The sequence below is a fragment of the Sinohyriopsis cumingii genome, chromosome 17 (genome assembly GCF_028554795.1).
Source record: "Sinohyriopsis cumingii isolate HCF-2022 chromosome 17, ASM2855479v2, whole genome shotgun sequence".
Classification (NCBI taxonomy): domain Eukaryota; kingdom Metazoa; phylum Mollusca; class Bivalvia; order Unionida; family Unionidae; genus Sinohyriopsis; species Sinohyriopsis cumingii.
In genome coordinates this window covers 17,971,782-18,192,372 of record NC_142977.1, presented here as the reverse complement: position 1 = coordinate 18,192,372, position 220,591 = coordinate 17,971,782, and the positions used below count along the sequence as shown (strand labels likewise).

The window sequence follows — 220,591 nt, the reverse complement described above, 5'->3', positions numbered from 1 at the left end:
TCTGCTTTATAAAGCCCAAATCCAAGTTTGTGTTCAAAGTCCCCCCCACCCGTGGCCAGGATATTAGTGCAAGTAGCAACATAATGTATATCTCAAATAATATTGGTTGGTTTCTGAATTAAATAAATCAAGTTGCCAGTAAGGTAACTTTAATCCATATATAGATGTATATATTCTTATTATCCTTCGTTTGTTCCTTAGTTGTTAAGTTATGTCACCTTGATAATTACTGACATTTTTACATTTTTATTACTATCTAGATGGCAACTGGGAAGTTCAGTATTGTTAAATTCATTGTGACATCCAAATGCCAGAAAGTAGAAATGGCATCTAAGCCAAATTGTGGCTTCTCTCTCATATAGAAAATATGACCTGGAACTTGATTTTCAGGACGACGCAATACATCATTTTGAGACACAGTATATTTTGAAATAAAATTGGGCAAATAAGGCAAGCTGTAATATTATGGTCATTAAAGATTTATTTTATTATTTTAATCCCTCAAAATTCACTTATATATTGTGGCTTATGGCTTGCCAAAACTTTCATTTAATTTTACAAAAATTTAAAATCAGTTCACAGTGTAAAATTATTGTTCATGATAATTTTAATCATTCTGTAATCAGAAAGTAATTTCATTACAGAGTATTTTTATTATAATATTATAATTGATTAAATTATAATTACAAATTACTTTTTTTTATTACAGATTACTTATGATTAATTAGAAAATTAATACTCAGTTACAGATTTCTACAGTTAATGATTATGATTACCACAGGTTTGGACCTAGTAACATTCAAATTCTTCTTGATAAAATTGGAATCAGATGTTAGCTATTTATATATTTATTCTTTGCATCTGTGTGTCCATCCATTTCTTTGTCAGTTTGTCTCGTAATTGGTTATTCTTGTATCCTGAGCTTCTTTAACATTGAGAGAGAGAGGGTAGTGGGAGCTTTTAAGAGGGATAGGGCATCATAAGTCACATTTTTATGAGTAATATAAAACCATGCTAGTAACCTTAATACTGTCAACATAATATTTTAGTGGGTCTTTATATCTGATATTGTTCTGACTCTGTGGTCTTAAACTAAGTAACATAAAAAGCAAAATCAGCAAGTTTCATAAACTTCAACAAATAATTTAATTTTCTAATTTATAAAATGAGAATTTAAGAGGAACCTATGGTATTGTGAATTATTTCCAAATAATCCTAAAAGTTCTATCACAATTAAAAAGTTTAAGATATTCCAAATGAATTACAGTCTTGAATGTGCTGATGTACCAGTGGTCTTGCTGTATCACAATGATATAATCCAGAATGGCTTTGAATAAACTCATAATAATCACAAAATGGTGTTTTAGTCCATAAGTCAATGAACACTGTAATTCCAGTGAATAATTTAAATAATAATTCCTCTCAAATTATAACTGAACACAACAACAAATTGATTCCACAATCGAGATAGGAATGAATAATCTTGTTGATCTCAACCTTTTTATGCATCCCACTTGACATATGTCACAATTACCTTTTCTGAGGAGAAAAAAAAACTGAATTATCATAATGGAAAATTATCCCAAACTGTAAACAAATTCAATTCTAGAGTCTTCTAAGGTCATAATCAAGGATAGGTCTTGAACTCAAACCCAAGTAAGCAACCTATTTATAGTTTGCTAACAAGACAAAGAGCAGGTACACACCAGTACTCTATCCTTAAACATGGACAAAGGTCAGGGACACAAAATTAAATATACCGGTACATAAGAATATACCATTTCTCATGGTTGAGTGGGAGACATTGGAGGATTAGGATCCAAGATGCAGACCCAGGGGAAACGGGTAGTGCAAGTTTGTGTGGGATGTGTAAGCAAACCCATGTCATTACTAGTATTGGTAATGACATTCCTTCTAATTAAACCTAATATTGGTGGGATCAGTCATGCTGTTAATTTTACAAACAAAATTATTACAATTAATAAATAGAATATTAACCTCATATTTTGACAATTGTTGAAGACCCAAGAACATTACTTGAAAAAATGAGCCGAATTAATCTGAGACTTCTCATGACAAATCTTGGTGAACAAAAATTATGTTAAAACTTAACAAAGTTAAATTTTCTATTTCATTCTTTAATGTTAAAAAAATTAACTTATAAAATCAAAACCAGTCTTCAAAGAAAGCCAAATTAAATGTTTGGTCCCTTTTGTCACCATTGCACTAAATTGAACTCCATAAATTATATTAATCAGAACATGGGTCCAGCTGATAGTCTTTAGAAAGCCTAGAGCCATGCAGAATAAAGCAGACCTCATCATAGAAATGCATACTAGATGCAATTAAATTCTTATTATCAGAAATATTATCCATTTTACAAATCAACTGGAGATTGATCTTCTGTCAAAACATAAAAACATTTACCTGTGTTTGAAATGACAGCTAATCACTTCAAATTGTTAAGTGATGATCGAAACAGCAAATGAAAACCATATCAAATCCTAAAATGTATTTTATCCTGAGGAAATTTGCTGAATTTGTGTGGCTGAAATTTGAGTCTTGATTATAGAAATTGGAAACATTTGAAAGGGGAAATTAATTCATTTATAACTATTGAATATGTTTTAAAACTGGGTGAAAAAATGTTTACTGACTACATAATTCAGACTGGCCCACAGTATTTTAAAGACTGTGACAGCTGTAGTAAATGGCTGATGAGTAGATATGATATCTTAAAATCAGGCCTTTCATTGATTAGCTTTGAAGCAGCTTTAACTGCTGTGGTAAATTGACATTTTTATTTCAGATGGGAGACTGATGAGGATTATTGTTTTAAGGTGACACAGATGGATTTATTCCGTGAAGGTCCTAGGCTGATGGATATAATAGACACTGCAGTATTTGACTTCTTGATAGGAAATGCTGACCGACACCATTATGAGACATTTGAGAAATACAATGATAGCATTATTATTATGCTTGATAATGGTAAAAGGTAGTGTATTAAAAGTCTCAAACAGTATTTTCGGTTTGCTTTGATGAAAACTGCAGTATATTTTCAGTCTTCTGGAAGCTGGAACAGTTTAATCTTGAAGTTTGATAATAACCTGGACTACACTGTCATTAACAAACTACTGTTTGAGAGCAAGTACCGGTACATTCTTGTTTTGGAATTACAACATTTAGATGAAAGGTGTATAAATAATTATTTTTTGCATTTCAAAATCATAGGGTAAAAATGGTCATTATAAATATGTACTCTTTCTTCAGAATTGTCTACACAAGCATTGAAACAGATTTATTGGAAAGAAAGACACACACCCACATGCAGGTTCAGTATAATAAAAGCATTACAGTAAAACATTGATTATCTGGACCCATCAACAGACACAGATATTGTTAGGATAATTGGTTGTCTAGATAATTGAATTTTAATTGAAATGTAGGACTGTGAATGGAAGTAATTATTAATGATAATTATACTCTTCACATTATATTTATCCATATTTAAGTGAATAGTAATATTTTGTGGACATTTGACATGTTTATTTGATTTTCTTCTGCTAGATTGTCAAATTCATATTAAAATACATAACAAAAATTCTGATTGAAGGACATGAATTTTCAGTCAGTTCATACATTTGATAGAAAATGCCAGAATGGCTGTTTTGTACTGCAGTGACTAATTTTTTTAGAAAACTGTTGTAAATTGTCCTAATCAATTCATGCTTTAATTAATATTTGCATTCAGTTGACATTATTACCCCATGATAATATTATCAGCATTTGCATTCAGTTGACATTATTACCCCCTGATAATATTATCAGTATTTGCATTTAGTTGACATTATTACCCCATGATAATATTATCAGTATTTGCATTCAGTTGACATTATTACCCCATGATAATATTATCAGTATTTGCATTCAGTTGACATTATTACCCCATGATAATATTATCAGTATTTGCATTCAGTTGACATTATTACCCCATGATAATATTATCAATATTTGCATTCAGTTGACATTATTACCCCATGATAATATTATCAGTATTTGCATTCTGTTGACATTATTACCCCATGATAATATTATTAGTATTTGCATTCTGTTGACATTCTTACCCCATGATAATATTATCAATATTTGCATTTAATTGACATTGTTACCCCATATAATTTTGTTTGGTTCAGTAATCTTTTAGACCTAAATTTAATGTGTGTTTTAATTTCAATATTATTTTCAACTTTTATAAATATTTTTATCAGGCCACAATATGTAATATAACTCTATAAAATTGTCAATCTTTTAACTCTGTTTTAGCTTTGGAAATCCTCGTGTGGATGAGATATCCATATTAGCACCATTATATCAATGTTGCAGGTGAGTATTTTTTAAATTGAGAAAATTAATAAATCAGGTGTTTGGGAAATATTTCACCTGACCTTGAATTTGTTGAGCTTTCATGTCTTACACTTGTAATTCACTTCAACTTACTTAAAGTGCTTGTAAAATGATGATACTTGTATTAAATTATCTCTTTTAAAATATCCTTACTAGGTGTTTCCGCCTTTCCAAGAAAAGCTGCTGACATTGATATTCATGCCTCCATCCATTTGTCAATTACATGTTCCCTTTCTTTTATAAATTTAAAGCCATTTAATCTGAAGGGATGAAACATGTTATACTTACACCTACATGTGACATAATCATGACATCAGATCAGTGGATTTCAAATTGTGATAAGTACATCAACTTCTAAATCAGTAAGATTTCTCATGATTATAAATCCTGCATGTTTTAAGAATGTGGAAAACAAAAGTTCATTATTTTGGCCTTAATATGTACTCTGCTTTTATTATAATGGAACATCAAGTTGAATTACAATAATAATGAATTAATACATGTCAGGAAGTTATGAATTAAATAAAATAGGAAGACTTGTATATCTTATTGTTCTCTAGAAATATTTTTGCTAAAACAACCCGCAAGCATCATTTTTAGTTTCCTTCACAAGCTCACTGCCTGGTGTCCATTGATAACATGATTATTAAGTTTCACTCTTGACGGATTCTCAACAGTTTTCAGGTCCACGTTTCCTCTATGTGATAGTGGCTGCATATATCTGGTGATAACATTTCTTACCCTATAACATAAAATCTACTTTGCATGAAACACAGAAGGCAAATTTAGGACCTTTGCTACTCACTTGTACCAACTTGAAGACTAGGGCTGTACCAATAGTGGTTTTAACTATTCGGTCAAATACAAATAGAGACCTTTAATTAATTGATCGAATATGAATACAAAATATTGACTGAAGTGTTGAATGACTTAGAAATCAAACAAGACACACATTTTACAGCTAATATGATGCATGCAGACAACTAGACCCTCACGACTGGCTAGTTCCTGAATGAACTGCCTGCTTGCCTCCCACCTATCTAATTACAGTAAGTAAACAAAGCTGATTAAAATGGGTATGTTGTTAACAAAGGTTGACCTAATTGTACTTTTCGTATTCTGCTGCAGCATGCTATTTGTCCAAATATGAATACCTCATTTAATAAAGTATTTGGCACCGAAGCAAATATTCGGTTCAGGCCTATTGAAAACTGATTTCCAGGCATTGTTGAAATTGTAATATTTGTTAGCTGATGATTTTTTATCATCAGGAGAAATCACATGTTTTGGCATTTTGACATAAATTGACCAAAAAATAAAAGCACTTCCATTCAAGTTTCCTGTTTAAACATCTTAGAAAACACAATAATAATTAGACAAGGAAAAAAAGATCAAAATATTGATACAAGTAATTCTGCCAAAATCAGTTTTAGTTTGTCTCTTTTTTTTATCTCGAGTTGACTCTTTTTTTTAATTCAGAGACTGACAAGCCATGATATACCACCTTTGATCCCTTTATTTTTTATAACACTTATAGCACCTCAATAAATATCACACCTTAAACTCTCCAAATTGCAACACTTTACAGCTTGTGGTGTACATGTCAGCCATTACATAACAATTTATATTGTCATTCAGCATGCGTCATTACAACAGTTGTTGCACAGGTGGAACAGGTCAGGTCCCCATTAGACTGGATGTGACTGGTTTCTTTTGTTGGTAGAACATGTACTAATTCAATGTTTTGCTTTAAAAATTTAAACTCTTTATATTTTTTAAAGTGGGAAATTTCAACTATAAACAGACATGATTTTTCTCCGTTTTAAAGCAGAATTCCGCTTTACTGCTGACTTGAATCAGATTTTTCTTGATATAGTCCGTTTCAACTCCGATCCCATTCTGCAACCACCCTTGTAAATTATTCTTTCCATATATTAGTTAGCACGTGACTCTCATAAAGAGTATTCTGATTGGTCAAAGGTTTAAATTCATCCAATGAATCGTGTAATGGAAACTGATGGCAATGGAAAGAAGAAGCATGCTTGTAAAACATGGTGTCCCGAGTTGTTGAGAGAGCCATGACACGAAAAGTTTAGATAAAGGTTTAAAAAAACGTATGGGAATGGATGGAGTGATAAGTTGATGGAAATTTAGTTGGTCAGTTTATAAGAAAACTGAACGCTAGAGGACTGGCATTTTGTGACCTCTGCAAAAAAGATCTGAGTTAGGTGATTGTGGTTGGAAGAGTTTGGAACAGCACCTACAAAATAAGCTGTGTATGGAAAAATTGAAGCTCAGAAGGCATCTGGAAAAAGTGCATTTAATTACTATAAGAAGAAAGATTTCTTGCATGACAATGTAGCCCTCTGTCAGAATATGCACACTGCATGTCTCAAATGCAAGCACCAGCTTGAAAGGAAAATGGCTTTCATTGAGAAAGAAAAGAAACGATTGCATATTGAGCCATAAAAGTTAGTGGTAACAAAAAGGAAGGCTAAAGAAATCTTTGCCAAAGCCACAAAAAGAGCTCGACTGGCATATCAACAGGTTTTGTCCATTGGAGAAAAAGACGCAGTATGGGATTATTTGTATATAGTTGATGTGATTGGGTGTTTATTTTACAGATTTGTTATGAAAAGAGAGAAGTATAATATATTTGCTGCAAAATTGACAAATTATTGCAACTTAATTAAGATGTGAGCACTGACATGCACATGAAATAACTTCAGCATCAATAGTATTAGAGAACAAATTCATGTGACAGTAAATATTGTGAAATTATTGATGTCAAGTTGAACAATTTTGGTAAGTTTATTAGTTTTTCAAATGATTATTTTGGTTTATTTTATGATCATAAGTTGCACCTGGGGCAGTTTTTTTATGAATGTAAAATGTGCTGCCCCTCGAAACCCCATTGGAGGAGGACCTCAGGACCCCCTTAAAATTTTTTCAGCATTTTTCATGGAAGACCAAAATCATGTCTGTATAAAACAGGGTATGCAGTTGACTGCTTTTAAAATAGTCTTTTTGTCATACTGCCAGTGGAATCACATATATGTGGACACACCATCATTAGAAGGTTTATCGTGTACAACATTGGTAGTTCTAGCTTCACTGTGAATTTCACATGCCAATAATTTATATTTTAGTCACATTTATTCTTCAACTTTCTAGGTTAATAGCTAAGATAAATAGATATCTTTGCTATACTTATATATTGCCGCAAGAAGAGATGTTGCATTGCACATTTGAGGTCTTATTCTCAATGTCAAAGTTATATGTAAGTATATTCAAACTTTTAAGGTTTTTTTTTTGTTTTTGCTTTACTTGGTACACTTATGCTTCTCAGTTTGACTCTATACTGTTTATACTGATATACTGTTGATACCAATTAATCATTTTGGTTACTAATTTGTGAGGGAACAATTTTGCAGTGTAAACCCAATCATGAAAGTGGTAGGGACATATAGTGGAACTGCAGTCTTCATCCAATCATACATCAGTTTGTGACATCTTTGTTCAAATTTACCTTTAGCTTATTTCTGGCACAGTGGTATGATATATGTGCGCCATGCACATGTTGCTAGTTATGCAGTCATTATATCCATTTGTCATTACATTCAGCTGTCCATTCAACATCAACTTTTGATTTAAGTTCTTTTTAAAGGATTTTCTTAAGTTGATCACAATAAGGTTTTGGGTATTCTGTGGCATGACCATATGTCCATCATCAATCAGTACTCTTTCATCTGTTGTCTGACTCTCAGCTGTTGTTACCACACTGGAGGCCATACTTTCGATAAAACTTGGAATATATGCTTATATCATCATTATTTCAAGCATGAGATCCAGGCATATTAATGATGTGGTCTTACAATTGATTGGTTTTTTATCACTCTGGAGGCCATATTTCTGATTGATTGGATTTAACTTTAAATTTTATGGCTGAATTTGATATCTCATTAGAGATCTGATATTGACTAAAGCTGGTAAATGGACTTAAATTTGTCAAAATGTCAAGTGGTTGTGTTTATTATGAGCAAGATCAACACATGTAAATGAAATTCTGCAGTAAGAAATAGTTACCAAATTGTATGCAATTTTAAAATATCAGTTTACAATCTAAAATCAAACAAGAGAAGTAACTCATGAATTTGATGTGCGAGAATCACTGATTATGTGCTTGCAGAATTCTTCTTGCAAAAAGTATGAAAATGTGATTTAAAAGAAAACATTTTAGAAAGCATAATGCATAAATTTTCGTAGAAAACTTTATAAAGGAAAATAATATTCCATAACAGTTTTACACTTTGATTAAGCCCAGGGGATATTTTTCTAGTCCAAACTGCCAATATCCACTTAAATCCCCAAGTTATAATCATGTTATGGTTCCCATAACATGATTATAATTGGGGGACAGAAGTACATAAAATGTCCATTGATAACCCAACTGGGACACAACACTACCTCGGGATTCAAATGAATAATTTTTAATTTATAATTGAAGAGAATGTATGAAAAAGAAATGTTGTCAGAGAAAATTTACAAATTGCAGGCTAACAAACTATGTTCATTGTTGTAAATAAGGATCAGATTTTCTTGACACCATTATCGATATTTGTTAGTATGTAATTGTTGGGGATTGTTTTTTCTGCTCCCATATAAGAACACATTTCTTGTAAAACCTTGTCTAAATTTATTTACTTGTTTGCAGATAGTTATTTCTGAAACTGTGCTACATTTTATATTTTGAAATATCTGGATGCAGATTTGACAACTTAAGTGGAATAGATTTTGTCAGTTGTTAATATTGCAATGTTATTGTTCTATAACATTTGTTATTTGTATGTTATCACATGTATAGTGCATTATTTTATCATATTTCATATATTCTGTAACATTACTCACAAATTATGTCAAACCTATATTTAGTAATTCTTGCTTTTAATTTTAAAAACAATACCCCAATATGCTTTTCTCCTGAAACACTTCTAGATTAAACTACTATGAGTAAGAACACAATGAAATTAAATACAACAACCAATGAATTATAATTTCAATTCATGTGAAAGACATGTGACTGTGTTGACCACAAATTTAAGCTTCACCTGCCAACTTAACTTTAAGAGACTTTGGAAGATATTAATTTTGGGCAAGAGATGGTAGACCTTAATTTTGTCATTATCTTTGTAATGAATGTTTATCTGAAAATCAACATGATTATTGGGAGGTAGGTCACAACTGTAGTGTTCTTACAAAACTGCTACATAAACCTACTTAGTGAAATGGTCAACAGATATATTATATAACCAGCTGAGCAATATTAGGTCGACATGGGCCTCTTGTTAAAATCTATTTCTTATTTTAAGTTGTAGCAAGAGTTTGGTCAGTATATTTATTGAAATCAGGCCAGTTATGAGTATATTGCTGGTACATTTTTTTTAGTGTGCCATCATCATGGGCAGAAAGATGTGAGGTTAGATCCTACTATCATATTAGCACATATTTGTGGTGTGTATTGGGCAAAAAGCCTTACTTTAAATGCTTTGGTGCAGTATAACCTTTATGTATTGAAGTATAACAAAACAAAAAACAGACAACTTAATATGAATACTGTCATACAAGAGAAATTCAAGACTGATAATTGTTTTGGCTTTGATTGGTCCCTGTGGCATGCTTTCAACACTTCTGTGCAGAGAACACGTTTTGTTTCTGCAAATAGGCACTTTTCTGTATTTACCTTTGTTGCCTTTTTTTTTGCCCTGAAAAGCAACATCAGGCTAACTAAAGGGACAAAACTCAGATTCTAATCCTTAGAAGAAATGAGGAGACTTAGTGGATGCCTCCCTAAATATACATTTACAGCTCTCAAACAATACATACTTTCAGTAGAAAATGCAAATACAACTAATTGCTAGAATATTTTGTGACCTTTTATGATAATTTTTTTCTGTGAGATAATTTAGGAGGATGTTGGTAAATTGTTTACAATCATAAAAAAATGAACAAGGTTTATGAAACCTTGAATCAATCAGTACTCTGAATGCTTTATTTCATTCTATAATTTCAGCATACGTCGGAAGACATGGCTAAGGCTGCTGGTTCTGCAGGATGGGATATTAAGTGATGTCTTGGAGCAGACACTGACTCAGGATCCAGTAAACAATATTGATCCAATTCTTACCACACTACATTTACAAGCACTTGATAGAAGACTGAAAATAGTTCTTGACCATGTTCAGCAGTGTTTCCATAAATATGGACCAAATAAAGTGCTTATTCAAAATAGATGAATTGGTACTAATAATCTTTATTTATTTGTTATAATTGTGAAGTTAGAGAAATACTTTATATGGTTACATATGTACACATAATCAGAAAAAAAGGACGGTTAAACAATAAAACAATTTTCTTCTTTAAATTGCAGTGTCATTCATCTGGAGGACTGACATATGTGCTGTCATTTCATATATGCAATGTGAATATTTTCCTTATAAATAACTGTTTTACTTTTCAATCTGGATGTACTGGTATTAAGACATAATGGCAGGGAACTTGTTAGAAAATGTGCAATTAATTATTTTGTTCAAACAATAGAGGATCATGGTACAAAATATTTAATGAGTAACTTCACAGCTTTTATTAGGTTGCTTGACCTCATTGTCAGGTGAATGCATGTTATGGCCTTCAATATTTTCTTGTTCCATTTGTTTGAATGGCTTCTTCCCAAAAGTCATTGAACATAATTAGCCTTTCAGAATTTGTACAAATGATTCTTTTAGTATGTCAGTTATGGATAACTTTACCAAAACACATAGGGGCCCCAAGTGGCAGAGTGGTCTAAAGCGCTTTCCATTATGGATCACTGCCATCTCACCTCTATCTGCATGGGTTCAAGTCTCAGATTCGGCCAATGTGGGTATGTGAGAAAGCTTGCAAGTAGCTTCTCGAGGGTCAGTGGTTCTTTCCGTTGATATCCCGGGTTCTTCCTCCACCATTAATACTGGCTGCCATCTATAGCCTATCATGTGCTGCAGAATGGCATTAAACCCCACAACAGCAACAACAACTAAAAAACACAAAGACCTTTGAAGGACTATTTCTAAAAAATTACAACAGAATTTTACCATGTTCTACAAAGTATTCTGGCGTGAAGTGTTTTCAGGTTTATACTGAACATGCTGATCCTATGTCAAATATGGATATAATTATTAAAAACTGATAACCTGTAGATTTCTTATTTTTTAAAACAGCATAACATAATCTGATCAGATTTGTTAGAAAATACCCTTGCATTAACTGCTTTAAATTATGTACAACAATGCAATCCACCATTACAAAAATAGAAAATCCTTCAATGACAAATTTGACATAAAGCATCCTAGCATGAATGACTTTGTTTTTAATAAATGACAATGACCAAGATTTATTGGCCAAATACTCCTACATTTTAGCAATTGGACTTGTGTCAGTAAAGTGCTTTTTGTTTTACTGATTACTCCTGATAAACTGCATAGACCCAAATCTGCTACCACATTACGTAATTGCAGAAATGGGGTTTTACAGGTTGCAGTTTGACTTGTAACTGAGTATATATGTTACATTTGCTGTTTTGTAAATAGATTGAGTATTTCACTGACTTTATAAACATTGTTGTTTTATGATCTAGTCTTCCAGATTTTAATGTGTTCATTTAATTTTATTATCTTACTAGTGACAACATGATGAGGTTAACAAATCAACTTTTTCCAGCAGGAGTGGTATAATTATAAAGATTTTATGTTACAGATTTCTTTTAAAGTTTATGCAAGTAAGATACGTGAGGGTACACCCAGCAGACTCAGAGATGTATAATAGTAACATTGTGCCCTCCTGCGTGTAATAAGAGGCATCTAATGGAATCACGAGTCATGATGGCTCAGTTGATAGCATGCTGGACTCGCAACTGAATGGCTGTGTTATTGAATCTTTCCATTGGAACATGATGAGTCAGCTAGTGTTGTGCTCTCATACTAGAGACTTAACTCCAAATACCTCAGTACAAAATATGTTGTCATGCTGTAAAACAGAAGACTAACCAATACATGAGGATGCATCATTACATGGATTGCAGGTAGAAACCTTGCTATTTAGTACTCATTAATCTTCCTTAGACAGATAGTGGATTTCTGCTATCCATCTTTTGGGTTTAACTCATCGTTTCCTGTACCTAGCTGGGGCCAGTTGCAGTATATATTTCTTACTTGAATTAAAAATTGAATATAAAGGAAACTTTGCTATGTTAGAATATGAATTATACATCTTTCCTCATGTCACTGATATTTGGATGAGGTTTTGTATCTGTGATTTTGTTACATGATCTTTTTAAAAGGGCCATTTTCAGATAGATTTTTTTAATTTTATTTTGTTTTGCCATCACAACATTTCATTTAGTTTCATGTATCTTATACTGTTACATGTGGAGTCATAAAACTTTGTAGATAGATGTAACCCAAGGGAAATAATCTCTCATGGGCAAAAGGAGCTTGCAGTAACATACTCATTATTTTTCAATGATTAAAGTTTGATATATAGCTCAGTTCCTCTGACAGAGCTGGGGCAAAATTGGCATTCAATGGAAAATTTTATTTTTAACTTTTGACTTTAATTGCTTTTCATAATTTTTTTATCATAAATCCAGTCATTGTTTTCTAGTTATAAAATACAGAAAGATCATAATGTCTATCAGAGAATTTTTTAAGGAAAAGACTGGACATTATTCTGTATTGTCACCTAAACACATTATTTTCTTGATTTAATTCAGCCTGTTTATATTTGCACTGTATATATGAGCAAGGCAAAAAATTAGAATGTCACTTCATATTACATGTGTCTATTACCAGTAAGGGTCATGCAGTCTTGAGAAGCCCTTTGATTCTTATTATAAAAGTGTTGCAATATTATCAGAAGTATTTTTGTATTATGTTATGAACCTGTCCATCAGTCCACCATCTACAGTTACCAAAACTTTTGTGAATGGCATGCACTTGGGGTAAGGGAGAACCCTATTGACTTTTAAGTCAAATTTCAAAGGTCAGGTTCCCTATGACTGAAAGAAAAATGGTTTCAGCACAAAGGCTCATGTTCTCCACCATCTACAGTTTCCAAACTTTGTGGATGGCTTTTGTCTGATGTAAGAAAGAACCATATTGATTTTGGATTATGTTACTAAAAGAATAAAAATGGTTTCAATACAGTAACATTAGTACTATACACCTGGATGAAATTTTGTGGATGGCTTGCACTTAGGGTCGTGAAGAAGCTTATTTTTGTTTTGTCAAAATTTCAAAGATCAAGATCACTGTGACTGTAAAAAGATAAATAGTTTCCAGAATAGAGTCACAGATCTGGACTACACTTTGTAGATGGTTTGCACTTGGGTAAGGAGGAAACCTATTCATTTAAATAGAATCACAATGATTGAAAGATAACAAATGATCTATCCATTTCAGAAGTCAGATCACTATAATTAATTGATGAAAAGTGGTTTCTGCACAAAATTTCAGATGTCCACCTAGTGGATTGTTGAAGTTGTGTGGGGCATATAATGTGCCACTGAAATATCACCAAAGTGCTAAATGGTACACACAGTAAGATATCTGATCTTTGTAACTGAAAAAGATGGGTGTTTTTATTGTAATGTAATTTTGATCCAACTTCATTTAAAATGTTATTTTTACTCTATATAAATTACTATAAACAGAGAATGAAAAAGTATTTCAATATTTTACCAGTATATATGAGACTATTCATTTCATATGGGGAATAAGATGGTCTTTGTATCAAAATATGAACATTTAGTTGTATTTTTAAACTTCATAATTTTTATTGCAAATTTTTTTACAAATTGTATGTATTAAATAATGCTATAATATAGACAATTTTACTTGATTTGTTCCCGTTATATATATATATATATATATATATATATATATATATATATATATATATATATATATATATATATATATAAAAACATTACTTAGTTCTTTTACAAACACCATCCAGATTGTCTATTAAAGGTCAGATATAGACTTTTCTAATTAAACCTGTGAGACTAACATATCAGTATCTGAAAACCCTGTCAGTTATACAATTATGTTGCATAATTTGTGAATTATTATATGTAAAAGTTTAGCATTCACTAAAGCTGGATGGTGCATGCAGGGTTGAGGATGTAGATCAGTCCCAATTTGACTTCCATCTGTCGTGTAGATCAGGCACAATGTACTCTCCATCTGTCACTAAAGGCTCATTGTGCCCTCCGTCTGTCAAAAGAGGCAAGAAATAGAAGCAACCACTATGGCTTTAGAGTCATCCAATGGTGATGTTCTGAATGAGAAGATTATTGACTTTTAGAGGAGAGTGATTTATGTAGAGAAACAAATTCCCCATGCATTTTAGGGATTTGACTATATTCTCTCTTCATTTTGTATTCCTTTTTCGGGCATTGCTATTTTGTCTTGTGGTACTTTGGGTTGAATGGGTTTCTCTTTCTGGGGATTTTCACCATTTTGTTTTTTACCTTTACTATTATTTTTTGTCATTGTGCTAAAATGGTCTTCTCATTCATACCTGGTCTAACAGGGAGCCAGGTGGTTGACTGCAGCTATATGCACAAATATGTTCAGTCAGAATAAAATCAATCAGCTGATCAAGATCTCTTAATTTGAAACATCTGACAGGTATTTCAGTTATCTATTTGCAGTTTTGCTTCAAGCTATAAAATAGTTTAAGTAATCAACACTTCATTTAATTTTGCATGTGGTCTGTTAATTTTTGAATAAGTGGACCCCAAATGAAAAAACTGTAACCATACTTGCAAATCAGTAATATTTGTACTGTAAAGTTAGCCTTGTTTAGGTGACCATTTGTTTTTCTTTTTTTTTTTTTATTAGGTGTGATTTTTTTTTTACCAACATATTTGGAAGCTTCTTTTGCTCATTTTTGATATAACTTTTCCAAAACTTCAGCTTGTGACTGACCAAAATTTACCAGGTCACACATTTGTATACCATCAGTTGAAATTATTTTGCCTGAAAATGCTCCATATTTTATTTGTTGTATACCCATCTGTTGGAATTCTTTTGTCAGTAAAAACTACACTTATTATTTGTTGTATAGCCATCTGTTGAAATTCTTTTATCTGAAAAGGCTCTGTTTTTGATTTGTTGTATACCCATCTGTTAAATTATTTGGTCTGAAAAGCTCTACATTTGATTTGTTAATGCAAGATAAATGGCAATAAAATTATTCTATGGAATCCCATTAATCTGATCAGTTGACTGATTGGCTAATTATTAGTTCAACAAAGCATGTTCAACCTGCGGCCCATGGACTGCATCCAGCCCACACCTTAGTTTTATCCAGTTACATTTACATCAGACAGTGTGGCTTTAAAAATAGTTACTTGGTTTCTCATTGTAGGAAGCTGCACATGCCAGGACTAAATTGCATCTCAGTGTTTAATAATCATGAACTATTGTAATAACAAAGCAATTCTGTTTCAAGCTCACCATAATTTCGGAAGTTATCCCAAATAAACATTTTTGCTGGATAATGGTTTTATGCCAAGCAATAAATTCAGGAAAAAGACACTTCCAGACCAAACAGATTACAGTCTGCTTCCAAATACTGAAAACTAATCGTCACCTACAAGTTCATTGATGACATTCAGCTGGAGAGGCAGTCCACTTGAGAGCTTGATCATGGAAAAATTCAGCAGCCGAGTTTAGACACTAAATTTCAGCAATAAGTAAGAGCTGAAATTTGCTTAATTTGATATAGACCTTTTACCTGTCGTGTCCACCTTATTGCTCTTTTTGACTTGCACAGATTGGTTTAAGTGTATGTACTACATGTCGACAGTAAATAAATGAACAGCAATACATCAGCTATCCATGGTGCTGGTGGGTTTTGGGGGTTAGGGGGGGTATGTTGATATACAACAGCTTATTGGGGGACTCATATTCAGACCTTTTTGTTATAAGCCTGTGAGGATTCCTTTCCAAGCATTCTCAAGTCTTATGTCTTTAGCAGCCAGTGACATAGTCTTCATAATGATTGATTTCTTTTCAAAAATGCAGTTTTCATGAAAAGCTTGTTTGTGTTGTAAAAAAATCTCTTGACAATTACCTTTCTTGTAAAAAAGGTCAATCTTTGTTATGACTCTCACTTTCTCTACAAATAAAGTATCTGTATTTGTTGATGTTAATTGTTTTTTCACACATAGAAGTTACTTCCAATGAAAAAGTCAACATTCCAGGAAACTATAACCTTTCCTGAGACTAAGGTACAAGACACAGTCCCAGCTCTCTTTTTTTTACAGTTACACATCCGAGCAATTTTTCACAAAGGAGTGCCTTTACATGTCAGTGCAAGTCTGTAATGAAAACTTTACTCCCTTTTTCATGAAAAAGTGCAGTTTTCATAAAGAAAGTCACTTCACAAATATGTTTCTTTTTCCATAATGTAATTTTTTATGAAAATAATTTATGTGCTTTTTCAACTCTACTGGTCAAAGACTAGAAAGACTTATGGGATTGTCTGTTCTACATCATCCATCATCTGATGACTGTCCACCCTTTAGCAAAAGTTATTGCTCTTCTTTCAAACTGCACTTCATTGCCATGCAACATTACACACACACATTCATTCCAATGTCTAGTTGGTTCTAAATGAAAATACTGTCACTCATGTGTCAGGTATACCTACCAGAGCAGCCGTCTTGCAAATTTAGTGATCTCTACCCTAAATGGAAGATCATGTTAAAATGGGGTTTTCAGTGAGAGACTTAATACGATGTCTTGTTGGACAGAATGATAATGGTGCTTATGTGACATCCAAAATGGCCTCCATGCCAGCCATCTTGAAAATATTATTATAACTCCTGCCTAATTGAAGGTCTTGTTATATGGGGTTTTCACCAGAAGACTTAAACTTGTATCTCAATGGCCCTCAGTGAAAATGGTTAAATTTGGACATTAAATATAACTGCCACAATGGCCATCTTGAAAACCTTTTTACAGCTACTCCTTTTGTTGGTAATATTAACATGGACATTCACCAAAAGACTTCTTATGACACCTAGTTCATCCTAAATAAAAATGGTGTTGATCTGATTTCAAGAGCCATTTTGAAAATCATGTTTTAGCCTCTCTTCCTGAATGGAATGTAATATTGAAAGGAGGTTACCAGTAGAAGATATCCTGTAAAATATAGTTGGTCCTGTATCAAAATGATTCTGCTCGGAGATCTAATCCTACTGAAAATGCTCTTTTAATACTGTTCCTCTTGAAACAGTATTTATATAAACAGAGATTTCACTGAACAATATTTTATAATGTTTCTTTGGGATTTCACCAGAAAACTAATCAAGATGGCCCAGAAGGAAAACTGATAATCTGACCTCAGAACAGGCTGCCACAGTGAACATATTGAAAATCTTTTCACTAATTCTCCTGAACGGAAGGTCATATCAACATTGGGTTTTACCCCAAAAGTCTTCTAATGATGTCATTGTCCTATATGTGTATGGTGCTATCTTACATTCACTATGTTAACCAGTGTCTAATTTTAAAACGTATAATTGAGGATTATCAGAGATGGTGTCAACACTTGGCATTCAAGGTAAAGAAATGGTCTTATCTTGAATTCATGGACATTCTTTTCTGACAAAAGAGCATCAGTCCCTTGGAATGGACTCCGTTTGTACAAAATGGTCCAATCATTCAACATACTAGTTGCATTTTAATTCCCAATGCACATAACAACTGGGCATTCAATAGAATTATTTCATACCCAATTGTTATGACTCGTTGATCTTGAACTAAGTAGCAGAAAAGAGCAAAGCCAACAGGTTTTGTAAATTCAAAATATAATATATTTCCCTAAAATACAAAGTGAAAAATGAAAAATAACTTATTATCTTTATTAAGTCCGATAAAGTCCTAAATTTTCAGAACTCCAAAAGTGTATAGTGTTCCAAATGAGATCCTGTGGTATTCTGAATAAAGTTTAGTCTTTTGTGCCGATGTGAAAATATTCTTGCTGTATCACAATGATATAATTCCAAATGTCTTTAAATGAATTTACAGCAAATCCAAAGAAGCTGCTTATTACAAAAGTCTGCACACTGTAATTCCAATAAATAATTGAAATAAATAAATCCTCTCAAATAATCTCAGCTCAATTACTCCTCTAAGACTGACGTTAATGCTAGGGATAACTAATTCACAGTAAGTCATTCCTTATATAAAATAATATGATGTAATGCCGAAACAGATGAGAGTCAAACAAGGTCAAATACTTTCACAGCTAGCCAATCAGAAATTAGGACATCCTGATTTTCAGGAAAACCCATGACCTGAAGTCAAATCACATCATCATGTTTACTTCAAATACATGTACATCTCACTATTTTAAAACTATTGAATACGTTTACTAAAATGACTTAATTATAAAGTACACTCATAAAAACAAATGTAATGAATATATTTACTAAATGACCCCAGCAATCTAATATGAAAATTAACACAATATAGATATACATAACACCAATGCACATAACTTCTGGACATTTAACAGTTATAAAAAGTGAAGAAAATAAAGGTGAAAGTATAAATTATTGCCTGGTTAAAGGTCATGAACCTTTAATTAATATATTGATCATTATTTTCTCTATGAACAACTTGCTCTCCTGATATATATTGTAAGGCATCAATTTCATTAGAAACGTTTTGCCTTATCCAGAGTAATAACACGGGTATTTGAAACCACTTCATAGGTGGACACATTATACAAGAGACATCTTTTTACCATGCATATTCTCTTTTATGACATTACTGTGCCATTTCTATCTTGAGGTGTGAATTCCCAACTGTTTGGTAGGGTCATAAATATATGTACTATCAACAGAGATCCAATATGTTTCTACCATCGATTTATATTCCTATAATATCTGAAGTTAGTCTTACCATATCCATATGACCATATGTGTATACCACCAAGGCCGAGTGTTAACACATTGCGCTATATGTGTTGTCAACCATGGGACAGAATATAATAATAATAATGTGTGAATAAATACATGCTCGTTCATCAGTGTTGATCACGACCACATCTTCATTTTTCTGTTGTCAAGTGGTGTTACGGAGATTACTAGTGAGGCTAATCCAGGCATGGAAGTCCCTCCTGCATGTAGAGCACACAAAGGTTGGTAGGGGTGTGTGTTAGCTATCCATGGACTTGCAAGTGGCATGTTTTCTCGGCACCTTAGCAATTCCAACTTTTCTGCTGCACAGGCACCAGGTGTAATCTTGTTATGCTAGGAGGGACGATCATGCGCAAGGATCTCCCATGAGGCACCATTGACACTTTGAAGCACTCCTTTTGTTCTCCAACTGTGCTTTCCTTCGTGGAGTTCACCGTAGAGCATCTGTTTTGGGATCCTTTCCCCAGGCATGTGGACCGTGTATCCTTCCTGTCGAGCTTGGACCATCTTGAGCAACATCAGGACAGATGGGTTGCTGGCCCTCGTGAGAACCTCGGTATCAGGAATTTTGTCTTGGCACCTTATCTGCATAATCTTTCAGAGATATCTCGTGTAAAATTGATTTAGTTCTGGGGAATGTCTGGTATAGACAGTCCACATCTTGCAGGCATACGGGAGGGTAGTTAGCACTGCAGCATGGTGCTCTTGAGACTGATACTTCTGCGGTCCCAATCACTCCTACATAGTCTCCCGAAGGCTGAGGTGACTTTGGCAATTCTACTGTTGACCTCAATGTCAATCGTGACTGCTCATGAGAGCTTGCTGCCCAGATAAGTGAAACTGTCGACAGCCTGGAGTTTCTTACCCTCCACTGTGATGTTCGATTCACATTATGGCTTCCCAGGGACAGATTGCTACATGGCTTCGGTCTTTTTTGAGCCGATCATGAGGTCGTAGTTGTCGCATGTCTCAGCGAACCTTTCTTGTTGATGTTAAACCGCATGGATGGGACCCCTACCAGCCGTGGCATGTTTTCAAGGGTAAGATGAAGCAGGCTATGTTTAGAGCACCATTTCAATCCCCTTCCTCATGCGATGGAGGTGAGCAGTGCGATTTCTAAAACGGCACATCAGACACTTAGGGAGCTGCCGAGTTCCACTGCTGCTTCAATTCAGTAGAAAGCGAATATAGGCCCTGATCCGCGTGTGTGGAGGTTGGTGGCTTCAGCTTAAGTGTTATCATCGCTTGCTGCTTCGTCTCTTCCCCATCACCACGAGACTTGGAGTTGTGCGGTATGGGTTTGAAGCTGTGACTTGCACTTGAATGGGATTAAAGTGAGAGATAGTTGCGCAGTTAGACTCACTCTCTGACCGCTGCAGTTGCCTAGTGGTTAGAGTGGTCCGCCTCGGATGCGGGAGGTCGTGGGTTCTACCCCAGGATGAGTCATACCAAAGACTTATAAAAATGGTACTTACAGATGCCTCGCTTGGCTCTCAGCATTAAGAGGTTAGTGTTAGGACTGGTCGGCCTGGTGTCAAGATAATGTGGCTGGGTGGGACATCATGCTACATGTCTGCGGCATGATGCCTCAGTGCTAGACATCACTATAAACTGCAACACTGCAGACGTCGTAGCGATATGACTGAAATATTGTTACAGCTATTTAAAAATCCAAATCACACACATACACACAGACTCACTCTCTCGTCTTGTCTTGTCTGGATCCAGTAGGAAGTCAGGGTCAAGACGACTGGAGATACGTCTGGATGAATTAGATGACCATGGTGCCGTAAGTGTCTCGCCGAGCTCTTCGCATTCGACGATGCGTTGCTGGGTTCGACTTTCTGCCCGTTGAACCAGCTGATATTTTCCTTGGCGCAGTCCGCTGTGTCCAGTCTTTGCATACTTAGGTATAGAAGCCCTAACTCACCGAGGGTTCAGGACCCATCGGCTACCTTCACCCATCATCGCTAGCCAAGCTTCCTATACGATAACCCTATCTACACCTTGACGGACCGAGCAGATATTTTAGTGTTTTGTCCTATTGACATCTATTTCATGACTTGCTTCCCTTAGTATGTAATGCCAACTAACCAGTAACGTGTAACAGCAGTGGATTGTAAACCGGCCTAAGATGGTGGAGCCAACTGACTTCAAAAGGATAATTTGCAAATTTAACATTGAAAATATGACTACGTACCAGAGGTGTATTTGAGTGAAAGATACTTTGTACAAACACGGACCGGCAGTGGAAAATTGCTCATTTAGCAGTTCATTCAAGTTGTGTGCTCCCCTTATCTCGTTTATGTAGGAACAGTGTTCAGATTTGAGCAACTTAATTTTTATTGGATGCGGTGGCGCAGACATAATTGCCCGATTCGCCATCGTGTAGATAGGATTATCATATCGGAATCGTTCCAGCAAAGATGACCCTCACTTGGTTTACTTCACTTGTCGAAGCGGTTTGCTGGGATATGGCCCGCTTTCGCATGTAAACAGCTTCTTGGAGCCACAAATGAGAGCTGAGTACCAAGTGGAGACTACAGGTGGATGAAATGTCCTGAGAAGGACAAGACATGCCCTCTTACCAGAGATGCTACCTCTATCTGACACCCTGGCACCCCAATGATAATAATAATAATAATAATAATAATAATAATAATAATAATGAGCCTTAGTAACAAACACCGTTACGACCTTGTTTCAAATGTAATGACACGGCGAGAAATAGGAAACAAGAATAAATCAAGGAAACAAAGCAACTATCTGTGTTGGTTTATTGGTTGTCTTATAATAAAAACAGACAATTCAATACCTTTTTCAATGTAAATTGCCACAGATTACATATTCACCAATTTATAACCTCACGCGAAAAACATATCACTATTATTTTCTCCAGAGTTATCGCACATTGTACTAAACATTATGAATACGAGAAAGAGAGGCTTATCTATCAGGATGAAAACCATAATGCGAATAAAATAAGAAGTTTTAGCTGCAAAAGGTCTAACCAGTTCTCATGACAGAAACTTCAAGACACCATTGCGGTGTTAGTCCAGGAGTTTAGCATATTCCAAAATCAACATTTGTCGACAAAGCATGTACATGTACATCAGCAGCAGGAAGGGCGAATCCTACAATTTTTTAGGCAAAAAATAGGGCGAATCCTAAGATTCCAAATGCCGAAATAAAACCGCGAATCCTGCAAGTTTTCAGGCAAATAAACCCTTTAAAAAACCGCGAGTAAACACAATTGTCGCCGTCGTTGCTGCGTTTTGTTGTCGTTGCCCTCCCTGTTGCTTCCTGTGTCCTTTTTCGAAAACCATTTTATCCAAAAATCGTATCTAACCCGACTCGATACCGTGTCCGAGGATCATACAAATTTATTGTTATAAATCCGTGTGGTGTTGACTGAGCCTTACTAAATAAATTTCTAAACTTATTTATATCCATATCGCCACTGCACCAAGTCTGATAAACATTTCGTAACGTGTGTGTATCAACTCCGTTAAACACAGCAACAATATTACAGTTATCTCTGATAATCCTTAGGAATTTGGGTATATCGTTGGGTTACATAAATCACATCAGTGTTTTTGTGCCTGCCTCTGGAAAATATCCTGGCAGGATTTGATTGTTTATCCAACAGCACATCATCGTAAACAACTAAATTATTAATAAATCTATCAATATCATCAATACTTGGCGCTTCATTAATGTCAGTTATAAATTCAACATCATCACCGTTTTCATTTAATGATTTTGCACCTTCATTAAAATATTTTAACACTTCGTAGCATCGTTGATCGTCTACAGATGGAGCTACCAAATACAACTTGTCCCACTTCATCCACTTCATTATTAAATTAAGTAACAACTGTGTCTTACCACTCCCATATGGGCCAATTATAATCATACAAACAGAATTTGGTAGCGCTGCGTGATGCTTAACTGGTTCTCGTTTCCTTGTAGCAGAAAAGTCAGTGATCTCCATTAGAATAATATAATATAAATATGGATTTATATTGTGTGAAATGTAGAGCACGTACCCCAACAACTGATCTAACAACCATTACAACAAAAAATAACAGATCTGCGGTTTCGTGCAAGTGTGAGCGATGCGGTACAAAAAAGTTTAAATTTATTCCCAGTGGCAAGTCGGCGCCAAAACCAAAGTCAGCGCCAAAACCAAAGTCGGCGCCAAAACCAAAGTCAGCGCCAAAACCAAAGTCAGCGCCAAAACCAAAGCCAGCATCAAGTAAAAAAAAAAGGAGGTGATATTGCCTCGAAGTAAGGAAAATTACCAGGGACTCCGTGGGCAAAATACCCAGGAGAAAAACATCTCCCAGGACATAATTACTGTGGTCCTGGAACCCGACTTGATATCAGACTTGATGACCAAGATCGACCAAAACCCGGAGAAAAACCAATAAATGTTATCGATAAAGCGTGTCATGCGCATGATGTGGCTTATAAAAGTAAAAATCTACAAGATAGGCATCTCGCGGATGTGAAATTAATTCACGCGCTAAATTCTATTACTGATAAATCTCTCAAAGAAAGGTTAGCCAGTTGGTTAATAAAGTCCGCGATGAAATCTAAGCTTGTATTAGGCGCTGGTAATTAATTATAATGGAGTCGATTTATTATTCCCCAAGAGGATACTGGAGAGGTAACGCAGCAATTAGTAAACTTGCCAGTGCAGCAAAAGTCACGCGTGGTACTGCAGCAGATTGGTTATCCAAACAGGCAATATGGCAAATTTATCTACCGCGTCCTAGAAAAATTAATTTTGCACATTTTAATGTTAGTGTGCCAAATGAAGTTCATCAAGCTGATATATTATTTCTGCTACATGATACCGTTCGTCGTCGAACATACAAATACGCGTTAACTGTAGTTGATGTTGCAAGTAAATACAAAGATGCAGAACCGTTAACGACTAAAACAGCATCTGAGGTTGCTTCTGCTTTCGAACGAATTTATCAACGAGGACCTCTACGATGGCCAAATCTATTGCAAGTTGATCCTGGCAGAGAATTTCAGGGTGCAGTATCATCGCTGATGAAGCAACATAATGTCACTATTAGACGAGGGCATACTAAGATTCACCGTGATCAGGCAATTGTTGAACGATTTAATCGAACACTTGCTGAGCGGTTATTTGGATATCAATACGCGAAGGAATTCATTCAAGACAAGATATCTCGCGAATGGGTTGCAAGATTACCAAGCGTGATAACTGCATTAAATAATGAAATAACTCGAACAACCAACATGAAACCTATTAAAGCAATTGCCAAAAAAAATATACCCGTACAAAGACGTGATTTTTCAGCACAACCAATACTGGGTAATGTCGCTGTGAGATATTTATATGAACCAGGTGAACTTGAAGGTGGTAAAAAAAGAGCGACTGATCCTATCTGGAGCATCACGACACACCATATATCTAACATAACTAGATCTACTGGTAGACCAGCAATCTACAGGCTGGATTCAACTGCTCCTCAACGTGGATTTACACGTGAACAATTACAAGTAATTCCCGAGGATACACAATTACCGCCCAGATCACTCAACTAGCGCCACGACTTCGATTACACTCAAGACATGTCAGCATCACATTTTGTCGTGTATGACTAAGATTGTTATCTTTTCTGTCTTCGGTAAATTGTTTTGGATTTTTATTAGTGTAACACCACAACATTATACAATTACAGCTCGCACAGTGATTATTCTGCTGTTGTTTCAGTGTCATGATAAATTCAACATCGAGGTCGAAATCGCGATTATTTTTTTTGTCACTCTGTTTGTAACCGGTTAATTTTTTTTTCTTATTATATCACTGTTGTTTTCATTATCATCAGCCATTGACTCTTCCAAGACAATTCTTCGCAATTGAGATATTCTTCTGACTCGAGACACTGACAAGTAAACTAAGTTTGACCATTCGATGCGATCATCAACGATTCAAACAACTGTATCAGAAATAGTTAGTCCTTGAGATGAATGAATCGTCATTGCGTATCCTGGCGTCCACGGGGATTTGTTCATTTTTAATGCATCTTCAACAACATTGACATCAACTGTGACAATATCATTTAATACTAAATTTTGTTTCTCTGTTTTCCCAGGAATATCAACATTTATATTCTGTAACCGCGTATCAGCTGGTCTATAACACAATGACACTGGCAACATTGGAAACTTTTCTCGTTGCAGTAAAAACAATTTCATCTGAAGTGTGTCTCTATCTTTCTACTTGCCACTATCAAATCGTTTGGTCTCCACGTTTTCCAAAAGTCACTCATTGAAGTCTCTGAAATTATTTCGCCCATAATTTCACATTGAATTTTATTCGGTTGTAATCTGATTAATGTTTTAAATTCCTTCAACGCTGCATCAAGAGATCTATAATCATCAGACTCTTCTTCATAATAATCTACAAAATCTAAATGTGTGCATTGAGGTGATTCTCCATTAATATAACTTACAATTGTGCCCAACCGTGTTCCGTCAGACAAGAAAGCGTACTCCCGATTACAAAATATATTTCTCGCAGCGGCATCAGCAATTATAACATTTAATTCAGCATCATCCATAATCAATCGTGAGTGATGTCGTTTATGATCATATGCACCACCTTGAGTAAATTTACCAATTATTCTTCTACCGAGATCTTTTGCTGTTTTGTTCACTATTGCTGAGTTTAATTTTAAGAATATTAGGAGCGTTATTGTTAATGACATCCATGGTCTGATGGGGACACTCTCGTGCATATTCTTCAATGACTTCATCGAGACTGATACGCTCCGGTGTTGGTAACCAAACCAAAGTCTGCGGTCGATATGATATAATTGCTTCACTGACCGTCAACAATACCAGTATTCGGCTGTTAAGCATATATCGCAATAACACTATTGATGCCCAGCGTTTCTCTGAGAAATGTCTACCAAACCAAACATAACAAATCGGATGAAGTTTTTCAGCTAGCGCAAACGATCTTACACGAGCAAATCCTGTCAGGTCAAAATCGGGTAAAGGACCATTTATAGCAACTCGCGTCATCGAGTTCGTGGGATGTCCAAATCTTCTAAAATATCCACTACACTCGCCCATCCCAAGAAAGCTTCCCGGATAACACGCAACTATGTCCACGGAAATGATATCCTTGTGGTCATACTTGGTATTCCACAAACAGCCGTGTCCATACTCGACACAACTCAATTGTATATCTTCAAGAAACTCACTTCGTGTTGGTCTCCACGAATTTCTCTCTCTGGCAGTATGGGCAGCAACACTCGGAACTGTAAAACAACTAGTTAATAACTGCTCAGTGTTTTCTGAATATTTCTCTGCGAGTTTTTTCATTTGTTGTTGCAGAAATTCCGTCCGGTATAATTCACCATTAGATCTTACAAATTGATCATACTCGCCATCTTCGGAACTTTTAAACAACCACATCGACACAGGGTCGTTTTTGCTTATCTGTTTAATAAAATCAAATATATTTCTCGAATAATATTTCACAACACGATCCCGCGGAAATATCGTAACTGCGTTAGTCCAAGCGTGAGCGTTATGATGAATGATATTTACTGGAGCTCCGTTCCGATTATATTTCGATTTGTATAATACTTCCTCTGTTATCGTTGTTACGGTTATGGGAAATCTTAATGCTTTTTCTAGCTCGGCAACATCGTTTATTGACGCTCCTGTATCCTTGACTTTTTCAACCCACGCTGCTATCTTGGAACATCTTAGATCAGTTAGACCGTTTCCGCGCATTGCATTTTTGAAATGTTCCATTACTCGCTCGGCTACACAATTCAGCCTTGAAAATCTCATTGGGGTGAGTTTATTGATTTTTGATTTTTTTATCGGATAGATTCCATAAATGACCGCGGTCACAGGATACGCTCGAGTGTAATATGGTTCATCAATCCCAGTCAACATTCCTGGTTTGGAATCTTTACTTAACAGAACGGTTTTTCCATTAGCAAGGACAGGGTCATTTTTATCACGGATAATCCACGTATCGGAATCTGCTTGTACAATAAATTTTATTCTGAAAAAATATTTCTGATTATCAAAGTAATCGATAATTGTTTTCGCTCGTGCATCATTCATTGTAGCATCAATGACAGAGTCAGTGTCGCGTATAATTTTTAATGTGGACCATACGTGAGATGCACCGTCGTTACGAAATTCTTTTTTAGCATTCCTGATAATATCAAACAAATCAGTCAGGGCTCGTCTCCGCGAGTCAGGGGTTAATCTGTCAAGATCGAATCTAGAAGCTTTCCAGGGCTTGATTGCAGATAATCTTTTAAGCTCCTCCATATTATATTTAAGACAAACATTTAAATAAGAAATATTATATATATACAATGAATCAGTGCAAGTGGTTTAAAGTTGGATCTGTAACTCCTTGTAATAAATCCTGCAAAAAAGAATTCTGCGGGGAACATTCCCAAAGCGTCCGAAGGGGGAGTTTAGGACTAATACCCTGCCTGCGATGTGGTGTTGGGGTCAGGGGTAAAACACAGTTATGTGCAAGTGGCGGGGGAAAGAGATACCGTGAACTTAAAAGATATTATAACAAAAGAAATAACGATGTTGCGCTAAAATGTGAGCGCGATTATTTAACTAAGTTTTCATAGAAATTATAAATTAGACAAATACAATTATTATATAAATGAGCTAAGAATTTGTCCCACGTCCTATCATTAAGAATTACGAAGCGAATCGTGGTGGTGAAATTAGAAATTGCAGGTTGAAAAAAACACTTGGTTTTGTTATTAATACTGGCTATCGAATACTTAGTGTTGGAAAGAAAAATTATCTCTGTCATCGTTTCGTGTTTGAGGTATTTAACGGAGTGATCCAAGACGGTCTTGTGATCGATCACATCAAAACCGACAATAATTTATCCAATCTGAGGGTTGTCACACAAGGCCAAAATTGTAGGTTTGGTAATACTGGCTGTAACAATAAGAGCGCCAAGACAGTTGTATCCATAAACTTAGATACGAATGAAGATATAATATTTCAATCGATGAACTCAGCTAGCAAGTATTTTGATATTTGTATACCCTCAGTACAAAGAGTCGCAGAAAATATATGCAAATCTGCCATCTCAAAAAAATATAACAAACAAAGGATTGTTTTTCATTATTTATTTCACTAAAATCCTGAGGTTTTTAATGTAAATGGGAGATAACTCCGTTAAGCATATCTCATGCCTCCCCTTGTCAAGGTGATTGTGCAACACTCCTTGAGATGTCAATTTATCCAGCGCGGCAGAGCGGTATTTTTTTTTACAGCTACAGTCTATAACACTTCCGCGTTTGTCAGTACAGGTAAGTGTTATTTTTCATAAGCTGTCTTAAAATTTAAATTCAGTTCAGAACTTGTTAACGATATACACTACAAACGGGTAAACAGTTCTCCGTGTTACGATCACAACAGGGTATTCAATTACTTCCCGTTGATGTTATCAAGGATTTTATCAAAAACTGTCAACACGGGCGGGTGTACAATAAATAATATTTTTTTCACTGATAAAATCCTTGTTTTATTAAATTCGTTTGGTTTTCTGGTTCATCTGTATTTTTTCTGCGATTATATTTAAGAAAACAAGTACGAAAAACGGAGTGAGCTATTTTTGAACTTCCAAGTATCATTCAGTTTATATACTATAGCGTCCGAATTATGTACGGGGTTTCGAAACCCACCAAAGTTGCACAACTTTCCGCGTTATCACCCTGACGGGGTGACATTTTACACATCGCGGGATCGATTTTGGGGGAGGGTGTGCAACTTTGTTGAGCGTAGAATATAACCGCGTATGTCCTTAGTTAAAAAATACATGTTGTACTGTCCTTAGTTAAAAAAATACATGTTGTACTGTCCCTGTAAACTTGCTAAGATGCGATGGCACCTTAGAAGCTTACAGATGTAAATACATGTAAATACTATATGTTGTACTGTCCCTGTAAACTTGCTAAGATGCGATGGCACCTTAGAAGCTTACAAAATTATATGTTGTGCTGTCCCTGTAAAGTTGCTAAGATGCGATGGCACCTTAAAACTTACAAAACTATATGTTGTGCTGTCCCTGTAAACTTGCTAAGATGCGATGGCACCTTAGAAGCTTACAAATGTATATATATCTGTATTCCTCTGAACCCGCTAGCATATCATTTGGGTAAGCTAGAGGTTCAACATGGGGGATGTTTCGTCTTTCGCAAACACGCCCTCTGGGCTTTCTAGGCTGTTATTTGACAGGTTAGGGGCTCACATGGGGGTTGTGTTTCCGCTCCTGAGTTTGGTAGGATGTCATAAGACACCCTAGAGACTCAAGGAGATGTGGTGTGCATCTTTTTTTCTTTTAAATATATAATATTTATATATATATGAATTACGAAAATATCAATGATGTGATTGCTGCTATTAAAAAATTAGAAGAGCGCGGATTTAACATATCCGATGAACTGAATCCTGAAACAATCATGTCTGATTATGAATCACTACATGAAGCTAAATGCGCAGGGCGTTATATTCTGCCTGCTCAGTACCTATTTATAAAGAGGATCCAGACGAATTTATATAAATCGCTGGCTACAGTAGAAGAAGCACAAATAAATGAATTTGTTTCGTTGTCTCGTGCAATAGAAAAAATTAGGTTGGAATTAGCTCAAGAATATGAAACAAGGAAGGTGATAAATACTCGTGTAAGAAAGCTAAAAAATTGTATGTCCGTTCCTTGACATAGTCAAGGGGAAGTAAATACCTAGAAATGAAATCAAGGACTTGGAAATGAAATCGCCTTGATAAAATCAAGGCAGTAAAAAAAAGTTATATATTTTTTTTACTTGTATCAGTCCGAGTTAGATAATATTTCCCTTAGTCGGCCGGATTTAATGCAAGAGTAAGCATACTTGAGAATTTGATCTCTGTCACATAATATGCTCGCGTCTGAGACTATCTAACTGTTGCTGTGTTAGTAAGAAATCTTCGTCTCCGTATTCGTCAATAATAAATTTAACGTTAATTTCTTCTTGGGCAAATGCAGCGCTCGAGCGCATTTTGTCATACACGGTGGTGGTACATATTTCAAGATCTAAATACGCGTATATACTCTAAAATTTGAGGTATACTGCAATGCGCGATCACAATATGATCTTTTTTTAGTCTTTGTAGTTGCGTATCAGTCAGTATAAAATCGTCAGTGCCGTATTCATCAAGAATTATTTTTTCCGGGGTAACTTTTTCGGTACTGACAGCTTCATCAAGAAGTTCTTTGCTATGTATGAAACATTTTACACAGTGATACATTATATAATACTCGATTGATTAATTGTGAAATCGTAAACGATTTTTCAGTAAAAAATATTTTTCTTTTTACTTTACTAAATTCGCAAGTAAACACCCTATCAAATTGGTCGATGTGTATACAGTCCACCTTGAAAGTCTCTAAGATTTCACAAGTAAATTAATATGTAGTGTTTCATTTCGTAAATCAAGAAGGTGACCAGACTGGTCTGTAAGTTTGAAATTTATTCTGGTCAGCCACGGATTATGACATCGTAGATAGACTGGATTGATCGGCTCTTGCACGATTAGAAATCCAGGTGGTACATCTTTCGGGGTGAATGAATAAAGAACAAATCCTTGCTGGGCTTGATTTGATACTGTCGTATCTGTGCTGTAACTGCCATCAATGACGTCACACACAAGATTGACCGCGACCACTTCAGTTATATTTACGATGCCCGGAGATACATGTCGGCCGTCACCCGAAAGGCTATTGTTGTATTTGAGGATAGTTGGCTCCGGTAGTGATCTTCTGTATTGTGCGAGTATGTCATCAAAGAACTCATTGATGATGTCGTTGACTGATTTTTTGAGTTCGTCTGCATTATACCCGGGAAACTTGAAATTCGGCAGAGTGGCTTCTGTTAGCGAATATGCAGTTAAGAATTGTTGTTTATAGCGAGTTATGCCGTCGTCATTGTGATCAATTATTGCCTGAATTGCTCGCTTGTTATTATATTTCATGTCGGATACAAGCTGATTTAATATTTCAATCCGCATGATAATTTCGCTGCGTGAACTTGTTATATCAAAAAGTTGTTCTTGAAAGTACTGCCGTAGTCGCTCTAGTTGTATTTTTTCGTAATTGATTAATGGTTTAAAATAAATTCAATAATATCGCTTAATTCGATACCAAAAGAGCTAGTTCCTCCTCTGGGAAGGTGTTCATTAATAAAATACCACTAAATATCGCCCCTATGAAGAAAGCTAAAATTACTACCCAACGTTGATTTTTTTACATCATCCAGACGTCGTTTGTATGATGGTGTAATTTCATGATATGATTGTTTGTCAGTGATATAATCAGACTTTACAGGTGCTGGTGGCGTTGGTGGTGCCGGCGGTGGAATTTCAGGCCATCCTAACACTGTTCTGATCGAACTATTATATATATCCACGGCGTAGTCTGGGGTGCTTATTTCGATGGCAGAAGACAGCGTTGGCTCATGAACAGTTATTGTTATCTTAGATTCCTTTGTTGTGATATTTTTTATTCGACGTTGTAATTCTTCATTGATTTCTTCGATTTGATAAGCCCCGGTTGGTAACCCAATGACGTTCCAGTCTGGTGTACCATCGGGTTTATTTTTATATGCAAACACAAACGAATTATTTGCTGGTAATCCACCGAACGATTTTGATCTGATATTGGGCCAACTGTGATATACTCGTAATTGTGCTAACGCGATCTCGTTTACTGGAATCGCAGTTGGAAAATTAATACTGAATTCTGGTTTAGTTGAGATTACTGTTATTGAAGAAGTTCGTTTTGGACTTGTATTTGTGGCTATCTGTTGAAGCAATTCCGACATTGTTGTTATTTATCTTTTGTCGCTTCAAATGACCGGTGTAGTCTCTTTGCCATTTGCGCGAATTCGGAATCTGATATTACTGTATCGTCGAGACTTGATATCAGCGACGACAATTTCGAGTAGTCGCTCGTGGCCGCGTTGTTTAACTTTTCATATTTGTGCAATTTTGTTAGCGCGCATGAAGATATTTTTTTCGCGATAATATTAACAACGCCTGCAATTGTCGTTGATGTTGAAACTGTAATTGTGATCGCGATTGCAGTTGTCACTGGTGTTAGCGCTGATAATAATACTCCCGTAGATGCAACTATCGCGGATACCGAATACACTATTGTGTCTAGGATAATTACACGCCGCTTGTATTTTTTTACTTTTATTGTGCATTCATTAATGGTATTTTTTAACTCTGATTGCCATTCGCGTACTTGATCATATCTATATTGCTGAGTATCCAGTGTTGTCATTGATGCTGACTTATTTTTTAACGCCATTTTATTATTTTACGCAGTAACCAATTGAGGCGTTTCAGCTACAAATTACAAACACCACCAGTAAGACGTTGCGGTTAATTTCTTGTCGGCGGATTCCAGTATAAATGTTTCTTCGGTCCCCTTGTTTAATATGATAGTTACAACCCCGGAATACTTATCGGTGGAATGTCGCCAGGGATATGTTGTGAAAATTTCAAATTTAGCGGCACTGAACACAGACATCCTGTATACTCTAGTGACTGTTGCTGTTATTTGATAGTATTATTTTGTTTAGACCCTGTTACAAATCCAGATGATACTGTGTATACTATGTTGGTAATATGCCCGGCAGTTACTCCAGATGGGGATTTTAATCAAACTGGTTTTGTTAACGATCTCAGGAATCCCACTTACGATATCGTGCTGTGTTTTTTCGATCGTGTCAATGTTAGTTTTGATATCAGAAAGCTTCATATCGATGACGGGAGGAGTTCCAAAGAATTCCTCTGCGGTTTCATTAGTTTTTCTAAAGTTTCTACGGAGATTTGTAAAAGCGTTTACATGAACATCATACTCGGCCCGCAACGTGAACAATTTACCGTCAACGGTGTCAACATAATTTTTTGTCGCGGCATCTTCCGGGGATGTTGGATCTCTTAACACAGTTATTTTGTTACCGTTCATGCTGAGTTCACCTGTCATTGTATCACCGGTCTTTTTCACACGTTCCCCTGTAACTTTCTGCGTATCATCTCTTAACGCCGCGATTGATATCAGTGAATCTCTGATTTTTCCGTTGTCAGTGAACACAGGGATGTTACCCGGAGTAGCTCCAATAACCCTACGAATTATTTCATGCCATTTGATATCGCTGGTTTTTAGTTTTCCGTGTCGGTCCTGAAAAATAACAACCTCATCTGGGTCTATTCCGGTCAGACTTAAAAGATTATCGATTTCATCTTTGGTCGCATATTTTGATAAATCTATATTGGTGCGCTTCACTTTTCTGTTGAGAAGATCTTCCGTAAATATCAACCATTATTTGATAGGAAACTGTTTAAATCGACTCGTGGTATGCTCGTACACGACTTTGTGAGGTGGTTTGGTTGACGCTGATATCGCATCGAGAACATTTAATACTTCACGACCACATATCGGAGGATCGGTCAGTGTTTGTATTGGTAGCGTTGAGTACCAAACTTTTGACAGGGGGATGTCTTTTGTATATTTTAGAAATTCAACTGGCGGTGCTAACCCATACGAATCGAAATAGATCATTCCACGTGGATCGATCGCGTAAGCAACCCAGTGAGTTCCTGGACCATCGCTGTTATCGAGATTAATAATTCCAGTTTCTGGATTATTCGGTTGTTGTGGTAACTGATCTCTCATAAAGACGCCTCTGAAATTTTTTATATTTAATTGTTTAACAGCATCGAGCAAATCAAAATTTGACATCGGTGTGATGTCTAGAACCGTTTTGGGTACCATGAGGGCGCAGTTCCTGGAAGTCTAAACCCGCGTCCTTTTTTTTTTAATCCTTTTCCAGTTGCTTTCTTTAATGCCATTCCAGCAGCGGTTCCAACAGCTCCTAACGCGGCTGCTTTTGCGACTGCGGGAGCATCAGCAGCTATCAGTGCTGGTATCGCGGCAAGAAGAGGAAATATACCACCGGTTTTAATCATGTCCTTGACAGCTTTTGGAGCGAAATCAAGTCGAACTCCAGTTTTTGCTTGTTTTGCTTTATTGAAATGATTAAGTTGTGTTTTAGTCAGCGATAACTTGTTTGGGCCTCCATTAGCGATTTGATCTTGTTTTAGTGTTATCGTTGCCCCACATGTGCTCGCGTTTTTCGATTGTAATTTTTTCGCCTGACCACGAGTCAGAGTGACATTAACGTGACTGTATGACATTTTATTTAATACGAGATTGATCTAATTGTTACATGTTTTCTACTGGTGCATCAACGATTCTCATTCTACCACTAATACCTTCAGGTAACATTGCTTTATCACTGAGAATGACCGCGATTGCTCTATAGGGACCGTGAACACCTGCCGCACCAACAGGATCGGGAACTGGTAGGGCGCCGACACGAGCTCGAAAATGTATATCAACAACAGACTGCTTGGATAAATCAAGATGCTCCAGCGAAAAGTAATAAATCGGGTACAAATTTGTAAAATCAAACTGCGATATTTGCGTCCCAGTGTCTATATTTGTGTTACGCGACAAGAATGTCAGCCAGCGATGATATGCGCGCGCCACATGATTATTTGTAAAACTTAATGATATATCTTCGGATGGTTCTTGTTGTCCGTTTATTCTCAACGAAACCTCGGTAACGTCAACTTTGTCAAATATCATATGAGACAGTTGCTGATTACCCGTCCGATGAATACCTTGCAGCGCAATAAAAATATGTCGTGGTGCAGAAACCCCTTGTTGTGATGCTATATGCCAAGTAAACGCATCTCTGACGGAACTTTGAATAGCGTCTGTGGTTACTGTAAGCCACGATAGCAATGATTTACCGCCTTGATTCATAAAAGAGAGCAGTCGCGGTTCTTCTGTGACCGGTGGAGTTAATACCGGCATCAACAATGAGAGTTTCGTTATTCTTACCATACCAGCATCACCAGCTCCTCGCCAGATCGCATCATTATCATCACCTTTTCTATGAAGCACAACTGTGTGTTTAGCTCCAAAGATGACCTTTCTAACATCTCTGCAAAATCCGAAGATGTGAGAGAGTGGAATCGCGCACGAAAAAGTTTTATTGTTTCCTGACAGCATTGCTCGGCGTGTTGCAAATCCTAAGTTGTAAGTCTCGCTAACTTTTGTAACATTAAAAGCAGCAGTTGGTTTAGCTATGACCTTAATGGGGGCATCAGCTGGTCGATCAGCTGCAGAAGTGTCTTTTAATACCACTTCAGTATACTGAATATGATCGGCGTTGTCGGTAATATCTTTGGCAAACATCATTGATGGACCAGATGATCTTGTAAAGTCGTCAGAATATCTTGCTAGACCAATTATTGTTGTGGCAACATCGACATCATTCTGAATCGATTCGATATTTTTTCCATCAATCATGTATGTGGCGCTGCTAAACAAGGCCATAATTCCATTATTGACAAAACCAACTCGGTCATTGACACCGTAGTTATTACCATCAGCCTTTACAAGGTCACCTTCTACTTCAATAAACGCCTCAGATACCTACTTGTATCATGAACTTGAAGTGCGATACGCCCTCGTTGATCTGGTTTAACTGCATCGCAGGAATAAAATTGATAATCACGCACTGATTTATCTCTAGGGACCGGCGCATCTATATCAAATGCTGAGTCGGATATGTACTTGAACATTTTATACTACTACGTATCTTTTCAAATGGCAATTATCTTCGTCGCACACGAAGTCCGCTTCCTGCTATCAAATTTGCTGTGATATCTTTTTGCGCGTCAGATTCCTGATTTATCAAGGACGCTAGTCTCTGATTTGCAGCCTGATGTATTACCTTGCTAACATCCGCGGCCATAATTTCGGTACTTGGTAATTTCACCGGTCTTTGAGGTTTACGCATTAGTCGCGCTAGTCTTTCTTTGATTGCCGAGAGCGCCTTACCAGCAGCACTAACAATTGCACCAGGAGCTTTTTCACCAACAACATTAATGGCTTTCGTCGATAATTGTTTTGCAAGAGGGCCCACTTTTGGTGCTAACCCCGCAAATAATCTTTGAGTCACATCACCAAGTCCGTCTCCGTAAGCTGCTCTATAGATTGGTAATCGTGAGTTTACTGCTCTGACCTGCACAGGTGTATAGTGTCTGTTGTACATAACCATATTATGTTATTTGTTGTTATGTATCTAAACGCTGTAATAATCAACAAGCTCATCGACAAGTTCTTGATGTATGTTAGCATCCATAACACCACCTTGAAATAATCGCCGACAAATATCAGCAGCTTCATTAATTATTTCTGGTGAGTTTTTTTCCAGCGCGTTTTCCTCCTATGAGAACTTCTAACCGCGACACATCATTGAAGATATTATCAGGACAGGGACTTCCAAAACCGCCGCCAGTTTTATATTTTTCCACATCCTCTACAAATTTTATTAAATCAGGATCACTTCTACTAAATTGTGATTTTGATAAGCCTTTGGAAACAAGATATAATTTGCCAACCCAGTTTTTAGAAGTTATTTTATCAACATTCTCAGGTCTTAGATATTTTTCTCTCTCATCGTAACCACGTGCAGCTCTCTTAACTAATTCATCCCTGTCTTGAAAAGTATTAAGAGCTGACACTTTAAATAAATACGCCAAATCCCCTAGCAAAGGCTAAGCTGAAGATAAAACCGTAGACCGAGGAGGCAGAGGAGGAGGAGATGACGGAGGAGGCAGAGTAGGTTCTTGTTGTAGGTCTATATGTTGCACGTGTGGTACTGTTATTGCTTCTGGTGTTTTTGGGGGTTTTCTTCTCCGTCGTTTTTTCTCTATCTGTTGCAGCGGCGGAGGAAGTGAAAGGGAAGGTACTTCCTGATTTTTTTGTTGTTGTTTTTGTTCTTGTATTATTTTTTGCCGCTCCCGTTTTTCCGCCAGTTGCTGTTGTCGTTGTGTTTTTATATCATCATTACATTGTTTTACCGCCCGCAAATATATTGGATAATCAAAACTTTTTTTGTCTATAGAATCAACATTTTTATTTATTTTATACAACCAATCGCTCCAAGTACTACTATTTATTTTTTTAGAGTATCCGGGTTTTAAAAATTGATCTTTGCGACGATAACTCTCGGCGGCAAATTCACCAAAGGCAATTGCACCTGGGGCAGATTCCGTGTTATATTTTTCAATTTCTTCTATACCCTCTTCAGTAAATCTTTCTCTGAGTTTTATTTTTTTGTAAAAGATTCTTTACCAACAGTAACTTCCGGTTGTGCGGCAGCTATTTTTTCAGCGGTTTGTTTTAATACTTGAATAAGACTTTCTTCCTTTTCTCCTTCAGGTCCCTTAATAACAGTTAAGACTTTTCCAGTAACCGCAGTGACCGGTCTAAATAATTGTTCCGCTTCAGCTGCGTACTCAACTTGTGCTTCCTGTTGTGATTGCACATCTCTTTTAAACTTTTCCTTTACAGGGATATATTTTTTAAGTGCTTCTTCTCGCTCCCTAGCTAGTCCAGCTGTGTAGGATTCTGAGTGTACCATTATTTGGTATAGTAATTTTTAATTTATTTCCTCGATCGGGTTCGTACATCGGTTTTCGAGAAAGGACACAGGAAGCAGCAGGGAGGGCAACGACAACAAAACGCAGCAACGACGGCGACAATTGTGTTTACTCGCCCTTTTTTTTTTTTTTTTTTGCCTAAAAACTTGTAGGATTCGCCCTCCCTGCTGCTACATCTTTCAAGGGCTGAATGCAGTACAATTTAACCCTCTTGTCCCTATGTCGAACAAAGTGTCAGATAAAGCAGATGGAGCTGTTACGGTGTTATTTGTAAAAGCTTATCAATAATGTACCATTCTCGAGTCGAGCGCTAGTTGAAAGCCATGTATAGTATCCGGTGACGGAAGTTCAACATTCTAGAGAATCAGCGTATGTCACACAGATGCCGCACATAAATTTCGACGTGTCATGCATACAAACAACAAACTGAATAACTATCTACACTATTTACTACAGATACAGGCAAAATAAGTACTGTTACGGGTATGCCTTTTTTTTCCATAACTCAAACGGATGGAGTGAGGTCAATTTTGAGTTTTTTCTAATGAATATACCATATTACTTACTTGTTGGAGGATTTATCTTATCATTTGTTTTATATCACTATATATTAAAATGATTTTACATGTGTACGACTTAAAAGTCGCTGGAAACTTTAAACTGTTCTCGCCAGACCCCACACCACCCCATCCCCTCACATCGGTCTAGTAAACCGGACTAATATTAATTGACAGACCCATGCGGGTATCATCGCTGACTCCAGTTCTTCTTTTCCTCTCACAATCAACCATTTTAAACTTTATTTAGACATATAAGGTAAGAGTTAGTTTTTTCTTTTTTGTGGGATACCTTTGACTATATCTCTTAATATGAAAAACAAAATGCATTATATGATAGAGGCCGAGTGGTCTTAAGCGCTTTCCGTTACCGGTGATTGCCAATTCGCCTCCGTCGTGTAGTTTCGAGTCTCGGCCTCGGCGGTTGTGCATATGTGAAAACGCTTACCAATTGCTTCCTCTGTGTCGGTGGCTCTTCCTCCGCCTGTTTTACTGTCCGCCATGCATAACCTATCATGTGCTGAAAATGACGTTAGACACGCAACAACAAACTATGATAGATGTATGTATACCATTCTTAGATGATATCTCCGAGTAGGAAAATTTTTTGATCATATTTGGATCGTACGTAGCTATCCGTAATAGTGGTCCCTTAGCACATGATGAATCCATCATGTGTTCTAAATGCAGTATTAAACTGAAGCCAACTAGCACCTTCCATCCATAAGTTCTTCACATAATTTAATCAACTCTTCCGTGAAACCATTGTGTGTCTCCTGTATGCACATAACATCATAATTTTTAAATTAACTCAGTTTAATAATTTTTTCCATATTAATTCCATTTGTGTTTATAGACAGAATCCGGAAGTTCTTTCCTTCCATTTTTCTCTACCCAGGTTGTCGCTGGTTGTAAAACTAAAATTTTCAATTGTGTAAAAGATATAAAGGTATATAATTACTATTTAATTTAACATATAATTTAAAATAAAGAATGAATTTTATTCTGTGGGGAGAACTAGGTCCCCCCCCCCCCCCCGATCTATTTCCAATCATTGTCTGTGACTTTCCTGTGAGGTCGGTTTCATCTGTATCCATTGTCATATTTTTTTTTTTTTGGTCGTATTTTGATCCGTTCGTGTTTCCTGTCTCGTCTTCATATGTTCGATTTTCACTCTCTGTCTCTATCTCTGTCTCTGTTTCTATATCGTCTTCAATGTCTTCTCCATCCGTACTCTCCTTAGTTATTTCTCGTTTCTTTTTCCTTGTTTTTTCTGGTGTGATACCCCCTTCAATATTTTTCCCATTGATCGGTGATGTTGGCGTCCTCTGTTTTCTTTTACTTATCCTTTTTATGTGCTAGGGGTGTAGAGCAATCAAGGGGAGCCATTCCTGATACATTTTGTATCTTCCTCTCTCCCACTCGCTATCTCCTCTCCCTCCTCCTCCTCCTCCTCTTCTTGTAGTGCCCCGTATTTATTGGTAAGTAATATCCCTTTTTTGATTGGTGTCTTTAATGGTGTAGTTTTATAGGGACTTATAAATTGATCCCATTGGGCATTTGTCTCCTCTGGCAATCCTGCTATTTCAGGAGTCTGGGTTCCCTCCCTTTCTTTATTCACTTCTCTAGTTGTTTCCCTTTCTTCTTCTCTTGTTATATCTTTATCTCCTGTTGGTTTTGTTGCAACCTTGCTTGCATAGGTTTCTTTTACTGGTGGTTTATTTTTTTCCTTTTTGCAGTCTCTGGGCTCATGTCCCACTTGGTTGCATATGGGACATATTCGATTGTTCTCGCACCCTCTGTACCATGTCTTTATTCTAAATCCCATGACATAGAAGTATGGTGGCAGTTTTTTGCTTCTTCTTTATTCATTATCATGATCCTGGTCCCCGACTTTATAGGACCGAAGCCCCACACAGTTGCCATCGTGTGAGTTTTCACTTGCACTTTAAACTTGCTGGCAACTTTTTTCACTATTTCCTCCGTGTCTATTTCCATTGGTAAGCCCATGGCGTGTACTTCTATGGTCCTCTGCTCTATATGTCTTGTGAAGGGGGGGGGGGGCATCTTCGATAGTAGCCACTGTCCCCTTTACTTCTAGAGTTGCCATTTCCAGCAACTTTTTCCTTTCTTTAGGATATATGCAGAATTTTTTGTAGCCTGCATTCTGAAGTGCATCAATTTTTCCTATGTCTATTGTGTTGTTAAGTACTGCTAGGATTTCGCCCTGCCTAGGGGTCGCCGCTGCCATTCCAAAGTTGATAATCTGACATCCTTATGCATGTAGGGCATGCAATTGTCCATCTTGTATATATGTATTAAAATATACATTAAGTTTTGTCCCTTTCTGTTCACGTACTAATCCTTCCCCGATTGGATCCATTTTAATCCTTCGTTTGAATATCACTCACTTTCCAGGTCGCACACCACTGTATTCTCATGTATATGTGCTAAAGCACTTTATAGTCTAAAGGAGGCGTCCAAGGTTTAAACTTCACAGTCAAAACAATGAAGTCTTAGTTAGTTCTCACACATAAATGTACCAAAGAAAGCTATTTGAATTGCGTGTTATAAAACAAGCACACGAAAACTTTTCCCGTATGACTAGGGATAGGCAATGTTTAATCTAGTAATTCTCACACATATGCGAAAATATAAGGCATTAAAATTTCCCCGTAAGAAACGAGAAATTAAGTGTAAATGCAAAAGAGAAAAATAAGAGAATAGGAAGAAAGAAAAGGAAAAAAAGAAACAAAAAAAAAGTAGAAAAAGGATATAAAGCAAATAGGGTATACAAAAGCTACTAAACTACCCGCTCTTGTCTTCCTCAGTTATCTTTAGTAGACTTTGCTCCCACTTGCTTGCTTAGGCGGCATTGTATTGTGCTGTGCTGTGCTGTACTGTACTGTACTGAATTTTTGTCCCAGCTGAATTTTAGTTCTGAACACACAAATTCGATAGCCCAAGAACGTGATGCAGATAAAAGATTCAGGCGACATTGAACCAGTTTTGTGACTCTGTAAAGTCCGCTAAACTATATAATTTTAGGTAATGGAAAACGGTGTAGGGGAACTCTCCAATACTATTACTACTAACAATAATAATAGTACTAAATATTATCACAATGATTACCATGATGCACCTCAAACATTGCTCACAATATATATATATATATATATATATATATATATATATATATATATATATATATATATATATATATATATATATATATATATATATATATATATATATGTGTGTGTGTGTATATGAGATTCATAGGGAACGCACCTCTATGACCTGGAACACGTTATCTAAAGATGACATTCTGCCCTATTCCAGTTAAAGGCATAGTTCGTGATCTATAGTGAAGCTATTTACAGCTCTGTAAGATGATTTAGTGCTTAGTTTGCTTTACTATGTTGCAACGTGGGTTCAGTGAGGGTTGGACATTTTGATTAATTCTAGTCATGTATATAACGTCATTCCATTCGTGTATCTTTGTATCTCTCTTCCTGTAGCAGAGGTTCTAGACCGTGGAATAGAAGTAGCAATATTTATGTTGTTTTATTGTTGTTGCCGTGGTGTTGGATACATTTGAAGAGAAATTTCTATTGCTGCATGATTAAGGGTATTTCAGCTAGAGGCATCATTATCATTTATTTCGCTCTGTACATTTTATGTTGATTTTGACTTGTTATTATATTTGAATTTCTTCATTTTGCTGTAATTATTTAGCCGTTATGCAAGTTCGCTTATTTCTAAATTGAAATTAAAACGTAAGTGGACCAGAAACTGAAACTTCATTTGTGTTCATGCCGCCTCCAGCTAATTTATATTAATTTATAATGCTACATTATTACTATTTCATTGTTAAAAGACAATACTATTAAGTTCTATCAGAATACTACTTACTTGGTGTAAGCCAATCGTTGCTTATTCCAAATTCCGATGGACTGCCGCTTATTCTCTAGTCAGGCTATGTTTGGTTTATTTCGTTTTAACCCAGGGAGTGCTAAGTTTGTTTTACTATGTTGACAACGTGGGTTCAGTGAGGGTTGGACACTTTGATTAATTCTAGACGTGTATGTAGCAAGTGCAGATCCACACTGTTACAACTTTGCTATCATTTAAGGAGCTTTTGTGAAATTTTCAGCACGAACCAACTTTTACTTATATTGGCTGAATGTTTCAGAAATGTCAATGCTACTTGGTAGGTATGGTTAGGTCTGATGTTGGATTCGTCGACTAAACATTACCATGACTTTTTGTCTTATATCATGAATGCCTAGAATATTTGCCAATAATGTTCACTGAAGTTATTAACAGTATGTTGTAAAGGAAAGAATATCAAACTAATTTTAACATGTGCTTGATAGTTTTCTTTTCATCGCTGATATATCAAACAAACATAGGCAATATGTATAACCGTTTCCAATGTGTACACCATATAAAGTTTTATCTCAGTTTGTTTTCCCAGATTTTCCCACTTGTTATCTGCACAGTGTCAAGTCATAATAGTTAGAAAGGAATGAAACATAATATTTTCAGAAAAATATGTATACGGCGAGTGTTGAATAGATACATAAAACACGCCGCTAAACCCTCGATACTAGATAAAGATGTGTGAACGTACTGCAAAGCTGGATACACCGCAACTGCAGAAAGGTTCTGGAAGGTGGAGGTTCACACTTTTTTAGCAGAACATATTTTGTTCTGTAACACAATTATTAAAAATTGTGTCTGTTTCACAAACTAAAATGATCTTGAACAACAACTGACAAAAACAACAATTTAATGTTAAGTTACATTTATGAAGGGAACACATTGTTTATATTTCTTTGCAGGTATTATTTTTTCTATATTCCTTACCATCTTAAGAGGCTCTGGTAAGTTTTGTGTCATCTGTTATATTCAATATTAAGTCTAGCATAGCATTGACAAATACATTTCCGCATGGTCTCTCAAAGTTGTAGTACACAACTATATTTTTAACGTTTTTCTTTGATCAGTATTATCTGAAGAATATATAGCGCGATACTATGAAAAATTTCAAAGGTGTTTACCCAGTTTTGTTAAATGTACACATTAACATTTTCTAGTATGGTATTTTTCTTTATTTATTTTAAAGATTCCCTTTCTTAAAGTGAAAATCCGGTTAAATAAAACTTCTTATTATATGCTATAAAAAAAATTCCCCGTTCACTTGACATTGTCAGAATCGTTCATTATTACCCGATACTGAACTCGCGCGACAATACACTTATAGCATTCACGTGCATAAAGGAACTACTTTCTTTTGTAAACAAACAATGGATGCAGACGCCACACAAATCATGTACACTCGCGTAAGAGGCTCTTTACGTTGTGGTTGTTTAAATTTGTTTCTGAATGAACTAAAACAGATGTTTCGTGCACTGCCACATACCAGCTGCTTTGGCACAATCCGCGTTGATACAATGTTTCGGATTTAGGCTAGCTACATTATATAAGATACGCAAGAACAGGTCCTTACAAATAACATACAAGTGTCAAGTCATATACTCTCTTCTTTAGCTGGTGATAAGAATGGCAAAATAAAATATACTTACAGTTTTACATCCTGAATTTCCTCAAGATGTATTTTCTTAATTCTGCAAATCCGAATTACATGAGCCATGTCATAGGTTTTCAATCTGGATTACACATTTCGAAATTGTGCTGTAATTTCGATGGTAAGTGCAGTTGCATCCTCCTTACTGTACTCAAAATGAAATAAGCATTAAATTCCATAGCGTCTTTCTGATAATTGCAATTGAAAGACTTCATATTTTTCCCACATTATGATTTCAAACATTCAGTGACAGAAACAGAAACACATTTGCATATGTAAACACGCTTCTCCCGCGCCGCTTCAATCCGATGTATTTCATGTATAATTTGCACAGATGTATCCAGTCCAAAATCACAAACTTACGTCGAATCGAAACAAAATACCAAAATCTATTCATTCCAGATCAAATGGAAAAGTTGTTGCGATGTGCATTCATTCACAATATGACTGCAAATTTCAATTTTAACTAGACACGCGATTTTCTTTCGAAAGTTATGTCGAGCGCGCGACTAAGTTCAAATTTATCTAGGCGAAGTTATTTGTGCATTAATAATGATGTTATTGTGTAATGACAAATCTGCGCTTGTCTATTTAGTTTGGAATACGGCATTCATTCATTTACGTTGTTTCTTGTAGTGTATTTTGTTTATATAATTAAACCTTAGGTAGAATTTTAAACAAATGAGCATATAATAAAAAGGTTACTGCATTTGTATGGGAAAATATGAACTCGTTTTGTCGGAAGGATAAACTGCACTCCCAAGGTCGTGCAGTATTCTAACCCAAAACTCGTTCATATTTTCCCATACAAATGCAGTAACCTATAAATACTTATCACCAACTGCATCAGCAAATTTCACTTAATGATCATTTCATGAACCTGTTAGAAACGGAAGAGATATATTAGATGATGACACATATGTAAACAAAACTTCACATGATTTTTGTTTTGTTCAGGTAGAGGCCAATTAAGCGCCATTTAAACATAGTTATTGTCTGAAGCTAAGATAAAGAAATGTAGCCTTTTCTAGTTACATGTATTGCCTCTCGTGTATTTTCATACTCCCTAATCAATATTACCACTTCCGAAATACCATTTATTCTGTGTAAAGATCGGATTCAACTACAAACTGCACAGTCCCATATCCACCCTCGCATAATGCGCTGGTAGATCTACAAATATGTATCTTGTTTAAGAGCAGTAAGTAGAATCAACAACAATGACCCAAATCTGCTGGTGTATTCCGTGACGGCTGATCCGAAACTACGTTGCTTGCAATTTTACCTGATTTAAACGGTAAATTAGATATTTTGATAAATTCAGAAAAAGACAATCCAGATGAAATGAAAACTTTACTTTTAGCATCCGAAATGTGGGTTACAATAGGCTCCTTTAATTTGTTCTCATTGAAACGTCGATAGAAAGAACAAAAAATCATAACTAAATGTTTTTTTATTCATAGATGCAGGGTTGAACTGGTTCAAGTGAAACAGTATATCAAGCGTTCAAAACTGCGACATAATTGTTGAATGTAAACCATCTGAGGTAAGTATAAGAGCCAACCCCACCCACCCCACCCCACCTCTCTCTCTCTCTCTCTCTCGTTCATGAACATTTATGGAATAGCAATATACCATGTCACAATAAGGATCACCTTCATATTATAAACAAGATTTTCTGCCTGATATAAACGTATAATTCAAGCGATAATTGATTGAATCTGTACACACGATGTATATACTGGTCAATATTTTCATGCCTTTGATGTCTAAAATAGCAACGGTATAGGGAATCACATGACAAAATGGGAACGTGAAGGATGTTGCATGAATTCGTAGAACTACAAAAAGGCACTAGATCATAAGTAAGACAGAAGCTCATGATATATGATCATGAGAGAAGCAATGCTAATTCTGTCTATATGAAGCAGTCGCTAAATGCATTTGATTAATATATTCATCATAGGCTTCATTTGGTGTAAAACTGTAGCCTTTATGTTCTAGCGTTTGGTGTGAAGAAACTGGAAAAGTCGATAATGGTTTCTAAACGGTACGTGATAAAATTAAATATGATGGTGGGTATACGATATTGGTATATGTCTATAAAAATGGAATGTTGTTTTTAATGTTAAGGCATATCTGTATTGGTATTCGTTAGTCTTGATGGGACATTGTTCTGCAAAATGAAGTAAGTTAGAAAACACTTTTTGCATATGTATTTTAGTGTGTGCCAACTTCAGTAGGTATGGATCGGATATGCATTAGTGGATGTAACATGGTATTGACATTTTGGATAGGTATTGTTGGTGTATGTAATAATGTAACAGGGTAATGCTAATTTCAATAGGCTTGGTTAGTATATGCAACAGCAGATGAAACAAAGGAATGCCAGGTTCTATAAGTCTGGTTCGTTATTCAGTAGTAGATATAAAATGGGAATTGGCTCCTCATATTATGGGCAACCTAGATGAATGTTAAGACCCGTCAGAAGCCGGCCGCAAAATATAATCATTTCTCCTACGACGATTCGACCTAAGAGACTTCCATATCATTACCCATACTTAGGTAAAGCTGTCACTACTTGTTTTGCCATGGTTGTATCGTGCGGTTTATGTGAGCATTTATTCAGCCATTACAGCCACAGTCAAATATTGGTGGCTCAGAATGATGATGCTTGCGCGTTGCCTTTGCGACCTTCGCACTGCTGAATCCAGAACTAGTATCCAGATTCACTCATTGCTTTAATTCTGCTGACCGTTGTGATTGTATTTGACGTTAAGTACACAGCCTTGCTAGCATAGTATTGACCCACCGAAGGCGATTGATTTGCTATTACTAAATAAACTCGAACAGTGTAGGCTCCAAGTACTATTTTTATCACAAGGGCGATGATGCATGCCAGCATATTAACCGGTCATTGTCTTTTATCTAGGATGCCATATACGGGTACCAGGATATGTGAATATCACTTCTTCCATGGACACCGGCTAAACACGAGGCATAGTCAATATTGAATACATTTTCAGAACGAAGGAATTATGATACTGTCTCAAGTACGTCCGTTTCAATCTAACGAAAAGGTCATCATCCCCGCACAAACACGTCGAGCTTGAGCCACAGTTCGAGGATTTAAAGATTGATATATTCAAACTTTGACTATATCAATGGTTAGATCCTCGAACTGTGGCTCAAGCTCGACGTATTTGTGCGGGGATGTTGATCTTTTCATACGAAATGTATTGGCATAGCTGAAACGTGTGCTAATTTTCTTGGAGCTGAGAAACATTGTTAATAACTGGTACTCTAGAATGCAGATATCTAGGTTAAGTTTGATAGAATAATCTAAACTGTACCGTCTGGTGTACCGTAAACGATTGTAACGTCAGTGTCAGCGACCACCTGTTGCCACAGATGGTTAAACATTTTAGCGCTTTTATGTTTACTATATAATGAAACAGATTTTCATCCAAAAATTGCAGGCAAGAAAGACAATCTGAGACCATGTTGCCAACAAAATAGCACTAATCGTGGCTGGAATTGTGTCATGGTTCCAACTGCGGCAATCTGGTTTATCCACTCTTGAACGACAAGAATCCAGTCCAGTACGACAAGAATCTAGTCCAGTACTGTTCTCGCTCTCACGCTGATATATGCGAGTACTAATGTGAGCGCGGAAAGCAGATAAGATTGCGACTATAAGCTCGAGAACAAATGCCATTAGATGAACGGCCAGTCATCTAATTATATTACCGTCTGTTGTCAGACGAAATGACAGAACGGCACCAATAATGCCTTTTCTGCAAGCGTGTTTAGCTCTCTGCAGCTAATATAGCTGTTCTTTCACTCATTCTTTTGCGGGGCTTGGATCAGGTCTAGGTTTCGGAGGTGGTGTAACACATGTGCCTCCACCAATTACTTCTTGCAATTACTTCTCTTAAAAATCATAGCGAAATGAGAATCGATGTTATCGAGGTACCCTGTTAGCGGAAGAGGGTTGACACTTTCTGAGCGAGCTTTATATCAAGGTGCAAAAGTTTGTTTAAGGCCTCTATGGTCCGAGAAAACTGTATGCAGAGGCCATCTCTGTTTGCGCTCACAGTATTTTACCTCAAATGGGTTCCGACTCTAGATCTATGATCTGATCTTGTGGTTCCTTTTCAAGCGTTTATTTGTCCATTTGTCTAGCATCAGCTTTTTTTAGGGCGACCTGTTTTTCTATTTCTATGAGCTTTACGTTCTTGTTTGTAAGCTCGATACAGTACATTTGGAGTGACCTGTCGAGGCACAGGATCTCCCACAGAGAGATGCTGTCGGAGTCAGATATGTGTTCAATATTTTTATGGCTTGAATCCATTGTTCCTGTTAAAGTGATGAGGTCGATACGTTCTAACCTGAATATGGCAGCAGGAATAAATTTTGGGCTACGGCGAGATGTCTCTGCGCTTTGTATGGTAGCTTATTGTTGTTTTGATTTCAAACACTTTGATAATGTCAGCGCATCTTTGAATTGTAGTGTGGATGGAGCCAGTACTTTACATGTTTCGTACTTGGGCGTTACATACTCTAGTAACAATCTCTATTATACATTTCCATTACTCTTCGCGATAAATGTCAACTTGATGGTGCTTTCATCAGAAACATGCATACCTTTGCGCTTGCTTGAAACTGTGATAAGTGTAGTTAAATTTAAATATAGGACAAACTGAAATGTTTTTCACACCACCTGAGGATGTTCTCTCATGTCCTTTGGACAGCTAATGCGAAGTGATGCCTCAACCTCACAACATCACGTTAAAGAGATTTTAAGGTGTATACATTGGAAACTTTCGGTATAACAAGGGTATTCTGATCTTAGTCTACCGCACTCGCATAAGCCCACGTTCGTGTCTCTCCACATTTCTGTGAATGATATGTACTTTGTTGTATATTAGCGAAGGAAGAACGTCATTTCTACCCGCGGAAAGCTGAATTGCACTCCCGTATATGATGGGACAGTAAAGATGGTGGTAGCCGGCATACATATTGCCGTGTGCAAACCTTTGCTAGCAAGCCCACTGAGACACACGTGGCTACGTCCAAACCAATCTTGTGCACACAGTAGAAATTGTGCTGGTGTTATTTTTAAAAATCTAAGCTGCATTGAGTTAGACATAGAGGCCAGAACTTTGATTGGAAAACTCTGTTGTTTGTTGTCTTTATGTTCAAGGTGGACGTCCTCGAGATTCAAAGCTGCAGATTGTCCAGTGTGCTTTCGAGGTGAAGTTCCAGCCCAAATGCTACGTAACATACACCTCACCCACAACAACTTGGGAGTGATCAACCGCAACACTCTCGTGGAGTACCAGTGAGGGGTTGCGAAGACTAGGTTCATTTCCCGACTCTGTGCGCATCAAAGATCCTACCATCACTGACAACACGCACAAAGGGGACTAGAATATATGTACCTACATTCCTAGTACTTCCCTGGGTCTTTGCATGATCCAAAACATGGTCTTGTCGAACTTTGAGGTGGACATGGTTCTGGAAGGCTTTGTGTGGCATTTGGCTGACTACTTCCATTGTCCCGACTAACGTCTGTGTCAGCCATCCTGAGATCGCGACATCCAGACCCGCGGATGAATACACATCAGGATCCCATTCTGTGCCTGTTGCACATGTGTCGAACAGGATACAAACACACTCGACTCTGCCGTAAAAGTCATCTTAGCTACTGTAGGTCCGAATTACCTTCCGGAAGAGGAGTGCATATTTGTTATATTACCTGCACACAAGAAGTGTTAAACCTTGCCAAATCGCTGGACCACAGCATAGTGTTCTTGGCCAGTTCAAAAGGTATGAAATACGGGACCTCATACGGCGACACGAAGACGAATCGAACTGTGCTGCCTGGATTATAGCAAACATCGTGGTTCCACATTATTTGGAAGCAAAATCAACTTTTATTCTGCTGCAGTATGATAGTTCGGCCTATCTAGAGCCATGAAAAAGGACAGTGTTAGATATTGTAAACATGTGTTATTGTAATGAAAGCAACAAGTTGCATTAGTCTAGTAGAGCACTGTACTACTTGTTACATACCATATTAGTTTACCTTACTGCGACTAACAGAACTGCCAATGAACATTTCTTATTTCTGATTTAGATGTGCTAGGAACGATATATAAATAGAATTTTGCTTTAGTTAATCAGAGTGATTCAGATGCAACAGTTTAATCTCAAATCAAAGCCGCTGTCATCTGTCGAAGAAATATGTTTTTGTATACAGTGAGAAACTAAGTAACTAATTTAACTTCGTAATTAACTTTTCGCAAGGCACTTAAGCATTTGTTACATGTTCGCGCGCGCGAGCGCGCGTATATATATATATATATATATATATATATATATATATATATATATATATATATATATATGAAAGTGCTTTATTTTAAAATACGTCAGTTATATTTCACTGATCACAGACACACACACACACATATATATAATGCAACCCAAGATATGCGTTCATAGCACACGACGACACAACTGTTAACAAGAAAAGCAAATATCCACTAGCACACTTAGTACCATTAAAATACATATATTAGGTTATGACTCCTGGTTCACTTACCATAACCCAAAGATTTGCCTCATAGCAATGTTTGTCTATTTTATAGAACTGCTTCATACAGAGAGCACACAATTCTTCTGGTCCGGTCTATACACTAGGTTGCCAAGAAAATGAGGTAACGTTATTTATTATATGCTCATTTTTTTCCACGTTAACTTGACATTGTCAGAATCGTGCAGTATTACCCGATACTGAACCCGCGCGCCAATACACATATAGCATTCACGTACATAAAGGAACTACTTTCTTTTGTAAACAAACAATGGATGCAGACGCCAGCACTTTTGATTTGTAAACAAATCATGTACACTCGCGTCAGAGGCGCTTTACGTTGTGGTTGTTTAAATTTGTTTCTGAATGAACTAAAACAGATATTTCGTGGACTGCCACGTACCAGCTGTTTTGGCACATTCCGCGTTGATACAATGTTTCGGATTTAGGCTAGCTACAGTATACAACAGACGCAAGAACAGGTCCTTACAAATCACATACAAGTCAAAAGTCATATACTGTCTTCTTTAGCTGATGATAAGAATGGCAAAAAGATATACTTACAGTTTTACATCCTGAATTTCCTCAAAATGTACTTTCTTAGTTCTGCAAATCCGAATTACATGAGTCATGTCATAGATTCTCAATCTTGATTACACATTTCAAAATTGTACTGTAATTTCAATGATAAGTGCAATTACATCCTCCTTACTGTACTCAAAATGAAATAAGCATTAAATTCCATAGCGTCTTTTTGATAATTGCAATTGAAAGACTTCATATTTTTCCCACATTATGATTTCAAACATTCAATGACAGAAACAGAAACACATTTGCCGATGTCAACACTCTTCTCCCTAGCTTCTTCAGTCCCATGTATTTCATGTGGAATTGTCACCTACAAATCCAGTCCATAATCACAAAATTTCGTAGAATCGAAAAAAAATACCAAAATCTATTCATTCCAGATCAAATGGAAAAGTTGTTGCAATGCACATTCATTCACAATATGACTCCAAATTTCAATTTTAACTAGACACGCGATTTTCTTTCGAAAGTTATGTCGAGCGAGCGACTAAGTTCAAATTTATCTGGGCGGAGTTATGTGCTCAGTAATAATGTTGTTGTTGTGTAATGAAGAATATGCGCTTGTGTATTTAGTTTTTAATACGGCATACATTCATTTACGTTGTTTCTTGTAGTGTATTTTGTTTATATAATAAAGCCTTAGGTAGAATAAAAAAATGAGGATATAATAAAAAGGTTACTGCATTTGTATGGGAAAATATGAACTCGTTTTTTCGAATGGATATACAGCACTCCCAAGGTCGTGCAGTATTCCATCAAAAAAAAACTCGTTCATATTTTCCCATACAAATGCAGTAACCTAAAAATATCTAACCCATAAAACGTAAATTTACATATGATTAAAAAAAACTTTTTATAACGTCCAAGTATGCACTGACTCATATTGACACCAACATGTTGCATTGCTTCACACGTTGTAGAAGCATGTGAACAAACGCAAACAATCCACTTAGTCACAAAATCTAGTTCTATGAGAGAGTAAATGTCCTGATTGTGTATCAAGAAGTATAGGACCATGATGGCTAGCTATGCATATATATAGTCCTGACAGAAGATACCGATTTTGTCTCAACCAGATTTAAATCCACAAGTAAATATCTTGTTCATCAGAGGTGAACATGTTTAATTTATCATCCAAAATTGTAAAAACTTCTCACATGGATCATATTCATGATATAATTTCTCACGATACTGCCAAGACCCCTAAATTCTTCCTATAATTGAGTAAAATATTACAGCATGATTCTTATGTTATTGTCAAATACTTAGAGAGTTTGTTTCACAGAATCAACTTTTTGTAAATTCATTTTAGTCCCAAACATTTGTAAATTTCGCAATTACTTTTCGAACATTTTGAAATGAGACACGTATCATGGAAAAGTACAATTAACATTTTTCTTGAAGGCTTGACTTTAAACTAGAGAGTTGCGAATAAATGACATTTAGGACAGAATTTTATAACATATGCATGTTTTGAAAAAAGGAATTGTTTTACGAACATCATCCCCTCCACATAATTTTTATATCCTTTACAATTCACTAAATGTATCAATTCTATATGAAGAAAGTGGTTTATTTTAAGATACATGATTTACATTTATTTCACTGATCACATTCTTTGGTATTTAGTTTTAATATTATAAGAAAAATAGCTGAGTACAACATGTCTAAAATGACTTTGTATCTATTTTAGATCGTTATTACTTATATTGTGAACGGAGCCTGTATATTTATCTTTTCATGTAGGATCGTGCAATGTTTCACGCAGTAATGTGGTTTATCGAATTACTATGCACGTCCTTTTCTTGCAAGTATATAATAAGAAATTATTTTTTACCGCTTTGTATCAATAATATATGAAACATACCACACGAAAGATATATAGTTTTCATTTTCTACGATGTGTTGGTAAATTTGCAAACCGATAGAACACCAAGTGCTACATTTTAAAACTGCATCAATTACATTATACTGTTAATATAATTTTACCAAATGTATGTTTGTATTAAAAACTGTATACGATAATTGATTTTGAGCTGAAGATAATTTGTATTCATTTTTTCTCTCTGAGAGCAATACTGGTATTGCTTACAAAACGTAAATGTATTTCTTGTGCGTGAAATTTCGTACACTTTTCAACCAATGGTATGTTCTGTTGGAGTTAATATGTAAATATCTATTTCTTGAAAAAGTATCACATAAAAATTGACGTTTGCTGGATCCAATATGATGAATTTTCAATAGAAACCCGTGCAATCTAACAAATATTTTCTTTGACAGTATTGTCCGTCATCGCAACATTTCACCTTGGTTGGAAGAGACTTGAGGGCCAGACAAAATCATGACTGTTTCGAGTGTTGTTCATTGCATGGCTGTAACAAGCACATTTGCGATGCAAATACACATAACACAGGGGGTAATATACTGCAAAAAATATTTTAATATAATAATTCGTTCCGACAAGTTAGCATATTTGACATTCACTTAGTCTTGAAATTAATGAGTTACATCTTTAGGAGTGATCTAAGAATGAGTATCTTGTTTTGGATATGTTTATGTGAGATTCTGACAAATAATCAGAAAGCAATTGTAATTTTAAGTTTCATTTACCTACGTTTGCACTGAATTACATGGAACGATACTAAACAACTATCCGTGTCTATCCATAATTCGTTGATATATGAATGTACCAATGCTTACAAAAATGCATCAGATGTAACCTGCATAAAATTTAAGGGACATATTATTTATTGATGTCACATATTTAGCGTGTATATTTTCTTCGCAAATTGTACCTTTTACATCACAAACGTTTATACTTCTTGAATTCGATGAGACAATCGAGTATTAGAATACATATATAATGAAATACTTAATCAGAAAATAGACTAGGAATCTCATTTTCAATTTGTAGATTCTAGATATAGAGTACATTGATAATTCATTTTTGCGGTTTGACGAATTGCTTCCAATATTAGCAACAGTGATTTTTTTGTGTGTGTGTAAAACTGACAATGTCACTAGATAGAGGGCAGCAAAATAACAGTATAAAAATTATTTTTTCTTTTTGTTTCACATTATTTAAGTACAATGCTAAATTTCCATAGCCCTTAAAATTATCCCACAAAAAGAAAATAAAAGTGTCTCTTATCCGGCATATATTCTTATCAGTGAAATAATAATAATAATAATAATAATAATTATTATTATTATTATTATTATTATTATTATTATTAAATAATTGGGGATATTCGGATCCTGAGCTATACAAGACTGGACCTTTCTCTCCAATCTTTATTTCTCAAACGTTTACTAACGACCCTGACTAACCTGCTTTCAAAATTTTACTGAGGTACCTGCCTTAAAAACGGGATGCAATAGGATATATCTGGTTTATTTCCCTTTAACATTTTATGTAAATAAAATAAATGACTCGACCAATGACCCTAAAGCTTTGCATTGCACAGATTTTCAAAATGTAATGGAAAAATTCCCGGGCCACTGATCTTCAAAATTATATGAGTTTGTACAATTCTTATGAGTGAACCCCGGGTCACTGGACTTCAAAATGTGATAGAAAACATATGGGTCTCTGGTCGCCATGTGTTATGACAAATGTCATAGCCAGTGGTTGTCAACATGTTAGGAGAAATACGTGCACCAGTGTTATCCAAAATAATTGTGATAACAGCAAATATTTAGGCCAATGATATTTAAAATTGCTGTTATAAGAGTACACCCACCACTGTAACTCAAAATAGTTGCCATAACAACCGCATAGAGCCACCCACAACTTTCATACAAAATAAATTGCGATTCAGTGAATATAAATTACCTCTGATCAAAATTTGCTAAACGTCTAATCAAGCAAAGAAACCCTCTCGATGTGGATAGTACATTCGATAATCATGGTTATCGAAATTACGTGCTCCTTTGTTTGCATTCATGAGATTCTGTATTATGATTTATAAAATGTTAGGGTATACCATTTTTTTTTTCTTTCATTTTTCATATCCTGAATTATGAATCGTGCTTATCAGTATTATTTTATTTTGTTTTATTTTCATTTGAAACTTGTTAGTTTTGAGTAGCTGCTTTGATTTGCTTCTTGTACGGCTTACTTCAGTTGACAAATTGTATATGAATACTATTTTAGGCGAAATCTTTAGGTCTTATCCTCAGTGTTTGGTGTACAAGTTGCGATTGCGCTATATTTATCAGTTATTAATGCCATCATTTCTAGCCTATAATGAGGACTAACTACACTTCCTCCTTGTTAGCCAGCTGAGATAAATAATTATTTTTAATAATAATTTTGAAAGCACGTGCTGTCATAAAATATTTCGCTCTATAAAATGAATATAGATTTTACCATCTGGACTGGCACATCTATTGAGATTTTGCGTCAAGCACATTCGCATAGCGTGCTATACTTTCATACAATTTTTCCTTCCAGGTTCCAGGCAAACCCACCAAACTTACATTTACTATACTTCTGATAAGGAAAACCAAGGTCATTGTTACCTACAGCAGATACATTTGACGAAAAGTTTTGGACCATCAGTGCTATGCAGCATATTGTAATGAATTTAGAGTATGCGCACTTGGTTATAGCGCCCCGTTTTAAGGAATTCTTAGATTTGTGTGATTACTTGTGTGATTATTGGAATTCGGCGCCATGGAAATATTCCTAGCCCGAAATAATGAGCTAATTATTAGGAGCAAACAACACGGAGTGAAGTGTTAGTGTATTTCCATGATGCCATGGTTCACTAGTAGTGAATTCCGGCCAAAACCGAATGAATGTCCCTGTTGTAAAATAGTCCATATTAAAATCTAGTGGTATACATTGGTAGCGTGACTGCAAGGACAGTATTTACGGTATTAAACCGGTAAATTACACAAGGAAATAAATAAGAAGGGACTTGGCGGACACCGTTTATGTCGCCATGTGGACGAATATGGTGCAGTTATATTGGCGAAATGTGTCTGGAAAGCATACATTGACTGGCCTAAGGTGGCGGAGTTAAAATAGTTCCCATTGTTAGGGGCTAATCATATTTTCTAAGGCGTGAACGGTTGGCAGTACGGAAACATGATGAAGGTAAAACATGCAAATGTGCGGTTGATAGATAGTTGGCAGTTTGGTTTATCTGTGGTCTTGCATTAATTAGTGGAAAATTTAGGTATAGAATGGACACGTCGGGCTTTCTAATTTACAACTGAAGTTGTATGGAAGTCTTTGGAAAGTCGGGGTGAACTTATGGCCTCTAGCGAGAATCGCGCCAGGGTTTAACAACCGCTCGGTCAAGTAAATACCGTGTGCGTGTAACAATATGTAAATTCTCGAGAAAATATGCTCGTCTATAAAACCACGTGGTTCATTGCATAGGCAAATTACCATTCAAGATATAAGCTATCTTCCTAAATTTAAACATGTTAATTAACACACACACACACACACACACACATATACATACATATATATATATATATATATATATATATATATATATATATATATATATATATATATATATATATATATATATATATATATATATATATTTTCACATCGAGTATATTCTGATAGATCAAACAATTAATGATACAGATGTACACTTAATATACTTGGATAAATCAGTTTCACATATCTAACTTTTATTTTAATTCAGTCAACAGAAAATATCCCTACTTTCTCTCACCACTAAGTCCTTGACATTAAGGCATGAAATGCATTTGCTTCATTTGTTTTCTATCTAATTTTTCCCAAAGGCATGATGCAATGATGTATGCTACCTTCCTTTGTTGTTTTAACTTTTTTGGCCATCCGTATTTTGAAAAGCTATGTCATTTTCCAAATGTATCTAAAACTATTATTAATAAGTGAATGTGACCGTAAATTAAATATATCTGCCTGGTGATGATCATATGTGTAACTAACGTGAAGCCTTGTATAGTTAAATTATTGTTACCTTGCTTGTGCAATGTGCAAATATATTGTTTTATCAGTCAATATATTAGTTGAAAATATTGAATAGTATTTAAACGTTGTTTGGTATCGTCTTCATGTTAGATTGTAAGACCATTTCTCTACTATGTTTGAGCCTGATGTCCTGTTTATTTTCTCTCGAATTATGAATACTTGTTGCGATGATTGCAACATAACTAAATTAAATACTATTCTAGGCTAGTGTGCCATTTAAATGCATACATAAAAGTATGTTATTAATGTCCTTTGCACTTAAAATGTCTTGATTATCATGAAGGTTATATGTGCCATTAAGTCTGTGGCTCTCCGATTGGTCTGCATGCTCGATAATTTACATGTGTTGTAGCGATGTTAGTTTCGTTGTGAGACGCTATACCAAGAAGCATGTTAACTAGATTAATCAAAGTCTAATAAATGCGCGTACACAGAAAATAACGTGTTTATTTCATTCATTTTTTGATTTAGTTAATACGAATATATTTGCCTAGTAGGTAGTTAATGGTATATATTTATTAACATAGTTATTCCATAGTTATTCTCTTGGTCTTTGTCTTTTCTGTGAAATGCGCAGGTTTATCAGTCTTGTTGCCTATGCAACAAAACATTAACGTTACGGATCTGCTACTTGCAAGAGAAGTTACCTTTTGCATTAGTTTCCATCTGCGTGTAACAATTCTTAAACGGCGTCTGACACCTTGACTATAGATTTGTGTTAGCTGTAGAGTAAGTAAACGAATATTCACTTTTTATAGGGTGATTCATGAGCCTCTCAAAAATAAAATTTGTAACAGTATAGCACGTTATAAAAATTACGTGACGCAAACTCTTCATGTGTTTCTTTGTCACCATAATACAATTCAGACGTTATTATTCTCTGGATGAGGAAAGTGAACGAATATTACTTTAAAAAGTTTAAAGTTTGGAAAATGTACTCAATCCTCACAAAGGCTAGAACTGAAAGTATTAACGGCTGAGTGACATAACATAATCGTACTAAGATTCAGACGTTTTGACCCAGTCTTCAGGGGCAAACGTGAGTACCGAAAGCTAGCTGCATAAAAGCAAATCAAAATGCCTACTCAGAAACTGAAGAAAAAAATGAATCAAAGAAGATATAAATAAAATACAATACTACTGCAAACGCCTTATAAAAATATGACACAATATATTCTGTATGCAATAAAAAAACTACACTGAAGTTCCGCACTACAGAGTAGGAAACGAAATTTGAATAATATATGCAGCCTTCATCTATATAACTAGCTTCTTTCCTATGCACTATCCACATGGAGCGGGGATTAGGTGCTGATACCAAAACAATCATAATTTATTTATATTGATAGGGATATTAATAAATGTGTAGCGTTGGAGGTATGCACTTACTGTTATCCCATATTTGTGTTTCAGCCTTGTGGGTGGCTGTATGAATACAACTACTTTCAATTTTTTGTGTGATTTTGTTTGCTGCTTAAAATTTGGTTTAAAACAGGAAATAATAATGGACACTAGTTTGAAATTTCGTTTATTGGAGTATATATATGCCAAATCGTGTTCATGTTCCAGTTAATCAGGTGAGAAAGCCAAGAGAAACACATCAAAACTTTACGATAAATTCGTGCGAAATCGTTGTTGAAAGCTAGATACAATAGCATGTATATACTGCTATGCGCACATTTAATGAGAGAGAGAGAGAGAGAGAGAGAGAGAGGCGTCTTTCCATTGGGAATAATGCTCTTTCTTTATATGATTTGTATTAATTTCAGACGCTTATGCAAATACTTTGATTTTCATGAACGCCAAAAAACACATTTTCTGAAAATAAAGGCATTTGTTTCGGGTGATGTTGCCTACACACACACACACACACACACACACACACACACATATATATATATATATATATATATATATATATATATATATATATATATATATATATATATATATATATATACAAATTCAGGTTGTCACCTAAGAGTTGAGTAACTAAATAGAAATCGGACTTCAGTAATTGAGTGTCGTTCAAATCGGTAAACATGACATCATAGCCTTTTGGGTTTAAGTCTAAAACAGACACCACGACATAGCTTTAAAGGCATCAACCCATACATGACTTATTACAACTATTCATTTTTTTGTCTTTATTGCAATACTATCAGTGGACGGTGGTTGGAGCAACTGGACTATCTGGTCCCAATGCAGCACCACCTGCGGTTTAGGACTCGAATCCAGGTTCCGCACCTGTTCAATTCCTTATCCAGCCAACGGGGGAGATTTGTGCGCAGGGAACAACATTCAAAAACAGTCATGTTTTCTTCAAAACTGTCCCGGTATAAATTATATGTATATATTCATGCTATAAAAATATCATAAGTACATCTCTAGATAAGAAAAGATGGTATTGTATGAATAATTAGAAAATGAGAAAGTTCAAGGTTTTGTGGGAGGCCTAGAACTATACAAGCGGAGAGAATAATTATACAGACTATATTGTCCCCATTATAAACGAACGAAACGTTGCTAGAAATCAAATGTAACTCGTTGCTCAAACGAAATTGTCGACCAATTTGCGAGACCAGATAGTTCCATTTTCACACTGTGACGAAGAAACCGTTTCTATTTTTAATGATGATAGCAAGAGGAGATGGATGATGCATACTTTTCCATATCAGTCAATGACTATCCTTTATTAATAAACATTTGCATATCCGAGTTTTATGGCTGTATCCATTATAAAGCAAGTTCTATTTCACAATTAGTACATCGTAATTAGATATGTTCCTTTTATTTGTTTCATTATTATTTATATTTCATGTCATTTTGCATGTATGAAATACTTTCTACTTCATTATTTTCAAAAGTAAAATAATACACAAACAAAATCCATGAAGGTTCGATAGACGCTAATTTTAACCTGACCGCTCCTGTGGTAAGCCGTTAGATAATGGAGATAGCGGATTCGAACCCGGGCCTAGTCAAACCAAAGACTTATACAAATGTATTAGCACTTGCTTAGCGCTCAGCATTAAGAGGTAAGTGTTAGGACTGGTCGGCTTTGTGTCAGGATAAAGTGACTGGGTGGGACATGATGCCACATATCTGTGGCATAATGCCCCAGTGCTAGACAGCACTATAAACCGTCACACGGCAGACTTTGTAGCGGTAAGACTAAAATTGTTAAAGCTCCGTTAAAAATTCAAAACTCACATAAACACACACACACCCACACCCCGAACTTTATTGGACATATTATGACAATGTTGTTTCACGTGGCCATTTGTCTTCGATCTGAATCCAAAGACTAATACTGTAAGCTTATCATATCCGCAGCTTGATACATTTGAGCGCGTCAAGTTGGTTTGACTCGTGCGTAAAACCTTATTTTTAGATCATGGTGGCTGGTCGCTTTGGGAACAATGGAGTCCGTGCAGTTCACAGTGCGGTGTGGGATTAAGGAAACGACAAAGGAAGTGCGTCAATCCTCCACCGTCATCGTATGGGCATTACTGCATTGGTGATTCCTCAGATTATGCCCTGTGTAATGGGACTGATTGTGACCGACACATTACTCCAGGTAAATTACACGCATGTTTTCAATCACCTTCGTTTTAGTTTGCTGTTTCCATTGCATTTAATCACATAAATCTTTCTAACGTACTTTTAAAGTGGTTAATGTCATTTATTTCGTTTTGAAAAACCTAATTGCTGGTTTATTTTTGTGTATCCAACGGTTACTAGTCTGATAAAACATTTCATACCTTCCAGTTTGATCCTATTAATTACACATCTCATGTATGTCTTATTCTACTCTCGAAGTAGCATTTGGCTATAAAAATTTCAATCAGAAAGTTATTTTTATGTTGATTTTCTTAAATTACAATCGAAAGCAATATTTGTGTTGTTCATACTGTGAATCAGTAGAAAATATGATTTACTTTCTTCGAACATCAAATTAATGGGTATATTAAAATATTACGTATCTAATGAACTGATAACAACGTTTAATTGAAATGATCTATGTAGAAATAATCCTGCTCGTACAATGAGTTTACTGCAATTGAGATTTGGATAATTCACATATTTAGACAGACGTTTTCTTAATTTACCTTTAGGTCCATCAACATATACACCAGAAATGTGTATGGACACTTTGGGCGATTGTGCCTCTGTTAATCAAACTCTGGGAGTCTCTAAGGACAGGGCACACGCAAGGACAGTTTGCAGAAAATTCTGTGGACTTTGCACTTTGGGTAATTAAATACAAACCGTGAAATCCTTGAATGAATACCAATTCAACTATTGCTTCCTAATGTAATTTTATTTTCCTGATTCAACAAAGAAACCAAGACATTACTGACAATTAACGAAGAAGACATCTTTGCAAAATACAGGAATTTAACTATTTTGGTTAACGTAGTCTCAGCGACCTGAATACGAATATGTCTTTAGTGCTTATTTTGTATATTTTTGTTTTGGGTTGATGTTGCCTGTATTTGTCCGTATAACATCTATGAAATATGTATCTTACTTAGATTCGACTTCAAAACGTTTTCATTTTGGAAACTATTTACACGTACAAGATGTTCAAGATCTGATCAAAACTTTTCCACAGACAATATTAAGCATAGTTCAAGTATTGCATCATTGATAAACTTAAGGATCTTCACAACATTATCAACATTATACCAAACAGAAGCAAGTAGACAAAGCTAAGTTTATCGTCAAGACACATATATATCAGAACATTATTGTAAGGAACTCAAAATCTGCAAATAAAATACAAGGCAATTTTAAAAAACCAGCTTTATCAGAGAGCATTGCGTGACTTTTCGTTCAGTGGACGGCGGATGGACTGAATGGACAGAATGGTCAAGCTGCTCCACAACATGTGATTCTGACATTAAAGGAAGACTTCGCGCTTGTACCTACCCAACCCCAGCAAACGGAGGGAATGACTGCATAGGAATTGCAACGGAAACTTCCCAATGTATCCTCCGAATCTGTCTGGTATCTACTGAATCGCATCTTTGTCCTCTTCTCCATCACTATTTTGTTACTGGTCTCTGGACATTTATTAAGTATATTTTCTTACTTATTATTATGCACTGGGTGTTTTGGACATAAACGTTATAAAAAGGTTACATGTGGTATTTGGAATTATCCCTAATACTGCTGATTATTTCTAATTTCAACCATAGTTAAACCTTCTTTATTTCTTTTTAGTCTCTGCCTTCTAATACTACTACCACCAGAAGTACAACTGTCATCGTCTTGCTGCTGATGCTACTACTAATACTACTACTACTGTTGCTGTTGCTGCTGATGCAACTTCTGATAACGTTTACCGCCAACACATTTTACACTTTCATGAGCACTGCCACTAACTTTAGCACTACTGATCAATTTATGCATGATCTTCGTAAAAGTGTATAGTACTGGCTCTATTTAAACATAGTTTCTTCAACAATGACTACATATGGAAGTCGTATGGTAGCTGTCCAATTTTCCTTCTTCAATCTGGTTTTCTTCATCATCGCAATCTTCTGGGTCATCACCATGATAATCGCTTGTAGTAACATACGTTTTATTAGTGCCCCATATATATGTCTTAATGCATTTTACAATTTAGTAATTATTAGACGTACATGAACAAAATCTGAAGATGAGGATAACATTCTATTCATGAAAGTCATAACTAAAGGTACCGACATAGAAAGATTTATATAGAGCTTTTCTAATATGTATTTTATTCAGTTGCATTGGAAATGTATTTATGTACTTGACACATCCAATGCTGTATATTATTTTATCATTTATAAACAAAATTTTGACTTATGTTCTGCATGTTATTAGGTTTCTGAGCTTTAAGTTCTAAGAAAGTAAATAAATCCAATGGAGTTAAATGTATCCGATTCTACGTCTATTACGCACAGTTCATGGAGATTGGTCGGTATGGAGCAAATGGAGTATTTACAGTGCAACTTGTACACATAGAAGGAGGACATGTGACAACCCAAGACCATCATACGATGGGAATTTCTGTTTCGGAGACCCAGTAGAGTACAATTTGTGTACAATAGTGCCTGTTCAGGTATGGATCTATTTTAGTCTTCCCAATAATATATTTTTATTCTGCCACATATCAAATGTAGAGAACATTTAAGTTCAGAAAAAAACTGCATCATTAGAATTGGGTACTGGGTTATGCTCGCGTTTAACTGAGTCTAAATGCACATGTAAAATCCACTTCTATAAAAGTAAACCAAGATTTTATTACACTAATAACAAACTAATTATGAAATTCCACTTAAGGAAAGGAAGAGATCGCTGAAGGAATGGAAGAGATCACTGACTCTAGCTAACTCTATTTCTCTCTCTCTCTCTCTCTCTCTCTCTCTCTCTCTCTCTCTCTCTCTCTCTTATGTATCAGGCACTTCTTACTACCGTAAGTAGGCGGTATTACCTGTGGTTGTTGACCCAGGATGGACAGCTACACCTGGCTCCCTCTGTTATGTCGATTCTGGTGGATCGGAAGGCCTAACAGATATGATCATCCCACTTGTGTGTTTGCTGACGGCAAAAGCTGGTGTGAACAAAGCATAGCATCAGCTCAGGAGTAGGATCTATTGACTGTCAGCTACATCCGGCCCTGACTATAGACGTTTTGACACTGTCGTGCCACTGGACTGCTGGCGACTCTGCGCGTCCTCCCATCACTTGAATCCAACTCAAGTGCATGAGACTATTCCTGCACAAGATATTTCCTTCAAGTTCTGTGTCGACGGCCATGCGACAAAGCACCATATGTGGATACACTGGAAGATATAGCGGAATACATGCACGCATGCGGCTCGGGTCATTATGTCGCTTTTCGGGGGACCGAAGCAGTAGTGAAATTAGGCATCCCAATGGACCCTGAGTGACTGAGCAAGACTTTTTAGGATCACACTGCTCACCTCCATAGCATGAGGAAGGGGATGGAAAAAGTGCCCTAAACATTGCCCGATTAACCATAACTCTGGTATGCCTTATCAATCAATTACGTTGCAGGAAAAGGCAACGCAACTTACCATCGCTGCCTGTAACTTACTCACACTAATGATGGGCGAGAGAAAAGGACAGCTCTGATGCAATACACAAATAGCATTACTCAGTGAAATTTGTTAAGCTGACGAAGGACAGCTCACCAAAGTAGCAGCTGGCTAGAATTTCTTCTGGAGTGGAAGTAGTAAAGAATAGCAATGTGAAGCTAGTGTTGAGTTTTTTAACTAATCACAGTTAGTTAGCAAACTCGGAAATCTCCAAAAGTCGGGAATGACAGATTAATGCAAATGAAACTCCCAATGTCAGGACAAAAGCATGCAACTATAATCAATGCCTATGCACCCAACAGGAGAAATGCAGATGAGACCAAGGGCCTCTTATTGTCGACGTACCAAACGCGGACAAGCGCAACGTCTTTGGTGACTTCAATGCTAGAGCTGAAACAAATCAGCAGACATGGCCATGAGTCATTGGCGAAAATGGTGTTTACAAATGCAGAAACAACGAATTCCTCCTACCAAGGAATTGCACTGAACAAGACCTTCTACAAAAACGTTTTGGATGCACCACTGCAATAAGTACGAGCATCTTATTGACTTCGACATCGTCAGGAGACAGGCAGGACGTCCAAGTAACGAAAGCAAGAAGTATGATGGACTGACCACGGACGCATAATCTCCAAGCTCAATATCCAGATTCAGCCCAGCAGGCGAGCACAAGGCAAAAATTTGCCTACAATGCTAAATGTTGCCAAATTAAAACAGGATGATGTAAAAAAAAAAAAACATTTGTCAAAGAACTGTACATATTACTGAATGTAAATCGAAATAAAATTCAAGAATGTTGAGCAAAACAGTCATCTCTTAGAGATGCTGTGTATTCAACTTCTTCCGAAGCCCTCAGTCCCTCCGCACATAAAACATCAAGATTGGTTTTATGCGAAACAATACTGCCATATAGAGGCTTGTAAATGAAAAGCATCGGCTAAAGAAGACCTGCGTAGTAGACTGTATTTCATCGTCTAAGAAGGCAGCCTTCAAAACACTCAAGAGGACTAGTCAATGAAAACTCCGAGAGTTGCAAGACTCGTGGCTGAGCACTAAGGCAAATGAGCTTCAGCCATAGTCAGATATAAATTTCACAAAAAATCTCTATGATTTTGAAGACAATTTACGCCCAATAAACATCATGAATATCTCCAATATTGACATCACGTTGCTCACTGACAACGAAAACATACTTCAAATATGGGGAAACATTTCAACAGCAGTTTCAATTTACAGTCACTGATTAGCGAGAAGGAAACTGACCGACTGTCGAAATAAACATACGTTTACTAATCCTCCAATGCTGACTGAAATTGTAAAAAACAATTAGCCTCCAGTCAAATGGCAAATCATCTGGAGCAAATGATATCCCAGTGGACGTATACAATGCCAGAGGCTTGCACATGACACAGAAACTGAATCAACTCATCCAGTAAATGTGGACTGCAATAACTATTCCACGATAGTACAAAGCTGCTTTCATCGTTTACTTGCACAAGGGGAAAGAAACAAACAGTTCTGCGATTACCATCGGAGCATCACCTTGCTGACAATAGCCGACAAAATACTTGCCAGAATTTCCCTGAATCATCTTGTGCATAACATCAATCAAGGGCTCATGCTAGAGAATCGCTTCATGACCACAGACCACATACATAGTATTGTCAGCTCGTCATCTCCAGCAGAAATGACAGGAACAGAAGCCATCATGTATGCGAAATTCATCGACCTGACAGAGGTCCTCGACACATTCAGCAGTGGAGGCATTTGAAGATCATGCCAAAATTTGGTTGCCCAGGGAAATTCACCATGATGGTTCTGCAGTTCCATGATGGTATGCTTGGTCGTGTTGTGGACGACGGCCTGTCATCTAAACCATTTCCAGTCACCAGTGGTGTCAAGCAGGGATATGTATTGGCCTCAACCCTCTTCAATGTGATATTCTATGCCATGCTTACTGATTTTTGCCGTGACCATGACACTGGAATAGACATTAGATACCAGACTCATGGCATAGAGTGGCTTCACGAAAGGACGGGGACCATTTTCAGCTCTTGAACTCCAAGAGAAATGCCAGGAACAGAAAACCAATATGTATGCGAGATTCACCGACCTGACAAAAGTCTTTGACGCATTCAGTCATAGAGTTGCCGACCCTGCTGTATGTTTGGAAACCTGGATAGTACAGACGCCCATGACAAGAAGTTTAATTAGTTTCAAATGGGCTGCTTGAAGAATCTGATGATAAGATTGCAAGATAGGGTCCCACACACTGAGCTTAACACAGTGGCAGGCATTTCAAGCATCCATACTAAGCTGTTGAGATGGCAGACTACCAGGATGTCAAAGTAACCATTACCAGAGAAAATCTTCTATGGTGAGCTGAAGAATATAAATCGATCTTTGGCTGGTCAGAATAATTATTTAAAAATTCGCTCAGCTCAGCGTTTAAACTCCTCAACATTGCCGCTGAGTCTTGGGAGGATCGTACACAGGATCGTTCTTCCTGGCTGAGTCTCGTCCATGGTGGACTTTCAAAGGTTACGCATTGCAGAGGTAGTGCAGAAGAGAGAGCACTGAAATCCTGGAACTTAAGCACGTCTTCTATGGATCAAACCGATCCAAGCCGCTTATAATGCCAAACGTGCCACATACATTTCAGAGCACAGATTGGCTTGATCAGCCACTCACGTGCTCACGGAAAGCAAACAGGTATAGTAACGACATCGTCATCTTATAAATCGAGGGACGAAAAGCAGTATCATAAAAGTAGACGATTAATTTATCAAGGTTAGTTAGTTAAAGACGGCTATACATTATAATACCAAATATCAAGAATTGTCGGTCTATACATGTATTTATTACAGTTTGATACACAAAACCAAATGGTCATTGTCGTTCCACATGTGTTAATTATTGTCTGATCAAACAATTCGAGGCCATTTAATAGACGTGTTAATGTTTAAAACTGCATAGTTATTGGATTTACTGACTTAAAGTTGTAATGAATTTGAAAATAATAAAGATGCTACGTCTACCATTGAAACGTCACTTATCAAGGTAATTTTGTTGAATATATAAGTTCAATAGATCAAGGTTGACGATATGTTTTATTAATATTCCCAAGACGTGTAACTCAAACTGTATTTTGTATTTTAGATTTTTATTGATTGTTGGTCTTCTAAGATCGAATATTTTGTAAATCGGATTTGTACGAGTGGTGCTTGGATTTGCAGAATTTTGAAAATAAGAAGTTCGAATTAAAGGACTCCCTTTTAACATCCCTTCGAAGGGAATAGACTCCGTGACACGCTGGTAAATATTTGTATCCTGGGGCTTTAGTTTGAATACTTAAGAAATCGGTTGTCTTATTTAAGTAGATTCCCAAATATGTAGGTGTACCATTTGAAGAGATGACGATTTGGAGTATAACGCGGGGTTTATATAAAATTTAGAAGACCGGTGGTTAATTTTGAGTAAAATATTCTGATGACAATGGTCTAGGGTGTTCTGTAAAACTTGATGACCAGTAAAGGAATATGAGTAAATTTTCATTACAAAACTTCTGATGAAAGTGATATAGGGTTTTATGGAAAAGTGAATGACAAGTGCAAGATTATTTGTACTATAGTCGATAATAATACTAATGACACGTGATTAAGGTTTCAGTGAAATTTGTATGTTCAGTGGTCTAGGATTCTCCATTAAAATTTCAAAAAAAATATAACAATATGCCTCTTCAAATTTAAACAGGAAGTTGAGATTTAAATTCTAAAAATGAAAAATGTCAAAATGATTGTAAAGTTTCAAAACATCTGTTAATAAGTTTGAAAATTAGCGACGAAATTGAAGATTTTTAATTTTAGTCGAGATGTACTTTAAACCAACAATTTATAGCAAACGTTTCATTAAAATGACCCCAACAAACAAAAATTGGGTTCAAGAGTCAAGGAAGCTAAGGAACTAGATTTCCACCACTGCTTAATTGTAATATATATCTGTCTAATTTTAACATAAAATAGGATGCGTTCTGCATAGCACATTATTATATGCTCAATTTCTTTTCTCCGTTAACTTTACGTTGTCAGAATCGTTCAGTATTTTACGATATTGCACACCTTCATATTCCATTCACGTGCATAAAGGAACTACTTTCTATTGTAAACAAACAATGGACGCAGACGCCAGCACTTTTGATTTGTAAACAAATCATGTACACTCGTGTAGCAGGCGTCTTACGTTGTGGTTGTTTAAATTTGATTCTGAATGACGTAAAACAATTGTTTCGTGGACTGCCACATTCCAGTTGCTTTGGCACATTCTGCGTTAACTTTTTGATACAATGTTTCGGATTTAGGCTAGCTATACAATAAACGCAAGAAAGGGTTCTTACAAATAACATACAAGTGTCAAGACATAAAATGTCTTCTTTAGCTGATGATAAGAATGGCAAAAAATACACTTACAGTTTTACATCCTGAATTTCCTCAAAATGTGCTTTCTTAGCAAATCCGAATTACATTAGCCATGTCATAGGTTCTCAATCTTGGTTACACATTTCGAAATTGTACTGTAATTTCGAATATAAATGCAATTACATCCTCCTTACTGCACTCAAAATGAAGTAAGCATTAAATTCCATAGCGTCTTTTTGATAATTGCAATTGAAAGACTTCATATTTTCCCCCACATTATGATTTCAAACATTCAATGACAGAAACAGAAACACATTTGCAGATGTCAACACGCTTCTTCAATCCGATGTATTTCATGTGGAATTGTCATATAAATCCTGTCCTTAATCACCAAATTTCGTAGAATCGAAAATAAAATACCAAAGTCCAATTTTATCTGGGCGGAGTTATGTGCGCATTAATAATATTGTTAATGTGTAATGATGAATCTGCGCTTGTGTTTTTAGTCTGGGATACGGCATACATTCGGTTATTTTGTTTCTTGTGTATTTTTTTAATATAATTAAGCATTAGGTAAAATTTTTTAAAAATAGCATATAATGAAAAGGTTACTGCATTTGTATGGAAAATTATGAACTCGTTTTGTCGGATGAATATACTCCACTCCCAAGGTCGTACAGTATTTACATCCGAAAAAACTCGTTCATATTTTCCCCTACAAATGTAGTAACCTATAAATATTGCAAGAAATTCATTATATTTCTTATATCCGGCTTACATTATTTTAGTTAAATTAATATATGGTATATATCTGAGTTTATTGCGTAAGGATTTTGCTTTGTACAGTGAATGGGAAATGGACTACATGGGGATCGTGGGGGACTTGTAGCGTTACATGTGGTGGAGGAATTCGTGAAAGAACCCGAACTTGCTCAAATCCTGCACCTGCTAATGGCGGACAGTATTGCGATGGTGAATCTTTGCAATATAACGAATGTGACGGTAAATCTTGTGCAGGTATGTGTCACCAGGACCAAGCTATATAGATATATGCATATCTCATGGACAGTTAGTAGTAGCAGTAGTAGTAGAGTAGTATTGCTACTGTTATTTTATGAGGTCATCTTTAATATCTTATATTAAGCAACTACTAACTAGAAAACCATTTTGTTCCTATAAAACAATAACCACTACCACTGTCAGTACTACCAGCACCACTATTTATTATGTGGATTTTATATTGCTAGCGCTAGTACTACCTCTATAATCACATTATCCCAGCCAAAACTATTCCGATCGCGATCTGCTTTTGTGTCTCTCTCTCTCTCTCTCTCTCCACACACATATATATATATATATATATATATATATATATATATATATATATATATGTGTGTGTGTGTGTGTGTGTGTGTGTGTGTGTGTGTTTGTAAAATATTCTGATGACACGTGGTCAGTATATATCTATCTATCAATATATCTATCTACACACACACACACACACACACACACATATACCCTAAGCCAATAAAATGCCCAAATGAAACTGCGACATAAAAAATCTAAATTTGACTAAATGTAATATTCGATGAAAAGGTGACATCTCGCATTTTCTAGATAAGGTCTGACTGAAAGAGCAACGAAAATGAGCTTTGTGAGCGATTTACCTCAAAGAGCGCTGAAATAAATAATACAGAAACATAAAACGGATTGTAGCTAAAATGTATGCACTATTCGGTTGCAATAATTATACTAATCAGCAATTAATACTTGCTAGGGAATGCGTGAAAAATAAGAAAATTAACGTTGACTATTGTTCAGTAAAAGGGATATTTATGAAGTGTCATAGATAATAACCATATAGAGTAACTTTTTAAGTCATGTCTTCTTAATAATCTCTAATTACTGACATATCGTTTTATTATGGCAGTAATTTAATTGCAATTTTAAAACGGTTTCTGCCAAATATTGATCATCTTTGCCGTGATGAGTCATTTGTTATTTGTTTAAACTGACTTTTCATTCGCAAATGTGTCAAAAAGTCATTTTCGTATCAGCATCACTCCTGTGATAGCTTTAGATAGCATCGCTAAAATCAACCAATAACATGTTCGTAAATGCAGTCAATAGCTATAATAACATTTTCGTTAATCCAGTCAATAGATATAACAATATGTTCGTGAATGCAGTCAATATATATAATAACATGTTTACTAATGCAGTCAATAGGTATTATTCCGGCAATATAATAAGAAAATATAAAACTAAAAGAAAACAATAAAATGAACATGTCCTCAATTTATAACCCAAAGTAAACAGAAAATACAATGCAGTACAATGTCATAAAGGACATTACTATTCATATTTGCTGTAATATTAGGAAAGAGAAGTACGAAAGAAGATCGCTATAGGAAACTAACATACAAACAACTTGATGTCGGGACATCATGAACTATCATAAGAAGCATTAAAGTTACCTATCTTTCTTCTAAATAATATCCTGGAGTTTTATCTCTGATTTTATCATGAACTATGCAAGGTTTATCATCGAAATGCTGATCCGTTTATCACAACAGCAACTGTCAATCACCCTACAATCCATACATCTTTGTCCGACCCGCGGATGGCTAATGTATTAGAAGTAGTGGCGCGATCAAGGTTGCGATGCCGATAGCCAGGTAAGAGACCGGGATGGCAATGGTGGTTGTTTCGCGTGCCTTTATCCGCATCGGCATGGCAGCTCTCAATGATGTTTTACCTGTTCTCGCTGTCAAGAATGGTAAAAAGAGTCTGGGAATGTTGATGAGGGACTGTCAGTTGGACGTGTGTGAGGTGGTAAAAGAAGAGCTCTGACAAAAGGTCGTCCACTTGGCCACTGAGGGGGCGCCCGACGCCCTTGTCACTACCTTTGGCATGGGCTCGGGCTCATCTGCTCTCCTTTCAAGAATTACTGGACCCATTACAATAGTCGCACCAGTGCTGGCAGACATCACCATGCACAAGCTACAAAACGCACCGTTTGAGGGTCGATACTCCAACCCAAATGGCCATGTGGACCTGCTGACTCTGACTACAACATAGAGGCCACAATCGAGATAGACATCAAAAGAGTACAGGAACTGGTTGTTGGAGGCAGACATAAACCTTCCCTGCTTGTTCGTGCTGACCCGTATATTTGAATGTTGACAGCAATGATGATGTCATATTCTACTCATCACTGCGGAATCCGGCAAGTTAACTCCCTCGAAACTTGTCATGTGAATGCCGGCCGTCACGCCGGCGTTGGAGGTCGAAACCATCTTGCCCAGTTTCACGCGACACTGGCAAAGCACCCTGCCGATCGAGGCCGTAACGATGGACACAATGTTTAGCACGATATTCGGCCATTTCTCCTGACCGATCAGCGCACCAGAAGGACATCGTCGCACAACACATCTTCGTAGCCCTCCTGGTCTCGAATGGCGGAAAGGATTCGGTGCGCAATATGATGATGTTAGACAGGCTTGGTGTTCAGGACGTTAGCCTGTGCCTCAAAAGCAAACATGAACCATCCGAGAAAATCCTTCTTTACTACGCGACTTCAAAATGATCAGTGCTTAACTCAGAGCCTAAACTTCATGGATCGTAACCCAAACGTATAATCGGTGATATAACTCAGCCCTGAGGAATTTGTACGGACAATACCCGAAATACTTCTTTAACATGTCTTGCTCAACTGTTTCTGAACAAACCGCCATCACGTGATACTATTTAGTCAACCCGTTTATGCTACGATGGACCCTCATTAATTGCTTTAAATGATCACTCATTGGCTCTCCACGCTACATTGTGCTCTAGACTAAATGAACTGGGACTACATTCATCATTACCTAAATGTAAACAGAAGCGAAAAAAGAAACGTTGTTTCTAAGCTAGCCGGCGTAGAACAGGAAGAATAATCCCAGTTACCTTCCTTATTTCGGCTCAACAATTTTAAAAAATTTTGACCGTTAATTTAGATAACCTAATTCAAATCCCTATTAATTCGTCAACCTTTGTGTCAGCTATCGAAGAAATACCTCTACGCATTGCATTATTCAATGCCCAGTCAGTAGGAACACCGGAAAAGCGCACAGAAATAGTTAATTTTATGAACGACCAAAATGTTGATTTATTTTTCCTGACAGAAACATGGCTAAAATCATCAGGCCATGAACCCACGTGTGCGGATCTAACACCTACTGGTTACTGCATCAAGTCGTTCCCCCGTAATTCTCGCGGAGGTGGAATTGCTGTCATCACAAAGAACTCCATTATAAAACGTCTTAACCACACCACAACATCCAATTTCGACCACACATCGTTTGAACTAGTCCAAACCACACTCACACTGGAGCAAAGGTCAGTCCATTTCTTCTGCCTATACCGCCCTCCTCCTAGTAGAAAAAAACAAGCTGGCTGACTCTCTCTTTTTGGAGCAGTTTCCGAATCTCCTGGACCATGGAAATTCGATAGGTGGCAACCTGACAAAGAACTCTTCGAGATTACTAGCTTTCACTTTGACTGTCCCGGAAATTCAAATACATCAAAACTTATAGATTCCATTAATGTTTTCAACCTCAAACAGTCAGTTAACCAACCCACCCATAGACATGGTCACATTTTAGACTGGATTCTTCATAGACCTGATGATAACATTCTACGGTCCTCCCTGGTACCCCATGACCTTGCATCAGATCACCTCTGCAGTATATGCCATCTTGACGTATCAGTCCCTAACCCTCTACCTTTATCTGCTACTAAGAGAAACCTCCGTATGATAAATAGAACCAAACTAATGCACGACATCCAAGCTAACCTAACAACTTGCTTACCTCCTACCGCAACTCTAGTTGTCCGAAGAGGGATATTCGTGCGGTCAGTTTCATTTTGAAGAAACAAAATACCCAGTATTATCTTGTAATTGGCATAACATGCAGATCAAATTATTACAAACTTATAAGTTAGGTCAACATCTGTTGAATCGACTTTATTCTCTTTCCAGAACCTACATTGCAGAGGCAACTGTATCCTTTCTGTAAACACGAATGATATTCAAACAATCCATTTCAAATATCAATTAGAAATGTAAAAAATTAACAAGCTGAGCCGGGGGGTATGATAGCTATTGGCTCGAGTTATATAAGCATTATTTTAAAGGACATATTGTTCCATAATAATGACTGCACTTTTATCCATACCACAAAATTATTATTTATAGAACTGGGTACAAATACTACGAATACGCACTTATCTGTTTTTCAGAGCTTTACAAGTTCACGTATCTGGCAAGCAATTATTGCAACCATGTAAGTTTCTATGTCTGAAATAGTCGAATGAGTTGAGACCTATGTAGAAAACAAGCAGCGTTGCAATCCATATTTCGACTTCACTTAGTATAGAACGTTATTAAGGTCTGTTTTGCAGAAATAACACCACCACCGACTCTTCGTTCCTTGGCTTTTCATCTATAAGAGCAGACTTTGGGCTTCTTGTTCTGCAAAAACTGGATGACAAGTGCTTGCCTGTTGGCATGGGCTACCGGGAGGACTAAATTCACTAGTGCGAAGAATTGTGATCCCAGAATCAGAGTTCGATGAGTCATTTCTTTCCTTCTCCTGTTGTAGGAAAGAAAGGTATAAAATATTAAAATTAATGGATAAAACGTATTGCCGGTTTTGTTCTTAAATCACGACTACTGAACTGCTATACTGTGAGACTACTGGACAACTGTACTGCTGGACAACTGTATTAGACTAGACTAGTGTACTACTTTTTGTTGTTGTTGAGTTTAATTATAGTAGCGTTCGCACAATTGTGCATGTGCCACTTTTTTCTGACTGCACCGCAGCCTGCTAGTTGTTCCTGGGGAAGGGGATGTTGCCACCTCCCCCAGGCTTTTATGGATTCAAGGAACCCTGATAGTTTGGCCTCAATCTGTGGGTCCATAAAGGTCCCTACAGTTGAATGGTTGGCTGTCATTAGTGGGAAGGAGAGCTCAGGAACGGTCCTGCGTGTACTACTTTACTATTAGACTAATGCATTAGAAAACTACTCTCTTCATGCTTTTGATAATTCAAACGAAATATATTGAAATCAGGTTTATTTGTTTCATTGTTATGGTTGTTGGTAAGTGAGAACACAATGGCTGGTGTCAGAATAATGTGACTGGGTGGGACATCATGCTACATGTCTGCGGCATGATGCCCCAGTGCTAGACATCACAATAAGATGTAACACTGCAGATATCGTAGCGATATGACTGATCTCTTCACTTTCGATCATTCTTCAACAGCAATTGAATCATGTTTAAAGGAAAGGATGACAGCATATAATTGTTAGAGTTATGGTAACCTAGATTTAAATTATTTTGAGTTACTAAAAGTAAGGAAGTTTCACACTAAACTAACTTAAGTCCAACAGAATAATAAACAGAATGTTATTAACCAACGAAACTGTCACCCATTGTCATATTTATGCCATTCATTTACATGCGTGAATGTGCAACTATCGTTAGATGATACTGTGTAGTTTTGACGATCTGCACTACTTACAACAGTTAGACTATAGAAATGTGTGAAACTACGTTAGGAACACTTGAATCGTGAGACATGAATGCTTGTCCGTAAATCATTTTGCATCCTTTTTCAGTTTGGTACTGATGAAGTTTTAAATGCACATGTAGATATAAACATTGCTTGAAAGCGTCGCACTGACCTATGTATTCACTGTAAGTAAATGCAATCGAACTTGAGTTGAAATGATACCTTGTCAGAGGAATGTAGACATCTGCTTCTTAAAAGAGGACTTCTTTTGTGTGTTGATGGTGAAGCAGGTGACATGTCGCCATTGCCGCTGATAGGAGCTAGTAACGTGGTCTGTTGTGCTCTAGTGTTGCTGGGGCTGTTCTTATCTACTGTCATCTGTCCAGTTAGGCAAGTGATTGGTATTTTGTAGATATTCTTCAGACACGCCGTCTTGGCTGAAAGGAATAAAGAGTATCCAAGCCACCAAAATTGTTTTGAAAGATGAAAGCTAAATAGAAGATTCTGGTTTGATAGAATACTAAACCACGTTTGCGCCGAGTAAACAAAACTCGCGGTACGTTTGGCTCAATTTTGTTGTTATTTAGGCTTACATTCATTGAATTTGTCTTCAAACAATATCAACGACCAAAATGTTGACATATTTTTCCTGACAGAAACATGGCTAAAAACATCAGGCGATGAGCGCAAGTGTGCGGATCTAACACCCACTGGTTAATCCATCAAGTCGTTCCCCCGTAATTCTCGCGGAGGTGGAATTGCTGTCATCACAAAGAACTCCATAATAAAACGTCTTAACCACACTACAACATCCAATTTCGACCACACATCGTTTGAACTAGTCCAAACCACACTCACACTGGAGCAAAGGTCAGTCCATTTTTTTTGCCTATACATCCCTCCTCCTAGTAGAAAAAACAAGCTGGCTGACTCTTTTTGGAGCAGTTTCCCAATCTCCTTGACTATGGAAATTCGATAGGTGGCAACCTGATTATTCTTGGAGATTTCAACTTTCACTTTGACTGTCCCGGAAACTCAAATACATCAAAACTCATAGATTCCATTAATGTTTTCAACCTCAAACAGTCAGTTAACCAACCCACCCATAAACATGGTCACATTTTAGACTGGATTCTTGATAGACCTGATACCTCATGACCTTGCATCAGATCACCTCTGCATTATATGCCATCTTGACGTATCAGTCCCTAACCCTCCACCTTTATCTGCTACTAAGAGAAACCTCCATATGATAAATATAACCAAACTAATGCACGACATCCAAGCTAGCCTAACAACTTGCTTAGCTCCTACTGCAGAACAACTCGATAACTGTCTTCGAGATTACTAACAAGCTAATGTCAAGGAACAAATCAACACCACTTCCAACTACCTTCCGTGACAAAGTACAAACCATTAGAGATAAGCTTGACACCACAATTTCAATTTACTCGTCGTCACCATACAGTTGGGATACAGAATTTGAGCGGCAACTATTAGCAGCATTTGAACCTGTCTCTATGGATTTCGTACGTACAATCCTGAAGAAGAGTGCACCAAAGTCATGTGAACTTGATCCAATTCCAACATCACTGCTGCTTGAATGCTTAGATCCAGTATTGCCTTCACTAACTGATGTTATTAATAACTCTCTTTCATCCAGGGAATTCCCATCATTTTTCAAAACTGCCATTGTAAAGACTCTGCTGAAGAAACCAACACTAGACCATAACGATTTAAAGAACTACCGCCCAGTTTCTAATCTCCCATTCATATCAAAAATCTTAGAAAAGGTTGTTCTATTCCAGCTTGTATCTCATCTAAATTCAAACAGTCTTTTTAGCAATGTACAATCTGCATATCGCCCTTGCCACGGTACTGAAACTACTCTTCTAAAAGTAGTTAATGACATTCTGTCTGCGTTGGATAGTGGAAAGATTACAGTCCTCATCCTCCTTGATTTGTCTGCAGCATTTGACAAAATAGACCATGATATATTACTTCACCGTCTCCAGCATGTATTTGGCATTCATGATACAGCCTTAATGTGGTTCAAGTCTTACGTGGTTAACAGGACACAACTTGTATATGCAAATGGAATACACTCCAGCCCAGTTGATCTATGTTGTGGTGTTCCACAGGGGTCTGTTCTTGGACCGGTTCTCTTCATTCTGTACACACAGTCGCTCTCAAGTGTCATAGATCATCATCCAGTGTCTCAGCAATTGTAAGCTGATGACACCCAAATATACAAATCTAGCCACCCAACTGAAGTTGATGCTACCATCCAAGGTGTAGAGAGGTGCATTTCTGATGTGAAATCATGGATGACATGTAACAAGCTGCAGATGAATGATGATAAAACTGAGGCCATTCTGATCACAACAAAAAGACTTTCTCATTCACATTCTTTACCTCAAACAATAAATATCAGCAACGCCAACATTAAATTCACACAATCAGTACGAAACCTAGGTGTTACTCTGGACAATACTCTCACATTGCACCAACATGTCATGAACATATGCAAGGCTGCATATTTTGAGCTGAGACGCATCAGCTCCATTCGCAAATATCTTTCAGTTGATGCCACTAAAACACTTGTGTGTTCATTAGTACTTTCAAGACTGGACTATTGTAACTCAATTCTGTCTGGTTCATCTCAATATCTACTCCAGAAACTTCAAAAAGTTCAAAACACAGCTGTTCGGATCATACTTAGAGTACCACGATCAGAGCACACCTCTCCGCTGCTGTGTACCTTATACTGGCTATCCATTCGATCCAGAATCAAACACAAAATTTGTTCTCTGTGCTAAGTTTCACTGTCGGACTCTAGTCCAACATACCTATCGGATCTCACCCATGTGTACACACCAGCAAGATACGCTCCTCTTCTGACAATCGTATACTCATTATTCCCACTATGAAAACAAAGTCATATGGACAGCGTTCTTTTGCATACCAAGGCCCAGCAACGTGGAATGAATTGCCCACTGAACTTAGACACAAAGACACAGTGATCACATTCAAGAGGGCTCTCAAAACTCACTTATTTCGACTGCAAGAACAAACTTAAAGATCTAATAATGTTTCCTCCCTAAAATATTTTCAGCATGTTTTTTTTAATTGTTTTTTTTAAATGTTTTTTCTAATTTCATGGTGTTTGTTTTTTTAATAATATTATTATATGTTTTTTATCTTATAGGTGTTGTCTAATGTTGTAAAGCGCTTAGAGCTTCTAAAGGTTATGCGCTATTCAAAGTCCTCATTATTATTATTATTATTATTATGGAGCATCTCAGTTTGATCAAGCAGTCTGTCGTGGATATGCGTTTCATCCTCTCGTAAAAGTATGCGGGTAGTGGAGGTATCTCAAGGCCATACAAAATAAAGCTAAAGGCAGATTCACATACATGGGATGCCAACGAACAATGCCTTGCTTCCCTCACCGAGGGTCAGCTGGATAAGCTTTCTACATCATTGAGGTCCGGTCGAGATGCTATGCTGCGCATGGTGACAGAGCTCCAACGGCGTCATCCTATTATGATGGCAGCCGCCAAGGCCAAGCAAAGAGTAGATTTAATCTTCCGTTGCGGCCATAAAGACTATGTAAAATGAAAGCAAGATCATTACACTGTATACCATCCACCGTTGACTGGTGAATGACGCCATGGTGGCTAACATCCCATCTCTCGCTGCCGCTTGCAAAGCTGCGGCACGCGGCACAATTGGCGGGGTTGGTCACCTAGCTCGTATTTCCTTGCAGCGCTGCAAGGGAATCTTATGTGTTGCAGTATATTCCTCCTGTATAAAATCAAGTTCAGTTATTCTTTAGGTAAAGATAAAACAACTAAAAGAAAGTCGAACGGGGTTTTGGTTAGTGATTAGAGGGATGATTAACACAAGTAATTAACTATTCTTTGTATGAAGTGCAGTGTACATCATATTAAAAACTAAAAGCATGTATTGCTGAGACACAATAAATATAACAACTGAATATTATCTAGCGTGCGTTAATCCTTAAGATAAACGCGGTATCTTAATTTGTGCATATATGCATCCTTCTACTTCGAAGACGTGATTTCAAAGTTACCAGTGATTAACGTGAGATCCTGAACTTCATGGACCGCTACCAAAACGTATAATCGGTTGTATAAATCAGCCCTAAGGAATTTATACGGACAATACATAAAATACTTCTTCAACCTGGATCATCTCACCGCATATAACGGTCCGACATAACATGTTGAAAACTTGGCTATTTTCTAATTGTAATGCTAATATTCACTTTATACTTGTTATATAATAACCACCACAACCACCACGACTGCTGCCACTACCGCTATTACTACTGCGATCACTACGACCATTACTAATCATTATTATTATTATTATTATTATTATCTCAGTAATAATATTAGAACTATCACTGGTAAAAGTACCAGGTCGTAGTAGTTACATAAATGTAATCCGTGTAATGTTCAATAAATAATTATACTGATGATTTTGACGATAATAAGAATATTATTATTATTATTATTATTAGTAAGAAAAAAGACGAAGTAAAAGATGATTATAAAGATGTAGATGATTAACAATAAGTGCAACAATACTGCTACTCTTACTACTATTTTTGCTACTGGGACTACTACTTCTACTGCTACTAATAATAGTTATCTTTATAGTCGTCATCATCATCATAACTAGCGCTACATCTATGCAGAGCCAAGGCAAATGACTGCCTGCTTTAAAAAAAATTTAAATACTCTACCTCACACCAACTATCTTCCTGACCTTGCCTAATACATTGTAGCCTAAAATCCGCTACATATACTATGAGGCATCCTCCTTCATTGCGTGTGTAATGCTTGGTCAAATATATTGAAATATCTAACGGTAATCTGAATTTGGTCAACATATGAACGTTGCACCACTTCTAGGTACCGTAGGGGAGGGGCCTAATATTCACACCGCTGATGAAGAAAGTTGCAAGATGGGCATCCCATGTACCGACTTATGTGAATTTCGACTCACAAATTTATTTGAATGTATGATTACCGACCGGTCCATTTCCATCAAGCATTTTAGTAGGATGTAAGATTACTCACATATGTGAATTTCCACCCATCAGTTTGGTAGCAGGTATGGTTATCGACAGATATCATTTTCCACGGAATAAAATTATTAAGATGTATGGTTACCGACAGATATCATTTTCCACGGAATAAAATTATTAAGATGTGTGGTTACCGACAGATTTACTAACTGACCGGCGGAAAGACTCGGAGTATTAAAATTCCTTAAGGCGTAGGAAAGGGGGATGACAATAACAACCACATTAACAACTTCAATAATAATAATAATAATAATAATAATAACGGATACTTTATATTCTTAGTGTTTGGTGTTAATTTTTGTTGTATGTATATCTGAGAATTTGTGAAAGGGGATGACTGGATCGCTTTTTGTCTCCTTTCCTGCTTGTCTTTTTTTTATATCAAAATGCAGTTTTTAAGAACATCTCGAATACATTAAATAATAATCAATATTTTAATCTTATTCAGATAGTCTAAAGTGATCGAACTTTTTTAATTGTAGCCATGGATGGATGTTGCAATCCTTCACTGTACCACATTGTACTGGTCCAATATGCCAATCCTTCAATGTACCACATTGTACTGGTCCAATATGCCAATCCTTCAATGTACCACATTGTACTGGTCCAATATGCCAATCCTTCAAATTACCAATGGTCCAATATGGTTGGATAAACTTGCTTGCCATGGAACAGAAGTCGATTTGTTTCAATGTCTACCCAGCACTCAAAAGATCGGCATAAATACATGTCACCATCAACAAGACGTTGGCGTTTGATGTTCTCCGTAATGATGATACATTTCGCATAAGTGCAGAATTATTACGATTAATTTTCTAAATATTTGTATTCAATTTAATTCAGTAGTTTATTGTCATAAGCATTTACAGTCTTATAAAGTTCATAATACAAATATTAAAAATGCTGCGTGGTTGTAAAATGCAAAATGTGGAACTTTAAACATAATTTCAACACGGTGCATGTCGAAAGTTGAAAAGGAGATGATGGACAAATATACAAATCTTTGCAATAATTTACTTTGGAAATAATAATATATCACTTACTGTAAACGCTTCGTAAACAAAGTTAGCTTGTTAACATATTATCTTCTTATTTCTAAACGTTAACAATTCAATGTACTTGTGCATAGATGGTTTATTCCAGAATTATTTTCTAATTAGGTTTATACGCAAGCTACTATACAGAGGGCATACTAAAATAAAGTGTTATTCATATTCAGTATAATGGTTGGCACATAACCTGTTCTTTCTTTCACTTCTATCGACTATATTTATTCCCTATCTCCCGCTTTCAGTACTCCGAGTTTGAGAAGACACATGGAATTTTGTCATAGATGTTTACGGTTACGCAAGTATTTGAAATAATCTTCGAGTCCCACGTCGGTTTTATATGTGAATGTATGGACAGCTTCTTGGAAGTTTGTAATGCATTAGTCCATTCCGATATGAAAAGCATAGGTAACTCTTTGCTTAAAATTGTAATAAACACATAGCAATTTACATAATATGGAAACATGCACACCTCACTAACACAAAAATATGTTTAAAGTCTATTTTAGGAATGTAATTCAGCTGATAAAAGTATCTGATTCATTTTCACACATATAACTGCCAATATGAAGTAGTCAGTGCAATATTTGCAGAATAATTAATTCTAAACCAATATTTAACTAGCTTCACAAGCCTTAAATAGTTCAGTGGTAATATTCCAAGTTCACCGTATACACCGACATCAGAGGTATATATTATTAGATATAGCACGTATTTTAAAAACCTTCGCTATAAACGTTCAGTGGCATATAATCCTAAAGTTGGATAGATTAAATACATGTTTTAAACCACTATAATATGGTCGATGAACTTCCAAATAAAACTGAGATCATCATATCCATCAGAATACAGTAAACTCTTTTTGTTTGATTAAAATATGATGTAACAATTACAATTTGCAGGACGTTGATTTCTACTAAGATACAAAGAAAATCCTCTGAGATATTCTTAACAAAACGTACCAACTGGTTTAGGAACAAAACTCATGGCCAGTGCTTTTGTGACGTTTATTCAATTTAGTAATATAAACAAACATATGTAGGTGGACCGATGATTTGAAACAAAATGAAAGAGGGAGTCAAAATCATCTTTAATTGATAATAATGAAATCCAGCATAACTTGTCAAGTCGTCATTATAATTATCAGAAACACGATTTCGATGTTTAAAATTATACAAATAGCCACATATTGAGACAAAATTTTACCAGTATGAGAATGGGGCTTTCCGATCGCTGATACTGATATAGGTCAACGCTTTTTATACCCCATGAGTTCACTAATTGTTACCCTCCCGTCATGCGCGAGTGTGTGTAGTGTGGCTACAAATAATTATACGCTAGCTTGAGCGTCGTTGCGTATCAAAATTGGCTAGTGTGTACGATGTAGCCAATTAAGGAAATGTAAGAAATTATACAGACAGCAGCGGCAAAAACAAACATTAAAAAAATGCCACAACAGCTGCAGTGAGTCCGCGCTCTTTACATACACATTGGGAACTCTTCGCAAACACGAACGATTTTGCGCAGCAAAATCTGCCAGCAGAGACGATTTTTGAAAAAATCAAATCTGCATGCATGAACGATGAGGCTCGTGTAAGAGAATTCATGCAAAGCTACAAGGAGACCAATACACTATTATAGTAAGCAGCAAATGTTATCGATACTATATAACATAGTTTGCGGAGCATTCTCATGTGTAAGAATATATTAGACGAAAATAGTACTAAAACGATATGATTATTGGTGGCTACTATTATATGTATTATGAGGAGAATTAACTTTGTGTGAACATAAGTTACATTGATTGCAGCCACACTGTATTTTATGGATACTGCATTATTTTACTTCAGAGTATATTATCTTAGAGCATTAAGGCGGTATATATTAAGCAATGGCAAATTTCACAGATTGATTCTTATAATACTTTAATGGCTCTATGAGCGTCTAATACGAAAATTTTATTGCCCGAACAAAGATGTGCTCGTGACTTCACAGAAAAGCTGAAATAATTATCAAGCTTAAATTTGTTATGCAGTTTTGTTAAAGGGTTCCAAAAGATGTTGTGTGATTTCTCAATTTGTTTTGGAGCTCTACGTTAAATTAATCAACTTAGCAATTATGTTGGAAAAATGAAAACGCAAACTCTGCGAAATGTATGACAAGAAGCTTGTTATGTCATTACGCGATATTGTGCAAGAAAACAAGTTGCTGATGTTGACAAAGCCACTCTGCGAAGACCTTGAAATTGTTAGTGAAGATAAAGATGTTATTGAAATCATTAGTGACGGCATTGCCGACAGCAAAGATGACCAAGGATGAACCAGCTAATGAAATTCTTTCAGCGTATTATATAAATACCCCAATGGCTTTCACACGTATGCACAACACTGAGTTCGTTTGCGAAATTGAAGAATATGAGGAAATTATACAAAACCATATGAAATGTTGTTATTTATCTGAAAAATCATCTCGATGTAAATTCATAAAACCTATGCAGTCATTACCAAGAGACGGCAAGATTATTATGGAGACTAATAGGGTCAGAAACGAGCATTACAACAACGTTGAAATTCTTGAACTTGAGCGTAAAATGCAGGGTGAACTTTGAGTTGGTGGGATGCATTATCTCAGTGGTAAATGTGCAGTGATTTACCAAATACCTGTTTTAAGAAAATGTTATGCGAACAAGAAAAGGGACTTGATAACAAACTCTGGAGGCTGCTTGTGGTCTAATATATTGCTTGCGAGACATTACCTTGTTATGTAACATTGCCATCATGGCTCCAGATATTGTTTTATTACAGATAATATTCATGCTGCCAGCTACCACGCAGTGCTGCATAATATGTTAAGATGATGGCTGGATTTAACAAGGATTATAAATTGAGAGAATAGAGAAACGTAGTTCATATTAAAAAAAAATAATAGGATCCGTACGGTAGGGACTCAATATTCGCGTCTCTCATGCAAAACATTACAACACGAGCATCCATTGTACGAGTAATGCGAATTTCCACTCACCAGTTTAATAGGATGTATGGTTACCGACATATGTAAATTTACACCCACCAGTTTAGTAGGATGCATGATTACCGACATATATAAATTTCGACCCACCAAATTAGCAGGATGCATGATTACTGACATATACGAATTTCCACCCACAGTTTAGTAGGATATATGATTAGCGACATATGTGAATTCTGCCAGATGTATATATACATTAAAAATAACATGGCCTTTGAAGTGTTGGTATAAAGCAACTTGATATACCAATAGTATTGGTATATCAAATTGTGATTTGCCCATGGCGTATGAATACGCATAATGAACATGTTTTTATAGCTATTATACTCTCTAAACATGGATATGAATTTCTTGGAATATTACATTTAAAAAGGAAAAAATAACAAGAAAATGATTTTCTTCTAAAAATTTTTTTTATAGAAACTAACATTTTTATACAAAAAAAACCACCATACTCAATCCAGGAAATAAATATTATTGAGCTCTACCCTGTGTCGTCTGCTGTCATTTCTGTCAACACTGCTGTTTCCAGTCTCTCCCTCTAGCAAAAATCAAACACTGCAACTCTGTGGAAAAAAGAAAACAATGACATCAGATATGGAGCAAGATGATGAAGCAGCATTTAATCTACTAAACTGTGAGTTTATTGGAGAGTTTGATAGAGACATGGCTAAGACATTTGTAAATGAAAATGATCATTGTGCTAGGGAAAACAGATTTGTACACCATGAGCCTGATGATATACTGAAATTTATAGAAAGTAAGCAGAATGCACACTTTAAAAAAGACACTTTTTGATGTAAGGCTAGTGACAAAATTCTTGCAGTCAAAAAATGAATTCATTAATTTACACAAGGTACACCCATCTGAATTGGATCAGCACGTGGCTGGTTCTAGTGTTAGGAGGAAAGATGGATTTGAGTTTGAACCGAACAGCTTAAGAAGCATCATCAGCTCCATCGATCGCTACCTTAAAATCAAGAAATATGCAAGTACAATCATGAGAGGAACAGACACAAATTTTGCATTCACAAGGGAGGCTCTTCGGGTTAAGCAAAAAGATTTAAAATCTAAAGGAAAAGGAAATAAACCCAATCGGAGTCAACCGATCACAGACGAAGAAATAAATGCCTTGTATAGTAAAAAAAAAACTAATGGGGATGGAAACACCTGAAGCCATTGTTAACACATTGTGGTTTAACAACTCTGTGCATTTTGGTTTGAGGGAAGTGACAGAACATTACAATGTGAAATGGAGGGGGGTGCACCCAACACTATGCCAATCTCAGCGACAAACCCAAAATGGTTTAGGAAACAAGTCGTTGGAATTAACAAACTTGGATGCATCATGAAAAAAAATGAAAGAAAAGGCAAATATTACAGAAAGAAAGAAATTAACAAACCCAAGTAGCCGAAAGTACTTAATTCAGAAGTTAAGAGACAAAAACATACCCCCAACTGATATCATGCAAATTTCAGGCCACAAAAACGTACAGTCTATAAACAGCTACTCAAACATTAGTGAAAAACAACAACAGACGTGCTCCAATTACCTGAGCAACACCGGCCACCCAACTAATGATGATGTCAACCCCCATCCCCACAACAAAGAAATTTACAACTGCACAGCAACAAACTGTAGTATATCAAGTTCTCAAACGTGTAATATTCAGCAGAATCAGATTATCAGCAACCCATTCTACGGATCAAACATCACCGCACAAAATATGTTTGTTATGAACCTAACGGAAAACATGAACGAGATCCCTAACTGGGTCAACTTCTTTCAACAGGCGAATTCTCAAACAGGGCCCACACAGCGGAAACGTAGGAGAATTATTGAAAGTGACACTGACAGTCACTAGGAACTGCGAAATATGGACATAATCGATATCAATGAAATGTGTTTATGGTTAAATTGTTTAATTACCTATTGTTCCTTCATTATTTTGATGTTTCTGGCTCGAATCGTACTGTTGCTATAGATGCAAATGGCCGCCCTGTTACTGTTCATGGCAACGAACGCTGCAAATTCAACGTTTGCATGCACATTATTAAAAATATTTTGAATATTAACTATCAGCCTTGTGTTTTCATTTCATTTAATATTGCTAAAGGAAACATATAGGAATTAATATGAATGAAGTGTACAGGAAATTATGAATCACTACAGAACTTCTTTTTTGAGCGTACATACATGCGAGGGATTGTGAAGAGTTCACTCCCCTAAAGTGCACTGTTTGTGGCCGCCAGTTTTATCTCGTTTTATCTCGTTGTATAAATTTTTCATTCAAAGGAAACTCGGGCAAGCCTCGTTTCCTTTGAATGAAAATTTTTTATATCTCGTGGTATATCATTGATACAGCTTACATACTATGCCTTGGGTTAAATACACATATGAGAATCCAAGAGATAACAGCTTCTACAAGTTTACTGAATTCTACTAATACTACTACTACTACTACTCTTGCTACGACTATCACCTGTGCTGCAACAACCACTGCTACAAAAAAGTAATTGTTATACTAATACGATTACTAATACTACTAAAACAATAGTATTACTGGAGAATTTGTATTCTTAGCGTCCGGAGTTAATTTGTGTGGTACGTAAATCTGAATTTGTGTAAAGGGATGACTGTGAATACATTTCAGTATCTTTGCCCCTTTGACTTTCCTTGATTAAAATACGTTTACAGAACATCTTGAATACATGAAGAAAAGAAAACAATAATTTAATCTTATTCAAGAGGTTTTTAGTGATATATATTTTTGTACATGGTAGCCATGGATGGATGATGATATGTGCCAGGCGGTACAGGTCCAGTATGGTTGGACAATTACGCTTTCAATAAACAGAAGTAGATTTCTTCCATTGTCTACCTAGCACTCTAAATAATTCTACTTAGAGATAAGAAAATCCTCTAAGCTATACCGAATTATTAATTAAACGTTGCAACTCATTTAGTAATAAATATCTTATCTAGTGCTTATCATAGCTTCAGTTATAACATTAGCGAATATATTAATCCATAAGTAGGAAAAACGTTGGTTTGTAACCTAGCTATCCTCAAGGGATAATACAATAATCCACTTTCCAGTATAGGGTGAACATCAACGAAGGAAATGACAATTATTAGAAAGCAAAACATTACTAATGCTTTGCTGAAAGCTGCACAGTGATAATTAGTTCAATAACATTATTAACCAGTAAATGGCATGTCATCTTGAAAAAAAGACAAGAAGGAAACAATGAAAATAAAATGAAAGAGCATACTGAAACATTATTTAGAAGGTTGTAACATAGGTTCAAAAGTATGTAAATTTTAAAGGATATCACAAACAACTAGATCTGCACATGTGTACATTACATATGAACATGCATGCACCAGAAATATACGGAACGAAAACACAAGTTAGTTAAAGACATCGTTAACTTCGCTTGATGACCTTCGATACATTAAACATCAGAAAAAAGAACCAAGAGCATTAACTGTTATACGTATTGTTTATTGGTGGGATTGCCGAAACGAGATATTTGCATGTAAATATTAAATGGTGTTTACAACAGTTGTTGACTCGCTCTTGGAAAGTCCTTCATGGGAAGTTTTGTAGATGGGAGGTCCTTGTCGCTTATATTAAGTTTATCGGATTTTAGGCAACGGGATAGGAGCACTACTAGATCCTATCAAAAGTCGTGTTAACCGATCAATAAGCAAAGTTACATCCAGGTGCCCCAGTCAGGCGAATACACTATTACAGCTAACAGAAACTATTTTGTATTATATCATAAATTTGAAGGAGATTCTCTTTTGTGAGATTATATTAGACCAAAACACTATGACAACAATAGGATTATGGATCTCGATGACACTTCATATTCTGCGGAGAATTAAATTTATGTAAGCATATTTTATATTAATCGTAGCTACACTGTATTTTGCAGAGAAGGTGTTGTTTTACTTGGTAATATACAACGATATGTATTGGTGAAAAATTCACCGATTGATTCATATAATGTTTATAAGGATTTATGAGCGTATATAATTTGAAAATCATGTTACCCGAACAATGAACACACTCAAGATGAAATCATTATTAAGACTAAATGTTGTCTTCATTTGGTGTGTCAATAGACAGAAAAAGAGGTATTAAGACAACATTAAGGAGTGGACAGGCATGGGATTTAGAGTTCCCAAAGGGCAGTAGAGAACAGGGAAAGATGGAGAGAAGTAATTGTAAAGCCAAGTGTGGTATCCCAACGACCTCTTGTGTTAAGGGATTGATGATGATGATGATGATGATGATGATGATGATGAAGAAGATTAAATGTGTCATGCAGGTTTATTAAAAGAATCGCCAAAGATGTATGATTTTTCAAATACGTATCTGAAGCTTCTTGATATATTAATCGACATAGAAATATGCTTAGAGGAAAAACGACGTAATATAGGTGAAGCTCAAGAGAAGAAGCTTGAAAAGACATTATATGATATTATGCAAGAAGACATCATATCTCTGATTAGTCACCCAGCTAGGACATTCAAATAATTAGTGAAAACAGTGATGATATTGAAATTATTAATGAAGGTAGTAGCGACAGCAAAAATAGCAATGGATGAATGGGTTAAAGAAATGCTGTCTGCATAATATATAAAACGATTTACGCTCGGTTAAGGACATTTATGGGAGGTGTGATTCGATCTACAATTTCCCGCCAGATTTGTCGTGCAAAGTGCTGTCAAGGGCCAATATATTTAAAGTTTTAATCACGTGTTCTGCCCAGCCACTCGCAATGCTTTCCCACCGGCTGTGCGAGGAGGGATTCTCTCTGCTAGGGACTTTGGCGTCAGTCGAGTCAATTTCCTTCTGCGGTGCAAAATTGTTTTCTTTTATGGTATAAATTTTTCCCACCTCCAATTCATCATACCTCGCTGTATATAATTGTTATATGCTATCTTGTTAATGATATGTTTGTTTATTGTTGTTTATTGTTATTTTTCTCCATTTGTTCGGTTTTTAGGCGGTTGCATCCGCATATAATCTCTTACAAGGTTATACGGCTTTTACAGTCTAGTTTTATAATGCCGCTCATCTCAGTGTTTCATTTGTTAGCACAATTACTTTGTATATTTTGTTCGAAATTATATTGCTCTAAATACATAGTTTAGCTTGAGTCTGCTCAGCATATAACAATGTTTACGGCGGTTGCAGACTCAAAAAATGTCCGTATTATACGCTATGTCTCATTGTTCAATTTTGTAGCACGTTTACTCTATTTTCAATACAAAGTCAAGAAAGTGGCCAGCATCAAACACAACGTTTGTCTTTGTTTCAATTATGACCCATATAATTTGACTTTGTAATATTTGTACGACTGACCTAGGGAATTCTGTCTTTTCACTCTCTTATCTTCATCTCGTCTCTATCGATGTCGGAAAGAGTAGGCTCTGTATGCACATCTTATTTTACAATCTCATCAAGCAAGTTAATAATACACAACCCTTTGTTTTCATTCTCTTTCTTTCTGACAATAACTTACACCCCTCTTCTACATGTGCAAGAACACATCACATAAAAACACCAATGCCATTCACAAGCAATAATAATGAATGTGTGGAAAAACCTTATAAAAGTTTGGCATTTCTGTGAAAATGATGTTAATGTAATGCAAAACATATCCAGTCACTACTCTGGGAAGGCAATTTAATTTCAGTGAATTATATATTCACAAAGGAGCACTACAAAGCATTTCACATATTTGCATGTGACTGTAAAATGGATGGTGAGCTTAGAGTTGGTATGGTACACTAAACAAACGCCATAACTTGACAGGATACGACAAGATTATTTCATATTATATAGTTCATATTCCTATTTCCTATTGTCGTGGAAAAGCCCAACAGTGATGTTGAGGAAGAAGATCAAGCAGACTATAAACGAATGGCTTAGAATGAATTGATTCTAACTTCTGATCGTGGTAAAAAAGTAAACAATAATAAATCCAAAAAAATAGGAACAGATCCGATAAATTCTTCGCCAGGGTACGCCTAGCGACCAAAATAGCTGATCTACATGCACTAAAAATCTAGTAAATAGTTGCCATTGTATCGGCATGACTGGAGTATGTCTTGGTAACTTCGCTTGGGAGTACACGCGAGGGGAGGTTCGCTGTTAAGTTTATGTTTTCGAATGGTAAAATCGTTTATACTTCATTTTGCAGTGGAAAATTATTCATGTTTGAAAAAGTTTCTAAAACGCCACCGATGTTTGCAGAGCATATAAAGACGATATTTTCTGCCGTTTATTGCTTTTGTCGGTGTCACACTTTACATTTCTTAGGAATTAGTAATTGGTGACAGCTTTTATGCTAGCCAAATTTTCTATGTAAATATATTTACAACCCATATCTTAGCTACACCGCACACACTCGCTTGTGACGCGAGGGTAAAAATGTGTATAGTCATGAGATATAGAAAACATTGACTTGTAACAATAGTGTTAGGCATATTTGATTTGCATTTCGTCTTAGTTTTTCTCAATCATTCGATGTTTTGTATATTCTAATTGTGTAAGATTAGGGCCTACCTAAATAATAATAATAATAATAATAATGAGGACTTTTTATAGCGCCTAATCTTTAGAAGCTCTAAGCGCTTTACAACATTAGACAACACCTATAAGATAATTAAAAAAAACATATAATAATATTATTACAAAAACAAACACCATGAAATTAGAAAAACATTAAAAAATAAAAAACATGCTGATAATATTTCAGGTAGGAAACATTATTAGGTCTTTAAGTTTGTTCTTGCAGTCGAAATAAGTGAGTTTTGAGAGCCCTCTTGAATGTGATCACTGTGTCTTTGTGTCTAAGTTCAGTGGGCAATTCATTCCACGTTGCTGGGCCCTGGTATGCAAAAGAACGCTGTCCATATGACTTTGTTTTCATAGTAGGAATAATGAGTATACGATTGTCAGAAGAGGAGCGTAAGTATCTTGCTGGTGTGTACACTTGGGTGAGGTCGGATAGGTATGTTGGACTAGAGTCCGACAGTGAAACGTAGCACAGAGAACAAATTTTGTATTTGATTCTGGATCGAATGGATAGCCAGTATAAGGTACAGAGCAGCGGGGAGGTGTAATCTGATCGTGGTACTCTAAGTATGATCCGAACAGCTGTGTTTTGAACTTTTTGAAGTTTCTGGAGTAGATATTGAGATGAACCAGACAGAATTGAGTTACAATAGTCCAGTCTTGAAAGTACTAATGAACACACAAGTGTTTTAGTGGCATCAGCTGAAAGATATTTGTGAATGGAGCTGATGCGTCTCAGCTCAAGATATGCAGCCTTGCATATGTTCATGACATGTTGGTGCAATGTGAGAGTATTGTCCAGAGTAACACCTAGGTTTCGTACTGATTGTGTGAATTTAATGTTGGCGTTGTTGATATTTATTGTCTGAGGTAAAGGATGTGAATGAGAAAGTCTTTTTGTTGTGATCAGAATGGCCTCAGTTTTATCATCATTCATCTGCAACTTGTTACATGTCATCCATGATTTCACATCAGAAATGTACCTCTCTACACCTTGGATGGTAGCATCAACTTCAGCTGGGTGGCTAGATTTGTATATTTGGGTGTCATCAGCGTACAATTGCTGAGACACTGGATGATGATCTATGACACTTGAGATCGACTGAGTGTACAGAATGAAGAGAACCGGTCCAAGAAGAGACCCCTGTGGAACACCACAACATAGATCAACTGGGCTGGAGTGTATTCCATTTGCATATACAAGTTGTGTCCTGTTAACCACGTGAGACTTGAACCACAGTAAGGCTGTATCATGAATGCCAAATACATGCTGGAGACGGTGAAGTAATATATCATGGTCTATTTTGTCAAATGCTGCAGACAAATCAAGGAGGATGAGGACTGTAATCATTCCACTATCCAACGCAGAGAGAATGTCATTAACTACTTTTAGAAGAGCAGCTTCAGTTCTGTGCCAAGGGCGATATACAGATTGTACATTGCTAAAAAGACTATTTGAATTTAGATGCGAAACAAGCTGGGATAGAACAACCTTTTCTAAGATTTTTGGTACGAATGGGAGATTAGAAACTGGGCGGTAGTTCTTTAAATCGTTATGGTCTAGTGTTGGTTTCTTCAGCAAATGCTTTACAATGGCAGTTTTGAAAAATGATGGGAATTCCCTGGATGAGAGAGAGGTATTAATAACATCAGTTAGTGAAGGCAATACTGGATCTAAGCATTCAATCAGCAGTGATGTTGGAATTGGATCAAGTTCACATGACTTTGGTGCACTCATCACGATTGTACGTACGAAATCCATAGAGACAGGTTCAAATGCTGCTAATGGTTGCCGTTCAAATTCTGTATCCCAACTGTATGTTGACGACGAGTAAATTGAAATTGTGGTGTCAAGCCTATCTCTAATGGTTTGTACTTTGTCATGGAAGAAATTTGCAAACATGTCCTGAAGGTCGACTGGAGAGAAGGTAGTTGGAAGTGGTGTTGATATGTTCCTTGACATTAGCTTGTTAGTAATCCCGAAGAGCTCTTTGCAGCTGGAACTTTCCGTGATCTTAGTGGTGTAGTGGGCTGATTTCGCTGCATGGACTATATCTGTGACATTCTTATTAGCGACTTCATAGATTTGCTTATGAATAGTGAGTCTGGTGGAAAGCCAGAGCCTCTCAGCTTTACGGCAGTCTCTTTTAGCAGTGCGAAGCTGGTCCCTAACATTGCTATACCATGGAGAACACTTTTGAATTGATACTCTGCACTTGGTAGCTGGGGCATGTTTGTCAAGCAATGAACGCAGACAGTTAACGAGTTGTTCTGCGGTAGGAGGTAAGCAAGTTGTTATTTTACCTTGGATGTCGTGCATTAGTTTGGTTCTATTTATCATACGGAGGTTTCTCTTAGTAGCAGATAAAGGTGGAGGGTTAGGGACTGATACGTCAAGATGGCATATAATGCAGAGGTGATCTGATGCAAGGTCATGGGATACTAGGGAGGACCGTAGAATGTTATCATCAGGTCTTTGAAGAATCCAGTCTCAAATGTGGCCATGTCTATGGGTGGCTTGGTTAACTGACTGTTTGAGGTTGAAAACATTAATGGAAAATATGAGTTTTGATGTGTTTGAGTTTCCGGGACAGTCAAAGTAAAAGTTGAAATCTCCAAGAATAATCAGGTTGCCACCTATCGAATTTCCATAGTCCAGGCGATTCGGAAACTGCTCCAAAAAGAGAGAGTCAGCCAGCATGTTGTTTCTGTTAGGAGGAGGGCGGTATAGGCAGAAAAAATGGACTGACCTTTGCTCCAGTGTAAGTGTGGTTTGGACTAGTTCAAACGATGTGTGGTCGAAATTGAATGTTGTGGTGTAGTTAAGACGTTTTATCAGGGAGTTCTTTGTGATGACAGCAATTCCACCTCCGCGAGAATTACGGGGGAACGACTTGATGGATTAACCAGTGGGTGTTAGATCCGTACACTTGGGCTCATCGCCTGATGTTTTTAGCTATGTTTCTGTCAGGAAAAATATGTCAACATTCTGGTCGTTGATAAAATTAACTATTTCTGTACGCTTTTCCGGTGGTCCTACTGACTGGGCATTGAATAATGTAATGCGCAGAGGTATTTCTTGGATAGATGACACAAAGGTTGACGAATTAATAGGGATTTGAATTAGGTTATCTAAATTAACGGTCGAAATTTTTTTAAATGGTTGTGCCGAAAAAAGGGAGATAACTGGGATTCTTCTTCCTGTTCTAAGCCGGCCAGCTTTGAAACAACGTTTCTTTTTTCGCTTCTGTTTACATTTAGGTAATGATGAATGTAGTCCCAGTTCGTTTAGTCTAGAGCACAATATAGTGTGGAGAGCCAAGGAGTGATCATTTAAAGCAATTAATGAGGATCCATCGTAGCATAAACGGGTTGACTGGCGAGTATCACGTGATGGCGGTTTGTTCAAAAGCAGTGGAGCAAGACAGCTGAGAAAAAGTCTGATTATTCTCGTTTCCAAAACAAGGAGATGAAGAAACACATACGAATTTAACAGCCAATACATAATGAACACAATAACGAAGATGAAAACAGGCATCAAGCACAAATATCATGAAAACGGCACTAGAAAACGGAACCGCTGCTTCAAGCCGGTTAAGCGATAGCGGCCATCTTGTTACTCACATATATTTTCTTTTATAAACAATATATTACATAGCTACTATTTGTCTATGATTTTAGACTATATATTAAGATCATTAATTGGAGGTAAAAATGTTTACAGATTTTGAGTACAAGGTCTAGCTTTATTTAGAAAGCTAGAATGTTCTAGAAGACAGATGTTTATGAATTGAATTAGATGGGAAAATGACCTTCGTCCTGGTTCTGTTATCGTGTCTTAGCTTTATATATGTGTTATTTACTCTCTCTACATCATAACATCAGTCTTAGTGTTCAGCTGAGAGAATTAAATTTATTTCAATTATTCATTAGAATTAGAAAGCGCTGTTTGACTCTATGATTAAATTACTGTCTTGGAATTATCGTGAATTCATTCAAGGACATTGTGGATCGTATAATTGTGATACTTCATTACTGTTAGCCAAGGCTTTCGGCACATCAGCCAATTCAATATCGGAATTCATTTGGAATTATCTTTACTTATGGACTTGTAACTGAACTTTTATGAATATTTGGGATTTAACTCACTTTTTTTAAAAATTGTCACTTTGTTTTCTAAGAAAGAAAAAAATATTTGTTTAATTGTTCTAAACCTGTTGATTTTCGCTCTTTTCTGTTACGTAGTTTAATTCCATAAAACCTTAACAGTAATATAAATCGCAAAGCCCCAATGTCATACTACCTTTCTTATCAACATTAGCTAGAATTTATTTGGAGATAAATGATCCATGGTCTGGGTTGCCTGTCGTATCTTTGTGAGATTACAGTGGGTCAAAGTCATGCAGAGATCAACAGCAAATTGCAACAGTGTCGAAGGTTTTGGAAAAGTTCGCTGGTCGTTACTACCGTTGTCACAGAAACGTGAGCCATTCTGTGTATTTATAACATAATTCGATTTAAAAAGAAAATAAGTGCTTTACATTGGACTTATGAGACATATGTCCCATTGACTATATTACATTAATTATGCCAACAACATTAAACCTATGAAATGTTTATCTCTACTCTCGTGGTTTCATCTTCACTGAAGGCCGTTATCTGTGAGTAATAGTCTCAAATTATGGGTCATTCACGTGCAAGAAGGTAGTCCAAAGGCGCATAAGTTAGTTTTATTCACACATTTCTTGTTTGAACTAAACGCGCGAATGGCTTGATAGGAGAGACAACTTAAAAATCGATACACGTCCATTAAGGAACCATATAGCGCAATATGATACGGTACATTATCTATAACCTGGTAAAATAATGTAGTTAGGAAGCTCTAATAGTGCCAATTTGCACTCACATTGCACTTTTGAGGTATCGAGATAAATCAGACATGCCCTAGGTTTTAGGTCGCCAAATAAATATGGAATTGTCAATGTTTTCGATTTTCTCCAACTCAGAGACATATTACATAATCATCCTAGCCGTCGAGAGATTATTGCAGAAGGTGATATATCTTTTTGTACGATTAATTAGATACATAAATGTTAAACATCTATAAATGTTAGTTTGTAGCTGAACCAGTAATACGTCCAACATTTGATAACATCACAACGTTTTCCTACAACAGTCGCTCTCTTAACACTACTAATATATATAACATAAACTGTCCGGGTGATTGACTGTTCTTTCCACTCAATATCCAGGTCTAAGAGATGTGATGAACCTAAACATATACTAGTACTAACATCTTTTGATTTTATTTTCCTTGAAATTTTTACATCAGGAGATCTGCCTTTTGAAACTATTGTTTTTCATGTATTAATCAGCTCAAAACAATGAAACGTTTTGTTTTTTTCTAAATTAAAATTTATTACAGTGCCAGAAAGGAGCGCCACGTATGGCTGTCATCGGTATTAGGATTGCTGTAGAATTTAGGTTTTCCGCGATTGAGTGTAGCGTGATCTCAGTGTAAATCCTGACGGCAGCTATACTTCCAATAACTTTGAGGGGGTCTCCACTCCCAGTGGTGTACGACTCCTCTGAAAAGCAAACAGTGATACTCAAAAGCGAATGTCAAGGCAATGGAGAGTTTCGCGGTTTAGATTATGCAAGCCTTTATTAATCAGTTTATCTAATCCCGTCCCTTTTTTGTGGTATGGTTACCTAATTGATACGAAGAAATTTCGAACCAGTGTATGTATGTATGTATCTATGTATGCATGCACGTACGTACGCATGTGCACTATATGCATTTAACAGAGACCGAATCTCTCTCTTTAGTAATCAGGAATCACAGCAAAATCTGCGCAACTCTATTTGAAGCACCCCAGGATCACAGAAGCTATCCCAAATGAACATTTTGCAGGATTGTGGCTTTAAGCCAAATAAAAAATGCAAGAAATCCCCACTTCCAAATCAAACAAGTAAATGTCTGGTGACTAGTTGACTTCCTAGAATGTCTTGTTTGTAATAAATGAAAAAGATGCAAATCTTGATCTAGTATGGCCACTTTGGCAGCCATGTTGAATATCCTGTTATCGATTCTCCTTTTAATTGGGAAATCTTATTAGCATCCTATTTGATAAGAAAGCAAATTATGATACGGACCTGGTCCAGAATGAAAATGGTGAAGTTCCACTCTGTACAGGCAGCAACGATGAACAGATTGAAAATAATAACTTTGCCATGTTAAGCCGATTTTTTTACCAATATGAATAGAGCTTAATGGAATATAGGCATCTAGGCATCCTACACCCTACACCCACACAAAAAGCGTTTAAAAAAGGATAAAGGCGTAACAGATAAAAAAAAGTCTCAAAATACAAAATCAAAATGTTGATATAAAGGGTTCTCAAATGTCAGTAGCAGCAGAGAGGGCGAATCCCACAAACTATTTCGCTTAATAGAGCCTTCTATCGAGAACATTTTAGATAAGCGGTTCTTTTCACAAAATAAACTCTCCAGTCAGCAAACATGACAAAATAGGCTTTCTCTGCTGACTTGAAGGGTTATCTCATGAAAATATCTACTTATACAACTATTTCTGCTAATACAAGGGTCTATCTTGCGAAAACACTCGGTGTTGTTTAGCCCTCTCTGCTGCTCTCCAAAAAATTGTTAGCGGCTATTGTCGTCAACTGTTTTCCCGGAAATTTGTGCGGTAAATTAACCAAAAAATTTATCAAGTCCAATACAATATCTTGTCGTGGGGTCATGTAAATTTATTGTTACAAATCCGTGCGGTTTGGACTCAGCATGACTAAAGAAATTTCTGAATTTATTTATATCCATGTCGCCGTTACACCAGGTCTGATGAATATTTCTTAACGTGTGCGTGTCGACTCCGTTAAACACCGCAAGAATATTACAGTTATCTCTGATCACTTTTGGTATTTGTGTATATTGCTGTGTTACATAAATCACGTCTGTGTTTTTGTGTCTGCCCCTGGAAAATATCCTGGCAGGGTTTGTCTGTCGTCGCCCTCTCTGCTGCTCTCTAGTTAAAAATTGTATCTAACCCAACTCGATACCGTGTTCGAGGATCGTGTAAATTTATCGTTACAAATCCGTGTGGTTTTGCCTGAGCACGACTAAAGAAATGTTTAAACTTATTTATATCCTTATCGCCGCTGCACCAAGTCTGATGTATATTTCGTAACGTGTGTGTGTCAACGCCGTTGAACAACGCAAGAATGTTACAGTTGTCTCTGATCACTTTCGGGATTTGTGTATATCGTTGAGTTACATAAATCACATCCACGTTTTTATGTCTGCCGCGTGAGAATATCCTGGCAGGATTTGATTGTTTGTCCAACATCACATCATCGTACACGACTAAATTGCTAATTCTCCCATCAATATCATCGATACTTGGTGATTCATCAATACTAGTAATAAATTCAAAATATCATCACCATCGTTTAGCGACTTTACACTTTCATTAAAATCTTTTAACACGCTGTAGCATCGCTGATCGTCCACAGATGGAGCTACCAAATACAACTTATCCCACTTCATCCACTTCATTATTAAATTAAGTAACAACTGCGTCTTACCGCTCCCAGATGGGCCTATAATTATCATTCGAATTGAATTTGGTAGCACCGAGTTATGTTTGATTGGCTCTCGTCGTTTTGTAGCAGAAAAGTCAGTGATCTCCATTAGATATATTATAAAATGATATGGATTTATATTGTGTGAAATGTAGAGCACGTACCCCAACTGCAAACATAACAACCACTACAACAAAAAATAATCGACAAGCGCTTACAGGCAAGTGTGAACGATGCGGCACAAAAAAGTTTAAATTTATTCCGTTGAGTAAAAAAAAAGGAGGTGATATCGCAGCCAAGTTAGGAAAATTACCAGGAGCTCCGTGGGCTAAATACCCAGGAGAAAAACATCTTCCAGGATATAATTACTGTGGTCCTGGAACCCGACTTGATATCAGACTTGATGCCTTGGATCAGTCCAATCCAGGTGAGAATCCGATAAACGCTATTGATAAGGCGTGTCATGCGCATGATGTAGCTTACCGAAGTAAGGATTTGCAACAGCGCCATCTCGCGGATGTGAAATTAATTCACGCGTTAAATACCATCACTGATAAATCTTTCAAAGAAAAGTTAGCTAGCTGGTTAATAAAATCTGCAATGAAATCTAAACTTGTATTTGGACGTGGAACTTCCCGCTGGTAATTAATTATAATGGAGTCAATTTATTATTCCCCAAGAGGATACTGGAGAGGTAGCGCAGCAATCGGCAAGCTTGCCAACGCAGCAGCGGTTACACGTGATACTGCTAAGAATTGGTTATCCAAACAGGCAATATGGCAAATTTACCAACCACCGCCTAAACAAATTCACTTTGCACATTTTGATGTTACTGTGCCAAATGAAGTTCATCAGGCTGATATATTATTTCTGCCACATGATACCATTCGTCGCCGAACATACAAGTACGCGTTAACTGTAGTTGATGTTGCAAGTAGATACAAAGATGCGGAACCGTTAGCGACTAAAACAGCATCTGAGGTTGCTTCTGCGTTTGAACGAATTTATCAACGAGGTGGTCTGCGATGGCCAAATCTATTACAAGTTGATCCTGGCAGAGAATTTCAAGGTGCAGTATCGTCGTTGATGAAGCAACATAACGTTACCATCAGGCGGGGTCATACTGCAATTCATCGTGATCAGGCAATTGTTGAGCGATTTAATCGAACACATGCTGAGCGGTTATTTGGATATCAGTACGCGAAAGAATTTATTCAAGATAAAAGATCGTGCGAATGGGTTGCAAGATTACCAAGCGTGATAGCTGCGCTAAATAATGAAATTACTCGAACATCCAACATGAAACCTGCCATCGCGACCACAAAAAAATATATAAACATGCCACGGCGTAATTTCCCGACGCAGCCAGCGCTGGGTGATGTCACTGTGAGATATTTATATGAACCAGGTGAACTTGAAGGTGGTAAAAAAAGAGCGACTGATCCTATCTGGAGCATCACGACACACAAGATATCTAACATAACAAGATCCACTGGTAGACCAGCAATCTACAGGCTGGATTCGACTGCTCCTCAACGTGGATTCACGCGTGAGCAATTACAAGTAATTCCCGAGGACACACAATTACCACCCCGATCACTTAACTAGCACCCAAGGCGCTGGCGCCTCTACGTCGATTACATTCAAGACAGGTCAGCATCACATTATCCGTGTATGACCGCGACTATTATCTTTTCTATCTACGGTAAATTGTCTTGAATTTTTATCCGAATACTGCCATAGCATTATACAATTACAGCTCGCACAGTGATTATTCTGCTGTTGTTTTAACGCGTTAATAAATTCAACATCAAGGTCGAAATCGCGATTGTTTTTTTTTGTCACTCTGTTTGTAGCCGGCTAAGTTTCTTCTTATTATGTCGCTGTTGTTCTCATCGCTATCAGCGTTTGACTCTTCCAAGACAATTCTTCGCAGTTGAGATATTCTTCTGACTCTGGACACAGCTAAGTAAACCAAGTATGACCATTCGATTCGATCATCAACGATCCAGACAGTTGTATCACTGATAGTTAGTCCCTGAGATGAATGAATTGTCATTGCGTATCCTAGCGTACACGGGGATTTATTCATTTTTAGTGCGTCTTTGACAGCATCAATGTCAACTAGTACAATATCATTCAATACTAAATTCTGTTTCTCTGTTTTCCCAGGAATATCAACATCTATATTCTGTAACCGGGTATCAGCTGGTCTATAACATAACGGCACTGGCAACATTGGAAATTTCTCCCGTTGTTATTGAAATAGCTGCTTTTGAAGTGTGTCTCTAACTATCTTTCTACTTGCCACTATCAAATCGTCTGGTTTCCATGTTTTCCAAAAGTCGCTCATTGAAGTTTCAGGAATCATCTCGCGCATGATTTCACATTGAATTTTATTTGGTTGTAATCTGATTAATGTTTTAAATTCCTTCAACGTTGCATCAAGTGCTCTATGATCATCAGACACTTCATAATAATCAACAAAATCTTTTACCAATCATGTGGAGATGGAACAACAAAAGGTGGTGGCTGACCGTGATCGCCGCACATTATCACTGCAGTATTCGCTGTTAGCAGCCAATCAAGGAACAATTTTAATATATCTAACGACACTGTGCATATCTCATCCCAAATTAATTTCCCGGGAATATATTTTGTTCCCATTCGATCTGGAGTCCATACACCACCGCTGTATTTGAAAAAGCTGTGATAAGTACAAGAATTAACTCCTCGTTGTTTCATCTTCCTGGCGAGTCTGTGTGTAGGTGTTAGCACAATCATATCTGAATTTCGAAATAATTCAATCGCTCGAGTTGTCTTACCAGAACTACCCGGTCCGTTCAAATAAACAGTTTTGTGTCTAGTGATTGGATCATACACAGATGCTGCGTTCGACATTTCTGATAATTCTGATTTACAATAATCATCCTTAATTTGAACATCAGCGGATTCACAATATCCATGTAACATTTCCTTTTTTATTCTCCACGAACTCCATGATTCGTCGCTGCTTGTAAAACGAGCCAGTGATTCTGAGTATCTGCTACTGATATAAAATGAATCCGTTGCAACTCTAACTGCAGTGTCAGGAAATCGATTTATCATTGATAGCACATTTATAGAAACATAAGCCAGCATCGAAGATCTTAAATGTGTGTATTGAGGCGATTCTCCGCTAATTTAACTTACAACTGTGCCCAACTTTTCCCCGTCGGACAAGCGCGCGTCCTCCCGATTACAAAATATATTTCTCGCAGTGGCATCAGCAATTATAAAATTTAATTCAGCATCATCGATAATCAATCGTTAGTGATGTAGTTTATCATCATGTGCACCACCTTGAGTAAATTTACCGATTATTCTTCGTCCGAGATCTTTTGCAGTTTTTTCACTATTGCTGAGTTTAATCTTAAGAACTTTAGGAGCTTCTTTAATAATGACATCCATGGGAGTATTTGGACTCTCTCGTGCATACTCTTCAATGACTTCATCTACACTGATACATTCCGGTGTTGGTAACCAAACTAAAGTCTGCGGTCGATATGATATGATTGCTTCACTGACCGTCAACGATACTAGTATTTGGCTGTCAAGCATATATCGCAATAACACTATTGGTGCCCAACGCTTTTCACTAAAGTGTCTGCCAAACCAAACATAACAGCACGGATGAAGTTTTTCGGCAAATTCAAACGAAGTCACACAAGCAAATCCTGTCAGGGAAAAATCGGGTAAAGGACCGTTTATACCAACTCGTGTCATCGAGTTCGTGGGATGTCCAAATCGCTTAAAATATTCGTTACACTCGCCCATCCCGAGAAAGCTTCCCGGATAACACGCTATCATATCAACGGAAATCATATCCCGGTAGTCATACTCGGTATTCCACAGCCCGCCATGTCCATACTCGACACAACTCAATTGTATATCCGAGAGAAACTCACTTCGGGTTGGTCTCTACGAATTTCTTTCTCTGGCGGTGTGAGCGGCAACACTTGGAACTGTAAAACAATTAGTTAATAACTGCTCAGTGTTTTCTTCGATTACATATTTCTCTGCGAGTTTTTTCATTTGTTGTTGCAGAGACTCCGTCCGGTATAATTCGCCGTTAGATCTTACAAATTGATCATACTCGCCATCTTCGGAACTTTTAAATAACCACATCGACACAGGATCATTTTTACTTATCTGTTTAATAAAATCAAATATATTCCTCTGATAATATTTCACAACACGATTCCGTGGAAATATCGTAACTGCGTTAGTCCAAGCGTGAGCGTTATTATCAATGATACTTATTGGAGCACCGTATCGATTATATTTCGATTTGTATAATACTTCCTCTGCTATCGTTGTTACGGTTATGGGAAATCTTAATGCTTTTTCTAACTCGGCAACATCGTTTATTGACGCTCCTGTATCCTTGACTCGCTCAGCCCACGCTGCTATCTTGGACTGTCTTAACGCAGTCAGACCGTTTCTCCGCATCACATTTTTAAAATGTTCCATTACTCGCTCGGCTACACAATTCAGCGCCAACGACGAGGTCGTCCTCATCGGGGTGAGTTTATCAATTTTTGGTTTTTTTATCGGATAGATTCCATAAATGACCGCGGTCACAGGATATGCTCGAGCGTAATAAGGTTTATCAATCCCAGTCAGCATTCCTGGTTTGGAATCTTTGCTTAACAAAATGGTCTTTCCGCTAGCAAGGACAGGGTCACGTTTATCGCGGATATTCCACTTATCGGAATCTGCTTGCACAATAAATTTTATTCTGAATAAATATTTCTGAATATCAATGTAATCAATAATCGTTTTGGCTCGTGCATCATTCATTGTAGCGTCCTTGACAGAGTCAACATTGACACCTTCGGTGTCAAATATAATTTTAAATGACGACCACACGTGGGTGCACCGTCGTCGCGGAATTCTTTTTTGGCATTCCTGATAATATCAAACAGATCAGTCTGGTCTCGTCTCCGCGAGTCAGGGGTTAGTCTGTCAAGATCGAATCTCCCGGTGCCAATGGTAGATAATCTTTCAAACTCCTTCATATTATATTTAAGACAAATATTTAAATAAGAAAATATTATATATAGAATGAATAAATGCAAGTGGCTTCAAGTTGGGTCCGTAATTCCTTGTAATAAATCCTGCAGAAAAGAATTCTGCGGAAACCATTCCCAAAGCGTCCGAAGGGGGAGTTTAGGACCAATACCGTGTCTGCGATCTGGTGTTGGGGTCAGGGGTAAAACACAGTTATGTGCAAATTGCGAAGGAAAACGATACCGTGAACTCAAGCGATATTACAACAAAAAAAATAACGACGTTGCGCTAAAATGCGAGCGTGATTACTTAACTAAGTTTTCAGACAAATTATAAATTAGACAAATACATTATTATATAAATGAGCCAAGAATTTGTCCCACATCCTATCATCGAGAATTATGAAGCGAATCGTGATGGAATAGTCAGACATTGCAGGTTGAAATAACCAGTTGGCGCTGTTAGTAATGCTGGTTATCTTAAATTTACTGTTGGAAAAAAGAGGTATCATAATCACAGGTTCGTGTTCGAGTGTTTCTTTGGAGAGATCAAAGACGGTCTTGTAATTGATCACATTGATGGACAAAGACTTAATAATGGATTATCTAATCTACAAGCCATCACACCTAGTGAAAATTCTGCACGAGCTGGTACTGGTAAATTTGTAAAAATTCCCAGAGCTGTCAGATCTTTCAACATAAGTACCTGTGAAGAGAAAATATTTCAATCGATGAACTCAGCTGCCAAGTATTTCGGTATTAACTCGCGTTTGGTTCAACGTGTGGCAGAAAAAATATGCAAATCTGCCATTTCAAAAACATGTGGACAAAAGATTGTTTTTCATTATGTACTTCACTAAAATCCGAGGATTTTTAATGGGAGATAACTCCGTTAAGCATATCTCATGCAATTAGTTCCCTCCCTTTGTCAATGTGATTGTGCAATACTCCTTGAGATGTCATTACAGGTAAATTTATCCAGCGCGGCAGAGCGGTATACAATTATTATATTTTTTTTACAGCCAGTCTATAACACTTCCGCGTTCACAGGTATTTTTCAAATTCAGAATTTAAATTCGGCTTAGAATTTGTTAACTATATACACTACAGACGGGTAAATGGTTCTCCGTGTTACCTATACGATCTCCAATTACTTCCCCTTTGACTTCGTCAAGGTGACTTCGTCAAAAACTGTCAACACGGGCGGGTGAATAATATTTTTTTTCACAGATAAAATCTTTATTTTATTACATTTGTTCGGTTTTATGGTTCATCTGTATTTTTTCTGCGATTATATTCAAGAAAACAAGCACGAAAAACCGAGATAGCTATTTTTGAACTTCCAAGTATCGGTCGGTTTATAGCGTCCGAATTATGTACGGGGTTTCGAAACCCAACAAAGTTGCACATCTTACCGCGTTATCGCCCTAACGGGGTGACCTTTTGCACTCCGCGGGATTGATTTTGGGGGAGGGCGTGCAACTTTGTTGGGCGTAGAATATAACCCCGTATCTGTCTGTGCCCGTTCTTACTGTAAATAGTGTAAATACTATATGTCTGTGCTGTCCTTAGTTACTACTGTAAATAATATATGTTGTGCTGTCCTTAGTTACTACTGTAAATAGTGTAAATACTATGTCCTACTGTAAGCTTGCGAAAATGCGATGGCACTTTAGAAGCTTTACAAATGTAAATATTATGTAAATACTATATGTTGTGTTGTCCCTATATGAACCTACCAGCATATCATTTAGGTAAGCTAGCGGAATGTAAGCTCACATGGGGAATGTCTCGTCGCTCGCAAACACACCCTCTGGGCCTTCTAGACTGTTATTTGACAGGTTAGGGGTTCACATGGGGGTTGTGTTTCCGCTCCTGAGTTTGGTAGCCTATCATTTGATAAGCTAGAGACTCAAGGAAATGTGGTGTCCATTTTTTTCTTTTAAATATATACTATTATATATATGAATTACGAAAATATCAATGATGTGATTGTTGTTATTAAAAAATTAGAAGAACGCGGATTTAATATATCACTAAATTCTGAAACAATTATGTCTAATTTTGAATCACTACATGAAGCTAAATGCGCAGGGCGTTATATTCTTCCTGCTCAGTATCGATTTATAAAAAGAATTCAAAACAATTTGGATAAATCGCTGGCTACAGTAGAAGAAGCACAAATAAATAAATTTGTTTTATTATCTCGTGCAATTGAAAAGATTAGGTTGAATTTAGCTCAAGAGTATGAAATGAAAAAGATAATAAATACTAGGGTAAGGAGATTAAAGGATTTTATGTCCGCTGACGAAGTCAATGACGAAGTCAAGGATGATGAAATCAAGGACGAAATCAAGGAAGTAAATACCTCACCTTGATTAACTTAGAAGTCAAGTACTTGGAAGTGAAATTGAAAGTAAAAAAATATATCACTTTTTTTACTGCCTTGATTTCATCCTTGACTTTGTCAAGGAGTCGCATACAATTGAAATAATATACTCGCGTCTGAGACTATCTAACTGTTGCTGTGTTAGTTAGAAGTATTCGTCTCCGTATTCGTCAATAATGAATTTAACGTTAATTTCTTCTTGTGCAAATGCAGCCCTAACTGCTTGCTCGAGCGCTTGTTTGTCATACACGAAAACATCTGTGTGGTGGTACACATAGATTTATGAATCTAAGATCTAAATACGCGTATATATTCGAGGATTTGATGTAAACCGCAATGCGCAATCACAACATGATCTTTTTTCAATACTTGTAGTTGCGCATCAGGCAGTATAAAATCGTCATTACCGTATATATCAACAATTATTTTTTCCGGGGTAACTTTTCCGGTGCTGACAGCTTTATCAAGAAGTTCTTTATCATGTATGAAACATTTCACGCGATGATACATTATATAATACTTGCTTGATTAATTGTCAAATCGTAAACGATTTTTCGGTATTTTTTTTTTTGCCTCATGATTTTTACTAGTAAACACCCAGCAGCTCGGACAGTGTGTGCAAAATATATATATTTTTCAGATTGAAAGTCCTTAGGACTTGGAAATCGTTTTACGATTTCACTAGCAGACTAATATGTAGTGTTTCATTCCGTAAATCAATAAGATTCCCACGCTGGTCTGTGAGCACGAAATTTATTCTGGTCAGCCACGGATCATGACATCGTAGATAGACCGGATTGATCGGCTCTTGCACAATCAGAAATCCAGGTGGTTCTTTCGGAGTAAATGAATAAAGAATAAATCCTTGCTGGGTTTGATTTGATACTGTCGTGTCCGTGCTGTAACTGCCATCAATGACATCACACACAAGATTGACCGCGACCACTTCCGTTATGTTTACGATGCCCGGGGATACATGCCGGCCTTGCCCTTCGAGGTCATTGTTATGCCTGAGGACAGTTGGCACGGGCAGTGATCGCCTGTGTTGTGCAAGTATGTCATTGAAAAATTCATTGATTAGATCGTTTACTGATTTTTTCAACTCAGTTGCATTATACCCAGGAAATTTAAAATTCGGCAGCGTGGCTTTCGTCAATGAATAATGGGCTAGAAATTGTTGTTTATAACGATTTATGTCATCATCAGTGTAATCAATTGTTGCCTGAATTACTCGCTGGTTAATATATTCCACGTCGGCGGCAAGCTGATTTAATGTTTCAATCCGCGTAATAATTTCGCTGCGTGAACTTGTTATATCAAAAAGATGCTCTTGGAAGCTCTACCGTAGTCGCGTTAGTTGTGTTTTATGTTCTTGATTAATGGTTTTAAAATATTCAATAATATCTTCTAGGTCAATAAAAAGAGCTAGTTCCTCGGGGACCTCGTGTATGAATAAATGACCACCGAATATGGTCCGCACGGTAGAAGCCAAAATCACTACCCAACGTTGAACTTTTTATATTATCCAGACGTTGTTTATATGACGGGGTAATTTCATGATATGATTGTTTGTCAGTGATATAGTCAGACTTTTTAGGCGTTGGTAGTATTGGTGGCATCGGTGGAGCAACTTCAGGCCATCCTAACACTGTTCTGATTGAACTATTGTATATATCCACGGCGTAGTCTGGGGTGTTTATTTCGATGGCCGCCGACAGCGTTGGCTCATGAACAGTTATTGCTATTTTGGATTCCTTTGTTGTGATATTTTTTATTCGACGTTGTAATTCCTCATTGATTTCTTCGATTTGATCAGACCCGGTTGGTAACCCAATGACGTTCCAGTCTGGTGTACCATCGGGTTTATTTTTGTATGCAAACACAAAGGAATTATTTGCCGGCAATCCACCGAACCATTTTGATCTGATATTCGGCCAACTGTGATATACTCGTAATTGTGCTAACGCGATCTCGCTTACTGGAATCGCAGTTGGAGATTAATATTGAATTCTGGCTTAGCTGAGGTTACTGTTAACAAAGATGTTCGCGCCGGGCTTGTATTTGCGACTATCTGCTGAAGTAATTCCGTCGCTGACATTCTTATTTATCTGCTGTCGTTTCAAATCGAAGTACTTTATACGCTGGGTGTAGTCGTTGTACATCTTTGCCATTTGCGCGAATTCGGAATCTGATATTGTTGTATCGTCAAGACTGGATGATATCAGCGCCGACAACTTCGAGTAGGTGCTCGTGGCCGCGCTGTTTAACTTTTCATACTCGTGCAATTTTGTTAGCGCACACGAGGATATTTTTTTCGTGATAATATTAGCAACTCCTGCAATTGTCGTTGATGTTGAAACTGTTATTGTGACCGCGATTGCAGCTGTCACTGGTGTTAGCGCTGATAATAATACTCCCGTAGATGCAACTATCGCGGATACCGAATATACTATTGTGTCTAACATGGTTACACGCCGTTTGTATTTTTTTACCTTTGCTGTGTATTTGTTAATAGTATTTTTTAACTCTGACTGCCATTCGCATACTTGATCATATCTGTATTGTTGGGCATCCGATGACATTTTATTATTTTACGCAGTAACCAATTGAGGCGTTTCAGCTACAAATTCCAAACACCACCAATAAGATGTTGCGGTTAATTTCTTGTCGGCGAATTCCAGCATAAATGTTTCTTCGGTTCCGCTATTTAATATGATAGTCACAACCCCGGAATACTTGTCGGTGGAATGTCTCCAGGGATATGTTGTGAAGATTTCAAATTTAGCGGCACTGAACACAGACAGTCTATACACTCCAGTGGCTGTTGCTGTATATTTGATAGTATTATTTTGTTGAGACCATGTTGCAAATCCAGATGATACCGTGTACACTATGTTGGTGATATGCCCGGGAGTAACTCCAGTGGGGACTTTAATCAAACTGGTTTTGTTAACGATCTCAGGAATCCCCTTTACGATATCTGCTGTGTTTGTTTGATCGTGTCAATTTTGGTCTTGATATCAGAAAGTTTTATGTCGATGACGGGAGGAGTTCCAAAGAACTTATCCGTGGCATCATCGGATTTTTGAAAGTTTCTTCGAAGTCTCGCAAGCGCATTTACATGAACATCATACTCGGCCCGCAACGTTGTTAGTTTACCGTCAACGGCGCTAACGCTTGCGTCAACATATTGTTTGTTTGCGGCATCTTCCGACGATGTTGGATCTCTCAACGCGGTTATTTTGTTGTTGCCGAGACTGAGTTCACCTGTCATTGTATCACCGGTCTTTTTTACACGTTCCCCTGCAGCTTTTTGCGTATCATCTCGCAACGCCGCGATTAATATCAGTGAATCTCTGATTTTTCCGCTATCAGTGAACACAGGGATGTTACCCGGAGTAGCTCCAATAACCCTATGAATTATTCATGCCATTTGATATCGCTGGTTTTTAGTTTTCCGTGTCGGTCCTGAAAAATAACAACCTCATCTGGGTCTATCCCGGTCAGACTTAAAAGATTATCGATTTCATCTTTGGTCGCATATTTTGATAAATCCACGTCGGTGCGCTTCACTTTTCTGTTGAGAAGAGATCTTCCGTAGATATCAACCATTATTTGATAGGAAACTGTTTAAATCGACCCATGGTATACTCGTGCACAACTTTGTGAGGTGGTTTGGTTGATGCTGATATCGCATCAAGAACATTCAATACTTGCCGGCCACATATCGGAGGATCGATCAGTGTTTGTGTTGGCAGTGTTGAGTACCACACTTTCCCTGACTTTGACCCTGACGTTGTCGCGGGGACGTCTTTTGTATATCGGAGAAATTCAACTGGCGGTGCTAACCCATACGAATCAAAATAGATAATTCCACGTGGATCGATCGCGTAAGCAACCCAGTGAGTTCCTGGACCATCGCTGTTATCAAGATTAATAATTCCGGTTTCTGGATTATTCGGTTGTTGTGGTAATTGATCTCTCATAAAGACGCCTCTGAAATTTTTTATATTTAATTGTTTAACAGCATCGAGCAAATCAAAATTTGACATCGGTGTAAAAACACTTTGTGTTTTCAAAACCGTTTCGGGTACCATGACGCCGGAGTTCCTGGAAGTCTTAGACCTGATCCGCGAGCGGATCTCCCCTTTTTTGTATCCTTTCCCTGTGGCTTTCTTTAGTGCCATTCCAGCAGCGGTTCCAACAGCTCCTAACGCGGCGGCCTTAGTGACTGCGGGAGCATCAGCAGCTATCAGTGCTGGTATTGCTGCGAGAAGTGGAAATATACCACCGGTTTTAATTATGTCGCTGATGGCTTTTGGAGCGAAATCAAGTCGAACTCCGGTTTTCGCTTGCTTTGCTTTATTGAAATGTTTTAGTTGGGTTTTAGTCAGCGATAACTTGTTTGGACCACCATTAGCGATTTGATCTTTTTTTAGCGTTATCGTTGTCCCACATGCGCTCGCGTTTTTCGATTGTAATTTTTTCACCTGACCAGGAGTCAGAGTGACATTAACGTGACTGTATGACATTTCTTATAACTTTGCGATTGATCTAATTGTCTACACATTGTTTTAACAATGTCGGAAAACTACAAGTTTTCCACTGGTGCATCAACGAATCTCATTCGGCCGCCAGCACCTTCAAGCAACATTTATCGCTGAGAATGACCGCGATTGCTCTGTAATTAGCTATAGCTCCTCTATCCACGGTAGCTCGAAAGTGTATATCAACGACAGACTGTCTAATTAAATCAAGAAGCTCTAACGAGAAGTAATAGATTGGATAATGAGAGATAAAATCCAATTGTGATATTTGCAAACCAGTATCGATATTTAGATCACGCGCTAGATATTTTGTCAATCGTTGATATGCACGTGCAACATGATTATTACCAAAATGTAACAGTATGTTCTCAGACGGTTCTTGATGTCCGTTTATTCTCAAAGAAACGTCAGTGATACCAAGTTGATCAAATATCACATGCGAACGTGTTTCATTACCCACCCGTGCAACATCCTGAAGAGCAATAAAAATATGTCGCGGCGCGGAAACTCCCTGCTGTGATGCTATATGCCATGTGAATAAACCGTTATTGGCACTCTGAGTACTATCTGTGGTTGTTGCAAGCCACGATAACAACAATTTACCGCCTTGATCCATAAAAGAAAGCAGTCGCTGTTCTTCAGTAATTGCAGAAGTCATTACCGGCATCCACAGTGATAGTTTTATTATGTTTACCTTACCCTCGTCACCTGGAGGTCGCCATATAGCATCATTGTCGTCGGCTTTTCTAACAAGCACGACCGTATGTTTTGCTCCAAAAATTACCTTTCTGACATCTCTGCAAAATCCAAAGATGTGCGACAGCGGAATGGCACATGAAAAATTTCTACGATTACCTTTCAACATTTGTCTACGTGCAGCGAAACCTAAATTAAATTCTTCATTAGCACCATGAACCACCGGCCACACATCAGCGTCAGCGTTATTGGCATTATTTCTTGGTCGTCTAATATTGTACTGATCACTGTTAGGAAAATTAGAAGTGTCCTTGGCAAACATCATTGATGGACCAGCTGATCTTGTATAATCATCAGATTATTTTGCTAGACCAATTATTGTTGTAGCAACATCGACATCCTTGTGAATCGATTCGATATTTTTTCCATCAATAATGTAGATAGCACTATCAAACAAGGCCATAATTCCGTTATTGACAAAACCGATTTTAACATCATTCCCGTATGCTGTATCATCTGTTTTTATAATTTCACCTTCGACTTCAATAAATGCTTCAGCGGGCAGGAAATATCTACTTGTATCCTGAACCTGTAATTCAATTCGTCCTCGTTTATTCGGCTCTCGTGCGTCATAAGAATAATGCTGATAATCACGCACTGATTCATTTTAAGGACCGGTTCGTCTATGTCGAATGCTGGGTCGGATTCCCGTTTAAACATTTTATTATAGAAGTTATCGTCTAAAACGAAGACCACTTCCCGCCACCAAACTTGTGTTATTTGTTCAGGATTTATCAGCGCTGCTAGTTTTTGATTTGCGGCTTCATTTATTACTTTACTAACATTTGCGGACATGTCTGCGGTGGCTGGTAATTTTACCGGTGGAGGTTTTCTGCGTATTAATCGTGCTAGTCTATCCTTGACTTCCAGGAATGCTTTACCTGTGGCGCTACCAACAGCACTAGTAGCTTTATCTTTGATAACGTCAATAGCTTTCGTTGATAATTGTTTTGCGATCGATATTGATTTAGGAGCCATCCGAACAACATCGCCGAATCCATTTCCATAAGTCATCCTGTATACGGGTACTCGTGAATTTACAACCCTGACCATGACTGGTCTACGATGAGAATTGTGTACAATCATTTTATTTAATCAGTTATTTCTCTAATCGCTGTCCGTGAGTTCATCAATAAGTTCTCGATAAATGTGAGCATCCATGATACCACCTTGAAATAATCGCTGACAGATATCAGCTGCTTCATTAATTATTTCTGGCGAGTTATTTCCGGCACGTCTTCCTCCGATGAGAACTTCTAACTGTGATACGTCATTGATAATATTGTTAGGGCAGGGAATAAAATCACCCCCCAAACCACTGCCAGTAGCTCCTTCTTCTGTTGTTTTCTTAAATAGTCTTGAGGGTGATCTTTCTCCTTTTGCTTTTTTAAGTAGCTCCTCAGACTTTTTAAGTTCCGAAATCAACTTTTGCTGCGGTGAAGAAGACTGTTGTTGTTCTATCTGTTGCAGAGGTGGAGGAACTTGATATGAAGGTTCCTGCTGGGAGGGTTGTTGTTCCAGTTGTTTCAGCATTTCTTTATAAAGATTTTTTATTTCTTCATCAAGAATTCTGTATTCTAAATCATCATGTCTGGCCTGTTTTGTTTTTTTTTTTTTATATATGTGATATATCCACTTAGTAAGATTGTCGTCGGTTACTTTCTCAGAACCGGGTTTTAAGATATTAGATTTATCAAACATACTAATTAATATTTTTCAGGCAATTCTTTTCTTTTAGTTTTTCTAATATCTTCAATAAAATTCTTTTTGAATTTTCCAATCAGTCCAATATTTTCCTTTATTGGTTTAGACGTGAGTTCAGTACGAATTTGTTCAATGCCTTCAAGTATTTCTTCACCGGGTTGAGCTGCAGTTATGTCAGTTGGAAGATCTTGTAAAAGTTTTTTTGTTTGTTTGGTTCTTCTAGCAATTTTTTCAGTCTGCTTGGCGGTTTGTTTTAGCACTGGAAGAATACCCTTTCTTCGTTCCTTTTCCTCCTTAATATCATCCTTAAGATCTCCCAGTAAAGCTCTTTCTGTGACCACCGCAGCTTTCTCAGTAGCTGTTGTGACGGGTTTAAATAATTCTTCTGCACCTGTCGCAAATTCAACTTGTGCTTGCTGCCGTTCTTGAAGTTTTTGTCTTACAGAATCTCTCACAGGAAGAAATTTTTTATTGCTTCTAGTCGCTATCGAGCTAGTCTAGCGGAATATGCTTCTCCAGTGTTGGCCATTATTGTTAACTTAAATTTTTAATTCACAGCAGCAGAGAGGGCGACGACAGACAAACCCTGCCAGGATATTTTCCAGGGGCAGACACAAAAACACAAACGTGATTTACGTAACACAGCAATATACACAAATACCAAAAGTGATCAGAGATAACTGTAATATTCTTGCGGTGTTTAACGGAGTCGACACGCACACGTTAAGAAATATTCATCAGACCTGGTGTAACGGCGACATGGATATAAATAAATTCAGAAATTTCTTTAGTCATGCTGAGTCCAAACCGCACGGATTTGTAACAGTAAATTTACATGACCCCACGACAAGATATTGTATTGGACTTGATAAATTTTTTGGTTAATTTACCGCACAAATTTCCGGGAAAACAGTTGACGACAATAGCCGCTAACAATTTTTTGGAGAGCAGCAGAGAGGGCTAAACAACACCGAGTGTTTTCGCAAGATAGACCCTTGTATTAGCAGAAATAGTTGTATAAGTAGATATTTTCATGAGATAACCCTTCAAGTCAGCAGAGAAAGCCTATTTTGTCATGTTTGCTGACTGGAGGGTTTATTTTGTGAAAAGAACCGCTCTATCTAAAATGTTCTCGATAGAAGGCTCTATTAAGCGAAATAGTTTGTGGGATTCGCCCTCTCTGCTGCTTCAGTCATGCGCAGCGTTAAAATGACCACCAGATGTAACCCAAGACAAAATTGTTGTGTCCATTAGTCGCTTCGTGCGATGCACAGGAGGATGCATGAACATAGTCAACACCATTTGTAAATGCAGTATATGCGAAAATATGAAGTATCTCTGCGTATATATGTAAAGTTGTTAATGTGGTTAAATGTGTCAGGAAATACAGATAGATCGAGAGATATATTGATAGATCGAATTGCAAGTTGAGAGCTGTCCCATTTGATAAAACACAATTTAGTCGAAAAAAAGGGTTATTACCATGTTGAACAGACACAAAGTTGGCATGATCATTACGCGAAAGCAGCCTCCATTCATTTCAGGAACATATATACATGTTTACAGCAAATACGGTGCATACTTAATTCTGCATTTTGATCTCCACAAATATACAAACACCACAGTACACATATTAGTTTTGTAAAGAGTTCATTTGATTAAAATACTGTTCATGGATCTATATAAAAAAAAAACTATAAACTATAGTCGCGAATTCCCTCTGACGAACCCCAAAAACGTGGCACCTACCGAAGATACAGGCGACACTGAACCAGGTGTGGGATTGTCCATAGTCTGCGAAAATTATCATTATTAGTAGTAGTAGTAGTAGTAGTTGCTTTGCGTGTACTTCGAAATTTTCTCTCTCTCTCTCTCTCTCTCTCTCTCTCTCTCTCTCTCTATATATATATATATATATATATATATATATATATATATATATATATATATATATAGAGAGAGAGAGAGAGAGAATCTACGGATATCTATATATATATATATATATATATATATATATATATATATATATATATATATATATATATATATATATATATATATATATAACTGATTCACAGGAAACGCACCTATTTGACCTAGAATCTGTTATCTAAAGACGACATGCAAACCTGTGTATGTTACCGGCATATTACAGGTATAGTTCGTGATCCATATGGATGTAATAATATTCATTAAGCAATGGAACGATCACTCAGTTTACAGCTTGGTAAGTTGATTTTCCCCATTCTATCTATCCTTGTATGTATGTATGTATGTATGTATGTATGCATGCATGTATGTATGTAAGTATCTGTCCGTCCGTTTGTCTCTCCCTCCCATATATATATATATATATATATATATATATATATATATATATATATATATATATATACTTATAAGACATATGTGAATTCAATGTGTACTGAACATTTTAAGTTATATATGTCTCATAAGTTTAATTTTTCGACGCTGCCTATTTGAAGTCTGCATCGTCTCAAATCATATTAGTCTTTAAATAAAGTTAGGAGGATATTTTAACTGGTTACGGATATCTGTAGTAACTTCCAATCGTTGATTTGATGCGTTTATAGTGGTTATATAAACGTATTAGATAGGCAGCATTTCATTTTACTGTAATATTTGAGTTTTGTAAGAGTTACGAGAGGATTAAGATTTATGTATTTATTGTTCCTTGACAGGGAGGAAACCATTTTTTTTTTCTAAACAGACAGTACCTTACTGGATTATTGTTAACATTCAATGACATGGATATTTAATAATTTAGTTGGTCTACTCTGAAACATTGAAGGATGTTGGTGAAATTTAATATTCCTTAAATTTATCTTAATAAATCTTTCAGATATTAGAACAATGTTTGCCAATAAGCTGGTATATTGGCACATTACAACCTTCGGAATAATACGGAATAATTTTGAAGCGTTTCCGGATTGCTCTAAAACTTATTGTATATTTAAGAAATATTAGGAATTCATAAAATGCTGTAATTTGTTTTCAATCCTTTCACTTTGATTTTATATTTCAGTGAAATACATTTATAATTTGGATTATACAATGCTTGCTGGGTTTTACATTTTTCTTGCTACATAGTTTAAGCCCTTAGGACGAAATAAAATATACATGTACGATGTTTTTAATACGTACATAAAGTAGCCCGCTATATTCCTTAAACAGCTAAATAAAGATTGCTGAACTTTCGGCAAAGCTATATGATGTACGCAACACCACAGCAGAGTGGTTCTGGAAGAAGGAGTTTTATTTTTTTGTATCCGAATATGTTCTGCTCTGGAACGCAATCGTTACAAGTGTTTGCCTGATTTGCAAGCTAAAACAATCTTGAACAAAAACTTACATCAGTACCAGACTATTGTTATGATACATAAAGAATAAAATGTCATATATTTGCAGGTATTATAACCTCCATATTTCTTGCCATCTTAAAAGGCTCTGGTAAGTATATGCTAATTATCATTATCAATATCAAGTCTAACATGGCATCGACAAGTGAAATTTCCGCATTTTTCTCACTAATGCATGTTGTAAAAATTTCTTTGAACAGTAGTAATTATAGAATATATGTAATACTTTATAGCGCGCTTGAATATTTGAAAGTGCAAATGTACAAATTAACCTTTTCTATTATATTATCATTCGTAATTTTTTTTAAAGATTCAATTTCGCTAAGGTACCATACTCGAATAAATAATACTTTATATATATCACCAAACACATCAACACAGTTCATTTAATTTATTGATGATTTTCACGAACGATTTAGAAAGGGAGGAAATATTAGATGAGACAATGAACATTTGTGAAAAGGTATCCCATGATGATTATGATAGAGGCATAATATGCACCAGCGGAACATAATTACTGACTAAAGCAAAGATGCATTAAAGTTTCGTCTCCCGTATATTTTCATAATCTCTAATCAATGTTACAATTGCCTTCTGTGACTCAGAAATGGGGTTTATTCGCGTGTGTAAATCGGATCCAACTGCAAAATGCATAAACCCATATACTCTTGCTTAATGCGCCGGCAGATCTGGATTTATGCATATTGTTAGGATCAGTCACTAAAGCAAACAGCATATATCCTAATCTGTGATGGCAGATCAGGACCTTATTAATACCTGGATATATACGGTAAATTGTTAAGTTGATAAATGCAGTAATAAGCAACTCCAATTAACGAAACACTTTCTTTCAATAAATAAACAGACTTAAACTAACGAAATTCAGAACAATAATTGTCTATTTGTTTGTCTTAGTTATCTAAATTTGGATTACAAATGGTTCATTTAATTTATTGTCATTGAAATGTCGATAGACTGAAGCAAAAATAATAGTTTTGATTCATAGATGCGGGGTTGAGCTGCTTCAAGTGCAACAGTATATTAAGCGTTCAAAACTGCGACATAGTTGTAGAATGCAGACCATCTGAGGCAAGTATAAGAGCCACCCACGCAAATCTCTCTTCCCGCACTATATCGCCATCATTCTCTCGTTCACGATTAAATATTGAAAAAAACAAGTTATCGTGCTAAACTAAAATCACATAAATACTATAAACAAGATATTTTGCTTGATATAAACGGATCAATCAAGCTTAAATTGATCGAATCCGTACTTGCAATGAATAGACTGTTAATCATTTTCACCTTTTGATATTCAAAGTAGAAATAATGCATGGAAATCACTTGACAAGAAATGAACATGAAGGATTCTTTATGAAGGTAAAGAGCTGAAAAATGTCACCAAATCATACCTAAGCCAGATGTTCAAGATATAGGTTCACACAAATGCAATGCTAAATCATATCTTTATGAAAGAGTGACTTAAGATACGATTGATCTTTTTATTCATAAGCTTCCATTGGTGTGAATTTGTACAAGTAACCATTATGTGGTAGCGTTTGCCATGATCAGACAGGAATAATCGACAATTTTGTTGTATCGAAAATTTACTGAAAGGTACAGGTAAAAGTTGTTGTTGTTGTTGTTGTGGGGTTTAACGCCATTTTTCAGCACGATGGGCTATACATGGCGGCCAGTATTAATGGTGGAGGAAGAACCCGGAAAACCCCGGAAAGAACCACCGACCCACGAGAAGCTACTGGCAAGCTTTCTCACATGCCCACATTGGCTGAATCTTAGACTCGAACCGCCGCAGACAGAGGTGAGATGGCAGTGATCCGTAACGAAGAGCGCTTTAGACCACTCGGCCACTCGGGGCCCCACAGGTAAAAGTAAATATGAGGTGGTGATTGATATATATATATATATATATATATATATATATATATATATATATATATATATATATATATATATATATATATATATATATCTTTTGAAAATTGAATGTTGTCGTATGAAGTTAAGCAGTTCTCCATTGGTATTCGTTGTTATAGGCTGGATTTTGTTCTGGAAAATGAGGTATGAGAGAAAACACTTTTTGCATCTGTTTTAGTGTATGCCAATTTCTATAGGTTTGGTTCGTATTTGAAGTACTGGATTTAACAAGGTAATTCAAGTTTTAATATGTGTGGTTGCCTATGCAATAATAGATGTAACAGGGGGAATACTAAGTTCAATAGGTATGGTTCGTATGTGTGCTAGTATATATTAAAGGGGAGTTTCGCCACCTTAAAATGTGGGGAACCTGGCTTTTTACGACCCGTCTGTGCTTTCTCAGAGGCTGGGCACCAGAATATAAGATATCAATTCTCCTAAGTAGTGTTACCCTGATCCATTAATTACCCATACTTTGGCAAACTTGTCACCAATCTTTCGCCATGCTTGTATCGTGTTATACACGTGAACATTAAGTCAGCAATATGTTATGACCTCAACGTCGCATATATTTGACATGTGAAAATCATGTGGGTCATCGATATAGGACATAGCGCTATTGTAATACTTGTTGTTGTTTGGGGTTTCCTCCGTTATAGAATGATAACTGTAATATGTCGCCGTGATTTATTGTCAAGACGGCTGTGATGTCAAAGAAGGTCTTACTTTGCCTAATATAATTAAATCTGCAAACGTCTACATGCCCGCCAACATGCTCTATAAGGGTCTCATATATCATACATTCCGCCAGCAAGAGAAGCGGCTGTCTTTTATTTTGTTCTTTTTGTTTTGTTTCATTTTTACTGCCAAGTACTGTGATGCGCCTTATATCGTCTTGGTCGTATGTAACTGTTTATATTTCTGGTGGATGAGTGAAATAGGAATCTACATACCTTAACGTAAAGGTTATCGGAGATAACTTTTCGTAATCATCTTATTGTGGTTTCAATCGAGCAAAATATGTCTGGGTTTGTTGGTTTAAGATGCTGTGGGTGGAGCCAGTATCTGATTTGCTCCCTCTTTCCATCCTAGTACGAACTGGTACGTGTCTGTCACAGGAAAGCGTATATACTTTAGCACCCGTGAATTGTGTTCTTTTTGTCCACCTTTGTGAACTAAACATATTTTCTCTCCTTTTACTTGAATGTGTCTTTTGTATCGCCATTGCATTGCTTTAACTTGTATGACGTTCGTTTAAATTTATGCAACGAAGATGGTCGTTATGGCTGAAAATTCTGACACGTTTACGTTAACGGCAACACACTGTTGAACCCCAACAATAGTTACTAGACACATTCATTGATGCAATTCCGTTGACCGAGGGTTTTTTGTTTGACGTTATGTATGCAGCCTTAAAACCGGCACCAGAGCTAAGGTAGGCTTGATTTATCCCGTGGCCGCGATTTTTATCATCTTTGAGATTGTCTTGGGCGGTAAAGTTACTAATGTGATTTCTGCATGCAACGAAAAGCAAGTATACGTCGAAGGCGATCGTGAAGTTATTAATGAAATCTGGTACAAGTAGACTCCATGTGCTCTGGCTCATTGTGTGATCTTATCACGCCAGCATTTTAAACATAAATCATCTTTCACCTAAGATGCCCTACACGGATACCTAGATATGTGCGAACCACTTGCTTTATAGCCATGAGTTCAACGATAGGTTTAGTCAGTAATATACACAGTGTTAGAATGACTGAGTGATGGTATTACCTCAAGGGTTCGATTTAAATGCAACGAAAAATACAAATTTTGTACCACTTTTGACTATAACAATAATCAAATCCTCGAAATTTCACTCAAACTGGAGGTGATTGTGTGAGATGATATTTTCTTCGGACCAAATGTACTGATTCGGCAGAGTCGAATGTGTCAATTCTTATTGAGCTACTAATATTGTTTGCAACTAATACTCTATAATCGCAGATAGCGAGATAAAGTTTGTCAGAATCAACGAAACATTGCCGTGTGTTGTGCCACCACCGCTTGTGGCGTAAGCGTCCGAGACAAACATTTGTCCCGGGAAGTATATTTACCGGTTTTATATTTACGGTAATGTGAATCAGATTTTCAAATACATAGTCCACTTACAAAACGTTCAAGCATCAAAAGAAGCCGTGGACCTTCTGGCCAATAAAACAGAAAAATAACTCTAACAGTGGCTGAAAGTGAGTAGTGATTGAATTGATTTCATCTTGGTTATCCACTCTTGAACGATTGGCATTAATTTCAGTACTATTGTCACTCTCCCGATGATGTATGAACGTGCTAATGTTGAATACAGAAAACAGCAACGATCACGACTGCAACGCCAATGCTCGACCAGTAATCCGAAAAAATTGTCGGTTGAAATAAAAAAAGGACATAATGATACAAATAATGCTTTTGCTGAGAGAGTTTTCAGCATCCTTTCGAGCTACTCTAGTTCTTCCTTGATTAATTCTTTTGCGCGGCTTAGGTTAGGTTTAGGTGCTAGAATTTGTGTATCACATTCGTCCTCACCAGTAATTGGTTTCACAATGGTACTGAGAGCAAGCCATTTTCCAATGAGAATCAAAGCTATTGTGATACCCTGCTAGCATAAGAGGGTTAGCACCTCTTGGGGGAGCTTTGTATCCTGTTGGATGACTTTGTTGATGGTATCTCTGATCCGAGAAAACTGCGGAAACAGTCTATGTTGGCTTCACAGCCTTTAGCCTCAAACGTGTTCCGACTCTGGATCTACGATGCAATTTTGTATCTCATTTTCAAAGGAGCATTTTCTTGGCTAGACCATTTTTCCTTTTTGCTTATAGAGCACTTTCGGCTTTCTGATGGTGCTTGTATTGTGCTGAACACGGTCTTGTTGTAATTCTCTGATAGCCAGGATTTCCCGCAGTGGGAGATTGTCAGTGTCATATACCTGTGTTTTCAGTGGCCGTGGGTTAAATATCTCATAAGATGCATGTGTCAGCGGGAATAATGTTTTGGGCTGCAACGAACTGTCTCAGCGCTGTGTAGCCTCCTTGATCCCTAACGCTTTGATCAAGTCAACGCGCCATGGCCTTGTAGTGTGGATATGACCAATTATTTACTTGTGTCATATTTGTGTACTGGGCCTAGTTCCGTCGCAATTTTAAATCGCGAGCCTTATTCTGCTTTGCGATAAACTTCAGATTTATGGTACTTTCTTCAAAGAAACATACTCTTGAGGCTGCGTCAGACTCATATATGTAGCAAAGATTGTAAGCTTAAGGGATATTTATTGCAGGTGTAGTTTAGAGTTGTTTGCACACCACCTATGTCGTGACTGCGTGTCCTTTGGACGGCTAATATAAAGATATACCTTGACATCAACTAATCGTGTCGGATAGATATTGAAATACAGCAAATGATTTTGGTAGGACAAACGTATTCTGCTCCTTGTCGGCCGCACCCACTTCACTCCGTTTTTGGTTCTGACTTCCTCAGTGAACGATATATACGTCTTTTATACCTACGAAGGAAGAATGCTATTTATTCCCCCATCAAGATGGTTTGCACCACCGCGGATCAGGGGAACGAACGAAAGTGGTAGGTGGCATACCGATTGCGATGCTCAAAACTTTGGCACGGGAGCCCAATGTGGCACAACGTGGCTATATCTGGGTCCATTCAGCTGACAGAGTTGATATAAAGACATGACACTCCATGCTGAAGACTACGGAGCATAATCCATTGCAGACGCTGTTTGTATCTAAGATCATAGAATTGCTGACCACACTCACTGAGGTGACGAGAATGCCGCACTATATTCACATCACCTGTCTGGACGTCATCATCCGTTGCAAGATCTACAACATGATGACGTCGAACTTCAAGGTGAACGAGGTATACGTATGTTTTTAGGGCATTTGACAGATTATTCCCACTGTTCCAACTAGCGTCTTTGTCAGGCATTCTCAAATTGTGACTTTCAGACTACAGAAGAATCAAGGCTCCATTCGATAAGTATCGAACTATTAAAGACAGCCAACGCTGGCATCCTACCTAATGTCGGATCGAATGACCTTCCAGTACAAGAATGAGTTAATTGTTTTGCTATATTCACACAAGCAATTCCAAACCTTGCCAAAGATCCAGACCACTGTCTGGTGCTGTCCGACCTCCCATATGAAGACAAACTGAATTGTTGTCTGGGTAATAAAAACGCTATGGTTACCCAATTTTACTAAAACAAAATAAACATTTCGTCTCCTGAAATACGTCAGTTCGAGCATAGCAAAACCATGGAAGAGAGTCGTTGTTATAGACTAAAATTTGTTGGTGTAATGAATGCAAAAGGTAACATTAGTGCACTTTAGGACTTTAATACATTCTATTTTATTTTAGCTTAATATAACGAACACGTGAGCATTATTTAATTCTGACTATTGTGTGCAAAGAACATTATAGAAATATAATTTTACTTTTGCTGATCAGAGCCATTGTCAACGTAACAGCTTAATTTAGAATTAGCGCTGTTTTCATCTGTCGGTGAAACACGTTTCCTTATACAGTGAGAAACGAAGCAACTGATTTAACTGCGCAAGTGACTTTTCCAGTTTTGCAAAACATGGCACTGGACAGTAAGATGTGTAAATGACTGATGCAGCCTTGACAAGTTTTATATATATATATATATATATATATATATATATATATATATATATATATATATATATATATATATATATATATATATATATAGTGCAACCCAAGATGTGCATTCATACCACATGGTAACACAAAACTTAAGAAGAAAAAAAATTTAATCTTCTAGTACATTTAATATAATTAACATACATATATTCGACTATTGTTCCGTGTTTATTTAGCATAACCTAAATTTTTCTTTTGCTTATCTATTTTATAGTACTGTTTCATACAGAGGGCGCACAATGCTTCTGGTCTGGTCTATTCACTTGGTTGCCAAGAAAATGAGGTAACAGTTTATCATTATAATATAGAAACGTATATTTAAACATGATGCATTGTTCCTCTGTGATGCCCAAGTACAGACTTGATTCATGTTGGCACCAACATTTATGCGAAACATGGCACACACTCCACGCAACCTTGTATAAAATTGTATCATTTAATAGAGTAAATATTTCAGACCGAGTATCCTGAACTGTAGGACTATGATGGTTAACTTTCAATCCGTGACTTCTAATTATTAACAAAGGGTACCGTTTGTGTCTAAGCCAAATTGTTTGTCAGAGACCTGAGTAGACAGAGGTAAATATGTTTAACTTGTCATCCAAGATTTTAAAACAATTCACATAGATCATATCCATGATACAAGGTATAATGATAATACATATATGTTCTGTCTATAACTGAGAGTAAAATACTGAGCAACATTAACCATTTTGCACGTTCATTTTAGTAATATAGAATTGTACATTTCGAAACTTGATTTTCTAAAGTTTGGGAACTAGTTAAGTATCAAAGAAATCTGAGTCGACGATAAACATATACTTTTATTTCTCTGAAGCAATGATATTGAAATGCTAGGATAAATGTTCCTTTTCACAAACTGGATAAATTCTGCTTAGTTTAAGCAAAATATATATTTTAAGCAAGATCACGCACAGATATAACGTGTTTGTACCATTTACAATTGACCCAATTTATAAATACTACATGATAAAAGAGCTATGTTTTAAAATGCACCAATGACAGAATTGTACATATTTATATTCTATGTAAAAAGAAAGATTAGCTTGAGTCAAGTCTATTTGTTTAACGCCTTTCTTTTTCTTTGAGGCCGTTATTACTCATATTGTGTACAGAGATGGAATTTCTTTTTCAACATGCACGTTTCTTCTCAATACCCTCTTTTGCTGAGTTGTTGCGTTAATGTCTCTTGCAAAGATATCATATATATCTTGATTTTTAACGATGTGTATCAATTATATACGTAGCATGCCACATATATGAGAAATAGGTGTAATTCACTATAATGGATTGGCAGATTTGCAAAGGGAAATAACACAAAATGCAGCTGAAACATTTTTAGTAATGGAATCTTGCCAAAGTTAAGAGCGTATCTAACATTGTATACTGTCAAGTAGTGAAGACAGCCGTCATGTACACAACTTACCTGGGGCGGAGAATGTCGCCGTCACATTCGCGACTGACCTTTGTTGCACAAGACTGAGGCTTGAATTGACACTGAAGGGAACAAGCAGCGACTATCTTCAAAGAGATGAAGTACTGGTAAAACCGGAAAACGTTATTTATTCACACCGTAGCCGTAGGAGAAAGAAATTTGACATGCGCGTGAGAAACTAGGCAGTCTACAGTTCACAGAGACCCCAGTATTAAATCAAGGCTGAGTTAGGGACATATGGGCGGAGCATATGTCCGAAGCAGACCTTTATTACACAGGTCATTCACGATTACTTCAGTACTCGCCAGGATTTTGACTAACGCAGAGGTCTAGTAAGTTAGGGAGTGAATTCTAATAGGCATACTCCGAATGCCCGGCATTCGTAAAAGTTAGAGCGGCAATTCAGACTTTAAAAGCTTAGTAAAGAGAAGCTTTGAGTGCTGTTTGGAATTGTTCGGGTTGGACCGAGTGCCACCCAAGTGTGACGAAGTAGGGGGAAGTTGTTAGAGAGGTCATGGGAAAGGATAGAATAACGGAGGCAGAAGTTTGAAGGCAAACCAGAGAACGGAAGTGGAGGAAGTCGAAGGGTGAGGGACGTAGTCGAGATACGGAAGGGGTACTGGAGTACCATTCAAGGAAAAGGAAATAATACAGATGAGTAAAGTAGCAGGGACAGGTGGAAACGCTCTCACGTTGCACATCAGATGATGAAATTGGCAGATTAAATAGGCCGACCGAGTTGAGAAATTGTGAAAATTTACTTTTGCTGTTTGATTATTTAGATCTGTTATTAAATTGTTATTCCCTTTTATTTTTGTGTATTGTCCACCTAGACCGTCGGCATTGCTGGCAGGGGGCTCAGAGCTATATATACATTTATTTTTTTAAAAAATTAAAGTTTACGTCCTACGATATTAGCCAAAAATACCCTAGGAGCCCACGCTAGATATGCGAAACTTGAGTTTGAGATCATGCATATGTTTTGTCTATCTGATGGTATTGTATTCAAAACGGATTTTGGCTTATGTCGTGCACTTTACTTTATGTTTTGAAAGAGTTAATATCTACATGTCTCTTTCTAGAAATTATATAACAGGAAAAAATGTCTTTTGTCGATATGGATGGATTCAGTATGTGATGATAAAATTTGCCTCAAAACCCTTGCAGTCTAGCCAATATTTCCTTTTTGCAGCAATGTACGCCATCGCAACCGTTCACATTAGTTGGAAGAGGCTTGAGCACCAGACAAAACCATGACTGTTTCGAGTGTTGTTCATCGCATGGATGTAACAAACACTTTTGCGAAATAAAGACAAATAATATGGGAGGTAAAAGACTGCAAGAATTATTTAAATATATAAAATCTTTCCAAAAGGTTGGCTTATTGGACATTTACTACTAGTGTTGAAATTAATGGGGCACATCTATAAGTTTGCAGCGAAGGTTATTTTACCCTGGGCTGCGTAAGATTTCAGCATAATAAAGTGACGTTCTGACAACTGATATGAAACTAAGTGCAAATATTAGGTTCCATTAACGGCTAATGTGCACTGACCTACATGAAAGAGTAGTAGACATATGTTCGTGTGTATACATAACTGATTCATATTTGAATGTTCATATAGCAAGAACGCACATCGGATAAAATCAATCTGCATTGCCTTTACATGGCCGTTATTTATATTTATATTTTTGTGCAACCTTTGGAACATGACTGCACCTTTATTGTAATTTTTGTTCTAGGCTGTAAATTGTTATGATCCTCTATAATATGTAGATAATTTTGTACAAGAGAATACTATTTTATCTTAAGATATTAAGAGTTTATATTGACCCATATTTTCCATTGTATATTTTCTATCCAGACATTGTATATTTTCTATCCAGACTGTACAATTTACATACAAAGCGTTTATTCTCCTTCAATTCGAACATACCATTAAGTATCAGAACAGGCATGGAATTAAACACTTAACTCGGAAAACAGAATAATTACGGCACTCTCAATTTGAGATTTTAAGTATACAGAATACTGATAATTGATTTTATAACGCGAGGTTTGACGAAGCCACTTCAAATACTGTTATGCTGCTACCGCTACTACTTAGAATGCTTATTTATCGTATGCACAAAAATGATAATATCAATCCACAGAAGGTAATGAATTATTACCAGTATAAAATACACGATGTTTGCCTTTCATGTTTACATTATTTATGTACAATGCTAAATTTTGTTGGCATTTAAAGTAGGCAAAAAAGAAAATCATTTCATGTCAAGCATATTGTTACCCGTCATATTATTATTATTATTATTATTATTATTAAACAATATAGTTAAATGGATCCTTGGCCACTTAGTATTGGTCATTGACAAGCAATATCTTGTCCTCATGAGTTTACAAGCAAACATGAACAGTTGGCTTTCAAAATTGTACTGAGTTAGCTGGCATCAAACATAGTTGATGTAAACAAAAATAACTTTTTCACCCTCTTCAAAATGTTATGAAAATATAGTAAATAATTAGACAACTGACCCTAACGTTTTGTAAGTGTCCCGGACTACATATCGTCCTGGGTCACTGGTGTTGAGAATTAAGAGAGGTCGTCGAATTTTATGTGGAAAACCTGTGAAACTGGCCTTCAACATGTTTAGAAGACCTAGGACTATGGTTGCTAAAAATTATGATAAACAGTTTGGCCGGTGGTTGTCAATTTGTTATAAGAAACACGTGAGACAGTGTTCGCCAGAATAGTTTTGATAAGAACAAAACTGTGAGTTAATGATCTTTAAAACCTATTTTTATAAGGATAAAACCACTTTAGTCACTCAAAAGAATTGTTATCACAATACAATCATTTAGCTACATTCTACACCTATATAGCACAAACTTGCACGGTCAATATAAACCTGACATGAAATAATGTTGCAAATGGTTGGCCACAGCAGAGGAGCCCTTTCCCGGTCGAAATGGAGGGGCCGCATCTACTTAGCAGATACATTTCCTACTACCGGCTATCGAAATTGGATACTCCTTTTTTTGCATACACGAGATTCTTTGTCATGCTTATAGAATTTTAGGATATTCTTTTGCTTTATTTTATTTTGTACACTTTATATTATTCATTGTACTTATTTAAACGTTAGCCTTATTATTCTATTGTTTTATTTTTGTTTGAACTTTTTATTTTAGTGATGATGTTTTGATCGGATCCTCGTGCGGTTATCTTTGGCTACTCTCGTCAGTTGGCAGATATTATATTTAATAATATGTTATTTTCTATAGTAGACGAATACACATCTGACTTGTTAGCTAGCCGAGCTAAATTACTATTTTCAATTAATAATTTCTAAGCATGTACTATCATAAAATATGTAGGTCTATAACAGGACTAACAGGACTTTACCCTCAGGACTGGCAAATCAGTTAAGATTTGGCACCCAGTAAATTCTCATAATAAACCATATATTGATACATTGTTTTATCTTTCTGACCTAATTAATACTTTCAGGATGCCTAAACGTGCATTTAGTAAGGAAAATCCCATTTAGATAAAGCCCCGATTTTTTTAAAAATCGGAAACTATTTAGAAAAAGACAATGCATCTACTATCTGTTTAAGCTTATACAATTCAGTAGAACTTACACACACACACACACACGCATATATATATATATATATATATATATATATATATAGAGAGAGAGAGAGAGAGAGAGAGAGAGAGTTCTGACGATAAATGAAATAGCGATGCACGTATTAAACCTGGATTGACCAAAATCACATACTTCTAAGCTTACGGTTTAACAAACTTGTCATCAGCACTGCGTCATTTGTGAATTAACGCCTTTAAAGACCGATCGATGCGCCACGCGCCTAGCACATATTATAACACTCATAATTAACAACCCACTTTAGAGTCCAATTATATTGCTAAGGTATGCACGTAGTTAAATAAATGACATATATTTATCATGAACAGTATTTTCACAAAAACACGGAGACTATGAGTATGCCTTTAGAGAAATGTTTGAAGAAAGAAATTCATGAAGGAGAGAAACTGTACACGTAAAGCAATCGCGGAAGGAAACATTATGGATACACTTATTTATTTAACTATTAACACGTGCCTATAGAAAGCTTACTTAAAATTTAAGTGAGACAAAGTAGCATTTAAAGTAGAACTCTTAGTATGAGAGAAATAAAGGGAATGCTTTACAAGGAGGTATCTCTTTGTACGACAAGTAAGCTGATGTTTACTAGATTCAAACATTTTTAAAATAAACAAAGGAAATAAAGAAACAAAGGCAAATTAAATAGGAAAACATTGATATATGGACTAAAACATGCTGGTAAAATCTAAAGGATATAATTATTATTTAGTTACTTGGGATTCGTGAGAATAAGTTGTACCAAATAAACAGTCCCGCAATCCCGTTCCTTCCGAAACAGCTGAATGCCTGATCCATCCCATTACTCCCTTTTGTAGCATTCACACGGAAAAGATTACATGATATAAATGCTGCCATGAATATTGTATCTGTGTTATCAGTTTTAAGTCTGTTGATGAAATGGAGCATCATAAATTACTAATTTACTAATAGCATGCAATGTAACGATTGCTTAAATATAATGAAATATCAGTGGTATAACAGTAGAGGCTATAACACACTCAGAATAAACAATCAAGCAAAATTACAACTGAATACAGAAAAGCCCTAAAAAGTATTTAAATGTTTACTCATACAAATCATTTCACAAAAATTTTGAATTTCATTACGGATATTTTTGTTATAACAACTATTTTGTAGATCACTATATTATGTTTTGCTGTTATAATAGTTAAACTGGGGAGGACGGAGGCTTTTGTTATGAATGTGTGTCTACTGCCAAGATTCTGTTTTGTTTGCATAAATGTTTGATTGCCAGTGACCAGGGTATTTTCGGAAACGTTAGAAAATCAATGGTATTATTATTATTATTAGGACCTATCGATGCCTCGTGCTCGGATAAAGTTGCGGATTGTGCTGATCGGGACAAGTACACTAAAATCTGTAGCGATCCGAGCGAATCTAAGGGTATATGCAAACATCATTGCAATTTGTGCAATCTAGGTAAGAATGCTTTTCATAATTTATAGTTTACTTTAATGAACTACATCGGTGTTTTACACCACATAGCAAGCGTTCGAGATAGGGACATAGCCATGTGCCATTTGAGAAGGTACATATCACTGAAGTTTCTCTGTGCTATATATATAGTCTCATGTAACTACTATTACTTGTCAACGCAGTCTACTATTTTATTTCTCATACGATATTTATGTATGATGTTTCCTGTAACAATGAAAGCGACTACCAAAATATATTCACAGTGTAAATAAAACGAAAATTGGCATTGCTTAAACACTTTTAACTAGTTTACTGTTATGCATATTTAATAATTTGCATTGTTTGTTTGTTATGTTTTATTTTTATAATTTCATTATATGCTATTTATAATGTAGCATAGTATGTTGGACTTGACTTTGTGCAAAATCAAGTTCGTTTTCTTGATGATCTGTATAATTGATTTTGGTTCGTAAACAACATGTTTATCTTAATCTGATTCTAGAACATTGGAAATTCTCCAGGAATTTCCAGGTCTATCTGTTGGTTACATAGCATTTTATATTATAAGTTTAGTAATCGACTTCTAATTATAATTAAGATTTCATTTTATAAACATCATGAACCTTCTAGATAGAAACTTTTCATTAGCAAAACGTTATTTTTGGAAAATGCTAATTGTGACTTGAGATCAGGTCGAGGACTATATAATCTTGTTTTTCTAGAAATTAATTGGTCGTGCTATAATATCGTGAGTTAGAATACTTTTTTTAGTTGTTCATTTGGGCAGGACGTTTGTTTATTCAAAGTACTTAATTCAGGTGCCTGCTCTCTGGAAATGCAAAGTGCTCTTCAAAAATAACATTCTTGGAAACAGAGACTTGAATTTGTTGTAAAATGTCAAATGTACATTGAAATATTGGATTGTACTATTGTAATCCGCCAAGCGACCGTTCGAATATAACCATTATACGGCCACTAAAGGAACTTCAACACTTCCAACTTTGGATTAAATTTGGATTTCCACTAACGTCTATTCTGACTTTTAATCATTAAGACTTGTATCTCTAATTATTTGATTATTTTGGACTTACATCGCAATACAGTAAGTTCTTTTACACTTTGTATTCTCGGGAAATCAATTATTTGTCGAATTGTATGAATCCATTTGCTTTTATATTTCTTGTTGGAAGACCACAGGGTCGTACTATTACACTTTGCTATGTAAAATGTTATCTTTACAGAAAATAACATCAGACAAAAGTTCGCTATTTTAATTGTTAAATGTGTCCATATTCTATTTTGTATCCACAGAGAAGTCATAACAAAAGAGCAAACACGAAATTTAAACAAAAACAAACAAGGAAACAAACATGTAGATATTTTAACACAAAGGTAACAAAGCTTTACAGCTGCCTCTTGTGAAATCCGAATTAACAGCAAGATGAACTGGTATAACTGCTATAATCACATTCAGTTTTGAGAGAGAAAGATATACATAATTATTTTAATTGTGAAACCACACTTTTGTTGCATGATTTGAGTCTGTTTGTACTTGATTTTTATGCGAATGAATATAGTTGTATTATAATGAACATCACTACTTGCAAATGATGAAAATAAAGGCAATTTGGTCATGCGACTTTGCCTGCACATTTGTGCATTATACAGATCAGAGTTAAGCTGAAAAGCTATCAAATAGTAATAAGAATCCAGTGAAATACGAAATCGCATGCACGCCGTAAATTGATAAAAGCATAAGATGCAAAAGACGTTAATTGTTTGCTCAAAGAACGAGTCAAATCAACATTTTCTAAGGTCCACGACGCATTTATGTTTCAGGTCTCAAACTGATCTAATCTCTTCTAGTAATGTTTAGATATTCGCCTTGCCCGATTCGAGTTTAGTGGAATAAAGCTCATACTTCAATAATCTAGTAACATTCAAATCGAACATCTATAAAATCCTACCTTTTTGGTTCAGTTACAGAAAACCACACCGAAAATATAGCTTAAAAGACATTAACCTACATATTTCTTATTGTATTTGGTCATTCTTTGCCTACCAGTGGATGGTGGTTGGAGCAACTGGATTAACTGGACACCCTGTAGCACCTCTTGTGGTTTAGGACTCGAATCCCGGTCCCGCACCTGTTCAAACCCTTATCCGGCCCACGGGGGAGATTTGTGCCCAGGGGAAAATATTCAGAAACAGTCGTGTTTTCTTCGAACTTGCCCAGGTATGCATGACTATACCACCAAAAATAAGGAAACTGATGTATTGGTAAAGGAAATATAGTATTCTATGAATAATTAGCAAAGTGAGATAGTTCAGGGTTATGGCCTAGTCTAGAACATGTTACTGGCCTTACATTTTACTACATATCGGTGTCTATTCTATGTTTGGATGTGAATTAACAATAAAACCGGAGAGAACACGTTTAAATAAATTTTAAAAAACAGTGTGAGAAATCAAGCTAACTCTATGATCTGAAGACGTTATTGACCACTTGCTCGACCAGTTTGATTAAGAGACCATAACTTGTTTTATGATGAGAGCAAGATGTGGGAAATATATACTTTTCGATCAGTCAATGACTATCCAGTTAGCATGGAACATTTGCAAATTACCATATACCGACTGAAATATCAACTATTTTAAAATAGAAGTATGTTTACGTGTCTAACAAATTTGTAGCCTGGAATGTTATGATATTATCCATTACAAAGCTAGCCATTTCGGACAAGTATTAGTTTGTGATTAGATTATTATTCAAAGTTTCCTTGAAATTCACTGTTTGTTTGATCCTTATTTAGAATCCATGACGTTAGATTTTAATAAATACTTTTTCGCCTACTATTTCCAAAGTAACACACACACACACACACACACACACACACATTAATATTTATATAGCACACCCTCTTTAAACTTTATTATCTAGTTGTGCATTATTTGTTTCTAGATAAAAGAAATGTAGTTTCATTCGGGAATTTGTATTCATTCTGAATCCAAAGAGCATTAATGTAACACTAACCTGTTCGCAATTTGCCATGCGTTAGACAGCATAAACGTTGTTTGATTCGTGAGTAAAAGCTTATTTTCAGATCACGGTGGCTGGTCGCATTGGGAAGAATGGAGTCAATGCAGTTCACAGTGTGGCATGGGATTAAAGAAACGACAAAGGAAATGCGACAATCCCCCACCGTCACTGTACGGGCATTACTGCATTGGTGATTCCTCAGATTATGCCCTGTGTAATGGGACTGATTGTGAAATTATTACAGGTCAGTTACACAAAGTTTGTCAAGCACATTGTTTATATTTCCAATGATTAACTTACTCTTGATTTGTTTATAATAATACTAATAATAATGAGGACTTTGTATAGCGCCTAATCTTTAGAAGCTCTAAGCGCTTTACAACATTAGACAACACCTATAAGATAAAAAGACATATAATAATATGATTACAAAAACAAACACCATGAAATGAGAAAACATTTAAAAGAAAATAAAAAACATGCTGAGAATATTTCAGGGAGGAAACATTATTAGGTCTTTAAGTTTGTTCTTGCAGTCGAAATAAGTGAGTTTTGAGAGCTCTCTTGAATGTGATCACTGTGCCTTTGTGTCTAAGTTCAGTGGGCATATTCATTCCACGTTGCTGGGCCCTGGTATGCAAAAGAACGCTGTCCATATGACTTTGTTTTCATAGTGGGAATAATGAGTATACGACTGTCAGAAGAGGAGCGTAAGTATATTGCTGGTGTGTACACATGGGTGAGGTCAGATAGGTATGTTGGACTAAAGTTCGACAGTGAAACGTAGCACAGAGAACAAATTTTGTGTTTGATCCTGGATTGAATGGATAGCCAGTGTAGGGTACAGAGCAGCGGGGATGTGTGCTCTGATCGTGGTGCTCTAAGTATGATCCGAACAGCTGTGTTTTGAACTTTTTGAAGTTTCTGGAGCAGATATTGAGATGAACCAGACAGAATTGAGTTACAATAGTCCAGTCTTGAAAGTACTAATGAACACACAAGTGTTTTAGTGGCATCAACTGAAAGATATTTGCGAACTAAGCTGATGCGTCTCAGCTCAAGATATGCAGCCTTGCATATGTTCGTGACATGTTGGTGCAATGTGAGGGTACTGATTGTGTGAATTTAATGTTGACGTTGCTGATATTTATTGTTTGAGGTAAAGGATGTGAATGAGAAAGTCTTTTTGTTGTGATCAGAATGGCATCAGTTTTATCATCATTCATCTGCAGCTTGTTACATGTCATCCATGATTTCACAGAAATGCACCTCTCTACACCTTGGATGGTAGCATCAACTTCAGTTGGGTTGCTAGATTTGTATATTTGGGTTTCATAGCGTACAATTGGTGAGACAATGGATGATGATCTATGACACTTGAGAGCGACCGAGTGTATAGAATGAACAGAACAGGTCCACCACAACATAGATCAACTGGGCTGGAGTGTATTCCATTTGCATATACAATTTGTGTCCTGTTGACCAAGTAGGACTTGAACCCACAGTAGGGCTGTATCATGAATGCCAAATACATGCTGGAGACGGTGAAGTAATATATCATGGTCTATTGTGTCAAATGCTGCAGACAAATCAAGGAGGGTGAGGACTGTAATCTTTCCGCTATCCAACGCAGACAGAATGTCATTAACTACTTTTAGAAAAGGGCGATATACAGATTGTACATTGCTAAAAAGACTGTTTGAATTTAGATACGATACAAGCTGGGATAGAACAACCTTTTCTAAGATTTTTGCTATGAATGGGAGATTAGAAACTGGGCGGTAGTTCTTTAAATCGTTATGGTCTAGTGTTGGTTTCTTCAGCAAAGGCTTTACAATGGCAGTTTTGAAAAATGATGGAAATTCCCTGGATGAGAGAGATGTATTAATAACATCAGTTAGTGAAGGCAATACTGGATCTAAGCACTCAAGCAGCAGTGATGTTGGAATTGGATCAAGTTCACATGACTTTGGTGCACTCTTCATCAGGATTGAACGTACGAAATCCATAGAGACAGGTTCAAATGCTGCTAATGGTTGCCGCTCAAATTCTGTATCCCAAATGTATGGTGACGACGAGTCAGTTGAAATTGTGGTGTCAAGCTTATCTCTAATGGTTTGTACTTTGTCATGGAAGAAATTTGCAAATATGTCCGGAAGGTCGACGAGAGAAGGTAGTTGGAAGTGGCGGTCTCTTTTAGCAGTGCGAAGCTGGTCCCTAACACTGCTATACCATGGAGTACACTTTTGAATTGATACTCTGCACTTGGTAGCTGGGGCATGTTTGTCAAGCAATGAACGCAGACAGTTATCGAGTTGTTCTGCAGTAGGAGGTAAGAAAGTTGTTAGGTTAGCGTGGATGTCGTGCATTAGTTTGATTCTATTTATCATACGTACGTTTCTCTTAGTAGCAGATAAAGGTAGAGGGTTAGGGACTGATACGTCAAGATGACATATAATGCAGAGGTGATCTGATCCAAGGTCATGGGATACCAGGGAGGACCGTAGAATGTTATCATCAGGTCTATGAAGAATCCAGTCTAAAATGTGACCATGTTTATGGGTGGGTTGGTTAACTGACTGTTTGAGGTTGAAAACATTAATGGAAAATATGAGTTTTGATGTGCTTGTGTTTCCGGGACAGTCAAAGTGAAAGTTGAAATCTCCAAGAATAATCAGGTTGCCACCTATCGAATTTCCATAGTCAAGGAGATTCGGAAACTGCTCCAAAAAGAGAGTCAGCCAGCTTGTTTTTTCTATTAGGAGGAGGGCGGTATAGGCAGAAAAAAATGGACTGACCTTTTCTCCAGTGTGAGTGTGGTTTGGACTAGTTCAAACGATGTGTGGTCGAAATTGAATGTCGTGGTGCGCTTAAGACGTTTTATCATGGAGTTCTTTGTGATGACAGCAATTCCACCTCCGCGAGAATTACGGGAGAACGACTTCATAGAGTAACCAGTGGGTGTTAGATCCGCACACTTGGGCTCATCTCCTGACGTTTTTAGCCATGTAATGCTAAAATAAGGGAGATAACTGGAATTCTTTTTCCTGTTCTACGCTGGCCAGCTTTGAAACAACGTTTCTTTTTTCCCTTCTGTTTACATTTAGGTAATGATGAATGTAGTCCCAGTTCGTTTAGTCTAGAGCACAATGTAGTGTGGAGAGCCAAGGAGTGATCATGTAAAGCAATTAATGAGGGTCCATCGTAGCATGAACGGGTTGACTGGCGAGTATCACGTGATGGCGGTTTTTTCAAAAACAGTGGAGCATGACAGCTGAGAAAAAGTCTTATTGTTCTCATTTCCAAAACAAGGAGATGAAGAAACAGATACGAATTTAACAGCCAATACGTAATGAACACAATAACGAAGATGAAAACAGGCATCAAGCACAAATATCATGAAAACGGCGCTAAAAAACGGATCAGCTGCTTCATGCCGGTAAAGCGATAGCGGCCATCTTGTTTTTATTTTTTAATGTTTTATGGTTTACTGTTTTTATTTATGATTTATCTAGTCATCTAAATCTATCCTGTTATCTTCCAAAGTGGTTAATATCATGTTTTGTTTGTTTAGCAACAATTAATAGTCTGATAAACGTTTTCACTTCTCTCACATTGAAGTTTTAATTGCATATATCATTTTGGTCTTATTAGAGTCTGCTATAAAGTGTTCAGTCAAAGAGGTTAATGCTTTCTCGTACAAGGATCATTTGTAGTTTTGTTTCTGTTTTTCAAGAAAATATGTAATTAACTTACTTCAACCATTAACTTATGTTGTCAATAACAGTATGTATTTAATAAATTGAAAATTTTGCTTGCATAAAGGAATCTATATAGAAGTAATTTTGCACCTAAATTGAGTTCACTGCATATGACCTTAATACAAGTTGCAGATTTTTACATGTTTTCTTAATATGACCATAGTTCCATCAACACATGCACCTGAAATTTGTTTGGACACTTTGGGCGACTGTGCCACTGTTAATCATTCCTTGGGAGTTTGTATGGACAAGGCTCATGCAAGGGCAGTTTGCCGAAAATACTGTGGACTTTGCGCTTTGGGTAATTAAAACAAAACTGTGAAATACTTTAAATAAATACTAACCTAGCTAATACGTTATAATGTAATTTGTTTGATTCATGTTCAAGAATGACAGTAAGTGATACCTAATCTACAAAATATTTGCAAAAACACTAAAATTTAATTACTTTGAATAACTGGAAAGAATAGGAATTTAAGTTCAACTCTTATTTACCATATTTTAATTTGGGCATAACTGATGCAGCCACTGTTTGTTCACCAAACATCTAAGAAACTCTTTCACTTTGGAATATGTTTACAAGTACAAAGTGTCCTAGAGATGTTCCAAGATTTAAAGAGAAAATATAAAATATAGTTTAAGTATAATATCATCGAGAAAGTTAGACATATTCGTAATATGCGAAACAATATAGTATCATGCTGTTGAAATAGAGTACGTGAAAACGCAAACATAGCTGGACATTCGTGCAAGGAACGAAACTAGGCAATTGCAACACTCAGCAAATTTAAAGGGTAGGCCTTGTCAGAAAACAATTAATGACTTTTTTCAGTTGATGGCGGATGGTCTGGATGGATGGAGTGGTCTAGCTGCTCCACGACATGTGATTCTGGCAATAAAGGAAGAATTCGTGTCTGCAACAACCCAACCCCAGCCAACAGAGGGGATAACTGCGTAGGAGTTTCAAAGGAAACCTCCCCATGTGTCCTCCGAATCTGTCCTGGTATTTCTTGAATTGCATATGTGTTCTCGTTTTCATCCCTTGCTAGTCCTAATCTAGTAAAATTTACCATTTATTCATAAAGGCTACCCTACTTATTGTAATAGCGTGGCTGTTTCCGACCAAAAACTAAAAACAGCAACAAAAGCATTACATGCAGTATTTCAAATTATCCCTTTATCATAATCATTTTTTAAAATTTCATCTACACTTAAACCCCTCACCTCCTCCTTATCCTGCTCTTTCTATTACTACTACCACCACAAGTACAAATGTAATCCTGCTGCTGTTGCTACAACTACTACTACAATTACTAATGTTGCTGATACTTCTGACATTGTCATAACCTTGACAGCCAACTCAGTTTTCATTTTCATGGTCACTACCAGTAACTTGACTACTGGTGATGCAGTCATAATTGCTCTTCATCAAAGAGAAGCCTGAGCATAATATGAGATTTATTTAAACTTAGTTTCTTTAATGATGACTACATACATACCGAACTCCCGGAGCAGCAGTACATTTCTCCTACGATTTTGAATCTTTTCGTCGTAGTCATCAGGTTTATCACAATATGTAGCATCTGTTGTAATAGGCATTAATGCTAATGATTTCAATTGAAAGAATTTACAATTTAGTAATTATGAGATTTACGTGTACTGTTCCTCATGAACGTCATTTGAAGATGAGGGTAATATTCCACGCATAAAAGTCATTAATAATATATATATATATATATATATATATATATATATATATATATATATATATATATATATATATATATATATATATATATATATGGGTTTACGTAATATAATTCGTTACAGATGCATTGGTAATGGACTTTGTTCAACTTTGTACAATATTTTGTTATTCGTAATGAAATTGCAACGGCTATTAAGCTGTAAAATTGTTATGTTTCTGAGCCTTAGAGTTCACATAAACGTATTCAATTCAATTATGTCAGACATTATATTCTATATCTATTATGCACAGTTCATGGAGATTGGTCGGTATGGAGCGACTGGAGTATCTGCAGTGCAACTTGTGGAACAGGGCTTACACATAGGAGGAGGACGTGTGACAACCCAAGACCATCGTACGATGGAAATGTTTGTTTCGGAGACCCAGTCGAGTACAATTTGTGTACATTAGTGCCTTGTTCAGGTATTGATAGTTCAGAGGCTTCAGAGTCATATTCTTTACTTCCGCCACTCTCCAGCATAGACAACAGTTAATTTATGAAAAAGCTGTATCGTCGGCATCATTGGAATATGGTATCGGTTATGCACCTGTTTAAAAGAGTCTAAGAGAAGAGGTACACTATACCATAATAAATATCAATACACATATATATATATATATAAAGCTAAAGGTGAAGTTATGAAACATTTGTCTAGGAAACTTGCTGAGTCTATATCCTCCCTCGTCTATCTCTCTTTCTTCTCAATGTATTACACTATTTTGATGCCAGTTAGTATGCGTAATTTTTAGTAGACATGTGATGCATATGGTATGTGCAGTTTTGAATGTGCTGAAGAATTCATAATCGTGATGTGTGACAGTGATATAATCCATAGTGTCTTTGAATGAATTGACAATAATCCCAAATGAGTGTTTTAGACCAAAACGTCAATTATTACTTTGTAATTCCACTGAATAATTTAAATAAATGATTCTTCTCAAATTGTATCTCAGCAAAACAGTAAATGATCCACAAAATGAACTTAAAAGAAAAACATGAATCACAATGTTTAAATATATAATAATTTCACTTGACTTAAGACACACATGAATCAATAGAATACGGATTCTCTCACACAGAAAAATACCGAATTTGTAGGCAAGACCAGATATCTTTAAAAAATGACAAACATCAGGCTCGCCAAAAAATCTGCCATTAACCACTGAAGAAAAACAAGCAAAAATTATAAATTACATATAAATTAAACGGATTCATCTTAGTGCTAACCTTATCTCAATAACTCGATTTAATCTTTTTTAAATGGTTGCGGTCAGTTGTTGTTTGTTTGTTATTTTGTCCATATCACAAGGGATTCTAGAAAATAACTTGATTAATAATATCGTATTATTTCCAGATTTGGTATATGGCATTCACTTGACACTGATTTCTACTGTTCTCTGAATTCATGGAATTAGTTGAGACCTCAGGTCGCCCGTGCCCCTGACTTTAATTTTTGCAACATAATTTTGATAATATTTTTTGGATTTCAATCAAATCTGGCATGAAGCTTTATATCCATGAGACCTTGACGATTCTAATCTCACGCCTTCCATATAATGACTTACAAGAGTTATTGTCCCTAATTGCACGCCCTCATTTTGTTATTATTTCGATACCATAACATTAAAACGTTTAATAAGATATATTGCATTTCAAAACATTTAAATAGTCGATCATTTCTCTAGTTCTTTTGTCTTCATAGACGTTCTCGTCTCATGATTGTTTCTGTCCAAATGTTATTTGTTCTTAATTTGCAATTTACTTCACACATGTCATTGTGGAAATCATACTTTGTAATGTAAACAGCAAAGTCCTTCATTTGCAAGGTATTGTTGGAAAATATTTAATTACGGATCTGTGAATGTCTTGTTTCACAAAAAGTAATAGGATATACGATACACCTGTCAGTCGATAGTCACGTTGCATCCAAAATGTATAGCATCTAGTCAGTGATATCGTTAACCTGTTTAAAACTATGCAGGTTTTATTGTTGAAATACTGAGTTGTACATTTAATGCAAAACATGAAGTGCACATTTTGGGAAATATTTTAAATTACTTGCAAAGGAGGACCTATATAAATCGTACATTTCTTCTACATGACTTGTTTAATTGAAACACTGATGAGTATTCCATGTAGTTAGAAATTATGCAAAAAAAAGAGTAAACTGTGCTTCATTTAAAATGCGCATCAATCCATGGTTCTATATCCATGAATGACAACAGGTCACCCTAATAGCGCCTTTTCTCATTTGTGCATATTATCAGTATCCCCAATTTGCAACTATGCTTGATCTCTTGTAGTGAATGGGGTATGGACGTCGTGGGGATCGTGGACGACATGCAGCGCTACCTGCGGAAGAGGAATTCATCACCGAAGCAGGACCTGCACGAACCCGTCCCCTTATAACGGGTGGAAATATTGTGATGGTGACTCATCTGAATACATCGACTGTCAGATTAGGTCATGCGAAGGTTCGTTTGTTCTTATTTAAAACTAATACACTTAATAGTTTTCAAGCAAATGAGTCCTTGTTTCACGTAAAATATATAGTGTTTTAATAATGTTCAGTATTTTCAAACCAAAGATTACTCATTCTGACCTTTTTTTGACGCTAGATTCATTACGATGACATCAACGCGAATCTATTAGACGAATGCAACATATGTGTACAAAAGTTTTAACATAACTACCCCTGATACGACAATGCACTCATTATTATGTAGCCAGAAAGTTAAGCTTTAGATAATGTTTATATCGCCGGTGACGAAATTGCTCATGAAAGGTTTGTTTTGGTTTTAGTGAATGGTGGATGGACAACATGGGGATCATGGACAAATTGCAGTGCCAGTTGTGGAAAAGGAATTCATCACCGCAGCAGAACATGTACTAGCCCATCTCCAGCAAACGGTGGGAAATATTGTGACGGGGTCCCTATTGAGTATACTGAGTGCGAAACTGCGTTGTGTGAAGGTTTGTCCCAGATGGTGGTGTCATGTATGTCACATAGAAATTCATAATTCTGTTGGGTATTGCCAAAATACACAATACCGGTCTTTCAGTAGATTTTGACAGTCACCGTTTACCATATACCTAAAAAGAAAAACCTTGATAACCACCAGAACAATATACAAATAAGATATATATACACTAAAAGACACACACACACACACACACACACACACACATATATATATATATATATATATATATATATATATATATATATATATATATATATATATATATATATATATATATATATATATAAAACGATGGAGAATGATGAAAATGCTGTTTTTTGTACTATTGGAGAATGCATGATAACATAAAGTGATGTTGTTAAAGGAAAGGAATGTTATCATGCATGCAGCAAAGTTTTTGTTTTTACAATTCTTTCCCCTTTTAGAGTTGGAGTAGCGTCCGTGGTTACGGCATCATTCATTCTGCCCGCATGCAGTGCTCCATTTACACTCGAATAAGTACACAACCCATCAAAAGGATGGACCTAGTCGTGGATATAGACAAGTGTATTTAGAAGAGATAATTTCATGTCAACCCAGTAGTAAATTCTAAGTACCTTCAATTCGAATCAATATGAGAGACATTAAGGCTTGCAAAAGCTAATATAGATGCTGATTATCTGACGGTAATTAGATACGGAGAAAGAATATCATGATGCATGCAAGATACGTGTAAGATAAGATATACCGTCCGTTACTGAGATTCAAATCGGTATGTAGTGCGATGAGAGGGTGTAGAGATGTCCCTGATACCAGGAATTTTCTACTTGGACTCATTACACTACTTCATGTTGACCTGTGGTGAAGAGGGCTCGGTGTGATTACAAATCTGTCAAAATTTAAACAGTGACAATGATAAATTTAGTTTGCATATATATCCAGATGTCTGACGATCGCCATTACGACCGAGGAAGCACATGATTGTGTCGTAAATTATCACAAAATACGTGACCTCAAAGAACGGATGCAAGGTCCAATTGAGTAAGGATATACAGATTCGGAGAACACTACAATTAGAAACTTCAAATCTCAGAAATGTGCAAGAAAAGTTTAAGTCGCTGATGTTCACCGATTCATCAGTGATCGAATCAAGGAAAATATATACAGTGATAATGAAATTGAATAGATCAATTAGAGAGGTACTTTACTATTAATGTACGATGTTATCCACACCTATAAACACGGGGAGCAGTTTTGAAATGCACCACAAGCACTCGGAGACTATTTCAGAAGGTACAGCCTAACAGAGAAACAAAGCCATCGAGGAAAATTTTAGGCACTCCGAGGCGCAAACATACAATGTTTAGTAGAATTTGAGTTGATGCAAGTCTCAGCGATGGGTGTTTTGATCTCATTTGGACGGACGCCTTTTCGACTGATACATTATTTTGTAATGCGAGGGAATTGTATGATACAGAAGAAAAGCAATTGCTTATCTGCAAAGGCTGACTTACAACTTTTTACTACTATAAAGCAAACATATGGTTGGCCGTTTGATGGATATCATATAACTCTGATATATATAACTCAGATTAATTAAGTCAATTAAAATATAAACTAACTAATTGCTGTTTATCTGATTAGATTATAAAAAAGCCCACGAAAAATTGACGCAGTATTCTCATTATTCAATGGCTGATGGTCTCACCTTCTGGAACCACGTTATTATGCTAAAGCTATTAACAATACAGTAGTTGTATTAGCAATCACGGGCCCAAACAGATACTGTAAAAATGCAGCCGATTTGTACATATGCGTTCATTATTTGTTACTTAAGTCGGAATATGTCCAATTTACCTACATAGACATCAATTAACATGAATAAGTCTGCGCACAATTCGCATAGTAAAACCGAAAAATACGCACGAACTAATAACATTCCATTCCGAGTATATGCAGCGAAACATCGGGCAGCCTATTGCGTTGTATACATTTGGCGCTCGGACCGATCTGGTGGCATAGTGTTTAGAGTGTCCGCCTCGGATACAACATTGTACTAATAGCTGACTCGCTAGGCGCTCAGCATTAAGAGGTTAGTGTTAGGAATGGTTGACCTGGCATCAAGATAATATGATTGGGTCGTACATCATGCTACATGTCTGCGGCATGATTCCCTAGTGCTAGACACCAATATAACTGCCACACTGCAGACTTTATAACGATATGACTGAAAGGTTTTCAAAGCTACGTTCAAAAGCAAAATCACACACACACACACACACACATCTGGTGATACCTCGCTGTATGGATCTTGTGACCCACACCAGGACAGGCATTGTTTAAATTCGAGTTATAAAAAAAAACTTACCTACCTTACGAAGGGTATGTCAACAAATATAGGTTTCTCAATTGAATTAAAGCTTTTCAGCTACAACATTCTTCTTCTAAATCAAATAAAGCAAATACTTCGTTGACTAAACTGTCAATATGTAAATCACTAGGACCATATGAACGCAAACTAGCACCAGTATAACATCTTCCGATTTAGTAAATATTTTGTCTTCCTTGTCCACAACATCAGCTGTGGCAAATGCTTATGGATCAGTCTACACTCTTGTCGGCCGAAACATGTAAACAGTTTTTCTGAAATCAGACCTCAGCTGACCTGATCGAGTGAATGTTGTGACATCACAAAGGATTTTCATGAGTGATCCAGTGTTGAATCTGTGCCAAACGTTTTATTGATTGAAAGGGCAGTTGCTCTTTGAATCGTAATTTTTAAACAAAACTCTGCTGCTAAATCTGATTAGCTATAAAATTATAGATTTGTGAAAAACTTCTTCAAATCACATCTTGGGGTATTTGTTTTTCATGTGCTAGATTTGCAAAGTGCAGCATCTGATTCAGAATTAAATGAAATGCCGAAAATGATGTATTCATTTTCTCTCTAATATTATCTTCCCAAAATAAAAATATGTACTAAAAATAACCCCTTATGCGTAATCGTTTAATATTGAATTAGAAAAAACTCTTCTTACTAAACATTTGCAATATGTCTATCGTTAGCTCAATAGTTATCCACTGAAGTTTCATTGTATTATCTGTAAAGGCACTGCGAAGTACATTTCTGTTTTCCACTAGTAAATGGTGCCTGGGCTCCATGGGGATTGTGGGCAGCCTGCAGCACTTCCTGTGGAACTGGCATTCGCCACAGGAGTAGGTCATGTACCAATCCTACTCCAGTTAACGGTGGGAAATACTGTGATGGTGACTCCGCTGAATACAAGGCATGCCAAATTAGTACTTGCGAAGGTTAGTACTCTTTTATAAATACCTCCGCTACAAAGATTTGTGGCAATGATAGGCCTTGCATAGAGTTCTAAATCAATACTCAGAGTATATTGTTTGCTTTCCTCGCTTGGTACCATTATTTCCAGAAACAAATTCACCTATGGTACTCTTGATGTTGTGAGAATTCGGACAGTAAAGAAGTCGACTTTTTCTGGTCTCCAATGCTGGTTTGAAATTACGCTGAAATTTACTTTTATGAACAAAAATGATTATAAACAGTAAAGATAATACTTACATTTATGTTTCAAAGATGACGGGGAATATCGTAATTGTTCGAACATATTCTAAAACAGTTGTGATGACATAAAGATAACTCCATCACTATCGAAAACCGTGGACAATATGTATTTATACGTTATTGAATAATTTTTGCTGTACCATAATGTAAGATTTGATACAATTCGAGAATTTATCTTCTCGCTCTGTTATACTTTGTTTCAGAATCAAAATATCAACAAAAATTTGCAAAAGCGAATGTTTTCCAGGAAATGGATTTGTGTATTTACACCATAAGATACATATTCAATTGAGACCTAATAACTGTACGTTAGCACGATCCTAAAACCGTTTGATAAGCAATGTTGTAATATATTACACACTAAATGACAACTATTTATTAAATAAGTGTACATCTCATTCTCATTATGTAACTGAACGTGCTTTGACAACTTGCTGAAAGACCATGTTTGCATTTTATTTTAGCTGTTTGATTTTATTATTATTATTTACCAATATACATTTACTATTGGTTTTACAGCATAATATGGCTCTTTAGAGATGAAATTGTATTTCTATGGTGACAAATTAACTAAATGGATATGACTACTTGTTAGCAAAAAACGACACTTGTGTATTATTTCCAGGGTGACTGTGCGGATTTACCGTTGTAGAAAGGAAGCAACCAATATTCACCTGCAGGTCTTATATAGCATATATTTGAGTAGTATTAAACAAGTACTATTATGCCGTAAATGATCTTTGTGAAAATGTTGCATTCGTAGTCGTTTTGTACTCGCAAAAAGTTAGAGGTCTGTGGAAAATATTTTCAGTTAACTGATGTACAATTCAGTTAGTAGATAATTAATAGCTGACAAGCTAAAGAAGACAAAGAAATAAACTGAATGAGGCTGGTCGAAGAAAATTCCTATAGTCTGTATTAACCATATCATTTGCAGAAGCTCTATGGGACGGAATATTTATATTGTGTTTCGACTAATTTTCATCAGCATGCGAGGAAAAGACAATCTTATGTACAGTGACATTATACATCTCCTGATGGCACTACATCACAAAATTAATTTCGTTGTATTTATTTATGCAGTATCTATAATTTAGAATTTTTAAAGATGTATTTATAACCTCACGTATTTTGTTGTCTCCGATACACATTGGCATTTTTCCATGAAGCAAACATTGTGCCATTTGCAAAGTACGGGTTTGTTTCAGTTAAAATTTCAGTGTGTAAAATTTCTGTGCAAAATATGCGGTTTTCTATAGAATATTCTATTTATTATTCTGGTGTTTGTTTATATATATATATATATATATATATATATATATATATATATATATATATATATATATATATATATATATATATATATATATAAAACATTTGGTATACTTAGGTATAAGCCATTTCTGCTTGGATAGTATCGTCCATATGTTTAACAAATACCTTTCATGAAGGAATTTTTAGGTGCTAGGTTAGTACTTCCTTAGGTGCAAAATATAAGCTTTTTATATAGATTGCGCTATTTTGGCATTGATTGGCTTAGAAATTGATTGTCACAGCCTTGCTGCTAAATTATATAACTCAACCACGTCTTTATCAATTGACATCTACAAAAGTACCTACTACTCTTATAACTATAGAACGCAGTTATTTAGGATGCATATTTTAACAAAATATGACTTTAACTTCGTACATTACACACCAAGACAGGCCAGACCAGTATTACATAAACTAAGTTTATCAATCAGGTAAACATTAATTTGTATAAAAGTATTAAGTATAATAAAATACGTCATTAGAGCATAAGTGTATATAATTAATATATCAATGTTAGTTAATAATTTTGTTTTTGATGCAGGCCACATAATTGACAATTGTATTGAAAATAATATTGTGTTTATATGATCTAACATGCACAAAGTTATTTACAAAATTACTTTAATATAGTATGTGATAAACTACTTAGTGGAAATTCAGACCTGAACCTAAATTCGTAAACCATCAAACCAGAAACAATCCATTTGGGAGCTGAGACCACCATAATGTACATGTAACACAAAGAACCATGACATTTCTAAACAAAATGTTTTCAAATATATACAAATAACAAAGAATTCAAAGATATGAAAGAACTGTGACACTTGAATAATTTGTGTAGTACAGGTGTGAACACCTTCATCATTCAATATTACTACGTAGAAATTCATCTGAAGCTGCAACAAGTTATGTTCTTATGAAATAACATGCCTACATTTATTTATAAAATAACTACAACATCGGAAGCTATACACCAAGGCGGTTGGTGGGGTGATGGTGGAAAATGTAAAATCTTCGATCGCAAAATATACAACCCGTATCTCAAAGAATTCTTTTGCAAGTGACGCTAAGAATGCTGACCCATATATATTGGTACACCTTAAAACTATCCCATTGGCTGAACGAGTCACGTTACCCCATTCATGTGTTTGGTTAGCCCCCGAGGGTCCATATTGCTTTGTTTACAGTGCCCTACAAGACCCATTCAGCCTTCATCACAAATATTCTTGCGCTAGCGCAAATATTTTTGTGCTGAGGTGTGTATGAGAGGATAACAAAAGCAAGGAAATATGTAATGAGGGAAGTAAGAATTTGAGCATAACGAATAACGATAGAAAACGATTTGTTGATGCAGGCCACATAAGTGACAATTGTATTGAAAATGATATTGTGTTCATATGAACTAACATGCATAAAGTTATTTACCAAATTACTTCAACATAGTGTGTGATAAACTACTTAGTTGAAATTCAGACCTGAACCTAAATTCGTAAACCACCAAACCAAAAACAATTCATTTAGGAGCTTAGACCGCCGTAACACAGGAACCATGCAAGTCACCCATTTTGCATGCGGCCTGTGTAGTCCCAAAATGTACCGTGGACCGCATCAACCATGCCTTTCGCATTCTGCTTACATACATTTCTGGCTCCCAAGTGAGAAGGATATAAGTTGTTGTTGTTGTGGGGTTTCACGCCATTTTTCAGCACACGATAGGCTATATATGGCGGCCAGTATTAATGGTGGAGGAAGAACCCGGAAAACCCCGGAAAGAACCGCCGACCCACGAGAAGCTACTGGCAAGCTTTCTTACATGCCCATATTGGCTGAATCTTAGACTCGAACCGCCGCAGACAGAGGTGAGATGGCAGTGATCCGTAACGAAGAGCGCTTTAGACCACTCGGCCACTCGGGGCCCCGAAGGATATAAGTGACAACTGTGAAGATTGCAAATAGTGAAAAATATCAATGCTTATATATCTGTGTTAGAGTTATACGTTTCTATACTTCCGCAAAAAAACAACAAGTTATTCGGTGCTTTGTGGCTGTTGTGATTATTCGGCCGAGGTTCCTCCTGTGTACTTTTCCTGTCATATTCATCCGCAGTGAACCCACTTGAAATCTGATGAGATTAAACATTGCGTTCAGATCTGTGTACCCACTATACCTGAAATGGAAATCAACATTTGCGCGAGTATTTATGTGAATATATATATATATATATATATATATATATATATATATATATATATATATATATATATATATATATATATATATATATATATATATATATATAACGTAGGAATGAATGGTGAACCTGATATTTACTCAGATTATGATTATAATTGAAAATATGCTTTGGAGGTGGATTTAAAAGAGTGTTGCTAAGAACCCCCGATTCCCCTTTGCGTGGTAACTTAATTGAATACAGAAATGCATTAGAGGTTGGAATGACGTTCAGAACATCTAATATATAGTTTGAAAGCATGCGATTTCCATTTCTCTAATCTGACTCTCAGACAAGCCCTGCACCGCAGCAGTTGTTGCTGCTCCGATTCTACAGCTATGACTCTTGTGTCCTGTCACCCATATTATCAGGATAGATTGCAAGTAAAGTTCAAGGTGGGTGGAACCCCACTTTGCCTCTCCCCTCTCTATCATGCGTCGAAACTGCTCATCGTAGCATCTCCAATGATCCCTGCGCTCAGCCATCTTCCTGACGACTTCCATGTGGTGAGATAGCACAGTGCTCAACACGCGGGATTTCATGCATATTATTGTAGCAAATCAGTTCTATGCTGTCAACCAATGAGGGACGGAGAGCAGGACTTCATGGCCATGGGGACTATGTTCAATTCAGATGCATTTGATGTGATATCAAACTGTAATCTATATGTATTGTCCGTGGATGTGGATAGGAGAGTTTGAAAATATTTGTACGTCCAAGCCCGAATCTGCTGCTTAATGTTTCCAGTTACAGAGGCAGTTATATTAATTGATGTGCTTACAAAGTTGGATTAGCTGTCTATGTCAAAAGTAGTAATAGGTGTTAAGAAATCATTCAGAGTACCTATACCTGTATATGAGAATCCTGTTAAGGGTGAAGTAGCCTGTGCAATTCTTCCCCCGACTGACTGTTGAACACTGCATTCTGTTTGGGCGCTGGGGGAGGCAGATAGCCCTTGCCCTGGCCCCCGCAACGACATGGCAGGTTGTTGCAGACGAGTGGTCCCATGCAATATTTCCAAGATCTGGTCCAACTTTCTGTCCAGTTGTGAGGTGATGACTGGTGTAATCTGTTGTACCACCTGTTGTGTTATCCGGTCAAAGGTAGCTTGGCCGACTGTATCTGCTGCATGTGTTGCTCTAGATCCATGCTGCTGTTTACAGTGATCAACTGAACTAATCCATGAACTGGGGGTCTGAACCCTCTTCGCAACCTGCTTAACCCCTTCTGATACTTTGCACATGGGTGGCATGATCTGGTAAAGTTAGAAGAAGAAAAAAAACGTATTAATCAGAATAGTAAGAAACAGGTAACCTGGACTACCCTGTACGTGTACTATGCACAAAGCATGTTATTATCTAATGGAGTATGCACTAACAAAATGTCATTGACAAACTAATATATGTATGGTTACCTGAATCATTTATTTGATAGTATATAGCATGCTTACATGGTAAGCTATAATGAGTGTGACCAATTTTGTCTTAGCAAAATGGCATAATATTTAAAGAAGGTGTCAGTCCGGTATGTAACCGGACCTGTTATCAGGCAACAGGCTGATGCAAAGTGCAAAAGAAAAAGAGGACAGGTACGGGGCATGGCTTGTTTTCTCACAAGGTGGGCAGATAACGAAGAACACTGGAATATGTTCTGGGAAGCCATTCATATAATACCCCTTGTGAAATATAAATAAGAACATGGATACCTTGGTATATGATCATTAATGTTGTGTGGGGTGGGAGAAACACCAAAATAGTACTGGGACCCCCTGTTATGTAGGCCAGAGTGGCTTGCCAGGAACAAATGCAAAATGATCAGGTACGGGACAAGGCCCAGTGTCTGCACAATAGCAAACACTAAGGATGTTTACGAAAAACAAAGGAACAGGTACAGGACCTGGCCTGATATCTCACAAGGTGGGCAGATACAAAAGGTATTGGAACATAGTTTGGGAAGCCACTCATAAGACCACTTGTAAATAATAAATAAGAACAAGGATGCACTGGTACATGCTCATTAATGTTGTTTGAGTGTGTTGGAAAAATAAAAAAAATATTACGGGACCCCATATTATGTAAACTAGAGTGGCTTGCCAGGAACACATCCAAAAGGATCAGGTACGGGACCTGACCCCGTGCCTCCACACTGGCAGACACTAAGTATGTTCACGAAATACAAAGGAACAAGGTACAGGACCTGGCCTGATATCTCCCTTTGTGTGCAGATACAACTGAACTCTAAAAGTGGAATTAGTACAAGAACAGCCTAGCCTGTTTTGTTTTTAATATATCATACAGAAGAGCTCCTAGAAGTGACTTATAAAGGTGCCACTGTCCTATAGTGGATTCATGAATGCAGTCTGAGCGAAATTTTCCTTGACATGAGAATTTGCTATTCTGGTCCAAAAATGATAAATACGGATAAGCACACACTTCAGGTCATGCAATATCATCGACCGCCTTCGCTAAGTGATAGTACATACCATTGTAGTTTTTACTGGCTGCTTCATTGTCATGGTTAAGTATTCTCGCGACCCCCCACCCACCCACTTGGTGTAACGTTGCCGGGAATCTAGGTAAGATGTGAAAAAGAATGATATACAATGCTGTCGGTCATATCTGCTCTGAGGAACGTCTATATCTACCAGATATTAAAGCTAATTATAAGACTTTATCTCAACCACGTATTAGTAAAATATATACCTCTTCTGAAACATTGCCTCCTTCTTGAACCTATGTTTTGCTTTATGAGGTATACTTTTTAAATGGTTGGCTGTATAAAGCATTGTCCTTAAAAGGGTTTCCACTAAACTTTAAAATCGTCAATTTCGTTCCGAATCTTCAATCTTAATATCTTAGGTTTTGCAGCGCTAAAATCGTATGCCATTTATGTCTGCTTGTTTTGAAACTTTAACTTACGAACTTGATAAGCTAATGGTATATTTGTTTTATAAAAGGAATTGATGAGACTCTTAGAAAGTTTGAATTTTACTGTAAACGTTACCAACCTATCATCAGAACTATTATTTAAACATTGCTTCACATACTCTTCCTCTGTTCATTCAGTTTGGCGGAAAATCCCAGACGACTTGTAATCAGAATTTTTTGCTCAAACACCCCCACAGATCATCAGACCTTGATATAAACTCCACTCTACGTCCCAATCTTCATTATTGCGAACTTAAAATGATGCACTTTACATATGCGGGAATCCCCTTAACTTGACAACGGAATTATTAAGTATTCAAACCAAGACCCAAGAATAAAACGGCAGCACTTCTCGATGGCGGGGCGCCTATTCCCTTCCAAAAGACGTGAAGGGGTGGTCTTTATATTGGCAATTTTATTACTTTTAAAATTCTGCTATTCCAAGTGGCACTCTTACTAATTATTTTTGTTAAATCACGACCTTGTGTTCAGAAATGCAAACATAGGGTCTACCTTGCATAAATCTTTGCCACTGGTTAACTTGGAAACATAACCAGATTATTTTGCTTCATCGACTTCATTTGTATTATAATATATAATTACTGTGCTAAGTCAAGTTCCAATGGGAGACACATCATCTTTATTATTTATAAATTCGGTGAATATCAATTATTTGCAAACTCAATGAAACTATTTGTGCTAGCGCAAGGATATTCGTGTTGAGGGGTGAATGGGTCTTGTTTGGGCACTGTAAACAAAGCAATATAGACGATCCTTTGAGGCCAACCAAACCCAGGAATAGGGTCACGTGACTCGTTCAGCCAATGGGATAGGTTTGGGACGGATTTTAGACTAGTTCCGTCTTTTAACATAACGGAACTTTGTAATGTAAACATGAAGGGTGTCGGAGGGAACACAATCGAAGCCGATATTGTAATTCTACTTATTGGAGGCAACGATGTAAACGCCTATACATCGCCAGAGGTAAGTGCAAGGCATTCACAATTTATCATGCTTAAATTTTTTTTGATTACTTTATTTGAGTTTATTGCAGGTAGGATGTTGGTTTTTACAGTGAATGGGGCATGGACCATATGGGGATCGTGGGGGCTTTGCAGCGCTACCTGTGGTGCAGGTATTCGTCAGAGAAAACGGAATTGCTCAAATCCTTCACCGATTAATGGAGGGAAGTATTGCGACGGTGAATCCTTACAATATAATCAGTGTGATGATAAACCATGTGCAGGTATGTTTCACCCGGGCAGAGCTACACACACACACACACACACACACACACACACACACACGCACATACACACAATATATATATATATATATATATATATATATATATATATATATATATATATATATATATATATATATATATATATATATATATATATATATATATATGAAGAGCTCTTGGACAGTAATTTATCACAATTATTATTAAATTTTTTACTAATATTGTTATTATTTTTTAGTATTATTGTTGTTCTTACCGTCGCTACTGACACTTTCTAAGGTATTTGAGTATTACGATTAGCTTTCTACTACTAAGCAGTTACAACTATGTCGTCATCTATTTCTCTGCAACAAAAGCAACTCTACCACCAACAACCAAGGCATGAAAAGGAAATGGAACAAGCATCGCCAACAGCAAGAATTACCTATCAACCAAATCACACTGGGGAAAAAAAATAATAGACCCATTCAAAACAATTGCAAAAATTATCAAGCAAAAAACTTAACAGCCCCAGACACACAAAAGGCAGCCTATGCAGATGCAGTAAAAGAAAAATGGGGCGATGAAAACTACACAAGAATTCAACATAAACCGTTATAGCAACAATACATAGACTAATGGAAACCCTCAAGGATCTGTTGAAAACAACACAAACAGAAGAAAGAATAGGAGATTTATTAGAATACAAAACAAGAACAGATGGAGGAAAGGAAAAGAAAAAAAGAAATCGAAAGAGGAAAAGAAACTGTGTTAAACCTTTCTAAACGAATTCTAACTGATAGTGATTACATTCTTCTAGGTAAGGGATTATCATATTGTCCGAGAACCAAAGTGCATGATTATATTAATTTAGCAGAAGCATTTTTCAAATACACAAGATCGTTAAAATTAAAAGAATTTTTCTCACAATCATGTACATCTTCACAATATGAAGATAGTTTTCATCCAAAAAATGAGCCCTTTTTCAATAAAAAAGAATCAACATTTACACCTTCTAGTGGACGAGATCTTTATCTCGATTTTTAGATTGAAGCATCTAAACGAGACATTTTAAATAGCAGTCCTAAAAGAAAACATTTTACAAACATATCTAAAGAAGAACTAAATTCTTTACGTACCTTATCACAAGACGAAAGTATTATTATTAAAAAAGCTGATAAGTCTAGCACCATATTAATAATGAATAAGGGGGATTATATTAAAGCAGTAGAAAGACAATTAAATGATGAAGAATATTACACAAAACTTTCCTATAATCCTTCTGAATAAATTAAAGAAAACATAAGTAAATGTATTAATCAAATCTCTGTACACAGTTGTTCCATATATGATGAACTAGATATCTTCCCAAGCAGCAGAGAGGCTGAACAGGCTCTAATTGGTTTGCACTCCGTTTCGCAAAATAAACCTTCTTCGAAAATTGCAAAAAATCAGCGATCGCGTCGATGCCAAGTCTGAGACAGCGCCCTCGTTGCTAATACTATCCAAAAACTGTATCAAGACCGACTCGGTATCGTGCTCGAGGATCATGTAAGTTGATCGTGATAAATCCATGCTGGGTTAACTGAGCCTGACTAAATATATTTTTGAAATTAATTATGTCCATATCACCGCTACACCAGGTCTGATGAATATTTCGTAACGTGTGAGTATCAACTCCGTTAAATACAGCAAGAATATTACAATTATCCCTGATCACTTTAGAAATTTGTGTATACCGCTGGGTTACATAAATCACATCCGTGCTTTATGTCTGCCTCGAGAAAATATTCTAGCTGGATTGGACTGTTTGTCCAGCATTACATCATCGTACACGACTAAATTGTTAATAAACCCATCAATGTCATCAGTACTTGGTGGTTCATCGATATCAGTGATAAATTCAACAACATCGTCTCTGTTTTCATTTAACGATTTTGCATTTTCATTAAAATCCTTAAGTACATCATAGCACCGCTGGTCATCTACAGACGGAGCAACCAGGTACAACTTATCCCACTTGAACCATCTCATTATCAAATTAAGTAACAGTTGCGTCTTACCACTTCCAGACGGACATAATTTGGTAGCGTACCATGATGCTTGACAGGCTCCCGCGCTCGTGTTGCAGAAAAATCAATTACATTCATGTTATATAAAAGATAAATAAATATGTATTTATATTGTGTGAAATGCAGGGCGCGTACCCCAACAAGTACACTAACAACTATTACAACAAAAAATAACAGATCAGCAGTTACAGGTAAGTGTGAACGATGCGGTACAAAGAAATTTAAATGTATTCCTGCTGACAAGTCAGGTGACAAGTCAGTGTAGACAAAAAAAAAAACAAACGAGGAGGTGATATTGCAGCAAAATTAGGAAAGTTACCCGGGACTCCGTGGGCTAAATACCCAGGAGAAAAACACCTCCCAGGATATAATTATTGTGGCCCTGGAACCAGACTTGATATCAGACCTGATAATCAAGATCAAACAAGACCTGGTGAATATCCGATAAATGAAATTGATAAAGCGTGTCATGCTCATGATGTAGTTTATAAAAGTAAAGATCTACAGCATAGACATATCGCAGATGTAAAATTAATTCATGCGCTAAATTCCACAAAAAAGTAAATCTTTCAAAGAATCATTAGCTAATTGGTTAGTAAGATCCGCGATGAAAGGTAAGCTTGTATTAGGAGCTGGTAATTAATCAACCGATTTTTATTATAATGGAATCGATTTATTATTCTCCAACAGGATATTGGAAAGGTAGAGCAGCGTTTAGTAAACTCGCCGAAGCAGCAGGTGTCGAACGTTTTACTGCTGAAGCGAAGTTAGCACGACAGGCAATATGACAAATTTATCTACCACCCTAAACGAATTCACTATGCACATTTTGATATCAGCGTGCCAAATGAAGTTCATCAGGCTGATATAATATTTCTACCAAACGATACCATTAAAATACGAAGAGGTTAAATAAAATACAAATACGCGTTAACTGTCGTTGATGTTGCAAGTAGATACAAAGAAGCAGAACCGTTATCAACAAAGACAGCTGCTGAAGTTGCTTCTGCGTTTAAACGAATTTATCAACGTGGTAGTCTACGATGGCTACGGCTGCTACAGGTTGATCCTGGCAAAGAATTTCAGGGTGCAGTATCATCTTTAATCACCAACAGACGAGGACATACTGCAATTCATAGTGATCAGGCAATTGTTGAACGATTTAATCGAACACTTGCTGAGCAGTTATTTGGATATCAATACGCGAAGGAATTCATTCAAGACAAGAGATCTCGAGAATGGGTTGCAAGATTACCAAGTGTGATAGCTGCGCCAAATAATGAAATAACTCGAACAACTGCGTTGAAACCTGTTAATGCAATCACACGCGCCCGTATATCAATACAACGACGTGATTTTTCAAAACAACCGGTGCTGGGTAATGTGACTGTAAGATATTTATATGAACCTGATGAACTTGAAGGTGGTAAAAAAGAGCGACTGATCTTATTTGGAGTATCACATCACATAAAATTTCCAGCGTGGTAAGATCTACTGGTAGATCTGCAATCTACAGATTGGATTCAACTGCTCCTCAGCTCGGATTTACACGTGAACAATTACAGGTGATTCCCGAGGATACACAATTACCACCCCGATCACTTAACTAGCTCTGTTACGTCGATTACACTCAAGACAAGTCAGCATCGTATTTTCGCGTGTATGACCGCGACTGTTATCTTTTCTATCCACGGTAAATTGTCTTGGATTATTACTCGAGTACTGCCACAACATTATACAATTACAACATGCACAATGATTATTCTGCTGTTGTTTCAGCGCTACGATAAATTCAGCGTCTTGATCAAAATCGCGTTTGTTTTTTTTTTTTGGGTCACATTGTTTATAACTAACTAAATTTTTTCTTATTATATCGCTGTCAGTATCATCATTGATGGTTTCTGACACGTCCAAGACAATTATCCGCAGCTGAGATATTATTCTGACTCGAGACACTGCGAGATAAACTAAGTTTGACCATTCGATATGATCATCAGCGATCCAAACAACTGTATCAGTAATAGTTAACCCCTGAGATGAGTGAATTGTCATCGCGTAAACCTGCGTCCACGGAGATTTGACAGCGTGTAGCGCATCCTCAGTAACATGACAGGGACTAAAACAACATCATTTAATACAAGATTCTGTTTCTCGGTCTGTCCTGGTATATCAACGTCGATATTCTGTCGTCGCGTATCAGCTGGTCTAGAACACAACGGTACACGTAACGCTGAGAATATTTCCTTGTGTAACTGAAATATCCGCTGTTGAAGTGTGTCTCTGACTATCTTTCTACTTGCCACTATCAAATCGTTTGGTCTCCACCTTTCACAAAAGTCGTTCAAAAAAGTTTCTGGAATTATTTTACGCGGTGTTTCACACTGAATTTTATTCGGTTGTAGTCTGATTAATTTTTTAAACTCCTTTAATTCTTCATCAAGAGATCTGTGATCATCATTTTTCTCCGAGTAATAATCTACAAAATTCTTCAACCAATCGTGTGGAGATAACCTAACAAATGGTGGTGGTTAGCCGTGATCGCCGCACAGCTGTATTTTTTGTTAATAAACAATCAAGAAATGTTTTTAATGTTTCTAACGACACTGTGCACACCTCATCCCAAATGATGATATATTTCTCTCCCATTCGGTCTGGAGTCCATGTGCCACCGGTGTATCGAAAAAGTTGTGATAAGTACATCATTGCACTCCTCGTTGTTTCATCTCCCTGGCGAGTCTGTGTTTTAGTGTTAGAACAATCATATCATCTGAATTCTGTCGAAATAATTCGATCACTAGAGTCGTCTTACCAGAACATCACAGCCCGTTTAGATAAACCGTCTTGTGTCTGGATACCGGATCATACACGGACGCCGCATATGATAATTCTGATATCTGATCTCTGCGATAACTACCTTTAATCGTAACATCTGAGGATTCTGAATAATCACGTAACGTTTCTTCTTTTATTCTTCATCAGTATTTGTAAAACGAGCCAGTAATTCTGAATATTTTTATCGATATAAAATGATACCGTGGCAACTCTGACTGCGGTGCGAGGAAATCTATTTATCATCGATAATAAATTTATAGAAAATTAAGCGAGCATTGAGGATCTTAGATGTGTATATTGCGGTGATTCTCCATCAATGTAACTAACAACTGTGCCTAACTTGCATCAGCGATTACAAACTCATTTTCAGTATCATCTAGAATTAATCGTGCGTGATGCCGTCGGTGATCATATGCTCCACCTTGGGTAAATTTGCCAATTATTTTTCTACCGAGATTCTTTGCAATGCTTTCTTCGGTGGTATTTTTCGCGAAAATGTCTAATCGCGCATCAGAGTCGTCAGCGTCAGCAGGATAAGGGAGTAGTTCATCAGCGTCAGCAGGATAAGGGAGTAGTTCAGATGTAGGTAACCAAACTTCGGTTTGTTTCCGATATGATATAATTACCTCACTGACCGTCAACGATATCAGTATTGCATTATCAATCATATATCGTAATAACACTATTGGTGTCCAGCGTTTTTCTGAGAATTGTCTACCAAACCAAACATAACAACACGGATGAAGATTTTTAGCGAATTCGAACGACACTACACAAGAGAATCCTGTCAAGTCAAAATCAGGTAATGGACCATTAATTGCCACTCTTACCATTTCATGACAACGATGTCCAAATTACTTAAAATATCCAGAACATCACCCGCTCCAAGAAAACTTCCCGGATAACACGCGACCATATCCACCGAAATAACACCATTCTGGTTGTACTTGGTATTCCACAAACCGCCATGTCCGTATTCGATACAACTTAACTGCACATTTTTAAGAAATTCAAATCGCGATGGCTTCCATGAATTTCTCTTTCTGGCAGCGTGGGCAGCAACTGACAGAACTGTAAAACAATTTTTTTAATAATTGCTCAGTATTTTTTGAATATCTTTGCGCAAGATTTCTCATCGTTTCATGAAGAGATTCTTTAAGGTATAAATCGCCGTTGGGTCGAACAAATTGATCATATTTTTTATCATCAGAACTTGAATATAACCATACCGATACAGTATCGTTTTTACTTATTTCGTGAACAAAATCAAATATATTTCTATATTCTTTCCCAGTTGCTTTCTTTAATGCCATTCCATCAGCTGTTCCAACAGCACCTAACGCGGATGCTTTTTGCAACAGCTGGGGCTGCAGCAGCTATCAGCGCTGGTATTGCTGCGAGAAATTCCTCCAGTGGAAAATCTTAATGTGTTACCTTAATCCATGTGATTTAGAAATACGAGTATTTTATAAAAATGTCATATCATCATGTTAGTGTCAGTCTGACTCCTGGTCAGATCAAGAAATTACTGTCCGCGCCGGCGAAGAAAAACCGGAACAACAATAACGTTAAAACACAATCAAATCACAGGCGGTGAAAATAAACTTGTCATTGAGAGAACGTCAAATCAAACATCTCAATAAAGCCAAACAATCCAAGACTGGAATACGATTTAAACTTTCTGCTAGTGCTATCAACGATATGGTTAAAACCGGAGGAATATTTCCATTTCTCGCAGCAATATCAGTGCTGATAACTGCTGCTGCCCCAGCTGTTGCAAAAAGCATCCGCGTTAGGTGCTGTTGGAACCGCTGATGATTTTCCACTGGTGTATCAACGACTCTCATTCGACCACCAACACCTTCAAGTAACATTGCTTTGTCACTGAGTATGACCGCGATTGCTCTGTAATCAGCAACAGCACCTTTATCCACGGTAGCTCTAAAGTGTATATCAACGACAGATTTTCTAAATAAATCTAAATGTTTCAGCGAGAAGTAATAGATTGGATACAATGTTGTAAAATCCAGCTGTGAGATTTATAATCCAGTGTCTACATTTTGATCACGCCCCATATACGACAACAATCGATGATACGCGCGAGCAACATGATGGTTGTGTTCAAAATTTAAGATTATATCCTCGGATGGTTCTTGATGCCCATTTATCCTCAAAGAAACCTCGGTAACACATAGTTTATCAAATATCATATGGGAATGTTCTTGATTACCCACCTGAGTAGCATCTTGCATCGCAACAAATATGTCTAGATGCAGAAACACCCTGTCGAGTTGCTATTTGCCACGTGAATAAACCAGTAACCTTACTTTGGGTACTATCGGTGGACACTGAAAACGACGACAGCAGAGATTTACCGCCTATATTCATAAAAGAAAGTAATTTCTGTTCTTCAACAATCGATGGGGTCATTACTAGCATCCACAGTGATAGTTTAGACAGTATTACTTTACCAGTAGCAGCAGCGGCTGATCGCCAAATGGCATCGTTACTGGTACCTTTTCGTACAATCACAACTGTGTTTTCGCTCCAAAGATAAAGTTTAGGACATTTCTGCAAAATCCAAAAATATGTGATAATGGAATCGCGCATGAACATTCTCGACTGTTACCTTTTAACATTGATTTACGTGTAGCAAATCCTAACTTGTAATTAGGGTTTTGACTTTGTAGTATCAAAAATACATCAGCGGGTCTTTTTGTCGCTCCAGGAGGTTGTGGGTCAGTCGCAGTATTTCGTACAACTTGTACTTGAAGAAATGGGTTGGAATCAGGACTATTAGAATTATCTTTGTGAAACATCATCGACGGGCCAATTGATCTTGTGTGGGCGTCAGAGTATCCTGCTAACCCTACTATTGTAGTGGCAACATCAACATCATTTTGAATTGTTTCTATGTTTTTTTCCGTCAATTATGTATGTGGCACTTTCAAATAACGCCATAATACCGTTATTAACAAAACCAATCATAGCATCAGCCCCATATGGTGTGTTAGCATTAACATCTGTTACAAGCTCACCTTGTACTTCAATAAAAGCCTCACAGGGTAGAAAATATATACTTGTATCATGGACCTGCAATTCAATCCTTCCTTGTGTGTTAGGTTTGTTTGTGTCATAAGAATAAAATTGATAATCACTTACAGATTCCTCTTTTTGGACTGGCTCGTCCATGTCAAATGCTGTATCGGACATGCGTTTGAACATCTTTATAATACTGCTCGTTTTTTAAATCGTGTTTGCCTAGACCTTCGAGAAACTCTGCTTCCTGAAATAAAACTCGTGTTTATTTCATCTTCATGATGACTTACCAAGGCTGCTAGTTTTTGATTTGAGGCTTGGTTTATTATTTTACTAACATCCGCGGGCATAACCTCTGTTGAAGGTAGTTTTACTTGTTGTTTAGCAGTTTGACGTCTGCGTAATAATTGAGCTATTCTGTCTTTGATCGCCGTGAAGGCTTTACCAGCTGCGTTAACAACTGCACCAGGAGCTTTTTCACGAATAACATCGATAGCTTTCATAGATAATTGTTTTGCAATTGGTGCTGCTTTGGGAGCCATCCTTCTAAACAATCCCTGAACAACATCGCCGACTTCATTTCCGTAATACATTCTGTAAACGGGTAATCGCGAGTTTACTGCTCTGACCATCACGGGTCTGCGGTGACAGTTACTGTGTATGATCATCTTATTTATTTACCATTTATCTAACCACTGTAGTCATCAACAAGCTAATCGATAAGTTCCCGATAAATATTAATACCCACGATGCCACCTGTGAATAATCGTCGACAAATATCAGCTGCTTCATTAATGATTTCCGGAGAATTATTTCCAGCCCTCACTCCTCCTATGAGAACTTCCAACCGTTGCACGTCCTCTAGGATATTGTTAGGACAAGCAACAAGACCACTTCCAAAACCACTTCCGTTTGCTCCTTCTTCTGTTTCCGCGCTTTTCTTAAATAGTCTTAAGGGTGATCTTTCTTCTTTTGCTTTTTTAAGTAGCTCTTCATGGCTTTTACCTTCCGACATCAACATTTGCTGCGGTGAAGAAGATTGTTGTTGTTCTATCTGTTGCAGAGGTGGAGGAAGTTGATAAGAAGGCTCTTGCACAGAAGGTTGTGGCAGTGGTGGCTGTTGAGATTGTTTTACTTCTTCATCATAAAGTCTTTATATTTCCTTTACAAAACTATTAAATTTTCGTTCATCATTTATGGCTGGTTTTTTTATGAAAATATACACAATACATTCATCTGATGAAAGTATCATCGTTCACGGTAGCATAATTTGGTTTTAAAATTTTGTATTTTTGAGCCATACCTGCTAATGTCATAACAGGTAAATAGTCTTCTCCAATTTCTTTAAACTGCTTAATAACACCTTCATTAAATTTTGCAATCAATTCAATATTTTCTCTTATTGGTTTATGTGCAAGTTCATTTTTCTCGTCGGCGGCTTCAGTATGAACTTTGCCAGTATCTTCCTCACCGGCGGGTGGAGGTTGTGCTGCAGCTATGTTAGTCGGAAGATCTCGTAAAATCTTTTTTGTTTTCTTAGTTCTCGCTGCTATTTATCGGTTTGTTCAGCGGTCTGTTTTGATCCTGGAGGAAGATCCTTCTTAATAGCCGTTACGACTTTTTCAGTAACTTTAGTAACAGGTTTAAATAACTGTTCTGTACCTTCTGCGTATTCAACTTGTGCTTTTTGTCTTGCTTGCAGTTTTTCTTTGACAGCATCTCTCAATGGTATATATTTTTTATTGCTTCCTCTCGCTCTCGAGCTAATCTAGTGGTATATGCTTCACTGAGGTTAGCCATTGTTGATATAATAATGATTTAATTTACAGCAGCAACGAGGGCGCTGTCTCAAACTTTGCACCGACGCGATCGCTGATTTTTTGCGATTTTCGAGGAAGGTTTATTTTGCGAAACAGAGTGCAAACCAATTAGAGCCCGTTCAGCCTCTCTGCTGCTTCCAAAATAGAATACGCACACCTCAGTTTTATATTTTACCAAAATACATAAAACGGTTGATAAGTCACTACCTTTAGCATATCTAGGTAGACCCATTATTTCTACGTATAACTCAATAATATATCGCAATATATTGATCACATTTTACAACCACTGATGAAATCACTACCTTCATAAATCAAAGATACTTTTGATTTCATTACCAAATTGAAATCTTTACCGAAACTAACTGAAAATTCATTCCTTGTTACACTTGATTTGGTTTCACTCTACACGAATATACCACACAATGATGGTATCGAAGCGTGTAAATATTATCTTGAAGAAAACTAATATACATATAAACTATCAAAAGAACATGTTTGTGATTTGATAAAACTTGTGCTCGAAAATAACTTTTTTTAAATTTGGTAATACAAACTATCTCCACAAAATAGGAACAGCAATGGGTAGTCCTATAGCACCTGCTTATGCATCTTTATTTATGGGAAAATTAGAAAATGATTTTCAAAATAAATGCCTCTTAAAACCAGATGTATGGTTAAGATTTGTAGACGATATCTTTATGATTTGGAGTTATTCATTAGAAGACCTTTATTATTTTATGGACAGTTTAAACAAATTACATTCAACAATAAAATTTACATTCAATGTCTCTAAAACTAAAATATCATTTTTGGACGTAGATGTCGTGAAAAATGAAAATAATGACATTACTACCTTGGTTCATGTTAAAAACACGAATATTCATCAATATGTTGAATATTCTTCATGCCATCCTAAATCATATAAAAATGGGATACTATATAGTCAAGCAATAAGATATAGAAGAATTATTTCGGATGACGCTTTTTTTAAATCATCTTTGACATAGTTAGGTCAGAATTATTTTAAATAGAAATTATCCTAATGACATCATTCATACTGCTCTCCACAAAGTATCTTCTCTTACACAACTTGAATCCTTACAATGTAAAATCGAAAGTAGCAATGAAAATATCATTCCTTTTGTTATTGAATATAATCCAAGTTTGCCTAATATAGGTAAGATTATCAATAAATATTAGGATTTATTAAACTTATCATGTAAAGCAAGTGTTAAATCGCTACACGTAAACAAACCCACACTTGCTTATAAAAGGACTAAAAGTCTTAAAGATTCCCTAACTAATTCTAAATTAGCAAAACAAAATCTTCTTATAAAATAGGATCGTCATCTAAATGTAATAGACCTAGATGTTTTAAATGTAATAGACCTAGATGTCCACACTGTTAATTTATTAATGAAAATACTTCTTTCAATAGTAATAATACGAAAGAAACTTTTAATATGCGTTGTGATACTAATTGTGCAACATCAAATGTTATTTATTTGATAACATGCAAAACATGTGGCATCCAATATATTGGACAAACCAGTCAACAAATATCTAAACGTATGAACCAACATAGATCAGATATAAAAAAAATTATATCGATAAATCATTTTCATCTCATGTTGCCGCACATTTTAACAAATTTTCCCATATTTTGCAAGATTTCTCCTTCCAACCTATTGTTATAGCTGATTCTGAGACGGAACATCTGCCAAAGGAAACCTGTTGGATTCTCCGTCTTAATATGGTATATCCAAAAGGTCTAAATTCAAAAACACTATATGACATTCATTAATCATGTTCTTTTCTTTAATGAATTATATCCCCTGTTTACAATTAGAAAAGAATATTTTATATTATTTTACTTTGCAGAATAACTTAATCCGTAAAAGTATAAACTAATATCATAAAAAATAACTTTACTAATTCTTTAAAAATGAAAGTGCATTTTAAATTAATTCTCAATATATGATTAATTATTTATAAAATACTTGATAGTAAGCATTATTCACACCATAATTTTTTATTATATAAATTGAGCTCTGAGGAAGTATTTAACATTTGTTAAGAATATATCAAGATATATATAAGTGTGCATTATACATAATAAAAAATATTGATAAAACTGCTTATCTCTATTTAGTCATAAATTATATAAAAAGCATGAATTTATTCAAAATGTACACAAATATTTAAATGATCACACAATGGAACCATGTATTATGGGGGTGATTTTAACTGGGTGGGGGACGATATTGACAGAATTGGAGGCTTACCAACAAATGATTTAACTGCAAAACGTATAATGGAAGAACTTATACAGAAAAATAAATTAAATGATATATACAGAGGAACAAATTTACTTATGACCGAATACACATATGAGTATAAAAATGAAAAAGCTAGCAGATTAGACAAGTTCTATGTAACATGTTTTCAGGATAATCTATACAAAAATGCAAAAATACATGATTTTAAAATTTCTGATCATAAATTAATAAGTCTCGATTTTAAAATACTAAGTAAAACAAAATGGGGGAAAGGAGTATGGAAATTAAACAATAAAGTATTAAAAGTAGATGATTTTAAAAATGAAATACAAAATGAATTAGAAAACTTTTACAAATTTGGTAACAGAGATATAACTACGGATTGGGATATTTTAAAAAATAAAATAAAAAATTCAGCTGTATATCATTTTATAAAAAGGAAACAACTACAAGAAATGGAAAAATAAGAAATTAAAATTGTTCAAAAAGGGAAATTACCAGAGGAAAAGATAAAGCAATTACAAAACCAACTGAAAAAAATCACTGATGAGGAAAATAGAGGGTTTGAATTAAGAGCGGGAAGATACAACACCATATACAAAAAAGCAAATGGACTATATTAAAGAGAGGAATTAAGGAGAAGGGGGAAAAGCAACTAGAGAAAACAAATGAAAATGGGGGTGGGGAAATAACAGGGAAAAACGAAATAATAGGGAAAATTAAGGATTTTTATACCAATTTGTATACTTCACAAAACATTGACTAACTATAGATCAATATCTAAAAGATATTATATGTGATAAGATATCATCAGAACATAGTGACCCATGTGATAATTTCATATCAGAAAATGAAATGAAAATTACAATGAGTCAGCTAGCGAAAGGGAAATCCCCAGGGAGAGATGGACTCACGGCGGAATTCTATTTAAAAAAATCCAAAGTGAGTTAGCGCCAATTCTGGAACATTTATATAATAACATTCTTTTAAAACATGGCATGATGACGTAAACAATGAGAGAAGGGTTAATACCAATTATATACAAAGGGAAAGGGGATAGGGAAAACCTAAAAAAGTGGAGGCCCATCTCCCTCCTAAATATAGATTACAAGATTTTAAGCAAAATTTTAGCAAATAGAGTTAAATTATGTCTAAAAGAAATCATAAATGTAAACCAGTCGTGTGGGGGAAAGGGACGAAATGTGGAAAATAATATCTTAAATATAAGAACGATAATTGATTATGTAAACGAAACAGGTCAACAAGGTGCTATGATACTTTTTGACCGAGAGAAAGATTTCAACAGATTGGAAAATAACTATACCCAAAAGGTATTAGAGAAATTTGGATTTGGAATTAACTTCCAAAACTGGACTAAAATCCTGTACAATAAAATAACAACAGGTACAGGTAAACGGCGCTGTCACGGTTAAATTTGATATTCAAAGATCGGTTCGGCAAGGCTGCCCACTATCTATGCTATTATACGTAATAGCAATTGAAATACTAAGTATTAAAATACGGAATAACAAAAATATCGAAGGTATAAAAATCCCCAATCTGAAAGAGGATTTTAAAATGTTCCAACATGCCGATGTCTGTACTAACTTCATAAAAGACCAAAATTCCTTTAAACACTGCAAAAGGAATACGAATCTTTTGGAAAAGCATCAGGGTCGCAAATAAATCATGATAAAACAGAAATACTAAAAATAAGGAACTGGAGGGGAAAACCACCCCGGTTTACCACCACACTTGATCAAGGTAACTGATAAAGCTTTAGGAATCTTCTTTGGGAAAAACGAAGAAAGAGAAAACTACAAAAATATATACAAAAAAATCAAAGAGAATATCGAAATCTGAGCACTAACGCCATTATGCATAATGGAGCGTGCACAAGTAGCAAAAATATACAGGTACTCTAACATGAACTATATAATAAACTCCGTAGATTTAGAAAATAAAAATTTAGATAAGATATATAAGGAAATTATAAACTGTATATGGAACTTCAAGACACATTACGTCCAAAAATCAACATTATATAGAGCCAGAACAAAAGGGGGCTTTGCCTTACCATGCTCCATTAAAAAAAATATACAAATATTATAAACAGATTCAAAAGACTACCGACAATACCAAAAAGTCCATGGGAAACCCTATACGTATATTGGTACGGCTTCACCTTAAGAAACAGCAAGATACTTATAAAAATAACAAGTTATGCAAAAAGTTAGAAGTACCTAGACATTTCAGACAAACAAAAGAACATTTATGCAAGTTTAGGGACAAAACGGAACTCTGGCAAAAGGACATACCTAAGACATATGACTGGATTAGGGAATATGAAGCAAAACAAAGTAGAGGAGGAAAACATCCATATAGATTGGGATAGAGTGTAGAGCTACTGGGCCAATATCGGATCAGTTAAAATACAAAGTGTCATATTTAAATATCTGCATAATGCGTGGCTAACAGGAGAGACTGCCTTGAGAAGAAGAATGATTCGCACATTAATCAAATGTCCCATGTGTAAAACATCCAACTTCACCAAATATCATGCCGTCGCACAATGTGAAAGAAGGAAGGATGACCGGATTAAACTGATTATGGAGATGTGTACAAAAGAGAGATATCAAAGGAAACATATTCTATATTTGGACGGGAATTTCGACAAAAAAAAACAATAATTAAGATAACAGATTACATTACAAAAAACAATGATGGCCTGTGGCAAGGTAATAACAATTACAAAATAACTAACATAGGCCATCATAACCGATAGAATTATTTAAAATTAAAAAATTATGGACTAATTAAAGTCAGTAAAAATCACTTGATATCTCTCAAAAATTAAATATAAAATGGATTTACCCCCCCCCAACAAAAAAAAACACAACAACAACAAACAAACATATAAATGTAATATGTATGCCGTTAAACACTAATAAATTTGCATGTGTTTATATACCAAATACCAAACAGGGAGTCATTACGAGCGCTAACGCAAACGCGGGCTAAAACCTCGTTCCCACCCTGATCTTGGAGGTGGCTATTATATCGTTAAACACGTATTAGTTTGCATGTGTTTATATATAAATATCAAACAGTCTTTAGGGAATATTCTCCTTACCTTTAAATATACAAAAGGACAGTGTATCTGTATGGGGAAAGTAAGAGGTAATGACGTAATGGGGCTATATCACATGGCGCCACGCGAAATGGAAAGGCCCTTAAAAGAGCCTAAGAAAAACACCCCATATGGAACACTAGTACATGCAAAACACAAAAACAAACACAACACCTCTACTTATTTCTAACTCTCGCTCTCTCTTAGCTATACAGCTCCCGTACTGTATAATTGACTAATATAAATTGGAATTTTGGCCACAAAAAATAACAGAGGGGGCCAAAAACTCGCGTCGGGTGAAATACGACAAATAAATAAAGTATAGACCCTCACTCGAGCACAGCCCCCTCATTTCAAAATTATGCGATGAGCGACACATATAAGCACGCACATAAAACACTAGGCTTCATTTTCTATTGAAAATAGTACACCGATCAGTTGCCCTTTCAAAAATGATTAATAAAGTATAATAAAAATAAAATAAAAACTAGTACTAAGGCAAACTGGGGAAATTCGACTGATATGCTGTCTCAACACGGAAAGTAATATAGCATTCGCACACATAGCAATACACATATAACAAACACGAGACTAAGGAGACCTCTAGCAAAGTTCACAAACACGAACTAGGGGAACGAATTCGAGCTAGGTGAAAGAAACTTGGCTCGGATGAACACCCCTATAGATAATACTAGGAAATATAAATACCCCATCAAAAATTTAAAATAATTAAATTTTTGATTGAAATTTCTTTTTATAAAAATAAAACAAGCAACATACCTGGGGGATACACTTACACATAAAACACTTTTCACTTTTTTGGGGAAATGGGGGGGGGGGGCATCTGTCTGGTGCCAAAAAAAAAAACCAAAAATAAAGCAATTATATATATATATGATTTCTTTCTTATTATATAAGCATTTCGTTTTTATGGTACATTATATGATTGTTATATTTTTAGCGTACGTTCCTTAGCTCTATCTGCTACCAATCTGAATCTTAGATAATTAGATAATGTAATTTTTTTGTACACGTTTCCATATTAAAAACATAGCATTACGATCCGTACAGTCGGAATGCCATTGTATTTTTTTTATTGGAATCGCTGAAGTGAAGAATGATACGTGTAAAATCTACTTTAGTTTGAATTTTTCAAATGTTGCATTTTGACAAATATGTACAAAATCTTAATAAATGGAAATCGCAAATTTCCCAAATTAAATAATGATTTCACGCTTTGGTATTTTGCAGTCGATGTCATTTGGTCGTCGTGGACTCCATGGAGTCAGTGTTACAGCGACGTCTTTCCCTGTGAGGTTGGCACTGAGAACTCAACTCGGACATGCTCATTCTCTTTGCATGCAGTGGAAGGAAAATATTGCAATGGAATTTCGATTAGGTACAGACAATGTGATGCACGTCACTCGTGCTTCGGTATGTATAGGAAGAAGGTATGAAACATAAACCCTATATAGCCATCACCATCTGCATGTAACTGAATCATCATTTAGGAAATAGCCTGAGCAAATAAAATGCCCAATTTAGTTTACCTCACAAAAATTTAAATTTGACCAAAAAAAGTTTGATATCCTGCATTTTATAGACACGATCTGGCTTAAATAACAAAAATAAATCTTTCAAGCGATTTAGTTCATTTGAGCCTTGGAATAGAAAAGAACATAAATTGGACTTAAGGAAAAATTTAGGACAATTAACTTTTACTCAGGAATGATTGCAGTATGTGAGCATTAACGTTGACTGTTCACCAATTGAAATACGTATGAAGTGAGATGGATAATAACCATAAAGTGTAGCTTCAATATCACATTCACTTAAAAATATACAATTCGTGACATATAAAGTTTTGTTATGACGGCAATTTATTTGTAAGTTTAAATGGCTTTAGCAACATATTGACCTGTTATGCAATGACAAATCCATTTATTGTTTGTATGAACTGGCCTGATGTTAATCCGCAATGGTATCAAACTGTCATTTTCTGATCACAATACTCTTCTAGTATCATTTTGGTAATATATCTGAATCAGTTAATACCTTGATCATGAAGTCAATCCATAGGTAATTAGACGCGCAATAAAATCATTAACGTGAAAACAGGACAATGAACGAATCTACAATGTGTAACCTTGAGCAAACAAACAAGGAACAAGTCCGAAATGTCTACAGAAAGGAATAACTACTGAAGACACAAACCTATCAAAACAATGTTCAATGATAAAGCAAAATACAAACTTAATCAAATACGAATTAGCTGTTGTCCATAGTTATTTTCAAGGGAATATTACTACTTTCGGGTTGGTTTTTATGGGTATAACGCCACTGATCACTATATAAATTTGCTATAAATGGTGGCTAGATTATTTGGTGGAGGAAGAACCTAGTTGAAACCCAGCAGAAATCAGCGACCGACGGGAAGCTACTGACAGTCTTTCGTACATTCCCATGTTGGCCAAGCCAAAACTGCATCTCACACGGACAGAAGTACAATGCTAGTACATATACATAATTTGTGTTGTGTATGTGTTCATAATGTACATGTTACCGAAAGAGGTAAGAGCAGTACAACCCAAGATTGCTACATATTTGAGATACTGTTTTGACTTTGTCAGAACAGTTATATAATACTGTATCTCTCCCATCCTATTCTGTCATCTTCAGAAAATAATATGAAATTAAATGTTATAAAGGATTAAATTGATATAGTTATAAAAAAATATCATTTTGTTTGCAAAATGCAATTCACTTAATCTTAGAAAATTCGATCTCTTGATATCAAACCAAACTTGATATAAAGAATGGTTCTTAAAGGCGTTGGATTTTCTAATTTATCATGATTTATGTAAGGCTATTTTTATCTAAGCTCTAATATTTTCCACGATAGCAAGTATCAATCATCCGAGGATTCGTGTTGTAACTGGACGACTTGAAGTTGCCGTAAATCATACATGGGGAACGGTGTGTGGAGAAAACTTTGACGATATGGATGCCGCAGTGGCCTGCAAAATGCTGGGATATAGGTCTGTATTTCAAAACAAATTCTATGAATGTATCAAAGTGATTTGTTATTCATATGTTTCAGGAGAAATGAGAAAACGAACAAGAAAACAAGAAACATTAGGCCAATTAAAGGGAACAACATTGAGCTTGTATTTATTCATTGTGAATGGTGACAGCTGCACCATATATATATATATATATATATATATATATATATATATATATATATATATATATATATATATATATATATATGCGTTTGTGTCACAGTATGAGTGTGTTTTGGTGTTTGTGGCGAAAGGGATAGCTTCAATGCCAATTGAATTATAAAACTTACGCTCGGAGGACTTACATTTTCTACATCTAAAAATTGTATCTAGTAGATGACTCGTAAATTCTCACAGTCCTTCTTCCTGGAACAATATTAGAGGTACAACATTCTATTTTGGCACATTTGTGCTCAGTAAGAGAAAACGAAGACTCTAGTGGGTCATTAGGTCAGTATACTAGTATGTTTTAAGACTTCACCATCTATAAATTTGGTAATAACAAAGTTCTAAAAGGTTGGAGCATGGACCTTACTGGTGCCAATTTCCTTGCACTCTCTCATTGTTACCAACTTTACCATTGGAGACACATTTGAACCCGAGAATTATGTGAAATAATATGCATGCTTTGTCTTTGATATACCATGAGACGAATCAGTTTTGAATTGAAAGGAAATAAAGCTTGCCGAATACCAATTTTATGAAAGAGTTACACAATCCGTAGTAATAGAGTGGTATTTTGTTATTTCACAAACAAATTCAGAGAAGTTAAGACTGACGTTAGGCAACTGTGCATCCGGTACAAAGATTCATGTCTGGAATAGGTTAAACAAAATGACGAACCAGTTCGTTAAAACAGATAAAGTTATTTTACCCTTAACATGAGTGATTATAATAATTATAATAAAGCATAATGCTTTAGTCACCTTTGCATCCGACCATCAGAGTATTTGTATCGTCGCGGTGAGTTGATGTGAGCGTGAACAGATTGTGGTGGTACTGATCATGTTTGGTTTATCTATTCAGAATAGCAGCAACAACAACATAATAAAGTGTACAATAGATTACGATATGCTAAGATATTTATAGTACGGCCTTCCCGTATGGACATTGCAATTTTTATAAATAGTGTCGGTGTCGTGTAACAGTGCAGACAACCCCTTTGCAAAGTGTATACATTCTATTATGTCGACGTGGGATGATCTAGGTCAAAGAATGCATCTAGCTCAAAGTCTTATTTTATCTGTCCGATTGTTCACGTTTATTTGTCATTATTATGAGAGAGGGAGACATATTACAAAGGAAAGCAGATGGGATTTCTATGAAATTGTGAAACATGTTTGATTTATTTAGAAAATCGGGATTCTTTGTACTTTCCTAATTATATTCTTTTCATTATACAGGAATTACAAATGAAAATCCACCACTGATCGAACGGGTATAGCAATAGTCATCTGCTGAAACTATTATTATATGCGTAATGATTTGTTAATCCATCGTTGGCAATGAAGACCATGTCTTCAGTTCTCTGTTGTCGAGCGGCATGTTCGGAGAGGACTAGCAAGACCAATATTGGCATGGAAGTTTCTCCCGCATGCGCATGACAAAGTTTAGTATGGAAGTAAAGGTGTTGACATCTATAACCTTAACAGAGGCAAGTTTTCTCTGCCCCTCAGAATTATTTGCTGTTCTGCTGCTCGTGCGCCATATATCATCTAGTTGTGCCAGGAGGGAAGGTCGTTTGCAAGGGTCTCACATGACGCATCGTTGATATGCAGTTGTTTGAATGACACTTTTAGTATGCCTTTAAATGCTTAATTTGTCCACCAACAGCGCGATTTCCCTCTGCCGACTTTGCCATAGACAGCTATTTAGCAATCTGCAACGCAGTGAAGACGCATGGCTTGTGGAAATCTCGGTGTCAAATATTTTGTCTTACCACCCCATCCACATAATCCTGCAGAGGCAGCTCAGATGAAATTTAAAGAGTTTTTCAGAATGTTCTATAAACCACGCATAGCTGAAATACAGGAGGGTGGTGAACACTGCAGCAATGGACATCTTCTGCTTGGTGGCAAGGCTGCTCCCTCTACGGTGGCACACATTCCCACGTAGTCTACTGAAGGCTGGGCTGGCATTGGCAATTTTGCTATTAACTTAAATGTCAATATTAACTACTGTTGCGTTTGCTACGTGAATCTGTTGACAGCCTGGAGTTTCTGACCTTTCACTGTGATGCACGGTTCGCAATATGGCTTCGCAGGGGAAGGTTAGAACGTAACGTCAGTAGTATGGTGCTGATCCCGATGCCATAGTTGTCGCATGCCTTAAAATATATCCATGTCGTCAGCAAAGAGGAAGTCTAAAATGAATGTTTTCTTCACCTCGAACTACTGCAGTCGCCTGTGGTTGAACAGATTCTCGTCAGTCCAGTACCCGACAAGGATGTCCTCATCACTGTTTTGGAACGCATCTGTAATCATGGCAGTGAACATCTTCTTGAAGAGTGGGTACGCCAAAAACATAGCCGTGTTTGATACCTTTTCTGACTTGGAAGGCATCTGAGTACTTGCCATTCTCCATTACGGTGGCCATCATGTTGTTGAGGCGAACGACCGTAATGAACTTATTCGGGCGACCGAATTTTGCCTTGATCTTTCAAAGACCATCTCTGCTGACTGTCAAACGCCTTGGTCAGGTCAATAAATGTTGTGAAGAGGTCTTTGTGTTGTTCCTGGCAATTTGTCTGGAGTTGTTGTGCAGAGAATTCCATGTCGACTATCACTCGGTCTGCCCAGAAGCCACATTTGCTTTATGGAAGTTGACCTTGATCAAGTTGGCGAATAAGGCAATTGAGCAGGATGCGAGAAAGCGTAGTGCTCGTGATTGACAGGACGGATATTCTGTGGTTGTCGCAGCGCTGAAGGTTGCCCTTTCTCTTTTAGAAGTGTACTATGGAGTAGTCTTTAGTTTCTTGGAGACCACTCCTTCATTCCCTATGGCTTAAAAAAGGTCTAGGAGCTGATGTAGCAGGAGAGGACCCCCAGGTTTCTACAAATTGATAGGCATGGCAACTGATTCTAGGGCGTTCCCACAGAGGGGTCTGAATGTTTGCTTTCAGGTATTCATACGCCCATGTCGAGTCACAAATCAATATGCCAGCTGTGTTGATATATCAGAATGCTTTATCTCGACAATAAAGAAAATCATGTTATTTTAATGTACCTTTTACAAAAACCGTTTTTCTGTCTGTGTTTCAGTCTCCGACTCTTTCTTTCTTTCTTTCTCTCTCTCTCTCTCTCTCTCTCTCTCTGTGAGTGTGTGTGTGTACATATATATATATATATATATATATATATATATATATATATATATATAAGAGGACTTGATTTAAACTATTTTGTCACATAAGTATCCATTTTACAGGATGTAATGGTGAATTTCGTGGTTGAAGCCCCGTTGCTATTCATTTCAAGGGAATCTTAAGAATTGCAGTACTTCTGTAGGTAGTATTTGTGTACGGTTCATGCAAGCTGATTCCATCATTCCTCAGATACATCCCGAGAAACAAAATAGAGGGTCGATCGGGAAAATTCAAAACAAATATAACTTTCCATTATATTAAAATTTAGACTAATACATGTACTCAAGAGTTCAATGTGTGTGGTACAATGTACGTTATATTAAAAATTATATGCCTTTGTTGTTCATATCCAATAAATATAGTAACCTTACATTATCCAAGGAATATTAACGTCTTAGATTCACACAAGTGCCTTGAGGTGTGCCTTTGTACTATTTCTGCTTTGAAGATGGAGGTGATAACCAAACATAATCACATGAATACTTTTGACTTAGAAATCGTAATACATAACTGTTTGGTATTAAGACTATGACGCGATGGCACAATGTTGCTCCAGAAGTAATTAATAGTAGTTAAAAAGTAGGAAATATTCTTTGTAATATTCAACATATAATATAAGTATCCTAGATATGACAAAAACGTCTACAACCTTATACTACTACTGCTACTGCCATTATCACTCCAACTACTGCAGCTACTATATTAGTTTTACTACTACTAATAAGTTTAGCTATTAATATTAATCCTGCGAATACTACAACTAGTACTACTTCTACTTTCACTACTACTATCACAAATGTTACTACTACTGCTATTGCTACTATTCATAATGATACTACTACTACTACTACTGCTACTAATAATAATAATAATAATAATAAAATTGAATTTATAATCTCAATGTCACCAGTTAATGTTTGTGGTACGTTTATTTGAGAATTAGTGGGAAAATGCTGAAAGTAGATACATTTTAATTGCTTTGCTGGACTTTCATTTCTTTGATTAAAGCAGATTTGTTTGAGAAAATCTTGTATACATAAAATAAACATTTATACTTGAATAGTACTCAGAAAGTTTTAAGTGATAATCTTTTTAAATTTTAGCCATGGATGGGCGTTGTTACCCGCCCATGTGCCAGACGGTTATGGTCCAATATGGTTGAACAATCTAACTTGCCATGGAACAGAAATCGATTTGTTCCACTGTCTACCTATCACTCAAAAGATTGGCGTAAATACATGTCAGCACGCCAATGATGTTGGCATTAGGTGTGCTCCGTAATGTGGACAGAAAATGAACATGCGTTCAGGTTGGAAATGACTACGATAAGTCTTCTATACATTTTTAATTCCTATAGTTGAATAGACTAAATAAATGTCAAAAATACTCACTGCATGTTTTATTACTTTTCAGATAACGTTGAGGTTTTCAATGTCATCAGAATATCCTCTCTCTCCTTGTGTTTGTATGATTTGGACTTTTAACGTAGCTTTAACAAGTTTTCAGTCTTATCGCTACAATGTATGCGGTATGACAGTTTTTAGTGATGTCTATCACTGGGGCACCATGCCACAGACATGTAGCATGATGTCCCACCCAGTCATATTATCCTGACACCAGGCCGACCAGTCCTAACACTAACCTCTTAATGCAGAGCGGCAAGCGAGGTAGCTGTTAGTACCATTTTTGTAAGTCTTTGATATGACCCGGGATCGAACCCACGTCCTCCCACATTCGAGGCAGACACTCTAACCACTAGGCCACAGGAGCGGTTTTTTCTCTCTCTCTCTCTCTCTCTCTCTCTCTCTCTCTCTCTCTCTCTTCTTGATTGTAATATGATGTACTCGAATGCAAAGAAGGACATTGGATACTATGATGGAGGGAAAATCCTATGAGCTACAGCAAGTTATTATTAGAAGGTGTCAACCTGTTTAGGAACAAACATCAGAAAACATCTTTATATTTGCTTACATATGAAGAACTTATCATAGTGACAATTACTGATTAATTTAGCAAAACGTTTACATTCCACGGTTGGGTAGAACATGGAATCAATTAATGATGATGTATGATGGAGAAATTTGTTAAAGGCTGGCAACAACTCTTTAATTTTCATACGCGAACATTCAGTTCTGTCATCTCTATTCAAACTGTACCATACTCGGTTAACATCGCACAGTCATTTCTGAGATCAAATCTCCGTTGGCCTGAACATATTAATGAGATTTTCCCACAACAAAAAATCTTACGCGCATAACAAAAGGGTCTGTATACATTATCACGCCAGACATTGTCTGGTATAACTCAACTATTCAGATCAATCTAACACATGACACAACCAGTGACAGTTACGAAAACATGGCTCCAGTAATTCAATGGTCTACAATTTTTTTAGAAGTCAGAGATAAATCGTGCTTATTTATTACGGATTTTGATGTGCTTTAACAAATATGACAATTATAAAAACTGATTGGCTATTGTTTCCAATATATTTAAGTTTATATATTTTACGTCTATGTATATTATGTAGATAATAGAGTTTTAATCATAAATTGTGTATCTATGTCTTTTCATATGCTTATCGTTGTCTTACATGATAATATTTGACCTTTCCTGCTTATGTAACACTTTAAAAACAGCAAAAGGGTTAAATAAATAAAAATGTATCATGATACAAAAGGCAATATAAACTATTATCGTTATATAAGTAAATATCTTAGTCCTCATTCAGTGTCTACCAGGCGCTTCTTGACTTGTCTCTTGTATTAATTAAATGGAAATCTCTTGTAATAGTCTGCAAGCACTGATGTGCTCCATTTGCCCTGTTAGCTTTTCTGTACTGTTGCAATGTCCTGGCGAAACCGGTCGCAGTGCTTGTCGCAGTTCGGTAGAAAAAAATAAAGATGAGAGTGCAAAAATGTATCTTTATTGACATGTTACAACAAAGGCTTTTGTATGCATTTTGGAGGTTTTCCACAAACTCCCTGTAGCTGTATGCCTTGTTTCCGTAAAAATATTTTGCCGCTAATTAGAAGGAAGAGAACAATATGTTCAAATAACATCAAGGTATTACCACTTAAATAATGTAATTTTCCAATGTAAACATGAGAAGGAATAATAGTATAGTTTGCGTCAAAATCATGTACCTATCAATGAAGCTTGCACTTGTGATGTCTTAAAGATGTAAGCAGAAAGAGGTTCTCCCGCTGAGAATTTACGATGAGGTCCTTTTAAACAGAGTTGCGTCAGGATGGATTATTTAAGTTTTAAGTCTTAACATGTGTCTTACAAATTAATTGATATTACTAAATTTATGCTGAACAATGTCCTTGTTGTCTTAGCAGGAAGATTCACAAGCTTGCAGGCGACTGCCAAAACAATTCATCAATATGAATTGCTTTCTGTATACATTCAGTGATCCATATGAGCATTTGAATTCTAGAAATATAAAACTGAATTTCCTCGTAAAAGTGTAGTTTTACTGCGCATTTCAACTTCATAGTCTATATATCAATAATCAATAAGAGTTTCCGATCTTTTTTAGACCCAAATAACAACTTCCTATATTAAGTTCACTAGATAACTGATATTAACAGAGTATCATGGAAAATAATTGCAGGCTGTATATTTAGGTACACCCAACTTTACTCCTTTGAAGAAGTGTTCAAAAGAAAGATAAAGCAACACGGATAAAAGCCTTAAAATTCAAAGTCAAATTTTGATATAAATTGCATTAAAACGTAATTGAAATTCTCAGCGACAGCATCATCTCGGGACGCATCCCAAGAGAAAATTGGTATCTCCAATTGTCGCCTTGTGAGATATGCAGTAGGGTGCATTGGCCTAGTCTACACCCCTGAGTGGGTCGGTGGTTCTTTCTAGGGTTTTCCCGGTTTCTTCCTCCACCATTAATACTGGCCGCCATGTATAGCCTATCGTGTGCTGAAAAATGGCGTTAAACCCTACAACAACAACAACAACACACCTGAGCCTGGAGGAACACATTTCAAAATGACCGTACACGATGAATTAAAGTAATGTATACATTATGCAAAGATACACTATGCTGGAACTGGAATAATAATTAATTATATGTTTATATATCTATTTATCAATCTATCTGTCAAGTACCGACGTGGTCACTTTTGTCATTGAGGATAGATACATATATCAATATATAGAGAAAAACATTTACCCAAACTGAACACATTTGGGATATGCGAATCGATTAACAAACACTAAAAGTCTCCTACCATTTTGATACATTCAAGTTTATGTGTGTACTTAAACACTATCACTAAAAGTACATGGTACAATCTATTTTATTTGTTTGTGTATGACTACACTTTGTGGATTTGCGTTGTTAATAATGTTCTTATTGCGAGGGAATGTCTCAATTTTGGAGGTTCAACATCTTGTCTAAGTGTGCATTCAATAGGTTTCCTATGCCTCCACATTGTTATATGTCTCCGCATAAGAAACGAGTCTTTGAAATTTAAGCAAAGTTCACAGAGTTTATCACACAGGCAGTGACTATAGATTAAAATCTAAACCGATATATAGCAATCTCTCTATTTTGATATAACCCAATGAAAATTTACACATGATTTGGTTGATTGGTAGAGATGTCGAGAGTTATTATATTCAATCGTTATATTGTTGATCTGCAACTAAATTTTGCATATTCACATAAATCATACTAAAATGAATGCAGAATTTCAAAATGTGAAAACAGTTTGTGCTATTTGGTTACAATGACCCTGTGTGTGAAATAAATACTATACAAAATACGATATACTGCCATATTTGATAATGTACAATTGGATCGAAAATAATTGGGTTATGACCTAGTTGTACCGATAATATGTTCAGATGATCATTATGCTCATTTCTGGAGCATGTACATTTCAGGAACATGTATATATGCTTTCAGCAAATATATACTAAATACAATATATTAGTCGCCATAAATATACACATACCACGTTTCGTATATTAGATTTATAGATAATGTTCAGGATCGTATGTTCATAAAAAAGGGTCTAGACATCCATCCGAAAACCTAACCAGATAATAAGAGACAAAAGCTGCAGGCGAAACTGAAGAAAGTGTATGGATCTGTAACGTCCGCTAAAAATTTATTATTATTTATGGAACTCGAAAGAGGCGAATTCGCGCATACTGCTACTACTACTATAATAATAACAGTGCATACTCTATATATTTTTTTTCAAACGATGACATATATCTCTGCATATAATATGCATAGTTCGTGATCTATATTGACGTTATATTCCCTGAGCTATGAAAATATTTATATGGTTAAAACTCTGTAAGTTGACTTACACACATGGACAGGGGTCCCCGAGTGGCCGAGTGGTCTAAAGCGCTCACCGTTCCGGATCACTGCCATCTCACCTCTGTCTGCGTGGGTTTGAGTCCAAGGCTCGGCAAGCGTGGGTATGCGGGAAAGCCTGCCAGTAGCTTCTCGTGGGTCGGTGGTTCTTCCCTGGGTTTTCCAAGGCTCTTCCTCCACCATTAATACTGGCCGCCATGTATAGCCTATCTTGTGCTGAAGAATGGCGTTAAACCCAAGAACAACAACAACTACACACATGGACACACACAATTACACACACACACACACACTTACACACATGGACACACACACACCTATGTGTATATAAGAAGTAGAAGGAGTTTTTGCTCCTTGCACGTACGGATTTATGCTCCAAATAATTGCATTGTATGTCGGATGGTTTAATAACATAGCACCATCCCAACAAAAGAAAACTATAATAAGAGCTGTAACTGCAATGTAAAGGAAATAAGCAGGTTAATTAAGAATATGTCTTCTTCAACAAGAAGATGGCACAATATTGGTCCATGCATCCTCGTTTGTAAAGGCATAGTCGAATAAAACAGAGGCTTCCGTCCATGTAGGGAGCTAGTGCCATTCGTTGCAATGTCAACAACTTTAACTGGCGGAGCAAGTCCATACGAGCGAAAATGTAAACGACGTTGAGGTGTCACCACGTATGCAATGCAATGAGTGGCAAGCCCTGTTGTCAATTCCAGGTTGACAATACTGGTTTCTCGTGTATGTGGCACAATTGATGCCAGTTCATTTAGCGTAAAGCACCACGAAATGGTTGATTCTGCCATCGCGAATAAATCAAGATTGGTCAATGGACGGGTTATCGCATGGTCTTTGGGTGTTCTAGTGAGTAATTGAAGACCTCCTCCTGATAGTATTCGACAATTTGTTCCTGGCAGTTGAAGGCCTTTTAATTTTTTAATAGACCTGACAGGTCTACGATGCGCTATGCGATCATCATCCGTCTTTTCCACCAATGATGCAATTCCGACAGCCCTTTACGCTACAGCGTTTGCAACTGCTGCAGCCACTGTTGCTAACCACTCAAGAATCGTTGCAAGGGATACAAATATTTCACCAGTCTTTTGCGTTTTCTTCACATCGGACTTGGGGAATTTTAATATCACTGAGATATTGTTTTGTATAGCCTCATTAAGCTCAGAGAGTTTTATTTGGGTCAACCACATGAGGATATTTACAGTCAATTGGGCTGAAGGAAGTTTCAGTGAGAGCTCTCAATCATTTCTAATTTCGTTTTTTCTTTTTTTCCTAGCTATTTTCACTAATGCTGACCCTCACTTCGTGATAAATGCGTTATTAGGTAACAATGTAATACATCCAATATTGTATTTTCCACAGAGGTGGATGTAATACATCCAATATTATATTTTCCACGGACGCATAGTCCTCATTCGAACACCCACACCTTCTTAAGGTGTCCAATATCATCCTACTATGCCCTTGGCTGTTATTTCGATTTACATTTTGAAACGTCACATACACGTGGTTTGGTGCAGTAAGATCATGTTGGGGACTTTATTTACCAAGAAATTTGTCTCGCATTTGATGGGTCAGTTTTGTGATATGTGTAACAAACATGTCATAGGAGGTTATTTACACTGCCTCCTTTCTGAAAGATATTTTATCTAGCACCGCAAAGGAATTTTCCTATGAGGACCCTGCCATGGAAACAATGAATTCTTTGACAAGGGATGATTTGAAATGTCATGTTACTGTTGGTCTACCTCTTGGACTTTTGTATAAAATACCACTTTAGGCTTATAACAAGATACAACTCCGGCAACGGAACGAATCGATGGCATCCACTAACCCATGGTCGTGCTTTTATAAAGACATATTTAAGTCCAGAGAAGCGAAAATCATATCTGAGATATACAGAAAACCCTAGCATATTTAAAATCATTGCATTTGATTCTCCGAACGGTCGTATGCAGGATGTTGCAGTAAACGACGATGGATCATTTCAGCATTTGTGGACCGAGAGGGACTTAAACCACATTTTCCATAACTTGATGGATCTATTTGTTACGGATTATTCAGATAACTAGGATAATTTTTTACATTTTACACCCCCCACGTGTGATATTTTTCAGATCTAGTTTAATAAAGATATGTTTATCTTGTGTTTACGACCAAGTGAATAAATTTTACATATAAACAAAGCTCAGTTGTTTTAGGATGAAAAAATGCAAAGGGGTGTGCCTCAGATAATTTGTATTTGCGGCATAACAATGCTTGCATTACGTACTGGCCCAGGTGCTCGAACCTGTCTTAAATGTGGCATCGGATTCAAATCACATAATTAATTTTGCCGGTCATTGCGCATACACTTTTGACTGCACAACGATATAAAGAAATACACAACTAACAGCTAAAATTGTAGCGATTGTATTTTGCTGATGCTGGTAGAATACATAAACCAATCAAGTCGTTGACGGTCGTATTAATTAGATAAACTTGCTTAAATAAGGATGCCGTACGTGTTTCAGGTGCAACAACTCACATAACAACATCGAATGCCACTACGAATTCATATATATCATTCCCCGTGCATGTTAATAAAGGCAACACTAAAACAATTCGTAACACTTAACACGGGTATCGTAGTTAATGTGTTCACCTGGGATGAAGGGTTTATCCTCACATAGACAAAACGCACGAATTCAGATTGATTTTATTGCTGCTGAATGATATGATTGGTTTAGAACTGGAATCGCATTATGCATGAATAAGGAATCTTGAACGTGCGAGCAAGAAATATCCGTGCAGACATTCTTTAAGACCCAACACCTTTTACTGTGGTTTCTGCGGTCAAATCTTTCAGCGGACAACAATTCCAGAACCTGGTAAACATTCTTAAGTTCAGTGCGGTGCAACGATAGATGAATGTTCCGTATATCATTTACTCAGACTTTGAATGTCTGAACTTAAAGAGGAAAATGCATACTCGTCCAACAACGACAAAAGCAGCATAAGTCGAGGGACAAATCCCATGCTTGTTTTATTACACAGTAGCTAGATGTGACGAGGAATCTGAAACACCAATGTTGTATCATAGAAAATACTCGGTTCAGGTGTTTCTTAAATCGATTGAAGCTAAATCGAAATGGATTTGACGACAACTCCATTCACCATTTGTCACATGCTGTCATGATCATGACCCGTGATAATATTCTTTCCGCAGCCTGTAATTGATGGAGCTGTGAAGGAGCGTTTACTGGAAGACCTAATCTTTGTGACCATTGTCACATCTCTAGAGTGTGCAGAGGAGTCGTACACAACATATATCATCGACATTTCAGAATTAACCCAAACAAAACAAAATACATATATTACTTCATATTTAGTGTGGGTATGATATCCACTTGATAATGCAAGCAATGACTACGGCAGAGAAAAATACACGACATTTAAGCTGGGTCGACAATAGTTCTCGGCTTCGTTAGTTTCAGAATTCGTCTTTAAACAAGGTAGTGATTAATGTTAACGCTGAAATCCTTCATAATGACTAGTAGTTATTGTCAAACCAACACAAACTTGTTAACGAGAAAAGATGTGTATCCATACAAGCATATGAGCCACTGGGACAAAATTAATGAAACACAGCTGTCACCGACAGACGAATTTTATTCGTCACTGTCACGTGACGCAAGACAGTTTAAAAGATTACGCGCACGCAAATAAAGATTCTTCGCTAGTCTATGCAAAAGATTTGTATCTGCACAATAGGGTGTCGTTTCTCGCTTATGTGTTTGAGAAGTTTCGTAAGTCTGTAATGCAGGTGTACAAGCTAGATCCACCATATTACATTTCATTGCCAGGTATGACCTAAATCAAGTTACAACCATTCACATATATTGACCAACATTTGTTTATTGATCAACAGAGAAATCATCTATTTCAAATATCTATAATATTGGGCAATGATAGTCCATCTATAGGGTCGGTCTCCTCAACGGGGCCGGGGTTGTAGAATTGGCCCGACGTGTCTCACTACGTGTCCTAATAGGCGACTAAGTAGAGACGGGGAGGAAAGGATTCAGGGAGTTGAGCAGAGGCTTTCCGATGCAATCCACTACTTTGGCCTCTACTTCTTCTAGACGGGTGGTCGGGATGGTACTAATGACCCTATTCAGCATGTTACATCTATATTAATCAAGATCGCAGAGGAATCCATTCCTAAGTCCTCACCGAACTGTAAAAGAACCCTAAAACCTTGGGTCACTAAGGAATGTAATGAAGCCAGTAGACAAGGCCGAGAAGCTTTAACAATCGTTCGACACCCGAAAACTTAAGTACATATCGTATTCTCCGGGCCAAAGCTCGCCGCACAATCAAAGAAAGTGAACGAGCATCAGGGAAGAAATATAATTCTTCTTTAAACTCTCGTTCCTCGATTACGAAAGTTTGGGATAATATTCATAAAATAAACGGAAAGAGAAAACACAGTTCTCTCCGACATCTGCAACTTAACAATGACACTTTTAGTTCAAAACGAGACATAGCAAATATTCTTGCTGACAGTTTCTCTAAAAATTCCTCATCATCTAATTATTCAGAAGGCTTATGAAGATTAAAAACTCAAAAAGAAAAGTCACGTTTGAAATTCACATCCAACAACTCAGAAACTTATAACCAACTGTTTTCACTACTGGAGCTTACGGAGGCTTTAGACAAGGCCCGTGATACATCCACGGGGCCTGACGAAATGCATTACCAATTTTTGAAACACCTTCCAGTATCATGATTAACATCTCTTTAGAAAATCTTCAATGATTTTTGAATTACGGACATGTACCTAAGAGTTGGAAAAGAAACAACAGTAATACCAGTTCCCAAACCAGGTAAAGATAGCGCAGGCCCTGCCAACTACCGACCTATTGCACTCACAAATTGTGTGTGCAAACGATGGTACGAATGATTAATTCTCGGCTTGTATGGTACCTGGTAACTAACAATTTTAACCTCCTTTCCAAAGTGGCTTTCGATATGGCCTGAGCACCAATGATCATCTGGTTAGACTGCAAACATTTATCGAGAAGAAACATTTATTAGCGGTTTTCTTTGATTTAGAAAAGGCCTATGATACGACATGGAAGTACGGGATACTAAAATGACCTGCACGATCTGGGTCTAAAAGGCCGTCTGCCCTCATTCATATCAAACTTTCTCTCAGACAGAGAATTCAAGCTACGAGTTGGCTGTACCCTCTCAGATCTGCACGAGCAAGAGATGGGTGTGTCCCAGGCAGTATTTTATCTGTGACGCTTTTCAACATCAAAATCAATAGCATCACCAAGTGTTTAGCTCTTGGTGTGGACTGCTCGTTATATGTTGATGATTTTCTAATATGTTATCGATCAAAGCACATGCATACAATTATTCCACACCTAAAGATCTTGAAAGCTAAATGCTTAAAATCTCTAGATCTATTTAAAGTAGTAGTGTACACTGACTGGGGTGCTGATAGAAAAATCATCTATATAGAACGTTTATTCGCTCCAAACGGGACTATTGTTGCTTTGTTTATGGTTCAGTTAGAAAGTCATACTAGAAAATGCTTGATCCAATTCATCATCAAGGAATAAGACTCGCTTTAGGAGCATTTAAGACATCTCCGTGTGAAAGCCTCCTCGCTGAAGCGAACGAACCACCTTTATCACATCGTAGGGAAATGCTTTCCACACAGTATGTTCTCAAATTAAGATCAAACCCTCTGAACCCTGCCTTCTCGGCTGTTTGTCAACCCAAATACAAAGCCTTATACGAAAATAAACCAAATTCAGAAAACGTCCATCTCCGGAACACTGGCTACTCAAACAACCAAAAGTACTTTTTACGCTACACGATAGAAAGAAATCCGAGACAAACCCTTCCATCTTCCACAACTCTTATCATGAACTACTCTCCGAATTTAAAAACTATACAAGAATTTATACCGACGGATCAAAGGATGAGGAAAAGGCTGCTGCAGCTTTCTTTAGTGGAAAACACACAAGTTCGCTTACCAAATGGCACATCAATTTGTTTCAGCCGAAATCAGAACAATAGAACTTGCTCTGCAATATATCGAAAATAAACGCATTTTAAACAGCAGCATCTTCTCTGATTCCCTATCAGTACTTCAGTCACTGCACAATAGAAAATTGGAGAATCCATTGTTGACCAATCTTTTCGCTGAGCATAGTAAGCTGAGTACCTCGCACAATATCGTATACTGTTGGTTACCTAACCATGTTGGTATTAAAGGTAATGAAAATGCAGATCGCGCTGTAAAATGGCCCTTTTCCAATAACCATCTGACTTTAAAATACCATATAATGATTTTAAACCTAGTATCAAAGAGACTTTACGTCAGAAGTAGCAGGCATCATGGAATGATGTAGTGAATACTAAACTTCATGCCATCAAACCAACCCTAGGAGAATGGACTCCTTCCTACAGAGCTATGCGTAGGGAGTAGGTAGTCATTGCAAGAATTCGAATTGGTTATACGCATATAACCCACGCCCACATACTAAAAGGTGAAGACCCACCAAAGTGCGTTTCTTGCAATGAACCATTCACTGTTAAACATTTTATGATAGAGTGTTTTGACCTGCAACCTACGCGCAATCAGTATTACAATGTGCATGACATGAAGGAACTCTTTGATACAATAAACCTCACTTGTATTATATAATTCTTGAAAGCAGTGAACATTTACTCTAAGTATAACTTTTATGCCATCAACTTGAGCATTTTTATGTAATGTACTTTCCGTCCATTATCTTCAATAACTTTTGATCTGCATTTATTAACATATACCATTTAGATCGGGAAGACTTATTTATTACCGTTACCATTTTATCTTTTTTTTTTAGTTTTAATATCGCTGGTCGATATAAAACATTTTATATTTCATATGACCTTTTGTATGGCGCTAAATAGCCTAACAGTACTGGTGCGCCGTTAAAAACAAACAAACAAATAGACACACAGGGTCAGTAGTACATCATTGTCCACCATCTACCTCTCCAGGTGCATACAGATACCGAATAAACTTGTCTCTGTGAGTTTGAAATGGTGGCGGTTGTGAGATCATTTTCAGCGTAAATGCAACAGACTCTTGTCGTATCGTATTAGCTAATTTTCCTCAAATCATGCATGTAATTTCATTATTGAATGATGTCTTAGCCATTCCTGAGACTTCTCCAGGCGTGTAACCCCCACGAGTTCTAGTTCGATATTGTCCCGCACTCAAGACATTTCATCAACAATTCCTGTCTAAAATGATATCCGAATAATAATTGTGTAAATGCGATATTAAATCGTTTCAGAATAGCTTGGTCAGTAGGTATATTAGCATGTCCACCACGAACTCGAACATGAACTCTTTGAACAACACCGCCTCAACAGTTACGAATCCTTTAGCAGGATCCCCCTGTAATTATCGTTACCATGTTAATGGTGAATGTTTATAAATGCGTTCTAATGTATCTGCAACACATGCAGAATCTTCTGACATCAACGGCTCATTCTCTTTGTATCTACTTGCAACGTCAACAATGGTTGGCGTATACTTGTATAATGTACGATCGACTCTTCCGATCATGCACACGATAATGTGGAAGAAATAATAAATACATCGGCCTAATGAAAACTCATCATGCGTTTGAATATCAAGCCAGCTAGGGGAAGTCCTTCTTGGTACTGGTAAGTAAATTTGTCACATTGCTTGTTCGGCGAACTATGCTCGAGCAAACCGATGAGTGATCATTTCCGCACTTGCTAACCTTTCCACGGCAGCTTCATCTATTCAGTACACATTCAAACTGTAGAATACTTTTCATATTGTCTCGCTTTTGTATCCTTTTAATATTATCTTCGTTTAATGAGTGCTTTCAATTGCAATCTTGGATTTTATACTTCACATGATTGGTTCGTCTGCACCTTGTCCCACGATTGTATTAAAGTTATGGATGAGGTCGACCTCAGAACGCCGACGCGCACGGATAGATATCGTTTGGTGTATGGAACATCCTCCTACATGCCCGTAAAATATTGCCTATATCAGCAATGATGCCCGACGAAGAATTTCGGCGTTCACCGATAAAGACTATTACATTTCTATACTTGAGCCGACACTCAGTTCCGTCATTGCAATTGAACCTACATACTATAGGTTTGCATATTGAACATAAGCCGTTGATAACAGGTCTTGACTGGCCCAAAGAACATGCAGAAAATCAGCAATGGTTGAGTGCAGGACGTAAACGGACTGCACTTCATTTTTAACCTGATAAGGCTGACATAGCCAGAATGACCGCTACAACGCTTCAAGGAGTGATAGTGTCAGCTGTAGTTATTAAGCAGGTCTCAAACGACAAGCGTAGTTATTCAGGGTTGTATACTGTGTGCGTTTACAACCAACTCAATGGCTGCGAGATCGATTAAAACGATTAGTGACTCTTGCCCCATTAAAAGCGGTTACGCTATCGACATAAATATTGCCAGCTGTGGTTGGTATAATAACACTCATTTTGTGATGGGATTTCTATGGCGAGACAGAGATATGATCTCACAAACAACCCAAACATAAACGGGTATGAACCCGCTGCCACGAACAGTTAAATCATCTATTTCAAATATCTATAATGTTGGGCAATGATCCAACTGTTGCCTGTTGGTGGGATTCGGTGGGTTAATCCTAGATACATTGATATACAAAACATGTACACTATTACATCAGCAGCCACTTTGGAAACGTCTTTGAAGTTGATATAGAATATCAGCAACATTTATATGATGTACATAACGATTATCTACTGGCACCAGCATCTTTGTCTGTGCCTGGTAACTGTTTGTTCTTATATCATTGCGTGGTCGTTGATTTAGCCGCAAGTAAATGTACTCAATGGACAAAACTAATAGCAAGTCTTAGGACCAAACACTGTTATGTATTACATGTTCAAAATCTCCAACATCAAGTGATTAGATTTCGCGAGGACGCTTGGATCGCACCGTATATAAACATCACGAGCAATCTGCGCATAGCAGCTTAAATGACTTTGAGAAAAACTTGTTCACGCTCATAAAAATGCTGTTTCAGCGAACGAATCCGAGTCGATCTTGTCCCTGATATTGAAGAAGATAAGCTTCGAAAACTGGTTGCCAACCTGGCCATTGAATCCTGAATGATATATGACCTTCGAACACAGATATATGTCGGATCGTTAGCAATTGACTGGTCAAAGATGCTGATATACCACAGTTATTATCACAAGATCAATGCGTTTTACCGCGATCGGGTAAAGATCCTTTGCACAGACAGTGACTCGCTGCACTTGCATATTACAACCAATGATGTGTACGCCTACATGGCTGAACCATATTTGGTAAATGCATTTTAAACCATCGATTATACGAAAGAACATTCGTTGTTTAGTAACGCCAAATGAAAGGTTATTGGTAAGTCCCGGGTAAACCATTCGATGAGTATGTGGGACTGCGCCCTAAGATGTAATGGATTATTGTTGGTGGCTCAAAAACATGAAAAAGGCATATTTTGTTCACGAGGTATTGTGCAGAGAGGATCTCATGGACGTGTAATGTCTTCGAGACTGACATGAAATTATAAAAGATGACACGGTGTCAGAGACATCGCATTAGGAGCCTACCGATGCACTAAAGAGTGTTTGAACCGGTTTGTTACCAAGTTATGGATACACCCCGCTAAATTACCAACTACGCTTGTGACCATTACGTTGTTGTGAATCAACACATGCTGACACATGAACGTGGTTTTGGTTGGTCCGATTACGCAGCTAGGACATCCAGCTCATCTCGCACAAATACTTGGTTTTTTGGCTTTGCCTCCCATGGTTGAAATTCTTTTTTGTCTGCAATCCCAAAACAGTAACGGTTTAGTTTTCTTGGAGTGTCAATCAGTTAGGACACAGCAAAATACATCGATAGTCCATATAGGGTCAGTCTCCTCTGCGGGTCCGGGGTTGTAGAATTGGCCCGACGTGTCTCACTACGTGTCCTAATAGGCGACTAAGTAGAGACGGGGAGGAAAGGATTCAGGGAGTTGAGCAAGAGGCTTTCCGATGCAATCCACTACTTTGGCCTCTACTTCTTCTAGACGGGTGGTCGGGATGGTACTAATGACCCTATTCAGCATGTTACATCTATATTAATCAAGATCGCAGAGGAATCCATTCCTAAGTCCTCACCGAACTGTAAAAGAACCCTAAAACCTTGGGTCACTAAGGAATGTAATGAAGCCAGTAGACAAGGCCGAGAAGCTTTAACAATCGTTCGACACCCGAAAACTTAAGTACATATCGTATTCTCCGGGCCAAAGCTCGCCGCACAATCAAAGAAAGTGAACGAGCATCAGGGAAGAAATATAATTCTTCTTTAAACTCTCGTTCCTCGATTACGAAAGTTTGGGATAATATTCATAAAATAAACGGAAAGAGAAAACACAGTTCTCTCCGACATCTGCAACTTAACAATGACACTTTTAGTTCAAAACGAGACATAGCAAATATTCTTGCTGACAGTTTCTCTAAAAATTCCTCATCATCTAATTATTCAGAAGGCTTATGAAGATTAAAAACTCAAAAAGAAAAGTCACGTTTGAAATTCACATCCAACAACTCAGAAACTTATAACCAACTGTTTTCACTACTGGAGCTTACGGAGGCTTTAGACAAGGCCCGTGATACATCCACGGGGCCTGACGAAATGCATTACCAATTTTTGAAACACCTTCCAGTATCATGATTAACATCTCTTTAGAAAATCTTCAATGATTTTTGAATTACTGGACATGTACCTAAGAGTTGGAAAAGAAACAACAGTAATACCAGTTCCCAAACCAGGTAAAGATAGCGCAGACCCTGCCAACTACCGACCTATTGCACTCACAAATTGTGTGTGCAAACGATGGTACGAATGATTAATTCTCGGCTTGTATGGTACCTGGTAACTAACAATTTTAATCTCCTTTCCAAAGTGGCTTTCGATATGGCCTGAGCACCAATGATCATCTGGTTAGACTGCAAACATTTATCGAGAAGAAACATTTATTAGCGGTTTTCTTTGATTTAGAAAAGGCCTATGATACGACATGGAAGTACGGGATACTAAAATGACCTGCACGATCTGGCTCTAAAAGGCCGTCTGCCCTCATTCATATCAAACTTTCTCTCAGACAGAGAATTCAAGCTACGAGTTGGCTGTACCCTCTCAGATCTGCACGAGCAAGAGATGGGTGTGTCCCAGGCAGTATTTTATCTGTGACGCTTTTCAACATCAAAATCAATAGCATCACCAAGTGTTTAGCTCTTGGTGTGGACTGCTCGTTATATGTTGATGATTTTCTAATATGTTATCGATCAAAGCACATGCATACAATTATTCCACACCTAAAGATCTTGAAAGCTAAATGCTTAAAATCTCTAGATCTATTTAAAGTAGTAGTGTACACTGACTGGGGTGCTGATAGAAAAATCATCTATATAGAACGTTTATTCGCTCCAAACGGGACTATTGTTGCTTTGTTTATGGTTCAGTTAGAAAGTCATACTAGAAAATGCTTGATCCAATTCATCATCAAGGAATAAGACTCGCTTTAGGAGCATTTAAGACATCTCCGTGTGAAAGCCTCCTCGCTGAAGCGAACGAACCACCTTTATCACATCGTAGGGAAATGCTTTCCACACAGTATGTTCTCAAATTAAGATCAAACCCTCTGAACCCTGCCTTCTCGGCTGTTTTTCAACCCAAATACAAAGCCTTATACGAAAATAAACCAAATTCAGAAAACGTCCATCTCCGGAACACTGGCTACTCAAACAACCAAAAGTACTTTTTACGCTACACGATAGAAAGAAATCCGAGACAAACCCTTCCATCTTCCACAACTCTTATCATGAACTACTCTCCGAATTTAAAAACTATACAAGAATTTATACCGACGGATCAAAGGATGAGGAAAAGGCTGCTGCAGCTTTCTTTAGTGGAAAACACACAAGTTCGCTTACCAAATGGCACATCAATTTGTTTCAGCCGAAATCAGAACAATAGAACTTGCTCTGCAATATATCGAAAATAAACGCATTTTAAACAGCAGCATCTTCTCTGATTCCCTATCAGTACTTCAGTCACTGCACAATAGAAAATTGGAGAATCCATTGTTGACCAATCTTTTCGCTGAGCATAGTAAGCTGAGTACCTCGCACAATATCGTATACTGTTGGTTACCTAACCATGTTGGTATTAAAGGTAATGAAAATGCAGATCGCGCTGTAAAATGGCCCTTTTCCAATAACCATCTGACTTTAAAATACCATATAATGATTTTAAACCTAGTATCAAAGAGACTTTACGTCAGAAGTAGCAGGCATCATGGAATGATGCAGTGAATACTAAACTTCATGCCATCAAACCAATCCTAGGAGAATGGACTCCTTCCTACAGAGCTATGCGTAGGGAGTAGGTAGTCATTGCAAGAATTCGAATTGGTTATACGCATATAACCCACGCCCACATACTAAAAGGTGAAGACCCACCAAAGTGCGTTTCTTGCAATGAACCATTCACTGTTAAACATTTTATGATAGAGTGTTTTGACCTGCAACCTACGCGCAATCAGTATTACAATGTGCATGACATGAAGGAACTCTTTGATACAATAAACCTCACTTGTATTATATAATTCTTGAAAGCAGTGAACATTTACTCTAAGTATAACTTTTATGCCATCAACTTGAGCATTTTTATGTAATGTACTTTCCGTCCATTATCTTCAATAACTTTTGATCTGCCTTTATTAACATATACCATTTAGATCGGGAAGACTTATTTATTACCGTTACCATTTCATCGTTTTTTTTTTAGTTTTAATATCGTTGGTCGATATAAAACATTTTATATTTCATATGACCTTTTGTATGGCGCTAAATAGCCTAACAGTACTGGTGCGCCGTTGAAAACAAACAAACAAACAGACACACAGGGTCAGTAGTACATCATTGTCCACCATCTACCTCTCCAGGTGCATACAGATACCGAATAAACTTGTCTCTGTGAGTCTGAAATGGTGGCGGTTGTGAGATCATTTTCAGCGTAAATGCAACAGACTCTTGTCGTATCGTATTAGCTAATTTTCCTCAAATCATGCGTGTAATTTCATTATTGAATGATGTCTTAGCCATTCCTGAGACTTCTCCAGGCGTGTAACCCCCACGAGTTCTAGTTCGATATTGTCCCGCACTCAAGACATTTCATCAACAATTCCTGTCTAAAATGATATCCGAATAATAATTGTGTAAATGCGATATTAAATCGTTTCAGAATAGCTTGGTCAGTAGGTATATTAGCATGTCCACCACGAACTCGAACATGAACTCTTTGAACAACACCGCCTCAACAGTTACGAATCCTTTAGCAGGATCCCCCTGTAATTATCGTTACCATGTTAATGGTGAATGTTTATAAATGCGTTCTAATGTATCTGCAACACATGCAGAATCTTCTGACATCAACGGCTCATTCTCTTTGTATCTACTTGCAACGTCAACAATGGTTGGCGTATACTTGTATAATGTACGATCGACTCTTCCGATCATGCACACGATAATGTGGAAGAAATAATAAATACATCGGCCTAATGAAAACTCATCATGCGTTTGAATATCAAGCCAGCTAGGGGAAGTCCTTCTTGGTACTGGTAAGTAAATTTGTCACATTGCTTGTTCGGCGAACTATGCTCGAGCAAACCGATGAGTGATCATTTCCGCACTTGCTAACCTTTCCACGGCAGCTTCATCTATTCAGTACACATTCAAACTGTAGAATACTTTTCATATTGTCTCGCTTTTGTATCCTTTTAATATTATCTTCGTTTAATGAGTGCTTTCAATTGCAATCTTGGATTTTATACTTCACATGATTGGTTCGTCTGCACCTTGTCCCACGATTGTATTAAAGTTATGGATGAGGTCGACCTCAGAACGCCGACGCGCACGGATAGATATCGTTTGGTGTATGGAACATCCTCCTACATGCCCGTAAAATATTGCCTATATCAGCAATGATGCCCGACGAAGAATTTCGGCGTTCACCGATAAAGACTATTACATTTCTATACTTGAGCCGACACTCAGTTCCGTCATTGCAATTGAACCTACATACTATAGGTTTGCATATTGAACATAAGCCGTTGATAACAGGTCTTGACTGGCCCAAAGAACATGCAAAAAATCAGCAATGGTTGAGTGCAGGACGTAAACGGACTGCACTTCATTTTTAACCTGATAAGGCTGACATAGCCAGAATGACCGCTACAACGCTTCAAGGAGTGATAGTGTCAGCTGTAGTTATTAAGCAGGTCTCAAACGACAAGCGTAGTTATTCAGGGTTGTATACTGTGTGCGTTTACAACCAACTCAATGGCTGCGAGATCGATTAAAACGATTAGTGACTCTTGCCCCATTAAAAGCGGTTACGCTATCGACATAAATATTGCCAGCTGTGGTTGGTATAATAACACTCATTTTGTGATGGGATTTCTATGGCGAGACAGAGATATGATCTCACAAACAACCCAAACATAAACGGGTATGAACCCGCTGCCACGAACAGTTAAATCATCTATTTCAAATATCTATAATGTTGGGCAATGATCCAACTGTTGCCTGTTGGTGGGATTCGGTGGGTTAATCCTAGATACATTGATATACAAAACATGTACACTATTACATCAGCAGCCACTTTGGAAACGTCTTTGAAGTTGATATAGAATATCAGCAACATTTATATGATGTACATAACGATTATCTACTGGCACCAGCATCTTTGTCTGTGCCTGGTAACTGTTTGTTCTTATATCATTGCGTGGTCGTTGATTTAGCCGCAAGTAAATGTACTCAATGGACAAAACTAATAGCAAGTCTTAGGACCAAACACTGTTATGTATTACATGTTCAAAATCTCCAACATCAAGTGATTAGATTTCGCGAGGACGCTTGGATCGCACCGTATATAAACATCACGAGCAATCTGCGCATAGCAGCTTAAATGACTTTGAGAAAAACTTGTTCACGCTCATAAAAATGCTGTTTCAGCGAACGAATCCGAGTCGATCTTGTCCCTGATATTGAAGAAGATAAGCTTCGAAAACTGGTTGCCAACCTGGCCATTGAATCCTGAATGATATATGACCTTCGAACACAGATATATGTCGGATCGTTAGCAATTGACTGGTCAAAGATGCTGATATACCACAGTTATTATCACAAGATCAATGCGTTTTACCGCGATCGGGTAAAGATCCTTTGTACAGACAGTGACTCGCTGCACTTGCATATTACAACCAATGATGTGTACGCCTACATGGCTGAACCATATTTGGTAAATGCATTTTAAACCATCGATTATACGAAAGAACATTCGTTGTTTAGTAACGCCAAATGAAAGGTTATTGGTAAGTCCCGGGTAAACCATTCGATGAGTATGTGGGACTGCGCCCTAAGATGTAATGGATTATTGTTGGTGGCTCAAAAACATGAAAAAGGCATATTTTGTTCACGAGGTATTGTGCAGAGAGGATCTCATGGACGTGTAATGTCTTCGAGACTGACATGAAATTATAAAAGATGACACGGTGTCAGAGACATCGCATTAGGAGCCTACCGATGCACTAAAGAGTGTTTGAACCGGTTTGTTACCAAGTTATGGATACACCCCGCTAAATTACCAACTACGCTTGTGACCATTACGTTGTTGTGAATCAACACATGCTGACACATGAACGTGGTTTTGGTTGGTCCGATTACGCAGCTAGGACATCCAGCTCATCTCGCACAAATACTTGGTTCTTTGGCTTTGCCTCCCATGGTTGAAATTCTTTTTTGTCTGCAATCCCAAAACAGTAACGGCTTAGTTTTCTTGGAGTGTCAATCAGTTAGGACACAGCAAAATACATCGATAGTCCATATAGGGTCAGTCTCTTCTGCGGGTCCGGGGTTGTAGAATTGGCCCGACGTGTCTCACTACGTGTCCTAATAGGCGACTAAGTAGAGACGGGGAGGAAAGGATTCAGGGAGTTGAGCAAGAGGCTTTCCGATGCAATCCACTACTTTGGCCTCTACTTCTTCTAGACGGGTGGTCGGGATGGTACTAATGACCCTATTCAGCATGTTACATCTATATTAATCAAGATCGCAGAGGAATCCATTCCTAAGTCCTCACCGAACTGTAAAAGAACCCTAAAACCTTGGGTCACTAAGGAATGTAATGAAGCCAGTAGACAAGGCCGAGAAGCTTTAACAATCGTTCGACACCCGAAAACTTAAGTACATATCGTATTCTCCGGGCCAAAGCTCGCCGCACAATCAAAGAAAGTGAACGAGCATCAGGGAAGAAATATAATTCTTCTTTAAAATCTCGTTCCTCGATTACGAAAGTTTGGGATAATATTCATAAAATAAACGGAAAGAGAAAACACAGTTCTCTCCGACATCTGCAACTTAACAATGACACTTTTAGTTCAAAACGAGACATAGCAAATATTCTTGCTGACAGTTTCTCTAAAAATTCCTCATCATCTAATTATTCAGAAGGCTTATGAAGATTAAAAACTCAAAAAGAAAAGTCACGTTTGAAATTCACATCCAACAACTCAGAAACTTATAACCAACTGTTTTCACTACTGGAGCTTACGGAGGCTTTAGACAAGGCCCGTGATACATCCACGGGGCCTGACGAAATGCATTACCAATTTTTGAAACACCTTCCAGTATCATGATTAACATCTCTTTAGAAAATCTTCAATGATTTTTGAATTACTGGACATGTACCTAAGAGTTGGAAAAGAAACAACAGTAATACCAGTTCCCAAACCAGGTAAAGATAGCGCAGACCCTGCCAACTACCGACCTATTGCACTCACAAATTGTGTGTGCAAACGATGGTACGAATGATTAATTCTCGGCTTGTATGGTACCTGGTAACTAACAATTTTAATCTCCTTTCCAAAGTGGCTTTCGATATGGCCTGAGCACCAATGATCATCTGGTTAGACTGCAAACATTTATCGAGAAGAAACATTTATTAGCGGTTTTCTTTGATTTAGAAAAGGCCTATGATACGACATGGAAGTACGGGATACTAAAATGACCTGCACGATCTGGCTCTAAAAGGCCGTCTGCCCTCATTCATATCAAACTTTCTCTCAGACAGAGAATTCAAGCTACGAGTTGGCTGTACCCTCTCAGATCTGCACGAGCAAGAGATGGGTGTGTCCCAGGCAGTATTTTATCTGTGACGCTTTTCAACATCAAAATCAATAGCATCACCAAGTGTTTAGCTCTTGGTGTGGACTGCTCGTTATATGTTGATGATTTTCTAATATGTTATCGATCAAAGCACATGCATACAATTATTCCACACCTAAAGATCTTGAAAGCTAAATGCTTAAAATCTCTAGATCTATTTAAAGTAGTAGTGTACACTGACTGGGGTGCTGATAGAAAAATCATCTATATAGAACGTTTATTCGCTCCAAACGGGACTATTGTTGCTTTGTTTATGGTTCAGTTAGAAAGTCATACTAGAAAATGCTTGATCCAATTCATCATCAAGGAATAAGACTCGCTTTAGGAGCATTTAAGACATCTCCGTGTGAAAGCCTCCTCGCTGAAGCGAACGAACCACCTTTATCACATCGTAGGGAAATGCTTTCCACACAGTATGTTCTCAAATTAAGATCAAACCCTCTGAACCCTGCCTTCTCGGCTGTTTTTCAACCCAAATACAAAGCCTTATACGAAAATAAACCAAATTCAGAAAACGTCCATCTCCGAAACACTGGCTACTCAAACAACCAAAAGTACTTTTTACGCTACACGATAGAAAGAAATCCGAGACAAACCCTTCCATCTTCCACAACTCTTATCATGAACTACTCTCCGAATTTAAAAACTATACAAGATCAAAGGATGAGGAAAAGGCTGCTGCAGCCTTCTTTAGTGGAAAACACACAAGTTCGCTTACCAAATGGCACATCAATTTGTTTCAGCCGAAATCAGAACAATAGAACTTGCTCTGCAATATATCGAAAATAAACGCATTTTAAACAGCAGCATCTTCTCTGATTCCCTATCAGTACTTCAGTCACTGCACAATAGAAAATTGGAGAATCCATTGTTGACCAATCTTTTCGCTGAGCATAGTAAGCTGAGTACCTCGCACAATATCGTATACTGTTGGTTACCTAACCATGTTGGTATTAAAGGTAATGAAAATGCAGATCGCGCTGTAAAATGGCCCTTTTCCAATAACCATCTGACTTTAAAATACCATATAATGATTTTAAACCTAGTATCAAAGAGACTTTACGTCAGAAGTAGCAGGCATCATGGAATGATGCAGTGAATACTAAACTTCATGCCATCAAACCAATCCTAGGAGAATGGACTCCTTCCTACAGAGCTATGCGTAGGGAGTAGGTAGTCATTGCAAGAATTCGAATTGGTTATACGCATATAACCCACGCCCACATACTAAAAGGTGAAGACCCACCAAAGTGCGTTTCTTGCAATGAACCATTCACTGTTAAACATTTTATGATAGAGTGTTTTGACCTGCAACCTACGCGCAATCAGTATTACAATGTGCATGACATGAAGGAACTCTTTGATACAATAAACCTCACTTGTATTATATAATTCTTGAAAGCAGTGAACATTTACTCTAAGTATAACTTTTATGCCATCAACTTGAGCATTTTTATGTAATGTACTTTCCGTCCATTATCTTCAATAACTTTTGATCTGCCTTTATTAACATATACCATTTAGATCGGGAAGACTTATTTATTACCGTTACCATTTTATCGTTTTTTTTTTAGTTTTAATATCGTTGGTCGATATAAAACATTTTATATTTCATATGACCTTTTGTATGGCGCTAAATAGCCTAACAGTACTGGTGCGCCGTTAAAAACAAACAAACAAACAGACACACAGGGTCAGTAGTACATCATTGTCCACCATCTACCTCTCCAGGTGCATACAGATACCGAATAAACTTGTCTCTGTGAGTCTGAAATGGTGGCGGTTGTGAGATCATTTTCAGCGTAAATGCAACAGACTCTTGTCGTATCGTATTAGCTAATTTTCCTCAAATCATGCGTGTAATTTCATTATTGAATGATGTCTTAGCCATTCCTGAGACTTCTCCAGGCGTGTAACCCCCACGAGTTCTAGTTTGATATTGTCCCGCACTCAAGACATTTCATCAACAATTCCTGTCTAAAATGATATCCGAATAATAATTGTGTAAATGCGATATTAAATCGTTTCAGAATAGCTTGGTCAGTAGGTATATTAGCATGTCCACCACGAACTCGAACATGAACTCTTTGAACAACACCGCCTCAACAGTTACGAATCCTTTAGCAGGATCCCCCTGTAATTATCGTTACCATGTTAATGGTGAATGTTTATAAATGCGTTCTAATGTATCTGCAACACATGCAGAATCTTCTGACATCAACGGCTCATTCTCTTTGTATCTACTTGCAACGTCAACAATGGTTGGCGTATACTTGTATAATGTACGATCGACTCTTCCGATCATGCACACGATAATGTGGAAGAAATAATAAATACATCGGCCTAATGAAAACTCATCATGCGTTTGAATATCAAGCCAGCTAGGGGAAGTCCTTCTTGGTACTGGTAAGTAAATTTGTCACATTGCTTGTTCGGCGAACTATGCTCGAGCAAACCGATGAGTGATCATTTCCGCACTTGCTAACCTTTCCACGGCAGCTTCATCTATTCAGTACACATTCAAACTGTAGAATACTTTTCATATTGTCTCGCTTTTGTATCCTTTTAATATTATCTTCGTTTAATGAGTGCTTTCAATTGCAATCTTGGATTTTATACTTCACATGATTGGTTCGTCTGCACCTTGTCCCACGATTGTATTAAAGTTATGGATGAGGTCGACCTCAGAACGCCGACGCGCACGGATAGATATCGTTTGGTGTATGGAACATCCTCCTACATGCCCGTAAAATATTGCCTATTTCAGCAATGATGCCCGACGAAGAATTTCGGCGTTCACCGATAAAGACTATTACATTTCTATACTTGAGCCGACACTCAGTTCCGTCATTGCAATTGAACCTACATACTATAGGTTTGCATATTGAACATAAGCCGTTGATAACAGGTCTTGACTGGCCCAAAGAACATGCAGAAAATCAGCAATGGTTGAGTGCAGGACGTAAACGGACTGCACTTCATTTTTAACCTGATAAGGCTGACATAGCCAGAATGACCGCTACAACGCTTCAAGGAGTGATAGTGTCAGCTGTAGTTATTAAGCAGGTCTCAAACGACAAGCGTAGTTATTCAGGGTTGTATACTGTGTGCGTTTACAACCAACTCAATGGCTGCGAGATCGATTAAAACGATTAGTGACTCTTGCCCCATTAAAAGCGGTTACGCTATCGACATAAATATTGCCAGCTGTGGTTGGTATAATAACACTCATTTTGTGATGGGATTTCTATGGCGAGACAGAGATATGATCTCACAAACAACCCAAACATAAACGGGTATGAACCCGCTGCCACGAACAGTTAAATCATCTATTTCAAATATCTATAATGTTGGGCAATGATCCAACTGTTGCCTGTTGGTGGGATTCGGTGGGTTAATCCTAGATACATTGATATACAAAACATGTACACTATTACATCAGCAGCCACTTTGGAAACGTCTTTGAAGTTGATATAGAATATCAGCAACATTTATATGATGTACATAACGATTATCTACTGGCACCAGCATCTTTGTCTGTGCCTGGTAACTGTTTGTTCTTATATCATTGCGTGGTCGTTGATTTAGCCGCAAGTAAATGTACTCAATGGACAAAACTAATAGCAAGTCTTAGGACCAAACACTGTTATGTATTACATGTTCAAAATCTCCAACATCAAGTGATTAGATTTCGCGAGGACGCTTGGATCGCACCGTATATAAACATCACGAGCAATCTGCGCATAGCAGCTTAAATGACTTTGAGAAAAACTTGTTCACGCTCATAAAAATGCTGTTTCAGCGAACGAATCCGAGTCGATCTTGTCCCTGATATTGAAGAAGATAAGCTTCGAAAACTGGTTGCCAACCTGGCCATTGAATCCTGAATGATATATGACCTTCGAACACAGATATATGTCGGATCGTTAGCAATTGACTGGTCAAAGATGCTGATATACCACAGTTATTATCACAAGATCAATGCGTTTTACCGCGATCGGGTAAAGATCCTTTGCACAGACAGTGACTCGCTGCACTTGCATATTACAACCAATGATGTGTACGCCTACATGGCTGAACCATATTTGGTAAATGCATTTTAAACCATCGATTATACGAAAGAACATTCGTTGTTTAGTAACGCCAAATGAAAGGTTATTGGTAAGTCCCGGGTAAACCATTCGATGAGTATGTGGGACTGCGCCCTAAGATGTAATGGATTATTGTTGGTGGCTCAAAAACATGAAAAAGGCATATTTTGTTCACGAGGTATTGTGCAGAGAGGATCTCATGGACGTATAATGTCTTCGAGACTGACATGAAATTATAAAAGATGACACGGTGTCAGAGACATCGCATTAGGAGCCTACCGATGCACTAAAGAGTGTTTGAACCGGTTTGTTACCAAGTTATGGATACACCCCGCTAAATTACCAACTACGCTTGTGACCATTACGTTGTTGTGAATCAACACATGCTGACACATGAACGTGGTTTTGGTTGGTCCGATTACGCAGCTAGGACATCCAGCTCATCTCGCACAAATACTTGGTTTTTTGGCTTTGCCTCCCATGGTTGAAATTCTTTTTTGTCTGCAATCCCAAAACAGTAACGGTTTAGTTTTCTTGGAGTGTCAATCAGTTAGGACACAGCAAAATACATCGATAGTCCATATAGGGTCAGTCTCCTCTGCGGGTCCGGGGTTGTAGAATTGGCCCGACGTGTCTCACTACGTGTCCTAATAGGCGACTAAGTAGAGACGGGGAGGAAAGGATTCAGGGAGTTGAGCGAGAGGCTTTCCGATGCAATCCACTACTTTGGCCTCTACTTCTTCTAGACGGGTGGTCGGGATGGTACTAATGACCCTATTCAGCATGTTACATCTATATTAATCAAGATCGCAGAGGAATCCATTCCTAAGTCCTCACCGAACTGTAAAAGAACCCTAAAACCTTGGGTCACTAAGGAATGTAATGAAGCCAGTAGACAAGGCCGAGAAGCTTTAACAATCGTTCGACACCCGAAAACTTAAGTACATATCGTATTCTCCGGGCCAAAGCTCGCCGCACAATCAAAGAAAGTGAACGAGCATCAGGGAAGAAATATAATTCTTCTTTAAACTCTCGTTCCTCGATTACGAAAGTTTGGGATAATATTCATAAAATAAACGGAAAGAGAAAACACAGTTCTCTCCGACATCTGCAACTTAACAATGACACTTTTAGTTCAAAACGAGACATAGCAAATATTCTTGCTGACAGTTTCTCTAAAAATTCCTCATCATCTAATTATTCAGAAGGCTTATGAAGATTAAAAACTCAAAAAGAAAAGTCACGTTTGAAATTCACATCCAACAACTCAGAAACTTATAACCAACTGTTTTCACTACTGGAGCTTACGGAGGCTTTAGACAAGGCCCGTGATACATCCACGGGGCCTGACGAAATGCATTACCAATTTTTGAAACACCTTCCAGTATCATGATTAACATCTCTTTAGAAAATCTTCAATGATTTTTGAATTACTGGACATGTACCTAAGAGTTGGAAAAGAAACAACAGTAATACCAGTTCCCAAACCAGGTAAAGATAGCGCAGACCCTGCCAACTACCGACCTATTGCACTCACAAATTGTGTGTGCAAACGATGGTACGAATGATTAATTCTCGGCTTGTATGGTACCTGGTAACTAACAATTTTAATCTCCTTTCCAAAGTGGCTTTCGATATGGCCTGAGCACCAATGATCATCTGGTTAGACTGCAAACATTTATCGAGAAGAAACATTTATTAGCGGTTTTCTTTGATTTAGAAAAGGCCTATGATACGACATGGAAGTACGGGATACTAAAATGACCTGCACGATCTGGCTCTAAAAGGCCGTCTGCCCTCATTCATATCAAACTTTCTCTCAGACAGAGAATTCAAGCTACGAGTTGGCTGTACCCTCTCAGATCTGCACGAGCAAGAGATGGGTGTGTCCCAGGCAGTATTTTATCTGTGACGCTTTTCAACATCAAAATCAATAGCATCACCAAGTGTTTAGCTCTTGGTGTGGACTGCTCGTTATATGTTGATGATTTTCTAATATGTTATCGATCAAAGCACATGCATACAATTATTCCACACCTAAAGATCTTGAAAGCTAAATGCTTAAAATCTCTAGATCTATTTAAAGTAGTAGTGTACACTGACTGGGGTGCTGATAGAAAAATCATCTATATAGAACGTTTATTCGCTCCAAACGGGACTATTGTTGCTTTGTTTATGGTTCAGTTAGAAAGTCATACTAGAAAATGCTTGATCCAATTCATCATCAAGGAATAAGACTCGCTTTAGGAGCATTTAAGACATCTCCGTGTGAAAGCCTCCTCGCTGAAGCGAACGAACCACCTTTATCACATCGTAGGGAAATGCTTTCCACACAGTATGTTCTCAAATTAAGATCAAACCCTCTGAACCCTGCCTTCTCGGCTGTTTTTCAACCCAAATACAAAGCCTTATACGAAAATAAACCAAATTCAGAAAACGTCCATCTCCGAAACACTGGCTACTCAAACAACCAAAAGTACTTTTTACGCTACACGATAGAAAGAAATCCGAGACAAACCCTTCCATCTTCCACAACTCTTATCATGAACTACTCTCCAAATTTAAAAACTATACAAGAATTTATACCGACGGATCAAAGGATGAGGAAAAGGCTGCTGCAGCCTTCTTTAGTGGAAAACACACAAGTTCGCTTACCAAATGGCACATCAATTTGTTTCAGCCGAAATCAGAACAATAGAACTTGCTCTGCAATATATCGAAAATAAACGCATTTTAAACAGCAGCATCTTCTCTGATTCCCTATCAGTACTTCAGTCACTGCACAATAGAAAATTGGAGAATCCATTGTTGACCAATCTTTTCGCTGAGCATAGTAAGCTGAGTACCTCGCACAATATCGTATACTGTTGGTTACCTAACCATGTTGGTATTAAAGGTAATGAAAATGCAGATCGCGCTGTAAAATGGCCCTTTTCCAATAACCATCTGACTTTAAAATACCATATAATGATTTTAAACCTAGTATCAAAGAGACTTTACGTCAGAAGTAGCAGGCATCATGGAATGATGCAGTGAATACTAAACTTCATGCCATCAAACCAATCCTAGGAGAATGGACTCCTTCCTACAGAGCTATGCGTAGGGAGTAGGTAGTCATTGCAAGAATTCGAATTGGTTATACGCATATAACCCACGCCCACATACTAAAAGGTGAAGACCCACCAAAGTGCGTTTCTTGCAATGAACCATTCACTGTTAAACATTTTATGATAGAGTGTTTTGACCTGCAACCTACGCGCAATCAGTATTACAATGTGCATGACATGAAGGAACTCTTTGATACAATAAACCTCACTTGTATTATATAATTCTTGAAAGCAGTGAACATTTACTCTAAGTATAACTTTTATGCCATCAACTTGAGCATTTTTATGTAATGTACTTTCCGTCCATTATCTTCAATAACTTTTGATCTGCCTTTATTAACATATACCATTTAGATCGGGAAGACTTATTTATTACCGTTACCATTTTATCGTTTTTTTTTTTAGTTTTAATATCGTTGGTCGATATAAAACATTTTATATTTCATATGACCTTTTGTATGGCGCTAAATAGCCTAACAGTACTGGTGCGCCGTTAAAAACAAACAAACAAACAGACACACAGGGTCAGTAGTACATCATTGTCCACCATCTACCTCTCCAGGTGCATACAGATACCGAATAAACTTGTCTCTGTGAGTCTGAAATGGTGGCGGTTGTGAGATCATTTTCAGCGTAAATGCAACAGACTCTTGTCGTATCGTATTAGCTAATTTTCCTCAAATCATGCGTGTAATTTCATTATTGAATGATGTCTTAGCCATTCCTGAGACTTCTCCAGGCGTGTAACCCCCACGAGTTCTAGTTCGATATTGTCCCGCACTCAAGACATTTCATCAACAATTCCTGTCTAAAATGATATCCGAATAATAATTGTGTAAATGCGATATTAAATCGTTTCAGAATAGCTTGGTCAGTAGGTATATTAGCATGTCCACCACGAACTCGAACATGAACTCTTTGAACAACACCGCCTCAACAGTTACGAATCCTTTAGCAGGATCCCCCTGTAATTATCGTTACCATGTTAATGGTGAATGTTTATAAATGCGTTCTAATGTATCTGCAACACATGCAGAATCTTCTGACATCAACGGCTCATTCTCTTTGTATCTACTTGCAACGTCAACAATGGTTGGCGTATACTTGTATAATGTACGATCGACTCTTCCGATCATGCACACGATAATGTGGAAGAAATAATAAATACATCGGCCTAATGAAAACTCATCATGCGTTTGAATATCAAGCCAGCTAGGGGAAGTCCTTCTTGGTACTGGTAAGTAAATTTGTCACATTGCTTGTTCGGCGAACTATGCTCGAGCAAACCGATGAGTGATCATTTCCGCACTTGCTAACCTTTCCACGGCAGCTTCATCTATTCAGTACACATTCAAACTGTAGAATACTTTTCATATTGTCTCGCTTTTGTATCCTTTTAATATTATCTTCGTTTAATGAGTGCTTTCAATTGCAATCTTGGATTTTATACTTCACATGATTGGTTCGTCTGCACCTTGTCCCACGATTGTATTAAAGTTATGGATGAGGTCGACCTCAGAACGCCGACGCGCACGGATAGATATCGTTTGGTGTATGGAACATCCTCCTACATGCCCGTAAAATATTGCCTATTTCAGCAATGATGCCCGACGAAGAATTTCGGCGTTCACCGATAAAGACTATTACATTTCTATACTTGAGCCGACACTCAGTTCCGTCATTGCAATTGAACCTACATACTATAGGTTTGCATATTGAACATAAGCCGTTGATAACAGGTCTTGACTGGCCCAAAGAACATGCAAAAAATCAGCAATGGTTGAGTGCAGGACGTAAACGGACTGCACTTCATTTTTAACCTGATAAGGCTGACATAGCCAGAATGACCGCTACAACGCTTCAAGGAGTGATAGTGTCAGCTGTAGTTATTAAGCAGGTCTCAAACGACAAGCGTAGTTATTCAGGGTTGTATACTGTGTGCGTTTACAACCAACTCAATGGCTGTGAGATCGATTAAAACGATTAGTGACTCTTGCCCCATTAAAAGCGGTTACGCTATCGACATAAATATTGCCAGCTGTGGTTGGTATAATAACACTCATTTTGTGATGGGATTTCTATGGCGAGACAGAGATATGATCTCACAAACAACCCAAACATAAACGGGTATGAACCCGCTGCCACGAACAGTTAAATCATCTATTTCAAATATCTATAATGTTGGGCAATGATCCAACTGTTGCCTGTTGGTGGGATTCGGTGGGTTAATCCTAGATACATTGATATACAAAACATGTACACTATTACATCAGCAGCCACTTTGGAAACGTCTTTGAAGTTGATATAGAATATCAGCAACATTTATATGATGTACATAACGATTATCTACTGGCACCAGCATCTTTGTCTGTGCCTGGTAACTGTTTGTTCTTATATCATTGCGTGGTCGTTGATTTAGCCGCAAGTAAATGTACTCAATGGACAAAACTAATAGCAAGTCTTAGGACCAAACACTGTTATGTATTACATGTTCAAAATCTCCAACATCAAGTGATTAGATTTCGCGAGGACGCTTGGATCGCACCGTATATAAACATCACGAGCAATCTGCGCATAGCAGCTTAAATGACTTTGAGAAAAACTTGTTCACGCTCATAAAAATGCTGTTTCAGCGAACGAATCCGAGTCGATCTTGTCCCTGATATTGAAGAAGATAAGCTTCGAAAACTGGTTGCCAACCTGGCCATTGAATCCTGAATGATATATGACCTTCGAACACAGATATATGTCGGATCGTTAGCAATTGACTGGTCAAAGATGCTGATATACCACAGTTATTATCACAAGATCAATGCGTTTTACCGCGATCGGGTAAAGATCCTTTGCACAGACAGTGACTCGCTGCACTTGCATATTACAACCAATGATGTGTACGCCTACATGGCTGAACCATATTTGGTAAATGCATTTTAAACCATCGATTATACGAAAGAACATTCGTTGTTTAGTAACGCCAAATGAAAGGTTATTGGTAAGTCCCGGGTAAACCATTCGATGAGTATGTGGGACTGCGCCCTAAGATGTAATGGATTATTGTTGGTGGCTCAAAAACATGAAAAAGGCATATTTTGTTCACGAGGTATTGTGCAGAGAGGATCTCATGGACGTATAATGTCTTCGAGACTGACATGAAATTATAAAAGATGACATGGTGTCAGAGACATCGCATTAGGAGCCTACCGATGCACTAAAGAGTGTTTGAACCGGTTTGTTACCAAGTTATGGATACACCCCGCTAAATTACCAACTACGCTTGTGACCATTACGTTGTTGTGAATCAACACATGCTGACACATGAACGTGGTTTTGGTTGGTCCGATTACGCAGCTAGGACATCCAGCTCATCTCGCACAAATACTTGGTTTTTTGGCTTTGCCTCCCATGGTTGAAATTCTTTTTTGTCTGCAATCCCAAAACAGTAACGGTTTAGTTTTCTTGGAGTGTCAATCAGTTAGGACACAGCAAAATACATCGATAGTCCATATAGGGTCAGTCTCCTCTGCGGGTCCGGGGTTGTAGAATTGGCCCGACGTGTCTCACTACGTGTCCTAATAGGCGACTAAGTAGAGACGGGGAGGAAAGGATTCAGGGAGTTGAGCGAGAGGCTTTCCGATGCAATCCACTACTTTGGCCTCTACTTCTTCTAGACGGGTGGTCGGGATGGTACTAATGACCCTATTCAGCATGTTACATCTATATTAATCAAGATCGCAGAGGAATCCATTCCTAAGTCCTCACCGAACTGTAAAAGAACCCTAAAACCTTGGGTCACTAAGGAATGTAATGAAGCCAGTAGACAAGGCCGAGAAGCTTTAACAATCGTTCGACACCCGAAAACTTAAGTACATATCGTATTCTCCGGGCCAAAGCTCGCCGCACAATCAAAGAAAGTGAACGAGCATCAGGGAAGAAATATAATTCTTCTTTAAACTCTCGTTCCTCGATTACGAAAGTTTGGGATAATATTCATAAAATAAACGGAAAGAGAAAACACAGTTCTCTCCGACATCTGCAACTTAACAATGACACTTTTAGTTCAAAACGAGACATAGCAAATATTCTTGCTGACAGTTTCTCTAAAAATTCCTCATCATCTAATTATTCAGAAGGCTTATGAAGATTAAAAACTCAAAAAGAAAAGTCACGTTTGAAATTCACATCCAACAACTCAGAAACTTATAACCAACTGTTTTCACTACTGGAGCTTACGGAGGCTTTAGACAAGGCCCGTGATACATCCACGGGGCCTGACGAAATGCATTACCAATTTTTGAAACACCTTCCAGTATCATGATTAACATCTCTTTAGAAAATCTTCAATGATTTTTGAATTACTGGACATGTACCTAAGAGTTGGAAAAGAAACAACAGTAATACCAGTTCCCAAACCAGGTAAAGATAGCGCAGACCCTGCCAACTACCGACCTATTGCACTCACAAATTGTGTGTGCAAACGATGGTACGAATGATTAATTCTCGGCTTGTATGGTACCTGGTAACTAACAATTTTAATCTCCTTTCCAAAGTGGCTTTCGATATGGCCTGAGCACCAATGATCATCTGGTTAGACTGCAAACATTTATCGAGAAGAAACATTTATTAGCGGTTTTCTTTGATTTAGAAAAGGCCTATGATACGACATGGAAGTACGGGATACTAAAATGACCTGCACGATCTGGCTCTAAAAGGCCGTCTGCCCTCATTCATATCAAACTTTCTCTCAGACAGAGAATTCAAGCTACGAGTTGGCTGTACCCTCTCAGATCTGCACGAGCAAGAGATGGGTGTGTCCCAGGCAGTATTTTATCTGTGACGCTTTTCAACATCAAAATCAATAGCATCACCAAGTGTTTAGCTCTTGGTGTGGACTGCTCGTTATATGTTGATGATTTTCTAATATGTTATCGATCAAAGCACATGCATACAATTATTCCACACCTAAAGATCTTGAAAGCTAAATGCTTAAAATCTCTAGATCTATTTAAAGTAGTAGTGTACACTGACTGGGGTGCTGATAGAAAAATCATCTATATAGAACGTTTATTCGCTCCAAACGGGACTATTGTTGCTTTGTTTATGGTTCAGTTAGAAAGTCATACTAGAAAATGCTTGATCCAATTCATCATCAAGGAATAAGACTCGCTTTAGGAGCATTTAAGACATCTCCGTGTGAAAGCCTCCTCGCTGAAGCGAACGAACCACCTTTATCACATCGTAGGGAAATGCTTTCCACACAGTATGTTCTCAAATTAAGATCAAACCCTCTGAACCCTGCCTTCTCGGCTGTTTTTCAACCCAAATACAAAGCCTTATACGAAAATAAACCAAATTCAGAAAACGTCCATCTCCGAAACACTGGCTACTCAAACAACCAAAAGTACTTTTTACGCTACACGATAGAAAGAAATCCGAGACAAACCCTTCCATCTTCCACAACTCTTATCATGAACTACTCTCCGAATTTAAAAACTATACAAGATCAAAGGATGAGGAAAAGGCTGCTGCAGCCTTCTTTAGTGGAAAACACACAAGTTCGCTTACCAAATGGCACATCAATTTGTTTCAGCCGAAATCAGAACAATAGAACTTGCTCTGCAATATATCGAAAATAAACGCATTTTAAACAGCAGCATCTTCTCTGATTCCCTATCAGTACTTCAGTCACTGCACAATAGAAAATTGGAGAATCCATTGTTGACCAATCTTTTCGCTGAGCATAGTAAGCTGAGTACCTCGCACAATATCGTATACTGTTGGTTACCTAACCATGTTGGTATTAAAGGTAATGAAAATGCAGATCGCGCTGTAAAATGGCCCTTTTCCAATAACCATCTGACTTTAAAATACCATATAATGATTTTAAACCTAGTATCAAAGAGACTTTACGTCAGAAGTAGCAGGCATCATGGAATGATGCAGTGAATACTAAACTTCATGCCATCAAACCAATCCTAGGAGAATGGACTCCTTCCTACAGAGCTATGCGTAGGGAGTAGGTAGTCATTGCAAGAATTCGAATTGGTTATACGCATATAACCCACGCCCACATACTAAAAGGTGAAGACCCACCAAAGTGCGTTTCTTGCAATGAACCATTCACTGTTAAACATTTTATGATAGAGTGTTTTGACCTGCAACCTACGCGCAATCAGTATTACAATGTGCATGACATGAAGGAACTCTTTGATACAATAAACCTCACTTGTATTATATAATTCTTGAAAGCAGTGAACATTTACTCTAAGTATAACTTTTATGCCATCAACTTGAGCATTTTTATGTAATGTACTTTCCGTCCATTATCTTCAATAACTTTTGATCTGCCTTTATTAACATATACCATTTAGATCGGGAAGACTTATTTATTACCGTTACCATTTTATCGTTTTTTTTTTTAGTTTTAATATCGTTGGTCGATATAAAACATTTTATATTTCATATGACCTTTTGTATGGCGCTAAATAGCCTAACAGTACTGGTGCGCCGTTAAAAACAAACAAACAAACAGACACACAGGGTCAGTAGTACATCATTGTCCACCATCTACCTCTCCAGGTGCATACAGATACCGAATAAACTTGTCTCTGTGAGTCTGAAATGGTGGCGGTTGTGAGATCATTTTCAGCGTAAATGCAACAGACTCTTGTCGTATCGTATTAGCTAATTTTCCTCAAATCATGCGTGTAATTTCATTATTGAATGATGTCTTAGCCATTCCTGAGACTTCTCCAGGCGTGTAACCCCCACGAGTTCTAGTTCGATATTGTCCCGCACTCAAGACATTTCATCAACAATTCCTGTCTAAAATGATATCCGAATAATAATTGTGTAAATGCGATATTAAATCGTTTCAGAATAGCTTGGTCAGTAGGTATATTAGCATGTCCACCACGAACTCGAACATGAACTCTTTGAACAACACCGCCTCAACAGTTACGAATCCTTTAGCAGGATCCCCCTGTAATTATCGTTACCATGTTAATGGTGAATGTTTATAAATGCGTTCTAATGTATCTGCAACACATGCAGAATCTTCTGACATCAACGGCTCATTCTCTTTGTATCTACTTGCAACGTCAACAATGGTTGGCGTATACTTGTATAATGTACGATCGACTCTTCCGATCATGCACACGATAATGTGGAAGAAATAATAAATACATCGGCCTAATGAAAACTCATCATGCGTTTGAATATCAAGCCAGCTAGGGGAAGTCCTTCTTGGTACTGGTAAGTAAATTTGTCACATTGCTTGTTCGGCGAACTATGCTCGAGCAAACCGATGAGTGATCATTTCCGCACTTGCTAACCTTTCCACGGCAGCTTCATCTATTCAGTACACATTCAAACTGTAGAATACTTTTCATATTGTCTCGCTTTTGTATCCTTTTAATATTATCTTCGTTTAATGAGTGCTTTCAATTGCAATCTTGGATTTTATACTTCACATGATTGGTTCGTCTGCACCTTGTCCCACGATTGTATTAAAGTTATGGATGAGGTCGACCTCAGAACGCCGACGCGCACGGATAGATATCGTTTGGTGTATGGAACATCCTCCTACATGCCCGTAAAATATTGCCTATTTCAGCAATGATGCCCGACGAAGAATTTCGGCGTTCACCGATAAAGACTATTACATTTCTATACTTGAGCCGACACTCAGTTCCGTCATTGCAATTGAACCTACATACTATAGGTTTGCATATTGAACATAAGCCGTTGATAACAGGTCTTGACTGGCCCAAAGAACATGCAGAAAATCAGCAATGGTTGAGTGCAGGACGTAAACGGACTGCACTTCATTTTTAACCTGATAAGGCTGACATAGCCAGAATGACCGCTACAACGCTTCAAGGAGTGATAGTGTCAGCTGTAGTTATTAAGCAGGTCTCAAACGACAAGCGTAGTTATTCAGGGTTGTATACTGTGTGCGTTTACAACCAACTCAATGGCTGCGAGATCGATTAAAACGATTAGTGACTCTTGCCCCATTAAAAGCGGTTACGCTATCGACATAAATATTGCCAGCTGTGGTTGGTATAATAACACTCATTTTGTGATGGGATTTCTATGGCGAGACAGAGATATGATCTCACAAACAACCCAAACATAAACGGGTATGAACCCGCTGCCACGAACAGTTAAATCATCTATTTCAAATATCTATAATGTTGGGCAATGATCCAACTGTTGCCTGTTGGTGGGATTCGGTGGGTTAATCCTAGATACATTGATATACAAAACATGTACACTATTACATCAGCAGCCACTTTGGAAACGTCTTTGAAGTTGATATAGAATATCAGCAACATTTATATGATGTACATAACGATTATCTACTGGCACCAGCATCTTTGTCTGTGCCTGGTAACTGTTTGTTCTTATATCATTGCGTGGTCGTTGATTTAGCCGCAAGTAAATGTACTCAATGGACAAAACTAATAGCAAGTCTTAGGACCAAACACTGTTATGTATTACATGTTCAAAATCTCCAACATCAAGTGATTAGATTTCGCGAGGACGCTTGGATCGCACCGTATATAAACATCACGAGCAATCTGCGCATAGCAGCTTAAATGACTTTGAGAAAAACTTGTTCACGCTCATAAAAATGCTGTTTCAGCGAACGAATCCGAGTCGATCTTGTCCCTGATATTGAAGAAGATAAGCTTCGAAAACTGGTTGCCAACCTGGCCATTGAATCCTGAATGATATATGACCTTCGAACACAGATATATGTCGGATCGTTAGCAATTGACTGGTCAAAGATGCTGATATACCACAGTTATTATCACAAGATCAATGCGTTTTACCGCGATCGGGTAAAGATCCTTTGCACAGACAGTGACTCGCTGCACTTGCATATTACAACCAATGATGTGTACGCCTACATGGCTGAACCATATTTGGTAAATGCATTTTAAACCATCGATTATACGAAAGAACATTCGTTGTTTAGTAACGCCAAATGAAAGGTTATTGGTAAGTCCCGGGTAAACCATTCGATGAGTATGTGGGACTGCGCCCTAAGATGTAATGGATTATTGTTGGTGGCTCAAAAACATGAAAAAGGCATATTTTGTTCACGAGGTATTGTGCAGAGAGGATCTCATGGACGTATAATGTCTTCGAGACTGACATGAAATTATAAAAGATGACACGGTGTCAGAGACATCGCATTAGGAGCCTACCGATGCACTAAAGAGTGTTTGAACCGGTTTGTTACCAAGTTATGGATACACCCCGCTAAATTACCAACTACGCTTGTGACCATTACGTTGTTGTGAATCAACACATGCTGACACATGAACGTGGTTTTGGTTGGTCCGATTACGCAGCTAGGACATCCAGCTCATCTCGCACAAATACTTGGTTTTTTGGCTTTGCCTCCCATGGTTGAAATTCTTTTTTGTCTGCAATCCCAAAACAGTAACGGTTTAGTTTTCTTGGAGTGTCAATCAGTTAGGACACAGCAAAATACATCGATAGTCCATATAGGGTCAGTCTCCTCTGCGGGTCCGGGGTTGTAGAATTGGCCCGACGTGTCTCACTACGTGTCCTAATAGGCGACTAAGTAGAGACGGGGAGGAAAGGATTCAGGGAGTTGAGCGAGAGGCTTTCCGATGCAATCCACTACTTTGGCCTCTACTTCTTCTAGACGGGTGGTCGGGATGGTACTAATGACCCTATTCAGCATGTTACATCTATATTAATCAAGATCGCAGAGGAATCCATTCCTAAGTCCTCACCGAACTGTAAAAGAACCCTAAAACCTTGGGTCACTAAGGAATGTAATGAAGCCAGTAGACAAGGCCGAGAAGCTTTAACAATCGTTCGACACCCGAAAACTTAAGTACATATCGTATTCTCCGGGCCAAAGCTCGCCGCACAATCAAAGAAAGTGAACGAGCATCAGGGAAGAAATATAATTCTTCTTTAAACTCTCGTTCCTCGATTACGAAAGTTTGGGATAATATTCATAAAATAAACGGAAAGAGAAAACACAGTTCTCTCCGACATCTGCAACTTAACAATGACACTTTTAGTTCAAAACGAGACATAGCAAATATTCTTGCTGACAGTTTCTCTAAAAATTCCTCATCATCTAATTATTCAGAAGGCTTATGAAGATTAAAAACTCAAAAAGAAAAGTCACGTTTGAAATTCACATCCAACAACTCAGAAACTTATAACCAACTGTTTTCACTACTGGAGCTTACGGAGGCTTTAGACAAGGCCCGTGATACATCCACGAGGCCTGACGAAATGCATTACCAATTTTTGAAACACCTTCCAGTATCATGATTAACATCTCTTTAGAAAATCTTCAATGATTTTTGAATTACTGGACATGTACCTAAGAGTTGGAAAAGAAACAACAGTAATACCAGTTCCCAAACCAGGTAAAGATAGCGCAGACCCTGCCAACTACCGACCTATTGCACTCACAAATTGTGTGTGCAAACGATGGTACGAATGATTAATTCTCGGCTTGTATGGTACCTGGTAACTAACAATTTTAATCTCCTTTCCAAAGTGGCTTTCGATATGGCCTGAGCACCAATGATCATCTGGTTAGACTGCAAACATTTATCGAGAAGAAACATTTATTAGCGGTTTTCTTTGATTTAGAAAAGGCCTATGATACGACATGGAAGTACGGGATACTAAAATGACCTGCACGATCTGGCTCTAAAAGGCCGTCTGCCCTCATTCATATCAAACTTTCTCTCAGACAGAGAATTCAAGCTACGAGTTGGCTGTACCCTCTCAGATCTGCACGAGCAAGAGATGGGTGTGTCCCAGGCAGTATTTTATCTGTGACGCTTTTCAACATCAAAATCAATAGCATCACCAAGTGTTTAGCTCTTGGTGTGGACTGCTCGTTATATGTTGATGATTTTCTAATATGTTATCGATCAAAGCACATGCATACAATTATTCCACACCTAAAGATCTTGAAAGCTAAATGCTTAAAATCTCTAGATCTATTTAAAGTAGTAGTGTACACTGACTGGGGTGCTGATAGAAAAATCATCTATATAGAACGTTTATTCGCTCCAAACGGGACTATTGTTGCTTTGTTTATGGTTCAGTTAGAAAGTCATACTAGAAAATGCTTGATCCAATTCATCATCAAGGAATAAGACTCGCTTTAGGAGCATTTAAGACATCTCCGTGTGAAAGCCTCCTCGCTGAAGCGAACGAACCACCTTTATCACATCGTAGGGAAATGCTTTCCACACAGTATGTTCTCAAATTAAGATCAAACCCTCTGAACCCTGCCTTCTCGGCTGTTTTTCAACCCAAATACAAAGCCTTATACGAAAATAAACCAAATTCAGAAAACGTCCATCTCCGAAACACTGGCTACTCAAACAACCAAAAGTACTTTTTACGCTACACGATAGAAAGAAATCCGAGACAAACCCTTCCATCTTCCACAACTCTTATCATGAACTACTCTCCAAATTTAAAAACTATACAAGAATTTATACCGACGGATCAAAGGATGAGGAAAAGGCTGCTGCAGCCTTCTTTAGTGGAAAACACACAAGTTCGCTTACCAAATGGCACATCAATTTGTTTCAGCCGAAATCAGAACAATAGAACTTGCTCTGCAATATATCGAAAATAAACGCATTTTAAACAGCAGCATCTTCTCTGATTCCCTATCAGTACTTCAGTCACTGCACAATAGAAAATTGGAGAATCCATTGTTGACCAATCTTTTCGCTGAGCATAGTAAGCTGAGTACCTCGCACAATATCGTATACTGTTGGTTACCTAACCATGTTGGTATTAAAGGTAATGAAAATGCAGATCGCGCTGTAAAATGGCCCTTTTCCAATAACCATCTGACTTTAAAATACCATATAATGATTTTAAACCTAGTATCAAAGAGACTTTACGTCAGAAGTAGCAGGCATCATGGAATGATGCAGTGAATACTAAACTTCATGCCATCAAACCAATCCTAGGAGAATGGACTCCTTCCTACAGAGCTATGCGTAGGGAGTAGGTAGTCATTGCAAGAATTCGAATTGGTTATACGCATATAACCCACGCCCACATACTAAAAGGTGAAGACCCACCAAAGTGCGTTTCTTGCAATGAACCATTCACTGTTAAACATTTTATGATAGAGTGTTTTGACCTGCAACCTACGCGCAATCAGTATTACAATGTGCATGACATGAAGGAACTCTTTGATACAATAAACCTCACTTGTATTATATAATTCTTGAAAGCAGTGAACATTTACTCTAAGTATAACTTTTATGCCATCAACTTGAGCATTTTTATGTAATGTACTTTCCGTCCATTATCTTCAATAACTTTTGATCTGCCTTTATTAACATATACCATTTAGATCGGGAAGACTTATTTATTACCGTTACCATTTTATCGTTTTTTTTTTTAGTTTTAATATCGTTGGTCGATATAAAACATTTTATATTTCATATGACCTTTTGTATGGCGCTAAATAGCCTAACAGTACTGGTGCGCCGTTAAAAACAAACAAACAAACAGACACACAGGGTCAGTAGTACATCATTGTCCACCATCTACCTCTCCAGGTGCATACAGATACCGAATAAACTTGTCTCTGTGAGTCTGAAATGGTGGCGGTTGTGAGATCATTTTCAGCGTAAATGCAACAGACTCTTGTCGTATCGTATTAGCTAATTTTCCTCAAATCATGCGTGTAATTTCATTATTGAATGATGTCTTAGCCATTCCTGAGACTTCTCCAGGCGTGTAACCCCCACGAGTTCTAGTTCGATATTGTCCCGCACTCAAGACATTTCATCAACAATTCCTGTCTAAAATGATATCCGAATAATAATTGTGTAAATGCGATATTAAATCGTTTCAGAATAGCTTGGTCAGTAGGTATATTAGCATGTCCACCACGAACTCGAACATGAACTCTTTGAACAACACCGCCTCAACAGTTACGAATCCTTTAGCAGGATCCCCCTGTAATTATCGTTACCATGTTAATGGTGAATGTTTATAAATGCGTTCTAATGTATCTGCAACACATGCAGAATCTTCTGACATCAACGGCTCATTCTCTTTGTATCTACTTGCAACGTCAACAATGGTTGGCGTATACTTGTATAATGTACGATCGACTCTTCCGATCATGCACACGATAATGTGGAAGAAATAATAAATACATCGGCCTAATGAAAACTCATCATGCGTTTGAATATCAAGCCAGCTAGGGGAAGTCCTTCTTGGTACTGGTAAGTAAATTTGTCACATTGCTTGTTCGGCGAACTATGCTCGAGCAAACCGATGAGTGATCATTTCCGCACTTGCTAACCTTTCCACGGCAGCTTCATCTATTCAGTACACATTCAAACTGTAGAATACTTTTCATATTGTCTCGCTTTTGTATCCTTTTAATATTATCTTCGTTTAATGAGTGCTTTCAATTGCAATCTTGGATTTTATACTTCACATGATTGGTTCGTCTGCACCTTGTCCCACGATTGTATTAAAGTTATGGATGAGGTCGACCTCAGAACGCCGACGCGCACGGATAGATATCGTTTGGTGTATGGAACATCCTCCTACATGCCCGTAAAATATTGCCTATTTCAGCAATGATGCCCGACGAAGAATTTCGGCGTTCACCGATAAAGACTATTACATTTCTATACTTGAGCCGACACTCAGTTCCGTCATTGCAATTGAACCTACATACTATAGGTTTGCATATTGAACATAAGCCGTTGATAACAGGTCTTGACTGGCCCAAAGAACATGCAAAAAATCAGCAATGGTTGAGTGCAGGACGTAAACGGACTGCACTTCATTTTTAACCTGATAAGGCTGACATAGCCAGAATGACCGCTACAACGCTTCAAGGAGTGATAGTGTCAGCTGTAGTTATTAAGCAGGTCTCAAACGACAAGCGTAGTTATTCAGGGTTGTATACTGTGTGCGTTTACAACCAACTCAATGGCTGTGAGATCGATTAAAACGATTAGTGACTCTTGCCCCATTAAAAGCGGTTACGCTATCGACATAAATATTGCCAGCTGTGGTTGGTATAATAACACTCATTTTGTGATGGGATTTCTATGGCGAGACAGAGATATGATCTCACAAACAACCCAAACATAAACGGGTATGAACCCGCTGCCACGAACAGTTAAATCATCTATTTCAAATATCTATAATGTTGGGCAATGATCCAACTGTTGCCTGTTGGTGGGATTCGGTGGGTTAATCCTAGATACATTGATATACAAAACATGTACACTATTACATCAGCAGCCACTTTGGAAACGTCTTTGAAGTTGATATAGAATATCAGCAACATTTATATGATGTACATAACGATTATCTACTGGCACCAGCATCTTTGTCTGTGCCTGGTAACTGTTTGTTCTTATATCATTGCGTGGTCGTTGATTTAGCCGCAAGTAAATGTACTCAATGGACAAAACTAATAGCAAGTCTTAGGACCAAACACTGTTATGTATTACATGTTCAAAATCTCCAACATCAAGTGATTAGATTTCGCGAGGACGCTTGGATCGCACCGTATATAAACATCACGAGCAATCTGCGCATAGCAGCTTAAATGACTTTGAGAAAAACTTGTTCACGCTCATAAAAATGCTGTTTCAGCGAACGAATCCGAGTCGATCTTGTCCCTGATATTGAAGAAGATAAGCTTCGAAAACTGGTTGCCAACCTGGCCATTGAATCCTGAATGATATATGACCTTCGAACACAGATATATGTCGGATCGTTAGCAATTGACTGGTCAAAGATGCTGATATACCACAGTTATTATCACAAGATCAATGCGTTTTACCGCGATCGGGTAAAGATCCTTTGCACAGACAGTGACTCGCTGCACTTGCATATTACAACCAATGATGTGTACGCCTACATGGCTGAACCATATTTGGTAAATGCATTTTAAACCATCGATTATACGAAAGAACATTCGTTGTTTAGTAACGCCAAATGAAAGGTTATTGGTAAGTCCCGGGTAAACCATTCGATGAGTATGTGGGACTGCGCCCTAAGATGTAATGGATTATTGTTGGTGGCTCAAAAACATGAAAAAGGCATATTTTGTTCACGAGGTATTGTGCAGAGAGGATCTCATGGACGTATAATGTCTTCGAGACTGACATGAAATTATAAAAGATGACACGGTGTCAGAGACATCGCATTAGGAGCCTACCGATGCACTAAAGAGTGTTTGAACCGGTTTGTTACCAAGTTATGGATACACCCCGCTAAATTACCAACTACGCTTGTGACCATTACGTTGTTGTGAATCAACACATGCTGACACATGAACGTGGTTTTGGTTGGTCCGATTACGCAGCTAGGACATCCAGCTCATCTCGCACAAATACTTGGTTTTTTGGCTTTGCCTCCCATGGTTGAAATTCTTTTTTGTCTGCAATCCCAAAACAGTAACGGTTTAGTTTTCTTGGAGTGTCAATCAGTTAGGACACAGCAAAATACATCGATAGTCCATATAGGGTCAGTCTCCTCTGCGGGTCCGGGGTTGTAGAATTGGCCCGACGTGTCTCACTACGTGTCCTAATAGGCGACTAAGTAGAGACGGGGAGGAAAGGATTCAGGGAGTTGAGCGAGAGGCTTTCCGATGCAATCCACTACTTTGGCCTCTACTTCTTCTAGACGGGTGGTCGGGATGGTACTAATGACCCTATTCAGCATGTTACATCTATATTAATCAAGATCGCAGAGGAATCCATTCCTAAGTCCTCACCGAACTGTAAAAGAACCCTAAAACCTTGGGTCACTAAGGAATGTAATGAAGCCAGTAGACAAGGCCGAGAAGCTTTAACAATCGTTCGACACCCGAAAACTTAAGTACATATCGTATTCTCCGGGCCAAAGCTCGCCGCACAATCAAAGAAAGTGAACGAGCATCAGGGAAGAAATATAATTCTTCTTTAAACTCTCGTTCCTCGATTACGAAAGTTTGGGATAATATTCATAAAATAAACGGAAAGAGAAAACACAGTTCTCTCCGACATCTGCAACTTAACAATGACACTTTTAGTTCAAAACGAGACATAGCAAATATTCTTGCTGACAGTTTCTCTAAAAATTCCTCATCATCTAATTATTCAGAAGGCTTATGAAGATTAAAAACTCAAAAAGAAAAGTCACGTTTGAAATTCACATCCAACAACTCAGAAACTTATAACCAACTGTTTTCACTACTGGAGCTTACGGAGGCTTTAGACAAGGCCCGTGATACATCCACGAGGCCTGACGAAATGCATTACCAATTTTTGAAACACCTTCCAGTATCA

General features: G+C 37.0%; 4 protein-coding genes and 1 long non-coding RNA gene across 7 annotated transcripts; 3 read left to right on the top strand and 2 right to left on the bottom strand.

Annotated features, from left to right (window-relative positions):
- The first annotated feature begins 2,658 nt into the window (after positions 1–2,658).
- LOC149777846 (glycosaminoglycan xylosylkinase-like) lies at positions 2,659–16,652 on the top strand. Of its 2 annotated transcripts, XM_089938916.1 has the most exons (4): positions 2,659–2,998; positions 4,327–4,386; positions 7,582–7,687; positions 10,478–10,674. In XM_089938916.1, the coding sequence occupies exons 1-4, from the start codon at positions 2,850–2,852 to the stop codon at positions 10,532–10,534; spliced, it is 372 nt and encodes a 123-aa protein (XP_089795042.1). In that variant the 5' UTR covers positions 2,659–2,849; the 3' UTR covers positions 10,535–10,674. The 2 variants fall into 2 exon arrangements, with proteins under 2 accessions (XP_089795042.1, XP_089795041.1); XM_089938915.1 differs by lacking the exon at positions 7,582–7,687 and having other exon boundaries at positions 2,680–2,998; positions 10,478–16,652.
- A 31,954-nt stretch (positions 16,653–48,606) lies between these two features.
- Positions 48,607–81,793, top strand: LOC149777844 (semaphorin 5c-like). Its single transcript, XM_089940488.1, has 11 exons — positions 48,607–48,660; positions 50,866–50,934; positions 53,679–53,814; positions 59,550–59,720; positions 60,779–60,964; positions 61,503–61,640; positions 62,228–62,397; positions 62,614–62,809; positions 66,280–66,492; positions 69,743–69,913; positions 81,061–81,793. Exons 1-11 carry the CDS (start codon positions 48,607–48,609, stop codon positions 81,231–81,233), a joined length of 1,677 nt encoding a protein of 558 aa, XP_089796614.1. The 3' UTR covers positions 81,234–81,793.
- LOC149777845 (uncharacterized) lies at positions 72,323–76,028 on the bottom strand. The gene is made up of 2 exons (XM_089938914.1): positions 75,682–76,028; positions 72,323–74,532 (listed from the first exon to the last, which is right to left on the bottom strand). The coding sequence occupies exons 1-2, from the start codon at positions 75,835–75,837 to the stop codon at positions 74,383–74,385; spliced, it is 306 nt and encodes a 101-aa protein (XP_089795040.1). The 5' UTR covers positions 75,838–76,028; the 3' UTR covers positions 72,323–74,382.
- A 3,264-nt stretch (positions 81,794–85,057) lies between the features above and the next one.
- Positions 85,058–125,594, bottom strand: LOC149777843 (uncharacterized). The gene is made up of 3 exons (XR_016415475.1): positions 124,786–125,594; positions 86,585–86,679; positions 85,058–85,220 (listed from the first exon to the last, which is right to left on the bottom strand). It is a non-coding gene; the product is annotated as an uncharacterized LOC149777843 (long non-coding RNA).
- Positions 115,392–175,701, top strand: LOC149777842 (coadhesin-like). Of its 2 annotated transcripts, none has more exons than XM_089938911.1 (18): positions 115,392–115,528; positions 116,731–116,772; positions 117,688–117,770; positions 123,553–123,621; positions 125,987–126,122; positions 129,781–129,909; positions 131,972–132,142; positions 133,011–133,190; positions 136,871–137,008; positions 137,540–137,710; positions 138,707–138,877; positions 140,759–140,929; positions 141,258–141,428; positions 144,560–144,730; positions 152,533–152,724; positions 169,133–169,315; positions 170,784–170,919; positions 175,414–175,701. In XM_089938911.1, exons 1-18 carry the CDS (start codon positions 115,501–115,503, stop codon positions 175,589–175,591), a joined length of 2,520 nt encoding a protein of 839 aa, XP_089795037.1. In that variant the 5' UTR covers positions 115,392–115,500; the 3' UTR covers positions 175,592–175,701. The 2 variants fall into 2 exon arrangements, with proteins under 2 accessions (XP_089795037.1, XP_089795038.1); XM_089938912.1 differs by having other exon boundaries at positions 115,394–115,528; positions 152,554–152,724.
- The last annotated feature ends 44,890 nt before the right edge of the window (positions 175,702–220,591 follow it).

Coding starts and splice junctions, on each gene's coding strand:
- LOC149777845 (XM_089938914.1), bottom strand. CDS start 75,837: ATGACAGTAGATAAGAACAGCCCCAGCAACACTAGAGCACAACAGACC. Junction 74,533..75,681: donor GTCTACATTCCTCTGACAAG/GTATCATTTCAA, acceptor TTCCTACAACAG/GAGAAGGAAAGAAATGACTC.
- LOC149777846 (XM_089938915.1), top strand. CDS start 2,850: ATGGATTTATTCCGTGAAGGTCCTAGGCTGATGGATATAATAGACACT. Junction 2,999..4,326: donor ATGCTTGATAATGGTAAAAG/GTAGTGTATTAA, acceptor ACTCTGTTTTAG/CTTTGGAAATCCTCGTGTGG. Junction 4,387..10,477: donor CCATTATATCAATGTTGCAG/GTGAGTATTTTT, acceptor CTATAATTTCAG/CATACGTCGGAAGACATGGC.
- LOC149777844 (XM_089940488.1), top strand. CDS start 48,607: ATGGCAGCAGGAATAAATTTTGGGCTACGGCGAGATGTCTCTGCGCTT. Junction 53,815..59,549: donor AAATACACATAACACAGGGG/GTAATATACTGC, acceptor CAATACTATCAG/TGGACGGTGGTTGGAGCAAC. Junction 69,914..81,060: donor TGACGGTAAATCTTGTGCAG/GTATGTGTCACC, acceptor TTTTAATTGTAG/CCATGGATGGATGTTGCAAT.
- LOC149777842 (XM_089938911.1), top strand. CDS start 115,501: ATGGAACGATCACTCAGTTTACAGCTTG. Junction 169,316..170,783: donor TGCACGTCACTCGTGCTTCG/GTATGTATAGGA, acceptor TTTCCACGATAG/CAAGTATCAATCATCCGAGG. Junction 170,920..175,413: donor TGCAAAATGCTGGGATATAG/GTCTGTATTTCA, acceptor TTTAAATTTTAG/CCATGGATGGGCGTTGTTAC.